This window comes from Dermacentor variabilis, chromosome 2, assembly GCF_050947875.1.
Source record: "Dermacentor variabilis isolate Ectoservices chromosome 2, ASM5094787v1, whole genome shotgun sequence".
NCBI classification, from domain to species: domain Eukaryota; kingdom Metazoa; phylum Arthropoda; class Arachnida; order Ixodida; family Ixodidae; genus Dermacentor; species Dermacentor variabilis.
Window position 1 is genome coordinate 177,453,193 of NC_134569.1, and position 288,358 is coordinate 177,741,550.

Sequence of the window (288,358 nt, forward strand, 5' to 3'; positions counted from 1 at the left end):
GTTAAGGTGCACAAAGTGTTCTAAATGCCTTAGAAGATATGTGTGCACATGTTTGTCCCATTTCATATCAGATGATAGGACAATGCCCAAATATTTATAATCATCGACTATCTTTAATTTTTCTGTTCGATCGTGTAGATGAATTCTAGTGGGGTTCTTTTTCGACTTATTCTCATAAAAACAGTCTTGTCTAAATTAATCTTCATTTGCCATGCCTCACGCCAATTTGCTACTTGCGCAAGCTCGTGATTTAGTGTTACTTTATCGTTATGGTTCCTGATCTCCCCATATATAATGCAATCATGTGAAAATACGCGCATCGTTGATTTCACGCTATTTGCCATGTCATTGATCATTTGTAAAAATAGAATTCATGCTAAGACTGTTCCTTGTCGTACTCCGGATGACACCTCTACCCAATCAGATTGCTGACATTCGATTTCGACGTACTGTTGTCGACCAGCAAGTTAAGCTTTTATCCAGTTTGTTACGCTGCCAGATCCGAGAATGTGTTGTAGTTTGCCCAGGTGCTTAGGATGGGATACCCGGTCGAAGGCCTTTGATAGATGTAAAAATATTATGTCAGTCTGCCCGCGGTTATCAATTGTTAGGGCGAGATCATGCACAGTTTGTGTCAGTTGCGTAACAGTAGACAGTCCTTTTCTGAAACCATGTTGGTTGTTGCTAAGCAAGTTATCTTCCGCAAAGGTTACGATGTGTTTTAGTATGATGTATTCGAGAATTTTGCAAGATGTGCAAGTTAGCGAGATCGTTCTAAAATTTGATGGGCATGTTGCGTCACCTGGTTTGAGAATCGGGACAATCTTTGTTATTCTTCAGTCTTTGGGCACGTAAGACGATTCTAGAGATTTTTTAAAGATAAGTAAGAGTTATTTGGAGACCCATTCTGCGTATCACTTGAGAAAAGTATTTGGAATCCCATCTTGGCTTCAATATTTTTCAATGTCGATGTTAAGCAGCAGTGAAAGTATACCCGATTCCGTTAGCTCTATATCACCAAGTATGTCGCTGGTTCCCCTCGGCTGATTGTTGAAATCTGGTGAAGTTCCGTTGTCTTGTGTAAAAACAGATTTAAAATAGCTATTGAACGGACTTGCTCTTTGGTAAGCATCCTTAGGCGGCAAATTGCTTTGCTTATGCATGTTCGCGTGAAAATATCTCCAAATTTTTGAGGAGCCGTCTTGATGAAGTTGCTAAGTGCGACGTTCGTGTACGTATGTTTTCATTGTTTTATCACGGCTCTCAACACATGTGCCAATTTGCTAATTTTCTCAGAGTAACAGGGATTTGATGTCTTATTCTTAAGTTTCCTCAGCGTTGACATTTTACTTTTCAAATGTATTATATTACTTGCGATCCAAGGGTTTCTTTTCTGCATTTTCTTTTTTTTCATGGGCACAAAGTTTGATAAACATTGCTGTACACAGGTCCTAAATTTAGTCCATAATTCATCTACTGCCACAGAATTACCATGGAAAAGACAAGAAAAATTGGGGTAGTGATAATCAAAAAGGTCAAGAATGCTGACATCGTCTGCGTTTTTCCAATCATATATTCGTGTGATCAATTTTTCTGAGCGTGCTGACGCTGGCAGTGATAGACAGCATTTGGTTGCCCTGTGGTCCGAAATTCCGTCAATTATTTCCCATGATATGTTCTCTACAGGAATGTTTTCACTCACAAAAGTTTGATCAATAATTGTGCTGCTCGACGAAGTGACACGTGTAGGTTGCTGAATGATTTGCTTTAAACCACTATTGAAGGTCATATCAAGTATCGCCTTAGCGCTGTCCTTATCGACAACAAAAGCATCGTACGAATCCCATCTTATACCTGGTAGATTGCAATCCCCCGTAAGAACAACCTTCTTGTCCCCTTGAAGGTGACGCTGCATGTAATCGGACAATATATGTAATGGCTCCGAGCCAGAATTCGGTGCTCTGCACATTGTAGCAACATAAAGGGAATATACGCCGATCGTGATCCTACAAAACAGTGCTTCTGCGCGGGTAATGTTAAGTAGGGGTGTGGTCTGAACGTCGTCTTTCACTAAAATCGCGACGCCACCGCCACGTGTACATAAATCCTGACGAAGAACTATATAACCTGGAGGAAATATATTGTTGGTCAAAATACATGATGACAGCCAAGTTTCACTAATGGTTATGATATCAGGATCATGCTCAAGAGACAAGGCCTCAAGTTCTACCGTCTTATGAACTTTAGTCCTGGCGTTGATATTAAGAATAGTTAGTTTGTCTTAACTTAGCAGGTTGCCGTTCGGCAATTCGAGGAGGCACTATTTTTACTGGTAAATTCTCGCGTAATTCTTCATCCCCTTGCAAGGAGTTCATCATTTACTTTGATCTTATCGTAAACGAGTCTGACCTTTTAATGCTTTTCTCTATTAAGTTTGCAACTATGGCGAAGTTTTTTTCTTATATGGCGTACCGCCAGAGAAAAATCTTCGCTGACAGAGATTCCGGAACGCTTCAGCCTAAAACAGTTCTTAAATATCTTGGCATTGTCTCTGTAATCGAACAACTTGAAGATCACGGGGCGCGTTTCGTTAGCCTTCTTCCCTCCCAAGCGGCGAATTCGCTCGAAACCGGAAAACGTTACACCAAGGACTTCTTTAATTAGTTCAGCGCCAACCTCTTGTTCTAGGCTTTCCGATGTTGCATCCTCGAGTTTGTTTAGTCCGTAAACAATTCGGTTCGACCATCTGCTTCGGTTTTCTAGCTCATCAATTTGACGCAAAATTGATTTCATGGTCTTTTCCAGCTGCATGCACTTTTACTCAATGGTTGACATACAAATTTCAAGCTGTCCTAAAAGATCTAGTTTTGAGTGAATACCGGCTAACGACTCACTTGAACTTTTATTTTCGTTTCTGATAGCGGTGATGTCGGCAGCCGTTTTCCTAATTCCAGCAGCAAGTTCCTGCGTGTTGGGACCAGGGTTGCTCTCTACACCCCCTCCCAGCAACAACAGGTATCTTAAAGACACTATGCAGTTTCGAAGCAAACAACACATTTGCCTGGCACGGCAGCACAAGAAGAATCAAGCAATTACTACGGTAACATTTGCGAAAACGTTTGCTCACTTGGAGCATGAAGACAAAAGGGTTTGTCAGCCGCATATTCTTTCCGATGCAACCGTGCCCAATGCTGTAGTCGTGGAAGTAGCTGTTATTTAAGGCGGTTGATGTCAATAACGTTGCCGATGTCGCTGCAGCCATGAAGAAGTGATCATCCAATTGCACCGGAATGGAAACTTGAGCGTCATGGCGCAGACGTTGTGGCGCAGCCCAGTAATCGCCCGTGAACGCGTGGTCACCGCTTTGAGGCTCGTCGATGTGGACTGGACAGGAGACAACGACGGCACTCGGTCCAGCCACTAAAATACAGGAAGGGCCTGGAGCATGAAGACAAAAGGGTTTGGCAGCCACATATTCTTTCCGATGCCACCGTGCTCAATATATACTCGTGCCCAATATATATATATATAATCGTTGTGGGTTTTTTGTTCATTCATCGAACCTTTTGGCGCCCGGTAAGCAGCAGTAGTTCCCGTAGGAAGGTCCACCGGACGACGTCAGCTGAAAAAATTTAATTACAAGCAAGTGTCATTTTGGTATTAACATGCAAGAATAATGCGTGTAGAGGCGAAGCGTGCGAAAGTTGAGGAGGGGCGGCATTAGAAACGAAAGCAGTTCACCTTTATATACACGGCGTAGAAAAGACCCAGACTCATCCCAAACAATACCGTAGATACCTCTTTCCGGGCGTTATTTCCTGTACTTCAATAGCACGAATACACGGGCTACTGCGCGTTTCCAGAACTTGGCAACAACCGACGCGATAGGTGGCCACAACACAGGCTCTCAACCAGACCATGCGGGACGCTCGTAGAATTCCTTCTACTCGTACTCAAGACAAATGCGTGGGTGCAAAGCCTGTCTTCAGTCGTTAGAAGGCAGAATTTTCGAGTTACTTGTTCCTAGCGTTTCAGCTTCTTGGCGTCATCTTTTGCGCGCTCTGTAGGTGCAAGCGACACACTCCCGCGTTATTACTCTTGGCAATTGCTCGTCGCGTTTTCGACAAGCATGAGTAACGAAAAAAGGCTGAAATTGTTGCGGGGCCATAAAAATTGTCACAAGCTTGTCGCAGTAACATTCAGTACGCGCCATACTAACTTTGTGACCCCAGCCGAGCTGCTTTTCGCTGCGTCAAGACAGGCGCGGCGAGCGTGCCTCACAAGTAAGAAAAAAAAGTACCGAAGATAATTTTCAACAAAGTTGGGCGTCAGAGAAAGCGCGGTGAACTTGTTGGTGCATTAAAGCGCGAAACTTAACTGCGCACCACGGCTGAGCTGCTTTTCGCTAACCGCGTCACAGCACCAGGCGCGCCCGCTGCGCTTGAAACGTACTCTAAAAAGTAACCAAATTAGTTACAATAATGTTGGGGGTCAGAGAAATTGCCAAAACATGTCGCGGTAAGATTCATTACATGCGAAACTGCGTCACAGCACCCTGTGGGCCCAACGTTCTGAAAAAGTTAAAAAAGTTAAATAAGTTAAAATAATGGTGCTCATAGACGGCGTCGCAAATATCTCCCAGTACGAGTAATTAATTCAAATTTACGGCGCCACGACGACCGCGCTGTTTTTCGTTAACTGCGTCCTAGGTCTAGCCTAGGTGTCGTGCCGTAAGCCTAATTGCTTGAAATGCTTCGCAAACTGTCGAACAAAATTTCTCACTTTGCCGTAGTCCAATAGTGCAGTGGTACCAAGTGAAAGCTCAGAACAAGCGTAAGCATTTGCTGGGAGGCCATAGAGTAACATGGTATGCGACAAGAGCGGACACTCGAGCCGTTTCGCGGCCGAGCTATGCAGCTTCGCCGTTTCCGCTAGGTGGCAGAGCCTATCAAGAAAAATGCGGCTGTGGCTGCGGCTGCTGCTAACAGCTTGACAGGCGGCACGACCACTGGGCACGACCCAACATGTGCGAAACCTTGTGAAACCGCTCCCCGCTCCGTCGGGCTCTTTCTGTAAAATGCACCTGACCATCGTTGTTGGATTCTTCTGCCAGCGTCTGCTTCGTCGCCGTTTCATGGTAAGGCCACAGCAAGTTATTTTGCGCGTTGTTAACGACTTATTCTCTTCGCATTTCGTTATGTCACTGTTAGCCGCATGAACAAGTGACGGCGGCCTTGCAGCCATGAATAGCTGCTGCCCATTTGCTACGCTGACTTTCATTTCGTTTTCTTTTTTATGCGCAGCAATGAGCGGTGATGTTAGCGAAAACAGCGACGCGGCAGCGTCCGAGCTGCGATGCACGTTCGATACGATGACGAAGTCATAAAATAAAATGGTTCGTTAAGAAATATGGGCTATGAACACATGCCATTCGGGGCAGAGAGATTTATGATACGCGCGGTGACTGCGGAAAAAGTATGGTGCTCTACTTCTACAAAAGAAATGTAGTTATTTCTAAGCGGTACAGGCGCAATATTTGCAGTAAGGCAATAATGCGCTCTCTCCCCAACCTCTGTAGCAGGCTATGTGCGCTCGAGCGTTGTTAGCTGTTCTGCATTGGGCTGAAAATACGTGTTCTCATGTTTTAACTGTGTATGGAGTAGTTACTGTAGAAAGTTCCTTTTTTCTTATCCTTTATAACAGTGCTTCCTCAACAAAAAAATAAAATAAAATACGCATTGCATGAACGAACGCAGCATCTCCATTATAAAGTTTTGCAGGCTCCAATATTGCTTATACGAAGGAACGTAACGTCTACATTCAATAGCTTTGAAGCCTCCAGTATTGCTTACCTTCTGTCTGTCATTCTGCGTATTGCAGGAATCTCCACCATTTGCTCAAAATACACCGCACAGCCGAAGGACATCATGCATACTCAAGGGCAAAATTCCAAGCATCAGAAGATGATTGCAAGGCTTCGATGACAGCAGGTGAAGACCCCCAACATAAAGTGCTTATTTGCAGCTCTTTAATGACGGACACACTGGCTTACACATTCGAGATGAAGATGTTGGTGCGTGCTCAATTATTTTTGCAGCCGTTTTATTTCGGCACGCTACCATTCACATAATTTTCCTGCTCTAGTTCACCTGCCTTCGCAGAAGTACAAGAAAAACGTCATATTTTTTTTCCTTCTAAAACAATCCCATTTTAAGCAGATTGATTGCTGTCGTGTATTTGCAGTTTTCTTTTTCATTATCTGGATAGTTGCAACACGTCTTCTATGTGTTTTGCTTGTGCAAAGTTATTGCCCCCCCCCCCCCCCCCCCCAACACGCCATTCATTTTCAACTATTCTCCATTAGACCGGTGTCACACGACCACTCGCGATCTCGAACAAGTCCGATCCGGATTGAAATTCGCGACTGACATTGGCGCCATCGCGCAGCTTGCGCAAAAGAACCAATCGTGACTGAGAAATTCAAATCAGATTGGGCGTGATCGCGTTTAAAAGTGCGCCGTGTGACACCCGTATTACTTGCATTTCTCTATTTCTTCCAGTTTTCATGTATCTGCCTCTTACAATCTTGCTGCAATAAATTGTCTGCTATTTTCGTGTTCTTGACTGTGCAGCAAGTTCACTTATATTTAAGGAACACAGCACATTTATTTACAATACACCTTTTGGCGTGAGTTACTAGACGTACAATATCATAAGCGATGAAGTTCGACTTCCTCAATAGTTGGCATGATTGTTGCGCTAAGTTACAGTTTAAAACAGCAAATATGAATTTTAATGAAGCTAACATCAGTGAAACACCTTTGCGCGCTCGTCGTCACAACATATAAACAGCGGCGCAAGCGCCTTTATGAAATCACGCGATGTAAGCAGTGGTATGGGTCACATAAAAATACAAGAAACGAAACTGAAATTGCAGTCTCTGAGATTCGGCAGCGTACGCGACCATCTTGGAGGCTGGTGCGTTTCTCCGATTCCGCTAGGTGCGCTGAGAGCCAAAGTCGGCCGCAGGCGCCTATGGGAGTGTCCGCTCTTGTCGTATACTATGTTACTCTATGGGGAGATCACCAAACCAGGGTAAATACAAAAATAGAAAAACAGGCAGACGGGTGACTGAAAAGGCCAACGCTCAGATGCGTGGCCGGTCTCGCTCGTTTCGGCAGTGTGTCATACGAATGACGCATGCACCTGGCTCATCAATCGCAGATTCTCCTGTCGTTAGGCAACGCAAGTAAGCTTTAAAGTTTAATTTAATTCAAGCGCAGATATTTTTGCTTTTGCAGGGAAAAAATAAAAAGAATGAAACAACCTCAGTTAACCTCATTTGACATTATATTTGTTTTTTTCGATGCTCGAGGCTGCAAACGGTCGGCGTTAATACTAGCGTGACGTATTTCCTGTTGCCACTTTTCGCGGAATGTCCCCTCTTGTTATATTTCTTTCTGTATGGTGTATTGGTGGCTCGTAGCTTTGTGCGTGCTTTGTGTTCTCTACGCTCAGTTTGCATTGAATTGCTAGCCAACACGAAGGTCACTTCACTCACTGCTGCAGCCGCGTTTCCTCACACGAGCATTCTGACAGCGAGTGTCCGCGCTCATCGATTGTGATGTGTTCATGTTTGCTGAGCGCGCTGACACTATGCTTCTTAATTTAGTGATCAAGAGAATGTTTACAAGTTAACAAGGCCCATAAAGGTATCATCGTTACTTCGTATAACTATCTTCTAATTCGCTATCGCACTGGATGCTTCGCCGTTCGGGTGACACTGCGACAATTTTTTTTTTACTGTGACAGCGATTATACGGGCACTCGAGGCATGTTTTCGCCGTCGTCGTTACCGTGCTGGCACGGTACCGATGGGGCATGTGCAACAATTGCGCGGAGGTTTACAAGGTCTCCAAAAACGCGAGTGGCACGCGCTACGTTTGCCTGCAAATACGACACAGCGAAGCTGACCTTTTTATTCCTTTGCGCTGAGTTGGCTCTGCAGGACAGACAGGGCAGCGTTTTGGCTTCCGCTGCTGGCATGGGCGTTGTGGGCACAAAGATTAGCGTTCCTGCTTATCAGTGGTAGGCATACCACAGCCTGGTGCGCGCACTGCTATGATCGGATGTAATAGCGAACATCAAGGTAACAATGTACGCGACCGGGCTAGTGGTGTTGACTCACGATGTTTGACAGCGCGAACGTAGACAAAGGACGGGCCAAAGAGAAACCTCTTTGTTTGTTTCTCCAGGCAATGTTTTCGAGTCCGTCCGTTGGGTGCTGACGCACACTGATGGTTTTCCGTCGGCGTCGTCTCGAGCATTGTCAAGTGCTGCATCGGCGGGGCTCCTCATCATGCCAGCATTGTGAGATGCCGGTTAACTGCAATGGTACTGTCTCTTCTACGCAGCGGCTAGCTGCTTCGTGCCAGCATATGGCCCCCGCGTGTTATTGGACCTCGCCGGGAGCTCGAGCACAGTAGTAGAACCTACTATCGCTTGCGAAACTGTCAATTCTTCTTTCTTTCGCACATACTTTGCTCATTGCTCACAGCACGAAAACAGCAAAAGACAAAAAGCTGATGTATTCCAGAAGAATCGCTGGAAAAGGAGAAAGAACAAGCACAAGGCATTCGAAGCAGGCTGTGCGCTTACTTGTCGTCTCTACCTGTTTGTACTTTTTCGCCTGCATTTTCTCTCTAACGCCGAGGTAAGATTGATTAGTAATGTTTAGGTACTGCAGTGCTGAAATGTCACCGTGTCGGCCAAATGAGGATTGATAGAAGCGACTGTCCGGGAACAGGAAGCGGAAGTCCGTGACCAAGGTGGATGGCTATTCCCAGAGCACCAGTGGCGGTGTTCCGTCCTACCAACTCCCGGGTCAGTACACGACGTGTTTTCATGCTGGGCATGCTTGGTGTTTAGCACTGGCATTTGGAAAGTGAGCTCTCTCAGTCCTGGAACTGTGTGCGACACTTTAGTAGACGGATACACATCGCTGACCACCAGTGCATTCCTGTGGCTGCGCAGTTGCAAGTCCCCTAATGCTTATCTGAAGCCACGTCCGCGGCTGAACGGTGGTCTTCGCAGCATGCGTGCCACGCTGCGTAATTCGTCACTCTGCATGGCAGCGCTCCTTTAGCGCATGCGCTATAACCATGATGCCTGTACACGTGGCTGCGTGGGGCCGCGCGTTACGTTCGATGCTGCTATTTTACACTTTTCGTTGACGATGCGGACAACTACTCTTCGTCAATTCCCGGATATGACGACAGGATTCGACTGGATGCCAAGTTGTCAGATTTCGGTTTACTCGTCTGCAATGCAGTTCCTCTTGAACGGGCTTTACCGAGGCCGAGTTCCTCATTTTTGCTCATTTTTTGCCCACCCAGCTCTCTAAAATGTCAATGAGCTAATTCTTTCAAGCGAAGGTGGTGCCATTATTGTGGTGGGACCATTATTCATTCAAATCTCATGCAAGCACCACCGAAGCAAAGGGTCATGTTTTATTAGCATGTCGTAGCATCCATATATACGCAAAAGAGAACGTATTTACCCTGGCTGCTTGTCCGCTTGTCTCTGGCTTTTATTTTTTGGTAGCTTGTAGGCGTTTTTGTTTTCACAGTGGTTTGCGCGCACATGCCAGTTTTTAGACCTCGTAAAATGGTTGTCTGATAGGGTACATGTAATTTTAGGGGCATCCGGTGAGGCAGATTGTGAGTTGAAACGTGATATGACCCTCCTGCACGAATAGAATTGTTATTTGTTGCGATAAAATTACTTTGTAAGTCAGCTCACCCCGTGTACTGTGTGTTCTTTGTCCCAGGAATTTCGCCCCGCGTCCTTTGCAGTCCGTCATAGCCGGTTTTTTTTTTTTTGCTTTGTCACATCAAACTCTACATGCAAGTCATTGTCTTCTTATGACGGTTTCCAATCGCATCACCCTGAAGTCTTTCGCATCCGCTTGCGCTCCTTGCCTTTGAGGGTAGATTTCGATATAGAAATGCTGGTCAGGAAAGTACTTGTTGTCCCAATAAAGACAAGACCATTCATCGAAACACGGCTGAAGCTTCGTTTACCGGCAATTGATGACAAATATAATGGGGCTTCGCAGATGGAATATAAGTGAATTTGTGGAGGACTGACGTCGTGAAAGAAGAAAGAAAAATACAAGAAACGACATGGAGGTTAACCTGCCTGTGTAGCGACTGGCTGCCCTCTGATGGAGCAAGCGGTAATTGGAATGGAAAGTGCTTGTAGAAGACAAGAGACAAAGAAAACTGGGCAAATGCCATAGAGGATGATTGTGAATGCAAGTAAATAAGCCTATGCTTCTAGCTTTATGAATAGCATGATGCGCTGGGTGCTGTGCGTTTGTGGCAGCGAGGATCTTTCGGTAGCGTTTGCTCTTCTGGTGTACGATTCGGTAGAATGTAGAGCAGTTAATCAGCAGCGTTCGAATTCACAAAGCTTATCTCTCGTAAGCGGCTTTGCCATCGACTGGCCACCTTCAGTGACAGTGGTCCCTGCGTCCAGGATTGCCCGAAGTTGTTTTTTTTTTTTTACGAGAGAGCTTAACGTGAAGAGTACATGCTTTTTTTGTGTGTGAACCCACATCTCTCGTTGTAGTACGGGTGGACAACAAGTGCGTCTCAAGGAGGTATAAACGTCGGCGATCGGAGATCCGAGTTGCGTGAGAACACAAACACCTCGTTTTATTGCCTGTCTACCGGTTGTGAAAGTTGGACCTCCATGAATCACCATGAAAACGTGCGAGAGGGCAAAGGAAAGCGATACGCTTTAATAGAATGCGCATTTGATAACCTTAGGCACCACATTTCGTTTTCTTCTTTTTTTTGCAATTCACTTTCTCTCCTGCGGAAAGCCCATCTCTGCTTATTTCCTGCTTTATTAGAAAATTTAGCCCACCGTCTGCTCACATATGACAGCACTATCTCAATATAATTTTGTGTCACCTCTAACTACAAGATCTTGCAGCAGCCTCGGAAACCATGTAAAAAAAAAGAAAATAAAAAGACAAAAAAGCTACTTCTATTTCTTTACGCGCGGCATCATTGTACAAACACTAATCGTGTTGCGAAAAATAGCCTATCTATCACGAGTGAGATTGCAAGCGCCGTCAGGCGCCATGCAGCGTCCAGCGAGCCAAGTCTGCTGGCCCTACCAACGGCTGTCACAGCACGGCGCGCCGTTATGAAGTCCTTGTCGCTGACTCGAATGCACATTTATTACGTAAAACAGAGCAGCGTCCTGTAAACATACTTATTTTACGCTCCGAGACAAGGATTTGAAGTCTACCGAACGCACCCGCACGAGGCTTCGTACTTACGCGGACCGCAAGCATCTTAAGGCCGATCCACACGACGGACCAAACTGCTCTTTTGGACCGCGGTCCGCGCATCACGTGATAGGACGTCACCAGTTCGTGCGTACCGCCGTTGGCCCGCGCAAGACCGCGGCCCTCGCGGTCCAACAAATCGCCGAGGCTTTTCCCGCTTCCGTTTTGGCGGCGGACCGCATGCAAACCGCAGCGATTTTGGCTTAGCCAACGAACGTTGTCCGGCAACAGAGTGTCTTCAGCCAAATCCAAACTAGTTTTCGGCTCAGCAAAAGCCAGTCGTTTCATGTCCGCCGTTCCGCCTACACGTGCGTGCAGCAGATATATTTTTAAAACACCGTGTCCTCTTGGAGTAACGAGGAGGTTTTTTCATTTTGTATACCTCGTTGAGCAGTTCCCGGCTTTGTGGGACTCGAGCCGGTATGATAACAATGACAACACTCTGGCAGAGAGTGTAGCTGGTTGGTCTGCTCTGCCGTATGCTGTGGCGGTCCGCCGTGTGGATGTGCTCTGCGCCGGACCGGACCGCGGCGGGCCGTGACGTCGCATCACGTGACCGAGCGGCCCGCGGACTTGGTCCGTCGTGTGGATCGGCCTTTACGCGTATGCGACCGGAATCTTGGTATGCGCCAACCGGGCCATGCACCACACAAAGACGTGCGCGGGACGGGGCACCACATCGCAGCAAGCGTGTACAGCTTTTTTTGTTTCTTCTCAGCTGGAAGTACTGCACGCGTTACTAAATCATGACCAGAAGCTTGCTGCTCCCGTTAAAAAGAAGAAAAAAAGCGTACAGTCATTGCTTTCTAGCGGTACTAAAATATAGGGGTTAACAAAGAAGCTTGAGAAGTTAAGGACCGCGTAACAAACGTTGGAACGCAGCGTGTTAGGTGTAACTTTAAGGGATAATAAAAGCAAAATTAAGTACACCTGGGCAAGTTGATGCGGCAAGATGATACGCAGGTACACACATGGACCGAATTTCGCGGACGAGCATGATATGGGGTGATGAAATGTGGTAAATTTGCAGCCATAATTTGGAATAAGCTAGCGCAAGGCAGGGGCAACTGGAGATCGTTGGCAGGAGCCTTCGTCCTGTAGTGGACATAAGAAGAAGAAGAAGAAGAAGATGATGATGATGGGGATGGTGATTCCATTCAGATTAAATTAAATTTAAATTGTTCGGCTAAGTGGTGCGTACAGTTTTTTCTACTGTACGACTGATCACAATGCATCATACAAGGAAGGAAATGGACCTGTGACTGTCAGCAAGTCTTTCTCCATCGAACCAGTGCGCCCTCAAAGTAGCGTCCCACAAACACGCGTCAATCGATAAAAGGACGCCGGGGATGGGAGAAGCGGCGGATAACTAATGTTCAGTCTTTTCGGATTAAAAAAAACAGCAAAGAAATCATTCAAGATTTGTTTGGAAATTGGCTTGAACCGAAATATAGCAGCAACCAATGCCATCATGTCTCGTTCTAAACGAATGCACGCAGGCAAGGAAATCCCCTGAATTTCGGAAACTTGGGACACCTTTGAAAAGGAAGCGTAGTCAGTGCTTCTCTAATGGCTTGATAGGCACTGATGACTAGAGCAGGAAAACATTACTAGAACTCGTTAAACTCGGAAGTTAGTTGTCGCGGAGCAAAATTAGGCAATTCAGTAATTTTTCTCATGATAGCGTGATGGTCCGTAAAATTTGTACTTGGTGTTTGTGCTATATTTAAGGACATTGTATAACTATAAAATGTGCTTGATTGCTCACTCAAAACAAACCAATACTCTTTAGTGGATAAAAACTCATTCTGTGGCAGGCAGCGCAATTATGCCAGTTCAGCTACACTTGCGAAGAGGCAAACATTAATTGCGCGACAAATCCCTTTCTGATGCAGACCATTTATCAGTTTGACTATGTATTCATTTCTCATTACATTCCTTCGCGAACGTGTCCCAATTGTGGATATAAAGGCAATTATTAATGAAGCCACATTTACTAGAAAAAAAGTCGGCGCTTAGCACTTGTTTTGAGAAATACTGTGAGCAGGGCAGAACGCCTAAGGAAACAGAAATTATCTAGTGAGAAGTTTCCCTAGGAATTACAAATAAATATGAAAAATTAGGCAGCGATAAAGGTACAAAAATGTTAGCTTGAGGAAGCGCAATATGCCAGCATGCAGGAACAACTTTGCATTACCTTGCATTACAATACATACGCGCGCGCCACTTTGTTCGGTCACATGGCCATATTTCCTAAGCACGGCAAAGCTAGGCGAGAAATAACTGTGGCCTTTCGTTGAAATAATTAAACCAAATCACTCAGGTCACTTAGACGTCGACAGCACAACACACCAAAATAATTCAGATTTTGTAAGGTAGAAATTTCTTGTTAGTTCTTTTGTTTCTTTCTCAGCCTGTGTCCCGTATTACCTACCTGTGCGTACATTCACACGCTTGGTACAACTAACATTAGTTACAAGCCAGCGCCTTCGCTCTTTTGGTGTTTTCTAGCGCTAATTCTTTTCTGATACGCAGGATAGCGTTGGAATTCTTTTCCCTTCAGGCTGCAGCTTTTGCGCATAACTGATATCAAAGTGGAGACTAATCCAGATTCCATGTAGGAAGGTTGGAATAATATAGGAAGACTGATTAGAAAATCTCGTTTTGTTCTAGCCAGATAGGTCATCGACGGAGCGGTGTGAAAGTAGCAACTTCCTTTTAAATTCACCACATTTCTTCTGTGAACACCTTCATGAGTTTCATAGTCGCGGTTTCAACTATTTGCTGCCGTGACAATAAGGTCGATACTGAAAGAAAGAAAAAAGAGAAAGATAACTAGATCCAGAACGGTTTAAAATACGGAAAGGCTGTAAAACTGCTGTAACAAGCTTGCGTGAGTCGAGTCAAGAAAGCTTTGAAGACACTCATAAACCGTCCCTATTCGTTTATAGCACGAACACGATGTGCAGAATTGTAAATTTAAAGCAATGCGATATAACGGAGCAACGACTTAGCGTGAAGTAGTTTGTTACTCATCATCGTCATTACGTAATCATCAACCTTATCATCATCCTAATCATCATCATCCTATTTATGTCCACGGAGAAAACGAAGCCCTGCACCAGCGATATCTCGTTACCCCTGTGTCGCGCCAGTTGACCTCATTTTATGCCTGCGAATTTCGCAATCACACTACATAAATTTCTGCCAGACTTTGCTGCGCTTCCCTTACATTGGTACTAATTCTGCAACTCTAGCAGACCTTCGGTTATCTGCCCTACGCATTTCATGGACAGTTCATTTTGCCTATTCCAAACTCTCTAATCCACACCGCATCTGTCTCTTAACCTACACCTATATTTTTTTTTTCTATGGCTCGTTGCGCGGTCCATAGATTATTGCGATGCTTCGTAGTTTACCTCAAAGTTCTTGCCCAAGTTCAATATTCACTCTGAAACTAATAGCATATAATAGGTGCTGGAAATTTACGCTTCTTGCAGTAGGTCACATCTTTGTAACAGCCGCGACGGAAAGAGCAAACAACTTCCGGGTAAAACTGCGCACTCTTTCCTGCTCATTTTTATATTATGCTTAGGCGCGAGGAACTGCTTCAGGACAGCATTCGACCGCCCTGCTCCAGGAACTAATATAACCGGAAGACATGAACAGGATATCCTGCCAGTGTGATGCGTAATGGCGCCAATAAATGCGTGCAGCAGATACAGCGTGGGTTATGCTAGCGGCTGTGCAAGAAGTACCCAAAACAATTCGAAATGTTCGCCCCGAAATCTTCGGCAAGGACGTTGCTATCTTGGGAAGCAGGCTCGAAGAAAACTGAGCGTGAATAATGGGGCCATATTTCATCGGGAGAAGACGTCAGCGCGTGGTGGGCACGTGTCGCTGTTATTGCTCGCGCTGGCGGCGGTCCAGAAGCCATTGTTCGCGACGCTACGACGCACAGTCCGTGGCCTCCGCGTTTACTTGTTTGCGCAGGCAATATCTCGGGATACTATTTGGGGTAAGCTCTGCGAGACAGTTAGGTTTAGTAGATCGCGGTTCTCGGTGCTGATATTCTGGTTGATCGTATAAAGGAGCCTAGTCGTCCTGTACTTTAGAATCCACACGGGGACAAGCGCTGCAGTCTGCTACCCAATGAGACATAAGTTGTAGCTTTTTTTTCTTCTGCACCACGAATTGCCTCTTTCGCCTTATTGCGACTGACTCGGCCGATTTGCCGTTCTGGTTAAAGCGGCTGCTTGTTTTGTGGCTCTCTCGCTGGGCTGCCGGTATGGCGTGAAACGTTCACTGTGAACCGTATTTCTTCAGCTATGCCCTGCCGCCTTCTTCCTTTCACGTCTGCCGTATCTGGCGGACGCGTTTTGTCACGGGTTTTCGAAACACCCGCGAGCTGTTTCACGTTTCTTACGAGCTGTTTCACGTTTTTGAAACGTTCTCACGTTTTACGTCTTCAGTTCGCGTTTTCACGTTTTTGACGAGCTGTTTCACGTTTTTGAAACGTTTTCACGTTTGACGTCCGCAGTTCACGTTAGAAGCTCCATGAATTAGTGATGCACTGGAATTGACTGGGAGCGACGTTCACAGGGCGCATTATCGTGTTCATCAGTACTGGATGTCACCTAAAAAATTGAGATAAGTCTAAACCGATAAAGGGTTGGCACAAATGCTTTCAACTAAACAAGAAGAACATAAGTGATTTGGTGTGTAAGTAATAGTAATGTTCGTAATCTGCTCGGCCTCTATATGTTTGATCTTTCTGTGCACGCGAACTTTGCTAGTGCATAATATTTGGTCCTAGTATTTAAGTAGCGCTCTTGCTTTGGTGGCCAGAGGTAGCCGGTAGTATCTGACAAATAAATAAAGAAATAAATTTACAGTATCCACATTATTAACTTGGCTGGCGAGAGAAGAAGAATACGTCTTCGCAGTGTGCTTTTTAATCAGAGAGTCTGCTTACATATTCGAAGTTTTTACAATGGCGGTTGTTGAAAAAGAACGCTGACGAGAAATAAAAATTCCTTGGACTGATCCGGGTTCTGGAGGGAAGGGGGAGGGAGAATTCTCAGGGTATGCTAGCTTAGTACTGCTTTTGCTAATAAATATTACTAACGGTCATAATAATATTAATAATGTATTGCCATCAACACATCAAGCATGACGTCCTGGAGTCCGCTTGCGTAACGATTCATTGTGAGTACGGCAATGCAAAACACGATGAGGATAAGGAAGTAAACAGGGTGGACGCTACTTCTTGGACGTGTTTTGCGCTGCAGCACTCAAAATAAATAATTACCCACCAGCCTGGTTGTCCGCTCTGGTGCATCAGTATAGGCACGAAAGCAGTTGTTGCGTGTGACTATATTTCCCACCGAACTCCGAAAATAAAAACAAAAAAGGAGATGCAATACGGCTTCTTCTCCCCTCCCCTTTTTTTTTTCTTGACCGTTCTTTTTCTTCTTGAATCCATGACGGCCACGAACCAGATGTGAGGAATACCGCTCATATGAATGGCGATGGAGTTGCGCTGATGAGCGACTGGTTGCCGGTTCGGTTCTCGGACGCGGCGGCCACATCCTCATCGAGGCAGAATGCGAGAACACGCGCCTATCGTGCTTTCTCCAGGCGTGAAAGTTCACCCGGTGCCCCGCCTCTTCGGCGTGCCCTTTGATACATAGGGTGCTGTTTCGTGACATTTCAGCAAAATACTTAAAGGGGCCAGGATATCATATTCTGTACCGTCATTTATGCAAGTCATGTTGAACCGTGGGCGTTTCACAGAACGCTGACAAATTTGAGCGAATTTGAAGCCGTGTTTTTTTTAAAAATCGCCGTTATACCATAGGGCGGACTGTCAGCGCTAGCTGGCGACGAAACGCAGTCGCACCTCCAGCAACATTTGCCTCGGAGCATGAGGAAGCCCATCTGTAAGGTTATTCTTATGTGTACTGCAAGCGCCGGAAGCGACTGAATGAGTCATGGCCATGGTGCGTTATCTTTTCTTTTTTAATTTTCTGTTTTTTCATGGGCGCCTGAGCCGGTCAGCAAGAGACAGTTCTTGCAGATGTCCTCTTGTTTTGTGGTGCTTCTATCGCGAGAGTAGAAGAATTGCGTGCAAAATTCGAGGCGACGCCCTTGCTGCGCCTTGGGAGGCCAGAGCACGAGAATCAAAGACGTTCGATGTGGTTTCGGACTGTTTCGGAACGGTCGTCCCAGCGGTGGCCCCGCGTTGCCTGACGTCACTCAATTCATGCAAAAATATGCGGTTGCTATTTGTAGGATGGACGCAGAGGCACCGATATTGAATTGGAATTTCCAGTTACAGCGTGCGGTTAGAGCACGCTTATTGTTTGTTTGTTTCCTTCTTTGTTCATTGTTTGCTCGTTTGTATAACCGTATATCTCCATCTACTCTGAGTTAGAGTGACGAATTGAGTTTGTTGGACTACAATGGCCATGACCTCGATTAAGGAACGCTGAAGTAGGCAATAAAACTTGCCGATATATTTCTTTCAATGCCAATTTCTTTCAGTGGAGAAAGAGCATGTTCACTTTATGATGCCTCGAAAGTGCCCAAACGATACATCACTGTCTGCGTCGTACCACAAAGAGGACGGTACACTGTAGCGTATCGTTTTTTTTTTTCGCAACACGGTATTGGGGTGTTGTTCCTTACGATTGCCTACTGTTTTGCTGAACGCAGCATTCTGGATATTGCTGCGACACCATTAATAGGCAATGGGGGCGGGGTACATTGTAACATAACATTGTAAGGAAACTGAAGCAGCTAGTGTGCCGAAGAACCAATAATTTTGAGAAGGGAAGACTAATTTATATACTTCGGGACTTCTAGTCTGCGAAGACCTTCAGCCGCCGTAAAACTTTGAGGACGTCAGTATTTAAAGGTCCAACGACACTCAGTGGAATAAAAAGGAGATCGCGGTTTGGACAAGTGCCGCAATAAAATATAAGTTATGAGGGCTGCGCGTTCTGTCAACAGTATTCTCGTCACACGCAGTTTTGCGACACTACCGTTGGTGCTTGCGTAATAATAAACGTGAGCTTCAATGTGAAGCATACCGTGCACCGGCAATCACTCGGATTGTCTGGTCGTGTAGTATAACACAATTCTGCGGGAAAATCAGTTTTGCGGAAGCCTACAATTGGGAGGAAGGTTCGCGGCAGGGAAAAATTGTTGCCTGCCCGAATGTAGCACGAATTTAGGAACGGAGCCCGTACGGGTTTCTAATACCGTAAGGGTTTTTAAAAGAGAAAGTTTGGCAGTTCAACAAAAATGGGCTCAAAAAGACCGTACCCGTTTCCTTTGTAGAGAGAGACGGAAAAGTCACATGGAAATTGCAAGGAGGTTAACTAGGCTATGCCTGGTAGGCTACCTACCACTGGAGATGGGAGAAAGGGTAATTAAATATGAGAAGGAGGAAGGCTGCTCGCACTTAGGGCGACTGCAACACACCAAGATGCGTTCATTGTTCATTTCGTCACAGGCGGCCATAGAGACTGGTGAATCTCAAGAATAGCAGCTACGCTGTTCTGGCTTTGTACACTGCAGGCAGGTGAGTCACGGTACCGATCTTCCCTTCTGTGGAAGTTCTGACGTCGACGTGCCCTGAAGCTGCCCGAAGTGCAATGGTCCCATTTTCGTATGTTGGGTATAGTCACAAACGTGATGCTTAGCGGTTTCTTGCACACCACATACATTGCAATTACTTTTGTCCGGCCTTCTAATTAGCAATGATTAGGCGCTCATGTCTGAAATTGCTAGTCGTAGGCGACGTATTAACGTTTTTTTTCTGGTCGAGTAAAACCAAGTTAACGTTGTAACTATATATGTGGGCCCATGGAATATAGGCACTGGTTTGTGAACTCAGGTATAATGCATTTTCTTAGCGGGATGATATCGGGCAAGGCCGCTGAGTTCGCAAGGCCGTTCGAGATAATGCAACGGAGATGCTTTCACACACTATATATGTCTCGCGGCCATCTTTAGCGGCACTTTCATTTCCAGCGATGTTCCAGTGCCCCACTAGCCACTGAGATGCTACGTCGTGGCCTCTGTCCACCACTCAATCGTAGTGCAACCGTATTTCTCTACCATTTGTTCATGCGTGCCAGGACGCAGAGTTGATAGGAGAAATCGCAGAACTGCGTTTGAAACACAGAATGCCTATAGTCCAAGTGATTCGCGGACAGTTGATGGATCGAAAACAACGCGCTATGGAGGATGACAGGTTTTGGTCTGGTTGATGCTGTTACGTGGAAGATTTCGAACTTTTTTTTTCTGATTGACGTCGAGGGATTATATATGGGAGAGTAGCTTCGTTCTAGTCTACGGTCGAGTGGATGACAGTTTTTCCTTTCATATCATAGTCATGTCTTAGAAAAAACAAATGACATGAAATATATATATATATATATATATATATATATATATATATATATATATATATATATATATATATATATATATATATATATATATATATATATATATATTCGCTTCTATACAAGGAGAATATGCGTCCAAGCTGCTCGATGCCAAGGGATGAATGTCGGATGCTTTGCTCATGGCGTTCCGTCTGATGCACCTTTTATTCGCGTTTCCCTTGAATGGAACCCCTGTCCCCATTCAACGATAAAAGCGATACAGCTGCTTTGGCTAGTTGTCTCCACTTCTCTGTGATGCAGTGTCCCAGTGGACCCGGCGCACTTGCACCGTCCTTCAGTTGAGAGAAGGCGAAGGGAGGAAGATGCCAGGAGACGGGAAAGTACGTCGCTATTTTGCGAGCGTATTTGTCGTAGGACGTCTCCGAACTTCGCCGTCTTCAGGGATGATTTATGCCTCCGTCTCGCGCGCATGAGCATACCGCAACCTTGACCCCGGCGACGGCGAAGAAACACAAATGCTGCGGTTTGAACTCTTGCTTGGCAAACTGCCTCGCCTGCAGTTGTGGGTACTAGAGATTTGGGAAGAGTGTTATTATGGAACGTCAAAAATTTGGATTGCGTACGTACATAAAAAAAAGTAGCGCGAAATGTAGTATTCCAGAAAGTTCAAATATGTGTTAGCCTACAAAACAAAACCTAAACAGACAAAAGTGAGACATAAATACAATAAAAGAACACACACAAAAATTATGCAGAAGCATCTCATATCTTGCAAACCATGTGAAGTGAAGCTCTTGTGAAGCTGTTCATTACATATTTTGCAACTAACAAATATACGTACAATTCATCCTGTGCGGCGCACAATCTCAGGCAATCTTTATGTTTATCCACTGCGACGGCTTTAACTTGGTGCCATTGTTACATTGATGCGCTACGCTGTTCAAAAGCTATTACGAAAATGGGAACTCCAAATCAGAAGGAAGCACATCGTGAGAGGTCCACGCAGCGATGTCACGAGGGCGAATGCGATGTATGATGATCGTTGAGGAAGTAATTGTGATTACAGTTGTAGCCATAGAAATAGTACTACAAATATGCAGCCACGCCTAAGTATTCCACACGTCTTGTCTCACTGTAGCGCTTACCCATTATAGGGGATCGGCCAAGAGTGCGCGCACATGCAGTGGCAGCGGCACAATGTCTAAAGGAAAGAAAATTGCCGAAACGAAAGCATATTTGAAATATTGCGCTATTTTGTTACGAGCAAACTTCACTTAAGAGGTGCCTTATAACTGGCGCTATATGTTGGAGCTAATCTGTACAATTCTTTTTGCTATTCTGAACAGACGAATGCTCAGAGGAACTACGATCTCTGTTAAAATACAGGGAATAGGCAGAAAGTTGTAATTTTTTCGGAGTGGGCGGTCTAGTGCCCGACCAGATTTGCGAACCCCTCCCAAATATATATATATATATATATATATATATATATATATATATATATATATATATATATATATATATATATATATATATATATATATATATATATATTACGTTTATTAACCGTTGCACTTGAAGAAACTTCGTGTGACCTCGAAGAATCCTTCACCGAAGTCATGCCTTATATGGGCACCTAAGTGGTCCCCCCCGCACTTTCATAACACGCAAATGCTCAGGCGGTTCCCCAGACAGATAAATAGGGAATATTTGGGGGTATTGCATTTCGAAAATCCGCTCATGAATTTCTATGCGCTCCGAGACTGGCACTCACCGATAAAGTACCTTTAGAAGAACTTTGTGAATGCTTTGTAATGGCTTGCGGTGGGCTCCTATCGGCTTCGTTGCGCACTTGGTTGTCTCCTACATGACATATGCTTTTATGCGTATGAATGCGCATTTATTTGAGCACACGGAAGTTTCTTGGATGTTTTTTTTCTGAATGAAGCTTAGTCAGTTGAGGTCAAGCGCTCGCTCCTGCTACACAACACAACACCAACTAGTCTAACTTTCTGCAATAATTAATCTGCCTTTTGTGAGCATTTACAAGAATTCGTAGTAGAAGACGGTTCAATTTCACAGCCCGAGTCCCCTCGCACCACCAAGGGACTGGCGACTTTCGGGTGGGCCAGGCCGCAAGCGCATTCTGTTAAACATGTTACAGAGGTATGTACGTTTTGTCCGTTTTAAGTCGCACACACATTAATGAAGAAAGCCATCTAACGCCTTGTGAAAGTTTTAATACACAAACGTACAATCAAGAAGCATTTTTCTGATGAAAAGTCAGTTTAGAAGATAAGACATAACGTATATAAATATGATACAATACATAACAATTTCTGAACACAATTTACGGCTAGCATCATTGCCATAAAGCAATATGAATCTATAACGCAATAGTTTAATTACTTGTCAAGGCAAGTCTAGCGGAGACGCGCGAATATACGCTGTGCGCGAGAACTCGCTTTTGAGTGCGATCGAAATCAGCGCACAGTACGCGATTGCTTCTAAAGTTTAACTTTTTTGATAATATCGCCTATCAAGTTGGGGCTGCGGCGCTTACACGGATTTATACGATGAAAACGTGGAGGATACTGCTCAGCGTAATTGTCTTATACTTCGCTATAACTAATACATGCTCCGCCTTTCCGGCGCAACTACAGTCTCTTCTTTTTTATTTACGTTTTTACGCGCAAGCATAAATGCCTCGTCCGTGAAATCGGCGATATTATGTTCGTTGCCGATAACTAGAGGGAAGGGAGCACCGGAAGAGCAAGGTGCCTGGAGGTGCAGAAGGGAATCGCGCACCGGGGTACCATCGCACCGTCGACATCAATGTAGCGTCCGCGACCGCGTTCATGCCCTTACTGTTTGTACTACGACGCCGCGGTGCTTGCTGTGCCTGTTGCGAGCCGCGGGCGTGGAGGAAAGCTCTGAAACTATTTCAAGTGCGAACGAAGCGACTGCAAGAAGCCAGTCTAGCCTAAAAAAAGGAGAAAAAAAGAAGAAAGGTATTTGATGCTATTGCACCAATATTGGTGACGGCCAAGCTGGAGCATGGCAGGGGGCTTGAGCTGTGGGGATGATAATGCACACAGAGCTACAGTGTCGGAGTGTAAAAATGTTTGTGCGGTGGCCCCTATCACTACGCCACAATTCACTTTAATTGCAACAATTCAGGCAGAAAAAATACACGAAAATTTCGCAGTCGCCTTCTAAGAAGTGATGCTCTAGGTTTAACACGCTTTTGTGACCCAGTGTTTTTGCCGTCGATCTTGTGCCACTGCGTGGTTTGATGCCAGGGGGTGCTCAAGAACGCGCAGAATATATATATATATATATATATATATATATATATATATATATATATATATATAAATATATGCCACCAGCAGATTTTCATACAGGCAGCTAGATCCGCGGTTAATTTCCACGTAAGAAGCTTAGCTCGTTAGACGCTAACGCAACCAACGGGGTGCTCAAGCAGATGTCGCCCAGCTGCACGATTTTCTCAGCTTCACTTATTTCGCGTGTTAGGCGATCCCTGTGCTTGCTCAAAACAATACACATATTAAACACAGGAAAATACTTGCAAAGTGTTCCGTTGATGGCTAACTATAGTTCGAGGACGCGTGAGTCATTGTTAACATGCTTGCTTATTCTGTCGTTAGCACGAAGTGCCGTCTGCCCGACATCAAACATTCCACACGTCAGAGGAACCTTATACCCAGCACATGTAGGCGCTAAGTTGGAACTAATGTTTGGAAAACTAATGCAAATATACATGTGCGTTAGCAAAGTGCGAGTGCTCTTGCCCTGACCATAAAGAAAATTTAAAAAAGGGAGAAAGAAAAGGAACTGTTCCTTCACGCTCGACTGATTTCGCATTCAGCCATCTGGATTAGAATCTGCCTGCTCAACCACCATATGGCCCACAAATTTCTCCCGCGATGACGCAAGCAGTGACGCATGTAGCCGTATGCGAGGAGCCGCTGAGGTATAACGCGCCATAAAAAAATATGACGCCTCCCGCTGGAAGCGAACGAGCTCGCTGGTCCTCGAAACCACTTATCCACCATCGGAACGAGTGTTTGCTTTTCTTTAACGAGGAAGCGCCTTCAATTTGCGCATACTGCGAAGCTCAAGTTTGCGAATACTGCAATACGGGAAACGGCAGTCTTGCAACGGAATTGCCTTCGTTTCGAAACGTCCTGTTTCAACAAGCATAGATATTGCGAAGCCGCTAGCGTGTGAAAATTTATTGGCTGGTATCACCGCTGCTCGTGTCTTTTTTTTTCTCTTTTTGTTCAAACGTGCTTGCTAATTTTGTGCAATTTACACAGACTTGTGCATCGCCATTCGCATATACTTTGGAACAAACCTTGCTCGTTAGTTATCTGGCTACCTCGCGCGGTGATTTCGGATTCGAAGCCGTACAGCTCAAACGGCTCTGCGCTCAGACGTAGCGGCCCACATTTTGGTCGCACTGCCAATTGCATTCCGCATTTCTCTCCTGGCGTATATACAACAACTAGTATTCATTTGAACGTTGCGATGCGTTGGTCTATCATTTTTTTTTCTCTGCACCAATTTTTTTTAGTTCCCTTCAACTTCAGCCAGAGGGAAACGCAATAGCTGAAATATTTCTTAGTTAAATTATTGCGCAATATGAATGCATCTAGGACACAAAGATTTGGTCACACAGATAACATTAACATGAAGAAAGACGCCTTAATGTCAATAAAATATTTTTTAAGTGTTATGTCGAATGGACAATGCGAAACGGTGATGCAATAGCCTTCGGAATGGCGTTATTGGATCTGGTCCACAAGAAAAAAAATTTAAGCAGTTCACAATAGGTCTCTGGTATTACACTTTCTAATTGTGGAGAGGCAGGAAGGCCTATGTTGCGCATTTCGTCGCTTTCAAACACCCGCCGTAGTTGCTTAGTGGCTATGGTGTCGGGCTGCTTAACACGAGGTGGCGGGATCGAATCCCGGCCACGGCAGCCGCATTTCAGTGGGGGCGAAATGCGAAAACACCCGTATACTTACATTTAGGTGCACGTTAAAAAAACCCAGATGGTCGAAATTTCTGGAGTCCCCCCCTGCGGTGTGCCTCATAATCAGACAGTGGTTTTGGCACGTAAAGCCATATAATTTCTTTCGCTCTCAAACTTTGAACCTTTTTGGATATTGCGATGTAACCTCCTTAAAATGAATGTTCAGAGTTGCTCAGTACAGCTAAAGCTGGTTGGCACGCGTGGTAGAAAGTAAACGCAACGAATAATTGGAAGCGTGGACATACACTCTCGCCAGTTAATGATGTCTGGAGTGGAACTGACCTTCTTTCTCTTCTTTTTTGTCGCGGTCTACCGCAGTCTGCCTTCTCAAAGCGTAATGAGTGATTCGCAGCTGCCCAGAGAGCCATCATTGCGCGAGTTGGAAATGCCTGGTTTGGTGACAGGCAAATGTTGAAGGAAAAATGTTCAGACGATATGTTCAGCCGCTGGCGCATTTCTTTCGAAATACGCTGTCGAATAAATTGGGGTAAAGCGAAAGAAGTGGTTCTTGTGGGGAAGGAGAAAAGGCTAGCGCTATTTTCTGCAACCCATGCGGGAGCATGGCTCAGCGCCAGCAGGGTGGAGGGGATTGGGTTAAAAGAGAGCGAGGGTAGGAGGGAGAAAGGTAGAGAGTCATAGAGATGGAAGCGAAGTAGTGGCCGATCAGGAAGCCCGAGGTGGTGGGATGACCGTTAGGCCATCCGTCTTTGTAGAAATGTCCTATAGTCTCGCCGAGAGCCCCGACGAGTCGAGGTACTCGACGACACTTAGGAAGGCTGGTAGCTGATTACGACAGGGGAAGAGGATATCTTCCTGTGTGAACATGGGAGCCCCAGGCGGTGGAACTCTTGCAGAAGTCGACCGCGGTGCTGCAGGTGAGCAGGACAGGCCAGCAGGAGGTGCTCCAGAGTTTCTGGTTCACCACAGGAGGCACAGGCTGGCGAGGTGGCTTTCCCAAGGCGGTGCCGGCGGGCTGCCGTCCAGTAGCAGCCAACTCGTAGTCGGAGCAGCAACGAGGCATCCCTTCGTAGGAGGCCGTGCTGTGGAAGAGGCCGTGGAGGCCGGCCCAGGGATACTCGTTTGTCCGGGTGGCAGGCGGTGATGTGCCGGCGAAGCCTGTGTCTCGAGAAGTCTGCGGCCGTTACAGCAGGGCTGAGGGGGACGCTTGAGTGACGGGCACTTTTTGTCAGAGTGTCCGCCTCTTCATTGCCTGGGATCCCCACGTGTGCCGGTAGCCAATGCAGAGATACTGAGCATCCTGCGTCCTGAAGGGCCGTCAGTCTTGAAGAGAGCAGCGCTACTCCAAGGCTAGCCCTGTCAGGTTTCTGCAGGCAGAACATCGCCGCCTTGGAGTCGCAGAAGATGGCTGCCGGGGTCGCTGGTAGCTCCTATGCAAGTAGGTCCACAGAAAGGTGGAATCCTGCTAACTCTGCTGCGGTAGAACTTGCATGCCCCGGGAGACGGCACAGCTTGCTCTTTCGTAGGGCCGGTGCAACGCAGGCTGCTGTGGATGAGCCAGTCTCCGGTATCACGGATCCATCGACGAAGATGTCAAGGCGGTCCCCAAGTCTCTCTTGGAGGAGAGAGGCTGCCGTCTGCTGTAGGGCACATCTTGGGGAATGGTTCTTCGAAACACCTGGCAGCTCCGTCGAGATAGGGATTGGTGGAACGGTTCTTCGAGACACCTGGCAGCTCCGTCGAGATAGGGATTGGTGGGGTAAAGCGCGTGCTATGGCACATTTCAAAAGAGTGAAGCTGAGACACCGAAATGAAATCCGGAGAGGGCGCACAATTAGGACGTGGGGACTTTCTGGTCGCGGTTCTTGTGCAATAATATTTCCGATATGCACGTAACTAAGGGCGCTTGAGGCAATTCATCACGCCGCAGGATATTCCCCGAAGGCGATTTTTCTATCACAACCACCTTCTGAAACTCAAGCGATTGCTGCCATACATGTCGGCCGGATTTGTCACAATAGCTGAGCGAGCATTGTAGTACGCACCAACATGACGTGGTAATGCTTAGGTTACCCCATTTAGTCATGGTGTACGCATTTGTGTAAGTGATTTTTGTTATAGGCAGTAAAAAGGAAAACATCCACGAACATTGAGGTCTCGTTTAATTGTGCTCGCTGCATACAAAATGTCGCCCTGTTTCACTTTATTGTGCTAAGTTTCACACGGCCATTTTGATCGAGCCAATACCATACTGGGTGGAATGCTGCCTTGCTGCCTTCCGTTTGTAGCGGCGAAATAACAGTTCTTCCTTCGTCGAAGTGTATGCAGCCAATTAATAACTTATGCATGGGCCGGCAATTAATTATTTTACATGATGGTGGTGCTCGTGTAGCAGCAGGCAGTAGTGGCCTGGAATTCTTGACCGGCCATTGTTCCGCCCCAGCAAGTCATGTGTTATAACAAGTGTGGGCGCAACAAAAATTGATATCAGTGTCTCGAAGGAACGCAAGGGACAATAGTCGTAGAAACTTTCTTACTGGTTACGCTGCGCGACTGGCGGCACTATACAACGATATTTATTATTCTGTAATTATGAAGGGTCAGAAGGGTCAGAAAATATTGCAGAAGACACCGTCCTGCCGCGTTGGCTCGTTACCAGGTGGAGTCTGCAGCGTCTTATAGTAGGGTAACGCAACTTTGGCTCATCTGTCAAAAGTAAACAAGACACGCTGTATTATTTCGTTATTGATCAGCGTTACAATGAAGACAAAGGGTTAGAAAGATGGCAGGAATTTTAAGTAACTAACCATGCCCGAACAAGACAAGCCTCTCTCTGGTATTCTAGAACGTTCCTCTATTGCAGCCTGCTAGAGTTCAATATATCTCTGCTCAACGCACCAGCTCTACTCAAAAGAGTGAAATGTCAGCGTCGCCACTTGACAGAAGTGGTCAGTATGCTTCATTGGCAGCCCACGGCATTTGTCGAGAAATGTAACCCCGTGTTCAATCGAGGGACGGTTCTGCACTCCGACAGGGCGGAGTTGGAGAAGAGGGTCTATTCGATGTTACTTTGAGAATACGGAGGTCAGGACGGTGCCAACGTTTCCACAATGGGGAGCGTGGACGTGACACCACGCACTTTGATGCCTCTTCGAAACGGCACCTTGAACTTGACCTTAAAAGAGTATTCTGCGCGGCGGTCCTCAAAAAGCGTCTAGAGTTCTTCGCTTGATACGCATGTGCTGCTTCAAGGAGGAAATAAAAGTGCGGAGAACAGCTGAGCAAGAATATTGTAAATAAATTGCGGTATATTAGATAAGTAGCAGCTGCATCAGCGAAGGCGAGCGTACCGGCGGTAGCCAATAAGCCCGGTCTTGCGACCCTTCGCTGCAGTCTACACTACATCACACCGTCTGATTAACCGCTTCCTGGACCAACTATGCTGCTATAACACACCAAACGTTATCTACTCTGCAAATTATATGTCATACGCAACGTGTTAATCAAAACTAAAATATCAGTTAGACGCATTTGGATCCATACTCGCAAGGCTGTTTTGCTCTCTCTTAGCAGTAAAGCTGCGTTTTTCTAGCGCCATTGTTTCTTGCATGGTCTTTAACTTCTTTGTTAGTCTACAAATTTCACTCCAGTCGGTAAAGGGAATATTTCGAGGTCACTGGATCTCAATGAGTTCTTCTGCACACTTGTGTCATTTCTTGAACATATCAGACATGCCAGTTACGCAGTTTTTTCACACATGAATTTGGTTCATTCCCTCAAACAACCACCCTTGCCTACTCTTCTGATACTGGTCGGATTGCGCTATGACGTAAAAGGCCGCATACGCAGATCATGCTGGAGATTAATGGCAGACGACAGGGCCGAGGAGCGAGCTAGAGTGTTGGCGTGAGAATTAAGTTGCTATCACGAAAAGTTACTTCCTGTGTGCACTGACAATACGTGCGTCGCTAGTGGTGTTGCATCGTTAGCTGTGCAAACTTCCACCTTCGCCGTCCGCACACGCTGTTTGAGCCGATGTCGACCGCGTTCAGTCGAGATTAGACCAATCAGAGTCGCCATCCAGCGACTGAGCTGAAGCTAATTGAGCCATCAGAAAATTCCTCTTTGTAGCTCAATTTTCACCATACAGGCATGAAACGCACACAAAAAGCCAGAAGCGACGACACGGCGCACGTTGCCGTTCTCGAAGGTTGCCATTCGCACTCGCCGGTACCTCCCTAAATAAAATGGGACTACGTACCTGGGTGTATATGTATCTAGGTTTTGTTATGCTCACTCATTGTTTGGCTTCCATGATGCAGTGTTTCCCTCGTATTCTAAATGGGCAGCAAGCGAAGGCCCTTTCCATACAGCAGCGTAAATAACCGCCTCGTTCAGTTGCCAACGGTGTCAATAATGGCCTCGCGTTCCCGCGAGAGAACTGCTCGTTTTCGGCACGAAGGACCATATCTAGTGTAAAGTCTTAATCTATGTATACTTTATGGAACACATTAATTGTGTCCTTGAAGAGATTAAAGAATGATAAGTACGCAACATAACAACACTACCGTACTAGGGCCTCCTGCTCGCTGTTCCGGAAGGTGTGCGATCGATCATATCAGCGTGGCTCAGAGCGATGCGGCGGCGCGTACATGCACAATATCTGCATGCTTTGCTACGATCTGACATTATTTGATGTTACTGATGTACGACAACCGGTCTCTGCGGAGCTGCAGATGTAGACGAATGCACAGGTGGGTGCTTTCTATTGTGACTGGAGTCCTTCAGGATACCAATGTGAAAGCTGTGCTCCACAACGTAGTACATTGAGTGTGCAAAACGGTTCCCTGGGAAGGGGTAAGACATTTCATATAGTAGCAGCACGTATGAAACCAATGGCAAGGGATACGTTTGTCTTCATGTTGCGTCCTGATATGTTGAGAATGGGCGCTGGCTTTCGTGGTTGCGGTCCAATGCGAACGGTGAATCGAGGCTATTGAATAGTGGGGAATGCTGGCTGCCACTCTTTGACAGATACGAAGGTCTGATGCAACTGACAGTGTCACCCGAATGTCCAGCGTGGTCACAAATCAGCTGAGCGTCAGCTCTTCGCCGCTTTCGTTCTCCCCGCCGGCGAGACCGGCAGTACTTCAGCACCTTCCCAGCTGGTGTTCCGCTCATAACGTCACACGAAGAGGCACGTTCGGCTGCGCGATCAGGTTTCAGTTTTCGTAGCGCGATTTTTTGCCTATTTAAAATTATTTTCGAATTTCTGGAACAACTCTATTGTCAGGTGCGTGACATGGGGTCTCAGGAACCTAAAAATTCTTTGTCCTTGACATAGTGAAAAATTGCGCAATGGTCCTTTAAGCATGTGTAATTCACTCAACATATTTTAATAATTTTCCTGAATTATTTTTCAGGATATAAGAAATTAAGCTGCCGGCTCCACATAGAATTGCGTTTCAGCACATTTCATATGGTCATCGAATTTGGTTCTCATGATCCCTCCTAATGAAACCGTGACTAATTGTCACTGGTAAACATCTTATTGCGTACTTTCAAGTTGCCAACTACAAGTAAGCAAGCGTTCGTTTCTTGCCAAGCTATTATTATTATTTCGAAATAGGAAACATACATAGGCGCTTGAAAGCCTCAGGCATTTCTTAAAGTAATCTTGCTGAATACGAACTCATATAAAAGCCGGAGATTGGTCGGCTATTTCCAATGTACACTGACATTTAGTATTTGTACAACTATCTAATATTTCGAATAATCCTTCTTATTCATGCAGTAAATAAGACTGCATAGATTGTCTCCTTGCTTAACACACTTCTTAGTACGCATGACTCAGGTTTTCTTGATAATAATTATGACTCCAGGGGAATGTCTAAGTTATTCCATCAGATATTCACTTATGCTTCCGATGTTCCTTGAATACGCGGTGCCATCATGATAGCACTGAATCGAAACCTATTTAGGAATTCACAAAGGCCATATAGAGAGGTCTTTCATATTCTGAAGACTCCTGGTTCGGTTTACTGTTGGCGTCAATTTTATTTATTTATTTATTTATTTGTTTAGGAAGCTGCATCGCGCAGTTGAGTATTATTTTAGGGGTTTGGAAAGATAATAAAGAAATGTGACTCGCCATCCCGGCCCTGCGAAAGGGGATGTCCAGCGAAGCTGTTGCAAAACCATCACTACGACTGCTGAAGGGGGGTATGTAATGCTTTACTGATGGTTAGGATGCTTGATTTTGAGCTTGTCCTTTATTAAAACGTATGCTGTTTTGTCTATTATGTGGGTAATTTTAATGAATGCATGCATTGTTCGCTTCACTTTGCTGTGTGCTGGTAGCATCTGCATTACGAGGGGGATGATTCATTCCCCTTTCGCTTGCTTAGGGTGTATGGGCGATTGCTGATGATGTTTGTTCACGGACGGACACGATTAATGCCGACCGTGTGTCTAACATCTTTGCTGTAATAAAGACATGGGAATGGCAGGCACTTTCGCCATTTTTACACTCAACTAAAACGTCAAGCTGGCTAGTATGAGCAAAACATATTTGCGCAAACATCCGCAACACTCGCATTCAACTGCCTACACTGAATAGTCCCAAAACGAAAGAAACGAGTGCAGAAATACATCAGTACCACATCTTGTTTCTCGACCTCTTTCAGCATGATCGTTTCTGTGCGATTTGTAGTGTGGGCTTAGCATTTCGAAATTTTATTAATAGCAGTTTGATCAATAACAATGAAATTGCTAAATTTTTTGCCGCAGAAGTTTCATTCTTTCCTCAAATGCCTATAACACCAGTTCGCTGTACACAGTTTGGATGTTTTCAAACTTCTATATTAGCGTTTGGCTATGAGGATCCAACATTGTACAAGCATACTGAAATATTGCTCGCACATTGGTGACATCGGAAGCTTACCTGAGGCCTTCTGGGGCCGATTTAGAATTACGTGTAATGAGATTTAGCTCACTGCTGGCTTTACCTGTTATACCGTGTGCTTCTGTGAAGACTTCGGGCAATTAAAAAATAAAGAAAGCTCCCGTGGCACATAGCACTGTTCTATTCTTTGAGATGATCCACTCAAAGAGGCGGATAGTACTTGCACGATAAATTAAAACGCGTGATCAGCTAGGTACAAAAATCAACTGATCAGGTTGTGACTAAGTGCATTTCTTAACGCACTCCGATTTAGAAATCGAAGCAGATGAGACAGCAAGGGATATTAACTTCAAATAAATTTTGTAGATCTTTGGAGAAATCCGTCATTGGACTTGCTTTAAAAATGCGCTGCCCTCCAATTTACTTCGTTAAGAAAACGCCGCTTGATCAGTTTAAGCAGAAAGATAACTGGACCGCCACTTTCAGTAATTAATGTCTCAAAACATGTGTAATTCTGAGAATTTGTTCTAAGTGGATACGCCGTGTGATTTTCCCGCCTACAGTTAGTGAAATATACTATGTGCCGTAAGATAATCAGTTGAAAAATTATTTAGTGAGTTTTTGCTATTCAGTCTAATATATATTTAGATTTCTTTGTCCAAATAATGTGCGCCTGTATGAATAACGATTAGGATTTACTATCGTCTTCTATATACGACTTTTAAAATTTGTTGAGCTCTTCATAGAAATACCTGGCATAACTTTGTGTCTATTCCGACTAAGGTCAGAAGTGAAATAGATGCCAATAAAATTGAGATGTCCTACATGGCCGAGCGGGGTACAAGACAATCGAGGCAGAAAGCTGGGCTAGTTGGTGTGTCATCATTATTCAAATGACTAGCGCAAAATAGCAGGGACACAGACAGAGAAGACGGCAGGACGAGCGCTAGTCCTGTCGTCTTCTCTGTCTGTGTTCCCGCTATTTTGCGCTAGTCTTTTGAATAAGGGGTACAAGACAAGCTATAGCAAGCATGGAAGGGTTTGGATTTGCTGGCAAAACTAATAAAAGAACGCGCATTTACATTCAAACACATTTTCATGTTTTCGCCCCATGAAACGAAATTGTCAAGATGAAGTTGTGAGACATTAGTACATTCTGTGAAATGTATATGTCTTTCAATGACGTAATCATGCACGTGCAACCTGATATTTGAAGTTAACAGCTCGAGCACATCAATAATATCAAATAAGGAAAGCTCTCTTCCTGACACAGAAACAGGTGGCGCCCCGGAAGTTACCTCAATGAACAAAGAACCGTTTGCTACAGCATCCTGTTTTCTACAAGGACAGTAGTAGGCTGACTTCAAATGACAATTTATCTAAAAAAAAGAGCATATGGAACAGTACTAAATGCCTTCTGCATATCTAAGAATCCGGAGTCAACTTAAAGCCCCCTCTCGTAAGACATCATGAGAAAATTCACAGAATCCTGTAGCACACAGTACTCTTGACGTTAACCATGTTGAACTAAATAAAAGAAGTGCTCGGTTTTCAAATATTTTTAATTCTATATACTTCTGTAGATTAGAAGCTGAAAGGTTTTCCAGCAGATGCTTCTTAAAGAAATTGGTTGGCAATTAGGGATGCTATTTTTATAACCGAATGCAAGTATTGGTGCCACATTAGCAAAATTCCAATCAGGCGGGTGTTCCTGATTTTCTGCGGGCTTAGAAGACAACACATCATGAAAGGGTACCAAGGCTCATACACATCAGTCCAATGCGTGGTTGAAAATAATCTAAAACCCAGGTGCTAAATTTGAATTAAGGCATTCAAATGAGTGCTTGTATACCATTCGTGAAAACAATAATGTCACCCATAGGTTCAAAAATTCTGTGACTCACAGGTGCCATTTTGCTTTGAAACTGTTCATAAAATACACATTGAATATATCTGTTAGAGCAAAGTGCCTTGTACGCGTGTTCCATTAAGGTTATTTGGCCATGGATAATGTTCGCTATACTAAGTCCATCTTATTTGATGTCCCATATATATCGTGCGGGTTAGTAATAAATTTTCCCTCTAAGAAAACAGAAAAGCTATGTTTAGCATCTATTACTAGTTCTAGTGCACTGTGCTTAGTTTATCAAGTTTATCATGAACATCACTATTTTTTCGTTAAACAGGAGCGCTTGAAAAAAGTGGTTCTTTTTGCTAGACTTCTTGGGTTGTCTGTATTCCAGGGTTTATCAGCCCTGTGATTTCCAGTAATAACCCTGGAAGGAAAATGACAGCTGGCGACTCCTGCGAGTTCGGACTTAAGAACGGATTATCAGATGATTTTAGGTTATTCCTGTTCTTTATTTTTTTTCTGAACGCAGTCACTTCGTTACTTTATATCAACTCTCGATGTCACCACGATATTGGCCAAAATTTGGCATTATGCATTTTATCCAAAGTTGCTTTAGGCGCAAAAAAGGCATGCAACGACATCGTTAGTTGCACTCTATCTGCGCACTATAGTCAAGAAATGTAGAGGTAACTTCTATAGAACACAGCTAACTTCGTATGCCAACGAATTAATCACATGCAAGGAACTTCCCTCGAAACTGCCTCAAAATCTTCTGGCCTTCTTCTTGTAACGCCATAACGTGAGCCAGCATGCGGGAGAAGATAGCGATGAATTCCAGCGAATTAAAACTCACGGAAGAACGTAAGAAACGTTTTTATGCCTTTTGAGCAAACAGCGAAGCAAAGGACGCGACAGCGCTGCGATATCTGCGACAACGAGCTGGCGAGCTGCACACTTAGGGTGTGTGTGTTGAGAGTGGAGTGCAAATATCGCTTGAATTTCTTTTCGCTTAAAGCTATGCGTTCTCTCGAAATATCGGTCGACAGAGTTCTAAAGGAGCGATCTACGATGTTTACATGATGTTTCGAATCCACTTCGCGAGTGAACAGATTTGTCGTAAGCTGACATCCTGTATATGAAGAAAAACTGTTCGTTGCCACAAGGATTTGCACATTCAAAGATAGAATTGCCTTTAAGCCGCCGCGATTTAGAGCGTGGAACGTTCTTCAAGAGTTCTGCAACGCGGTTCTGCTTGAGATGATATTCACATAGCGCCTTAAGAGTAGGCTTACCTGGGGATCTCCCGACACCTACGTAAATACATTGGAAGGGATACATTATTTTCCCCGGCATCCAATGCTCCGTAGTAGCAACTCGTCCTTTTGTGTGCGTTCTCAGTTGTTGTGTTCGTCTTCTTCGAGGTTACCCGCCGCGGTTGCTCAGTGGCTATGGTGTTGGGCTGCTGAGCACGAGGTCGCGGGATCGAATCCCGGCCACGGCGGCCGCATTTCGGTGGGGGCGAAATGCGAAAACACCCGTGTGCTTAGATTTAGGTGCACGTTAAAGAACCCCAGGTGGTCAAAATTTCCGGAGTCCTCCACTACGGCGTGCCTCATAATCAGAAAGTGGTTTTGGCACGTAAAACCCCAAATATTATTATTATTATTATTCTTCGAGGTTGCTTCAAGCTTTACTCAATGCACCGGTTTCGTCCAACTTTTTTTCGCAATAAAGAGAAACAGTCTCGCCGTATCGAGTGATGAAATGAAGGCCCGTATTCCCTAAAAACATTCTAACGCTAAAAGTGCTCGTGCCAGCCAATTGTGATGTGGAACATGTTATTAGTGAAGGCGATCAGCCAATGATAAACAACACTTACGAATGAAAACATTTGTGAATTCGGCCCCAGATTCCTTATTTAGGACACCAACTTCTTTACAAAAATGCTTGAAAATAGGAAATCTGGAAATAACTGAACCGCCAAGTTTCCATCTGTAATTCAGGAGCAAACAGCGATATTATAATCCTGCAAGCCGCTCCAATGGAGAAATCTAAAGCGAGCAAAATTGATTTATTTCGCATGATTTGTGTAATATACGTCGGTCTCCATTGTGCAAGCGTGTGATTAAGCCCTGTAGGAAATGCGCGTGAGCACTGTAAACATCATCGGCTGAGCTGTAAACTCATGTATTAAATTTATACGCTTTAGATTCGCTAACTGATGCACTTTACAGTAGTTCGATATCCAATTTCAGTGATGAGTGAACGACATATAAGCTTCCCGCTTGAATTTTTCATCTAGCATTTCTTTCGGCATTTTCTTTCATATACAAGACCATAGATCAATATTCTGCTGTCGATAGTTGGTTTAATTTATTATTCTTACAGTTTGCGCTGGCTAGTATGTGAGTGGGGCAAACGATTGGGAATGTGAGGTGGCAGAAGGTAGATGATGGATACCAGGGCTGTAATAAAGTGCACTAACATGGCAGTGTGTGGGTGCAGGCCAGTTTCTGATTCATGATTTTCGGGAGTTACCTAAAGCAAAACACGAGACTTGAAGAAAGGGACAACACGAGGCGGTACTCACAACTGATTATTTATTGAAACGAACGCCAAGTTTATGACGATCAAACACACGTGTGCACCCGAAAAGAAACGCAAAAGCCAAAAAAAAAAGACAGAGCAACCTTAATCAACAGCTGACAGCAAGCTAACGCAATAACCATCCTTAAAGCGTCGCATGGCCACTGCTTCTGCAATCTCTCTACGGCAACGAATAGCCAAGTGTGACCCTCGAGCAGCCCCCAGGGAACGTTCATGCTCACGCAGCCGAATGTTAATGCGCCTACCGGTTGGTCGAATGTAGCATCTGCCGCACTTTAGTGAAAAATTATTTATGACACGTGTCGTGCGAGGCACATGCGAATTTGTATGCTTCATTTCACAGGAGGCCGAGCGCGTGGTTCTCCTTGCACACGATCCTGCAAAACTTCGAATATTTACAAGGCGCTGAAAGGACAACATTCAGCCAATCTTCACCAGAAATCTTTTTAAGATTATGGGAAACCTAATGTATGTAGCAAAGTTCTTCCTACTAGCCTGTTCCTTAGAAATTGACCGTCCTTTTTCTTTTTTCCGCAACTTCATAAACAATGATTTGGTAACTCAAAGCAAACGAAAGCGCCGAAAACCAGCGTTTTCCAGACGCCCCACATGAAGTTGAAAACTATAGAGTTGTTTGTGGTGACGTGATATCAAAAGCGCTGATATAAAACATGATGAGGCTAAACCCCGCTTTATACGCTTTGAATGAGATGAACCAAAGGCAGCAATGCCTTTTTGAACCGGAGCTCGACGGCCCAGCAAGCACGGTCACCGGACGAAAAATCTAAGTTTAAATCTAAAAATTGAATTTACCCAATATGTAGAACCTTGTCAGTGAAGCACAACTGGCTTGAGCAACTGGAAAAGTGCGACAAATCTCAAGCGCCACTTCTTTGAGATCGTTGTCTAGTGAAAGCTTTAGTATTATTAAAAATCTTCTACGTCTCTAAAAATTCCCAAATGGAAGGCTGAGTCAACTTAAGTTTGTACACACGGTCGAAAGCAGCAAGGAAGATTTCACAAAGCTTTGACGCGACATTGGACCGAATGCATATACCTTTCTTCTGGACATACCCTTTATCGGTAAAGGACACAATTGTCGAATTGAGGTAAAAAGCGAGCAGCTCTACAAAAGTATCTGAGAACACACCATAATAGTTCTGGAAATCGACAGTACCTGCATGGTCAGTGAGTTCCCTAACAGCACCAAGAAGTTCATCGTACGGCACCGAATACAACCGATCTTCCACATCAATGGACGAAGCGCTGTTGGCTCCTGGAATGCCAGCCTTTAGCTCTTCAGCCAAAAATTCTGAGCCACTAATCTTGTATCGATCAACTGGCATCAGTGGCTTCAGTTGTGCCCGAAGAAACTTGCTGACACGTTCTTGCCAAGTTCCTCTTTCCGTTGCAGTAGCTCGGAATGGTCAAGACTCCTTCTGGGTCTTGGCCGTAAAAAAAGTTGCGAAGTGTGTTCAACACACTGCTCGAAACCAGATTTCCCCATTTCTCCATGCTGGAATCCTTCAGCAGAGCAGGGGCCATCATTTTGACCTTGGAAGCATCCTGGCTTGAACGCTTGAAGTTCTTACTTACAGCAGCCTGTGCTTTTTCTCTGAACGAAATTCCAGGAAGAACCGTAAACCTGCCGTTTTTTTTTTCAGTCAGGACAAGGGCTAGTTCGTGCTCTCAGAAATGCCCGGCAACTTCCCTTGAAACATTAATAGAGTTGGCCTTCTTGGCGAAGTTAGACCGGAGACTACCGACAACTTCAAGAATACAGGGCTCTTACTCTACGGGCGGTGCCTTGTTAGCTATTCGGTGCACAGCCGCGAGCAAATCAATACTTGCACAGAAGGGGCCAGGCTGTATTATGGACCATGCAGAAGCACTGCTTCTACTTCAGTAGGACCTGTTGCGTTGTCTAAACAGGTCAACGGAACACCACCGATTTCGCCTTTTGTCTTCTTGGGAATCCGTCCATGCACTCGGTTCTAGAGGAAGCTGCGCTGTGCGTTTGAAGTGTCGCCGACACCTCCAGCCAAAGGAACCGTCCCCCACCTGTTGAAAGGACTAGGTGCGATTCCATTCCTTGAAGATTCCGACTTATCTCCAGCACTCCGCTTTCGCAATTTTCGAAACCTTCTTCAAATGACAATCAGACGGGTCTAGAATGCCAAACATCGAATACACATCATGGGGGCACGCGTTCATTCGCAGGAAATAAGCGTGAGCCCTAGCTCTGCACGGCGAGGAAGCTATGATGGCGGAACGCAGTGCGCATTGATCACCAAGCGACAAGGAACATATAAAAGTGCCTACTTTTCAAGTAACGTAACATAGCTGAGTGTGGGTGTACGTCAGTTGGTGATTCATGATTTTGGGAAGTTACCGCAAAGAAAATACGACACTTGAAGAAAGGGGCTACACGATGTGCTACTGACAACTGATGATATAATGAAACGGACGCCAAGCTTATGCAGATCACACACAAGTGTGCACCCGAAAAGCAACGTAGAATTAATAAAAATACAGAGCGACCTCAAGCAGGGGTGCGATACAAATACTAAGATAAGCACTGACAGATGACAGAGGCACCGAACACGTGTGTATCACATTGGAACAAATAAAAGTTCTTTCTGAGAAACCGCAATTGACGGCGAGCTAACGGAATAACCATCCTAAAAGCGTCGCATGGCCACTGCCTCTGTAATCTCTCCTTTCAGCTGGCCATTCTTTCTGCCTATAATCCCAGTCTTTGAAAACAATGGAGAGGAGCCCAAGCAACTACGCCAATGAGTTGCCAAGTTCGACCCTCCAGCAGCCCCCAGCGAACCTTCATGCTCAGGCAAGCGAATGTTAATGCCCCTACCGGTTTGTCCAATGTAGTATCTGCCGCACTTTAGTAGAATCTTGTGTATGACATGTGTCGTGCATGGCACATGCGGATATGTATGTTTCATTTCACAGCATGCCGACCGTGTGGTTCTCTTTGCCACCATGTTGCACAACATCGAAAGTTAAGAAGGAGCTCAAAAGGAAAGCATCAACGACATACTTACCAGAAACCATCTTAAGATTGTGGGAAACCTTTTCTATCTCGGGAAGTACTGTAAAATTGTTCCTACTATTAGCGTGACAAGCAATGATTCGGCAGCTGAAAGCAAGAGGAAGCTCGGAAAACCTGCCTTTTCCAGTCGTCCCACTTGAAGTTGAAAACTAGAAACCTGTTTGTGGTGACGTGATTTTAAAAGCGCCGATGTAAAACATGATGAGGCTATACGCCGCTTGAATCACTCCGTATTCATTGCCGTAGTTGATTGGACTAATCTCCTTTGCTTTCAAGAATGAGATGATCGGCAGAAAGAATGGCCAGTTGAAAAGAGAGATTGTAGATGCAGTGGCCATGGGACGCTTTAAGTATGGTGGCTGTGTTAGGTCGCCCTCAGTCGCGGTTTTTCAAAGAACACAAATTTCCATGTGATACACACGCGTTCGGTGCCTCAGTAGTCTGTCAGCGTTTATCCTATTATTTGTATTGCACCTCTGCGTAAGGTCGCTCTCTGTTTTTATTGGTTTTTACGTTGCTTTTCGGGTTCAAACGTGTGTCTGATCTACATAAACTTGGGGTTCGTTTCATTAAATCATCGGTTGTAACTACCGCTTCGTGTTGCCCCTTTCTCAAAGTCTAGCGTTTTGCTTGCGGTAACTTCCCAAACTTATAAAGTGCACTCTATATAGGCGGCGTGGCGGGGGTCTCCGTTGTATTGGGTGGCAAGCGGTGAGATCGCACCATATCCGCAGCACAATGTTGCACCAGGACGGTTGTGTTAACGCCTTATCAAGGTACGATGGCCAGGCCAACGCGAGCATCTGAGCCAGCTGGACAGCCTTCGAGCGTCGGTTCTTAATTAATTAATTGCTTGATGGGCTTTTCTGCCAAAACGACGATCTTATTATGAGGAACATCTTAGTGGAGGACTCCGCATTAATTTTTACCACGTGGTATCTTTAACGAGTACCTTTAATAAACACACGTCTGTTCTTTTTTTCATTTCGTCCCCATCGAAATCATGTCGCTGTGGCCGGGATTTGATCCGGCGACCTCCTACTAGCCCGAAGACCTCGTGTGCAGAAGCATCGGCTGCAATGCAACAAAATGAAATAATAAGAATGCCTCAACACTATATGTGGAAGCTATACATTAAAATCATTTCATGCATTAGGAGTGCAATGGCCTGCAAAGAAATATCGAAGGGACAGTGCAAATAGTATGGCCCTAAACGAAAGGTTATCTTATTATACTTCGTGAAGTGCAGCCATTCCTTATCTTGTGTAAATAAATAAAGTCGCAGTATCACTTGACAGGCGAAGCATTCTTGCGTAGCAAATTACTAGAGAGGTATACGAAGTAAGTATAATAGTTTTATCGGTGATGTAAATTTGTAAACATTCGCTTACTAACTAAATTACCAAGCACCGTGTCACAAACGCACAGGTAAAAATGAACACATCTGACTCCATGACCGCGGATGCTCGCTGTGAGAACGCTGGATTGAGCAAGCGCGGCAACAGCAGTGGCTCAACTGACCTTCGTGCTGCCTCTCTCACCAACACGAACTAAGCGTCGAAAGCACAGCACATATGAAGCAACCAGCACTCGGCATACTTTGTCCACATCCCTGATCGCTTTGAAGCTACGGTGTTCGCGTGGCCTTGCCACGCGCAACAGCCGCCGGAGTTGAACGCCCCCACCTCCCCCCCCCCCCCCAAACACACATGGGTGCTTCACGCGCGACGGACGATAGCGCGTTTCTTCCCCCCTTTCCTCTCTTGTGCGCGCGAGATAGAGCCCACGTCTGTTCTTTTTTTCATTTCGTCCCCATCGAAATCATGTCGCTGTGGCCGGGATTTGATCCGGCGACCTCCTACTAGCCCGGAGACCTCGTGTGCAGAAGCATCGGCTGCAATGCAACAAAATGAAATAATAAGAATGCCTCAACACTATATGTGGAAGCTATACATTAAAATCATTTCATGCATTAGAAGTGCAATGGCCTGCAAAGAAATATCGAAGGGACAGTGCAAATAGTATGGCCCTAAACGAAAGGTTATCTTATTATACTTCGTGAAGTGCAGCCATTCCTTATCTTGTGTAAGTAAATAAAGTCGCAGTATTCGTCGTGTGGCCCCCGCGTTTCACCCGCACATACAGCATGCGGCGCGCGGCGAGGATGTTATCGTGCTCGGACTTTATAAGGAACACCACGGCAACGGCGACGGGGACAGCAGAAACCCGCCTGGAGTATCCATATAATTGCTATCGCAATAATAAAATGTGCAATAGAGACAACTGAGAAGTAGAATACGTGCTTATAACATGGTTCGCAACCATGATTAAAGCGAACCGAGACCAACGTTATACAAGTGAACACTAAGTGGAGAGACATTCTGCGGCTTCTAGCGTCAGAAGTAGGCTTTTTCTTCATAATTTTCTTGTTATTGAGCGATGAGTCACGTATTCACAACAAAGCTGACATTGCATGACATTGCGTGTACTTGAAAGAGAACTTCTGACAGCTGTTTTGGAGGAGGATATGAAGTTTACGCTGTCGTAATCATAAAACGAAATTGGTTTGCGACCCAGCCTATAGATTTACCAAATATCACTAGCGTAGTCTTTCTAAGCAGCTGAGAATGCGTTCCTAGACATTTTCAACAGCTGTCAGTTGGGCGTGTTGGCAAACGTTTATGATGGAAAAAGCGCTACTAAAAGGAAAACTTAGCGAAGTCTCCGTTCTAGCAGCGCTTTTTCCATCATGAACGTCTTCAAGTGTGTCGTCATAAAAAACATTGAAAAGAAATATAACTGATAACTACGTGGATCTATAAAAATACGTTGCCTATTTTAAGCGGATATCCACTAAGCCTGCTTTGTTAATCTCTAACGTTTTATTGCATGAGCATGCGACAGTTTTTATTTATGAATGTATTATGTACTGAGACTTTCGCGATTTGCATCACAATAAGTTACACGGTGGCAGTATTCATGCTCAACCATAGTCCTTATGTTAATGAGGCTTATGCATAATTTACTAACTTTGTAATTTATTTAGCAATTGAGATTTAGCGCAAGGCATTACGAGGGAGGAAAATGAAACACAATTACGCAAGAGTGCGTCGTGGCAGAACCGCAGCAAATCAGTCGAGAACTTAGTTTCTCACAGATAGATCCTACTTTTCCGGTACATCCTATTTCATTCGGAATTTTCTGACCGTGTTTAGCTTAAATGGCTCGGGGCCTAAGGAACTGCCAAAGGAAGTGCCAGGAATCTTTCGCAGCCACAGGAGCCGGCAACATGAGACGTGTGACTTGATCGTCTGCATGCAGTCCCAGGGCAGTGTTGACGGATCGTGTCTGGGTCGCCTGAGCCGAGATACTCGGAAGAGATACTTTCCCTTCCCGAATCGGGTTACGCCGCAAGTAGCAGTCACAAAGGAGAATAAAGTAGGCTGTCTTCCGGTGGAGGTTGGTCTTTTGGTTTTAGTAGATAGCAAGAGAATCGGAAGAAGAAAAAAACCTGGTGTCACTGACGAGGAAGGAGATCCAAGTGTTTGGTCTACAGTGACCTTCGAGCGAACTTGTCCTTCTACCCACTGTACCTCGGTATTGAGCTACCCTGTACAGAGTTAACCGTTCTGTGCCGTGAATGCGCATCGCCGCGTGACCTACAAAATTTTGTTTGCAGAACTGCGCCCCTTGCCATTCGCAGTAACCACGAGAGTAAGAAATTTTTCTAGATGATTGTCAGTGCCGTGGAGAACAGCGGAGACGACACCTCAAGGACGAAGAAAAATTCGGAAACGTTTAATCGCGATCGGCACTCACAATCAAGCTTAGAAATAGATTTCCCGCGTAGCGCCGCAGCAGCAAGGACGTTGAAATAAATAATTCAATTTGAGAATGGAGAATCGTTCGCGCCAACAAATAATTTTGTTCATTGCTTTTAGCTACTATACGGGTCTCGTTTGTTCAAACAAACATATCTCGGGTGTTTTGCCTGTCAGAAGAACGCTCTCGTTTTGAGAAAAGACGCAACTTTTTGACCCCTTAGGGTACTTTAATGTGCATCCAAGTACAAGTAAATGATTATTATTTTTTCGCTACTTCGCGCCCATCGAAATGCGGCCGCCGCGGCCGGGATTGAACCAGCGTTCGAGCTGAGAAGCGCCACGCCATAACCCTGACGCTACCGCGCCGGGTGGCTCTGCCTGCTTTCCAAGTCTACATATTCCTAAGACGATGATGCGCACTGCTTCTAATACTCAATGCTCGGGCTACACAAAAATCGGGTGAAATTTGGAGGACGCCTTGCCTTTAAGAGTGGAACTAGATAGCGCCACGACACGAACACCACGAGGGAGCAATGGAAGGCACCGCTGCCTAACTCGGCCCTCGACGACCAGCTCAAGCATATCTATCTATCTATCTATCTATCTATCTATCTATCTATCTATCTATCTATCTATCTATCTATCTATCTATCTATCTATCTATCTATCTATCTATCTATCTATCTATCTATCTATCTATCTATCTATCTATCTATCTATCTATCTATCTATCTATCTATCTATCTATCTATCTATCTATCTATCTATCTATCTGTGGGCTGCCGTTCTCAAAATTCCGAAGAATAACTTTGGAAAGAATGAATGGCGAAGTATGAGTAACTTTGCTGATAGAGAAGTGGTTTGGCATGCATGTTTTGGAATTTGGTTCGAAATTATTTTGCCGAAGTGACGTCCAACGCCGAGGCCGGACGCTGACGCCGGTGTTTCTGTGATACGGGCTCCTTAATGCTGTCGCGTTAAAAAGTTTTAACGCGAAAGCATTAAGTGCCATGTGTCGCAAGACGTCCGGCGTCAGCGTCCGGCATCCGACCTTGCTTCGGCAAAACGAATTTCCAACGAAATTCCGAACCACGCATACCCAACCACTATAATACCAACGAAGTTGCTCACACCTTATATTTCATTCTTTACAAAGTTATTCCTCGGAATGTTGAAAACTCTTCTCAGACTGAAATATTAAAAGGGCGATAGAATAATAGGAGATAGACCCAAGCAAGAGGCCGTTTACATTTCTGCCAAAAAGCTTGCCTTCGTGCATAGCGTTCGCCGCCAGCGTTACGCGGTAAACGTTACAGTTACATAAGCTGCAGTTGCCAGGATGCAGGAAAAGCCGTCATGGGTCTTTGAATGCTTTGGTGTTCAACTCTTAAAGGCGGAGCTTAAGCGTGCTCCATTTTTCTTCACGTTGCTCTGACTTTTGCATGGGCCGCCGCAGCCACAACAAAAAGGGCGGAGGATGAGACTTGTATTGAAGACCGCAGGGGTCAGCATAAACGACCGACACGCTATAACGACCCCGTTGGCCCTTCTTTTTCAAAAGAAACGAATGTACTGCACGCATGCGGGGCACGGATTGACCGAGAGCGATGCGTTCGAATATTCAGAAAACGGAGGCTTTATCGATCGCGCTTCAAAAATGTCGTGACGCTCTGGATGCGTCGAGTTTTCTTCTTTTTTCTCAAGTTGAGGCTTAAGCGGATATGTATTCGCCGCATATGGCCCTACAATATGACACAGTTCGTTCTATTTTGCTTCGTCGCTAAGCTTTTCTTTTAAAAAAATAGCGAAAGCATACGCGTTCGTTCGCACTTATATGCATTTTAAATGGCGTAGCGGGCTGCGCGCGCGGGCGGCTCAGCAGCGAATTTCACTGCAATGTGTAGTATGCAGCGCCGCGCGGTCAGGCTAAGCGCCGCTGCAGGATGCTGGGACCATTATTCATTCAAGAGGCCCAGTATAGCAACGCTGTCTGCAACGTGCGTGCTGCGCGATGAGCGATGGCTGCGCACCATTAGCGGCGAACCATCGAAGATGATAATCTGTCATAGGCACCGTTCGGAGGTGGTTATTTACCACCTCACGCAAGGATGGCAGGCTGTAAAAGAAAGCTAGCGCGAGAGACGGTGGGCACACTGCCTCTCGGCTGTGATTCGAACTTCCGCTATAATTGGGTGGCTCAGAAATGTTGAGCTCTGGCTCAAGTATGAAGATCCTTTTGTCTGAGCGGGAATTTGGAAGCTCGGAAATCCTTCCTTATACACGTCACTTCGTTATACAATTGCCTGTTAGTCATCATCATCATCATCATCACCAGCCTGGTTACGCCCACTGCAGGGCGAAGGCCTCTCCCATACTTCCCCAACAACCCCGGTCATGTATTAATTGTGGCCATGCGATGCCTGCAAACTTCTTAATCTCATCCGCCCACCTAACTTTCTGCCGCCCCCTGCTACGCTTCCCTCCCCTTGGGATCCAGTCCGTAACCCTTAATGGCCATCGGTTATCTTCCCTCCTCATTACATGTCCTGCCCATGCCCATTTCTTTTTCTTGATTTCAACTAAGATGTCATTAAGTCGCGTTTGTACCCCCACCCAATCTGCTCTTTTCTTATCCCTTAACGTTACACCTATCATTCTTCTTTCCATAGCTCGTTGCGTCGTCCTCAATTTGAGTGTGCAGCCTCTAAGCTTCGGCACTGCTGCCTAAGGCAACTTTTGCCTCCGCCCCGTCCTTGATGTCCTCGACAATGTTTCTGAGCGGGTAACTTCGGGTGCAAGTAGGAGGGAGGTGGGGGCTTACGCATAGCTACTGCGCTTTGCACTGTGCAATGTGGCTGACTGGGCCAGCTGGCAGTCCACACTGAGCTCACGTAAACAGCGCAATGGCATTACGGGAACGAGAAGTAGAACTAGGCGGCACAGACATACCCCGTGTTGTCCTTGCGCTGTTCACGTTCAGTCTAGATCCCCTCTCTCACCTCCCCCCCACACACACACTAAGCGGTGGTGCTTCCGAAATTCACCGCCGGTGAGTGAAGGCTGGCGACAGTGCGTGCGTTTGTTGAAAATCACCAAATCAGCCTCCGGGGCACCTTATTCAGCGTTCTTATTGTTATTTTTTCTTTGAGGTGCACGAAGTTTTTGGAAATTGCCTGTGGTAAATAGCACGATTCTGGCCTTTGAGCTAAATCACTCGACGCGGCAGCCATTACTTTAACGAAAAATTGGGATGCTCAATTGAATAATTAACGTAAACACAGTAATTACGATTCTAATTCGTTACCTTACGGCACATTTGAATCTACGAATTGTAGTTAGTGCGTTTGCAAGGCATATCCACTTAGAAGTAATATTGAGGATGGCACCGGTTTCAAGATGTGCATAGCCAGACATTTAACAAAAATACACTGTTGCTTCACTCACTTTAAGGTGCTCATGACCTGGCCACACAGCAAACTTCGCTTATATGCTGTAAGTTGTTACGTTTGAATTAGTAGAGGCAAGGGGCAGCAGACCAGGACTCAAGAAGAACACAAACGACAGGACCGGCGCCTGTTCTTGTTGAGTCCTGGTCTTCTGCGCCTTGCCTTTACTAATTCAAGCATGAACCAACTAGCCCAAGCAAGAGTTTTACTTACGTTGTTACGTGTCCTCTAGGGAGCGTTCTGCCTCAATTTTTTTCTCATCGGCTCATTAATACCCACGATATGAATATTTCAGTGCCGTTTACCCGCGGGCAAGCGAGACGCTCTCTCCGCTTGCCCCGTCTAGCCTCCGCAAGCGCAAATATTTCCCTACGTCACGGAGTAAGACATTTAGGAGATGAAACTCCCGTCGGCGCGAGCGAGCGCGGGCGACCAGATAAGGTCACAATTGTTGTATGCGCCGACGGCGCCGTATACAGTGGCGGCGCCTTGCGGCGCGTCGTAGAAGCCGCAGCGGAAAAAAAAATGCAGCGCCCGGGCAGGCGGCTCTGGCACGCTCTCAACGGCGGTAATTTCTTTCCAGGCCGCCAGCTCCACCAGCACGATAACGGCTCCGCGGGCTTGTGACCTTTTCTGGTCGCCGCAAACAGCGGAGTTTCCACTGTCAAATGTTTATTGCTCCGTGCCCTACGTTCACCCATACCGATACCCATACCTCGAGGATCGCGTGACGCATACGTAACGGGCCCCGCCTTCATTTTCGCTGACGCACTTCCGCTGACGACGTCACGCGCGAGCTGTTGTAATTGTCTGGTTTCGCTCAACAAACGCTTCTGCGCGCTGTGTACGAGGACACCTGACTAGCGGTCTAAGTCAGTGTTACACGAATACTAAGGCTGACGCAAGCGGATGACAGAGCATGACCCCGTGCTGGAACACGGTAGAAAATGACATAGTTTTGGTGCGTGCACCCGACTGCACGATGTGGAAACAAGCTTGAATGTAAAAAGAGCAGGGCACAAAGATCAGGACAGAAGAAGAACAGAAACGACTGGACTGATCTTCGCGCCCTGCTCTTTACACGTTCAAGCGTGAACCAACTAGCCATGCAAGAGTTTTACGTGGAAACAAGCAGACGAAATGGAAGTACGTGTGCCTTGCTGTGGTGCGTAGTAAAACAAAAACACGCAGACATTCGGTTTGTGTGTTTTGTTGTTTCTCTAAACTTTAATTCGTCTATTCAAGCAACATATTAGACAAATAAGAGATGTTGCCTTGAATAATTACCGAAGTCACGTGTCACCAGGAGCGACGTCACAGCACAAACACGTGTGCGTAGGCGCACTAAGAAGTGTGCCTCATCCTCCGGCTTGGAGCGCGGCTGCTGCGACGCGAAGGGAAAACGACGTTCGGTTTAAAATGTCAGATCGTTCCGCGGCGCGTAGCGATGTAATACTTGCGGACACGGTCGTTATCCTGATTTATATGATCTGCGCTTGTCAGCTCAATCTGGTCAGAACTGGTGAGGGGCTCTTTAAAAGGAAAATGCCGGTTTGTCAATTAAAGCTCACCATTTGCAAATTGATATCTCGAACTTGGCGCAGCCCTTAGAATTGGTTCCAATTAAAACATTAAAGGGACACTAATGCGAAACAATAAATAAGTTTAGACTAATGAAGCATTGTTTGAGAACTCTACAGGCAGTCGTTTGAAAAAGATATTTTGATTATTAGATGACAAAATGAAGGTCCAAGTATCAGTATTTGAATTTCGCGCCGAAACCCCAGCGCTGGTACGTCAGCGTGACGCCAGGGATTCCAAAGTATGTTTTCGCATTTGGGCTCCGTTGGCTGAATAAAGGTTCCCGAAACTTGCCATGTTTAATATTTGGTTCCTTTAGAACACAATGTAGTCAATCTCCACCGCTATATCTAATTAGTAGGCCCTAGAAGATGCCATCAAAATCCAAGACGTATTTCGTATTGCACTTTTTCTGGCTTACCAAACGTCTTATCGTTGTAAGAGCGGTGTTTTTGGTGTTGTAATTTACTGTAATTTACTGTAATTTACAGTAATTTACTGATGCAGAAGAAATCACTTTTCACTTTAGTGTCCCTTTAATTAAATTACAAGGTTTCACGTGCCAAAACCAAGATCTGATTATGAGTCATCACGTAATGGGTGACGCCGGAATAATTTTGACAGCTGTGGTTCCTCAACCGGCAGCTAAATCTGACTACACGCGTCTTTCTGCATTTCACCCGCATCGAAATGCGGCCGCCGTGGCCTGCATTCACGCCCGCAACCTCGCGCTTAGCAGCACAACACCAAAACCACTAAGCAACCAGAGCGGTCAATTTCTTCCAATTCGCCTTGTGAACTCAGCAGCTGCAATTTGTCAATAGGTACAATTCGTAAATTGCAATATGTGCCGTTATGTAAATAATTAAAAAGTCATTTAATCTATTTACGTTGATTATTGTACTAGGCATTTTGATTTTTCGCGGAAGTAATCATCGCCTCATCGAGTAATTTAGCTCAAGGGTTAGTAATTGCCCGCAGGCAATTTTTTAAAAGAACGGGGCTTTATAATGCGCCCGGTCTACGAGCATCATTCACTAATCTATTGCGTAGTTTGATGTGTCCGCTCCTCTTGTTCATGCCATGAATGTCCCCATCCTAGCTTGAAGCGCAATGTCCTCCTTCCACCCAGTAATGATATGATATACTCCTCGGATAGGCGAATGTGTCCGTGATGTGTAAAAAAAATGTATTCTTTGCATTCGCGCATTGCCGCATTTTCTGTGGAGTGGACATAAACATTAATGACAGGGATGCATAGGTAGATGCGACTGCCTCGACATTTGTAACTTAAAATCACGTAGAGCGAGCAAACGACGAAGGCTGGAAATACTTGTCCTGGCGGCAGTGCCTATTTGCTTCTTATAAACGTTGCTAGATTTCAGTCTTTCTGGCAGCAAGCTCAGCGACTACAGTACGGTAACAGCGGCTGTCATCTGGTCCGCCTCCACAAATTTTGCGGCACCAGCATGTCGTGAACTGCCGCGCAGCGCTTTGAGGGTGCCGAAGGTAAAAAAAAAAATGTGAGCGTAGTTTTGCAACAAGTGAGTGCAAAAAACGAGCCTGTAATCTGACGGGTGTGCGAATCATAAAGGCGGAAGAAGTTTCGTGAAAAAAAGAAATTACATGTCCTCTCTCCGACAGCAGCATGACGCTACAAAGGAAACCAGTTTGGATTCCTCAGAAAGCTTCACAGTTAAATAAAAAAAACTCGCCCTGGTCCGAGGACACATTTTTGTTTCAACTACGAAGCTTTTTAAGAAAACCGCGCGCGTTTCCTTTGAAGGGCTGCGCCGCTGTCAGATAGATGAAAGCTGCTACGTTTCACCGAATAGTTAGAAAAAAAGAAAAGACTATGAAGAAAAGAAAGTTGTCAGCACTTCCGAACGAACCTGCTCAGACACGTACATTAACAAGAACGCGCAGAAACGCCACGTTTTTCACTTGGACACAGCTAGAGAAAATATAGTGCGTTTTTTTTCTTTTTCGGTAGACGCGCCACATGCCAGCCTCCAGTTTCACCTGCAAAACCAGTTTGACACTGGGATAAAGATACCCGCCCAGTTATAGCTCGAATATACGGGCACCTTGGCTGAAAGGTTTGCGGTGTCGCACTCGACCTCGCCCGTTCAGATCAGCCCTGTCGGAATGTTGTTGGAAAAGATTTCCAAGCGCTTTCCTTTTTGTATAACTTCACGGCGAGCTTGAGCAGAGTCAAGCTCCAGCCGTTGTGAAGAAAAGGAAAGAGAAAGCTGGACTGCGCAACCGGAGGAACCGGAAAAGTGTACGTAAACCAGAAGAAATGTAAAGCGGTAAACGAAAGCGAACTGCTTTTTTCATCTTTCGGAGAGTGGTGGGTCTCGTTGCAACCGTAAAGCCGAGCTATATAAAGTTCAGCTCCATCTGTGTTTTCCTTGCGTCGAAGCAAACACCCTTTTTTTCGGCTGTGAATCCATCCTTATCACTGGAAACCCCGTGCCTGGACGCCAGAATTTGATGTTTGTTGCTACTAAGTCAAATTTATCAGGACGGTGTTCGCATCGATGCAAATTTCCGCGTAGTCCCTCCTATGTATGTGTCGCAGAAACAAGAGGTTTAAAAAGAATACCAACTTTTCTGGTCAATTGGTCCGTTCGAAGGGATTTCTGAGGGACGACTTACCGAATGCACTCGTTAAGTGCGCCGGTGGTCATTTCGCTGATTACCTTATGCAGTGTTTATGCAATGCTTTGCAAGTCTTAGTCTCGATTAAGCTTTCAATTTTGTAGTGTTGTTCACATACCTTTACAGATGTGTGTCAGGCACGTGCCCAAGGAGGAGCCCGGGGTGGTCCGGGTATCCGCCCCCCCCCCCGCCCCCCCCCCCCAGGAATTAAGCGACATACATCCCACCCCCCTGTCCATGGCACCACTCCTCACACATATTCATATTTGGTGGTCGACATTTTGCTGCATTTTTCACTCCTTTTGGATGGCGGTAGTTATAGGCATCTCCTGGGGAGTGAAGGTCAGTTTTCTCATCGATTCCGTGCCCGTGCGATTAACCTGAGGTGCGTTCAGTTGTCACCGTCTACCGCAACGGTCACGCGCATTGATGCTGTTAGTTCAACCTTCTGTGTTTAGACTCATGTAGGCACCAGGAAAGGGATTCAGTTCGTAGTCGGCTGGTCTGTATGCATCTGGAACAAGCTGCAGGCGGAGAAAACGCCAGTTCCGCTTAACTTTTCCTTTTGCCTCATTACTTGCTCGAGTTAAGGTTCGCCACGACGCTCGCAGATACTCGGCGCCATATGCCCGCGATGTGGGTTACGTAACGTGAAAATAAAATAATACGAAGCAGCGTCCATCATCAAAAGCTTGCAGTAACCATTAAACCCAAAAACAGTATGAATGTCACCCTTCATCTCGTCTGGCTTTTCCCTAATTGTACAGCACTTTTCGTGCAAATTGGCAACTGGAAACAAGAGTCGCAAGGAGCTCCGAAATTAAGCGATGTACTAAGAGATAGAGCCAAGGCAACAGCCAAATAGGAAGGAAGAGCGAAACCTGACAAATTTAACCATTGTTTGTGAAAATATTTATGGATCAACTTCTTTTTATTTAAAGTAAGCAGTAGAGGAAACGCCGCCGGAAGTGGGGAATGATTACGTGTGTTTTGAATGACTCTTCTACAGTTATCAGTCGAGCCTGACGTAGCCACTTCAATGCTATGCTTATGTGGGTGCTTTTTTTAACCTTCCGCGGTGGGTGCAGTACGTCTAGGACCGTAGCGTCCGGCGCTCTACGCGGTTGTACGGGACTGGCGACCACGCATAGTTACGCAACTTTTCAAATACCAATACGAGTAGGTTTTGGCACTTGATAGAGCAGTAAACGAGGGTTTCAACATAACTGTGATTGTTCCGCAAATATATATTTCTTTATAATTCTTCCGGACCTAATTAAAAAAAACGCTACTAGAAATGTTTATTTTCGACTTTCTATTGTTTACTTGTTCTTGGCAGACTTCTTCCTGCGCTTCCTTCCTGCGCGAGTCATTTGTTGTGGTTGCTATAGAGTCAAGTAAAGGCGAGCTGTGTCTCACAGGCGTACCTGTGATATACACCTTATTTTGTTTCTCCTGTGAAGGTTTGCGAGTCTTTATGGCGAACGGTAGGCATTATTCACGTTTGTGCTAGTAAAGCTACCTCCCCCCCCCCCCCTTCATTTTGATAGACAAGTTGCCTGAGGCTGGGCTTCGAAAAAAAATCCGGGGTACCTGCCTGATGTGCTTGTAGCATGTCTTTCCATATTTTGTTTCATTTTTTTGGATCTATGGTGTTATTATTCATGACAGCGCAGTTTTATGTTCGCTACACTTTTAGTTTTTTTTTGGCGCATGCGCGCATCGTATCTTCTGTACTTCGTCCTAACGTCAATGCTTACTCTTTCCCTTTCTTCCACTTTCTATTCCCCTTCCCCCACCCCCAGTGTAGGTTAGCAAACCGGATGCTGTTCTGGTTGACCTCCCTGCCTTTCCTACCCTTGTTTTTACTCTGTCTCTCGTCCTAACGTTGAATGTTTTGTGCCTTCAGGGGATATTTCAATGTGGACTTCGTAAAGACCCTCTGTTGAGTATTGTCGCCAGACTATATGTAGATAGAATAAAGAAGTAAGCAAATAAATCGATAAGTAAATAAATAAATTTTGCAGGTCCTGCATTTGTTGTAGTGCTTCCACTATCGCATGCTCAATGCTGTGTCGTAAAACAGTTGTAATCACATTGTAATAATTTCGCTGTCGTATATTGCCTATACCATTGAATCCTTAGTGCAGCGAAATGTTATATGTTTGTTATTGTCAACATCAGTCTTTTCGGGATGTCTCTATTTGTGGCCTGTAACGCGAGCATATGATAACTACCACACTGGAAGTAACGCGGTGGAGCTTCCACGAAAATAGAAGCGGCGTGTGGCCCATCTCTGTCGAGTGCAGTGTTGTAACGTAAGAGGCGCATTGCACCGAAGAGGAAGATTTAGCTTGGGATCGACTGCAAGTTCCCCGTTCAAGTGGATGTAGAACACAAAAAACATGTCTTTACGAGGAAACCGCTGGAACTATTAAACTATTTGCGGAAGAAAGCTCAATTACATGAATGGCTGGAAGTACAATTCATGTCAACCCAATTTTAGCAAACGTTTCCGAAATTCAGTTAAGTGAAAAAAAATTAAGCTCCACGATTACACATCCGTAAAGCTTCACCTCAAACTGATATCGTACTTCACTTAATTGCACCGATTAGAGCCTTTATAGTAGAGAAATGTGATTTATGACTCTGTATATTGCGTGAAGTTGCTGCAATGCTTCCATAGGGTTTGCACCACTAATACTCAAAAGTTAGTGGCATATTTTCGAACGGTGTATAATACTACAATTTTGTCCGCTTGCGAAATTTTAATATGTGCAATTTGAAAAATGTATCACATGGTTACTCAAATAGCAGCGAGTCCAAGAGCTAAAATATAGGCGCTTGATTCTCTTTTTTAATTTCCCAATATTCAATCATCTTCATTAAAAGGTATGCAGCCTAAATGATACATGTAAAATATTTTTTTCAGATGGGAGAATCCCCACAAGATTGGTTCGCTGGATGCCGAGCAAAACGATTTCTCCTGAGGCAAAGCTTCCTCTTAGGTTCAGTAAAGCGCGCTGCGTTCGCGAGTTTTAAGCTGCCATCATTTATGGCCACGTCGCTTCCTAGAAAAAAGACGAGGCAATCACCTTTAAGGCGTGAACGCATCGTTTGATTGCGTAATCTTCTCGCAGCCTTGCTCTCGCGTAAACAAAGCCATTGCATGCATAAAAAAAAAGAAAAAAAACACGGAAGCAACGCGCTCGCCGCACCGTCTCGTCTGCCGGGCCTGCTTACAATGTCTGTCGGGCCAGTAATAAGAGGCAACAAACGAACGTACGATGTCTTTCCCCAGCCGACAATCACTTCCTGGTCAGTACGGCGAGGGAAAACTTGCAAAACCACGTAGAAAATAAAGATATATATTAACGCAGGAAGCGCAGAAGTGTTGCGCTTAAAAGAAGACGCGTCTCGCTTCTCGCGACCAGTTACGCAGTAACGGAGAGCGGCCACTACCGAATGCTTTGTCATCTTGCAGACGCTACTTCGGATGCGACGGTGGACAATCGCTATGCGGACCGGATCCTCTCTGGGCCTGCTGACACTTGTCCCCACGATAGGATTGTCGTAGCGAGCCGTTGCATTTGCATTAGGGTGCGAAGAACGTAAAGAAATAGCGTTCTTATCACTGCGCGTGCTCTGAACGTTATTGGGTCTCTGCGGTTTACGTGCGTATGAAAACGTACGTTATTTGGCGAGCTTAACGTTGGAATGTTTACGTACGCTAAGAAAAAGCGTTGCCGAACATGGCGGCACCCATGGCTTCCGCTTCAGCGTGAATTCTCGTGATAGCTGCTCTCTGACTCGCGTTGAACGTCAGTAACTATTGAAATGAGCTTTCTCTGTCTCTAAACTCACCTGACACGTTAGTTATGAGTCCATAGCGCATCCAAGTTCTGAGATCGTTCTGCGATTCCTGTGCCCGTACGCCTAACGAGACGCGTCAGCATAGCAACAACAGGATGGCTCCTAATGGATTGTCTTGGATTGGATACGCTTGTTACGAGGCACATGATGGCGTCCTGTTTTATGACGTCTTCCTTCCGTTTGTGTTACGGTACGGTAAACTAATAGTCTTGAAAGGCGGCGCACCGTAACGTCCCGCAAAGTTAATTACGTTTAACGTACGTAAGGTGACAACGCTATTCTAAGGCGATCTATTACGATGCCGGACAGAATGAGTGGCGCGTTGGAAGTGCCGTATAACAGAGAAACTATGGATGGGCTAATAGTGCTCTAAAGAAGAAGACTAAGGCATATATCCATCTTTTTGCGCGGTTAGTACATTGGAGTTGGAACATTGGAGTTGGAACATAGTACATTGGAGAATCACCGAAAAGGGAGCCGGTGGTGCAGATAATGAGCCAATATCATTCAACCTATGTTAACTTTAATGTCCCTTTAGTGAATACCAAACATGAATAACGACTAAATCGGCGTGGGTATACGGGTTGCAAGGCGTGTCAGTTTCTAGACGCAAGCCTTATTCACAGTGGCGTAGCAACGGGGGGGGGGGGGGGGGGGGCGTGGGCCTTGGGTGCACGGGGCCAGCAGGGGGGGGGGGGAGGTGTCATATACACCTGAAGACACCCAAAACTTGTCGATATCCTCGCCTTCCTCGACTACACCCAGGGGGGGGGGGGGGGGAGGCGTGACAGAAGAGGCTACTGGCCCCGGGTGCCAGACGACCTAGCTAGACCACTGTTTATTCACTCAGTTAACAATGCTTCCGCGTGAAAACCGTAACGTCTCCTGAACCTTCTAAACGCCCCATTTGTAGGCGTTCGGTTTCACATTTTCGTAACCCAGCAAGGCTTCGGTGAGGACACATGTTTTTGACAGTTGTGTTCTGAAAACACTGTCACCACTTTGCCACCACTTTGCCGAGCGGCACCATGGTGTTGACCGAATTCATAGGCGAAGTCCACCTCATACCCTGGGGGATGTCGTAGTCGTCGTCCGACGGGTACTTGACGCGCTTTGTGTCTTAATCGTCATCTATGTGCTCTATACCGACGACGTCTAGAGGGTCCAAGTTGATCGACAGTAGCATGGCCTCTTGACCGGAGTAGTACGTGGATGCACGCCCTACTTTTTTCACTGCGCCTTGGCATGTTCTTCACCGTCAAGTCGATTCCGCTGCCTGGCTAGGTGGTGACTGCATCTATTGGAGAGGCGAGTCTTAAGTTAAGATCGGCACGCATGGCTCCGATGGACGTTTGCCTTGAAGATGTGTGCTGATTGAAGTCTCCTACGACAAACATGGACGTGCCACAGCGTCATCTAGTGAATTGCCCACTAGACGGAGCCTAACCACGTGCATACATTCTAAGATATTCTTCACTGTCACCTGTTGCAACGATCGTAGAGCGGTTAGCGCGCTCGGCTACGGAGCAGCAGTAGTGGCGGTGGGGCAGAGGATCTAATCCTCACCGTGGCCGCCTTTCAATTAGATAGACGAAGATGACGTAATTTGCGTGCTGTTTTTCTGCCTCGGCTTTCTGATGACGCACAATGAGCCAAGCATTGAGCTCTCGCATTAAAATACACACTCACACGTACACGCAAACGCATAGCACTCTCCACGACACCAATGTCGCTGGGCCCTCAGAACAGTTAGGATACAAAGCAAAACACAGTGTGTACTAGAGATGCATAAAATCATGAGTCATCCGGGCGAGTTGGTTGAAGCTTGTGGCGCAAAAATCCGTTGAATCAAAATATTCAAGTGCATGGCGTCGCACAGATTCGTTTATATGCGGAACTCGTGGAGTGAACTCTAGAGCTTTCATCATCGTTAGTGTTGGATACAACCTCGTACCGTCTAGGGAACAGTGGCAAGTTTTGATAGCTCATTTGCGTAATTTGAGCACTTACAAAGTTTAACAATAGGACAGTTTTCTTTACAGAAAACTGAATATAGACAGAATATAGCTGACACATTCCGCCTGCTTTGCATGCACGAGCAATTTCCCGCGTTTTGATTGCGATAGCAATTATGTGGACGCTCCAGGCGCATCCAGCCTGCCTCCGCATCCATCACAGCCTGCCTCCCTCCAGGGGGCAGGCTGTAAAATTCTCCAGGGAAGGGGACCGTACTCGCGCAGGTTTTAAAGCGAAAACTTTACTGGCCGCGAACTTGCGATTTTACCGTGGCGGTGCTCCGAGGAGGCACATGACGTCACAACGTGCGCCTCGCGGCAGATATTTCTCTCTCTCTCGCTCCCTAGTCACTACTGCGCATGCGCCACTAGAAGCACCGAGCCACAGGTGTTCCGCCGCCTTGCAGCGCCGCGCCGTTCCGCCGCTGCCGTTTGGTATGATGTGATACCGCGTTCCTTGTCGTTGCGCTCGCCTCCGCTCGCTTCGCCAGCTGCGTCGCATGCTTGATAACATGTCGGAGGGTTGAAAAGGAGAGCTCGCGTGCGCCGAAACCACAGTTGCGGCGGCAGTATGGACGGCGACAATTCTTATAAGCAGGAGGAGGCCTGGAATCGATATCGGAACGAGATGAATAGGAAAAGAATCGCCCAGGAAACCGACGAAGAGCGCGCCGAACGACCGGGTAAACGCCGCAACATAGGTAGACAACCAGAGTAACCTGAACTTGCAATCAAGATTACCCAAGGCTGACCATGCTATGCCTTAGCTTTCGCTACGTATATCTTGGCATAGCCGAGCTAAGCCCCCGCAAATTTTTTGTTTACGTCAAAATTGCCATTAGTTAATTTTAAGAGGTACTTTTCATGGCGTATGTCTATCGCCACGTGTCCGTCGTTGTGTGTTCTTCACCGTGCGAGCGTAACCGTGGGTTCATCGCCGCTTCCATGGTGCATGCACCGCCGAGCACAAATCTGAAAAAACAAGATGCTTGCGTCAGCTGCGAATTTATGGGGGTATAACACAGGCCCCTCTGCTGCTGAAGCAGTGCTCCACTCGCCCACTTGAAGTTTCTTTGTTTATTAGATGGAAAGAAAGCCTGGGGTCGCAGGTTGCCAGGTCAAACGCTCATTAACAAGACAATGCACAAAATAGCGTTCGAACGAAGAGTCTCGAGCAAACAAAGACATTGGTCAAGCAGGCATGTAGTGTCAAGCAGCGTTTCAGATGCGGCTACTGCGCTGGTTAACCTGCAACATAAGATATGATTTCTCAGACAGTTGTTCGCTTGCTTAAGTCGTTCGTAACATGATGTAAGTCCACTTGTCGAGCAAGCTCTTTGTGGCATTGCAGCAAGGCGGTATGGTTGAGTCTAGCTTGTCCCATTGTGAAACGCAGATAATCCTCTTCGCAGGCACAACAATGATCTCCGTGGAGTGAAAGAAGCAACCGGAATTGTCAGCGCAATTTGGAGAAGCTTAACGACCTCTGCAAGGAGCGTCCTCAATGGCTCACCATCTTGCCGCGGCCAAAAAGAAGGTCATTCACGTCCTGAAATGTTGCAACTCTCACATTACGCTGCATCATAATGGCCTTCAATGTGGCTTGATGCAGTTTCAGGTGGCATGGATCAAGGTACTCCTTGTAAAACGTGTGCGAATGCGTGCTAGCGGTTTCTCCCATCAGAATCTTTCCCACGTGCGTCAGGTGATCCATTTCTGGCGTAAAACGCGTGCGCAAAGGTGCACGCACAGTGTCGGCAGCTAAGAAGAACCGTTGCCGGCAGAAATCTTCCGGAGAAGCGGACTAGGCTGCATGCGATTGTTCAATGAATCTACGGGGTGCTTTACGTTTCATCTTGGGAACAGGCAACAGTAAATTGCTTCGCGCACGAAGAGTGCGCTCCCATACCTGGTGGCAGTTGTGTAATTACGTAAAATAAACCTGCGTCTTGTTTTTTCGATCTCTCTACCTTATCTGACCAATAGGCAACTCGCGGCGGAAGATACGGACAACGACGTGGTTCCGCTTAGGTACCTTAGCGGGACGCGCCGTTGTAGCGCAGGCCAGTTACCATGTTTTAGGTGCCCCGGCGGCGTAGGCAGGATATGCTTTGAGTGACCCCAGTTTCCGAACTACGAAGTCCTGGCCCGAATCACAACACTTGCACTTAGGCCGGCGCCGGAGCTCGAAATGGCACATTCAAAGCGTCTAAAAAAGGATTACGGACGCATTGATAGCAACTTAGCTCGAGTGCCTTAGATTTTCTGAGTGGAAATAAATCTTCTGAGGGACATCAGTACGTTTCTTTTTTTTTGCGTAGGAGGCTTTTATGATTTTGCAGCAACGCCCAATTAATGCTTCATATTCTCGCACAAATGCGCAGGCACTCTAAATAGCAATTGTTCCTGAGAGATCAATCGAAAGCACTTGTCTTTTGAGGACACGTAGTTGCGAAAGTAAAACTACGTAGTTTCATGCTTCGCAAAAGAGAGCAGGTGCCTTTTCAGAAGTAATGTCCGCCAAAAAGAAAAATTACTTTAGTTGTACTCGTAAATTGCCTGCTTGCAAAAAATAAAGAGCTCCACTATTTATGTGAACAGGGTCCTGATAAGCGTGCAATTGTGCAAGCACGAAAGAGGGATGGCGACACCACACTCAAGTTCCCGCGCCAGGTCGGCATGACGTAATCAACTTTTACGGCGTTAGCTCGGGCCCTAAGTATTCTTATTCGTTTTTTTTGTAAAGAGCAACTACAACGTACTCATGAAAAGCTAAACATTAATCTTAGCAAGCTTAAAGAATTCGTTAACCAGTCAGAAAAGCCAAATTACAAAAGTATGCTTCCAGATGCGTGACCTCACAACGACGTAGAGGCGCTGGTGTTTCAGGGCAAAATTAACGAAAGGAACCTTGACCTTGATTTCTTTTTATTTCTAGTAATAAACGTACTAGGCCGATATTAACCGAATCAGACTTTTGAAAGAAAGTTTTATTCGTCTAGACTAACTCTGTTTTTTTCTGTTTACTCCATGTGTAAGGAGGTTGCTGTTTCTTGAGCAATCAAAAGTGCTTGTAGGAGTCACGTTAACGATGAAATACGGGTTACCTGACAGCTGCAAAAAATCTTGGGGAGTGTGCACAGTTATTGATGGCGTAATAACGTTATTCGACTGCGCTGGACAAACGAAGGGGCATTATAAGAATTCATGTCTGCGCAGCATTGCTGTAAAAGCAGGATGATTAACGAATCAGAGGGATTTACCTATGTTGTCCTCCATAATAAACTCCGCTTGTCATTCAGCTTCATAGATATGGAAAGCAGTTTGCAGTTTAAAAAGTATCCGTGAAGGAAAGTTGTTCTTTTCTTTTATCCTACTTACTTTTCTTTTCTGTACATTTTGCATCTTGAAAGTTCAAATACCTTTTCCATGCTCTTTAGTCGCAATGTATTTTAAATAGTTCGTAGTTTCATCAATATTTGTGCTTCAAATTATTCGTGGTTGCACTAGCTGAATATAAAATGGTCGTGAAGTGTCCCAAATAAATATATCACACACTGATCAAAAGCATGTTAGGTACGCTAAAAAAGCTTGCACATGTCAACGATGCAGGGTCACTTGATGCTCATAAGACCACGACCGGGAGAAGTGGGTCTTTGCCGCACTAATCATGAGACTACGACGAACACCGTCACCATGATGATGAAAACAAGTGGAATTGCGTTTACACGATATGTACAGGCTGGTGACTATCAGAATCCCGGGCGCTTCTGCCGACAGTGGGGTTTGGACGGCCAAACATAACATCTCCATACAGTAGCCGAGGAATTCCTCGGAAGATTTCCTTGTTGTCGCCCGTCGCTGGACAGTTGGGGCATCTCAGGGTCTGGATGTCAGTGCGAGCTATGGCCGGGGCCAGACTGACCGGAAGCCAGTCCATCCTCAACAGAGTGGGCGTGGGTGGTCAAATAACGTTCACTCAAGAAGCGAGCTTATCTTGACAAATGACAGCCAGCGGGAGAGTTGGCCGGCCTTGCGACGCTCAATTTTAGGCCGATCAAAACAATACGCTATGGTTACCCTAATGACGACTCCAAGTAAAAATGCTGGCTACCTAGCGGCCGCTCCTGGAAATAGCCGATCCAGGTTCAGGTTTGAACCGAAATAGGATGTCCTGTTACGGCATGCGCTGTATGCCTCGTATTCCTCAAAAAAGCCCGAGAATGAAAAAAAATAAGGATTTCGAAAGACATGTTCTGTGTACTATGATGCGTTGCATCACGGAGGAAAGACAGCAATGTATGATTTCGTCGTTTATAGAAAGAAGCAGGCAGCGCGCATCGCAGAGCGACTTGGATAAGGAACTTCCGCATTGGGAAAAGGTGACATATACTATACAGTTATCGAATAGTGGCGCCTTTATACCCGTGGAATAGACCCTTGCTTTCTTCTTGTTTATTTGCGGAATATATAGTATATTCGGCAGGCGCTTTGATAAATTATAGTGATGTAAGCTTAGGCTTCATTTAGATTTTGTTCGTATATAGTTTTCTGCCCCAGCATTAGTGTTAATATTGCTTTAAGCAGCAGGAATGTTCTGAATAATGTACTTTTGTCCCCACGCACAGTAGCAGGAATGTTCACTGCCTCGGTAGGTCTGAAGTTGGTGATAACACATGGTATGCCGCGAAGCGACATACCGCTGTTATAACAAGCTTTACTTTAACGGCACAAGCAGATGGCGCTGTTTCCTCATTCAACGCTGTGAGTTCCTAGTTTATTTGCTTGCAAGAACTTTAGAAGCAACAGCAAATAGCGCCTGTTCCAGCTTTTGAACGTTCGACCTGCGTATAGCGCCGCTATAGGTCGCTGTCCGACCCTGTGCACAGAGTTAAATTTCATTACAACTAGTTGAATTCGCTTCTAAGTCATGCATATATACTGATACTACTCACACTGCCAAAAGAATACCTTCGATACATTTTGTAAACCTGTTGTAAGAAAGTTAACTTGGTCCGGTTGGTTGTTATTCGCTTTCCACGTTTCACCAAGTTTGAGAATTTCTGCGAGTGACAGGTGTCTGCCGTGTTCCCAAGGCTGGGCCCTACTTCGAGTGCTGCGTACTGCGAGTACGAACAAGGGCCAGTCTTCGGACGCAGACGACCCCATTGCACGTATCAACTGACTATATAAAGAATGTGCACCCTGACTCACACACGGAACTCGCATTTGGTTTTACACCGAGACACACAGGCCAGGTAACATTACAGTTTTTCGGCCTCGTTTTATCAGTGTAGAATATCCGTACAAAGCTTCTGAAAGCACGACAGACGTTACTGCCCATATATTCCGAGATGCTGTATGCCAGATACTGCAACACGAGTCGCGGTGTGGAGCTGCCAGTGAAGGCCGAAAACTGTCAAGTATCGTGCCTGTAGCGGTGGAGCAACCCATCGAACCAGTGCTTGCCCCTTTCAGATGGCCCGCTACGCGCAAACACCTGCTTTTTTATCTTCCGGCTCACAAGAAAGGCTTTTTGTCTTGAAAAAAATCTGACGCGGCTCTCTAGGTAGGCCGGATGTTCGCATGCACAGCGCAACTATTTCCGCGATTTCGACGCTGAAATCCTTTAGAACGACCAAAATAAGGAGATCGGCGGCAGCGGCTCTCTTGGCTTTCACGAAACACCTGGATTCGACGCCACGAATAAGACACGTGACCACAGCACCAAGCGAAAGAGCCGCCGTTACTTCGGTCGTCGTATCCATTTTTGTTTGTTTGGACGGTGTTGCGAGTTCAAGTAGCGGATCCTGTAGTTGTCAATAATGCTGAATAACTGATCGTATGATTGATCAGTCGCTTGGTCGGCTATTTATTGACGTTCTTAAGCTTGTGGGCTTTCAGAAACGCTGCAATGTATGATCAGTTGCTTGGTCGGCTATTTATTGACGTTCTTAAGCTTGTGGGCTTTCAGAAACGTTGCAATGAATGATTAATTTTTAACGCCTGGTCTTTTGCGCTGAGGAAAAGGAACTTTGTACACTGGCGTGCTGCACCTCCTCTCATTGTCCTTGCGTTTTTTTTTCTGCTTTTAGAGCGGGTGGCTGTCATTTTCAGAAAACTATGCATATCCCGATTCTTTTTATCTCTGTGAGTTGTTCATACATCCTAATACTGATAGGGAGGAGTGGGGGAGGGGGAGGGGCGGCTGTTAGTATGTTAATAGCATCGGTGCGCAGCCGCCGCCGCTGCATTAGTTAGGAGCAATATATGGGGCGTGTTGGCTATTTGTTTTCTTTGGGTAAATATGACCCCAGTAGCAGGCATTTCTGATCGTTAGGAAACTGGCGTATGCGACTGGCTTACAATACCACCCAAACGCAGAAATGTGATGTGGGGCCGAACGGGCCTAATATCTTTGTTATGTGATCTCTCAGGTCACGCGTCGAAATTGCTTGGTAACAGCGGAGCACGCGTCTGCTGGAATGATTCCGAGCAATTTCTGCACACTCTGTGGAAGCCTGAAAGCTTGTAGTGTTTTGAAATGAAGCGCTTGACACCGTGTTTCTTTCTTTCTCTTTTTTTTAGCACTTGTTGAGCAATTTATTCAGGTATTGTGCTCTGCATGACTGTCACATTTGACTATGCACATTTGTAGTCACCAAAATAAAATCTTCACTCATTGATTATAGTAGAAGACTGATTATTTTGACATTTCCTTATATACGCTTTGCAGGTCTCCGACAGCTGGCATGGGATATTAAAGACTGGCGCCTTGAAAGATTTCTGTCCCTACGAAAGCCTTCATCACTGGAGCAGCTTTGACTCGCAAGGCGTAGGACGGAAGGCAATTCGCACGCTTGACCAACTGTTCCGTTGCAGTAAATATAGGACATACAGTTAGGGCAGCTCCGACGGAATCCGATATCGATTTCAGCCAGCAAAAATACGTCGGCTCCCTTCGGCCGTTAACTTTCCTCCGATATCTTTTTCCCCGTTGTGGTCGCAGTATCGAGAAGGCGTTAAAAACCTAACTTGAACGATTTTTACGTGAGGGATAAGAAATACACAAAACAAAAATAGCTTTCCGTTGGAGGAACGTTCTGGGGCCAGAGTGAGGAAATTTGTGGTTTAGAAAGTTTCATATTAAGACGCTGGACCCATAGGAATAGTCACAGAATGACTTCTGGCTGGATTTTACTGTTTTAGAAGGAAGTTACCCTGGCTAACGGTTTCAAGTTATTAATTTTGCTTGCATACTCAGCCCTACCGTGACAATAGATCAATGCGGCAGCGCATATCGAGAAGCTGCACTATAAAGAGCCTAACAGAATGTCTTAATTCAGAGCTTGTTCGTGAAATTATATTGCGCTTGTCGATGTGCACCGTTTCATTCACCGATAAGTTCAACGGTAAATGGTTCTAACTGCAGTGAAGCAATGCATATTTGCAGAAGAACGACATCGTTCATTAATTCTGCGTTTGACGGAAGATGCAAGTCTTTCCTGCAGCGAAGTGCGTTAAGCCCATTTGCCTTCTTTGGCTTTAGATCTCAATTTCGCCGCGTATTGCCTCCCCGAAGTCCCATACTTGAAGTACGCTCACGCGCCATTCTGTTGTCGCCTCACAATGCTGCAGTGGCAAGGAAGAAGTGAAAGAAAGCGATAGCAATTGTTTTTTTCAGCTGCGGTTTGTCAGGGGGATAAGGCTCCAGGAAACGGCCTTGAATCATGTCATTGATGCAGAGGTTCGCACAGCCATAATATAACTCGCTTATATGTGGATATTTTCCTGCCAGCTAGGAGAAAAGCGAACTTACTTCCAATAGAGCTCATCTCACTGAAGGAATGTTTCGGTCTCCCACAAGTACAGATCGCACCGCCGTATGGTCTATCATGTTCATCCTCGCCGATAACGTTGCAGAAACTTTCGAAGGCGTAAATTATATCAGTTCTTATGGAATGCTTACGATATCCTACATAACGCCTAATTCTGTAAAACAGATTTCACTGTAATCACTTGGCTGAGGGGCACCCTTCTGAATTACGAGGAGCCGTCAGGGAAGCCAGCAGGCGTTGTCTGAAAGGATCACATTTGTATCGTGTTGTGAAAAAGTGCTGTGCAGCGACAGACTTCGCCCTGTGAGTGACTGCCAAGGCGAACTGACTTTTTTTTTACGAGTGAAGGAGCGCTCGAACGTCCGAGGTAAATGCAAGAGCGTAGGCGAAAGTGAATAGACAATACCCAAGACAGCGGAGCCCAATTCAGTAAGAAAAGTCTCAAAAAGGCAGGAGGCGTGACGCCGGAATGGGAGCATGGCGCTACGCCTAGGAACCTTTGCTGGCCATGCGTGCAGCGCTCAACGGCACAATCAACGAGATCGGCGGTGGGCCGTACACTGCCCGGACGACTACCGCTACTACCGAAATGGTGGGCATGGCATGGACGTCTAGCACACGGCCCACACCTCCTAGGCTGGGAAACGCACTGCGGCCGCCTAAGCCAACAGGTAAGGAAAAAAAATATTCCTACAGCGAGCACAAGAAGATACGCCTCGTCATTGAAAGCAAAAAAAAAGACCCATAAAATAAGAACAGCAAACCTGTATAAGTTTTTCGTTAACCGTTCGTTGCAAACACTAGGGCTCTGTGTGCGGGCTGTTCTTGGCGGTGCTTCATCAACAGCGCCCTGGCCTAAGCCGCTTTGGTGGTCACAGGAAGGCTGCGTTTCTGGACCATCGCGGTGAGCTTTCAGCGTATGCGGCTGTAGAAACTTTGCACTGGCCGATACCGTGGATGTTCTACGACGCCACGTGTGAAAAATTATTGCTGTTTACTGACTAAACAAAAAGAAAAGAAACGCGCAAGTAAGTTGACCATTAGAGTAAGGTATGCGCGGGTTACCTTTTATTTTACAACTGTACATAATTACGTTACAAAGCAAAGTTTCGCCACTCTGATGCAAGTCCCAGGAAACGCTCTAAGAGATGCAGTGTTCAGAGCCTCTGGTGTTGCCTGTTGTAAAATTCAATTTCGCATTGCGTGTTTTCTGACGAAGACAGTAACCAAAATGGCTGTAGAGCATATAGTTCTAGCTATCTAGCAGGATTTGGAATCTTGCGCGAACGCAACTGTACCGCTGCACACTTTTAAGTAGTGATCATCGCTCCACACTTTGACGTACGTGTTCAACGTCGCGAAATCAGTCTATGCTCATGATGCCATTGCTCCTCAAACTTTCTACGAAGCGTGGTAGCTTCGATGCAAAACGTCCTCAAAATGGGAAGAACTCTAAGGACGAGAGACTTCTTTTAAGACGCTCAAAAACACGATGTACTGTTTGCTGAGTGATCTTCAACGACGCAACTGCTAATGTCCCCGGGGGTCTCCTCGGTTTTCTCGTTTCACTTTACTCTAAGGTTAAATAAGCTCTGGACGAAAAACCAAAAAAAAACTTTTTTCTGGCAAAGGAAAAGTGCTGCCGTGAACGAATTTCGAAATTTCGGTTCTTTGTAGGACATCTCGTGTTGGTTTCATACCAACTTGCCATTTTGATGGGGCAGAACGGGCTTCGAAGAGAAGGAAAATACCGCCACAAAGCAGCGCGTTTCATGCGTTTTTCATTAGATCACATACAGGTGTACTGCTGGCGGAACCAATCTCCTCGAGGGACCTTTCACTCAAGCTTTGGCGATCTGATCACCTGTCGTCACCCGCAAATATTTTTTGTGTTTGAAAAACGTCATCCCGGAATATATATATATATATATATATATATATATATATATGCACAGCACTTGCTTTCCCATACGATGGTAGTCTGAAAGCCGGGCAAATTGGTAATTTGGGCGCGACATTATCCATCGTAGAAATAAATGTCAATGTCGTAGTTAAAAAAAAATGTTGTGATCTTTATATCAGAATTCCAGCGCTACAAAATATACACTTATAAAATCCTTCTTTCAAAACTTGTGGCAAATCAGATGTTCCATTGATTGAAATTGAATTGAGTTGATGTTTTCCAGCAAAGAACGTTATGCAGATCCATCGCGCATGTTGGAATCAGTGTAAAATAACACTATCGTGAATCGTTTATTTAATCAGTGCAATGCGTGCACTTGTCGTTCTTTTTTGTTTATGAAACCTGTAGTCTCTTGAAATGCTTATGCAATGCATTGGTGCCATCGTTCATGTCACGCAATGCTTATGTTTATGCGCTCCATTGTTCACAAGCTGTGCCGAAATGTAACCACCAGTTCAGGCGGACGCACACAGTGAGGCGACGTCGGATCGTTGTCGCTGAAAGCTTGGTGAATAGAGGTGTAAGCATTCAAAGAGAAATACGACACATATGCGGGGGACGACGACGAAGTGTTTCTATCATAGACAGCTTGCACCTTTGTCTCGCTTTGTTTCTTTCCAAACTCTGGGAGCTGCCACTCCCTTGTTGCGGCAATGGATGAAAAAGCCCTCGAAGACCTTCCTGAAGCCAAGCCATCGCGTGGGGTCGCGTCCAGGAAACGTGGAAATGCGTCAAGTGACACGGACAGCGGGGAAACCGAGTTGTACTCGGACAGCATCGACTCGTCGGACGACGATTTCACACTTGTCATGAGCCGAACCACAAAAAGAAGACTGCTACGGAGAACATCGTCGCCAAGCGTTTCCACCGTGAAGACAAAAGCACACCGCTGGCCGTACAGTATGCTGTTCATGCCTGTGGACCCAGTGTCCAATCTGCGAATCCTAAACAAGCAAGTCCTTTCTGCGTTTTTTGAGGGAATCACGCTAAACGAGATAAAGCACGTGAGAATAAACGCACGGAAGAATGCTCTTGCAGTAGATGTTCTACACCGTAGTGCACTGCAAATCCTGCGGCACGTAACGGAGACCGACAAAGTACAAGTGCGATCCATGATACCTATAGGCTGCAATGGCACCGTCGGCGTGATTTATGATGTCCATATTTCTAAACCAAACGACGACTTACCGATATTAATAAAGCCAACTACAGAAGGCACTCTTATCACGCAAATCACACGACTTGGCAACAGACGTTGCCTGAAGCTGTGGTTTGAGGGAGGCAGCCTTCCCTCACACGTCAAAGTTGGCCACGTCCACCATCCAGTCCGCCCATACGTACCGAAGCCCCTGAAATGTTACAAATGCTGCAAGATGGGACACATAAAAGGTGTCTGTAGGAATAACCACGTGTGCCCACGGTGCGCTGAATCTCATACAGCAGATTCCTGCAGCGCAACTGTGTTAAAGTGCCCTAACTGCCATGGTACTCATGAGGCCTCACACAATGATTGCCCGCGGGTGAGGAACGAGCGAGCAGTACTCAAATGTATGGTACAGGACCATTCAACATACAGAGAGGCTGCCGCTACTCTCAGGCGACGACGACATCGCCACCGAAGAGCATCACGAAGACTTGCATCTAGTGAAAGATATACACCATCTTCCGGCAAAGCGGCGGCCGTATCAACGCCGACTTCCACAAAGACAGACACTGCGAAAACGATGAAAGGGGCAAGACTCGCACCTCCTGAAGAGTGGCCTACACTGCCACGAGCACAACCTGCATCGGAGTCAAATCAAATTGCGCCGCCCTCAAGGACCTCACGAACCGCTTGCGACGACGACTGAAGATCGCCAATTCATAGTAATGCTGAAGTCAGTTATGTACGTCTTGCGCATTCTACTGAGCAGCATGACAACCCCGTCGGCACAGAGCGCACTGCAGGTGCTGGATACCTTGAGTCCGGTGCTTGCGGCCCTAGGGTAAAACCAGGGCCCGAGAATTGCCGTCGTTTCAAGAGGAGGTCCAGAATGCATCTGTCTTTCAGTGGAACGCCAGAGGGCTTAAGTCACGCATGTCCGACTTTAGACAGTTTTTCATTACGCACGAATTCCCCATTATCGTGATTTTCGAGCCCAACCTGACAACTGCCATCAGACTGTCCGGGTATGAGTGCTTTATGTCATCTACCCACGGAGAGTGCAGCAAGGTTGTTGTGATTATACGCCGTGACTTGACTTATGTACATCACCCAGTGCCTCCTGACGAAGCAAATCAATACGTTTGCTTAACAGTGAAGAAGAAAAAGCTCACATTCACATTCGAGCCTATTTATCTCCAACAAGCCGTGTAGATTGTGAGCGCTTACGGGGAATTTTGACATCGACTCCACAGCCATGGGTGCTCACTGGTGACTTTAACGTCCACCATTACGTATGGGGAAGCTACAAAGTGAACTGTAGAGGCAGAACGTTGGTGTCCTTTGCCTATAAGCTCGAATTTTGCCTGTCAAATGATGGAAGCCCTACTTATCTGCGTGTATAATGCGTATTAATGTATCTGCGTGTTAATGCGTATAGTTACTATACGCATTAGCGTATAGTAACTGCTTGGACCTTACCTTCGTTTCACGTTCGCTTTCGAGAAAAGCGCACTGGTTTTCGAATTCAGAACCGCGGGGTAGCGACCACATCCCGACCTATTTGAAGATCGAAAGTTTGACTAGCTCCAAGTCCTCCAGAACCGTCCAGTGCACCGATTGGCCTAAATACAAAATGGTAATGGAAGACTGTTGTCGTGACGGCACCTCCTATAACCTACAGGGCGCCAGAAAGGATGCCATACAAACAACCACCCATTTGCTTTCGAAAAGTTCTTCCCGCACCGATTTCGACATCGAACTGGTGAAACTTCGAGCAATTCGCCGTCGTGCGGAGCGAATATATAGATGCACGAAGTCCAATTATGATTTGAGATTGGCTAGACGAACACAAAAGAAAATACATCGTCACATGAACAAGCTGGCTTCGCGACAATGGGTATCCTTTTGCGAGTCCCTGAATCCGCGAAAACCTTTGTCGCCTATATCGAAGACTGTTCGTGGCGTTCGCAGAACCTCTGGTCAGCGCCACCCGTTTGAATCTCTGGCACTCCATCTACAATGTAGAGATATTGACGTCGCTGAATCTTTCTGCAGAAAGATTGCGGGCGAAGCAAATTCCGATGGAACGGGTACGGGAACGCACGACCACCCACTGTTCTCGCGCGATCCCCGCATGGAATACCCTTTTTCTATGGAAGAACTAGAAGCTGTGCTGGCTTCGTGCAGGCGTTCTTCAGCGCCAGGACCTGATGGCATTACATACCATGCCCTGTGTAACCTAGGAGACCAAGTTCGGAAGGCACTCTTGCTCCTGTACAACGACTCCTGGCAGACGGCTACGGTTCCGCAAAAGTGGAAGTCAACACGCCTCATTCCACTTCTCAAAGCTGCCAAGTCGCCTTTGGACATTTCCTCATACCATCCGATCGCACTTGCCAGCTGTGTCGGAAAAACAATGGAAAGAATGATTTTAACACGTCTGGAATGTTACTTAGAGTACTATGAAATCTACCCAGATACTATAGCAACAACGTTGTTGACTTCATAACATTTGTGGAACACCAAAAGGCCTGTAAGAGACTATCTGCTGCCCTGTTTCTAGACGTTAAAGGGGCCTTATGATAATGTCACCCATGAAGCCATCCTTAGCAAGTTAGAAGCAGTCCGACTTGGTAGTAAGATATATATGTGGGTGTGCAGCTACCTACAGAGGAGACCATTCTACGTACACACATAAAATGGCCCCACATCGAAGCACTATAACAATAATATTTGGGGTCTTACGTGCCAAAGCCACTTTCTGATCGAGGCACGCCGTAGTGGAGGACTCCGGAAATTTTGACCACCTGGGGTTCTTTAACGTGCACCTAAATCTAAGCACACGGGTGTTTTCGCATTTCGCCCCCATCGAAATGCGGCCGCCGTGGCCGGGATTCGATCCCGCGACCTCGTGCTCAGCAGCCCAACACCATAGCCACTGAGCAACCACGGCGGGTCATCGAAGCACTACGGCAGCCGAGGAGTCCCTCAAGGCGGAGTGCTTAGCCCGACTCTTTTCAATCTCACCCTCTGTGGATTAGTTGACAACCTGCCAAGCACCGTACGACTTTCCATCTATGCGGACATCTGCATTTGGGCATTAGGTGTGACACGACTTCAGCTTCGCGCTCGGCTTCAGAACGCAGCCTCAATGACATCTTGCTGCCTTCGTGAACAAGGACTTGAAATTTCATGCGGGAAGTGCGCAATGGTGGCACTCAGGAGGAAACTAATGTCTGCTTATGGCGTATCTGTTAACGGGCAACTTATACCATACAGTAGAAGTCACAGGTTCTTGGGAGTCGTAATTGACAGAAACCTATCGTGGACTCCGCACGTGAATTACGTGAAAAAGCGGCTGACTGCTGTCACCTGTTCAGGTTCCTTGCAAAAAATATTTGGGGGGTATCTATACACGCTATATTGCAGCTGTACATGGCGTTGTTCGATGGATTCCTGCGATACAGCCTGCCTGCAATATCCAACACCTGCAAGACTAACCTGCGTACGATTCAGAGTATTCAAGCCCAAGCCTTAAGATATGTCTTGGCTTACCACGCAGTGCATGGACGGCTGAAACTATTGCCCTTGCGCATGATTACCCAATCACGACGCACATTACCAATGAAACAATGTGTGTGCATCTCAGGCATTATGCTAGGACCCCTTCCGACCACTTGGCCAGCCTCACTGCTGCAAGGCCCTGCTCGACATTTAGCGGTATTGTCAGTACACATCGTGCGTCGTTTACTTCAGGGTACGCGCCTGCGGCCAAGCCAGCGTTTCCTCAGTGGTGTTTGAGCCATCCACAAGTACATATAATGATTCCAGGACTACAGAAGAAGAGAGATCTACCGGCACCTGCTCTAAAACAGCTGAGCTTACTTCTTCTGCATGAAAAGTACAGCAACCACGTGCACATCTATACCGATGGATCGACTACGTCGTGCAGTACTGGTGCTGCCGTGGTTATACTAACGCGAGGAATGACACTGCGGTTCAGGACATCGCATGTCACGACCTCAACGGCGGCAGAGCTACCGGCCCTGTGTCTAGCACTGGAATTCATTGACTCTGAAAGACCTAGAAAATGGGCTGTGTTCTGTGATTCAAAACCGGCATTACAGTGCACGCAGTCAGTTCTCCGACACGGATGCCATGATCAATTGAGATACGAAATCGCGAAACATTACTATCACGTCCAACAAAAAGGTCACGAGGTTGTTTTTCACTGGGTACCTGGCCATTGTGGAATCAGTGGCAATGATTCCGGCGATAACGCTGCTCGCACAGCACATCAAGAGGAGCACAGCGTTCCTATTCCGCTTTCGAAGACAGAGAGATAGAGAGAGAGAGAAATTTAGTTACAGAAAGGCAGAGAGGTCGGCCTGAGCTATAACTTGCTCTGGCCTGCTACTCTACTCTGGGGACAAGGGACGGGGAGGGAAAGGGCTGATGAATGATGATGGTATAAGGAAGAGATGCGTATATACAAATGCACAGAGTTGTGGTATCTCTAAAGGCGTGCGTCCAGCTCAGTGGCTTGGAGAAAAGCTACAGCGGCTCTTGTTACCAGGGCTGCGCTGGTCGCATTAGGCCAAGGACTTAAATGAAACTCGTCCGATAGCGGTCTCTCATGGATGTTTGCTATGGAAGAGACAAGTTGCTGCCGTTCTTGCGCGTACGCGGGACACACGCAAAATATATGTTCAAGTGTTTCTGGCAACAAACAGCATTCACAGTTCGGGCTAGTATCACTGGCACCTATCATATTTCTATAACGGTTGGTGAATGCGACACCAAGGCGAATCCGGTGCACCATGCTCGTGTGGTTCCTTTTGAACTTGTGAGGCATACGAAATCTCATTTCTTCGTCCCATTTGTGTAATCGCTTCTGTCGTCGATCTGGTTGGGTCCAGTGTTCCAACGTAGAGTTGCGGTTTACGCGACGAAGTAGGGCGTTTGTGTCTGTTCGTGAGAACGGAATGCGTACTTCACAAGCATTATCTAAAGCAGTTTTCGCTTCAGCGTCTGCCTGTTCGTTCCCTATCACGCCACAGTGTGATGGTATCCACTGAAAGGTGACATTGTGGCCATTTCTAGTTGCGTGGTCGAGATACTCTGTAATATCTGTAGCCATAGAATAATACGGGCCCCGTCTGAGGACACAGTCAATCGTTTGCAGAGCTGGCTTGCAATCACCGCAAGGCAACTTCGACACCTTGCACCGCAGTCTCACACTGACCGAGTGGAACTCGCCAAACTTACGACTTGCACTGCTGCATCGACTAAACCCCTCCCTGCAACTCCGACCTCCACTCGGACTTCCTCGACGTGAAGCTACGCTTCTCTGTCGCCTTTGGTTTGGAGTTGCCTTCATAAAGGCATACTCTACATTAATTGGAGCGACTGACAGTGCAGCATGCGAGGTCTGTGGAACCGAAGAAAACATCGACCACCTGCTGTTCCACTGTTCAAGATACACCCCAGAGACACAAAAACTTGCCAAAGCTTTCCAAAAACTGGACAATCGGCCGCTTTCTGTGCAGGTGCTGCTGGAACACCGCCCCCATCGCTCGTCGGCCCATAAAGCGGTGAAGGAGCTTTTGTTCTTCTTAAGGACGACGGGCTTGTGCCACCATCTGTGACAATGCAATTTCTGTAAGACCACACACGTCAGCGAACTCACCGCAATTTCCTTCTTTCCTTCCCTCTTCTCTCTCCCCGTTATCTTTGTTTACCCCTTCCCCATTCCCCCGGTGTAGGGTAGCCAACGGGACGGTATTCTGGTTAACCTCCCTGGCTTCTACTTATCTCTTTCCCTCCACGACACACATGCGATATTCACTTTGTGCCACCGTACTTATCTATATGTACACCCTTGCATTATTTTTAACAAGATCGCGCAAGCGTCGACCGCGCGGCTTATCAGCGTCTCATAACGGCGAGGAGTGGCGAGATCGGCGACATACTGCGCAAGCGCACAAAACACACTCCCATGCGAACATCGTTTGCTACGCTGTTCGCTTCAAGAAGACACGAGCCTTGCATGGCCTTTCTGTGCATTCCCGTTTGGGCAAAGCCGATGCGAGAATAGGGGCAGATTACGATGTTTACCCTGCAAAACTCTTTCCTTCTTTTTATTACAGGAACCCAGTGGCGTAGCTAGGTCGTCTGGCACCCGGGGCCCATAGATCTTCTGTCATCCCCCCTCCCCCCTAGTGTAGTCGAGGAAGGCGAGGATATCAACAATTTCCGGGTGTATTCAGACGTATATGACACCCCCCCACCCACTGGCCCCTTGCACCCGGGGCCCACGGACCCCCGGCACCTCGCCACCCCCCCTCCCCCCCTGTTGCTACGCCACTGCAGGAACCCCAGCATGTGTTAGAGAACACAGATACAAAGGAAAGTTAATTCAAGAGCGCAAGCAGGGCATGGTTCTACAAAAAGAAGGAGAGCGATGACTGCAAATACTTGTAGCTGCGATTACTTAGCTGTTTCTGCCGGTGCGCACAAAGAGCTAGGTCCTAGCCGACAACAAACAGATACAGACGTTGTCGCATACCAGTTTTGGTTATTTGAATAAAGTTACTGTTGAATTAAAAAAAAGCAGCAAGTGTGCTTTTCTAAAGTGAAAAACTTAGCAGACGATGGTTGAACTAGAAACTTGCGCATGGTGGTCGCTGATCTCGCCGTTGTAAAGCGCTGCAGTGCGGTGACGCTCGCGCGACATGATTAAACATTGAGAGGTTGCACATTTAGGGCTTCTGTCCACCCTGGGTCACAGTGATATTCACCTATTTTAGAGTATATGCCAGAGGTGGGCAGGTGTACGATGGGGGCCTATAATGAGAGTTAGCCAAACATAAATTATTTCAAAGAAATAATTGAATATCGCGCACTATTTGTTTGACAATTCCTTCTCATATTGCGTATATATATATATATATATATATATATATATATATATATATATATATATATATAAAGCAACATACATCCTTTATTATCTATGTCATGCGGCGAAGCATTTACGGAAGGTATAGACGACGCAAACTTATTATTTATTTCTTTGTACATACTGCAATGTAATAGGCGTTAAGCGGGAGCGTGTTAACAGAGGGAAATTATACACTTAAAGATACGGTACAGGGATGAGGGAGATGTGCTAGGACCATTCATCCTGGATGACAGATACAAAAGTTTGGGGTGAGAATGAGCGAATACAGGCACGTAAAGAAATTCAGGATTCTAACGAGGGGAAAAGCTTAACTTAAACGCATTAGTGCGTGCAAAGTAGCGCTTCCATTTTATAATAGGTGAAGCGCAATAGTGACGGCACACAAGAAGAAATACAGGCAGGACAAGGCGCTACTTGCAACGGTTTATTGAAATCACAGGTGGCTGATTATATAGCCATGAGGAGAGGGGAACGAAAAAAGAGGGACACTGAATATGTGAATGCGCATGTGCGAGAACACTGAAGATAAAGGGAATCACGCTTAATCTAAACCTAAAACTTATCTAAAAACATGCTTTCATTCGTGAATATATTCAAAGACGGGGTGCTGACACAGTTGTCCCCTCTTTTGTTAATCTCGTTGGCCTCCAACAATTCACGCGCAACAGAATCTTTCCTTTTATACATTTTCCGCGCCGCGAAAACTTGCTACTTCGTGCCGCCTGATTGGTCCGGATGACTCTAAAAAAGTAGGGTGTTCTATTAAAAATACGAACCCTGTTGTTAAGTGTGAAGAAGGGGTAGTATACCACATACCACTGAAGTGTGGAAAAGAGTATATCGGCCAAACTGGCCGATCTATTATTGAACGCCTGCGGGAGAATAAGCTTTCATTGAAAAATGGATATGGCTCAAACATGCCGCTTCATTGCAAGGCCTGCGGGAATGAGAGTGAACAAGTATGTAAAGCAAGGCTTCATGATACGACAATCAGGTATAAAAGTAAAGATTCTGTTGCGCGTGAATTGTTGGAGGCCAACGAGATTAAGAAAAGAGGGGATAACTGTGTCAGTACCCCGTCTTTGAATATATACACGAATGAAAGCATGTTTTTAGATAAGCTTTAGATTTAGATTAGGCGTGATTCCCTTTATCTTCAGTGTTTTCGCACGTGCGCATTCACATATTCAGTGTCCCCCTTTTTTCGTTCCCCTCTCCTCATGGCTATATAATCAGCCACCTGTGATTTCAATAAACAGTTGCAAGTAGCGTATTGTCCTGGTCTGTATTTCTTCTTGTGTGCCGTCACTATTGGCGCTTCACCTATTGAAAGCTATGCACCAACTAGCCCCACAACGTGTTTTACTGCAGCGCATCAAGTTTAGGTCGTGATGTCGTCGCTTCAACGACTCTGGCGCCAGGATATTATAGTTGTTTTTTTAAAGTATAACGAAAGAATTCACGATGTTATGCAAGAAATCCAATGACGCTATGCGGTGGCGTGAATACTACCAAGGACACTTCAGGGAACGAAGTGCAGAAGAGGGTGAAAAGTCACCATCATCACGGTGACATATAAACTTAGAGCTTTTTTTCTGAATTGCCTGTAGCCTGTTTATCTCGCAGTGTTTATAAGAGTTCCAAACGACGGATGCCTGTAGTCAACAACACAACGGATTACCGATTTATATTACAGCATCTTAGTATCTTTCGTTGAGTTGGATAGTGTACGACGTAGGTAACCTAATTTGTTTAGTCCTTTGTTATAAACGTAATGAATGTGATTCGAACAGAATAGGTTATGAGTAAAAATGACATCGAGATATTTGTACTCAGACACCCTGCACACAGCGCGGTTGTTGAAGGAGTAATGAAAAAGAGAAGGCTAAGATTTTTTTACAGACGGACATGAGGACGGATTTAACAAACTTAGTGTTCATTTGCAAAGTGTTGCACCAAGTGCGAAACTTAGCAAATGACTCTTGGAGGCTGTAATGTCTGGGCAAACTCTTTGTCTTAAGCACTGTTTTATTTTCTGAAATGATTCTTCAACCGCGCGGATGGTAACCACCAGAGATAGCAGCAGCCTATGCGTTCTGAAGTGCGAGACGTACTTGCAAGTGGCTAGATTGACCGCTTTGGTCGACCCGTTCTCGATGGCATTGGACCCCTCTTCCTGCCAACCTGAGAACAGCTCCGTTTTTTTTTTGTAGGCACTTTATGCTGAGGAGAGGTCTACCTATTACATCGAGGCATTCATGTACATGCGAGACAACTTCTCCCACACGAAAAAGAAGGAAAATATGAAATCACACTGTGCTCTCATGCACACTGTGAAACGCGCTCTTAAAGCCAGAACAAACTACGTGAAAAAAACAATAATGCTACACTCAGCAAAAATAAATAATGGGATGGAAGATGTGATTGATGTCAAGATAACCGAGAATGTTTTTAAAGAGGACATGAAAAACTTATTATTCATAAAATGTGCATGTTTCGTTTGAACCGTAAGAGAGACGTGCACTATTTTGCCAGTAAATCGTACATGTCCCTGGTTTGTGTTTTATGTAAAATATTATATCGGTCACAAAAATGTTATCTTATAATTTCCTGCTGAGGTAAGTACCTGCAATAGTGCCACGTGAGTTGTACAGCGTTTTGAGCAATTGTGAATGAATGTAAAGTGTACGCATGTTTCTTGATTAAAGCTGATATTTATGTTAAGTCTATTCTAGAGCAGCGGAAGAGCGTTGTGGCATCCTCTGACCACCTAATTGTTTCTAGCTCTGTTTTCCATGTCACCCATGCCAAGCCGTTAATACGAAGCAGGGACATAAGTCAGACTGTCCATGTCCTCTCGCAACTGCCTCGTGCCTCTTTTGAGAAAAATGAGTGTACTTCAAGCAATCAATCCGATAACATTTGTGTAGCTGTAAGGCTTAAAGGACTTGTCACAAAGATGCAGAAATTGCAATTACGTACGTAAGAGTTGATTGGCCTAGATCTTGTTTGAAACTGTAAAACTCCATTCGGAAGAGCGCGGCGAGCTGAGCGTTTGGTCGTACAGTGCTGCATTGCCATAGTATCCCAGCGCAACACACACAGACAGAAAACTACCACTTAAAGGGCAGAGGTCACAGCGCTGTGAGAGAGGTCAGTGGGAGGTAAGCCCTCTAGCCCGCTATATATCCTGTGCTCAGCCAAACGGAAAGTTATGGAAGGAAGACTGTGAGGGGCGAAGTTGAAGACACAAGAGCCATGCATAATTATACTGTCCTGTGTAGATGAAAACGACTCCTGGAATTCTGATAACTGGCAGACTGAACGATTCAGGGCAGGCTCGGTGCAAATAAGAGCTGTCCTCTATCAAGAAGCAGATTAAAGAGGTTTAAAGCTTTTGATTCAGCCGGTGCCGTGGTGTGGAAGCCAAAGATGAGCTCAGCCTCAAATGCCGCATTGCATCACTCATTCCATGAACGGAGAAATGACAATACGCATAAATAATGAAGTGCATGAGATAATAAGAAATAATATATGCAGGCAAAAGAAAAAGCACGACCTGCCAAAAACAGAGAACCAGCGCGACAGCACGGAACCACTAATCAGACCCAGAGGGCCGCTGCGGCGTGTCGCATCTGTCAACCTCACATCGGCCGCGAGTGACAGGCACCACAGGAAACACAATGCGGAGAATGCGGATCCCGCCTTTCTGACGTCAGCCTGACGCAAGAAAGAACACTGCGATCGACGCTGGGAGACGCCGATAGGCTCTGCACGCACGACGACAAGCGAAAGTCTGGTTGGAAATTTGCTTTGTTGGTAATCTGACCAAGCTTTTTGTTCTGGCCACTTTTTTGTGGCATGTTGTGACTTGGACGAGACTTTTTATCGTGAGGCATTGCAGTTGCAGATAAATAAAGTCGGCTGCGCAAGTCCCCCCCCCCCCCCCCCCCCCCCCCCCCGGGCCGGTATGGCACAAAAGAAGTTCATGCCCGGCAGCGGTTTATAAGAACGGTGCCCAGTCATTCGTGATACCCCAGCGTAATATTACGAAGGCGGCTGCCCATTGTGAAGCAGTTCTTAATAACGAAATGCTATCTTTTTTAAATCTGTCCGAAAACCGCCTTTTGACGAACAAAAGCAGTATCGTCCCCGCTAATGATGACGGATGAACGAAAAGACGGTATAAGAATGCGTCAGGGGAAATATGACACTTGAAGAAGGACGGCAAGCAAATAACAGATAGCAAGAAATAATTGGAAGGTATCACAGAGGATAGTCGACGCCCGTCTCGCAAGCTATAGACAAAGTAACGGTGTGGCCAGTGCTCCACCGCCGGTGTTGGGCGATATATAGTCCTCGCAGGCTTTGATGTCTTGCACAAGTACCTTATTGGAGTCTGATTTATAGGCTAAATGCTGAAGAAAATCTTAAAAATTGCAGTATTCAAACCATTGCCTGAACCCACTTGACCCGCTGTGGTTGCTCACTCAGTGGCTATGCTTTTGGGCTGCTGAGCATGTGGTCGCGGGATCGAATCCCGGCCACAACGGCCGCATTCCGATGGCGGCGAAGAGCGAAAACATTCGTGTGCTTAGATTTAGGTGCACGTTAAAAAACCCCTTGTTACGGCGTGCCTCATAATCATAAACTGGTTTTGGCAAATAAAACTCCATAATTAAATTAATTAAAAACACACTTGCCCCTGATGCGGTGATCGGAGAGATATAGATACAGGGTGTTTCAGCGAACACTTTCAAAATTTTTAAAGGTTGCTTTTGGCATGAGGTGGTCTACTCGAAGCGGCAGACTCTACTTGCGCAAAAAACTAAAATGCAAAATCGACTAATTAAAGAAGTTCACCAATTAACTTTTTAACTCATTACCTTATGACGCTCATTGAAATTTACAAATGCTAACCGTGGAGTCCGCAAGGCGGATATACTTTGAATGAATTCTCAAGACTATGCACCACTTTCAAGATGATATTGCCAAACATTGCGGAGAAATGCACTGGCGTTCAAGTTGCTTGCGTGCTTCAATGTATACAACGACGTTTTTTTAACAAAAAATTACTTGAACAACACTGCATTTCTCCGGAATGTTCGGCAATGAATATCTAGAAACCTGTGTCGCCCTGGGAATTGGTTCCAAGCGGATCCGCCTTGCGAACTCCACCACTAGAATTTGTAAACTGCAATATGAGGGCCATAAGGTAATTAGATAAAAGGTTGATTAATTATCTTTTTGTTAATTAGCCAATTAGTCTTTCAAATTTTTTTGGAATTAATGTCCGCGTCTTCGTACAGCCACATCATGAACTGGAATTATGATATCTGCCAGACGCAACCTTTAAAAAAAAATTTTAAGTGTTTCGCTGAACCACCCTGAATATCACATACGAGTGTGAAAGGCGCCCTCTCACAGTGGCCTCACCATTTACACTAACGTCACGCTTGTCGCTGCCATGGGATAAACGACTCGCGGACTGCGATCTGGAAGGGAAAACAGCTCTTCTGTATAAGGCCTAGCGAGCATCCCACGCCAGTGGAGCTCTGGACCAAGGGCCTCAGGCAGCCTATTTCTCAGGCAGCCTATTTCCGTTCCGCTATTTTTTCCTTTTCACTTAAATTAGAATAGAATTAGAATAGACTTAGAATTAGAATAGCAAATCTAGAATAGACGAGTGAGTAATTCCGCTAGAAGTTTGTTAAGACATGTTCATGTTGAGGAAAAAGTCACCATGTTGAGTGTCAAGAGAGAATGGCAGGAAGGAAAGGGTTGAGGTACGCGTTAATTAGGACATCCATCGTCAAGCGAGGCCACGACGGGTCGAGGTCGTTGTCCTCTGTAACTACCAGCGTCAACTGGCCAGGACAACCATGCATCCACTTTTTGGCCAGGAATAAAACAGGGTCGTTCTGCGGCTGCTGCTCGTGGGCGCTAGAATGAGAACTGCCTTGGCGCTAGGAGCGGTGATTTTTCAACGACAACCGTGCAAGATGGCGGTTACTGAAGAAAACTCGTGTAGTGGTTGAATGCATGGCACAATCGGCATGCTCGCTCGTCGACAGCATATGGAATGATTTTTTTTTATGTATAGCTAGGAAGGGTTATTCGCAACTCACATGCTTTGGAGCAATGTCGGGCCCCTGCAGCGTCTGCTCTCGAGAGTGACATCGAAACTCATTTCGCGCTGTCGTTTTTAGAACGGGTGGTTTTGTCAGTGCGATCATTTGCACTGGCACCCAAGGCTAACGGCAGCCACTGCCAAAGGATGTCTATATCCACAGCTGCAGGTCTACCGCACGACTGTGTCTGATATCCGATGCGAGGTGCTCATAAGGACCGCAGCGCAATGTTGTAAAAATTGATATGCAGCAATTACTTGAAGTGCTCTTGTGGCAGAATGAAGGTCATAGAAGGGCGACATAAATTTTTTTTCTTCTCAATTCGGAGAATATATTTTATTATCGAATTGACCATATAGACTATATTGTTGCCTTTTGTTGCAAACTTCTTTGATGACGTGGATTTTTTTTGCACCCTAAACTGCTACTTCCACCTACCCAGTTAAAATGTTCAGGATCATCCTATTTACTTCGGGACACCTGTTGCAATCCGAGAATTCATCTGAGACAGAAGCCATCACTCCTTTGCATGAATACTGACTACCACCACTTTCGAGATACCTGATGTTCGAGTGCTCCCCCAAAGACAACGGCCTTCCGCTAAGAGGTTTCCGAACAGCATCTGTCTAGCACTTCGCGATGACCTTAATTGGAACAACCGCGCAGACGTTGGAGTCTGTTATCTAGGAAAGGCGGCTAGGCTTCGTAAATTCTGCTAAGCATGCATGATTTCACTCCCTGCAGCATGCCTTCATTTCCAACTTGCACCGCTTGCACCAAGTGAATAATCAAACGCTAAAAAGATGATAATTTTGACCGCGGATGGGTTACGGGTAAACGAATGACAAAGATGCATAGGATCTTTGCAGAGCGGGATGCCGGGCGAGTGGGCGTTGTATAGTAACGAAGAGAATCAGAACTGCACCTTTGGATATCTTTTATCTTTTCAAGGTCTCTCTGTGCCTTTACACTAGAACTTTGTAAAATGCGATTTTAATTATTTCTGTCTTGAAATTTTAAGCGTGTTTACCACAAGGACGCATGGTGAAATTATGCAGGGTAAGGTGCATAATAAGCAAAAAGCTGCCAGTACTTAAGGCAGTTTGACTGACGCCTTTGTTCCGCAAAAGCACAAAGGCAGCAATAAACAACGCTGGAAAAGTTTATTCGTTATGTATGTATCGCCATATATGTATAAGTTATATACCGCGTGACGAAGGGTTCACCCAGCAGCCAGAGCGGTGTTTGCAAACGTAGACATCGTCATTTAGTACGCTGGCCACCGTGCGCGCGTGCAAAGCTATGATGTTGTATGTGATGAGGGCCCGTAAATGTGTGCCTCGAAAACTGGTGACGCATCGGGGCAAAAAGCGCGGCCGCTGGTTCATGAGCGATAAGCCATCATTCCCCGTGGCTTACCTTTAAGAACCCTGAATTATCTGTACTCGCTATGAGGGCGGATGCATTGTCGCATGACTTCTTTTTTTTTCCTTAGGGCTGTCCGTTTCATACAAAGCAGTAAACACTCTTGAGGCTAGAGAGACTCCTTGCAGTGACTTCGTTCGCACTCGGATATAATTCCACGTTTTTTGACCGCAATTGTGCCCAGCTTTTTTTAACGTAGGCTCATAATTGAATGAAACCAGTTTTCATCCTTAGAAAAACAAGCACGCTGTGGTATACAGCTACTAATGCGTTGTTTTAGGTATTTTTCATTTTTGTTGTTCATTTCGACTTTTTTCTTTTTGAATTCCAACCCACCGCGAGTAGCCTCCCGTCCATGCTCGCGCGAGCGAACACCGTTGGCGCGCAGCGAACCGTGGACGGAACGCCGCGGAGTGATAACGTTTCTTGACCGAACTTCTTGCGTAGCTCCCACAGCGTTGACTGCTATGTATGAAGCGGAGTATAGTTTCATCTGGAAAAAGGGGCGTGGGGCAACTAAATGCTCTTTCGCACTCAGATGTGCGGCGCCTAGAGTAGCGCAGACTCAACTACTTGGTGGCGACGAATCAAGCAGACAACAACCCGTCTGCGCTAATTTGTCCTAGTCCCCTTTAAACAGTCACTACTGCGAATCCCCACGCGCGCCAGCAAGGAGTTGTTTCTCGCGGCACATTGCAAATGGCGCCGAGTGCGTTCGAGCTTAGCTCCGGCCGTGTCGACTGCCAAGACCGTGGAGAGTTTAACAAAAGCTGCGAGATATTACCCGGTTCTGTACGCCATGCGCCACGCAAAGAACGTTACGGAAGTATAATATAGTAAAGGAAGAACTGACGGTGAAAAGCAAAAGTGCCCAAATTTACCGCGCGCGGAAAAGCTTTAAAACAAAGGAAAAGGAAGGAGCGTGGAGACATACAACGCGGCGTGGGTGCGAAAGTTAGCGCATACTCCGTAAATCGCGCTAGTGGGAAAATATTGCGAACTCTCCTTGCTGTCGCCGTATTTCCAGAGTTGTCAGCAGCTCCGACGGTGCGAAACGCGATAAATGTGAAGGACGTGGCAATTTGACGGCACAAAATTCCGCGACGCTCTCTAAACTTAGAAAAAGTAAGAGTCGTGTCAGTTACTTTGCAAAAGCTAGCAACTTCTTGCAACGAAGTTAACTAGCATTCTAGTAGGGGCAGTTAGCAACGGCGTCGGTGATTGCATTTATTACCCAAAGGCGTTAGTGTCTTCGACTAGCACAGAGTAGTCAGTTTACGCACTATAATAGCAATTACACCAGCTTAGTGGCATTTTTTGCCTAATTAAATTAGCAGCCCCTGTTTAATTACATTGGAACTTCGACGGACACGAAATAATTACGTCGTTTCAGCAGTGCGAGTGTAATATAAGGAAGTTTGCGGAAAATAAAAGAAAAGTCGTAGTTTTGCCCGAAGGGCGAAGCATGGATTGTGATGGCGAATTAGTACACAGTTATATGAAGTAAGGATAGCACTTTTATCGGCCGTATAAACTTGTAAACATTCGCCTACTAACTAAATTAGCAAGCACAATGTCACGCAAGCATAGGTAAACAGGTGCACATCTCACTCGATGACCGCCGAAACTTGCTGTCAAGATGTTTGAGTGAGGAAGTGCGGCAGCAGCAGCGAGCAAGCTCACCTTCGTGCTGCCTCTCGCTTCAACGTGAACTAAGCGTCGAAAGCACAGCGTATACGAAGCCACCAGCACTCAGCTCACATTGTCCACATCGCAGATGGCTTTCAAGGTAAAGTGCCCACTTGTCCGCGCCGCACCTAGCAGCCGCCGGAGTAAATGTACCCCCGCCCCGTCCCTCTCTTCCCCCCGATGCCTCGCGCGCGACCGGAGACGGCGCGCTTCCTTCCCGCTTTTCTTCTCTGCGAACGCGAGATTGAGCCGCCATTGTTAGGTGACACTCGCAAGTTTCACTCCCAGATACAGGATGCGGCTCGCGGTGACGTTGTTATTCTGCTCGGGCTTTATACGGAACATCGCGGCAATGGCGAAAATGCGCATGGTGTGTTCATATAATTGCCATCGAAATAAAAAAAAAGTGAAGGTCTCATTGCCGCGCCGTATCGCGATATTTACAACACCATCACATAATGGCACTTAAGACTCATGAATTGAATTCTGGCGTTTGAAATGTCAACACCATAATAAAGATGCACGCCGTAGTGGCGAAAACTGGAATAATTTTAACCACTAGAGGATCTTTAGTGTGCACCCGATGCACGGTCGTTTTCGTATTTCGCCTCCATCGAAATGCAGTAGCCGCGGCCGAGATTTGACTCTTCCTGCGACTGCTTGCTTAGCAGCACAACACCATAGCCGCTGTTTCACCGCGGCGGGTAGTTATGGATCAAGTTGGAGAGGAACATTATATTGCCTGTAGCAAACTACAATTTACAAATCCTGCAATATACTCTGGAGGATGGAATGGATGTAGAAAAATAATTTTTCCACCCTTAGCTTTTCTGAAAATTAAAAAAAATGGCTGCATTCGTAAACAGAGCACCCTTAATACCACCTTTCACTAACTGCTCGGTTCTAAAAGCGTGTTTCGTGTGAAACATACGCCTCGCCAAATTTTAGGGTGCTCCAGAGCTTCAACATTTCCAGAAAGAAAAAGGGGTATGTCTGTTTTCCATCGGTTTGCGCTAAGTAATTGTTCGAGCACGTGATACGCCCACAGTAAGCTGATGTCAACTTGCCACTTCATGCACGTGGTGTCGCCAGTAGTGAACTGAAAAAAGGTGACTTTCTATTGCGATGGCAATTATGTGGACAATTCAAGCGAATTTTCCCCATCGTAGTCGCCGTGAGGTTCTGCCTATATTTTTGTATATGTATTCTATACGCCATACTATGCTACATGACACGCCGTATATGCGGGTTATATTGTCAGACCACTGTATCACTAAATTTCCACATGCCAGGTCTTGCATACTTTATAAAATTATTACTGATTATTTTGAGAATTGCAGCCGATAAACAAATGTCAGAAAACAAAACCACGACAGCGCATTCCTTTTATGCGACAGCAATCATATGGACACTCCAGGCGCATTTCTGCCGTCGCTGAGACATTCCGTGTAAATTACAAGGGCAATAACATCGTCACTGCGCGCATTACACAGCAGGTACGAGTGAAAACTTGCAAGGGTGAGCAACCATCGTCGGTTCACCCTCGCACGCGCAAGGGAGGAAAGCGGGTAGGGAGCGCAGTCTTCCGCGGAGAGCAAGGTTTCGTATGGCGCAGCCGCACGGGCCCTATTTTAAAAGTGACCTGCGATGGAGACACTGAACCGAGTGCTGATAGCTTCGTGTGTGCTGGCTTCTCGCCGCTTAGTTCTCGTTCAAGCGAGAGGCCGCGCAAAGGACAATTCACTCGCTGCTGCTGCTGCGATTTCTCACCCCAGCGTTTTGACAGCCAGTATGCGCGCTAACCGAGTGAGATGTGTTCATGCTTGCTCGTGCTCAGGTCAGACCATGTTTGTTAATTTATTTGCTAACATATTGTTTACATGTTTATACGGCCAGTAATACTACTATCCTTACTTCGTATTGCTGTCTATTAATTTGCTATCGCCATCGATGCATATCCTTTCGGGAGAAAGTGCGACTTTTTTATCTTCAATCTTCTCCGACTTCAATAATTAAATTTGAAAATGATAAGAGAGCTCAACACTGAAAATGAAATAATTTTATTGGCGCGGCTATGCAGAACCTCCGAGAACGGCCAAGCAAAGAGGCTCAAAAGATATACGATACGGGAAATTGATGGTCAAATCGCTAAGAAAAGACGTTAGACTTAATTAAAATAAGTGAAGTTGCCTGATGGCAGGATACAAACAGAGGATCCCCAATACAACTGCTTGTTTTACTTAGCTTACGTTTACTTCAATTTATACTCCTATTACAGCTACAATTCTGACACTTCATGTAATATCCTAACATGTTGCTATCGCATTCGTTGCTTCGACCTGATGGCGAAACATATTTTTCTCGTGTGTTATACCTTGCTTTTTGCCTTCTACGAATGGTTTCCTTTAAGTTGTTTCAGCTCGGTGTTGTTTTAGTAATCGGCTGCCAATCGTCAGCGATCTATAGCACGCCGACCAGTCCTGGTTCTTCAGGCACATGGTCTATCTGGTGTAGCATGGGGATCGGTGCGCAATTATACACCGACTGCTCTCTGTTTCCCTCCGTCCTGCCTTTCATGTCTTACTTGTTGTTTCACTTGAATTGTTTCAGCTTTGTGCTGGTTTATAGATAAACTGTATCGCTGAAGGGCGCGGCGTCAGCCTCAGAGGAGCTAGAGGCTCTACTACACTCTTAAAGGGCCACTCACCAGATCTGTCCATGTTGAGCTGACGAGCGCAGAGCATACAATGCGCGCTAAGAATCGTCATTGGAAAGTATTACATCGCTACGCGCCGCGGAGAGCTCTGAAATTTCATACCGCACGCCGTTTTCCTTTTCTCTCGTGGCGACCAGGCACCAAGCAGGAAGATTACGTACACGTGTTGCTGCGTCTACGTACTCGTGTTCGCAGTGTGGCGTGAATCATGGCGCCACGAGGCTTCCAGAATCATGCAAGGTAACATCCGGTATTTCTGTGATCTGTTGCTTCAATTGATGAATGAAAGCTTAGAGAAATAATAAAACATACGAACAGAATGTCTGCATATTTCCGTTTTACTTTGCACCGCAACAAGAGAGATGTACTTCCGTTTCGTCTGCTTGTGCCCACCATCGTACCGTCGCGCACGCGGAGACCGAAACTATGTCATTTTCAAGCGGGTTCCAGCGCGGGATCATGCACTGTGATACGCTTGCGTATGCCTCAGTATTCGTGTAGAACTGACTTATAGCGCTAGTCAAGTGTCCTCGTGCACAGCGTGCAAAATCGTGCGCTGCGCGAAATCAGACAATCAAATCCGTTCCCACTCGATGCCGTAAGAGGAAGTGTGCCGCGCCGCAAAAAAGCGAGGAGAAAAAAATGAAGGCGGAGCCCGTGACGTATGATTCACGTGATCCTCGAGGTCCGGTATGGAAGAACGCAGGGAAGGAATTTCGCTTGCGGAGGCTAGACGGGGCAAGTGGAGAGAGTGTCTCGCCGGGCAGTGGAGCTGGCCTGTTGCAATCACGGGTTCGCGGCACTGAAATATTTCTGTGTCGGCTATTGATGAGTCGGTTTGAAACATTTTTTTTCGGCAGAAGGCTCCCTGGGGAACACGCAACAACTTCTAGCATATAACCAAAATTTGCTGTGGGGCCTGGTGAGGGGCCCTTTAAGCTGCCGTATTATTCGCAGTTGTTGGGTTGCTGGAGTGGTCTAGAGGTAACACTTCCGACGGCCAATCTCTCGGATCAAAATATGAAAGCAGGCTGGGCGCTTTTTATCGCGGTATCAACTATATGGATACTTCGGCGGCGGCTACGTATGGCGCAGTTAGGCGTGGCCGTACGCGCCCTTTCTCTAAAGAGATCTACGATGGGGACAGAGTCCAGATCTACTGAGGGCTGATAGCTTCGTGTGCGCTGTGTTCTCGCCACTTAGTTTGCGTAGACGCGAGAGGCAGCAGGAAGATTACTTCGCTAGCTGCCGCCGCCGCGCTAATTCACGCCAGCATTTAAACGGCGAGTGTCCGCCCTCATCTAGTGAGATGTGTTTATCTTTTCCTCATAGCGCGTGACACCATGCTTGTTAATTTAGTAATAATGAACATGTAATAATGTAATAACATAGTAATAATGAACATGTAATAATTTGCTACCGCAATCGATGCTTTCGCCTTTCGTACGAAACTGCGACATTTTCTTCGCTTTAATTTTTTGGTAAACGTCACTCAAACACTTGATTAAAACTTCATCAGATGTCCTCAAAAGTAGGGTAGCGACGGAATTAAATATATAAGTCTAAATGTAAACCGTAGTGTTGGGAGAAACACATTGGGAGAAAGAGTGTTCTTCTAAAAACTCATCCTTTCAAATGAGTGTATCGGCTGGCTTAAACACCACTTTCTATAGGTGTAAAGGGAACTCTAAAGGTAACGTAAACTCTCTTAAGGGTGAAATTTTTCGCACTGTCCGAAATTAACAAACATGCACACACACACACACACACACACACACACACACACACACACACACACACACACACACACACACACATATATATATATATATATAAGAAGCCAAAAAACACTGACACCAAGGACAACATAGGGGAAATTACTTGTGCTTAATAAATGAAGTGGGTTCGGTTCCCACCTGCGGCAAGTTCTTTTTTTCATCCACCTTAATTTCCATATATATATATATATATATATATATATATATATATATATATATATATATATATATATATATATATATATATATATATATATATATATATATATATATGTATAAGAAGCCAAAACCCGCCGTGGTTGCTCAGTGGCTATGGTGTTGGGCTGCTGAGCACGAGATCGCGGGATCGAATCCCGGCCACGGCGGCCGCATTTCGATGGGGGCGAAATGCGAAAACACCCGTGTGCTTAGATTTAGGTGCACGTTAAAGAACCCCAGGTGGTCGAAATTTCCGGAGCCCTCCACTACGGCGTGCCTCATAATCAGAAAGTGGTTTTGGCACGTAAAACCCCAAATATTATTATTATTAAAAAGAAGCCAAAAAACACTGACACCAAGGACAACATAGGGGAAATTACTTGTGCTTAATAAATGAAGTGGGTTCGGTTCCCACCTGCGGCAAGTTCTTTTTTCATCCACCTAAATTTCCATTAACTTAGCGTTTCATTATTTCATTTGTTAAGCACAAGTAATTTCCCCTATGTTGTCGTTGGTGTCAGTGTTTGTTGGTTTCTTATGATATGACTAATAAATATCGGGCCCCTCGGTTAACCCCCTTTCTTCTCGTCTATATATATATATATATATATATATATATATATATATATATATATATATGTTACCTTAAGGGAGCAAGTTGTACCGGTGCATCTCCCTGATCCCTGGTATTGGGAGGTGAAGCTGGTAACGGTGCCTGTTAGCACTCTGTTGCGACCTTTTCCTCTAACCCCCGTGTTCAGAAATGCATCCTAATTTGAAGCCCAAGCTTGACTTGATATAAACGATGCCTGCTGCGAAAGTGCGAAAGACGCTCCTTACGTTTCCTTTGCTGCGTGCACGACAGGACTCACTTAAATCAAGTCAAGCCTGGGCTTCGAGGTAACATGCCTTTCTCAACTGGAGGAGGGGGTTAACAGTTATATAAACTATAACATTCGAGGGAAGAGAGAATAACTCACGTCTGGGTTGTGCGGGGTTACACAAGAACGTGCGGCTGCGTCTTCAGTGCATTTGCGGGGGCTTAACGCGTAATTACGTCATTCGAGAGGCTATTCTGTAAACTCTAAAGAGGGCGTCTAAAGAAGGCAAACTGAGAGATCATACGTCGCTCTAGAATGTGCCATGAATTTGGGATTAGAACTTCTGCAAAAGCCTTGCGACGATTCTAGCAAATACACATAAGACATAAATTCACATATTTGTCCGCTTTAGACGCCCCGACGGTTGCGGTTTACAGAAGTGTGATCTGCCTGATTTTGGTGCTGAGTTACGATTTTGTAAACCTCGTGCTTCTATTTTACAGCGAAGCTGTATATGGCTAGCCGATTCGTCCATCCGTCACCTATACGCCGAAAACACATCCGGAGCAACCCCATGCGCATGCGCGAGAAAACGAGAGAGAGAGATGTGCGATTGGTTGCCCCAGTAGTGACGCCGTTACTCTCTGCCGCAGCAGAGCGCGCCGTCAGCAGTTTCTCTCAGGCTTCGAAATGGGTAGGCCACGCGCCATACGTACTCCTTAGGAGCGGGCAGCTTTCGATCAGCAACGCTGCAAGAAGAACCGGGAACGAGCTCGTCCATGCCGTGCCGATGCTGCAGCCCGGGCACAAGAAGAGGCTCGTGTAGCCAAGCGCAAGCAGCAACTGCGTACCGACAATCCGGCAGCCTACCAAGCCGTCGTTTAATGAACCGTCGGGATTAACCCAGTGATAAACACTGGGGCGGCAGTTGTCAGCTTCGCCGGTTAACTACCTGTAAGGAGTGCTTGGGCGGTGATTTTTTTTATATTTACCATTTCTTGGATGCCTACAAAATAAGAAAAGAAACAAAGCCCCCAAATCGAAATTCCGTTTGTCAAAGTCACTGAAAGTTGAATTTTCTTTTAAATGCCACAAATTCTATTCAAATATGTGCAGAGGTTGTCTCAAAAAAGTACCTCTGTGCTTTACGTGTGTTTAGAGGGAAAAAAAGAAATCGGAGTAGGCCACGAGCTAAAGCGTTCGGCTTAGCATATTGTCTAAGCTCCAGCATACCCGGGAAAGGGTGAGAGGGGGACCTCATAAGCTGCTCCGCAGTTCTGGGCCATGCTAGCCATTCCTCCTTCAGTGAACTCAGTCTGGTTGCTCGTGATTATAATGACGAGAAGCATAGGACAAGATAAAACAGAGCGGCAGCGAAATGAAGTAATGTGATGCGCACGTGGACGGAGTACATAAAGGCTGTTTCGTGGGTGCCTTATGAGCAACAACTACACCAGAACTAGAGGAAACGCTATACTGTACAAACAACGCGGGGTCTGTCGGGTAGGTAATTTGAGTAAATATATTCTGTTCAGTCGCAGCACGCACGCCTGCGCTGAAAGGTAATGTGTCTCTCCTTCTGCGTGCTGATGTGCGTTCGAGCCGCAGCAAGCCTATGATCCTATTACTCTTTATATCTTTTGGTGCAGTATTTTAAGCCGTGGTGATTACTTCCTGCTTTTCATCATCTGAAATGCAATCAAAATGCATGTAATTTACTTTTATACGAAGATCGCGGGTGATTGAATACACAGTAAAGAAAAAATATGATGCAGGTATTTTGATCTTCGCTCCCGTGAGCTAATTCGGCCTGAATGTTGGTGCCGCGTTATGCGGAGGCCGCTGGCGTAAGGCTGTATTCCCCTAAACGCACACTACCAGCGTACTTTATTCACAACGATTGCCAAACTCACCGGGTACATAATTTGCGCATTCCAAGGACGTACTGCAACCTAAACCGTGATATCAACCTCTCGTGAAAATGTTTGCGCGCTAGTGAGAGAAATCTGATGGACAGGCGGGGTCGTTAGCCGACGAACTAGTTCCGCATGCTATTACAGGTTTATTAGATTACAGTAGACCAAAGAACGAGAGAAATAGAAAACACGCATCTACTCTCACAAAAACTCGCAAAGGGGCAGCAGTGAGAGTGGGTGAAATTAACAAAGTGGAAAATGGAGCATTAAGGCACCGCCAATAAAGAAAACGTGATACATATCTCTGCTGCAGCCGAAAGGACACAGCTATATCAGTTTGTCCAAAGTGATACATATATATATATATATATATATATATATATATATATATATATATATATATATATTACTTTGTTTATTCGATTCGCCACAAAGCTCCGCTTCCAACCTTGCTCCAGGGTGTTTTTTGCCGCTTCACTTCCAACTACTTTTCCGAGTGGATGCGTGTGTGGTTTCTTTCTTTTTCTCATTCTTTGATCCATTTTAATATACGAAGCCTTCAGTAGCATGCCGAATGTGTTCTGCGACTAACCTCACCGACTACCATCAGAATTGCTCTCCTAACGCGCGGCTGATGTCGCCGTTTTCTTGTGATACACTCTTTGAATATGCAAACTACCTATTATTATGAATGATGGAAATTATTGCGTATTATACGGTGTAAATGAAGTACCATGGTAGTGCATTTCCCAGAGGCAATTACCGTATTGGCTATGAGTCTGGCCTAATTCAGCGCCACCATTCTGAGCACTTTATCTCACGGGATGCAAACGTAGACTATCACATCTTGTTTTTTGATTGCTATAGTTGTCGTGGGACAGCAATTTTGTAATAAATTGTAGCGAGCCGTCAATGTTTCGAGCCTGGGCTGGTTGGCGATACGTGGCGAAGAAAGTGAGGCGCATTTACGCAAGCAAAACAGCAACAACAATAAGAAAGATCTGCTTCATTCCAATGCATCTACAATGTGGTCTCAAGAACGGCCAGCACACGTTTATAATTCTAGCACATTTATGCTAGCTGCGTGCACTGGCAAGGGTCGCGCTGCCATTTGTCTAAATTTACCGTGTCCCCGTGTCTAGAATTACAAGCGTATTCAGTAACGGGTTAGAGGAAAAGGGTAGGGGGGGGGGGGCTGTACAGAGGCGCTGAGTGACGCATACAGCAGCGCACTACAGCAGCGCTATTTATAACCACGTCAACTCAGCCCAGCGCAGGTGAGTTCGGAAGCGCGCGCAGCTCCCTACTTCTGGTTGAAAGCGGAGACTCTGACCTCTGGATCACTGCGCGGATAAATTCCAGGGTCTATAACTTCCGCGTGACATGCACATTCGCTGTCAAGTGTGTGGCGGTGCACGCCACCGACATGGATCCCCCGGGGTATCAGCGCGGTATAGCCGAGCGCCCACCTCCGTCCGGGACATCGGTTCCTGCGCGCGTGGACGGATCGATGGGATTCGCGGAAGCTTCCGGAAATAGCAGGAAGCGGCCGGGAACAGGAGGGAGGGGAAGCGATCCTTTCCTCCGGCCAGCGTCAGAGTTCCCACCGGTGGTGCGCCCCCCAGGTCCGCGTCATCCGGCGCGCGCTCGCGTGCTCGCGGCTTTCAGGCTATACACGATTCCGCGACAATTCGACCTACCTTGAAGTCTCTGCACGGATAGGGGAGATCGCTTCGCAGAAGCTTGGGCGCGTCACCGTGTAATTGGGTCGTTTCAGCTTGCCGCAGCTTGCCCAAGCTCGCAATTCATATGGAAGTTACGCTTAGCCAGGTGCGGAGCCATACCCGCTCATCCGCGCTTGAGTCAACGAATACTTCATTTCCTCGAAAGCCATTATGCGCAAACCGTCTCGGAGAAGAGCGACGTCGGTGCGATTTCAACACTTCCCTGGAGAGAAACGGGACCGGCCTCTAAACGTAGGCTGGTTCCGGGAAGTTTGGTTTCCGACGGCTTACCTGTCGCGTCAATGTATTGAGAACCGATCTGAGGTGAGGCGCGGCTACGTTGAGGTACGTTTTCCAAATAATTTTTGAGTTATGTGTGCAGTATATGTGACTGGGAGATTGTTGTTGTACTAAGTCGAGTGCTTCAGACAAAAATTGCCCTTTAGTAATTAAAAGAAATAAAAGATTACATTTGTTGAAATGAAAAGCACTTATTACGTTCATAGCAACCAGTCACATTCGTCTTTGAACTGTGACGAGATTGATCCTAGGCTTAGTCGGTTGAAATACATGTCGGAACAGCCGCGCAAACCATACGCATCACATACAAAAGTATATAAAGTAGCATGAAACAGTCTTTTATGGCCCTTCTCTCTGCAGTGGTTTGCGCTGCCATTCCTGGTGGAACTTCGCAACAGCCTACATGTCAAGAAATAATGCAATTATCTTGGTGTTTAAGGAGTTACCCAAGAATACGCTTGCGCGGATATACAAAACAGTCAAATTTGAGAAGATATCCCAAGTAGGTAAACATAACTTCTTTGTTAGATTATTGGAGGAAACTCCTACCGTACTGCATTACGCACAATGTAGCTTTGTATGAATTTCGCGCCGGCACTGATACCTTTATACACGCAACAGTTGTTCTTTTTTTATTTCTCTTCGCGTTTTGAAGTGAATGTATGTAAATAAATTTGTAGTGAATCTCCAATATATGTAAATGAATTTCTGTTTCTTGCAGACTTCTTTACAGGGAGTGATAGCGCTGCAATACGGAACCAGTATGGGATAAGTATATATTCAATCTGTTATATGTGTCAATATACTTCGGCTGCTGGAAATATCTGTAACTTTTTCCATGTTATAAATCGTCAACGTGCTTAAAAAATTATGTTCGCAGAAATCTCACATGTCCGCGAAATATTTAGACCTCTTTTGGAAGCCTTGATAGCTATACGGTTTTCATTGTTGTTTTTTTTTCGGCTACATTTCCTCAGTAATATAAATCACTCCTGTATACATTATGTAATTCACTTTGAGATGGCTAAAACATTTTGGGATTCTCTGACCGAAAAACGTTACGCTGTAGAGTGGATAAAAATAACTTCTCGTTTTTGTTCTTTAAAGTCAAATCCGGAACCAGGAACTAAAGGAGCACGAGAAACCACGTGACAAAACTGTAAAGTAGCTTTTTTATAATGGCAATGTGTTTGGCTTGTGGAACGCGCCCTTCTTCGCAGTTGTGCCAAAGTGGGGATCTTGGGCGTTAGTTTGTGAGATAAGGCTTTCATCCGGATCTTTTCGTCGAATGAAAAGAACCAGTGGCCAAATGGCGTAACTAAGTTACAACCCGGGGGCCAGGCCGCGTTACAAACGCTGACCCTGACCTTCTCGAGAACGCAGAAGTGATGTTAGCATTGTACTGCACGAATGACCTTCATCTGCAGTGCGTGTAATTATTCCACTTATTCCATCGCAGCGATCGCTGCCAGAAAATGGTTGCCACAAAGGCAGCCGAAACAGCCCGGCCAGCAGGCCGGCAACGCGTGCTACAGCGCAATTTTCTACGCGCCGATAATGGGAGAAAAACAAACAAGCGGGGCCATACTAAGCCACACCGCGAATACAGAGACCAGCTGTTTTGGATTGGGTGGTACACACCAGAAAATGTGGCAATGCTTCTCCAGCTGATGATTCATGTCTATGTGGTCTGCCTGCGCCTCTCGAGAGTTCACCGTGGCCTTCTAGTGACAAATTTGTGTTGTTGCTCGTTCGACATAACTGGTCCTGGCGACTGTGCAATCGCATCCGGCCGAGTGCACGGCACTGTCCTCAGTTGTACGTTTGATAACGGCGTACAAAAGCGTTGCTTAACAACACGGAAGTTCGCCATTTCCAACGGCCACCCAGGCTGCTCATTACAAATATACGCTACAAAATTTAAACAAGTCCCAGACAGACTAGGGAACACATTCCTGGTATACTCAGCTCTTAATAGTCTCGTCTTGATCAACCCACATATACCACATAAGTGAGGCCAGGAATTTTTGTAACTTCCCATGAACATCATGCGTACAGAATAAACCCTGTAAAATACGAGTCATCATAACTTTAAAGGTTGCCCATAATAATATACTTGGAGCACACATAACCGGTGGCAATAGCGTTGCAGAAGTGCCTCTTGATAGCCGCAGGATTGTTGCTTCTTTACATGGGTAATATGATTAACGGTCAGCATCGTAAATATTGACGAAACATACAATGTTTTCTGGCAGCGTTATATAGTAATTCTATGTTCCCGTTAGGTAAAACGAGCTTTATTATTATGTTGCCCAAAGGTGCACGGGACCTACAATTTAGAGTGACTGAAAAAATTATACCACGTAAGCTATTTGGTTGATAGCATGTGCTCAAAATGCGTGTTTGAATCCTGCCAGTTCATCCGGGGCTGCTATTCACTAGGAATAGATCTGCTCTCGACCTTGTGAAGTTACTTTCACCAAGATTCTTTATCTGACTGCATATACCACTACATTGCAAAATCATCCATAATATGAGTCACCATGGACTTCTGTTTATTTCCTTAAGTTTACAGATCAGAATTTGACGTCGAGGACCTCACATGGATTGAAAGTTGCTTCATCAATTGCTGATAATTTATATGTGCTAAGAGCTTTGAGTTTCCACTTATTCTCACCTGTTCTGGCATATGTGAGTGTTTAATTCTGGGTCCTCTCTTCTTCCCTATCTTGATTCATGACAGACCCTCCACCCTCCACCTCCTAACGCACGATTTTTATTGTTATCCTATCTGGTCGTTATCATAGTCTTCCATGAAATTAGCAGCAAAAAAAAAATACGTTTATCTTCTGTACGTTGACATGCAAACTATATATAATTCACCTAAACAGCGGAGTAGCCACCCGAATACCTCGAAATGTATTGTTTCAAGCATGTCCCGTTCATCTACGCCTCCTCCTTCCTAATCGCAAAAATTTTACTCTTGTCACATACAACCTACCGCTACCATGGAGTTCACATTACTTCGATGACTTGCTCTTTGTATTTCAACAAAACATTGAACGGCTTTCGCCGGAGTATTGAATTCTCCATCGGCAGCCTTTTAACGTTATGTTTTTCACAAGACTTCTACTATGAAAATCATTAAACCATAGTTAGCGCGAACATGCTGCATCCATTTGGGAGCCCATCACGGTTTGCCTAACTAGTGCGCTTGAGCTTTTGTAGAATAATGAGATTATCCTGAATATATCGTAACTAAAGCCGTACCAGCAAGTCCTGCACGATTAAATGACTCATTGCAACAAACTTCCAGAGTAACTTTCCATGTTAGCTCCTGTGTGTTTATTTGACTAAATTAATTGCAACTACAACCTACATAAGGGTAGTTTTCATGCCATTTATCAGATTTTTTTCGTAGAGCGACGAAGCACAAGAGGTAGGAAAGACGTTATGCAAGGTATCTGCATGTTCACAATGTTTGACTATCTGGACTTCTGTAATTTGGTAACGCTTTACCGGAACAATTAGTGTGATCGTTCATCACAGCCACTTTTGCAACGCTTCAACTAACATTTTACATGCACGAACGTAATAACGCCCCGACTGTTCCTTTTCCGAAACATACGCATGTACGCACTCCCTCCAATATTCCATTTAGCTATCAGGGTAAGTCAAGTTAAATAATAAGCATACATCCCGGCTGGGGATGTATCTAGGCTGGGGACGTTATCGCTAACAGAGTGGTATGACGAGCAGATCGGCGCATCGAATTACGCCGGGAAAGTAAAGTAATGCACGCCTCGCTACTCTTGTATGCGTGTTGAGATCGATTAGATGCCCTCATGTGACTCGTGAACGACACGGGAAGCTACGAGTCAGCAGAAACCCTGCTTGCCGACATGTGCTCCGTCTCTTATCGAGCCATGCGGAAAACGCCGTCTCAGAATCATTGCTTCTGTTAGTGAAGGCTTTTATAAAGAAGAGTGCATAGACCCCGAATTGGTAATGGAGGGAGACAAGCTCCTTTCAGCCCAGAAAAAAGCTCAGCCGTCTTACCGAGCTCTGAACGGTTGTGTCCTCGAAAGTGCAGGCAGAATAAAACAGCTCTTTCTAACAGGAACCGGTCGGATCAACGATGACGTAATTAGACAACGTGATTCACGGAAATCAACCCTTTCTCACGTAAACAGACGATTTGTGCAGAAGTTAAGTCACGTGACAATTCCACAATGCCTGTGCTTTTTCCACTGCGGCAACATGGTTCTAACCGATTCATTAACGGCAGCAAGCTTTGACACAACGTACGTTGTCGGATGGCGTGCGCCACTTATTCCATCTTTTTTTTTCCCACGTGCTAGACTGCAGACCACAGCTAATTTCTTAGGCGCTTGACTTGGTTTCTGTGGCGCGAAAGATTCTGTTACACAGCACTTGAATGAAATATTGCTTTTAAGCAGGCCATTGACGAGATTAAGTGCCCCAGCGAGAATGCGCAAGACGACGCAATAGTGCACCTGACTTCCATTTAGATGCGCCGAAAACTCTGCACGCAAGCGTTTTTTTTTTTTTTTGCAAACAGATTTCTTGCTGTTGCGGTAAGGAGTGAAACTCGCTACCCTGTGCGCAGAAGCAGAACGCCATAGCAATTAGTCCTCGATACACTGTGGTTATGACTCTCGTTATACTGAAGAGCAGCAACGAGAGAGATCAACGCCTACGACGTTCAGCGCGCGCGTATATCGTTTTCTACGAGCATTAATTCATTGCTTGCAAATATCTAGACGACAGGATAAAGCTCCCTGCGGGCAATATTTGCATTAATCCTCGTCGCAGCCAAGTAGAGTTGAAGCATGTTTTACCAGCAGTGCGAATTTTATGAGCCATTGCTCCCATTTTTTTGTTTCGATAGCTACATTTATCGCAGAGGGATGGAAGGGCGCTCACCACAGATGTTCATGAAATACCTCTTTCGGCGGCTGAGAAGGCATGCTCTAAAATAAAGATCAATGTCGAAAAATTAGTATGACACATAATACCTCGGCTTTCGACACTGTGCCCCGACAATGGATATCTTAAGACTGGTAATAGACTTATGTTCCTGTCACACGCACAGCCTTAATCGACGTTAAGCTAACAACGCTGACGACTGATCATGGTTACCGCTAGTTATAGGGCAGACGTAGCCAGAGTAAGCCGCCTAACCATGGTTATCGCAAACCGAGCTTGGCAAGCTCGGTTTCCTCTCGGAAACCGAGAAACAGGCAAGATGGCGGGCGCTATTACAGTTGTGAGCGCACGAGCCTCGTCCGAAAGAGAGAAAGAGAGAGAGCAAAGACAGGAAAGGCAGGGACGTCAACCAAACAAGCACCTGCTTTGCTACCCTACACTGGCTGTTTGGGAAAGGGGAATAGAAAGAGGAAAAGAGAGGAGCGTCGTCCTAAAAGCCAATGATCCAAAGGCGCAGTAACGTGCCCGACGCGACAACAAGGCTACTCATAGGCGTTTGAGAGGATCTTCTCCGCGTGCTGCGGTTGAACACTGGGAACGTGCGAATGCACGCAAAAGTTCTGGAACAAGCCAGTGCCGGGAGAGCCGCATGGAGAGTCACCGTGCAACATGAAACAGCTGCGACTGAAAATGAAGAACCTCAGCAAGCGTTATCGGTAAGTACAGTAGGTGCTGGTTAACATGTCCAACCATGAAGTCGTTGCGCTTGTGGTAGCGGTATAGGATGATAATTTTTGCGCGGAGTTAGGCTTTGCTCGGTCGGCGGAGTGTAGCTTCCCCAGCATTCGTGCGCTCGCACGGTAATGCCGCCGCAATCTTTCGAATGTTCGTGTTGGCTGCCGCTGCTATGAAGGCGTCTTAGATTACTCACACTTCTTTACTAATGCCAGCATTATGGTGCCGCTGCATGCGCTTGGTTTCGGGACTCATGCCGCATATACAGTTTAAGACAACCCAAGGCGGCTGACTGTGTTGCCTTTTACTCGGGCTTTCGATAACAGAAATGTCTGGAAAATGAACGATGTGTAAAAAAAATCCATGGTGCGGAAGCCAGAGGAACCCAGGCCACCTACTTTGTTTCCATTTACAGTACTCGCTTGAATCGCTGCACTTCCGTTCGCAGAATTGCCGTAAAGCTTTCGATACTTTTCTGAACCTTTCATTCACGAGAACAGCCGCTGGTACAAAAGTTGAACACATTAACTGCTTTGCTAGCAATAATGTGGATGCAAGTTGCGGCACAAGCAAACTTGCAACAGGTCGCAGGCGGACAGCCACTATTGTGCAGACGCTTCTGGCCAGCCACAAAAGAAGAAATGATTCATCTCAAGAAGTCGGAGAAGAAAAGACATAAGCTAATCCGAAAGCTTGTGCAACTCCCAGCGGAATCGAATGACATGAATGCAAACATGATTCGCATGATAAGCCAGTATTTTGCATGGATACAAATAGCCAATAAAACCCTTGACACTCTGCTGTTTCACATGTTGGCCTTACAATCGACATCTACACACTGATTTCTCGTGAGCATCTTAAGGTTGCAAACGCTGAAATGCATTGATTAGCACAGTGTTGAGTCGCAACCAAGTAGTGGCTCTTAATCAAATCGAGGTTTATCAAGTGTTCACAATTTAACGCTCTGTTTGGTGAAGTAGAACTGTCAAAGTCACAAAATTGCATAAATACCTAAGGCAAATGGCCGGACGAATTATTACTGAACAACTTCATTCGCACTGCGGCCGAGCAACGAAGTAATTCAACAAGGGTCATATATGTGCTAAAATTTAGAACTACATGGCCATGCGGTTTGTGCATGAATTGAATCTATGCAGTTGTGATAACTAGTATCCAGGCTAGTCGGTCAATCTTAATCAACCAGCATGAATAACCCCAGACAGCAAATTGACAAACAGTCACGCATTTCTGAAGCCTACTAATCTGTATAACTAAGGCATTATACTGCCCGGTTCTATTGTTAGCTGTACACGACCATTACAAAGAAGTGGCCTGCATAATGAATGATTTCAGAAGCTCCAAGCACTTCGTATTAAATGTGTTCCATTGTATGTAACACGGCTGAATCTTCAAGCGCGAAGTCTGTGGCAAGTGAGAAGTTAGGAAAAAGAATTGAAATACAAAATTGTAGTAAACGACATATTAGTAAATGTGCAATGAAGACCAGAACTAACTTGCAACTAAACGCACTGAAGAACCCCCGCTTTGACGCGGTCACGCATGTATACATCAAGCCCTCAGTGATAATATCATTACGATATCAATTATTTGCACATTCCAGGCGCATTTTCGCCGCCGTCTTCGCTATCGTCGTCTGTGTCGCCGCGATGTTCCGCATAAAATCCAAGGGCGATAACACTGTCGCCGCGCACCGCATGCTGTAGGTGCGAGTGAAAGCGCGTCAGGCTGAGCCGACGATGGCGGCTCGATCTCGCGTGTGCCATTGAGGAAAGCGGGGAGGGCTGGCGCCGTCTTTCGCCACGCGCAAGGCACTGAGGGGAGGGGCGGGAAAGGGGGACTTTCTATTGCGGCGGCTGCGCAAGCCCTATTTTGAATGTAATCTGCGATGGAGACAGAGTGCGCCGACTACAGATAGCTTCGTGTGCGCTGCCTTCCCCGCTATGTTTGCGCTGAAGCAAGAGGCAGAAGGCAGGTTAATATGCTCGCTGCTGCTGCCGCGCTTCCTCGCTCTAGCGTTTGGCATCGAGTATTCGCCGTCATCGAGGGAGATGTTTCTACAGAAAATTCTACAGTATGTCGAATTTCGCATTATGTGCATATTATCTACATGTTGCAATGCAGGGGTTTGGTGAGTCCATTCCTTACTGTAACACCAGTTGGTTCCAGCCGCTTTGCTGTGCAAGCTGGCCGAGGGCATCTTCTTTCCTCATTTCCGACTGCATCGGCCAATGGTGGCGTCACAATGGTCGTTAACCTGCTTGCAAAGGCTATGCAGCACACAACACGAAAAATTATGCAGTTCAAGCTGTCGATATTGCGCTCAAGCCTGATGCAAGATGTCTGCCCAAGGCCATTTCAATTACGTGGCTGGCACTCGACATCCGGTAATTGCAAACCTGTGTAGGTGACCCGACTGGGCTAGGCTGTCCATATGGTTTCATTATTGATCGCTGCAAAGGAAAGGCCTGGTCAGTAAGCAACATAGGACAAACGCCAAAACCCTGAAGTACTTGTATTTTACTTGTGAACGAGCTCACAACCAACACTTTCTGGAGCCGCGACCATCAGAGGACACTTGCATCGTGGTCTCTTCCAGGTGACCCTACATTAGTGCGCATAAACGTATTGGTGTGGTCTACAATGGCGAAAATTATAACGCTGCATCGCCTTTTACATATAATGTAATCAGTGGCACAGCCCTTTGGCGTGTGCTCTTCAATGTGGCATCCGTCCACGACGCCCATGCCTTGAGAAAATCTAGAGACAGCTGAGAAACGGCGCAAGGGCTGGGAAACTTCCCGTTCTCTGGAGAAACTTATGTAATGTGATTCCAGTCTGCGTGCAATAGTTGTGCAGATCTCGTGGATCGCAAGGTTTAACGAAGAACGGCCGACACCATGTTATTGGCAGCGCTCCTTTCCTAAGCAGAGGTAGCGAGGTGACACGTTCCTATCGCTGCACGTTTATCTAATGTAATGGCCTTTGGAATGGTCGTGTCTAGCCGTCTCATAGACTCCCAAACACTCACAGTGTAATCGAAAGTCGAGCGGTTGATTCGAAAGTTCTCTCTGAATCCGCTGTCAGGGAGGTGTGGAATTGTTGCTGCATACCACGAAATTTCCCGGGGGTATGCCCAAACTGAACGATCGCTGGAAGAGAGTGCTCCGCTAATAAAAGTTTTGGCTCCTGCACCGAATACGTTCATGGTCAGCGTCCATTTCAGCAACGATGTACAGCTGTCGTCTACATCGTTGCAAAGCCGATGCCTGAAAAATGGCAAATGCTGCCCAAATTTCAAGGTCTTATGAATTTTGACCAGCCTCATGGGTCCTCTCTCGAAGCACACACGCATGCCTACTATGTATCTGTGAAAAAACACACGACATCGAGCATTCTCCTTAAAGCCTACGGGACGCACGACACTTGTAATCTAAAGCAGGGTAAATAATGCGCACAAACTGCAAACACGCCGCAGCGACACCGCATGACAAAAAGAAAATCATGAGCCATTCCACTCTGTGTAGGTGGTTGAGCAACGAAGCTGCTTAGCACATGACACGGAGGTGCCGCATAATTTTGAACAAAGGTACGGACTCATTTATTGTGTTGATGGGTGGTCATCGGGACGAAGGGTACTCACACTGATTTATTGTCTTGATGAGGCGGTCATTATTTCACTCGCAACTGCTATCACATTCTTTGATAATGTCAAATCGATGCACGTGCGCCGCTGGGTGGTAGGTTGGGCCGGGTCGATGTGGAATCTCAAGAGATATATATGTCTGCAAGACGGAGCGCGTAGGCTGCTCCCTGTTCGATAATGATACATCCACATTCAAATCGATCACAATGACAACAAGGGTTTTGTCATCGTAGCTAATTCATGCTAAGTGGGTAGTCATTATTCTTACGGGACTATGAGTCATTGCATTTTTTGCTTGCTTACGGGGGTATGAGCCATTGATGATGACAGTTTTCGACATGCTGTTCTGTATGTTGTATGCGTGATTAAAAAGAATTGAGGCACCGTTCGCTTCTGTTTGCTGAGTGCTTGGTTTGAGCGGGTTTCCGATGGGCGGAGGCATAAACGTGAGCAGCCGGAGAGGTTCAGCCGCCTGGTGGCGTAGAGCTCAACCAGAAAAAGAAAGAACTAAAATTGCAGTAACCTGCCATGTTCCGCTTCACTGCTAGGCAAATTTTCGGAAGCGGCGTAATTGCGAACACGATTACGCTGCTCTCGAGAATTTACACCAGCAGTTAAGCAGAATATAGTATTTGGTTGTGTTTGTATGGTAGAGCTTTGCACCATCAGCAGGCCACACCACTCTCGCCGCTCACGCTTGCGCCTCCGCTGAACCATAAAACGGCCCGCGCTTGCCGGAACACCGGACGCACTAAAATTGTCTACTGTGAGCCACGGTTACGTTTAAGCGCGGTCAAATCTGCTCGTGTGGCAGGGGTATTGGAATGCCAGGTGAGTGAGGCCGCCTGAGACGCGTACAAGCCTCTTTTACTCACTTGCTCATCCCCCTCACCATGTGTAGCATTGCTAACTGGACAAAGTCGAATGAAACCCCCTGCCTTTCCTTCCTCCTTTCTCTGTATCTCTCTCTGTTCGAACGCGCAGTCCTTGCACGCAGACTACATATCTTAATTGAAATATAATTTCACAACTTTAGTTATTAAGGGAATGAATCTCGGTCATTATTTTTCAATATATGGCTTCTGATATTAAAGCGAAGCATTCTTTGCATCTTCTTTCGACTTTTATACTGCTGCTGCTGCTGCTGTCTTGCACGCTGAGTCGGGAGGTGGTTTAGAGAGTGCATGTACATGGCAGGAGTGTAGCAGAGAGGAAAGACGGTGGGAGGAACTTGCAGTAAATCTTTGATTTGGGCGAGTGCGTTCACGGCTATTCAGAAGGCGCAGCGCGACTTCTGAATAGCCGACTTCTGAACACAAGCGCTTGTTTTGTGGTTTGTGTTTCTTTGTCCCCGTCACAGTCGCGCTGTGCCTTATGAATAAGGAGAAACTTGTTTGGACATTTCCATCGCGTCGCTACAATGCCTTATGGGGCTCCCTGGGCGTTGCAAAACTACCGTCTTGACGGCGGTAATTATCCGTGACCCCTCGCAAGAGCATTTCAGAAACTGCAGCGCTTAACTTTGTACTAATGGGCAGCTGTCTAGAGGGGAGGATGTTAGAATGGTAAAGAGGACGCAGAGAATGAGTAAAAGGGACGCAATCACAAAACAAGTGAATACCAGCCTTGCCACTCTTCGCTCAAAGCCCCCATACATGGTAGGAGGGTGGGAGAGGGAAAAGGCGACGTAAGAAAGCAAGGAAATGCTACCACCAGACACGACAGTGTTTGCGAACAAACCGGATAATCTTAAATTGAAGGTACACTGTAAATTGGTTACACCATTAAGGGTGTTTTCTTGTCGCACTGGTATCACCCTTACCGTTAGAGCCTTACAAAAGCATATAAAGGCTGACAACGCAGCTCTATATGGACGCGCGATGAAAAAAGACGTAGTTGAAAACTAGGCAAACAATCTGACAGCCTTGGGCACACAGAAATATCCGGCTAGATAATTTCCTAGGGAGAGATATGAAACTCGCCTGTCAGATATTTCTGTGGGCCTAAGGCTGTCAGAAAGATCACATAGTTTCCAACTACCTATTTTGACATGGCACGTCCAGTTAGAGCTGCGTTGTCGTCCTCTATAACTTTTTGTGAGGTCCTAATGGTAGGGGTGTTACCACTGCGACAAGAAAACACCTTTAAGTGTGCAAACATTGTTACAGTGTAGGGTACATTTCTGGTATTGTGAAAATTAAACATCCTTGTTGTGATCCGGTTCTGAGGTCCGTGGTTTGGACTCCGGTGTCATTATAAGGGGCTCGCTTGCCCACGCCGCCGGAGCGGCTAAAACATCGTTGCTGCCTTGTGCTATACCGCGGCGTCGCACTAAGCTGGCTAAGCGGATCCACGCCGTCGTCCGTATCTGTCGCCGAAAATTAACTGTTGGTGAGGGGATGAGATCGGGAGAATGAAGGGAAGGAGAAAAGGGTTATTTTACATTTTCACGCAAGTTGCTCCAGAAATGGGAGCGCACTCCACATATGAACACTTCAAACGCCTCAGCTCACTTGTCTAAGCACACACCTGTCAGCAGATTCGCCACTGCACCAAATGTGTCCGCTTTTAAAACAGTTATTTTCCATAGTTAACGTAACGGGGGAATCTCATGACTGTGTCTCGGCCAATCATAACGGTCAAACTGTTCACAAAAGGCCACCCATGGTCGCACCGCCTTTCTGGATTCGGACTCTAATGTCTAGCCACCGAAGTAAAAACGAGACAATCTGGAAACGGGTTGACGCTCCATCAACGAAATTTGTCAGCATTGGTTCCTTGCGGTCAGTTTGTCAGGGTCATGAAGCTAGCCTTCGTGGTACTTACCGCTTCCATGGAGGGTGGCGGTTGTTGTCGACTCGAAATGAGCTTCTTTGTTTGCGTGGCACAGGCGGTGTCGGGACCCGCCGCCGTCTCGGCAGTCGCTGATGAAGGGGCTGCCTAGTGGGCGCACCCAAAGAATGCCTATGGCAGCGTTTCGGGACGCTCAAACATCGTGAAAATTTGACAAGCGTAGGGCGTGCAGACACAACACCGCATTAAGGCACTGTAGCGCCTAGGTGACACTACGGAGGCGGCCGTACGTCAAATCAACATTTCTGTGCACACCGCAGTAGGTTTGAGTTTGCGGCGTTGCGCGAGGTCGCAGGCTCGATCGCGACAACGTCAGGCGCATATTGACGGGGCAATATAAAAAAAAAACGCTCGCGTACTAGCTAATATTTAGGTGCATGTCAAAAACACCAAAGAGGTGAAAATTGGTCCTGAGTCCGCCACTATAGCGTGTCTCATAATCCGATTGTGGTTTTGGCACGTACAGCCCCATAGTTGAATTAATGTTTTTCACTTCTGCCACGATGCGATGTCCCATGTTAGGCAATGAGAATGCCAATCTTCTCTGAGGTTATGAAAGATGGCGCACAACGTCTCAAGCAAACATGTCTTTCTGAGCGTTCTGTGTTCTATGCATACAGATGAGCATGCGCACCAGAGCTGCACGAAACAGAGGTACACGAAAGGCAACGCGCTACACAACAGATGTAGGCATTTGTCCGTAAAGTAAAGGTGACTACCCAGCGCACGGCGCCGCTGTCGCCACTAGCTAGCACGCTGCGAATCCCGCGCTACTGCGCAGGATTTGTGGTGCGGGTTCTACGCTAAGTAACGCCCCGCGCGGCAGTGGCGTCCGAGCTCTGACGCTGTATCTGAAGTGGCGGAAAAGCTACCATCAAGTTTTTTTTGTCGCAGCAGAAAACGTAACAATGGAAGCGTTCGCTGAAGCAGCAGTGGGAGAATAAATTCTGCTTTCACCGGGGCAAAACCACTTCCGAGACGCTAACCTTGGTTAAGGAAGCTTACAACGACGACGCCCTGTCAAAGGCATAGGTTTTAGCGGTGGTTCAGTGGGTTCAAGAACGCACAGGAGACCATTGAAGACATGGAACGATTTGGGTGCCCTTCAACGAGTGGTTTTGACGAAAATGTCGGCAAAATACAAAGAAATTTCCTTGACTCCGACCATTGTCTGAGTATCATATTAGTCGCCGAAGACCTCAACATGGGCAAAGCAATGGCCAACAAAATTATTTCTGAAAATTTGAACTTGGAGATTTCTTTGCAATTGATGCAGTAACTGTTGAATGGTGAACAAAAGCAACGACAAGTTGATGTTTTCCGTGAGACGTTGCTGCATTTAGAAAGGGAACGGGGTTTTTTGCGACGGCGTAATAACAGGCGTCGAATCATGGATTTTCCTGTACGACCCCGAAACCAAGCGCCAAAGTTCGGAGTGGCGCACCGCGAAGACTCCGTCCCACACGCCAAGAAAGCGGCACTGTCGACGTCTAAGGTAAAGACACTGTTTATTGTCTTTTTCGGCAAGCGTAGGGTGATCCAGAAAGAAGTGTACCTCCGGGACGAACAGTGAACGCCGTGCTCTGCAAACAGGTTCCTTGACGCCTTCACAGAGCCGTCAAACGGAAATGACCCGAGGTTGCTGATCAGTGCAAGATCCACCTTGACAATGCTCCTACCCACGCCGCCTTCGTTGTGACTGCCTACCTGGCTCGGATAGGGGTTGCAACTTTGCCGCAGCCATCTACAGCCACTATGTGAGCCCGGCAGACTTTTTACTTTTCCCAAAGATCAAGACAAGCCTGAAAGGTTACCGCTTCAACGAAATTCCCGCCATCCAGCGGGCTGTCACAGAGTACCTGAAAGAAACTACGGCTCCTGACTTCCAGGGAGCCTTCGCAGCGTGGGGTCGCAGCGAAGTCGCGGGCAGCGTCGTATTTTCAAGAATTTTATGAACATGGGCTGATCGGGTCAATAATTTATTTCCACAAGACCGAGTCTCATTATTTTAGGACAAGCTATGCACTACGCAGCTGAGGTACACTACGCAGCCGAGGTACGTAGCGGAGGGGCACGCAAGACAATGTTTAACATCAACTCGCCACTCTCGTATTGCACTGAAACCTGGAGAAATAATAAAAAAATTCGCTGTCAACACCACATGTAATATTCGTCAATCAGAGCACACAGCCCAGAAATCTTGGCTTACATCGGTTCCCGCGGTGCGTGATATCCGCATGAATTTTCTTCGCTTAAGCATACAACGCCGCTTCTGCAACAACCTATTGGCTTGTTACATGCATTCGAAGTGTAAACATGTTGCATTCTATGCAATAAACGCAACGTGGGACGTAGGACGTCGAGACCAGGTCTAACACAATTGCGCGTATCACGCGCGGGACAATCGGGGCACAAGTTTTCAGTTTTCGAGCCTCCTCGTGAACGAGACCCGTGGTTCATGAGAAGTGCGAAACGAGAGCATCACATTGGTTCACTGCTTTGTTTCTTGTTCTTGTTCTTTGGCAGCTTATCTTCGATCGACCTGTTGGTTTACAGTTTCTCATTGTGCGATGCCTCTCAGCGGAGTGCACTCTCAGGAACAACGAGCGCAAACTGTGCTTGAAACGCGATGCGTCTGGAGGAAACTTTGTAATTTACGAAAGGGCTACAACACGATATCGGAGGGAACGGCGAGTGTTTTGCTCTAGGTGAACTTGAGCCAGTGCTGAGACTGTTTGCAGGCTTTTGGTAAGCCTCCGTGCGATTAGAATGGAGCAAGGAATTACGGAACAAGGAAACTACGAAATAATGAACTAAAGCTACTCCGCAGAACCACCGTTTCGGATTGGGACTCTCTATGTACCCCTTACAGATAGCGGTTGAAGTGATGCATTGTGTGTCTATTCCGCTTGACACTTTTCAGCGCTGCGGCAGCCCTGTGTTTGTTTGCTTATAGAACTAGGCTTCCCAGTTGGAGAGACGGAAATTGAATATATTACTTTTTGCAAACAGGTCTACAGTTGTAAATATTGCTAGAAATTTGAAAGCACGTCTTGTGCGTTGCAACAAACAGAGAGAGAGAGAGAGATAGAGATTTATTTAAAACCTTTGCTATGCTGATGGAGTTAGAGAGGAGGAGGCAAGGGATAGTCGCTTCTTCTCTCTCCTCAGGCGGCATGCAGGAGTCCGTGGTTCCTGACGGCATCCTCGGCCGTCGGGACAATTCGAGTTTGGGTGCCCGGGTCAGAACTGTCGTTTTTATTGCTAATAAAGCCGAATTGTCTCTCTGCATATATTGATTACTGTCGGGACAACCCCAGATTATGTGAGGGAGGTCGGCGCTGTTTCCACACAATTTGCAGTCACTCGAGTAGAATGCTGAATAAAAGGACCTCTTCTTTTCTTCGGCGGGCTAACGCTGAGGCCTTGTCCTTGGTTAACACAATTTACTTCAGAACCACATGGCTCAGCGTGAGATCTAGCCAGGTGCCTTAACAAATTTGTTTTCTTTTTCTCGTTCCGAAAAGCACGTAAAGTGTATGTTATCAAGATAGGCTTCGGAAACTCGCTTACAACAAAAGGATGGATCCACGCTGCGCGGTTTTCAGACATGTAAAACTTGTAATCAAAGGAATGATGAATACAAACGAACATTAGCACACTGAAGAGCTGGTGACATGACTTATTTTGAGGCCCTTTTCACCTGGCTGTCTCTGAAGTTGTACCCAGCAGGCCTATTTTATGCGCGTTTTGCCGTGACATAGAGTTCGCGAGAGGTAAACACGCAGCAGTAGATAAGGATCTGCGTATATGTGTCAGTGCGCACTGGCGATATCGTGATAGAGATGTTATTGCGTCTATAATCACGATGTTGACCAGTGCACTTCTCTCTTGCAGTGCTTTTATCGGTTGAGGTTCCCTTGCTTCTAGCGAAGATGTGGTTGTGGGCATGTCTATGTTAAATTATCGCATCATGCTATTTCTAAAGAGGCGTGGAATATGATCTGTTTTCCTCTACGGCGCAAAACATTCCGGAATATGAGCCGTAAATCGACTTCTGACTTTGAAGTTTAGGACGTTTTTATGCTGTAGCCATTGCCAGTTTGCCAGTTTGCCGACCAGTTGTTGGGGAAGTTCAAACACACGTAACGTCCGCTATCTGCCCAAAATATCGGCACACGCGTCAGAGTATCGCGTGCTTAACATGGACATAGGCATTCCTGATGGTTAGCTTTACGTATTTAGTACGAGAAAAAGAATTATCGCCGTTTCCTCATTCTTATGTGTACGCTCGTAGAGTAGCGCAAATGTAACGTTACGACGAAAGATCCTGGACATGAGAACAGTCCGTTAGCACAAACGACATTAAAGGGGTCCTGAGCCACCCCGGATATGGTGAAAAGAATTCGGAGGACGATTAAACTTCACATTTCAGTGTGCGGCGCGATAGAATTGAAAGGTCCCTGACTGCTTCTCACGCTTCCCAGCAAGTGGAGCTTATGTAACCGTAATGTTTACTGGGAGACGCTGGCAGCTAACGCTATGCACAAAGATGGGCTTTCCGCCCTTACAAAAATATTTATGGAAAGTCCATAGACAGTCTATAGACGTCTGTAGACTCTCTATAGACTTTCTATGAAAATTGTTGTAAGGGCGGTGGAAACGCGCGCCTCTTGCGTGGGCTATGATGCGGTGGAGGCGAGCGGCATCTTGAGATGACACAAGGAACCGGGCTCGCTGCTCCGTGGCCTTGAAAATCGCGCACGCCATGGCTGTTCTATGAGTGGTAGAAACCTGGAAAAGGGGTTTGTATGAGTTTACGCACAAAATAATTTTCTTTTCTCGTATATTCAAATTACAATTCGATGCTACCATGATTTTAGGTTGTGTGTATGTCGTACTTTACGATTTTTCTACTTATTTTAGCGTAACAAATTCACTTAGTCCAGCAACTTCCTTGCGCCAAATGGAGGGCCTTGGTATGTGTGAGTCGAAATTCGTTTTGCCGAAACCATCTCCGAAGTCAGATACCGGACGTGGACGCCAATGCCAGGTTTATTATGCTATAAAGGCAGCTCTAAAGGCAGCTCACGGAAACAAATTTCGCGCCTTTAAGAACAAAATGAAGTCACTTCTCTTTTTAACGGATATGGCGTCATATTGTTTTTTCGTCCGCCGGAAGTTTTGCCTCCTCGTACAGATGGCGCTAAGCCTCATGAACCGCTGATGAACCGCCATGTTTTGAACGTTTGGGCTCCTATGGAAGCTTCGCTACCAGGTATATTTACCTTGTAGTATACGGTACTGTCGGCTCCTCAGGCAAGTTTTGCAGTCGCGCGTAACGCGTGGAGCTCGCAAGCAGGTTGCGAAGTCTGTTTCTCTAACGCTCTAGCTCTTTTCAACAGAAGCCTGCTGCTCACGCTTTTCTGAGCGCTTTATTTAGCGGACATCAATCAATAAGTGCGTTTGGATCAGTGCGCTTTTTTCCTAGTGTTACTGTGTATATTTATTGACGCAATTTAATACACGTGCTGAAGTAAGCCAAAATCTGCTTTAGAATTTCGATAATAGTTGCGTATTTACGGAAGGAGCCGTCTATCGTGTGTACACGCTCGGCCACCCACGTCGGTATTAAACTTTGGCCAACCTTCCTATGGTTGTCGTATCCATCGATTTTCGCTAGATTCGACTAGTTCTGAACATTCAACTACAGTTTCGAACCAAGTGAGACTTTAGGGCAGACTTCGTGCTCTTAAGAACGGCCCGCTGACGTGCAAGTTTTGCCAACCAGTTGCGACCGCGGACGGAACTTTTCCTGGAGCGTCGCCGCAAACCTCTAGCCACGGCGTGACTAAGTCGACTGCGTGTCGAGAACAATACGCGCGTCCTCAACTCTCCGCCGCTGGAGCCGAGTTCGACGAAGCAGGCTTTGTGCCTGCACTCGCCACCGCCGCCCTGGTCTGTCGCGAGCGGGGAAGCGCCGCGGGAACGTCGACAGAGAGCCCTTCCCACGCACCGTTCTTGCAGTAAGCGCCGAACCGTGTGACGTCGGTTCCGGACCACGAACCTGTGTGTGTGTGTGTGTGTGTGTGTGTGTGTGTGTGTGTGTGTGTGTGTGTGTGTGTGTGTGTGTGTGTGTGTGTGTGTGTGTGTGTGTGTGTGTGTGTGTGTCTGTGTGTGTGCAAGTCGTCCCGAGGAGAGGCGGCTTGTTTGCGATGACTGGACGAACGTTTCCGTCACCTTGGAATCGAGGGGGGGACCGAGTGTTTATAAACCGCTGTTGTGCGGATGCTCGGGACTTTCTCTCAAGCTGTCGTGTTAGAATGACGTACTTTCTCTCGCAGTCATGCTAGACTGATGAACTGCATGTAAATACTGTAAATAAACCCATATTCCTCGTTCTCGATGAGAAGCACTCCCTACCTTCAACAATGAACTGCATGTAAATACTGTAAATGAACCCATATTCCTCGTTCTCGATGAGAAGCACTCCCTACCTTCAACAATGTCCTCAGTGTGGATAAGTTCGACGACGGCATGGGCCAGCTACCTTCTAATTTATGCCGGACTCCAATCTTGACAGCGGGTTACGAGCGATGGGATTGAGCTCCCAATCCTGACAGCGCACTCTTGCCAGCGCGGGCTCCCTCCTGGCCGCTCCTGGTTAGGCGCCTTGGCTGACTTCGCTTGGTATTGAGCTGTTGGCAGCGTTCAAAGTAGGCACATTGGATGATGCTGCTGTTAGTCAGTGAAGCTGGCGGAGGACAAGGCCGGTCCGCAAGCCGTAGCGCCGCCAGACCGAAGCTGACGAGTACGAGCACGCACTGAAGCACTGCTGCGGACACTGCACAATGCAAACGCTGCGCCTACGCACTACATTTACATTTAGGTGCGGTCTGCAACGTAGCGTAGACACCGCAGCCGCCGCGGTGTGCGGCGACGAGCCACTGGCTGAGCGCACTGCGAGTCGCAGAGGACAACTGCGTATGGCGCATCGAAGACGCCCAGACGCAGTTGTCCTCTGCGTCAGTTGTCCTCTGCGTCAGTTGTCCTCTGCGTCAGTTGTCCTCTGCGTCAGTTCAAGTTTGATTTCGGATGTTGACCTTTACGACGCCAACATCCGAAATCAAACTTTAACTGCGCGCTACGGTGACGTTCAGTAGGCGGACCGATGTGGGCACGCCCCGCTCCGCCGTAGCCTTCGCAATGGAAGACATTAAGGAAGGAGCGGAAGCACAGCGAGCGGGATGTTTGGTTGCCATTAACTTCGCTTCCGCTGAACGCATCGCAAAACTTTTTGCGGCAAGGTGTTTCTGAAATATTCCAATTTAGCTTCAACTGCATTTCTCGACTTCGATAATAAGTGATTCACGGCCTGTTATAGCCTACACACAAATTAGCGTAGCGGTAAACTGCATGGCAGCAGAAAACGCAGTAACGACCCAGGAGAGCGTTAAAAAGAAAATGTGGCAATGGCCCTACGACGGACAATCAATAGTACACCATGTAATGCATCGCCATCTAACGGACAAAGAAAATACTTAAAGCCAAGAAAGTGTAAGGACAAGGGACATACGCACAAGGGGGCGCTCAAATTTTCTAGCAGTTGCTCTCTCAATCGTAAAAAGGAACGAAGAAGCCTTTAGGCACAAGAATCAACGAGCTAACGTCTGGTTAACACAATTTAATTTTGCCCGCACGAGAACGCACCGGAGTCAGCTGCCCGGGGAAGTCGTACAAAATTCACACGACTCCGATTTTCTTGATGCACTGAACGGGACTGTTGCAATTTTTGGTAGCAGATAATTTATTTACTTGTTATTTGTACTGCTTTTTAATCCTGCACCACTATATTCAACAAGTTACGTGTCTTTTATTTTCTCTATTATGTCAGATATTGATAATAATTTTCTTGATTAATTGATGAATTATTTGCAATATAACAAACTCTTTCTCTCTCTCCTTCTCTCTCTACGCATATGTTTCATGCAAGAGAATTTGTTATTAGATTTGCACCACTTCGATTCAATGCGCTGTTTAGCTCGGTGCAGACCTAATGTTGGTGCTGTTGTTACCGCCCTTCTTTAATGTCATGGTACCAAATTCAGATACCAAATAAATAAAGAATGAATGAAGCGGCCCAGTTCATGTTGCTTCAGGTTGTCATGACTCGTCGCCTTTATTTTACCTTCTAGTGCCGAAACCAGAGATTCAACGAGCGTTCACAATGATGATAACGCTTTTCTGCCGTGTCACGCACCCACAAAAAGAGAGATTCGCCAATCATGCGGACAGAGGGAGGACACGTAAGGCAGAAAATTATTCAAAGAAAGCAGAAGAAAACTTACAAAATACCCATGAACGTGGTACAACAACAGAGCGCTCCATTGTTTTCCGCGGCTTCTTTATTGTGTCTCTACCGCACCAACACGTTCTATTCGGAATAACACCAGCAAATCCTATGCCATATCGATTTGGAATACGGAAGTGACAGTACGGAAAAATAAAGGACCAAAGGCGTTATCGGGAGAAAAACAAAGCAAGTGACAGACAGTATGGCAGGTGGCCAAGTACTTTTTACCTCCCCTCTCACTTAAGGGAATTGCATCCTGGGCAATAAATCTTGATGCCTCTTTTAGTTGACATTTCGTGAAGTTAGTGTGCCTGAAAGTCTTAACATCATTTACGGCGAAGTACGACGTCTCTCTACGTGCGCCGAATGCAATGTACATGGGCGTTTGTGCATTTCGCTCCCAAGGAAATGCAGCCGCCATGGCGGGGTTTTCGTTCTGCGCCCTCGGGCATAGCAGCGAAATGCCAAAGCCACTGCGCCACCAGGAAGGGTCGAATTGTTGTCGGCTACGGAGTTGAAAAACACACTGGAAGATATTTCTGGAAGAAGTTGTTTTCCGTTTGTAGGAAGGTGTAAACTTCTGAGTTTATTTCTGCTGAAAGGAGAGCTGGAAAAGAAACCTACACATTTCTTATGGCGCGGCAACCAAGCCGCTGAAGATTTTCCTATAAAAGAAACAAAGAAATCAAGAAATAAAACAGAGAAAATGTAGATTATCATTTTTTTCAGCCATTTTCTAACATAGTGGCTTATGCAAGTTTGCAGGTTACTTAATATAGACTGTGGATAACATAAATTGCATAACATAGTGAGACATAATGAAAGTAAACTAATGAAATGTAACATAATGAAAGCCACTGAGCCACAAGGAAGGGTCGATTTATTAATGTCTACGGACTTGAAAAACACTCTGGAATATTTTTCTGCAAGTTGCTTTTCCGTTTGTAGGTAGGTGCAACTTTCTGCGTTTATTTCTGTTGAAAAGAGAGCTAGGAAAGAAACCTGACAATCAGGAACCTGTAGCTTTCCTTATAAGAAATTAAGAAAATAAACGGAGAAAATGGTTATTATCGTTTTTTTTTGGCCATTTTCTAACGTAGTGCCTTGTGCAAGTTTGCAGGTTGCTTAACACAAACTGTGGATAACATAAATTGCGCAGGGGGGGTGATGCCAGCGCTCGATCAGATCGGCCGTGTCTTTCTGTAACTCCGCGTTTTTCTGTAGCTCCCCTGTTTGCTTTTGTTTTTTTTTCCGCTACTCGAACCGCATTGTTTCTGGGCCACTTTGGCTGTTCATAATCACTACTGGTGCCTATTCACGAGGTTCGTCGGCACTTATAGCCTCCTGCTGTGGCGTCCAGCCCGTATTCTTATGCGGCTTCGCAAGCGCTGGTGCCATCGGAGCACTCGCAGCGTCGGTGCAGAGCATCCAAGCTGCCGTCCGCTGTGTCGAAGGAGCGGAACATTACCCATGCAAGCGCCATCCATGCTAGGAGCATCTCCTTCTCGTGGACGAGCGCAACGTGCGAAGACGGTACCCTGAGGATGAATACCTCCAGCAATCAGAACTGTTTACTCATGCGTTCTTGAATATAAATATATCGCATAATCTGCGTGTTGTAGCACTTGTCGGCCCGGTATGTCCCACCAACTATGGAATGCAGTCAATAAGGTTTTACGTACCAAAACCACCTTATGATTATGAGGCACGCCGTAGTGGGCGACTCCGGAAATTTGGACCACCTGGGGTTGTTTAACGTGCACCTAAATCTGAGTACACGGGTGTTTTCGCATTTCGCCTCCATCGAAATGCGGCCGCCGTGGCGGGGATTCGATCCCGCGACCTCGTGCTCCGCAGCCCAACACCATAGCCACTGAGCAACCACGGCGGGTGCAGTCAATAAGAAAACAAATTATTCCGCTATGTAATGAACATCCTGAAATCATAAAGTATACAATACCAACCACTAATATACTGCAATTCCGGTGACAATTACCCGCAGGTTAAGAAATTAACTATCCGCATGTACATAGAACCGAAACAACTACGCATTGTCTCATTCCATGTAAGTCCCAATATAAGCACGAATCCATATTGCCACGCTTGTGAATATTTCGTTGTATCTCGCTAATTACTTCCTTTTATGTAAATTTGTCATGTGTTAGACACATATCGATGTATAACTAACACATGCATTGTGAATGACTGATAATTTATGCGCTTGATTATTTATTTTGTTGATGATGATGTACCTAATCTTCTCTGTACAAAGTGTATTGTTTGTCTTGTGTTCCGCTTTTCTGTACCTGTCTGAGGTGCAGCACGAAGAGTAGGTCCAATCAGGAGATAGACTTTCTCCTTTTGCCTCTCTTCGTGCGAATTTCTGGAAATGTCCAAATCAACGAAATCTAAATCTAAGAAAATCTAAATTCGGACACAGCAGCCATGTAGTCACGGCGAAGACTTCTCCAAGAAAACGACGGAAGCCACTGGCTTTCCATCAGATGAACCTGCATCTCCAGCAGCGCCAAAATACCTCGCTCATCACAAGGCCTTCCCGCACGACGGCCACATGCGTCTCCAGTGTCGGTAACGACATCGTTGCATAAATTAGTTATCAAGCCTCGTTCTAGATACGACATGTCCGATCTGACCAACCGTATCATTCGAGCTCTTCTGGACTCCTGCTTCTAGACTTCTAGATTTCAAGGTGGCACTCTTCGCAAACCTACCAATACAGTCTCAGTATAGGTGTCTGCTATGACACTAGTTTATAAGCTAGAAGAACTGCAACAGATACAAGTCTCAGAAGAATGTGTCCTTCTAGTGCAGGTGTACCTCGCCAGTGGTACTGATTTGAGACGCTATGTAAAATGGCATCGACTATGACGAAGAACATGAAAGGATCCTGCTGGAGCTATTGTATCCCACGCACACGGTCGTGGCTGATCGCTACCTGGACAGCGGTCCAACCTGCCTACTCACGCTTCAAGGTCCTAATTCCCCACCTGAGCGTACCCTGTATTGGGGCTGCATACTGCGCCTGCGTCCGTTGAAGCACTCCGTACTGTATTGCAACTCTTGCTTCAAACAGGGACAGACGAAGTCATCGTGCCCATACCAACCCAAAGACGACACCATGGAGCCTGAACCATCAGCATCTTTTCGATGCGGCCTATGCCAAAGAAACGATCATGGCATCCCTTCCACGACGTGTCCTACCAAGCTGAAATCCACTAAGAAAGCTTGACAACGCCGTTCTCGGCAACTGACAGGGCCCCGTCATGATCGATCAATTAAACACGTTCCTATTTAAAACCATTGCGCCGCTCTGGCATCGCTAAAAGAGGACACTGGCCAGGTGATAACAGCAAGTACAACGACAAGTGATCCTGCCAAACCTACATATAGCACGGTGGTTGGGTCATATACATCGCTACCACAGTGTTCATCATAATCGATAGAAGACACGACGCTTCCTTTGGCGATAGAATAGTTGGAGATCGACGATCGCCTGGTCACCCTTGAAAACGAAATCCAGCGTCTCAATGAATGCCATACTGTGCTTCAGCGTCATCGTCACGGAAAGTGGTCATCGCTTTCATTGTCGAGGTCTGTTCGCAGTCATATGGCTAGCCTGACATCTATGCCCCCAAATGTCTTTTAGGCCAAGAGCTCTCACGCTTCGTTGCGCAACAAATCATGCCTCTCATCTCAGTTCTACTGGTTCTGCTATGTCTTGAAGTGCGCCGGAAAGCATTCTACAGTGGTACTGTCGCGGCATCGCTGCGAAGGTCGAAGAGCTGCGCCAGCGTCCATGATATGGCAAGCTGCGTGCTTGGGCTGTACTGCTTCAAGAAGTCAACAGCTGGCCATCCATTTCAGGATTTGTGCCATACTCATCACCTTCCATGTTTGGCCGTAGGAGTGCTACGCCTGATGTACCTCCAGTACATGCTGCAGCTCAGACCAGTGTTGATCTTTCACAGTGATGCACTTTATGGCAAGAAGTCGTGACTGTATTAGTCGGATCTAACGCTCGGACATTATCATCGCTTTATAATACGCTTTTCCCAACAGCGGGGTTTGTGTCTCAACTGGTTGGCACATTTACACCGAAACATTCTGGCTGCTCCATTATTGCACCAGCAGATTTTAATGCGCGCCATACCACATGGGCTTACTCCATGTTCAGTGAATGTTCTACGTGTATGCTGGACATATTTGTGGATGCCCAGTTCACGCTGCTTAATAATGTGTCCCTGCCTACTGTTGGCGTTGGCGTCACCACCCTCGCGCGCCGCCACATTCACTGGACTTATCTCTGTGGCTAGGAAGGATGACGGTCTCGTAATCATGTGGTAATCATGTGGTACCGAACACCATTCGGTTCACATTGGCTTATGTTCGGGCGGAACAGGCTGCCTTCGTCTGTTCTGTTGAGTGGTGAATTGGGATATATAGAGGGCGGTGTCAGAAAGTGTTGTATTCAACTCCCTACGGGACCCGTCCCATTGTCTTAGAACAGCGCTACTTGAAGGGACACGTGTGCCGTCGGTTGATGATTGGCGAACCGCTCCAGAATGGCAACATCTTCGTATCTGGACTTCACGCCGCCAAGTAGAACTTGCGTCAGAACGTCAACCCTGCATCAAATACCATTCGGTTGGAGGCCCAACGCCTTAATGCAGTAGTTCGGCGCCATGAACACAGGTTAGAACGTGGCTGCTGGATGGTCTGATGCTGTTCAGTCAGCCCTTCGTCGCCCAACGCCTCTATTTTGCGCATCTTCTGCCCATTGGAGCATTGTCGTGCACTCCAGACCCCACAGCCTTCGCCATGTTAGCATCTGGCCAGGCACTAGCAGGAGCGCTATAACGTAAAGCTATTTCAAACTTTTCTATTCCATTCTGCAATCAATCCTGTACGATTAGTCAAAAAAATTTCGAGCCACTCCCCGTACAGCTGTCTGTCCGAGAGCGACATTCTGCTACATCAAGACGCGCGCGTAGCCTGAGTGCCTTGCTTTGACGCGTTGTTGTAAGTTCGCACTGCACATTATCCAAATTATATGTCCATGTTTGGACAGTTTCGAGGTCTGTAGCTATGGTAGAAATATGTTTCGTAAGTGATTTTTGCTGACTCTTAGGCTCTATCATATCACCTCACATCGTCATCTGTGCGGCTTCAATGCGAATGGAGCGCTCATGCATGTCCTTCAACAATTTGTGCATTTCAATAAACTGATCATCCGTCGGACGCGGATCCGCTCAACATCACCGAATATTAACAGCAGCGATTCACACAAGGGCACTAATAAGGCTTCTGGGCATGGAAGCACTACGATACAACGGTTGTCAGAACAAAGGGTCACATAGGGTAGTTTGTTGAAATATCTAACCTGCAAAACATAGGGAATGACGAATGAGTACATACTTCCGCCGATGCTTCCATTCCCACTGCCTGGGCGTGCGCGCAACATGGTTTTAACGGGCCCGTTGTTGTCGCTGTCGTCATGGTCGATGTCGATTTGTCTGCGATGCATTCAAATCCGTTTCTTTCGATAAGCCACCAGGGATGAAGTAAACCGCAGGACATTGGTGGCTGGGTAGTATCGAAGTAGGTGCGGTTCCCAATCGCAGGCACGGCGTCGCACGAATCCACGCTAAGCCTCAGCAAGGTATCGGTTCTGGCTCTACTCAAGAACTCAAGGAGAAGCTGCGAAACGTAGGGGAGCATGAATGAGTACATACTTTAGGCGATGTTTCATTGACCCTTCCCGCCGTAACGTATAAACATTGAGGGTGAAATAAATAAATAACTAAATAAATAATCAATGAAAAATGCTAAGCCTCAGCAAGGTACCGGTCCTGGCTGTACTCAAGGACTCGCTGAGAAATTACAAAACGTAAAACGTAGGTGAGCATGAATGAGCGCATGCTTCACCCGACATATCACTGACCCTCCCCGCCGTAATGTATAAACCCTGATGGTAAAATAAATAAATAAATACAAAAATAAATAAATAAATAAATAAATAAATACACAACGCTAAGCCTCAGCAAAGTACCGGTCCTGGCTGTACTCAAGTGCTCGGTGAGAAACTGCAAAATGTAGGGGAGCACGAATGAGTACATGCTTCGGACGATATTTCTTTCATCCTCCCCACCGTAATATATGAACCCTGAGAGTAAAGTAAATAAATAAAAAATAATAAGCATTATACCAGTCCTGGCTGTACTCAAGGACTCGGTGAGAAACTGCAAAACGCAAGGGAGCATGAATGAGTACATGCTTCAGCCGATGTTTCATTGACCCTCCCTACCATAATGCATAAACCCTGAGGGTAAAATAAATAAATAAATAAATAAATAAATAAATAAATAAATAAATAAATAAATAAATGCTAAACCTCAGGAAGGTAACGGCCCTGGCTGTACTCAAGGACTTGGTGAGAAACTGCAATACGTAGGGGAACATGAATGAGTACGTGCTTCAGCCTATGTTTCATTGACCCTCCCCACCGTAATGTATAAACTCTGAGGGTAAAATAAATAATTAAATAACGCTAAGCCTCAGCAAGGTACCTGCCCTGGCTGTGCTCAAGGACTCGGTGAGAAACTGCAAAACGTAGGGGGAGCATGAGTGAGTAGATACTTCAGCCGATGTTTTATTTACGCTCCCGGAGGGTAAAATAAATAAATAAATAAATAAATAAATAAATCTTTCCTCTCTGTGAAGGTGTTCAGCAGCTAAGCTGTTTAGCACACGACACGGAGGTGGCACATAATTTTGGACAAAGGTAGGAACTCATTTATTGCTTGATCGGTGGTCATTATTTTATTCGCAACTGCAATGAAACTCTTTGATAATATCAAATCGATGCATGTACGCCGCTGGGCGGTCGGCTGGGCCGAGTCTGTGTGGCATCGCAAAGGAAATGTCCTCAACACGGAACGCATAAGCCGCATCCTTTTCGGTACGGACACATCCACGACAACGACAACAGCCACAACATGGGTAGTGTCATCGGAGCTAATTCATGCAAAATGAGTAGCCATGAACCTTACGCGATTGAGTTATTGCATTCTTTGCTTGCTTACGCGGGTATTGGCCATTGATGATAATTGTTATTGACATGCTGTTCTCTATGTTGTATGCATGATTAGAAAGAATTTAAGCAAGGTTCGCTTCGCTTTGCTGAACGCTCGTAGCCTCTGAGTTACGGGACTATGGACCATAACACTGCTTGCTTGCTCACGGGAGCACGAATGCTAAGGGGGGTATGAGCCATTGATGATGATAGATTTTGTTCATGGAGAACAAAAATGCATGGAACCCTAGCTATATCCAGCTTCGCTGTAACAAATAAATAGAAAAAAGGCGCATGTCCTTCAAACGCACTGCCCAGACAAATAAAGGATTGTACAGCCCTTCAGGCAGGCAGAGGGCTTGCTCAAGTAATAGTTGTATTATTATGCACCGAGCATGGGAAAGGTAACAGAGTATAATAACACTCAAGCCCCCCCCCCCATTCGAGCGAAAGAGAATCCTGGCTACGTGCCTGGCTCCGTGGAACATAATACAAATAAGTGACACTGAGACGTCTTGGTGGCACCGGTGATAATCAAGACCATGCGACTCTTTTAGCGCACACTCCTGGCACCGTGATTCACACAGCTCTCGTGTGCCCATGCATACCAGAGGCAGGTCAAACGTGTTCGTACGTGGCCCATGCCGCACCGCCCTCCTATCTTGCCAAACTTGCTGCCTTACGTGACGGTTTGGCCGCGTTGCTCCTTTTGTTCAACAGCCCGATATCGTCTGCTCATCAGTCGCACGGACTTGTCCCAAGACATCCACGACATACGTAGATAGTCTCGGTCCACTCTGCTCTCATATAGCGTTCACCGCCTTGCTGTCACAACGAATACCACGACACGTCTTCAGTGGGTGTATCGAGCAGCATTGTGGGGTCTGCTTGAAGCAGATTTGGCAACGCACCACACATATTATAACGCACCCCCTTCCGCATTTTCCTTAAGATGTCTGCAGGCTGCTCACGCGCGAAAAAGAACTCCTCCGACTTACCACACGAGCTCTTATACCTCGGTGTGGGTCAGCCCTCCCTAGTGGGTTAACCCGCCGAGGGGAGGTAACGGTACAGATGCTGAGTGTCGGGGTCGCGCTCACCCAGTCTGTGGTCGCTCTCTGGCCGCAAAAGTACACTACGATGCACCGTGCCAATTTTGTGATACTACGACCCGGAATATGTGCCCATGGGCGTGCCCAGGACTTCATCTAAGCCGTCTCCGCTACCTCCGGCCAGCAGGCTTTCGGCCTGACCGCCCACACAACACTGAACGTTGAATTCAAGGGCCATTTCATTGTTCACTTCTGGATTTTTTTACATGAAACAAGTCTTGCCATGTGCTTTTAACATGCTTTGTATTGTGCCTAAGGACAAGTTTTCAAAAGAAAGAAAAAGAATTGCGCAACTGCCCAAGGGATTACAAGGTAGAAGTGCAATCAGCGATATGATGTCTTTATTTTATTTTTCTTTGAACGTCTGCGAAATTTCGCGTGAGGATAGCACCCGAAAGTGCATTGGGAGGGTAGGGGGGCGAGGAGCAGTGGAAGAGTGCGCTGCAAAACAGTTTGACCCCCCTAAAAAGAATCCCAGCACACGCGCATGTGGGCTGAGGCTCAGCTCTAGTCCACATGTGTCAAGCGTCCAAAGGTGACGGATAGCGTGCCAACAATTTGTTCACGAAATGGTGTACCTTTGGTTTCTTTTAGTGGTGTACAAAAATCTTTCGAAAGAAGAAAACTGTTCAGCTAGGAGCAAAAGCTACTCATGTAGCGTACAGAGCGTGTCGCGGATCTACTTTTATTTCTGAGGGAGGTTTTCTAGTCACCCTTGCATAAAAATATACGCTCCTTGCAACACGATTCGAAAAGCAAATCAGAACTTATATATATATACAAGCCCAACCACACCTAATATATAAAAAAAAACAAGACACCAGACCGTTGCGCGCTGGTATTTGAGAGAATGGAGAACCGAGCCAAATTGAAAATGTTGAAACCGCAACAGAAAACTGATGCGCACTCTGAAACCGCTTTTAATAGATAACCGACGCCCAGAACGCTCACGAAATCACTTTGGTGATCTTTTTCATTGAATAATGAGAAGGCGCCTTCCATCGCCTGGGAGCAGAGGACGGATTTTATTCAGCGCAGGATAGTCATTCTTCGGCACACCTACTCTTAGCCACCCACCACACTGGCGGTTAATAGGAAACACGACGGAAACACGATAGAAATGCGAGGCCCACCATTTGCGACGCATTTCTTTTTTGTTCGAAGAACTCATTTGATTGAATCTTCCAGCAGATTTCCTGTCACGCAGGCTTTATTATGAGCGGCACAATGCTGAATGAACGGCTACAAACAGGACCAGGTGACAAGTTTCGCAACTAGTTCGCTGCCTATAGTATTTTCATTGGCGCAGGTGTTTTTGGTCGTGGAAAGGACTTTCACAATCTCCTGCACACGCGATTCAGACGACACGACATACATAATACAGTTTAGACAATTTAAACCTCCAGGAAGTGTTGCAACTTTTAAACCTGCAATACTACGCATGACGAATTGATAAATAAAAACGTAAACATTTAGCTGTCCTTCGTTATAGTAGACATACAATTAAAAGGTATTACCAATGCTAATCTTGACCTGTGCTGTGTGTTACTATGGTTGCTGCTGCACCTGGCGGGGCTCAGGACGACGACAGGAAGACATGCTTTTATCCAGCCTCGCGGGCAATACTTCTGTGTCACCTAATAAATATCATTTTTGTTTCATTTACTCCTATTTAGAACAAAGTGGTCTTTGTATTTTTAACACATAAGAGTTTTGGCAGCTCTCTTTTACTCCTGGTTTTCCACGATTATACGAGAAAATTTCTCTGGCCCTCACCTAAAATATATATCGCAAGTTGACTTTTTCGTTTTTGCATGGGTCCATTAAGGCTACACGATATGAAGAGGAAAGCAGAAATGAATGGTCGAGAGCCATGGCTGGACCTGCGAGCGCGTAATGACCATTATTAAGGACGTCCCGTGGTTCACGCCTTATCAGAATGTGCGCGAGTCATCTAAGTAATGGCGCCTTTAGAGGACTACAGTGGAAAGGCGTGCTTTAGTCAAAACCTTCATCACCGTAGAACCAACGACGAACGTTACCTAAAAGTGTGCACCAAGGCACTGACAGCCACGTTACGCGATTACTGCACTAGTCTAGTCGCAGTCATATGCCAAATTTCGGGAATCGCTCGCCTGGTTCGCCTTTTTCTGTTCTCCTTTCATTTGCTGTGTTCTGCACCTACTATAACCTTACTCCTAAAGTTGCTCAGCTTTAACTCGTGATCTGCGTATCTTTAACACATAATCGTTTATTTTGCTGTCATAATCTCCTGCTCATCAAAGAGAGTGAACACGGGCTCACGTTCGATAGAACATGGTGCCTTCGAGTGATCAACTGTAGAATGAATATGAGGTGCCCTTAACACTTTAATGAAGAGCGCACTTATTGTCTTTTTAAACTTCCTAACACTCTTTTAAAAAGTTTTCTTCCGCGCTTCTTCATTATTTCTACAACTGTCCTTGGTGTTGATAGCACTTCACAAAGGGGTCTTACATTAATGTTCGCCCGTTGCTTAGGAACAAAAAAAATGTACGCAGGTTTCCCCCCTCCCCCCTTACTTTTTGCCCACTCGATAAAATTCGACTGGTGGCCTAAGAGAGTCACGCGCCACTGTATCTCATCCACACTTTCTTTAATCCCGGTGCCAAACATTCAACGCCGACACTTTAATCCGAAATCCGCAAAGTTTGGCCATGCGCCAGCGTCTTTAATCCGTGTGCCAACACACTTAATACCGGCAGCGCCAGCCATATACCCTTACTGCCAGCCCATGTAATCTATTTGGGAGAGAAAGGAATTATAACTGCTGTGGCAATACACACACGCAAACATAAAAATCACAGAAGGAAAAGGGGGTCGACAACTGCCGTTACGCGAAGCGTGTTGGCTGCCCGCATCGCATAAGACAGGAAGAAGAAAATCGAACACGAAAAATGACAATAGAGAAAGAAACTGGAGAGCATAAAATGAAACAAAATCCACTACACGAATTTTCCCTTCCACGCGGTGTTCAGTATTCTCATCCCTTAGCGTACTTTCACCTGTATATTATCCTGCAGAATTCGTATATTGTTTCCGTAGTTATTTTATACTGTAATTCACCGCAGTAACGTCAACCTTTTCAAAGCGTGTATAGAGATAAGGGACCGCACTTTCTTCGGGTTGCTTCTGAATCGTTGGGAGAGGGCTTTTTTGGAGTGGCTGACGGTGATGGCGTTTCAGTTTGATTAGTTGATTTCTACGTCTGTGGGTAGAAAAGAAAGGTTCACAGAGTTATGCTAGCGACCTTTTTCTTTTCTCACGTTGAGATTGGGGTTTCTTCCGTGCTCGTCGTGCTCATTTGAAAATGGAGTTCTGTACCAATACTGGATCTATAAGACCCTCTCCTTTCTCCCGACAAAGAAAAAAAACAAGCTTTAGTCTCTGTCAGCGCTGATTAGCGCGGAAGAAACCGCCAGCGCTGCTGTGACAGCTCTGATAACTGCGCGACACAGGAAACCCTTATGCCTGGAGGGAGAACGTTCCGCATTGATAAGTGCGTGGTGGTGTTCATTTACTTCTCTCTCAGAAGCGGTTTCATTTCAAACTTAAGGTGTCATCAGCAACTTGCCATCTCCACTAACATCAGCAGCTCTCCATCTGCGCGTTAGTGGAGATGGAAAGCTGTCTAGGAACTTGCGGTATTAATTCAGGAGTATTAATACGGTAAACACAGGATATTGTTTGAGTGCGAAATGAAGACCTGATAGGGCTAAGGCATTTTCACAGACCGGTACGCTGCTTCAAGCATTCCAAAAAGCAACTGCGTGGTCTAGCGCATCGTAGCGCAGTGGCAGCCCAAGACAAGGACCACTATAGAACAGCTGAATATTTGGAATTCAACGTTCGAGATCAGCATAAGCGGTTTGGTAACAAGATTCGTTTTCAGTTTTTCAGTAAAAACCGAGATAACATTGACAGTAACTTTATCATAAAGAGGATGAAGGCCTACACTCTCAAGAGACATCTATTGTATTACTTGACATTGTCATTCGAATGCGTTGCTACTTTTGTTTTCTCGCACCGAAGGTTGTGAGTTCGAGTGCCTTAATTACCTTCAGCCTACTTTACCCTGAAGATGATAGGTTCGACTCCCACCAAAGATCAAGGGTATGCCTACCACCAAAGGTTGTGCGCTTGAGTGCCTTAATTACCTATATCTTAATTAGCGGTGCCTTAATTCGTCCTAATTAACATTAAATATAGTGGGTTCCACTCTCAGCCTTCACGATGTTAATTGGAATCCAACTTGGAGATATGGCCTGTTCGTCCATAATCGAAGTTGGTTCGACTCCCATCAAAGGTCGTAGGTTGGAGTGCCAAATAACTCTATCGTATTTAATTGTGCCTTCATTAATTTTTCCGTAATAACACCACAGGCTGTGCTGAAGTTTCTTCTTCGCCTCGGTTTCACGCTTTCTATTTAAAGAAATTGATATCCTAATTCACCGTAATTAGCAACATCGGTCGTGGGTTAGGTTCTCACTAAACATCGAGGCTTCGACTCCCATCAAAGTTCGTGGGTCTTAACTTCGCTTTGATTAACACCATAGGTCGTGTGTTCGACTCTTGGTGAATTTTGGTGCCATAACGCTGGACATCGAATTCTTCGACCCATGGGCCATCTGAGGCTTCTGCCTCAATAATTATGTCATTACAAGGATGTGAAAAAGAATCTGTTACGTGGTGTCTACATGGACGGTTGCTGTAGGGGCGGAATATCATACAGTGAAGCATAAGGCACGCCTTGTAACTGGTTATGAAATCTTTAGTTGTAGCGGGAGTATTCAAAATCACTAAGCGTTGCTCTAACACTAGTGGAAACACAGGAATGACTTGGCGACAGTTGCCGCATGCGTAAAGTCGATCGCGCAACATTCATTACATATTCTAAACGCACCTGTGCCCTGAGTCAACAAGGCAGTCCGCATTCGGGAAAAGTAGGCTAGGAGTATCCGGCGCTGGTAACAAGAGTTCCAGCACACTTAGAAGGTGTCGGTAGATGAGCTCGTGAATATTGTTGACACCACTTCCGAGCTCGTTGAGAAGCGACAGCAACAAAGAAAGCTTAACCGATGCCACATACCGACAGTCGCGGCGTTCCATTCCTATTTCTATGGAGTTTATGCCACGACTACGAACTTGGACAATCTTCCACCATGGAAGGATACATCACTAACCAATACAAATCGACAAAGGTCCGCCGGCGGCTTCAACCGCTTGCGACAACTGAAACAGCTGTACGAACGTAACGCTGCGTAATATGCACGGAGGCGGCGGTTATTTGACAAAGAGTTAAATAGCCCACGCGAGTCCTACACGCCCTGAGATCCAAGCCTTTCGCGGCTATGCAACGATCTTTTCAGACCTCTTATTATTTGAGCTGCAGGCTATACACGAAGTGATAGACACACTTTTCCACTTGCCTAACAGCAATGAAGCCCGCATCTGTTGCCCAGTTGAGGGCAGATGCACAAAATTCACAATTCTGCACGTGTGAACACTCCTGTGCACCGGGTGCAGTCACACAATCATGGCGACAACAATAAGCTAGCGAACAGCATTGCTCACTCTTTCTCGACACCCGTAACTCCTCTTTCCCTTCCCTATGACCTCCCGCTCTGTTTTCATTGGCTGAAAATCCATCCTCCGGCGTGACACGCATGTCCTCATTCCCCCGTCTATCTGCTACCATCCCCACAAGCTTTCTCGGATAGAAGTCTCTCTCCGGAGACGTCGTGCCAAGGTGGTCCTCACACCAGCCATCACTTGTACTTAGGGGCCACCCATGCCAAGAGGTGGTCCAGTGTGCGAAGTGCCGAGCTCCTGCGTATGCAGCGGGTGTTCGCTGTCTACATTGGACATGCCCTGGGACAATGACAATTCGCGAAAGTGTACTGAAAGGTGTAAATTGAATAGTCAAAAAGCTGAATACCATGAACGATAGGTTATGGAGCACACATTTTATAAGTCACCATTGCAGTATCTGTATGAAACGGGTATGCAGCTTCTATTTAGTTCCAGACTGACGTTATGCAGCGCGGCAACACAACCGCAGAAAAAACAAAAAAAAAAGTTCTAGGGCTCTTCGTACAGAGCTTGCTTTGATCCCATGGACGAGTTTTAATAAATCGGCGTGTTCACATGGCTTTTTCGCCGCCTCAAATGTTCTTCGTTGCTTTATCTTGCGCTGCAATTATCTATAGCTGATCAGCGCAACCGTTTCATTGAATTGCCCTGGGGTGCTAAATATATTTGTTTGTCAGTAAGCATATCTGTATATATATATATATATATATATATATATATATATATCTCTTTCAATAATCTAAATGCGAAGTTATAGGTCTGGTAAACGATACGCGAGGATACAAATCTGCAATGAATATCAACAATGTAGTTAATGTATCATATCCAATGAAAGCCCATGAGCTATCTACATGCACGATTGCCACGTGCATGTACCTGCCCCTCACTGTTACTAACCCTTTCCACCTTCTACTATAGATAACGACGCAGAATAAAGGAGTGAGGGATTTGTTTCTTGATAACCCAGCCAAAATTGAATCCCAGGCCAAAAATTGAATCTTTTCTATAAAGGTAGTGGTAATAAATGAGGCACAATATTTTCCTGCATTCTGCTAAAATAATTGAGCTTACTGTAGGCAAAAGCAGCAATTATTTATTAAACACAGCGATGCATGCAGCACGTCATGGATGCTCTCTGTAAAAATTTGCAAGCGGAATACGTCACACAAGTCGAATAACATGCACACAGTCTCCGCATTCCACCTGGTAGTCCCTTGCCTGTTATCAAATATTACACGTATATTTTTTTTTCTGCAAGTAGCATAATAATGGCGGGACCTCTATACATGGGAAGGGCTCCAGTAACTGCTGACATCGATGTTCGAAACTCTCGGAATATAGCTGGGCTTTTTTCTGGCATAGCTTCTGGTATGTTGACTTTTTCACGTGCTGGGTGTTCCTTTTTTTTGTGATACGTACTGAATGGGTCAGCAAGTTTTTCAACTTGGTGAATTTCGCAGCAGGGTCGAGCATTGGTTATTTTCCTAGTGAAAGCTTGAACTGCTTGGCGCTCTGACTGAATGTCTCTCGGTAAGATTAACAGCTTTGGGACCGGGACTTGTAGACTGTGTCCCTCAGATCACGTAGACGCCAGGTACATATTTCAGCTATTGCTCATATTAAATGGTGCGGGAAGAAGTCTCGGCGTACCGGCTCTTGTCCGAAATAAGAAACTCTCTTTTAATCTTTCGATGACGATAAAAAAAAAAGAAAGCCAAAAGCACTCAAAAGCGCACGTGCCTAATACTTTCTTTTTCGCGTATTCTACTACGGAAAATCCTCGAACTAAACGAGAATGATTATCTTTTCTTGTGTATATATGATCTCACTTGCTCGCTGTGCTTTACTTCAGTTTTCACGAATCGCGACCGCTGGAGGCTTTCGCGAGATCATTCTGTCATCTGTTTGCGCTTTTTTGGCGCTGCTGCGACTGAACGGCTCATTCGTCCAGGTGCCAAAAGCGAGATAGCAGGATTCTTCCCTACTAAGCAAAGCGCTTTGAACAGCACCGTAATGTATAAGGGCTGGCGCTTTGACTTTTTCGCATACAGCGACCTAGCTGATTCGAGACGAAATCAATAGTCGCTTTTTTTCTGCGCCGTTACTGATATTCGACGCCGTTTCTATGAAAGTTAGCGCGTCATACGAAAAAGATTATAGTTCATGCTGCCTCTCAAACTGTCGTATCTCTTTGGCTTAGCTTTCACGTGGCAGACGTTTGGAAAAATCCAAACGCTTTCACCTTCCCTTTCAACCGTATCAACTGAATAGTGCTGTTATAATTGTTTTTTGATTATGCGGAGTAGAACCGTGGATGTTACAGCTTGCTTGGAAAGCGGAAGAACGAATTTCTGCAACTACCGCGCCAAAATGAACAGACCTTGTGGCACTTCGACGGCAATAATTGTAGGAATCTGGCGTGCATAGTAGTAGACTGAGGGCAGTATATGTTGTGCTTTTATCTCTAACAAAGAAAAACAAGAAGAAAACAGAGCAGACTCCGTTTGCGCGCGCTAGGAAGCACCACTGCATGGTATTTGTCCACTCACAAGGGGAACATTCACTTCGTATTTCGACATGGACTAGTGGTAAACTATGGCGAGGAGTTCGCGATAATATTCGTTTAACGCGTAGATGATTTGCCGACGTGCCCTGCCTATTTCTTCAAACAAATCTGGTGGATTGAAGCAATTATGTGTAACTACTTTAGAGTGATCTCTCTAAAGGTGGATCACATTGTACCTGCTGTGAGCAAATTATGCCAGTGCAATCGTGTAAAATTGAAATCATAAACGCTTATAACCGTTTTAACTTATTTCACTTTTTGATGCGCTGAATACCAACTTTTATTTACAGCAGACACGAACACATTTAGTAATCTGTTTATTTTGTCCTACTGCTTCTGTTGCAAAGCCCTTATGAAACACGGTTCTACGGCGCACCTAAGGTTGCATCCAAGGACGTGTATTTACTAGTCACGTTGTTTTAATAACATCCACTAAACAAGGAGGAGTAAGCAATCCATAATTTTGATATTGATATTTTGTTTGACTAACGCAAACTTTCTAAAAAACTGCGTTCTTGTCGCCACTTCGCGCATATAGTTGATACCTATCGCACTGTTCAGTAAAGCACGGTAATATGTCTGTAGTACAACTTATATCATCAGAAGCCAACAAACACTGACACCAAGGACAACATAGCGGAAATTAGTTGTGCTTAATAAATGAAATGATGAAATGATAAATTAATGGAAATTAAAGTGGATGAAGAAACAACTTGCCGCAGGTGGGAACCAAACCCACAACCTTCGCATTTCGCGTGCGATGCTCTACCAATTGAGCTACCGCGGCGCTGTTTCCCCATCCACTTTCTTGGGTATTTATGTGTCCTAGTAGAACCCTGGAAGTGTTAGCCAGCGCCACCACTCACAGACCTTGGTGGCGGACGTGGAACGTCCTTCTTGCCCCAGGCGTCACGAGAACGTGATCTTTTAGGGTGAAGGCAACTGGTTAATAAACCCACATATGCTACCTGAAGGCATCAATGTTGCCGGATTCGAGACCCTCGTTATGTAATAAACGAGAAGAAAGGGGGTTAACCAAGGGGCCCGATTTTTATTAGTCATATCATAAGAAGCCAACAAACACTTACACCAAGGACAACATAGGGGAAATTACTTGTGCTTAATAAATGAAATGATGAAACGATAAATTAATGGAAATTAAAGTGGATGAAGAAACAACTTGCCGCAGGTGGCAACCGAACCCACAACCTTCGCATTTCGCGTGCGATGCTCTACCAATTGAGCTACCGCGGCGCTGTTTCCCCATCCACTTTCTTGGGCATTTATGTGTCCTAGTAGAACCCTGGGAGTGTTAGCCAGCGCCACCACTCACAGACCTTGGTGGCGAACGTGGAAAGTCCTTCTTGCCCCAGGCGTCACGAGAACGTGATCTTTTAGGGATTAATGGAAATTAAAGTGGATGAAAAAACAACTTGCCGCAGGTGGGAACCGAACCCACAACCTTCGCATTTCGCGTGCTCGCATTTCGCATTTCGCGGTTCGGTTCCCACCAGCGGCAAGTTGTTTTTTCATCCACCTTAATTTCCATTAATTCATCGTTTCATCATTTCATTTATTAAGCACAAGTAATTTCCCCTATGTTGTCCTTGGTGTCAGTGTTTGTTGGCTTCTTATGATATGACTAATAAAAATCGGGCCCCTCGGTTAACCCCCTTTCTTCTCGTTTATTACATAACGAGGGTCTCGAATCCGGCAACATTGATGCCTTCAGGTAGCATATGTGGGTTTATTGACCAGTTGCCTTCACCCTAAAAGATCACGTTCTCGTGACGCCTGGGGCAAGAAGGACGTTCCACGTCCGCCGCCAAGGTCTGTGAGTGGTGGCGCTGGCTAACACTCCCAGGGTTCTATTAGGACACATAAATACCCAAGAAAGTGGATGGGGAAACAGTGCCGCGGTAGCTCAATTGGTAGAGCATCGCACGCGAAATGCGAAGGTTGTGGGTTCGGTTCCCACCTGCGGCAAGTTGTTTTTTCATCCACTTTAATTTCCATTAATTTATCGTTTCATCATTTCATTTATTAAGCACAAGTAATTTCCCCTATGTTGTCCTTGGTGTCAGTGTTTGTTGGCTTCTTATGATATGACTAATAAAAATCGGGCCCCTCGGTTAACCCCCTTTCTTCTCGTGTAGTACAACTTGTGGCACGTATTGCAAAAGACAAAATCATCTCTTGGATGATGAATGAGGTACATTACTGTCCATCCGCTGTAATTTGTGGTTTTAATTGCGCGGCTGCTAACTTTCTGAAGCACTCGCTGAACCCCAGAAAAGATGTGTTGAGCTTCACTTCAAGATAAATTTATCGTTACATATAGCGTCCCTATCTGTGACCAATATTTGAAGCACATGATATCTAGTGATCATGTTAGAACACTTCTCCATTTGCTTACTATGTTAGGCGCCAGTCATTGTCGCTAGACGGATGCTTCTAGAATATCCTTGTACAACATGATTTTGTTGAACTTAGCGTGTTTTTTAGTGTGAACCCCTTCCGTGCCTTGGGTGAGGTCAGTTCCTCAACGCGCTTCTGGTAGAAGTGGCCAACGACTAGCGCCGCTCTCAACGACGCCTTTGATTTTTCAGCATTGCCATGCACCAGCCTTGTTTAGCCTCAGGGTTCAGTCATACTTTTGGTAGATGACAGCACACAATTCAAGCGACACGGCGAGCAGAAGCAAATGTTTTATATCTGTGAAGGCAAATGTTTTTGGCAACTGTGGCCTTGAGAGGTAACTTAGCTATTTCTGGTGGCAGTTCGGAATAATAGCTTCTCACGAAAGAGGTTAAGAAATCCATTCCAAACAACGTTTGCATTTATCATTATTTAGGTGAGTTGTCTTTATTATTTCAGACCTACAATAACGACAGAATGTACCAACAAGACCAACGCAACAGGTGAATTTAGTTAGCATGAACTCAACGCCACTGTACAATTAGGAAAAATACAGATACGTAAGTATAACATATGTGCCATTCAAGCTTTCCAGAGCAGCGCAGTAGCAGGGCATCAAAACTTTCGTTTGTCCCCTGGGTGCTTTTAAAATGCTTTCGCATTCTTTGCATACTTTATGCACTTTTCGAGCGCTATGTATGTATGTATGTATGTATGTATGTATGTATGTATGTATGTATGTATGTATGTATGTATGTATGTATGTATGTATGTATGTATGTATGTATGTATGTATGTTCGATGCGTTCTCCCGCCTACCTGCGCTCACTGAGTAGTCCTAGGTCAAATGGTTAGCACATCGGACTCGTGTGCTGAGGTAACAGGGTTCAAAAACAGCCTTCAGTCACTGAGTACATGCCAATGTGTGCAGACCTGCCGCCCTTCAACGAACCTCGTTAGCCTCGACATGGATCACCGTAGACGCGTGACCGGGTCGGTACCGTTGTTCGACTAAACTCTTTGACGGCGATTCGGAACACCGGGTATATACCACTTGGTCCGTGCTGGTTTTCAATGAACGTCTTTGCTGCGAACTTGGGTCCCTCAGCACGTTCCAGCCCGTCTGTGCCGCTCGTCAACGAACTTATTTGACGCCGGTTTGGGTAAGTGGGTACCTGCAACTGGGAATGTGCCACACTAGTATGGCGAAAAGCATACCTTGCATTTATGCGATGCTGAGCCCGATTCACCCACTAACCCACTTCACAACTGGCCTAGACAGCAACCCAACCATTACAAGGCTGTGCCACAAACACTTTTCAATGAACGTCTTTCACGCCAATACTTTCGCGGGCTGCGCCATGAATGCACTAGGCATACCGTTCCTCAACGAACGTCTCGCTAACTTGGGTCACTGAGTAAATGCCGCTGGGTACGGCGCTATAGAGGGAACAAGTCTCGGCATTCGCACGTAGCGGCGCGCCACACTTCTCGTCGCCGAGACCACGAGTGGACTTCTCGGCACACTAGATGGCACAGAGTGTGCAGAAATAAACGCGACAGAGAAGCATGGTTGCCGTATGACGCGTTTCTCGGCGTTCGCGCGCACCGGCGCGCCATGAATTTCGGAACCAACGCGCATGGCTTCGAGACGGCGGCGCTAGATGTCGCGGAGATATCTCGGGAAAATATCGTTGAAATCACAATATAGCCATTCAAAAACCTCGGTCCAAAGAGCAAGCCACTGCTCACTAATGCCACCAGAACAAATGATTCGAACGAAGAAAATTCCGTTTCAATGGGGCGAAAGCAATACAAAGGCAAAGGCTGCACGGGGTCGTACCAGTCAGTTACAGTAACGCCGGTAACACATAGAATGGTAATACAAGCCATGAAATCAGCATTATCGAAGGGGGTGGATAAAAATGATGGGTTGGGGGAGCTACAATATGCGTGCAGACCAGGCAGGCGCTAAGCAGAGAGACTTCAGTAGCTTAAAATAGACCGTCACGGATAGCATTTCTAGATATTTCAGGAGCCTACGACACCGTACGCGGGAAATTGTTATGGGTTATTCTCCAGCACGAAGGCATGCACCATGGCTTCGTGGAGCTGCTGAGGGAGATAAACAGAGACAACCGAGCCCAAATTTTAAGGGAAGGCTGAAAATATAATTAGGTGGTAAAACTCACCAAGGATTAAGGCAAGGATGTCCTCTGTCTTTATTGCTCTTTACTCTTTAAGTTAAGTTCGCAGAAATACGACTGCAGAACAGTTAATTAGGCTTTGATTTGTTCTACATGAGTAACGGACAAATGGTGGCACAGAAGGTCCCCGGACTGATGTATGCGGACGACATATTGCTGTTAGTGCACAATGCAAGATTTACAGGCACTTGCGAATACCTGTGGCAACGCAGCGACATATGTCGGCACTAAAAGTAGCATAGAGTTCTCGGGAATTATAACCTTTATTGAAGAAACGAGTAATTATGAGAGTTCAACACAAGTCATACCCATAGCCAAGCAATATGAATACATCGGCTTATACATGAGCGTAGGATAGACCTACTCAAGCACCCACGAAAATCATATTGACACGTGTACTTATCTTTATCGGGCGATTACGTTTCGCCGCCTAACAAATGTTATCGTACAGCGCGGGACGCCCCTGCATGTATCGAAATTTATGGAATGTTGTCGATGCTTCTATCCGCTGTCTGTTGTCGCCGAACCTTAGGTTATCTGATTTGATCGCCTGACGCGAATGGTGTAGAACTTTGTAGAAGGCACGAGGGTCCCAACGGTTAGTCTGGAACATTCGACGACTGCTGTATAAAAGCCGTCGCGCTTGACCCGCTGATCAGATTTTCGACGATCGCCGACTGTGTTCGCCGCTTTCGTTGTGCTTTAAGTGTAGCCTGTTTTGTGGGCACAGGTTCGCCCAATAAAAGCTAGTTTTGCCTTTCACAGTATTGCTACTGTGTTCTTTGACGTCACAACCACGTGACAATATGAAAACAAAGGGGAAGCGCAATGCAGCAATAAGGAAACGTAGACAACTTTGGGGCCTCAATAAATATACAATGGTGCGTGTAATCTGGAAAGGAGTAATGGCACCAGTGCTACGGTTCGCAAAAGCCATTCTATCTTTAAAATTGGGTGTCCTGTGGGGATCGAAAGTGAACCAAAGAACGGTAGGCAGGATAGCAATGGGAGACCAAAATGAGGTAGTGCAGGCTGACACGGGTTGGGCCTCGTTTGATGTGAGAGGAGCAGGGAAAAATTATTTCGGAAGAAAGCTTCAGGAAGATGGATCAAATTAATAGTCGGCTAAAATGCGCAAATATCTCCATCTGAAAACAGCGGACGCAGAAAGGCGAAATGGATCAAGAAAGTTGCCAGCCAAGTGTAGGGTAATTAAAAGTATAAATCGACAATGGGGAGTAGCCATCAGAGAGAAAGAGAGGGAAAGGCAGACAGCTAATTGGATGTAAAGAATGAAAACAAGAAACACCATGGAGATTTACAAGAACGAAAAGAAATAAATTAGAAGGGATAAACTGCGCGATAACAGAAATGATTTTGCCTCGGCACATCAGGGTCGAGCTCGTTGCCTAAAGTGAAAAACACGCTGCAGCAAATATTCGTAACCAGATATGGCATGTGCATGCTGCAACGAAAATCCCCAGAGCACTCAGCAGATTCTAATGGAATGCCGAGAAATTGCCACATCCCATCCCCCCTTCCCCGTGAGGGCCGTAGGTAACATAGTCCTTCTAGGAACGTTCTAATTTGACGTCGGCGGAAGCACGAATCTGTCAGCGTCGAGATAAGCAATATATATTTAGAGTATTGGTGGAAAAAAGCCGGCACAAGTTTGATACGACCGGATCCGTTACAGGCAGAGGTAGCGGTAGAAGGTAAATAGAGATGTTTCGAGGCAGCAAGAAAAAAAAAAGGTTGAGGAAATGTATACAAAAGTTCACGCACAAAAAGCATGTACAGCATACCTAATTAAATAAAGTAGGTTAGGTGACTATTTGTTACCGGCCAGTTTCAAATAGGGTGGCAATGAGTTATCATCATCGAAGCATGTAACAGACGTCCCGCGGCAGTACAGGATTGGTACATATAACTCACTTCGTCGGTGGCAGTACGTTGTGTGGCTGTATTGATTCAATGCTAGCACATTACCGTCGACAGTCATCGTGAAGGGGGCTCTGCAGCGGTTTCGATGCAAAAGCATCAAATGGCCCACTGAGCGAGAAAGCCGGCGTCTGTCGCGTGGACAAGGAAAGTCCTATTGGTTGTCACGCCTCCTGACGAACGCGCTTCGACTGAGCAGGGCGGGCGAAAGGGCACAGCTACTTCACGATGGGCACCAGGTGTTCAGTGAGGGTAGAGGCCATCGCCGCAACGCCACGTCACCCTTCCATCAAACCCAGCATGATGAAAGCGGTGATGTCACAATCGCCCAGGCTTACTCAGGAGCGCCCCTATTACATTTTATGGCAGTGGCGCAAGGTAGCATGACCTCACGATTCGAAGCTCACTGGCCTTCTGCTATCTAAGAGGCATTGACCAAGCGTCTCAGCAAGAGAGTTAAAAAGTTGTAGGACCGCTCAGCTGTGTTCAATTGGACATTATTGTTTTCGCAATCACAACTCATAAGTGCTTAAGTGTCCTAAGAATTTTTGATTGTTTACTTGCTTTTCCGACGAAATAAAGGTGTCGTCACCAAATGCCGTTATAAAGTGCGCTGCTTCACCGAGTGGTTGCCCCTGCAAAATGTCAGCAACGGACAGTAGGCAGCACAAAAATCGGGCGATAGGTGATAAAAAAGTTTCTAGGAGACACGAGCTGGCAACAAACCTTGGAAGTATTTAAAGCCAAGATTGAAAGTTTCTCCACAAAAATTCAGCGACACGACAACGTAATATAAGGCATAAAAAAGTGAAAAAATGGCGCACCCAAGCTTTATACAGCTGTGCAGAAAATACGACGTTCTTTGAACTCGCGTTCTGGTGCAAATCAGGGTTACGTAGGCGTACTTACAGTAAAACTCGACTGAAGCGCAAGTAATCCAAGCCCGCTAAGTACTGTTTCGAAGGGTCAATCGTAGATAGTTCTAGGCATGGTTCCTTACATGGCGACGAATTCAAATTATTACCTGTAATATCTGCGGTCGTTTTTCACAATTTGTTTGCTTTTTGTGTTCGAGCATCTTCATGAAAGCGGTGTAAGCTAAATTTTACTTTCGCCTGATCCACTTCCATCCACGAACTTGTTGAAAAGGTCAGCCCAATAGCAACCAGCATGACTGCGTCAGACGTCATAGTGTATGAATTATAATAACGTTCCCATTTTCATCGTTTCTTTTTTCTAGGTGTTCGTGTGGTGTAAGAGGCTTTCGCCACAACGCATAGCGAGCTCTGCTAAAATGAAGTTGGCTTCATCAAAGGAGGCGGATATATAACTAGCTCGTCCTTTCAAGAATACTATACAGTTGCTTAGGGCCATCTTTCGATATAGCATGCCGCTAATTTTGGCTATTTTTCGGGTGTGATATCTACTTGTCAGATACGATGAATGTGATCGCTCTGTTCGCTTGCCGTGTCTTTGCAGTGTCCATGGACGCCCGACCCGTGCTCATCCCAATCTTGTCCTCGGTGGTTTGCTTCCCTATCGTAGCGCTTGCTGTAATCTGCGCCCTGCGATACCGGGCCCAGAGGCTGCGCCGAAAGGAGCGCCTGCGCAGACTGCGCGGGGCAGGGTATGTACGACTATGCACATATTTTATGAAACATTACTTGTAGGGAGTGGCGCCGAGAAAGTATGACATTGTCTTGCATACGCCACTTTTGATAAGATATTGCGGCTTTTCATGCTAAATATTATTTGATGTACGCGACATCGTTGTAATCGTGGCGCAATAGCTTATGTAACGAAGCGTTTTCTTTTTGTCTTGGATGAAAAGTACGGTTCCGCATAATCCTTTCGCCTGCATGACGGCCTACCGTTGTGTTTCTGTGTAGAAACCCCTGCTTCAACTCTTACTCTGCTCCTTCCCCCCCTCCCGCCCTTCTTTCTTCAGCTCTTCACCTCTAATAATGCGCCAAATAATTTGTTCCTTAAACCATATTTCAGTTATTTTTTTACTCTCAACTCTCTGCAACGGAAGCAACCTCTCAGAGAAGACACTGGCGTCTTCTTTGATGAAGACGGAGACTTACGTCCGTCGGATGCGTTTTACTTATCTAAGGGCTGTGACTAAGCTGGCACGGACACGAGCTCTCGCATTACACGTTCGCAACCTCTTCTTCTTCTTTTGTTTTCAGCGCGTTCCCGCGGCTGCGTTACACCTGCGCGCTTCCAGAAGGTACAGATGCTGTGCAGGACGTCCGACCTGCTGGCCTTTCGACAATAGTACCTATCAGAAATGATGGCACAAGAGCGTCCGTGCCTAGAAACGTGTGGAGGAGGAATCAACTTGCTGTATTCAGCAGAGTCTAGGAACCGGCATTATGCGTGTTTAAACCGCTTCCAAAGCCACGGATAGAGCTTTTCCTGATACCAGAGTCGTTTGCGGAGCGGTTGGGCCAGCAGGGGCTGCTGCACGCAGCGGTCCTTCCCAAAGCTAAATTTGACATCCTTGCTAAAAGCTGTCCAGATGTTGACTGCTTGACTGCGGTTCCGAGGCCTGCTTCACTGTTAATGTTCGGTCTCCTCACTGCGGGGGCAGTAGGAGTGGTGATTATTGTACAGCCATGAGTTCTGTGTCGATCGCATTGTGTTCACTATGTAAGTGGAAGGAATATGCGCCTCATCATAGAGGCCGGCCTCTTCCTGGTGAAGGAGTTTTGATGTCAGAACTATGCGCGTTCGCTGCTTTCGTGTTGCAGTAGACTGTGATGTTCATGGGTGGTTCAGCAACTGGCTTCTCGCGCTTGTTAGTCGGCGACAACCTCTACATCAGCCTGGGTTCAGACGACTTCGCCCCTTTCAGAGGCTGTTACGCTTTTCTACAACAAGCTCTCGTCCCTCGCTGGCTTTCGTTGAGCTCACTCCCTTTCTCTGTGAAAACGCAGTTTCCATAGATGGTCGATTTCACCACGGGCTTGTGGCTGCTATCTACATCCCTGTACTACCCGCCGCGGTGGCGTAGCGGCTATGGTGTTGCGCAGCTAAGGACGAGCTGGCGAGATCAAATCCTGGCCGCAGCGGTTGCATTACGGTGGCGGCGAAATGCGAAACTGCCGTGTACCGTTTGCATTTACTTTGCCACTGCCCAGTTCCTTTATTACGACAGGGAGTCTTGCGTCGTCAGGGTCAGTATTGTTCACCTATCGCGGCGGCTCAATGGCTCGGGCTTTCTGCTACAAAGCGCAATGACGTGGTTTCGATTACGAGCTACAGCATTTGCACTTCTATAAGGGCGAAAAAAAAACATTACTCGGGTTATTATATGAGGTGGGCGTTCAAGAAAATCAGAGGGTCGAAATACATGCGCGTGGAGTAGTCCATCACAGCGTTCCTCGTAACCCTCGGTGTAGTCTCGGAACGGTAAACACCGCAATTTGAGAAAGCGCGAGTAAATGAGAAGTTTTAAGGCAATCATTACCGCATGCGCATGAGGGTACCCTATAGTCGGGACACTCGAGTGCTATTTATTCAATTTGACGAAATTTGGAGGCGAAAATGCGGTAAAGTAACGATACTCTTATAGCCAATAGTCATCTTACGTCGCACGGACGCCGCAGTGGAGGTCTACGGAGAATTTTGACCATCTGGGGTTACTTAACGTGCGCTACGATGTAGTACGTGGGCGTCTTCGCAGTTTGCCTCCATTTCAACTGCAATCTCGGGAGCCGGGTATTATCACGCAATTTCGAGCTCAGTTTACTAGCGCCGTAGGTACTCATCTACCCCGAAGGGTGACAGGGTAAGTTTATAGAGCCATATGAATGTGATGAGTCCAGATATGAGTGCAACGAGTCTCCACTACTGCAACTACTGCCACTCCACTACTGCGCAAAAGGTCAGACCACTTTACAGAGGTAACTTTTGTGAGCCGTTTCACTCTCTGCACGTCCGCTCGTACTTACCTGCGAAAGCGAGATAATAAATATTTACCACAAGATGCCCTTATAGCTTCTCCATGCACTTTAAACTTGCCTCCCTCTTTCAGAGGTCGAAAGAGAGACAAGCGTCATCGCCTAAGTATTTCCCGTAACCGCGGTTCCCTTCAGGATTAGGGCGCCTCGGTCTTCCTTACCTGAAACCTGCTTTTTTGCAGCGAAATTTCCGAGAAATCGCGCGTAAGCAGACCTAAGCCGTGCGCGTGCGCGTGAGCTATGCAAGGAAAAACCCACTTTCCAAGCATTTCTCGTGTTTATTGGTCGGATGTGCGGCGTGCACAGGAAGGACCGGCACAGTCGCTTTCCCAGTCGCTTTCAAAGCCGTAGGACAAACACACAGCACTACAGTTACGGAGAAGTTCCTGTGAATCTTAAACTCCAGGAGGTTTTCCTCGAATAGTGCTTCCGTTTTTCTCGGCGTCGGTGCCGCTCCACTGAAGTGCTCCTGCGCAAGTATGGGAACAATGCTGCAGGCGTATCGTAGTCACACCACGTATGCGGTTGTCTCACCGAAACAACATGAAGTGCCGTAAAAGCGGTCGGATGCCTTGCATGGAATAAAACATCTGTTAAAATGTTGACGTAGGTACAAGCGGTTCACTTATTTGTAAAAACGGCGAATGTTCCTTTTTTTTGTTCGTTGACTTTTGTTCGCACGCCTCTCATGCGACTAGTTAAATTCCGACTGATGTGTTTGCAGCGCTTGTAGAATATTTCTGCGTTTCATTAATTTCATTGCTTAAGTGTACCATTGCCCTGAAACGCCACCTAAGTTTCTTAAGTAAATATTTAGAATCTAACCCTCCCTGCGTGCCCTTTTCTGGGATGCGCGACTCTCACGCGTCCGCTGATATGCTGTTTTCCCGCATAGCTTCCGTCTCCTGCAATGCAGCTTCGCCGCGTGGCCTAGGGCCCGCGGCGGTCATTGTGGTTGAAGCGCAGTACGAGAGATGGCGCGGGTGTTGCGCTGCTAACGCCGCCTACTGGCCGTGTTACTTGCGAGCGAAAAGGAGAAAGCTCCTCTCTTTGGTTTGGGGGCGGAAAGCACCGCGGACGTGCTGCGCGTGCGCTGATGCAGGCTTCTGCGAGACCGTCTCGTGAGGCCGCGTGCGAACGCGCCACCGTTCACGTGACCGCACGCGCGAACGACCAGGCGTTGGGATCCAGCATGGGGCGAACATATTCGCTTGCTATCTGGTCGCGGTAAGTCGGACTTCCGCGATTTGTCGCGCACCCATCGGCATGTTTTGTGGATAGCAACTCGGCTAGCAGGCATTGATCTATGAAAGCTGCAATAAATGGCCTCGTGATTTTTCGCACTACTGTGTTGTCGTTCCTTTGTCTCAAGAGCACGGTTGAGAACCCCACATGTTGCACAACCGAGTATTTCGCTGTTTGATTTTTCTTGTTGCTAGTGAGTAAAAACTGGTGCCGCACGCACTGAAGAATCCGAATTTTTTACCGGTGACGCATGCAGCAGAGATACAGTCTTGCGGCAAGGTTAATTAAAATGTTGCGGCGTGATAGACGTATTGGCGCTTGCTTTATATGAAGAGAAAATTTCCTTCTTTTTTTTTTTGCAGGCATGCTTGACAATCCGTCAAAAATAAAGCTGCGCTTGTAGATGCCGAACATTGCATCTGTCGCGAGTATAGAGGTGTCGAAACAGATGTGTGGAGAGCGCTAAGCCACTGTGTGTTGGGAGTGTTGGCAAAAGTACTACTTGGAAAGCAGTTTAGCACCAGCAGACAGGTACAAGAAGTGCACAGTCGCACCGTGGGTCACGATAAATTCGACATTTTTTTTTCTCTGAAAATTTACGCCCCTTGTGCCAACTGTTTATACGCCCGCCGCACCTGCTAGAAACGCAACGCTGCTCCTTGTAAAAGGGCGTTCTCTTTATATGGCAAATCATGAGCCGCTGTGCTTGCAACATTTTTTGGCACTCCTTCTGATAGCTTATGCTTCTATATTCCTCCGACATATTTGTGAGCGTCCACAAACATAGGGTAATCATGACCGCCTCCGTAATTTCTAAATTTTACCTTCTCTCTCTCAAGTCAATCGTTTAATCACCTTTCCGTCTGTCCAATATACTTGCTTTCACATGGAAATGCCAGTTCATAGACAAACATATCTGTGCATTCGATGAATTGGTTCGGATGGCTGCTTGACCAAACAGGCACAGACTTGCGGCGGGGATCAATAAGCCAACGCTCCTTGCTCAGTTTATTAGGTGCAGAAAAAAAAAACTACATGTCGCATTCAGTCGACTAGCATTATTCTTGAGGTGGCGCACAGTCTCATGCAGGAACAGCATAACTGCAAACTTGTAGCGGTTTGTCGAAAAGCATTAACCAGAGGGCATATTTTTCTGCGGGACATACTGAGGATGCCCTCTGCAACAGTGACCTGTGACGCCTTCGGACATCCAGCTGAGGGCGAACATTCCGACTGCTTTTTTAGGAATGCGTACAATTTGTGGTAGAATGACCTCTTCGGGGTATTACTGACACAAAAATTAGCATTTAGTCGTTGAGCCAGTTTGGAATGAGCAGACCTAAATGGTAAGAGGGGCTTGTTAACTCAAAGTGATACAACATTGCAACCTTGGCGCCGGTCGTATAACTGAAGCGGAACATTAACTGCATGCCTTCGGCGGGTATGCAGCTTTCGATGAAGGATGGGTCGTGAATTTTCGGCTCTTTCAATCCTGTTGTGCTTACAATATTCCATTTTCAGAAGCTGTGACGTTTCACGTTGTGCGTCTTTGCAACAAAAATATTTGAAAGCACAGCGTCGAGGATAAAACTACAGCTTGAGACATATTTTATGTCTCTAGGATGCAATGAACTGTGAAAGCGGTTAATAAACATCCAGCAATACTTCATGTGTTCGCACGGGAAAAACTTGCGAGATCTTTTTTTTTTCAGTTTAGTTTTGTTATTGCGAAAAACTGAAAAATATGTACAAGTGTTTTGTAACTTTCCTGAAAAGAAGACACAGAAGATTGAATAGTTCTGAATGACTTAGGGATTCTACGGTTCAGAATGGTACTTGTGCGATATACGATCACATCGGAAAAACTATTGAAGTCGAATTTAAAATGACCACTCCCATAAAGATGTATCTTCATCCTATCGAGCCACCCTTTCCGTTTACACGTATACGACAACTGTACTTTTGTGACTTTTGGAGCCGTCGCTACACTCTCTAGTGTTCGAGAGGCAAACCCGTCGAAGCCAAGGCTTCGCTTGGTTTTCCTCTACATTATGCACAGGGTCACGCCATTGCTTAAAAAGATCAATGCGCAGTGTCCCTTTGCAGCGTCAGGCCGCGCCGCGTTAGGGTTTGGAGCGGATTAGATGGCGAGTGCTACTGGGCTTTCATCCATCATTTCTTATGGCGCGGATGAGGTAAATGCGTTTCCTGGGTAACTTCAAAGTATGCGACGCAGGCACCAAGAGCTTTGCCGAAGGAGGCTGCAATAGCGCGGTACTACTCAACATTTCAGTGTTCCCCCTTGCCTCAAGCATCAAAAGAAGCTGCCGCTCCCCTCCACCGGTAGTGACCGGAATTTTTATGCACAATGATTCTTGAGATATTCAAATTGTGTTTTAGGTAGTTCCTGTAGCCACAATTTTTTTTCAGTTAATCAAGTAATGTTGTCTGGTATAAGGTACCATGAAGCGCTTTTATCATGCGTCACAGCTAGCTCTAATATTTGCAGCTTTTGACAAGCACTCATATGCATACATGACCAGAACGTTTGTACGTCTAAAATCTAAAGATATGATCCAAGTACCCACTAACGCGCACATATGCTTTGTGGTATTTGTTTGTAATAATAGTAATTCATGTGTAACTTGTGACTCAATAAAACACAAATATATTTGCTTAGGTTCATTCTTTATGCAGTTTTAGAGCTGAATTGTTCTCGCGATCAGTTAACTCATTCCTTATAACCAGAATTGTGTTAACTACATAAACATTTTTGTTTCATCTTTTTATTTTAGGACGTACTAGTAGCAGCACACACCTTGATAAATAAAACTGGTTTTTTAAAAGGTAGTAATTTTTTGGAGAACTTATCAGAAATTGTGTGTGAAGTTTCGAAGGAGCATCTCAAAAAGGGCAAATAAAAGGATAATTCAAAATTTCTATGAAAGTACTGAAATAAAAAAAAATCTGATATATTCAATGGATGCGCATTACTCTTACTTTTTTTTTACTCAGACCATGAAAAGAATATGCAAATTAGGTGACATGCGCTTAAGCCATAGTTATGCGAATGCTATGCGGGAAAGCCATGGTTTTGGAAGCTGGAAAACGGGCATACGTCCGTTGTGCAGGTAGCGTTTCTGTGGCTCCTTGCAGCAAATGATTGGTTATTTCTTTTCTACCTTCATTTAGGCTCTTCTCGATATGGCTGTGAAGCTCAGGAGCCTCCACAACCTTCGTCATAACCGATTATGGTGCTGCCCTGGCTTCTCTCTCTAAGCAAGCTTGCCTACCCTTATGAAAATGGATTTAGAGTTCCTTTAGAACTCCTAATGAGTTCCTATGGAGTCAAAAGGGACTCTATAGGAACTCGCGATCTATAGAGTCGTCTGCATAGAATCTCTATAAGAAGTCTATAGAAACCTTTCTATAGAAACAAGTCATTTCACACACAATAGATGTGCAATAGAGGGTGTATTGACGTCCTATGTACTGAATTCTATAAAGTAATTTTTATAGAATGTCTTTAAAACTTCTAACGCGACCTGTCTATAGAATGGCTCTCCATTCGTTCTCTATAAATGTTCTATAGAGAGTGTATTGATATCATATGTACTAAATTCTATAAAATAATGTCTATAGAAAGTTTTTAACACTTCTAATGCGGCTTTTCTATAGACTGACTCTCCATTCATGCTCTATAAGCAGTCTATAGAGGGTTTATTGTCATCATATGTACAATATTCTATAAAATAATGTCTATAGAAAGTTTTTAACACTTCTAATGCGGCTTGTCTATAGACCGACTCTCCATTCACCCTCCATAAATGTTCTATAGAGGTCGTATTGACATTTTATGTACCAAATTCTATAGAAAATTTTTTATTGAACGTTTTCAGAAACGTTCTATAGAGGTCGTATTAACATCTTATGTGCCAAATTCTACAGAAAAAATGTTTATAGAACCTTTTCAGTACTTCTAATGCGGCCTGTCTACATCCACCATAATAATTCTATAGAGGTCGTGTTGACATCTTATGCACCAAATTCTATAGAAAAATTTATAGAACGTTTTCGGAACTTCTAATGCGGCCTGTCTCTAGACTGGCTCTCCATTCCCGTTCTAAAAATGTGCCATCATATGGCATATGTACTGAGTTCTATAAAGGAACGTTTATAGGACATTAAAGAAGCTAAAGTGCGGCCTGTCTAAGAACGGCTCTATATTTTCACTCTATAAACAGTACCCAGTATCCAGTGCATCGCTGGATTATGGGTCCAGTGCCGCGCGCTGGATGCATGGGGCGCTGGGCAAGCGCGGCGTACTGGGAGGCGCTGGTTACTGGTGCGAAAAACAGCTCTAGCGCGTTAAATACGCGGTGCCTAGACACCGTATGCATTTTTTGAATAGAGAAAGCAACAGAGAGCGTTTTAGTGCAATGAAAAACGAAAAAAAGAACATGTAAAAACAGAAGTGCTCTGACCAGGATTCGATCGTCGCACCTGCAGATCCCCAGCCTGGATCACTACCGCTACGCCACGCCAGCATACGAACACGGGCGGATAATTTAGCATACCAAAATCGAGAAGCACTTTTAGTTTCACAGAGAGAAGTCTTGCACAGACGTGGTAGATGCGCTATCGCCCAGCAACTAAAGCTCACGCCTGTACCACAAAGAAAAATTTGCTTTCCGTATTCAATAGTGTGCTCGGAAGTGCCATAACATCGACTTTCACTTGCGGTTGGTATTTTAACTTCGAAAAAAGTCCTAAATGAACCACCGACCCGGGACGCTGCATGAATGGGCTGTTACTGCCGATTTCGATAGCCGTTTCTTGTTCTTCACGCGAGGGGTATGCTATGTTTTCTTAGTTCAGTGATGTATTTCAGTCTACACGTCTGTCTAGTCATATATCTTCGTCAGAGAAGCGCAGGCTAGTGCTGGGAGCCTTCGGCGACAGCACATATACCTGCGTTTATGACGCGTCACATCGGCGCTCCTCACTTCTTGTGCTGGCACTGTAGACATGAAAAAATTGTTTATTTGAAAGCACCGATGCGAAATCTGAAATATAAAGTAATTTATCCTTGTTAGACTCCTTGATTCTTGAGGTTAGACGCGCCAATAGCGTGCAGACGGACTCGGCGGATACGCTATGCCTAAGCTTCGGTGGGGACTGATCTCGGCGCGGGTAGCTGGCGAAAGCTAAAATGTGTGTATTTGAGCCTCAGAACTCTTTTTAGTACAATAGGGAAAGTGGAAGCGCACGAATGGCCTCAGCCTTGTTATCGGTGCGATAATATCAAGCAGCGGTAGGCTTCGAACTCGGGGTCTGTTCGAGCGCGTCTGAACTACTTCTGGATTTCATGTCCACTCCACAACACTGCGACAATGGCGATAACTCCCAATCACATGTTACGTGCGAACTACTAAAAAAGCGGCATCCTCTGCGTTTGCATGGTTTCGTTCCAGAATTTAGCTATCCGCTTTGTCAAAAGGCAAAATGCAAAAAAACGAAAGTGATTTTCATTGTCACATGTGCGGGAATAAACAAGGCAGCTCACGCACCTTTATTCCATGCTGCGACACGAAATAGTTCTATGACCCTAAGATATAGCGTTATTTAGGACAAGAGACTAGTATGAAGTGATGAAATCGTATAAAGCATTTAATATTGAGCAGCGCTCGTCCTTGCGTACTGGAGCCAGCGCGGCACAAACACAACCAGCGGTTTCCAATGCGACCGTCTCTTCCAGTGTGACCCAGCTCTCCTATCCAGCGTTCTCACTGGTCTCGAGTGAGTCCCAGCGAGCGCCAGCGTACCCAGTGCGATCCAGTGCTTAAAAAAAAATAATAACAACGCGCTGATTTCACACTGGAAGGCACTGGAAGACGCTGGTTCTTGCAATTGGCATTTCCGAGGTTTTTTACTAGGAAGTAAGAGCATCGTTAAAAAGACACTCATTGACGAAGGCAAACATCACACTAATCGAAATTAGGAAAACCAAAGAAATATAACGGAAGCGCGCATTGTGGTTTATATCGCATATGCAGGCAAATCACAAAGATGTATACCGAGAAACACTAAGCAAAACTGCGCCTTAGCAATCGCGTCATACCTATTTGCTGGCATGCAGTGACTGCAGCACTTGGGGCGGAAACACATCGAACGCCGCCGCACATTTCTGGCACACACCACTCAAATGCGACAAATGCACGCTGCAGAAACGATTTTTTTTTTCAAGGAATCTTGAAAAGTCACGGACCACATGAGCGCGATCCGCGCATGATAAGCACATCGCCACGAAAGCTAGATAGGGAACACATAAGCGTAACCTGTGCCTCACGGGTAAAATTAAAAATCATCGTATATAAATTATGTTGCTGTGCGACGGACACAAGCGCACGGAAACATCACACACTGCACATGTGTACCTCCGAGGTTGTGTGGACAATTTCTGGGCTACATTTAAACGACAGCAGGAAGTTACTTCAATGAGAAACGAAGTGAGGGCGCATGTAGTGCAGGTAACGGCTGCGCATAAAGTCAGTTAAGGTTTTAAGGCCAGTGACCGAGGTTGAAATCGTTAAAATCACACCCCAGCAATAGCTTACGCAGGGTAAATTGTCCGGATCTTGAAGGCCATGCTTTTTGCTGACTACATGTGGCATAAGCGATTCAAAAGCAAGAATACTGCATGTAATTTATTTCTGCCCTAAACTATAGCACACAATATGAGCATGTCAATGTTTCTTCTTGTCTAGCAACATATGTATGTAGTTCGGCCCAAAACAGCACAAAACCTGCTGTAGTGGGTATTATTGTAGGAATCACGGAGGCCACAACAGCCGCACTATTATACAGACGGCGCTGGCAGCGTCGGTATTTTCGTATTCAACGCGACAGGTAGAATACGAAGATACGGCGTGTTGTAATTGCTCCGTCTTCAACGGTTGTTGTGCAAGCTGCATCGATGTGTTTGTTTGATCGTGTGTTATTAGGTTTGCTGTAATGAAATGAGACGTAGTTCGCGAGCACGAAAGTGCCAGAAGATGGCTTGAGTCTCGCTGTAAGCACGCCGTATGCGTGGCGCGCCAGCTAAATGTGGACCAACGATTTTCATGCCGTGGAGTGCGTTCCCTTTGTCTCCGCTGGTTGTCGTGGAAAGCTTGCTGGACGGCGCAAAGAAGTAATGCGTATTATTAGCGTGCCTCAGCTCGTCCACTACCCAGCGGCTTGTTTGCTGCAAGTAACATCGCAGACGCATCACTGGAAACTTGGAGAGCGCCTTTCGACCTCGCCGTACTGTTGAAACGGTAAGCAATCGTGCTAGCCAACTACACGTGCGTTCATCCGTGTTGTGTGTGCTTCCCGTGTCTGTATAGAGTGCCTTGCGAACGTAGCAAGTGGAACACCCACGTCAACAGTGAACCCTGTGCTGATACTTGCTACGCGCTGGTTGTAAAAATTGTGTACGCAACTCTATTGCCACAGTGCGGAATTGATAACCCTGATAAGCGTTTGCTTCCGCTGAGAAAAGTTTCGGAAATCGTGTTCACCTTGTGCAGCTGTGCGTGAGCTCCCGCCTGTCTGCTAAAGTTGCATAGTAACGACCCGTCTACCTCTTCATCGATTCTTTCTTCAATGACGTTTCCTCACTTATAAATGCTTCGACGTTGTGCACAATCTCTGCTTACGAGGTTTTTGGCTAACGAACAGTTCTAGGGAAAAAATGTAAGCCAATCACAGCTTGCTACTAGTACAGCTTTATTTCCAAAACAAGATTTGTTGACATAACTGACTTAACTAAACATGACAGGGGAACGTTGCCTATACTAAGTAATGGAAAAAACATTAAGATTAGATTGTAATCTGCTGCTACGGCGCGTCCAAAACATTATTTGATGTAGAGGTCCCTATTGTCATGACATTCGATAATTTCAAGCATTTGCTCTCTTTCCACATTAGTGCAGACATTGTTTTCATGACCCTTTTAGGTGCTGATTGCATGTTTTCACGATATCACAGCTTTATTGTGCCACTGCTATAAGCTAACATGGAACTCATTTTGTAGTGGCGAGGCCGTGACCCACAACATAAACTACAAGATCGAGGAGCCCCCAGAAATGCAGACCCTCTGGATATATGGCTGCAGCAGCATGGCGTGTGATCTGGATGGTCATGCCAGGTGTGTATGAAATGTATGTGTTCCAAAAAGGGGACTTGGTGTCATTCATGGTGAATTTTGTCAACACATTCCATACTGCAGCTTACTAAAGAGACTAAATATTTATGCAACCTTATTGAACTTGCTACCTATTTGTGTGCAAAGCCATTATGCCCACATTATTGTGTTCTGTATAAAACTATACCTAACCTTTCCTGATGTTTAGTATTTCTTTTGCGTAAGTTGCTTACCTGCAAGTTAAATATAATTTTTGCTTTGTACGTAGTGTATTTATGACTTTTTATTGTGGTTTTATTCTTTGAAAACTATTTCCTATGCTGTACCCCTTATTTGCATAATTTTTTTCTGTTTGTGCTACAATCTCGTGCAGTTTTCTGTGCATGTAGGAATTCGAAGTGTAGTGGACTAAATATGTCACAGGTCTAAGCACGTAGTGTGCACACCTTTGTTTATCATTGATATCTTTACAGTTACTTCTTTGTTCCCTTAGTAACAGCCACTGCGAAATACACATTTGGTGAGCTTTAATTTCTTGAAAATTAATATGATGGTCAGTATTTACTATGCTGCATTTACTTCAGTAGTACATAGGCACAGACTGATATGGATACCTTGTGACCTACACAGGATGCCTTTTTTGTTTGTTGCATTAGAAATGGCGGCTCACCCACATGTCTTACTATATATGTGGTATGCCTCATCGATTTCACTTGTCAATTTTTACAGTGGATGAAAATAGATGAACGATTGTAATCCAACATGAAGCCCCGTTGTGGAAATGTACGGCCAAGTTGGATGACCATACTGGTCTTTTGAATGAAATATGGTGGTCTCTTATACACATACGATACCGGCCAGTTTGCCCTATGTACACTTGACCACATGTGAAAGGGATACAGTACGCTGCCTGTGACACACACGCCAATTTTGGTGGTATCTTTCACCGAGCAAGCCTCCCTTGCCTGCTTGCCTTTCTCAATTCTCTTGCACACTGCTGTGCATATAGGCACCCCAACAAGAAAGGCTTGCTTAGATACCACTAAATTTGTCTTGTGTCTGTCAGAGGTAGTGTAGTCTATTCTTGTGATCATGTGTATATTTGGTCAAATGTACATGCAGCAGATTGGCCGGTGCCTCAACACGTGCCTAAGACAGCACCATAATTCACTCCCCGGATCAGTATGTTCGTCCCACTTGACCATGCACCCATGGGACTGGGGCTGCACACCAGATTTAGACTGTTCATCTGTTTTGTTCAGCTGCGGCAACCAATTGACCAACAAATTCGCTGAGGAATGCCACATAAAAAGACTGGGTCACAATCTGTTTACTGAATTGTCTGCAACCTTCGTAGGAACAAATTTGTTTGTTGCAACTAGTTTTAGGCACGTTATTTCTTGTTAAATTTTCTGCTTGACCTACAGAGCAGTTATGCAATCAATTTTCAAAGAGACATGATTAGTATAATTTTTGTTTTCTGTTTTTCACATGCCATGTTGCAAGAAGGACCCTTTTTAATTAAAACTGAATTAACTTTTCAATTGCAATTGGGAAGTCTTATCATTGCGTTTAGTATACATATCAGTGTACATACCTGTACTAGATTAGAAACTAATTGTTTCAATAACTCAAAAAGCACGAATATACTGTGTCCATTGTATCTGACAGTGACACTGCGACTGTGTTCCAAATACCACTAATTGGCCGTTATCCATCATAATTTGCGAAAACAACTTAAAACATTATTGTTCCCCATACAATGGATACTTACATGCATCATCATGATTGCTCCAGCTCCATGTGAGAAATTTATTATTGGCATATTAAGCATAGTACATACCAACTATGGCTAACAGCGGATGGAATATTTTGTCTACTGCTCAGCAATAGAAGCCAGTAGGTCATTCCCTTCTTTTCAAAAAATTTGTTTCCTATGGACAGTGTGACGTCTGTATAGGACTCTTAGCTCATGGGTGTTCCTGCTTGCTTATCTTATAAATGGGGAATGTGTTGTCATTGCAAGATGAGATTAATGTGTGACTAGGCTGTTGTCGTTTGGAGATGCTTTTTGTCATCAGCAATGATATTCTACTGCCAGGCACATTGGCCCAGTGCTGATGTCACAGTATCTTGGGAAAGTAAAGATATTGTCAAAAATGATTCTCAAAAGAACTGCCGCTGTTTGGCAGAGTGGTGGGGAGGTGGGGTGTTCTGCCACTTTTCTGTTATAATTTTTTTCTGAAATACTGAAATGAAACTTAGCATAATGCTACAACTATATAGATATTTGTGGCATGTTTGTGCCTGCTAATACATTATGGCTGAATGTTCATTACACCTTTTGAAAATTAATTTCAATTGTATTTTCCAGGCTCCAGCGTCGCCGTTACTAGACGGACCAAATGAGGCCAAAAACTAGCCTTTCCTCGCTCCTTTCCTGGGAAGTGAAATAGCAGGTGATCATGTAAGAATGAACTTGCAACATGTGAGCAGTAGCCAAAGCTCCATACAGGTCATGCTGGTGGTAGAATGATAAGACAAACCGCAATATTTATTTGTTTACTTATTCACTTAATATTTATTTATTCATATCTCGTGAATACTGTGCAGTTTTTCAGCAAGGAATCAGATAAAATAAAGAAATATCATTGCATCAAAGTAAACATGTTATTTGAAAAAGCATAATTCACGTAGCACAGTACCATGATAAAACATTTTCAGACAGCTAGTCTGCTTTTGATACGAATTCATGAAAACTGCAAATTTTGAAGAAACAGAGCAGTAAGGTTAACAAATCTTACTCATAACTAAAGAATGAGATCACATTTCTGTTGGACCTAATACCATAATTTAATCTGGCAAATTAGAGATACCATATGCTGCTCTAATATACAATCACTAATTTATGATTAGATGTGCGAAACTCTCAAACATTGCAACAATTTCATGTAAGCTGTAAATTCATCTATCAAGTTTGTTGACTTTAGACATAGCAGATGGAATCTGCAGAACTGTGATATCTCTTTCTGGCACAGAGACGGGGATTAGTAAGCTTCGTGGTGTTATTTTTCTTAAACCTGCCAAATAGTTCTTCCTGCAACAAGTTGAATTCTCAAATGCCACAAACTTCAAATTAGTGCTGTGGTTGTCTCAAAAGTATTTCTGTATTTTGGATGTATTTGAGTAGGAAAATTTACAGAATTAACGAACTTGTGCTAGTTCTTCTTTATTTTTTTACAGTTGCAAACTAAGTCCTTTTCCTTCAAGTTTTGCTATTTTCAGCAAATTTTAATAAATATTGATAGTTTTAATGTAAAACTATGATTTAAACTTTTTTAAATGTATCAAACCTCATCAAATTTGATTCCATAGTTGCCGAGAAAAACTATTTACTGTTTATGTGCATTACATAGGAGCTCCTGAGCTAAATCTCTTTTTTAGTCGTTGCGTGTGTCGGTCTGGTTTGTATTTCTCACCCTAATTAGAATATTGGCTCTGATCTCAAAATTGTTTCCCTTACAACGAAATACAAGCTTTTAAACTTTGTACGATATATGCTGTACTGCTCTATGATAACCACTGTTTGCCACATTTTTGCAGGGCCTGCGAGTGCTAATTTTACACATAAACATAGACTAATATGCTGTGTGGTTTCGGTATATGGTGTACTTATCTGTGAAAGCCATTATTTGCCACATTTTCACAGCGACTGCCAGTGTTATTTTTGCACTTAAACAAACTAAAATGCTGTGTCGTTTCATCAGGCTGACACAACATTGCAGTGCACATTCATATCAGTCTATTTTCAGGCTTTAGTATCCAACCGTTCAATGTGCACTGCTGGAACAGGCACTCCTTTTGCAGTTTTAATGGTATGGTTTCTTGTCCTAGTCAAGCCTGTTATTGCCAGGTGTCAACTGTAATCAAGTCTGCCACTGATTCTTTTACCTCATGTTTCGCGTGTTTGCACCACCAGCTTGACCTGAGAAGCATGTTGGCAGCTACAGTTTGTGTGTTGCAAGTTCTAGTCTGAAGCGTGTATGTCACATATATGAAGTATGTATCTAGTCTGAAGTGCAATAAACATTTCAAACTGAATACTTTGTGGTTGTAGCACCAATTATTTTGCCACTGCATTTACTGTAGTCCTTATTGCCTACAGTAGAACTTTGGTAAATTGCAAGTTCTTTACACGTATCGGCCTAGCTTTTATAGGCATTTGCTTGTAGGTAGTCGAAAGCAACTGCATAGAAATATTCTATAGAATTTTGTCTTTAGCGTCTCTAAAGCAACTCGATAGAAATATTCTATAGAAATTTGCCTTTAGCATCTCTAAAGCAACTCGATAGAAATATTCTATAGAAATTTGCCTTTAGCATCTCTAAAAAAACTCTATAGAAATATTCTATAGAAATTTGTCTTTAGCATCTCTAAAGAAACTCGATAGAAATATTCTATAGAAATTTGTCTTTAGCATCTCTAAAGAAACTCGATAGAAATATTCTATAGAAATTTGTCTTTAGCATCTTTAAAGCAACTCGATAGAAATGTTCTATAGAAATGCGTCTTTAGAGTTCCTATAAGAATGCGGTGGCCAAATAACTTTTGAAACTCTATAGGAAAATTCTATAGGCAGTCAAAATAAACACAATAGAGTTCTATAGAGAACATTCAAAAGACTTTCTAAAAAAACACATTAAAAATTTTTGTAAGGGTACTCGTGCACCTTTATCTGACACTGTAGCTGTCACGGGCCTTGTACGCTGTTTATGTAGTAAGTACTCTGCAGTAACCTGCGGTGCCGCATACCATTGTACAGTAGTGACTAAGCTAATTTGCGCAGGTGGTGTTAAGCAACTAGCAGACCAGACAACTAGTCAGGCTTCTGTGGAAACATGCCCTGAAATTTGCTGCGTGCTCTTGTGTGGGTGAGAACTCCATACGACGGGAATAATTTCTCATAAACAGTTCTACATGTACTATGGGAACGCTAAAGAATAAATACAACCCACTGCCGAAAAAAAATTAATAGCGTGTGCTATACCAGTCAAACAAATTACTTAGAACAATCACTCGTGTGCTATGAAACGATGTTGGAGACATCGTTAATGCAAGCTATACGTCAGAGCGGGAGGTTAGATAACCGACAAAAGCTTCTGTGTCTTGACTGCTGCATTCGTACAAAAATTACGCAGCAGAGTGCGCAAAAGCACGCATTTTTGCGTTGTTATCTTGGGGAAGAGATAAGAATAATGACCAATTTTATTGACGCTTTAATTTTCGAAGCTACCCATAGTGCCAAAAGTTGCAGAATCTGACCAACTGTAAAGGTGGCTGTCTTCATCTCAAAGGTGCATGTTGTTGCTTATAAAAAAGTTACAAAGACAGTGTTTCACGTGCGGAAAAGCTGTTGATAAAACATATCAACTTCCTCGGGCCAGGTAAGATACGAGTTAATTACATGCACATAAGTAGTGAATACTCGCGCCCGTAGGTTGCCGCAGCAAGCCTTTGTTATAAGAGCGCGGGTCGCCCAGACAATTAGATGTAGGTAATCCTGACTGCGTGCATACGAGAGTCCTTTGCGGTTTTCTTTTATGACTGACGTTCAAGCGTTTCTTTACTAGAGTATCTTTGAAAAGTTACGCATGCCAAGCAGCTGTGTGTTTCGTTGATGATGTTACTTTCCCGAGTTATGTCGATCGCCAAACTTCTTTGTCTTTTTTCACTTTAATTAAAGAATGACAGCTAGAGGCAAATGTTTTCAATGAAGCTAATCTGCCGACGCAGAAATAATCGCGGCCTCGCATCTCGCTGAAGCGCATTTTTGAAGGTTTTCGAGAACAGGAACTCCGCCGGAATGCCACCCTTTGTGACCCGAAGTATTCGTCCAATGGGCAGGACGTGTGACTCGGATGCTGGTTAATAATAATAATATTTGGGGCTTTACATGCCAAAACCACTTTCTGATTATGAGGCACGCTGTAGTGGAGGACTCCGGAAATTTTGACCACCTGGGGTTCTTTAACGTGCACCTAAATCTAAGCACACGGGTGTTTTCGCATTTGGCCCCCATCGAAATGCGGCCACCGTGGCCGGGATTCGATCCCGCGACCTCGTGCTCAGCAGCCCAACACCATAGCCACTGAGCAACCACGGCGGGTGATGCTGGTTAGGACAATGCCTCCCTGCCCTCCACATCGCACAGCGCCTTTTGCTATTTTGCCCGCGTACGTTTCAGGGAACGGTGCGGCGTGGGCAGCGGATGAGATTTCGGTTTTAACATTCCTCGTCAGTAGGCTAAATTGTGTCGAAATATTTTGAGAATGGCGTGACGCGCATGGAAGGAACCATTTGAGGCAGCATCCTTTTTTGTACGTTTCCTTATACTGGCAGTGCTCTAAAAAGTTGCAGAGGGACATAATCTCGTGCTTGACAGATGGGAGTGACGTCTTGTGAGGTGCAGTAACGTGCTAACTTAGTCTGGTTGGAACATGTCTGAAGGTGGTTCGGGAGGAGCGAACGAAGTATCAAACCGAGCTCCCCACCGCTCACCAGAGTTCCGGACGTAAGAGCACTGCACTGCACCTGTCATGTTTACTTATGAATAACTGTCTATAAAAACTCTGTATATCAAGTCTTGCTATCTTCGAAATTCAAAGCGCCTATGGCGTCCCGTCTTCTATGGTAAGAAATAGCGAAGGCGACGGCAGTAGGCGAAAGCTTCGCCTCACGGGTAGCTGACTATCTCGGCTTGGAAAAGCAAGTGGGACAGCAAGAAATATTATGATTTAAAAGTTATATCGTTCTTCTTGTGTTCCCTTTCAGTGATGTTGTACACGTTTGTGTACGCAACCTGTCTTGCAAGTTGTATCCCGTGTTTGCAAGGAAGAAATATAAGAAATCGTTATCGAATGCGTAGTGCTGTACTTAAAATGTTTTTTGTTGTTGAGGTTACCTTATTTGCAGATGAAGTGTGAAACTTAATTTTATCTACATAGTGCTAGAAAATTCACAAATGTGCAACATCAACTCGGCACAAGATTTGATGGCTACCTATAGGATCCTGTAATGACGTGTGATCAAAATGTATGCTGTTTAGCTAATTAAAAAATAAAAATCCAAAAGGAAAGTAATAAAAGAGACGAAAGAAAAACATGGAAATCGAGCTTATGGTAAACTGATCCCTCTGCATGGCCGAAATCTGCTGATAACTGTTATGCACGACCGTTTTGCTGATTGCACCATCAAATTTGAATGAATGTTCGGCATGCAGCGTTGCGTTAGCAATGGTGCAATAATAGATTTTGTTGTCCTTTCGAGCAATGCTTGCAGCCAATATTTAACGTGCGTCTGCCTTCCGAAACGGTGACTCAATTTTTTTTGATGAAACGTGACATGGAGCGAAATTGAGTATCGCTGTAATTACGAGGGCTCATCGGAACATGCACAAAACGTCATGCCACCATTTTTTTTATTTAGTGGAGTCTGCAGCGCATTGAAATACAAATTAGCAAATTTCACAATGCATGGACACTCCAATATAACTCGTGAATGCACGGCTTCAAGACATTCTTGAATTTCTATTGAAACCGCAATCTTTCTTTCATATTTGTGCCACGCAAAAGCTTTATTCTCCTAAAGATTGAACCGTATTGTCGGACTTCAACAGTTCTAGACGTTTCCTAAGAAGCGACCGTTTTTAATAGTTTCCTTCCGGTTCCTTTATTTAGGTAAGCTCCAGTAAAGTATGCGGCAGCAGGAAATTTCTAATAGTAAGTAAAGCAACGAACGGGGCTAGTTAGCGGACGTTTTTTATTTAGAACAATAACAAATGCGACGAGAAACAATAACTAATGCTTAGGACACCGCGAGCCAGAGCTCCAGTTCGCAAGACTCCAATTAAGCGCCCGCGCGGCACGAAAAAGGGGAGGGGGGAGGGGAGGGAAGGGTTCTCGTTAAATGAACCGAGCTATAAGCCGTAAGTCTCCGGGGACGCTGCTGGCGAGCTGCAGATATGATTGCACGAAGATACGGTTCGGAGTTGCAGGGACTCGCGTGTGGAGCAAGCTGCGCGTTCGCAACAAGACACTGGTCACCAGTCAAATGAGCGCCGAGAAACTTCCGGCATAAATCAGCGGCCGAGATCCGCTCTGCTTAAAGGGCACACCGGCCACTCGCGCAAGACCGAAGTTCTTTGTTACCACAGCCCCGTCTGGCCGTGCGGTTGCCCCGCGAACGACGGCGAGCGTGGTGCGTGCAGCGGCAGGGTCCTTGGTTGACACCAATTTGGGCAGGGCATAAATTAGAGGTTTCCCTCCTCCTCCTCCTACGAGCCGTGCTCTCCTTGTGGATTTTTGCCGTACTGCGTGCTGTGTGAACGCGGGCCCTTCATTGTGAGGTGAAAGATGTCGCACTTATCAGCGCTGGCGCGGCGTCGCTGGGGGGAAATCCGTAGCACGAGGGTCGCGTACACTCGGGCCGCCAAACGAAAGCAGTAAAATGCTCGGTGCTGCTCCTTGCGCGGCCCTTTACTCGAGCGCGCGACTACTGCGTTTCTAGGTGCGATGAACGGCTGGAGTGTCGGAGGCGCTTCACTGTAGCGTTTAATAAACTACGCTTTGAACTTCGACCTTTCGAGCGTAGAAGCGCTAATTACATGCAGCAGACTCCCTACGACAAACACGCGCGCGAACGAAAGTTTCTGCTATAAGCGACTGGAGCTCCGAAATTTTGGATTTGGCTATAAGGAGTGATTATCGGAATAAAGTTATTTTAAGGTTCTACGGGTGAACTATAGTGGGCTTGCTGTCGTGACTTCCCTTAACATATGCCCTGAAGCGCAGCATCGTAGACGAGTGCAAATACTCTTCGCAGGCGGGCGTATATTGGATTAGAACCCCGGCTAGGCAAAGGAAAACGAATCTGCGAGAGTTGAGTAGAAAAGCCGAGGTGTGCTACGTGAAAATGTCACCAAATTCTCAAAAGCCCTCTTAGGCAGCTCAGCGTTTGTGGAACGGAAAAGCACTCGCAATAAAATGAACTTGTGGAGCCATTTTTTTTAGTTATTCTATCTTTCCACGTAGGCACAGAAGCTTTTTATACATTCAGCTTTTCCTTTTCTTTTTAATGAAATGTCGCCTTTATAAGGCGGCGAGTAGCTTAAGCAAGAAACTGGAGCCGCGGAAACTCGCTCGAGTGCGCTTAGCGGCAACGCATTTCTGCCGCAAGAAAATACAAACGCAAGGTTTTAACGCGATAGCGTTAAGGAGCTCGTGTCGCAGAAAAGCCGGTGTCGTCGGCGTCGGTGTCGGCGTCGGCGTCCGCGGCGTTGGCCGTGAGCGATAAATCACGGCAGGCACTTCATAAATAAAAACGAACTTCCAAGATGGGCTGGGTGGGAATCGAACCAGGGTCTCCGGAGTGTGAGACGGAGACGTTACCACTGAGCCACGAGTTCGATGCTTCAAAGCGGTACAAAAGCGCCTCTAGTGAACGCGGTGTTGCCTTAGATACGAGCTGTTTCTAAGGCTCAGGCGTCTGTCGCTTGCTCAGGCGCACATTTCGTTGTCGCGCCGAACGCTGCGTTGCTCGACGCTCACCGCGTCCGATGCGGGGCGCGTAGTCGGGGCGCCGTAGCCCATTGTCTTACACCCCTTGGCGGGTCGACGGGAACGCTGTCGCGTTCCACTCTTGAAGGCGAAGCTTAAGCGTCCTCCAATTTTTTCGTTCTATTCGTGTTTTTAATAATGTAACTTGCTAGGCGCTATTCTTTGGAGACAGTAAAAGTATCCGAGTAAATGTTATTGCGGTGAATTATTGAATTGGAGGTCCCGGTGGTGCAAGAATGCCTAAAGACAGCCTCCTCAATCTGTCGTGCGTCCTCTCACCGCTTATGAATTAGACCACGCTTGATTGCCAAAGGAGTACGTTTACCTAGGTCAAATAATGACAGGGAACCCTGACCATTAGAAAGAAATTCATAGAAAAGTGGGTTGGAGCGCATACGGCAGACATTGTGAGCTTCTGTCTGGAAGCTTACCATTATCATTGAAAAGGAAGGTGTACAATCAGTGCATTTTACTGGGGCTGACATATGGGCCAGAAACTTGTAGACTGACGAAGAAGCTTGAGAACAAGTTAAGGACCGCGTAAAAAGCGTTGGAACGAAGAATGTTAGGTATAACGTTAAGAGACAGGTAGAGAGCGGTTTGGATCAGTGAGCAAACGGGTATAGCCGATATTCTAATTGACATTAGGAGCGAAAATAGAGCTGGGCAGGTAATTCATGTAATGCGCAGGTTAGATAACCGGTGGACGATTAGGGTTACATAGTGGGTGCCAAGAGAAGGGAAGCGCAGTCGAGGACGGCAGAGGACTAGGTGAGGGGATGAAATTAAGGAATTCGCGGGCGCTAGTTGGAATCGCTTGGCGCAGGGCAGGGGTAATGGAGATCACAGGTAGAGGCCTTCCTCCTACAGTGGACATAAGATAGGCTGATGATGATGATAGCCAAAAAAGAAAATTTGCTAGAAGTGTATTGCTAGCGCTATTAAATAGAAGGAACTAATTACTGTTGATCCCTTGTTTTCGTGGCTCTGCTAAAAAAAAGAATAAAAAACCATAAGTACGTTTCAAAAGTTACGAGCATCGAGAGATTTAGCTTTCTGTGACACGAGATACATTAGCCTGGTAAGCAGGAAATTTTGCCGGCCGCACATCTGTGTCTAGTACCGCTAATTACCGCGGAAGTTTTCTGTGATCGCATAGTAACATGGCAGCGCCGTCTCCACACGTTTCTATAGAAATTGCTACTCGTTCTCCGTAATGACTACAAGAAAAAAATGGTAAAATCAGCCATCTCTTAGTTGCATCTAGCGCTAAGGACAACGTGTTAGTGAAGTTTTTTTAACTATATTTTGACGATTCTGGGCCTCGAGAGACGGCACCAAGCTGGGAACGTGTTTTGATCCCCATGATCCCATTAAGTAAATGACGCCGCAGCATTAGCGTTGGTAGTTTGTTTACAACGCGGAAAGCTCTGAATACCGCGCTCTTAAATGTTGCGTCATTAATTTCATTCGACGCTCTAGCAAAGGACCCGGTGGCGGCATACTAAAACATTGATCTCTTGCAATGTCTGCCGCAGTTCCATGTATAGGTGGCGCTTGTGCAGAGAGTTCAACGCATCTCGTATCACGCACAGCTATATGTGTCTATGTGGCCGTACCAGACGCTAAATGAAGATAACGGTGAAAATAATTTACACGTATCATTTAGGCGTTAGGTAAAAAATAAACGTGTTGGCTACGGGTACAAGCCTTACAAAACTGTTGCTTTGTTCACGTCCAAGGACATGCGACTCTGCGCACAACTGAGCACGAAATAAAGCCATCAAGTTTCCAGGTACCACACCTGCGACCGCGCTACGTGACACATGTACGACACCGAGTTTCGAGTTGCGAATGCAACATTCAGCTGTCAGAAATTAATTCCATGTTGTTTGTGTTGAATCATGCGAACGACGCTTCATAGTTATTTGCTTTAGTGGTAGCATATTTTGACGCACATTGTTTTACGGTGACGCTCTAATGGGAATACTGAAGGCATTTTTTTATCGTAGCTTTTTTTGTGTTTTGTTATTTTTTTTTGGGGGGGGGAGGGGGTGTCCAAGGCGGGACGACGACGAAAGCCGAAGGCGGCGTGCCGCAGCGAGCTACGTATCAAATGTCAATCAAAACGAGAAACGCTACGTGCATTGGAACGCCCTAAGTGTTGCGTTATAACGCAATTTTCAAAATTATGCAGTAAAGGTTACCTTGCGTATACCTCACTCGAATAAACACCTTCTTTGATGTGGTATTTCTTAGCCAGAAATTCGTAACCTATATTTTCTTATGTCCCGTTTTATCGGCTCGCCGTTAGAGATCAGTGAGGAGTTTGCAAGGCCGCAGCAGGCAAATCTGATGGTGTGGTCCAGCAGCGCCGCCTAGGTGGTAGTCTTGAAGCGGCCTTGAGGCCAGGGGTCGGTGATGGATCGCCATGAATGCATTTTACTTGTTCAGGCCCTCCGCGTGCATCCACGAGCTCACCGCGGCGTTCTTCCTCCTCCCTTTCTCATCTTTCTATTACCTCTTTTGCGTACCCCAGAGTAGGGTAACCAATCAAGCGCATTTCTGGAAAACATCCCTGCCTTTTGTCTTTACGTCCTCCCCCTCTACGTCCTAGAGCAACTAGCAAACAGCACCCTACTAGTTGCTGCAGAGTGTGCGACAACTTGTACACACTATTTCGCTGCCTTTGACACGTCAATTCCTCAGATACGCAAACACTTGCGAAGATCTTCAAAGAGTGTATTTCGTTGTCCGTGGTTGGCAGTCGGACTTGGGTAACATGCGAAGCTAGAACTCGGCGACGTTGTAGGCAAGATATCGCAACATCATTGTCTATAGTTGTGTGCGTAGGCGAATAGTGGAGCACTCCGACACGTGCTGTCGCACGAGATCTTTGGTGTGCCTGAAGGTTTAAATACACAGTGGTGTTGCGCTTGGGAATGATGTACTTCCTCTTTTCTCGCCGCAGTTTCGCCCTGTGGCGTCTGCAGGAAGGGGCTCTGACACCTTTACAGTTGCAGATGTACTGGTTAACGGTTCTGCCGTCCATCCACGTCTGCAATTAAACAATCCGAAACACTGCCTGAATGTCCTGAATGCAAGAATATACACTTCGGAGAGCGTCATTCCTTTATTAAAGTGAATAGCTTTCTGAAGGTGTCCGGCTATTCATTTGCATTTAGAGTTATCGTTGATGGTATCTGCACATCCTATTTCTGCTATTTTACATGAGCTTGGGGATGGGTATATTACACGGCCACGTTATTTTTTTTTTTCATCCGCTTTTCGCGTAGCAGCAGCTCTCCTAGCATAGCATAGCATAGCATAGCATAGCAAGCACCATAGTACTTTCGCTCTTTTTGCTTCTGTTATGCTTACCCGCTCTGGACTATTACAATGCTCAAGATATTTTCCTTTAAGATGCAGCACGCAAACGCTCTATCCTGCAAAATTGCGACATTTGAAGTTGGCTGCAGGTGCGCGGACGTATTTAATTTCCTAAGAGAGACTATAATAGTAGTCTACTAGCAGCCTCAAGAGAAACGTTTGGAAAATGAATTTTTTTGTTGCTGAAAGCCCTGCCGCAGTCAGCAGTCGCCCTTTGTCTGAAGTTGGTCGCGTGAAAAGTTGCAACACAGGGCGAACGGATGGTTATTGGCCCCGTGTTGCAAGTGATCTTGGTGCTTGCGTCGCTAAACAACCTCGCAAATGAACCACACGGGCCAACTGAAATTGGGGCAAATGAGAGCTTAGTCGACCGAACAACCACGGGCACCTGATGTACGAGCCGTCGGATGCAGCCGCGCGGATTCCCCGAGAGTGCCGTTAAAGGGGCTCTTGCGTTTTGCGCCGGCGCCGGCCCGCCGGTGTCGTCTTCAGCGGTGAAAGCAGGTCTCCACTTTAGTTGGCAGCATTCGTTGCTGCCCTCTGTCGGCCAGCTGGAGAAACCTGTGTTTCTCCGCTCGACCAGAACGCGGCGATAGGGGTGCTGCAGCTGATCACTCCAAGGTGTGCGCGCGAGGAAACATTTCCTTCGGGCAAGCTCGCGAATGGTTCATTTTTTAAAGCGCAGAACCTTCTGTGCCTTGTTCGCCCGTTTTCATAGTTGTTGGTCGGTTGTCGGTAGTCGGACTGTCACTGCCGATGCAAAGGGCGCGTGCTTCTGTGCAACCGAGTGGCGGGGTGACCGTTCGTCGGCGAACGCATACTTCTTTGCCGCGCCGTTTCGACGGTGTGGGGGCCGCTGGAAAACACACACGTATAACCACGCGTTTATGCGTTATAGCAAGCTGTGCTGCCGCTGCAGAAGTGCCGGTCAATGGATGTGCTCGCTACGGAATTACGCAGTGAAACAACAAGCGTTACCTAGATACCTCTACGGCAGCCTGTATACGCGTTCGAGTGTCATGATGACTTTATTAAAGCGAGCAACTTTCTAGAAACGTTCGCCTCTTTTTGTCAGCAATTCGGCTTGTCACCGTTGACGGTTTCTGCACATTTAATATCCTAGCCTCTGTTCACAAAACCCTATGGTATACCAAAAGGGTTTAGTATTCTCTGTGGGTGTGTCTACACGTACACGAACAATGGTAAGTAACACGGAATATGAAAGTGGTAGGCGAAGTTGCTCGCTTGGTACGTTTCTTTTCGTTTGTTTTTTCTTGTTGCGTTTCGCATAGCTAACTGTTTATTGCTTATTATCACCGCTATATTGTTTTACTTTAACTCTGACGTGTGATAACACTCATAGGCGACTGTTCATATCGATATCAACATGGCTGCGTAGTCCTGGCGCAAGCGCCTTTGTTGCGCTGAAGAATCCCTATGTTTTCCTTATAACAATTATTATTCAATCGGCTTGCGAGCATTCGCGCACAACAACTGGCGGGCGACCAGCATTACGCACTGTGTTCAGCGCCGCGCTCCATCTATAAGGCTTCGAAATAATGTGCGTTGATTTGTATTCACGAGCAAAATGCCGTCATGTTACATTCGTCTTCTAACTTGGTCGAATGAGTCTGCAACTGTAAAAAATAGTAATGACGACCCGTGCATACATTTGGCCAGTGACAATCTTTCGCAGAACGTTGCGCGATCATTTTATATGCAGTTGCATTTCACCGATTGTGAGCGCATGAGCGTAAGTGCCCTGATTAATGCTTCTCTTGAAGCATTAATGAAAGAAAAGTGAAGTGTGTGAAGATTAAGAAAAGTGAAGTGTTGGGTGGCCCAGAGAAAGAGCAGCGCACCGTTCACGTAGCGATGGATATGCAATGTGACTGAACAAAGAGCATATATATATTCGGTAAACAATGGGTCTGCTAGAAGGAAATTTACTCTGCGCTAAAACTTTGACATCATAGTCGTCTGTTGAAGGCTTTCGAATGCGTAAGCCCGTGCCTAAAGCATCATGGTGGCTATCATGGATTCTAAACAACGCTGTACGAATTGCTAAGAGCGGTGCGCAGGTACTGGAAACGGGCGCAGCAGTGCTTCCCTCGGGTTAGTATTTGTGCAGCTTTTTCCGTAATTTAAGAAGGTAGCCTTCGTAACTGGGGAGCTCAAACCTTATGTGATATCACTTCTGTTGGGCTTTCCGGCGCTAAGTAAAAAAAAAAAAATCAGTTCGCTGTTTGTAACACGCCCAAACAGCATCGCATGGGTGTTTTCTGTCGTTATTTTCTGATTGCATTACAGCGACGCTCTATATGGCTAGGAACCCGGGATTTTATGGCTTTCGTCCCGTCGACAAAAAATCCAGTGGGCCGATCCCGGTGGCAGTGCAGGGGCAGAAACAATGGCTCATACCCCCGTAAGGCAGAGGCGTGAAGCGAACATACATCACAGTTTTCGTTTCAATAAGAAACGCACAAATGAAAAAAAAAATAAATAAATAAAAAAGAGCCGTCAAACCAGGTGATTGATGATGAGGCGCGCACACTTCGGTGTTGATCAAGCTACGTCGCCGCCAATCCTTCGCCGGTTTTCTTTGTCGGATACATTAACGTAGACACATCAAAACCGGAAACAAAGTAGTGGTTCGCCCAATTCGTGGATAATTTTGGCTTCGGTAGCTTCAACGATCCGATTCAACCAACTACTGTACATGGGTCATGCATCAGTTTAACATTAGCGGAAATCATTCTTATCAAAATGATCGGAAAACATCTTTGCGTATCACAGCGGCCACAAATGAGTTATATCAGTAATTTAAAGTTAGTGAATAAAATGAAGGTTTTGTAAACTGCATCGAAACGTGTGTTTGTGTCATATATAACTTTAAAGAGCAACGCGCTTAATTGGCGCACGTCAAGGAATGAATGCTTGACAAGTTGCCCTACATTAACATGAATGAATTGGCTGTTAATTTTTTTGAAATAAGTGGTTCAGTAGGTGATAACTAATATCTAACATTTGTAGGAGTTAAGCACAGTTTGTCGCATGTGATCAAAGGAATCACAACGCATGTTTCACTTTTCTAAATGTGCAATTTAAAAGCTGTAAGACTCGCTAACTACTTACATAAGGCTCAGGTAAATATATTATTCATAGTGGCATTCTTACCACTGAGTTTCTTTTGCATCTACTCAAATCTCAGTACCATAGCGTGTTTGCATTTCGGCACTATTAGAATGTGGTCGCTCCGTCGGGAGATAGAACGCATGGCTTTGTGCCGTTCAGTATAATTCACTGGATTACATATTTTGGTGAAATAAAAAAATCAACTGGCTTTTAGCATGTTCAACTAATAAGAATGTGGTGTTCACTACTGTGCACTTCGTCGCCCGGCGAATAGCCGATCTGCGATTCGGTTCTAAAACGCTTGGACCCAACCTCGCGTTTAGAAAACAGATATACATTTGATATGGCCTTCAATATTGCTAAAAGGAAAGAACATGACAGTGTGTTGTGCTGTTGCATTTTGGTGAGTCTAGTCGCTCGGCTTTCTGAAGCAGGCAGCCCTCTTTTCTACAGGCACTGGAGTATTTAGGTTCATGCAGGAAGGCAGTTCTCAAGGCGGAAAGATTGGGTTATGGACATGCGCAGCCTCCCACATATTTTTGTTATCAGGAGAAATAGAGTGTGCAAGTAAGTTTCTCGAACTAATTCTTAAAGTATACTTAGCACGTTTTGAAAAATTGTGGGAACAATGTTTGTGAACGCTATCGACGCTTTGCACTAAAGCGGTGGATCCTTGTATCGGTTCCTGGCATGGGCTCGGTGTTGTCAGCCTTTATTTTTAGGTGAGCGCCAAGTTAAATGTAGGGTACTTGTACTTGTAGCAACTTGTATATCTACTTGTAGCAAAATCTTCAATGATTTAGCTTTCATGATATAGTGCATAAATTAGCCCATATTCTTTTCCATAACCAAACAATTTTCTAATTACGAACACTCACCACAAGTGGCATATGTTCGTGCTCGAGAGGTTTCCAGCGAATGAACACTTAAGCGCACTGCATCATGACTTGTGACGGAAGGGTGATAAAGCCTCATGCGTGTGGTCTCTTTCCCTGCAGCACTCGCACGGAACGCCTGGACGGAATGGGCCGGAGAGGCGAGAGGCCGTCCTTCTTCTCCCACGACTCCTCGTCGGGAGACGCGTCCTGCTGGCGGCCGCCCGACAACGTCGACGAGTTGCGCCGCTGCTCGAGACCCGGGGCATCGTCTTCCTCTTCCTCCGGGGCCTACCACTTCGTGGACGAAATCACCGGAGAGCGAGCGCCCGGCAGAAAGAAGTCCCTGTCGGCGAGTGCCGGCACTGCGGGCTCTCGCCGAGGCAGTCGCGTGACTTTCGGCGCGGCCGCTGCCGCCGCCACGGTGCTACAAGTTCCCGTGGTGTGCGAACGACGGCCCAGTTCGCCCCGCTCGGCGCCGTCTTCTTCATCCCCACTGTCCACCTCGTCTCAGTCTCCTCCGCACGCGCGGTCGGGTTCGGTGAGCTTCGCCGAAGAGCCGAGCTCGGTGCGGGACGCGGCGAACGGGTACGACGCCGACGCGGACGACGAGGAGGACGCGGACTCCCCCAAGTACGGAACCAAGGAGGCGGCGAGGTAGCCGCGGTGAGGCGGCGGCGAAGGCAGGTCCCCGCCGTCGTGATTCCATTGACTGCCATTTGTTGCCGTGTTCAGTGCGATAATAAATCCCGATCACCAGACTCGATAGTAGAGGGTACGCTTAAGGCCAGTGATTTTGCTGGTGCGACTTTTACGGAGCTTTTATTCATGCCTGCTGTTGAATGCCGTGTGGAAATCATAAATTCTTAATTGTCAGCCGGCTGTGGTTACTTCTTCTAGCACTAGTGGGTATTGAAATAAACGTTTTGTGCAGAGGAGCCTATTATCGTATGTGGAGTTTTGCTATAAATGAGGAATGAAGGCGAAAAAAAGGCAGTTATTAAATTATTGCGTGTTTGATTTTCCCTTACTTCACTTCTGTACTTTCTTTCTTATTGAACTCTCTTGAGAAGTTGGCGACGTACAGGTGCTACTCGAGAAAACACGATTTCGCAACCAGAGAGCTATAGGTATTTCAGTTCCTTGCCAATCAGGTCCGCTCTTGACCAATTAGTGCACAGTATCCAGGTGCATTTCTCACAGCTCTCACTGAAAAGGTCTTGCGATTGCATTTCACAAATGTTAGTATTTTTGCAGCTGTTTGTTAGTCATAGTTCGTTAACTCGTTTGGTATAGATGACTTAAACTGAAAACATATACAATCCAACATGGCGGTGTGGCCGCACAGGCGCGTTCAAATCATGTCACCTCAGAGCGCCAACTTTAGCATCGAGACAACCTGCACCCGTCCGCATTATAACCCTTCCGCACCCGACGAGAGCAATTGGCGAGAAGTTACCATACCTACGAGCACCGGTAAAATCTGCGCTATCCTCTGGCCGTCTTCCCGGTATTTGTCGTGTTGGTGGTGATGGCACGAATGCTTTCAGGTGGTGGAAGCCTGGCGTTGTCGATAGGTGGCGCCGTCTTCGAAAGTACTGTTGTTACTGAAAAAAAGTGACTTGGCAAGTATTTTTCATACAAGATGGCACACTTTTCTTGAACTCATGCATTTGCTCGATGCATGCGCACTAATGCTCGTTTTATTCTTTCGCATAAAACTTTAGCTCCGGCTATAGAACAGCGCATCATAAATGATTTCGCATTAAAGGTACTATAGCGGATTTTACAGGTGTTGCGGAAATTTTGTAGAACAGCTGTCTGATGGGCGAAAGCGCAGTTACCACGTGTTCTTATATAAGGGTAACGACAAATGGGTCTCAACTGGAAAAAAGGGACGTTGTGTATGGTTCAAGACAACATTCATTTGGGCTAGATGGTGCATACTTGAATTACGAAGGAACAGCGCCAACAAAGACGATCACAAGTGGGGAGAACGACACAGGACAAGCACCAACCAGGATGGACACAGGATGGCACTTGTCCTGTGTCGTTCTCCCCACTTGTGATCGTCTTCGTTGGCGCTGTTCCTTCGTAACTGTGTATGGTATAGAACTACAGCAGAGTTCCGCTGGTTAGGTTAGGAATACACGAAGAACAAAGCGCCTGCTAGGTTTCCAAGGATGCACTTTTTACCCATAGTAAGGCTACATTGTGTGGGAACTATTCCAGCAGGTACTCATTATCATCGTAGTGTTTGATGGCACGTCTGGTGGATGCAAATGAAAACTTAGGCTGGCGTCTTAATTTCATCTTACCTTCATAACCGATGTTGAAAATGACACTTAGTGTACATCACACATGCGAAAGGGGCCGCAACGAAAAACTCGTAATAAGCGGTATTAGTTACCTGTCTTGCTCAAGGTGTCATTTATCAACAGTGGTCGAATAAGGGATGTCTCTACAGACAATGCTTTTGCACAAGCTCTTGGCTTCGCCATTTACTTTTTTCTTATGAAGATAGCTCGTCCTTAGAAACGCTGGCAGCAGAGACATCCATTGCTCGAAACCTGTTGATTACTTCCTCTCCATCTTCGTGCAAACCCCTGTCGTGTGAATTTCAAGGGGCCATTCATTCCTAGTTCTTTGAGACTGGTTCGCCACCAGTATGAAACGGATTGCATATAGAAAATCTAACAAGTCTGCATAAAAATTTCAGATCGCGCGACTTTCTAGGATTATATTTCAAGTAAGACAGCGTACATCAAGTATTACTGCTTGTTGCTCGGCTAGTTGCTTCATGCTTCGTGCAGTGGAAATGACGAACACACGAGAACGACCAAGCCGAAAAGAGGTTTCTTCGTTCCTGTTCGTTTCCTTACATGTTTTCGCGTTTTCTGCACTACAAGGAATATCACAAGATTCACTTCCTATTCATTTCTTCAATTCGGCATCTGATGACAACAATAGAAAACGCGCAATACAAATGCCCGATACACATTCCGAAGGCTCTTTTTTGAAGCGTACATGACACAGAAGTCCTTGTTAACAAACGTGAACATGGATTCCTACATTGAGCGATGTTGTATATATGCTGGGCACCTACGGTAGCTGCCCATCAGTCATGCGTCATCATTTTACAGGTGTGCGTCAACTACACTGTACCTGTCATAATGCATACTTGTGCCATCTCCTCAGAAACATATATTCTGGACCTTCGGGGTCTTTACCCGAGACCTTTGTAGATCTTTCCAGGCAAACGTGATTTATGCCTGACTAACACAAAACGGAACAATTTTTTTATTTGAGAGGCGAAAACCCTTCCAGTTTCTTTCTTCATTGCGTAGAAGTATTCAGCCTTCCTGACAGCTGCTATATAATTAGGCTTGCACTGTCTTACAACCTGTTCCGAAAGAACAGCGTACTTTTGCTATGCTTAGTACAAGGGAAAAAAAAAACGTTTGCAATGTTTGTCTGAATGGTTTGAATGTACTTGAGGGTAGCATAGTTCAGTTGCGTTCCATACTGTTGAAAGCATCAGAAATGGGATGTTTAGTGCACCGAGTTTGAAGTGATAACGCCCCACGTGATGTTTAATGTCAGTAATGTGAAAGAGATGGTGCCTGTGTGATCTCACTAGAAAAAGCTACATGAGAGTTAAATCTAGTACACTCATGTAGTCACAGATCAACAAGGGCTTTAAAGAGTGAATTGCCAGGACAATATAAAACTTATGCACAAGAATTTGAAGAGTGCTGAGTTCCGCTTTGAGGAGTTAACAAACTGTTCCTGAATAACACAGTGATGAATATGTTTCCAATAAATATCCTTTTATTGTGATGAAGTGAAACTCTTATCCCGCAATTGTGTGTTCCGTGAAATAAATTAAGCCAATATTTTGCTACAGCAGTTGCCTCTTACCGCACGCGCAATAATCAGTCTCACATGTTCCACTTCTGATTAACCAGTGACGATGTCGGAACTCCTTGTGCATGTTTAATAAGTGTATGGTTGTACAGCCTTCGAAGGATCTCACCTGTATTCACAAATCTGTGATGTAATGTTTCGTGCAAGTGAAGATTATGGGCGTGCTAATTATACCAGGGAAATCTGAATAAACAAGGCTTTGTTGTCATGGTCGGTTAGATTACTCTGTGAACGTCTTGTTCAATTTCGGAAAACTATCAAGTATCTGCAACTCCCTTTGCACACAACCAAAACATCAAGCCTTGGTGAATGACGCTTCCTCTTCAAGTAAAAGGTAAGGAGAAAAAATAAACACGCGTGGATGTGTAATTGCCACATGGGTCACAGTAATTCAGAATGTTTTGAGTTATGAGTTTGTTTCCACAGTCATGAATTTCTTCCATACTGACGTTCAGCAGGCATCATTTCTTCCAATTACGGTTTCGCAAAATCGATTTTGATATCCTTGCAGGATGTCAAAGAAGTCGCAGGCCTGCGTGGCACACGCAGCACAGTCACAGCGTAAGCTAGATGACGGGCTCTATAGGAGCTCCATTTTCGGCACCACGCACTAAAGGGTCTTTGCGGCGAATTTCGCGTCGTTTTCACGAGAACGATCTGAACTGCCTCCCTTGCGTTGACGGCGAGATACTGCTTTGGCTGCGCTCATCACAGCAGTTTGCTGAGCCCGACGTTGCCTGGTTGCCGCCGTGCAAGTAGCTGTACGATTCGCTTCCTCAGCAGCGGTTCACACCTTGCGAAGAGGCGCCACAACTTGTACCGGAGAGTAAATACAAGTATCCAGACTACGCAGCACACATTTCACATTCCTTTACCCGTGTCATGACACGATACTGTTGTTGTTGATGATGATGGTTTATTGCCATTCCCTTCGAAAAGAAGTGTTGACATATAGTCTCCTAGACTGCTTGAGTCAACCAGGTCCAGCTATTTGCAGCATGAAACTGCTACATGTGGGGACACCTCGTGGAAGATAAAGCAATTGCAATGCAAAACCGGCTCGTATGGCCGCTACGCGGCACGCATGCCGCATCGCATAAGAAACTGCACGATGCGATGGTAATGATTATGATTGAATGGCGTTCCCTTTGAGACGGGATGGTGAGAAACAATCACCGAGCCTGAAGGATTTAATCTGGCATTCTATACATGGTTTTCACTCTAGAATTTTGATATGCATCACATTCATCTTGTTTTTCTTCCGCAAAATTTATCTAGGTTGTACAGCAACCTATGCAACTGCTACACGACGAGTGACCCCGTGCAATAATACGCAACTGCAATGCAAAAGTCGCACCTACAGACGCTGTGCGGCGCTCATCTCACAACGCAGGTGACGCGATGCGATGCCAATGAGGATGATGATGAATATTTATTGGCGTCTCCTTTGAAACGCAGTGGGGACACAGTCACCTTGCCAGCTTGATTTATTCAATACACAATACATACCTTTTCTGGTATTTTTGCATACTTCTCCTTACACTTCTTTTCTTCCTCAAACCTTCTCTAGCTACTTGTACCGGTACCTGAGCATCTGCTACACGGCGTGCTACCTGCTATAATATTCACCTGCAATGCAAAACGTGCACATATCGACGCTACGCAGAGCGTATGTCACATCGCGAGTCTCCTCACACGTGAGGACGCGTTTATGATGCATACGTGGGCCGATTCCAAAGATAGTGCACTGCTGGGCCGCCCCACGGCGGAGGTGAAGCAGGCGTTAAGTATTCCCCATACGTGGGCCGATCCCGAAGATAGTGCAATGCCGGGCCGACCCCCGGCGGAGGTGAAGCTGGCGTTAAGCGCTCCCGATACGTGAGTTGATATCGAAGATACTGCAATACCGGCTCAACCAGCGGCGGAGGTGAAGCAGGCGTTAAGCACTCGCCATAGGTGGGCTGATCCGTTAGATAGTGCAATGCCGGGCCGACCCACCGCGGAGGTGCAGTTCGCAATTGAGGGGCACACAGCTTCGCTGGTCATCCTTTGTCACAGAGTGGAAGGGCACTGAGATTTTTTGCACTGTCAACTTGCAACCTAGCTGACTCCCGCCCAACGGGCCACGGTGTGAACCCTGCAGGAACTGGGTATGTTTATTATTTCCACTCCAATTGTATAGACACTCCAGGGGGATTTCTGCCGTCGATGTCGAGTAGCCGTGAGGTTACGTTTCAAGTCCAAGGGCGATAAAATCGGCTCCGTATGCTGTATGTGCGAGTGCGGCCGTGCGCACCCACCTAGGCGGGTGTAACTTGAAAGCCATATGTGACGGGGACAGAGGCCGCCGTGCGTTGCGCTTTCGCGGCTTAGTTTGCTTTGGATTCGAAAGGCAGAAGGAAGGCCTATTCGCTCGCTGCTGCTTAGACAGTTTATCATGCAATAAAACCAACTATCCCGCCAACGTGTTCTAACTAAATTAACAAGCGCAGTGTCACACGCGCATAGGTAAACATGAACACATCTCGCTTGATGAGCGCAGGAACTCTTTTTCAAAATTCTGGAGCGAGGAATCGCGGCAACAGCAAGCGAATTGAAATTCGTGCATCTCTCGCTTTAGCGTGAACGAAACATCTAAAGCACAACGCATGCGAAGCTACCGGCACTACGCGCACACTGCAAAGATCGCAGATTGCTTTGACGGCACCGCCGCGTGCTCTGGCCACGTCGCAGATCGCTTTCAATACACACGAGCACCGGCAATGTGTCCCTACGGTGTCCGCCAAAGGCGTCAACTACGGTGTCCGCCATTCGCGCGTCCAGCTGCGCAGAAGACGTCGCAGATGTCTCCACTCTGTAACGAGGAGCGGGCGAGGAGGACATCGAGAATAAGGCCCCCTAAACTTCGTAAAGTAGCCACATTCTCCTTCTCCACCTTCACTACTCCTCGTTTCTCCTCTCTTTCACGCTCCCTTCTTGACCGTAGCGCCACCTACACCACTCGAGCGCAGCAACGGCGACAACATGCGCTCGTCGCCACTCCGTAGACGCTTCTCGAGCGAAAATGGCGCTGAAGCACGTGTCACGCTGAAGCCGCGTGATGCTATTAGGCCAATAGCGACGTGGCGTCGGCCTCGGCCAGAGCGCGCAAGGAGGAGTCGGCATTCTTCAAAGCGTGGCGCTACTTTACGAAGTTTAAGAGGTTTTTATCGAGACGCCCTAGCAGCAGCGAGAGAAGACTGCACCCTTCCCTCGCCTGAACGTCGTGCCTCGCGCGAGGCAGGAGAGGGCACGTTTCCGGGCCGTGTTCCTCGCTAGCGCACGCGATATTGAACCGAGTTCGCCGGCTCATCCTCGCAAACATTCACTCGCACAGACAGCATACGGCTCGCGGCGACGGTTTTATTGCCCAGAACGTCAAGGCGACGCCGATATCAGAAATGCGCCTGGAGTATCCATATAATTGTATCGCAACAATAAATCCTTGCGGTGAGTAAATGAGTCGGATGGCGTAAACGCCGCAATTCAGTCTGGGATTGCGGCGCACAACATGGTCACAAGCACTCACGTCTCCTGAGGTAGGTCAGAATAAACGCAGACTTTGCAAACAGTGAGATCGGCGCTGACCGATGGTGAACGAAAAAGCGGCGAAAGGGTCACTTGCGCGCGAGGACAATCGATGGCACTATGACGAGACAGGAAGCCCCACGCGAAGATGACATCATGAGAACAGAATGGCAATAGAAAAGCTAGATGTTGTACGAAACGTCTTGCGACCACAGCCGGTGCATACAAGTGTAGGATGAATGCGTTGCGCCCTAGCAGTGCAAAGTACCATGCCAGATAGCGAGGTTGTGAGTTTTTCGAGCTTGCGACAAAATTTTATTGATGACGGAAACAGCGGTCCCGCTATCGACAAACGCTTCTGCAGGTGCCCCCTCAACATGGACGTCAATGACACTCGACGGTAAAATTGATGTCCTAGAAACTTCGATGAGCTTGCGCTGCTTGCCTCCAGAACTGCGCTATTCAGTTTCCCTCCGTAGTATGTGGCTGACTACGCATAGCTGACAGCGACCGTCGACGTGCAGAAGGAGAAACGCGCTGTATGAACGGCGGTCGAGATCGGATGGTCTCGGCGGGGAGTCGGCGGGATCTCGGCAACGAATCTCGACAGCATGTTGCGGCGCGTAGCGAAACTGGTCGAAGGTGCCATGGTTAGCGCACATGTTGCGAAGACAGAAGCGCACAACGTCACCAGCAATTCCAGAGGCTAAGGAAATAGGCCTGTTCTGTGGCGTACGCCACGTATCCGCTTGATGGAGACGCTTGGGTGACTGCCCTGGAACGAAAGCAAGAGAGACCCGGTAGGTTCGTGGTGGGGCGGAATATAACAGTGGGGGTGGCCTTGCGATCGCGGCAGCGTACTTGAGCTGCGGAGGTGTGACCCGGGACGGGCGTGCGGCATGAGAGAGCGATACCGTCCGCTTCGTTGTGAACAAGAAACCCGTACGAGTTCCGAAACGTCTTTCTTTTCGTTGGACTTGGTGAGTGACTGCAAACGTGTTTTCACCGTCGGAAATCTGAATAGCGACGGGTAGTCGACAAAGGAGAGCGGTGCCGTAACAGAAGCTAGAGGGCGAACGGAGCAAAGTGCTTCAGATATCTGGGGACGGATGGCTTGTTGTAGGGTCAGAGTCAGTGTTGGGGCAGGCTCCTGGCCATGAGGGAGCAGCGATGGCTCGCGGGCCACTACCTCTCCAATCAACTCTTTCAGCTGAAGCAGGAGAGCTCAAGGATCGGCATGGCCAGCGGCAGCTGCAATGGTAGAGACGAAGTCAGCCTGTGGGGCTTTTTGGCTGGTGATATTACGTTGGTGGCGCAATTCGTCGAAACTCTGACACAAGTTGAAGAGAACGGTGATACTTGTTGGACACTTGCCAAGCAGCAGTTGAACCACGTTGTCCTCCTCAATACCCTTGAGAATATGTCTGATCTTCTCATCCTCCTTCATCGTTGGATAAACACAGCGGCAGAGATCGAATACATCATCCCTATAGCTTGGAAAAGTCTCGGCCGGTGCTGTGCTTGCTTGCGTAGACGCTGTTTGCAGCGCATCTTGCGGACAGAGTGGCGGCCAAACACGTCATTGAAGCGTGTCTTGTATGCGGGCCAAGTCAAAGTGTAAGCTTCGCAATTTTTAAGCCGTGGGTTTGCGACGTCAGCAAGGTAAAATTTGGCGTTATTCAGTTTTGTCAGGTCGTGCCACATATCGTGAGCGCTTACACATTCATAGGAGGATGGCCAGGCTTCAACCTCGTGTGCTCCGGTCCCGGTGAAGACGGCTGGGTCGCGCTGTCGGATAGCGTCGGCGAAAGTGACAAGTGCAGCGAAATGTTCAGGCGGTGCGTTGATCTCGTCAGTCGCAGTGTCGGTGGGTGACATGCGAATGCGGAGCTCCAAGGTGACTTGAGGGATTCCAGCAGCTTCCACCAAATGTCTTGATATTTAATTAAAGGCGATAATTGGTATAGCAGCAGCCTAGCAGCAGCGAACAGCACGAACTCTCTTGGAATTATCACACGTGTCGTCGTCGCCGTCGTCTTCGAGCTGTTACCAAGACCATAAGGCACGTTCACTTCATTACAACGAGCAGTTTTAGAATAGCACTTGCTGCCATTTTTAAGTCAAATTGGAGTAGCTTTATGGGACTTTACAGCGAGCGTCATTCGAAGACATTTTGGTTTACCGTTTGGGAACGCAGACCTATAGAACTTTAAGAAGAGGGTGCCCTATGGTACGTCATACGAAACGTGTGCAAGCAAAAACGATTTAATTCAAACCACCCTGTTGATTATATTCTGACTCGTCAGTTCTAAGTTCGCCTATATCCCTCAACAATCTCAGAAATTGGACGTGGTAAGCATACACAACTATCCTCGCAGGTGAGTTTAGATAATGTCAAAGCTAATTTCACTATCTACTGGCGATCAACTACAGCGAGAGCGTAGCCACCACGACAAGCGGAAGCGACAGGTGTCGTTATGTCTGAAAACGCCATTTACTACACTCTAAAAACAGTTTGCACCCTTTGGGGTGTATATTTGTCCCACGACAATAATCGTCATCTGCCTTGCTTGCGCTTCCTTTCTCGAAAACTCGGCGTTCGCTACTTTCCTGTCGAGAATGCTGCGTCACACTGATAACGCGCATGCCGATCGTGACTGGGAAGTACCGGGCTCGCAGCGTTAAAGAAAGGAAACGCGGGCAAGACAGGTGACGATTATAGTTGTGGTACAAATATACACCCCAAAGGTTGCAACTGTTTTTAGAGTGTAGTGTATGTGGCCATAACGTACGTTAAACGCGGCAGACGACCTACTTTAGTGCATACGTATATCGCAGGTACCCAATAACCTACTGATCATGGGCAGTGAGGGCGTTATTTAAATGCGCATGTAATGCATTTACGTTTCACTGCAACTGCTACTCGAAAACTATCGTTTATGACGATAGTGATAATCTCAACAAAGAGGATGACGGTGAAGCAATGACGGAAACGCCGATACGCGTAGGCAAGCATGGGATCCAATCCTGGTTGTGGAGGAGTGGAGTATTGCCAAGAATGACATTGTGGAAACATGACGATTTTAATTCCGAGATAAAATAACACTAAAATAAGCACTACAAGATGACAGAAATTGTGTAAAAAATTCAATTACCGAGACAGTTAACATATCTGAATGTCCTTCGACGCATATTTCTCGATGTAAAAGTACTTAGTGGCTGTTTCGCCACTAGAGTACCTGCTTTAATACCTTACGCTGAAGAAAATGCTCCAAATCTAAAGCGCCTGCTCACTTAGGTTGTGCCTTTTGTCCTTCAAAAAGGTGTTGGAGTCAGAAAACGAGTGGTACTTCGGTCACAAAGCAAACCGACAAACAAACAAACAAACGAATGAACAAACATTTACAAAGAGCCTACACACAAAACACCGAGTTTCGTGGCTAATTAATTGGTGACAATTGCGGTTGTGCACTAAGGCACCCATGCAATGCCACGAATTTCATAGTGCGACTTGAAAATGTTGTCTTTTCTAAGACCGCCCAACAAAATTCTGCGACCGAACTGCGTAATTCAAGCCGCTTCTCTACAACAAGATCCTCCGTTCGAGATTTGCTATCGTAGTTCAGAATGGAATAATAATTTTTCCATACAGCACAGCATCGAAATGCTTTTCTTTGGTGCACACGGCACAACATTTGTCAGCTACAGCATTTCGCGAAATTTTCCATTTTGGGATAAATCTGCGTTTAGCACATCCATCGCTGCTCGGCTGAACACACCGCACCTTGATTAGAGAAGAAAATTCGGCTAGTTTGTCTGTACTAGAGACCAATGATATTGTTAACTTGCCCTAAAATGACATAAGATGAAAATGAGGAGCACACAGGACTCAACTTTGGTGTCGTGCCCAATGTGGTTCTCGCTATCTTCTTGCGTCTTTGTAACACTACTGAAATAATGTCTCAGTACTGGCTCCTTATGTTCCACTACTCGTTGAGGAGACTGTGAAAACTCGTATTCCAGAGGAACACCAAAATCTGTTTCGTAAATTTGGGAGACGCAGACACCGTTACTGCAATACACATATGGCGAATCTTCTCTGAGGCATGATGCAGTTGCGAAATATGCGGCTTTGGAACTGAGCTTCCCAGAATGCAGCGCTTTCGAAGACGTCCGCCCGAATCTCACTGTTGTCTTTGTTTTTACATAGCATCAAACGACTTCTCAAAGGCGACATTCCTGACCGTTTCATTTCGCTACCATACGCGAATGAAGATATGCAACTTCTTCAGCCACGTGCCAAAATTGGATGGCAAAACTAAGGAATTTACGATATCCAATAACTGTACTTATATTTGGAAGCCGACTCCTGAAGTGCGATGTACGGATACCCACAGTACAGGAAACTAAAGATCCCGAATGCGAATGTATATCACTGAACCTGTTCCTATGATATAGCAACTGAAACGTGCGCAGAGTAGTGACGACAGTGACGTAGGCGGTCGCTTGCCGGCACCACAATTGACAAGGGGAGTCTACTAATTAATAGAATGATGGGAGTAACCATGTCACGCCGTAGCGTTCAGACTGCGCCTCGCTTGCTGCATACCCGCGCACTCCTTTCTTTCGTAAGCGCCGTCTGCTGTATTGTCTTCGCAGTTCCGTGCTAAATATCTGGGAGGCGAAGCGCTACAATCTGCGCACGAAAACAGACTACGAAAAATTGATCATCTGTACGCAAAAGCCCCCAGGCGAATTCGCAGGAAATCAAGAATGCTTCAGAGCTGAATAATTACAAGGCTCGAAACAAACCTGGGAAGCTTTTGTCAAGCTCTCTATTGTAATTGGGGTTATGAATAAAGCGGCAGGCGCTGACTTGATTTTTTGGAAATACGGTGGTAGCGCTAGTAAAATCAGAAAACCAACGCCGTGCTTTCTTTATCGCAGAGACATTGGAAGGCACGGAAGTGACAGCTTGCGGAAATAGCGTTTACGATGCTGTGGCGACATCGATGAAAAAACACGGCTGTCGCTCCCCTCCAAGGTCGGTAAGATATCAAAGTCAAGAGCTGTCTGTCGCAAGTATGGGCCGTTGAGCTGCGTAACTGGCGAAAGAAATTTGGGGTCACGGGAATAGCGTATACCTTTCTTTTGCACGTGACACACGCAGTAGTAATCAACGACAGCTTGAGTCAATAACGCTGACGATAATCAGATGAGAACAGCTTGCTAAATATCTATTCATATCTACATTAACATAGACGTTCACAGGAAGATAAGTGGTTGGACAAAGGGATGTTGTTTCGACAAGGGATGTTGTTTCGACCAGTGTTTCGACAAGGTCTTCGTCAAGGCAACCTTGTTCACCGAACGCAGGCTTGAGAAATGAAATTATGGGGTTTTACGTGCCAAAACCACTTTCTGATTATGAGGCACGCCGTAGTGGAGGACTCCGGAAATTTCGACCACTTGGGGTTCTTTAACGTGCACCTAAATCTAAGTACGCGGGTGTTTTCGCATTTCGCCCCCATCGAAATGCGGCCGCCATGGCCGGGATTCGATCCCGCGACCTTGTGCTTAGCAGCCCAACACCATAGACACTGAGCAACCACGGCGGGTCCAGGATTGAGAGCAGCACAATGCCACTGCGCAATCGCTCCATCACGTGGTTTTTATTTATATTTCGCGGGCTTTCTTTGCAATCCGTAAAAGAAGGATTACGTGAGACGTATCGTCAAGGAAACAACTCGATCGGTGGTTTCTGAAGGTGCTTTAGAAATCTGCTTATCGTACTTGGAGTCCTCAGCCAATAATTAAAAAATTTGGTAACTAAACTTAATTAATTAGTGAGTTATGGGGAAACCAAAAAATTTTCTGTATTATTACATGCTATTGCAAATAGTATGTGTCCGGTTCAATTTGCTTCCGAGGCGCCTTCATGTTTAAATTCCAACCTCAACTTGTGCGGGACACTCTGTATATATTGATACGCGCGACCGAGACCGTTTATAACCCTTACGAATGAATGGAACCGTTTACTTTAGGTCGCGAAGGTGAGCGCAAGAGCGGCCAGCTAGTTGATCAACTCAGCGTCGTTCTCTTCCTTCCTCCACCCGGGACCGCAAGCACGTTCACCGGTCTTCGTTTTCTTCATGCGTAACATTCCCCTCGTCGCAGACGAAGCCCGCCGGGCGAGTCAATCCATTTGTCTGGACGTGAGCAATTTCAAGCGGGCGACATGGACCACTTGTGTCTAGGCAGCTCTTCTACCATTCGCCGTTAGGCGAGCTATGTTATACGGGACTTCCGTGAGTCTGTTAATAATAACAAAGGGTCCATCGTAGGTGGCCAGAAGCTTTTGGCATAACCCGCGTTTCTGTACTGGAGTCCACAGCCAGACTAAATCCACACCAGGTTACCGGACGGTGGCGAATGTAATAGCGTGCTTTTGATCTGTCCTGCGCTGCCAAAGTGCGCAAACGAGCATTACGACGAGCTTCTTCGGCAAGGCAGAGAGTCTCGGCGACAGTGGGATTTTCGTGACTCATCACCATCATCATCATCAGCCTGGTTACGCCCACTGCAGGGAAAAGGTCTCTCCCATACTTCTCCAACTACCCCGGTCATGTACAAATTGTGGCCATGTTGTCCCTGCAAATTTCTTAATTTCTTCCGCCCACCTAACTTTCTGCCGCCCTCTGCTACGCTTCCCTTTCCTGGGAATCCATTCCGTAACTCTTAATGACCATCGGTTATCTTCCCTCCTCATTACGTGTCCTGCCCATGCCCATTTCTTTTTCTTGATTTCAGCTAAGATATCATTAACTCGCTTTTGTTCCCTCACCCAATCTGCTCCTTTCTTATCCCTTAACGTTACACCTATCATTCTTCTTTCCATAGCTCGTTGCGTCGTCCTCAATTTAAGTAGAACCCTTTTCGTAAGCCTCCAGGTTTCTGCCCCGTACGTGAGTACTGGTAAGACACAGCTGTTATAAACTTTTGTGATTACAGAAAGCGAAATCTGTGTCGATTGTGTACCGGCGTGGCCGTGCGTACAGCAGGAAGAAAGGGCTATAGTCGGTAGTCTCGTGCTTGGCGGTGTTGAACGCGTACGTGATAAAAGGCAGTACGTCATCCCAGTTCTTCTGGTCGGATGAAATATACATATATAGCATGTTTACAATTGTTCGGTTGGTGCGCTCCGTAAGCCCATTCGTTTGTGGATGGTATGGTGTCGAGTGACGCAAGTGGGAATCCCACAAACGAAGCAGCTCCTCTACGACGTCCGCTGTGAATTGTCGTCCACGGTCGCTGATGATCACGCGAAGCGGACCATGTCGCAGGATCACATATTGCAGCAGGAATGTTGAAACGTCAGTGGCAGTTGCGGATGGCACGGCCGTCGTCTCGCAGTAGTGCGTGAGGTAGTCGACGCAAACAACTATCCAACGATTTCCCTTGGCTGATTTTGAAAATGGACCTACGAAGTCAATGCCCACTTGCTGTAAAGGCGTGCTTGGAGGTGGGATCAGCTGCAGGAGACCAACTGGCGCAGTAGATGGCCGTTTGTGACGCTGACACTGCCTGCAGCTGGCCACATACGTCTCAACAGACTGTCGCATTCCAGGCCAATAACAGCGTTCCTGAATCCGGTAGAGCGTCCTCGCCGAACCTAAATGACCAGACGTAGGGTCGTCGTGCGTAGCACTCAGAATCGCTGTGCGAAGGCTCTCCGGTACCACTAGGAGAAAACGTGCGCCAGTGCTGGAAAAGTTCTTCTTATACAGGAGTTCATCACGTACACAGAAATTGTTTGCTGTCGTCTAGACGGTCGTAGCGGTGAAGAGCGGTGTTAATTTATCGTCTTTTCGCTGTTCGGCTTTGTAGCAGTCGAAGTCTGGAAAACGCGGTGACACAGAAGCCACGAGGTGTTTGAAGTCGTAGGCGTCACAGTCCATAGTGCTAAGTGGCATACGCGAGAGGCAGCCCGCATCAGCGTGTCGTCGACCGCTGCTATAAGAGGCGGTGAAGCTGTATTCTTGCTGTGGGAGCGCGCAGCGCGCAAGGCGGCCACAAGGGTCACGAAGATTCACAAGCCAACACGATGAGTGGCGGTCGGTGACCACTGTAAAGGGGCGTCCATACAGGTAAGAACGAAACCGCTGAACCGCAAATATTACCGCGGGGCATTCTTGTTCCGTGACAGTGTAATTCTGCTCGGGCCTACTTAATGAGCGCCTTGCATATGCGATCACGTGTTCGCGGTCACTGTAGCGTTGAACTAGGACGGCACCAATACCTATGCCACTGGCATCCGTATGGAGTTCCGTCGGAGCTGAAGGACTGAAGTGTTGGAGAGCCGGTCGTGACGTCAGCAAAAACTTCAGCTGACGAAAAGAAGAGTCGCACTCCGGAGTCCACTCAAAGGGGGTGTCCTTTCGTAGCAGGCATGTCAGCGGATACGCGACGTCGGCGAACTTAGGAATAAATCGGCGGAAATAGGAACAAAGCCCTAGAAAACTACCGACCTCCTTGACAGAGCGCGGTGCACTGAACGCTTCAACGGATGCTGTTTTCTAGGGATCAGGGTGGATGCCATCCTTGTCGACGAGGTGGCCAAGCACAAGGGTTTTGCGGTCACCGAAGTGACATTTCTTACAGTTTAAAACTAGACCAGCTTTTCTTATGCAGTTCAGGACAATATCCAGACGCGAGTTGTGTGCGCTGAAGGTGCGGCCAAAGATGACGATGTCGTCGAGGTAGCACATGCAGATGTTCCACTTCAAGCCGCGCAGAACAGTGTCCATAAATCTCTCGAAAGTTGCCGGAGCGTTGCACAATCCAAATGGCATCACATTAAATTCGAAGAGCCCGTCAGGAGTTACAAAGGCAGTCTTCTCCTTGTCGTGAGGATGCATCAGAATTTGCCAATAGCCGGATCGTAACTATACTGAGGAAAAGTAAGAGGCGGAATGAAGGCAGTCTATTGCGTCATGAATACGTGGGAGTGGGTACACGTCCTTTTTTGTTACAGCATTCAAACGGCGATAGTCGACGCAAAATCTCCAAGATCCATCTTTTCTTTAACAAGAATCACTGGAGCTGCCCACGGACTCGCTGACTCTTGTACGACCCCCTTTTTCATCATTTCGTGCACTTGTTCGTTGATAATCTGGCGCTCTGATGGTGAAACACGATATGGCTTTTGTCTAATCGGATTTGCCGAACACGTGTTGATGGTATTGCGCGTTCGAGACGCAGGGATTGCAGGTATTTTGTCCTTCTACGCAAAGTCGAATACTGAAACGTGCTTCGAAAGCACACCCAATAACGTTCGCCGTTCATTCGTGTTAAGCGATTTATTTACCATCGACAAAAGGGCTGTTTCCGAACTGTGGCCATCAGGTTCTTCCGGCACATCTGTAAGTTCAGCCACGGATAAGGATGCGTGTTCCCTGGCGAAGGCTAATTTCATGCCGTCTGGTAGTATAACGGGCTCCTTAGAACAGTTTACTGTCCATAAGCCAGTGCGTCCGCCTTTGATCGACACCACATAATGTGGCACCAATACATTCTTCTTCACACAGTTAAAGTGCATAGGTTCTACGGTAGCTTCGAAGCTGTCGGAATCGGCGCCGCAACTGACAACGGGAACGCAAACGGTAGATGGTGCAGGTATGAACGTATCACTACAAACACACAGTGTAGTTTCGCGATCTCCAGGGTTCTCCAGGAGTCCTGATGGAATCATACCAGTTATGAATACTTTCCCTGTGCGGCAGTCGACAGTACCACCACACTCCCGCAAGAATTCCATGCCGAGAATAACATCATGGGTCGACCGAGGAATAATTACGAACTCTGTCGTAATAACATGGCCTCCCAAAAACACGTCAGCACTACGCACCCCAATAGGTCGCAACGGCTCGCCACTCACTCCACAGAACTTTGAATCTTCGTCCCATTTAAACAAAAGCTTTCGCCCTAACACGTGTTTAAAAGAGACACTCATAACAGAAATTGTTGCGCCTGTGTCAACCAGAACCATCACAGGGACATTATCTACAAGAACGCGCACTTTGTTTTTCAGCATCAACACAGGAGGTATTTCTCTCAGTAGCACGTCTCCAGCGACCTCACCTCCATCGGCCGTGCTAGCTAGTTTTCCGGTGACGAAGGGGACGTGGTGCGACGCAGCGGTGAGGGAAAACGGGGAGTAGGACGTTGCGGTGGGGGTGTCAAACTCCTGTCAGATGCCGGGGAGCTTTTCCGGGAGCTGCTCAGCCAATACTCGTCGCCAGATGATACGTGTGCTGGCCACGGGACACCGTGTGGCCGTTCGAAGGGCCGAGAAAACTCTAGGGCTGGCCATACCACGTGGTCATGCGCTGGTTGCAAAACCGCGATATATGACCCGGGACACCGCTGGAATGACACACCGGGAGAGGTCGAAACCTTGGTTGTTCATCAATGAAGCGGATATTATCATTTTCCCGCGTGTAGTGGGTTGGTTCGTGGCGTTTGTCATGACGGTACATCGGTCATCGAGAAGGCGTGCGCTGAGCGCGTTGGTCATAGCGCGGAGTCGGAGGACGTGTTGCCATCCTCGACTGTGGGGCGTCGCTGTACTCTACGGCGGCTGCGGTAACCATCGGTTGCCAAGGGGCCGAATGTGACGCCGTCATAGCCTCACGTGACGTGTACAGGCCATGATGGCCAGCTGTTGAATGCAACAACTCCTCGCGGCGGGAAAGTTCCTCGCGGACAATCTGTCGGATGGTCGAAGGAAGGTCGAGGCAAGGACTCGTGTCCACACTGGCAACCGTCATAACGTTTGCCAACCGACCAAACTTTGGCGCGATCCGACGCATCTTGACCGTTTCAAAAGTTCTGCAGTGCGGAATGACGTGAGACACAGAACTGAGGCTCTCCTTTCCAATTAGAAAATTGTACACATCCTCAGTCACTCCTTTCAGCAAATGTTGAACTTTATCTTCTTCCGACATGCGAGCACTGACCACCTTGCACAGCTTTAACACTTCTTCGATATATGTTGTGCATGTCTCACCTGTTAGCTGCGCCCGTTGCGACAGTGTCTGCTCCGCACGCTTCTTTTTAGCGGCTGAGTCCCCAAAACTCGCCTTTAGCTCGCCAACAAAATGCTCCCACGTCGTAAGCGCGTCCTCGTGGTTCTCGTACCACACGAGGGCAGTATCGGTCAGGGAGAACACCACATTGGTTGCATCCTACCCGTTGGGCTTGCTCACTCGTTTGTAATGGACGAGCCACTCGTTGGCATCTTCCCCCGCTTTGCCTCCGAAGGTGAGTGGAACTCGGTAGTATGGCAGAGGACTGCTAGGCGCTGCCCTCGGAGCGGCCCCTTCTTCTGGCATGTCGAAGACGGCCACAGCTGATAGCGGGAGGCCGGCAACCGTCACTGCCGGCTTTGAGAAAGCTGCGGCAGTGACGGTTCCGTTGTTGTGAGCGGTACCCAGCACCTCCAACACTTTGTTACGCGCGAAGGAGACCGTTTATAACCCTTACCAATGAAGGGGACCGTTTACTTTAGGACGCGAAGGTGAGCGCAAGAGCGGCCAGCTGGTTGATCAACTCAGCGTCGGTCTCTTGTTGTTGTTGCTGTTGTTGTTGCTGTAGCCTGTGATGCGTGTGGCTCCTACCCACGATGGGGGATTGACCAAGAAATGGGTGGATTATTCGAAATTATTATGGAGCATAAATTTCCTAATAGCTATTGAAATAGCATTGAATAGCGCAGAATTACCTGTTAAATAAAATCAGGAAGGTAATATTGAATGGGTAATAATTAATTTAAAAGTAAAAACAAAAAGAAAGGAATTTAGCAGGGCATTCGTTTAGATTCCGTAAGGAATGTTCGGACAGCGAAGCATGCATCCGTGTGGCTGAATCCCAAAGTGGACGCTCCGAACTAAAGAATTGCAGGCTCTGTCAAGTCCAGGCCAATTCTTCGAAAAGGTATTTCCAACCATCTTTTTCTAACCGCAGTAAAGCGGCGACAAGATAGAAGAAAGTGGTGTATCGTCTCTTCCTCATTACAAAAAGAACAGAGGGGGGAGGGAACCAAACCCGACCTGTGTAAATAGAAATTCAGCGGGGGTATGCGGCAGCGTAATTTGGTGAGGCAGACCTCAAGCATCTTTATGTCACAGGATTCGCTATGCCAGGGAAATGCCAGGTGCTTATACTCTGGAGAAGCAGTCAAATGTGGGTTTGATAAGGCTAATCTTATTGATCGCATCCGAAATCTTGCCGCCGTGATCTGTGCGGTCACTGGTAGAATAGGAAGAACAGGGCCGGATAGTGATGCATTTGCCAGTGAATCAGCAGTTTCATTAAAAAAACAAACCTTTATGCCCTGGCACCCAAATCAAGTGAACACATTGCACATGAGCTGGAACTAGTAAGTGGAATAGTTTTAGCATGGGTGACTCATTAGTAGCGGTAAGGCAAGAGCATACTGAAAGGGAGTCAGTAAGAATGGCAGCCGTTGTAATAATTGGGTCTAATTTACGTAAAGCTAAGATTACTGCTAACAACTCGGCCAGAAAAATAGGCACAAAATCAGACAACCTTAAAGAAAAAGACCAGTCGAGTGCAGGACAAAATATTCCAATGCCAGCTTTCTCCTCGCACTGTGAGGCATCTGTTGCAATGATAACGTTTGTTTCTAGGCTGCTTAGGTCGTCTTGCAACATGGCGTTTAAGATGCCGTAAGGGAGTAGTTTCGCGTGGTTTGGGAAAATGTCATCAAACCTGATCTCTGGGTAATTTGAATGCGCATTATCATGAAGCACCTCGCGAATTTGCACATTTAGTGGTTCAAGTAATGTTTGCACAAACATAATCTGTGGTCTGTGAAACCTGGGCCAATGAATAGGAAAAAATATTTCTGGATCAGAGAGAAAAATAATTTGAAGGCGGTTTAATGGGGATTCATATAGCCTTAGGAAAGTCTGAACTGTCAGAAGGCGAAATCGGCCTATTATGGGTGGGATTCTTGCCTCCAGGTATAGTAATTTTGGGAGGCCTAAGCACAGACCTCTCGTTCCAACAAAACTAGCGGCCGAAGCTTGTATGCTGGAACACCTGAGAATAAAACGCATCCAAATTCTAACACCGGACGAACATACATGTTATATACCATCAAGAGGGATTTTCTTCGCATACCTGTTCTTCGGTAGCTCAACTTGCGCAAAATGCCCATTGAACGAGCTCCTTTTGTCGCAATACATTCAATATGCGGCCGCCAGTTAAGATTCCCGTTGTAAATAACTCCAAGGTATTTTAGTGACTACTTGTGGGATATCTTCGAGATGATAGTTAAGCGATATGTATACTGGGTCTTTAACGGGAAAAACAAGGATAGCACACTTATTAACATTCAGGTTTAAGTGTAAGCTATCCAGCCAGCCTTCCAGTTCCCTTAGATACGACTGCAGTATTTCGTAAAGAGAGTATATGTCGCTAGCCATACCAAAAAAGGCAATGTCATCAGCATGAACGTATGCACTGACAGCTGGGTGAACGGGGATTCTGCTCAGTAAAATATTAAATAATACTGGTGAAAGTACCGATCCCTGAGGCACACCTCTTGTTTGCTTATATTTACTCGAAGAATAGCCGCTTCGAAAACAATAGAACTCGCGGTCTTTTAAAAATTCATGCACCCATGCTACAATATAGCCTGGAAAGCAACGGATCTGTAACCGATTCTTTAAAGTTGTATGTTGAATGCTGTCATAGGCTTTACATATATCTAAGGTAACTAGAGCCGCGTATTCTTTTTCTGTCCGGCGATGTTAATGCGACTTTCAAGGTCTACATGCGCGCGCCATATTGAATAGCCAGATCGAAATCCAATTTGACAGGGACTCAACAACCGATTGCCGTCAATAAACTCTATTATATGTCCGAGAAGCACTCTTTCAATAAGTTTCACTATGTTTGATGTCAACGCAATTGGTCTGATGTTGTCGAAAGTATACCCTGCCCCTTGTTTTTTAATTAACGGAACAATTTTGCCGATTTTCCATTCTAGTGGAATCCATGCGTTACTAACAGAGTAGTTTAGCAACTTCAGAAGCTCACGTGGAGCTTCTTGAAAGAAAATATTTAACATTGCATTTGTTATGCCGTCCGGGCCTGGCGCTGCATTTGGCAACTGTAACATAACCTTTGCTACTTCCGAATAGGATATCTCCTTGTAGCCCGAGAATGCAGGAGAAAAAGCAGAAGTTCTAAGGCGCGTTGCGAACCGACTCTCCAGTCCTTTAGCCAGTAGTTCTAAGGACTCCTGCATTTCCTGTGAGGTATAGACGATTGAGTCTACATTAATGCTCATTGCGAGTTTGTTTCTAAAACGAAGGTAATTAAATAAAGCACGTTTGTTTTTGGAATTAGATAGATAATCAAAACGGTTTTTATCGTACTCATCTTTTGCATGTTTATTAGTACATTTCAAGGTTGCCGAAATAAATTGATAATCTTTCCAATTTTGTGGGCTCTGATTATGTAGAAGTTTTTTCCAAGCAGCTTTCCTTCTTCTATAAACTCGTGTGCACTCGCTGTTCCACCCGGGACTATATAAGGAACGCTTAGCTGTCTGGATTACAAATTCAGACTTTTTTCTGGACGTCTGTAATGCTGAACAAATATTCAAGCCAATTTCTTCGTCATTATTATTATTTAGTGATGCAATGGTGGACCGCAAGCAGTCTTTAAATTTTTTGCAATTCACAAATATTCTGCCTTGTCGTTCAACTGATGTTAAAGGGCATGCAATTTCAAAGTATACCGGGAGATTATCACTGTTTGTACAGAAATCAATCGTTGTCCAAGATGTCACAGTGACACTTGTGCTAGAAAACGTCAAATCTAACACTGAGCGAGATTGTCCGCGGACAAATGTAGCTCCACTGATATTAAGGCACGAAAGGTTTTTATCTATGGTCCAGTTCCACAGACGTGTCCCACCTGAATCTGTTTTCTAACCCCAAGACACGTGATGCGACTTGAAGTCACCAGTAAGAATGACTTCATTTTTGCAGCTGGCAAGCGCACTATACAATTGGTATGTACTGTGTACGCCCGTAGGGAAATAAGCATTTATAATTGAAAGTGTACGGTAGCCTGGGATGCTAAGGTGCACTGCCAAAATTTCACATTCCGGAGACATTAACTTGAAAGCTATTTTCGCCTTATGACAGAATTTAGATGACAACAAAATCATTAAGCCACCTCCTTGTGTAAGGCGATATAATGGAAAAGATCGAAAATCTTTAAAATGAAAATTTTTCTCAGGAGTAAGCCAGGTTTCTTGTAAGATTATGATGTCAGGATTAAGATGAGTTGTTAAGCAATATAAGTCTGTTGAAGCAGAAAACAGGGAACGAGAGTTCCACTGTAGCACTTTTAAGGAAGCTATGGTGATTATCTAATTGATATAGTTACTTCAGCGACTATCGTCGCAATGAACCTTCTTGGATGCCAGAATGAGAAATTGGATTACCCTTCTTGTTTTTGGTATATGGACAAGAACCAGTTACTGGAGACCCAGTTCGTTTTTGTGTTCTGGTATCATGACCTGTTTCCATGTCGACCTGCGAGTCTGACTGACGCGAAGAACAAGGATCGGATCCAAGAAATGTTGGGTCCGATGTGCTACTTGGCACTAGGACTGAACTTGCTACCTGTTCTGCAGCACAAGCAATTGATTTTGTGATCGGAGTTGCAGCTGTTTGCAATAGCTGTGTCATCTGCGCAGTAAACACTTGGGAAAGACAGTCGGTAACACTTGTGACAATATGTTGCATAGCCTTTGTCATTGCTTTTTCTACGGCCGATTCAATGAGTTTCGACAACTTGTCTTCCTGTAAAGTAGATTGCCTCGCAGTGACGCCAGCGTATCCAAAGGCTCTTTCCTTGACGACTGCAATAGCTTCTCGCCGCGAACATCGTCGCCTCTCAATTACCTCGAGTACCTGTATTTTGTTAGCTCTAGCCGAGCAGTTTGCATAGTCAGCCGCATGGTTTCCTCCGCATAGGTAGCAAGTTTCGGCTTCAGCTGTGCACTCATTGGGAGAATGATCGGCACCACAGGCGCGACAGCGTCCATTTGATTTGCAGCCTGCTGCACTATGGCCAAAACGCCAACAGTTCCGACACTGAAGTGGACGGCAAGCGAGAGGTTCCACTCTAAAAATAAGTGACCACACCTTCAGTTCAGAAGGGCAGGACATGCCAGCAAACGTAGCAATAACTGATTCTGTGGCCACTTTTTCTCCATTTACCAGTCGGTTACAGCGGTATACAGCTATGACGCCAGCATCAGACAGTTTCTCCAGAGTCTCAGTAGGGCTCAATCGAGAGTCTACGCCCCGGACAATGCCTTTAGTACATGCTAGATGAGGAGGAATAAATGCACTCACCAGGACAGATGCGAAAGTCTTACACAGGAGGTCTGAGACACAGGTCGAATCTGATGACCTACGGACTATCCCACCTCTTCCAAATTGCCGGACATCGCTTATCATCTGGAAATGACGCGTCATGGCCTTGAGCTCTGCCTGAACAGCTTGTGGGTTGTTCAGCCGGATGAATCCACCGTTCGAGGGCACCAGCGCAACAGGGATGCTGCGAACACCGCTGCGGAAGAAAGATTGCAAAGGCAAATCATCAGGGGAAAGGGAGGCTGACCAAGGACTGGGCCCTTGTCCAGGAGAGTTTTTAGACATCAGCGTTGTTTCAATCACGGATAAGTCCTACAAAAATAACATAAGTAAGATAACTAGGTCAAATCCACCCAAAACTCAACCAAACCACCAAGTAAGTTCCAGCTTGAGCGCACCGGGGCGGAGATCGAACGCCGAACGCAGAGTGCGACCGTGCTGGCGTTTTCGTATATATATATATATAGATAGATATATATATACGAAAACGCCAGCACGGTCGCACTCGACGTTCGATATATATATATATATATATATATATATATATATATATATATATATATATATATATATATATATATATATATATAACTGGTGCGTGTGAACCCGAGTGAACCTCGCTGAGTACAGTACTGATGAGTCTGAGTCTCACTTATCCTGGCTGAGCAGAATTTCGGTGAATCTGACTCCGGGTGAACTCTAAGCAAAACATATAATTTGTGAGTGAGTCTGAGTAGACTAATGCAAAGCAGTGTGGCATTAGTCTATAACGCCTAACTCAAAACAAAGCATCGCGACTCGCATTGGCAGTAGGAATGGCACCAGACAATGTTGTAAACTAAGCTCGTGGGTCGGGCGAATTGTTTATTTTAACTCGTAGGAAACGGAAGGATGGTAGCCTTTTTAGCGTGAGTGTAGGGAAGCGCGGGTAAAACTTCCTGTACTGAATGAAGGTGAGGATGAGGCAGGCCCGACAATTTTTGTCTTGGTAAGCATGAGGGCGAAGGAGGGCTTTCAAATATTTTTACGTAGAGATGAGGTGCGTAACGTGCTAGCGGCGTGTGGGTGAGGGAGGAAAACAGTAAATGAGTATATTTGCCCACCTATGCTACTGGCCCATGACCAAAGACATAAATTGGTATCTAAGAGGTTCATTTAGAAGTGACGTGCACCTAGTGGCACTTTCCAGTGACTCAAGTACTTAGCAAAGAGGTTGTTTGAAGCTCAGTACAGACCGTGCGGCACATACCCAGCGATCAAAGTTGCCGTCAAAGAGGTTAATTAATGCGCAGTACATACCCAGTGCCACACATATCCAGTGCCACATACCCAGTGACCGACGTCCACGTCAAGAAAAATGTTCGTTGAAGAGCAAACATACACATACTTGGATCACTGCACCACATACTCAGTGACCGAAATTGGTCAGATGATTGGTTTGGAACACGGTTTCCTGAGCGCAGCAGCACGATGCGCTACCCATTCGTCCATGGACTATCCGTGACCCATGTTGGTGGGAAAACGGTTAAGACGCAGGTAAACAGACAATCAGCGCCCTAAAACAGCGTGAAGTTTCCCAAGAATGCTAATCGCATTGAAGAGTTGTTAGGCTCCGCAGTAGGGAAAACCAGCGCCATGGTACCAGGCCATTTGGACGAACTCTATTCAGCACAGCAGTTATTACGCACTTGCTATAAATACTGGGCGCTTGTGTTTCGTGACTGGTATTACGCCTGTCACGAAACACAAGACTGGATGCGAGAGTATCGGTGGCTCAGCATCGAAGTAGGGCCTCGGAAAAGAATGGAAGGTTACGAGGAGAAAAAGAAATAAATACCAGGGACATTGCTTCCGAGCTTCATTTGTGCCACCTCTAAAGAAAATCCCTCTGCTGTATTCGTGAAGGAAACACTACTTTAAACCACCTAAAGCAATAGTGCAATGAAATGTAGGCTTGTAAGAGTCCCATTGGTATTTTACCGGTTTCCTAATTTTTCTCAAACGGTCTGGTTTTCATCGGCTAGTTAGCAAGCGCTGCGCTTCAACAAGGTGGCGCCGTGGCTCAGTGGAAATGACGCCCTCCTGCTGGGCGTTAGGTTGCAGGTTCGATTGCCAGCCGCGGGAGCTGCCGTTAGATCTAGAAGAAGTTCCGAAACGCTCGTGTACGTAAATTTAGGTGCATGTTCAATAGCCTCGGGTAGGCTGAAATTAATCCCGAGCCCGTCACTACGGCGTCCCTCATAACCCAACGTGCCATTTTGGCGATTAAAGCCACAGAATCTTATCCAGGGAACTTGGCGCATGGCTTTCAAAGCCATTTTCATTCGCTCCGAATTCATTGCGTTTAGCAGCGAGCCACATGGCGTTGGTTTGATTAAGCGGAGAACAGGTACTCTGCAATGATAAACAGAGACGCAAAGCTCGAACAAATTTAAAGACTCCGCGTTCACGCCTCCACGCCTGACATTTTCCTCGTAACCTACAACCAGTTTGCTTAGTCGAAGCAGGCATGCTCTAGCCGTGGCAAGGTGCACTAGTAACTCGAATACGCTTGTCGAAGTGCATGCATGTATCAGTGAAAGGTGAAGCTGCTGTTTTTGTATACCACGTCTCAGATTCATGAGGGCGCAAAAGAACGACTACACATGAGCTACGGGATTTTCGTTGGACCCAACACTGTGGGATTGGTTAAAAGCCTTGAGGAATAGGTCCATAACCAGGTTGTTGCACTTTCTAATGAGTGTCGTTACATAAAACTACGGTGCATAATTTGCGCTGTGAATTCGCGATGTGTTCTTGCACAGTTGAACAAACCACAGTGAGAAGGTTGGAAAACTTTTTTTTGTTTACTTAGAAACACGCTGCCTGAATGGTGTATCTTGATTTATTATGAGCCAAATTTTGCGAACGCCAGCAGTGGAGCTTCACAAAATCGTTTATGATGTCCGAGCGTCACTGATTGGGAGGTGGCGCCATCTGATGCAGAAGTCATGTATCAAAACTTCATGCGGTGACGCATAGAGATCGCGGGCGTCGCGGTTTTGGAGTTTTTGAGCTTCCAGCTTCCCCACCATGATGAAACGATAGAACCTCCAGATCACATAGCGCTAGAGTTCCCTCGACACAGAAATAAGACCGCGGATAGCTGGCTGCAGCAGCATATGATGAGCAATGGTCGAGTGGTAGTAGGCCCACTAAAGATTTTTTTGAGAGGAGAATCGCGATTCGACGCCTTCTTCCCTTTTATAAAGTGCGTTACACGGACCTTTTGAAACGCGTATTTTTCCACCGTGGTGGGCGACGCGATATCACTCGAGTGTCCGCCGCTTTGCGCGAGCTGCCTGCAGCAATCGTTGGGGTCGGTGATCAATTTATGTGCGCCATAGGATGAAAAGTAGCCGTGAATCCTAAATATTGCACGGAGCGCGCGGTGTCGATCATTATATATCCCACTCACGGCGCACTCGCGGAAGGATTGACTGACGGGCTTGTTGGTTCATTATCACAGAGAGGACAGCGCTTGAAGACAGGACACAAGGGAGGACCACGCACAGAGAACTTCATTTTCGCGCCCCCAAAGCATGCGAATTATTGGAATGGGCTTTTCTAACGGCCATTTTTGCCACAGCAAATTGAAGGAAATCGGGTGAAACTACGTCCCTCGTTAGCGGACAGCCATATAAGGCTTTGTAAAGGTTAATAAATATTTTTGCTGAGCTTGTTGATTCATTATTTGGAAAGAAAAAAGCGATTCGCCATGGAGAATGACATACACAGGCTTGCGCGGATGTTCCATACTATATTGCTGTCAAATACCTAAACTTCTACAACATTTTCACACATGCGCAAAAACGCCGCAAGATGACTACGGTGTGGCAAGATTAGTTTGGAGAAGCATATGGAATATATAAAGAATTGGTTGCGTCACTACAAAACGCCGTGCAGAGGCTCTTGTGAAAAACTTACGCTTACGCTTGGGGTCACGTAAAATGTCGTTGCCAGAAATGAGCCTAAACGCTGAAGACTTCCTTATTACGGGCGTCAGGAATTCCTCAATATCGCATCGAATTCATTCTAGCTAGCGTATAACCAAGAATGCTTTACACAATGGAAACTCGATAGCCTACAATCTGACTGTGGAGATTTGGTTCTAATAATATCTACAAGACAGGGAAAGTTCAGGGACCAACGTTACTCCAGGTAACCGCAAGCGGCAACAATACTTATCAGCGGCGTACAGCTTCCTAGTCAATTATCCCTCACAAGTCGTTGCGATAGTCAAGTTATATGACTCGGCGGACAGCACGGCATACAGCTTCACAGTCAATTATTCCTCATAAGTCGTTGCGATAGTCAAGTTATATGACTTGGCCGACAACACTCTCACAGAAGGTGTAAACCGTGGGAAAGCTTCATCCGCAAATTGAACTATTCTCTGCACGGCAGAAACCCTTTGCCATTTGTGAGCACTACAGCTAATCTGGTTCGTACGAAGTGAGTTTCCGAACGGAGGTCTGCCGCGGTGAGAGAGTTGCTAACTGTTCTTGACACTTCTACGGGCCCGCCAACGTGAGCTTGCACGACGGCGCCACTATTCCAAGTAGTTGATGTACCAACGCGATCAGGTTCGAAGTGAATATCCCACGTAAAATCTATCTTCTCCTTTACCGTATGCGCGTGTGCCTATCGCACCTACGGTGTGCAACGAATTTTGATGAAATAGTGGTATAAAAGACAAACGTAGGCTTACCTTGCATGTGTTCGTCTCTTTATAGCCAATTCACCTTTATTGCCAACTGGCGGTAGCCGATTATTCTTTCTTTAAATACGGAAGCTCGTATACATTGAAACCAAGAGTTTGACGAAATCTCGTCTATTTGCAAAGTAACGGCAAAATAAGTGTTATAGCATGCATTATTGAGCACGTGTTAGCGTGCGGCATTAGCCGTCGTGCTGTTAGTTGGAACTTTCAGCGCAGCCCATCCGTTATCGCGAGACCATTGAAATTCGCCAGTCAAAAACGTCGCAAACGGATGGATGGCTCCTTTGGCTGACGAATCTGTTTGATACAGTCTGGGAAAACTTTCGTATCGCGCAAAGGACGAAGCAGCATCACGAATGGATCGCGCTACACGCAAGAGCAATGCAGCACTTACTACAAAGTTTTTCAATTATATTCGAAGTTTCGCTTCTAGTGCTGTAGTCAGAAACTTCATGGTCATCACGTAGTGCCTCAACGAGTTTGCAGGCGGAATCTTGAGCTGGAGAACCAAATAGTTTCAGCGTCCGAATATACAGTACAAGGTAAATGGGTGACACCATATTGTGATGCTGGTGCCTTTCCTGTGTTATGACAATGAGCGCCAAAAATAATAGTAGCGCTCAACTTTCTAGTAGTTGACAAAAATATAAAACTACTGTCATTAACTGCAAAAAAAGATATACGATGCATTCTGGGACGAGTACTGTACCGAGTGCAAGGACAAACCGTAGTGCCCTATGCAGAAGAGATTTTTGTACACAGATTTTTGTATACAAACATTAATTAAACGCTGGATCTTTTTGTCAGGCATTGATTGTCCAATGATAAAAGTGCAACGAAGCGTTCCGCCGTCAGCGCTAGTATTTCATGCGGACCAGTGTCATCAGTGAAATGTCGTGTGCCTGAGCTTCCCAATGCTCATACACTTTCATGTGCGGAGATTTTGTGCAGTCATTACAAACTGGGACCAAAGAACACCGACGAACAGGCACAGACACACGTGCAAGTGCCACTACCAGTTAAATTTTATTTTGAGCTCAAAGACACTTCATACATGAAGTCGGCGCGTGCGCGGCCTGCAAAAGGAAGGTGCAGGTCGTGGTGCCATGAACTTGATACAAGAAAAAGTGTCATTCAACTATATACGAATAAGCTGTTACGTGCAGCCTCATAGTACAAAAACCTCAAAGGTTAACACGCCCAACGACAGACCGGTCCTATTTCTCTACTACATTTACTATAGGAATGTCTGGAACCCATCGTGGTAGCTCAGTAGCTAAGGTATTGTGTTGCTGAGCTCGCGGCGGTCGCATTTCGATGCAAGCAAAATGTAAAAACGCCTTTGTACTTAGATTTAGGAGCACGCTAACGAACCCCAGCTAGTTAAAGTTAATTTTACGCTCCTCCACTACAACATGCCTCATAATCAGATAGTGGATGTGGCACGTAAAAGCCCCGATTCTAATTACAATGTTTGAAAGAGTGGCGCGGCGACCACTCATCTGTCATGGAAGCGATGGATATTTAATGCATTTCTCTAGTCTTCGTTGTTGTGGCTGCATAATTTTTTGCAGCATCATTTATTGCTATTCACCACTCTAAGTTTACAACAAAAATAATTTCTCCAACTTCATTAACGTAATGAGTTTTTGCGCAAAAGCACCATCACGGCCAGTAGCTGAATTTATAAGGCGAGGTTTCAATGAAATGGCTGAGTCTGCCAAGTCACAAAGCCATGCAAAGCCAGTTAGAAGGACAAAGTACAGGCAACCCATTGACTACCTATCCATCAAACAGTGTACTTCCAGCTCCTATAGCGCTGTAGTTTCTCGAATAAATTTTGCAGGAAACTCTGTGGTATTACTAGCACTACATTGCGTGATATAAGGCGCACGCACTGTTTCGATGGCAGTGGTATTTCCGCTTTTCCAGAAATATAACGTCCAAAAATCGCGCCTTATATCCATAGCCCTTATTATGCACAGTAAAAGGCAACCGACATCGGTTTTTCCCGCTGACAGACATTCAGCGGCAAAAACGTTTCCGGATCTAATCGTTTTATGCCATTCGGAAAGTACTGCATGCGGTCATCGGACGCTTCATCATGACACGAGCCGTGCAGCCGCAGACATCTGTGGGTGTCGATCTGCGCAAACCCTGCGCAGACAACAGATTTCCGTCTGCAAGTTTCGCCTACAAAAGTGGCGCCGTCGCGCCAGCACATCACCTAGCCTACACCCCATACCCATGGAAATGTCTACTAAAGGAACAGCATCGCTCGGCTTCTTTGCATTCAGGGCAAAAACGATTCCGGAGCTATTCATTTTATGCCTGTACGCGGGTGAGTCTTCTGCTGTTACTTATTCTCTTTTTAGTCATATCATGAGAAGCCAACAAACCCTGACACCAGGGACAACATAGGGGAAATTACTTGTGCTTAATAAAAGAAATAATGAAACGATAAATTATAGGAAATTAAAGTGGATGAAAGAACAAGTTGCCGCAGGTGGGCACCACTTCAGGTAGCATATGTCGGTTTATTGACCAGTTGCCTTCACCCAAAAAGATCACGTTCTCGTGACGCCTGCGGCAGAAAGGACGTTCCACGTCCGCTGCCAAGGTCTGTGAGTGGTGGCGCTGGAGTGGAGGCGCGAGACACGTGTCTCGGCGCCCAACTCTCGATGCTCCAGCGCTTCTGAGAGAGCGATGGAGGTCGACCCAAGAACCCCGGTGTCATCTATGCCGAAGGACAAGCGCTCTATCGAGCGCGGAAAGAGGGACAAAGTCCCAATAACTACTCTAAATAAGAAAGCGATAACCTGAAGGTTATCGCTCCTTTGTGTCAGTTTTCTTCAGATCTATGTCACCTAACATCTTTCTTATCTCCTATTCACCTGTGAATGCGATTTTTTACCTTTCAATTCCATAATGGCTTTTATTACTTAATGGAAATGTTCAGGCCTTTTACATAACGTAGGTGACACTAAAGACCTGTTATTTAACTTCCCTCCTGCGGCCTTATGCTTGCAGGAAACAAACCTATGAGATCAGCACAAACATATTTTAAAAGGTTTCACTGTTGTACGGCGCGACCGTACTAAGACGAACCGGCATTCGGGTGGTATAGCCATTGTTGTGCAGGGCGGTATTGCAGGTAGAGAAGTTCCCATTACCAGTCACATAGAAGTCGTTGCTGTCACTGTTATAACTCACAAAACCATCACCATTCGCTGGCTGTATATCCCACCCCACACCCATTTTACCAATAAATACTTAGAAAATATAACAGGTCAAGAACCAGAGCCATTTCTTTTAGTGAGGGATTTTAAAGCTGACTGTACTCTTTGGGGCAGTATCAAAACTGACCAAAGAGAGCACATGGTTGCAGATTTTATGCTGTTAAATTATACCTGCCTTTTAAATTCAGGTGTACCGACTTCCAGCACTTTTAGTTGTTTAGATTTTGCCTTTTGTTCACCGTCTCTTTTTAATGATCTTAAATGGGAAGCTCTCGACAGTTCTTATGGCAGTGATCACTTGCCCGCAATCGTCAAATTTTTATCATCACCACCAACCTTAGTCACTAGGCCACGCCAGTGGAAATTACAGCTCGCTGACTGGCCCGGTATTCTGAAAAACGCGAAAGAGGAAGTTGTCTTTTCACAAAAACTAAGCATTGACGAACTTAACAAAAAAAATCACTGAGGTCCTAATCCCTGCAGCAGAAAAGGCAATACCCAAGTCATCCGGTATTTTGCGCAATGGTTGAATCCCCGGTGGACGAAGGAGTGTACCGTAGCGAAAAAGAAACAAAATAAGGCCTGGGGAATCCTACGGAGGTACCCCACTTATAGCAACCTTTTGACTTTCAAACAGGCCAAAGCTAAAGCACGATTTATTTGAAGACAGGCAGAGAAATCGTCATGGCTCTAATACATATCTTCAAATAATAATACTGTCACGTCAAAACGATTGTGGAACCAGGTGAGGAAATTTAAAGGAGAGTACACATCATACAAAATATCATTACTCACATGTCCAGGCACACAAAATAAACTGCAGGACCAGGCCAACTTATTAGGCGAACACTTTTATAAGGTCTCCTGCTCAGCAAACTACTCAAATGCTTTCTTAAAATATAAAAAGTCGGCGTAGAAACAGACTGTCCACTACTGGGGCTTCAAATAAACCTTATAATAACGTCCTCGCAATACAAGAATCGAGCAGGGTTCTCTCTGCCGGTAAAAAAGACAGCAACTTGTCTTGACCGTGTCCACTACGCACTGCTAGCACACCTATCTCAAGCATCAGCAGAAACACTTACATTTTTCAACAAAATCTGGGAATCTGGAATAATGTCTACAGACTGGAAAAAAACAGTAGTAGTGCCTTTTTTGAAATCAGGTAAACCCGCAACGTCCCCAAGAAGCTACAGACCCATTGCGTTAACAAACTGTCCACCAAATCCTATGAAAGTATCATAAACATAAGGCTCACATTCATGCTTGAATCAAGGAACCTAATAGGCATGCACCAGTGCGGATACAGAAAGGGCTGCTCGGCAACTGACCACCTCGCACGACTAGAACATGAAACACGTAACGCGTTTCTACACAAACAACGCTATCTCGCAGTATTTTTCGATCTAGAAAAAGCGTATGACACCACGTGGAATTTTAAGAGACCTGGCTGTCTTGGGGGTGCGTGGCAGAATGCTAAACTGTCTATCTGATTTTATGGCAAATAGAACATTTCAGCTGCGTCTCGGCACAATACTTTCACGCACAGTTACACAGGAAGATGGCGTTCCACAGGGTTGCATTCTGAGCACGACACTCTTCATAAACAAAATGAACTCTGTTAAGATCATTCCATCCTCTGTTATGCACTCAATATATGTCGACGATTTGCAAGATTTGCAAGCGGCTTGCCGCGCCTGAAACAACCCACTTGCGAAAGACAACTACAAATAACCATAAATAATCTTGCGCAATGGGCTGAAAAAATGTATGCCGTTTTTCAACAGACAAAACTGCTACAGTTTTCTTCTCCCAGAAACAAGGATTACACTTCAATCCAGTTCTCGCATAGGATGGCACAACCTTGCCGTTCAAAGACGACCACAAATTTTTGGGCGTAACATATGACACAAAGCTGAACTTCCTGGCCCACTTTAACACAACTAAAATTAAAGCAAATAAAGCATTAAATATCCTCAATGTGTTATCGAACAAGCACTGTAGATGTGACCGAACTTGTCTACTAAGTATATACCGGTCCCTTGTACGTAGCTTCCTCGACTACGGTAGTGGAGCTTATGGTACAGCTAGGCAGTCATACATCAAGCGACTTGACCTAGTTTATTATCTCGGCCTCCGACTGGCGAGCGGTGCCTACAGAACATCCCCTGTCCAAAGTTTATATGTTGACAGCAGTGAGCATTCCTCACAGCAACGCGGAGCACTACTTACACTTTCCTATGTACTACGAATTAGGTCATCACCACAACACACATGCTACAGCATCATAACAAAGTGCAAATCACGGGTACATTACATAAAACGAGGATGATTCGACCACTAATATTACGACGCGAAGAATACTGTCAGATTTATGATGTTCCTCATGAGGCCCTGCAGGTTGCTGAAAGGCCACCAAGATTGCCGCCATGGTAAACTTTTCACAGCTATGTGATTGGAAACTAACACATCTAAAGAAAAAGGACATTCCAAAAGAAAACATATTACAAGAGTTCCTAGCTTTTCAAGAGAAGTATAAAAACAACGCGGAATTTTACAATGACGGCTCAAAAACATAAGAATGCGTAGGTGTCGGGATCATAACGAAAAATGTAAAATACAGCATTTGCCCGACTCCCGAAGAGTCCACCTGCAGAGGATGTGGGGCAGTCAACCCGGACGATCAACACCAGTGCACGCCAAAGTGTGGGTTGTGCGGAGGCCCACACCCTACGGCGGACAAAACGTGCAAGGAGAGATTCCAGATCCCATACATCGTCAGAAGGAGGCGATGGGAGAGTGCGACGGTGGAAGCTTCAACAAGTGGGGCTTCGTCAACACCACATAGCAGCGACATCAAGAATCACTTCGAGCAACTTCCACCGCAAGAGCCTAGGGGGCGCTCCCGATCCAGGGGATGCTCTGGCTCCAGAGGGAGCCCACGGAGTCGCTCTCGATCCAGAGGGCGCTCTTGTTCCAGAACCAGGACCAGATCACGCTCCAGGGGTCGTTCCGGATCCTGGCGCCGAGGCAGTCAAGTCCGGTTCAGGTCCTGCTCGAGGTCCTGCTCCAGGGATCGCCGACCCGAGTGCTACCCAACCTGGGCCGACCGAGTTCGAGGAACGCCGGAAAAGGTAACGCGGGGCTCACCGCCAGAGCATGATAGAGGTAACAACAGACTAGCACAACTTGAGCGCGAAAACGAGATGATGAAGAACACCATAGCTCGATTGATGACAGAAATTGCCGAAATTAAGAAGGGTAGTCAACCCGTCATGGCTGACAAGCAGCCAGCCACTCCCCAGCCAATGGAAGTCCCCATGGTTAAGAAGAGCGATTCGGATAAGCAACCGGCAGCTCCTCAGCCAATGGAAGTCCCCATGGTTGAGATGATCGATACAGAGAGGCCCGCTAAGAAGAGGGCAATCGCTAACGAGCAAGAAAGAGCACCAGGCAGGGCCAAATCGGAGATTCGCGAGTTGCTCTCCGCTCTAAGTGACATTATAAAGCAGATAAATGAAAAGTTCTCGCTCTTCCACAGCAACATGGCGTCCATGGAGGAGCGCACTAATCAGCGGATCAGCAAAATTGAATCCTTCTTAGAAAACGTTGTAACACCTGTGCTGGTACCTAAAGCTCCTACACTCCCAGCAACAGCATCGACTAGTAACAGCTCGGGGGCGATCGGCCCTCCAAAGGTTAGCACAGCACCTCAAGAGCAATACGATGGCCACTCAAACTAGCTCATTCAGAATGTGGCAATGGAATTGCAGGGGTTTCCTTCCCAAGAGGGCTCCCCTGCAACAATATATTCGCTCACACGCAGAGAAGCCAAATGTTATCGTTTTACAAGAAACATTAACATCTAACGTCACGCTGTCTGGCTACAAGCCCGTAGCAAAACATGAAGAAGGACGGGGGATCGCCGTACTGATTAGCAACAAGCTGACCCACATCACTCACGACCTTAATATGACCGCAAGTACAGTCGAATACATGATGATAGAGATAATTCCTAGCCCAACTAACCGCGAAAGTACATTCATCCTGAATGTCTACAGTAGTCCCAAAGCTCCACGACAACGCTTCAAAGCCCTAATCACCAAGGCCACGCAACTAGCACGCGACTCCCCTTTGATCATAGCTGGTGATTTCAACGCGCCGTACCACACCTGGGGCTACCCATATAACACTAACAAGGGGGAGGAACTCTGGCGTGAGGCCATAAACCTAAACTTGATGCTAGTCACGGACCCAGCGTTCCCCACCAGATGTGGAACATCGTCGAGCCGTGACACGACACCGGATCTCACCTTTGTCAGGAGCAATGCAGCCGTCAAGTGGACGAACCTCGGGGTAGACTTTGGTAGCGACCATTACATCTTGGCCACGCACCTCCAAGTCGAGCAGAAGAGACAGCGTATGTTCCAGTACACAGATTGGGACAAATTTCGCAAAATTAGGGAAGAGCGAACGGAGTGTGTGGAGAAGCCTAGCCTCGAACAATGGGTTGTACAGGTTAAACAAGACATCAAAGCTACTACCAAAGAGGTTTGTACCGATCTTCCAGCGGAAAAGATGGACAGCCGTCTGGCTCACCTGTTGGAGGCGAAGCAGTCGCTCCTCGCCAGGTGGAAAGGACAACGGCTCAACCGTAGGCTAAGAAAAAAGATATCGGACATCAATAGAACTATAGAGGAACACTGCAGAGCCCTTTCTAAGCAACAATGGGATGAGGTGTGTAACTCGATCGACGGGCAGCTGCGCAACGCGGGCACCTGGAACCTCCTAAAGCATCTCCTCGACGAGACAAACACTAAAACCAACCAACGCAACACACTGGCGCGCACTCTACACACAGCAAAGCGAACATATTCGAACAATGAAATTTTATCCAAACTAGTGCAGAAGTACCTATCAGTCGCATCGGGCCCTACACCACCTTCCCCTGACTACGAAGGCTCCGACAACCCTGAGCTCGACGCAGAATTCGGGATTGAGGAGATCAGGCAGGCGCTCCATGCCCTGACACGTGGCACGTGGCATTGAAACATGCCTGGACGCGCGTGGCGGGGAGGCGTATCGGCGGCGCTGAACGGGCCAAAATGTCCGCCGCTTTGAACGAAGCCCCGGCGTCCGTTGCATCCGCGCCGGCTATACCGCGCGTCGTAGGCGAAACGTAACAGACCGCCCCGCCGGGGGAAGGAGATCCCGATGGTCAGGGGACTGCATCCGCTGTCCGGAGGGATGTCGCTCGATGATGCTCATAACCGAAGTCTGGCGTCCTTCGGCGTTTCTTGAGCGCAGCGCACAGAGAAGGCCTCGTTCTCTCGTTCAGGTTCACACAGGACACTGCAAAGTGACTTCGGGAGAGTTGACATTTTTGTTCTCGTTCCCGGCAAGCGGTAGAACTACGCCGAAACTCAAACGCTCAGTCAGCAAGCACGAAACAACCCTCACCAAGTCCTGCCAGGCTCTTTCCCCTTTTATACCACTGCCTAGTTCCTTACAGTAGTCTAGCAGCACTCAGAACGCGTTCACAAATTGGAAAATTGCACTAGAAAGCACGTCATCACTTTGAAACACTAAACAAAAGCAATATGTTAAATATCCTGCCTCAGGAAGAAAAACTTCAATAACAAACAATTTTGAGGCTGATTCCTACGTTAGGGGCTTCGACTTAAGCCATCGGCGTTACCGTTGAGACTCCCCTTTTTGTAACGCACCTCAAAGGAATATTGTTGCAAAGCGAGGCTCCAGCGCAGGAGGCGGCCATTTGTGGAAGAGATGGTCTGTAGCCATTGGAGAGGGCAGTGATCCGTCTCGAAGCATGCGAAGCGGAGATCGCAGCGAGCGACCCTACACTAGCTCAGCTGGCGAAAACCCCGTATCCGCATGCGGCGCGGTCTTTAATGCAAACATCACTCCAAGCAGACACAGTTTCCAGTCAATTGGTTGTTCAAACCACAATGCTCTCAACACGCGCTTCATGACGGAGTGGAGCTTCTCAACGGAATTCGACTGTGGGTGGTACACCGACCTGTGTAACAGCTTTTCCCCCACACATTTCGAGAAAAGTTGTCGTCAAAGCGCTAGTAAACACTGTGCCCTGATCTGATTGGATTTCCGCAGGAAAAACAACTCGCGCAAATATGGACAGTAGTGCATTGACTATCTCAACTGAGCTGAGTTCTTTAAGCGGCACTGCTTCAGGGAACTTTGTCGCTGGGCAGATCACAGTCAAAATGTGTCTGTACCCCGTGGTTGTTACCGGCAGAGGTCCCACTGTATCGATAACGAGCCGTCTAAAAGGCTCCGTAATGATAGGTACCAACTTCAACGGCGCCCTCGATTTGTCCCCTGGTTTGCCAACCCGCTGACAAGTGTCACATGTCCTCACAAAGTGGTCTGCGTCTCGAAAACACCCTGGCCAATAGTACTCTTGCAAGAGACGGTCCTTAGTTTTCTTAACTCCTAGGTGTCCGGACCACGAACCCCCATGCGACAAGCGCAACAGTTCCTGACGGTAGCACTGAGGCACGATCAGCTGATCGAACTCCACTCCCCTGCGGTCTAGATACTTCCGGTACAGGACCCCACCTCTTTCCACAAAGCGAGCATTTTTCATGGCGATACCTTCCTTGACAATGCAGCGTATGTTTTCTAGGCTGCCATCCTTTTTTTGCTCGGCTATCAAAGCCGACCGGCTGACCTTTAGCAACCTATTAAGTCCGTCTGACGTAGGCGCGATGAGCAAATCTGCAGATAGCTCTTCTAACTTTCCCGTGTCGGGCATTCCCTCTCCAGTATCTGGTGCCTTCAACGCTACAGGCTCAATTTTATTCAGTTCGGGCGTGCTCTGAATATCAGCTTGCTGCGCCTCTGACCCTTTTTCATTGTTTGACAACGTCGGCCCCGCAACTACCGCCTTCGCAGCGAGCTCCCGAACCTTCGATCTGGTTAAGGCCTGAACGCTAGCCTCACCAAACACCAGCCCCTTCTCGCGCAGGAGGTGATCGGACCTGTTCGAAAATAGGTACGGGTACTAGGGAGGCAGCATAGATGACACTGCGGCCTCCGTCTCAAGCGCTCCGAAAGGTCCTTCAATAAGCACTTTTGCTACGGGCAGACACACGCTATGAGCTTCCACGGCTTGCTTGATCCATGCGCACTCGCCCGTGAACATATCGGGTTCTACGTAAGAGGGGTGAACTACATCCATCGTAGCTGCGGAATCGCGAAGCACTCGGCACTCTTTCCCGTTCACGAGGAGGTCTCGCATGTAAGGCTCGAAAAGCTTCATGTTCTCGTCAGTGCTGCATAATGACAAAAACACGACTTTTGTTTTTGTTTCCGGACACTGCGCCGAAAAGTGACCCGGCTTCTGGCACGTATAACACACGCGCGCTTGCCTCGTCTCGAACCGCTTTCTGCGTTCGGCTTCGGCTGCCGCCGTCTCCTTACGTTCGGTCGGACTGCTTTCACTCGCATCCGCACTACGTGTGTCCCCCTTTGCTCTCATGGGCGTGAACTTCGGCCTCTCAAACTTGGAGCCAAATTCACCCTTTTGACCGTCCTTAGCTCCGCGAGCCCGACGCGTCACAGACTCGTCGGCTAGCTCAGCGGCTCTAGCCACCGTACTAACGTCTGGCCTATCAAAGACCCAGTACCGCACGTTCTCAGGTAACCGACTATATAACTGTTCCAGCCCGAAACACTGCAGAACTTTCTCGTGGTCACCAAACGCTTTCTCTTCTTTGAGCCACTCCTGCATGTTTGACATTAGCCTGTAGGCAAACTCTGTATATGACACACTTCTGCCTTTCTCATTTTCCCGAAACTTACGACGGAAAGCCTCCGCTGACAGCCTGTACTTTTTGAGCAGACTCGATTTCACTTGGTCGAAATCCTCTGCCTCCTCTCTCTTCAAGCGAGCGACTACGTCGGCCGCCTCGCCGGGTAACAAAGTGAGCAAGCGCTGTGGCCACGTTTCCCGAGAGAACCCCTGCTTCTCGCATGTTCGCTCGAAGTTAACCAGGAACAAACGAATGTCCTCTCCAAGCTTAAACGGCCGCATCAGGTCAGTCATTTTGAACAATACTCGTTCTCCTGCACCGTGTGCCTGACTTCCATTACGAGCGCGTTCCATCTCAATCTCGAGACGCTTCATTTCCAAAGCGTGTTGACGGGCGCGCTCTTTTTCTTTCTCTTGTTGCTCTCGCTCTTTTTGTTCTTTAAGTTCGCGCTCCTGTTTCTCTTTTTGCTCTTTAAGTTCGCGCTCCTGTCTTTTTGCCGTCTCCCTGTCCTCAATGGTCTCAAGGCATTCTGACAGCTCGTCATCCTCAGCTTCTAACTCAAGAATATCCCTTAGCAGTTCAGGTTTTCTGAGTTTCTCTGAGACATCCAGACCAAACTCTCTTGCAAGCTCCAGCAATTTCGGTTTGCGCAACGATTTCCAATCCATGGCTACTCTGAATGCTGCTTTCTCTACTGCCTACTATTGTCTTGCCGCAAACTAACCCGGCAGCAACGACAACCACAATTACCAGCTCTGTTTCTGACACTAAGAAACGCCTGGCAAAACTCAGAAGAAGAAAGTCCCGCACTCACCAAACCTCGCAGCCAAGAATTCAGCGCAGTCGTTCCGCTGCAGGCAACCAGTCATCACACAGGGCTCGTTGCACTGCTCCCGGATGGTCGTTGTGCTGCTCAGCATACAGTCAACCGCATATCTTCGCTGCTGGCCTCCGTTGTCGCGATCTCACCGCTGGCAGACAGTTGTTGGAATCTCAGCGCTGACACCCGTTGTTGCACCTGGGTCGCAAGCCCCAAGGGTAGCGTTGGCCTGGCGGTCTGGGGCACAACTGGAAGCATCCGAAGGTTCCGGCAAAGCATGAGTCGACTGGTAACAGAACAACTTGTTTATTGCAGCATTGCAAAAGAGCGGGCGGTCAGGTCGACCGAAGTGGAGAGACGGGAGAGCACGTAACTCAACTGAAGAAATCGGAGCCTCTCTCGGCGTCCGGGGGCAGCTGCTTTTATACTCTTGCAGTCGCTGGCAAGAAGGAACGCCTCGTCAGAGGCGCACGTGACGGGGCATGGACAGGCTGAGAGACATGTTGAGGCGAGTGCAGTGACGCATCCGCCGGGCCGGCGTCGGTCAGACCTCCTCGCTTCTCACTTGGGGAGCTCCTCTCCCCGGCTGCCGCGCTTTGACAAGCGTGGGCACCAACATGCACACACACACACACACACACGCACACTTGAAGACACGTGGCATTGAAAGATGCCTGGACGCGCGTGGCGGGGAGGCGTATCGGCGGCGCTGAACGGGCCAAAATGTCCGCCGCTTTGAACGAAGCCCCGGCGTCCGTTGCATCCGCGCAGGCTATACCGCGCGTCGTAGGCGAAACGTAACAGTCGGCATCATCGTCACTTCAAGTGCATACATTCTTTGGTGTGACGCATGCGACATACAGCACAGCATTTTTTGACGTAATAGTTCTGCGGAAACCAGCGAGGTGGAGAAAAAAGGTGGACGTGTAGCTCCACTTTGCGAGTTTCCGCAGAACTATTACGTCAAAGTCTTGCCTTTGCTTCCACTTGTTGGCACGTTCGACTTCGCCCTGCCGTCTGCTAGCCGCCTGTTCAGCTCGGATGGTAGAGCGGCTGCCCTGGAAACGCGGTCATCCCGAGTTCGTGGCCCGGACCAAAGCAAATTTTCTTCAACTGCGAGGCTTTTCTTTCGAGGAAACCGCACGGGTTTCCTTGGTAGCAATTGCTACTATTGGGTGGACGTCTCGTTTTCCCTTTATTGAGCATTATTTTCAATAAATAACAAGCACAAGACAAACATCCAAACCACATCATGGATATTAAGGCGCTCTTTTTTAAAAATGCCAATCACGTAGCGCTTCCCTCAAAGATTTCCCGGTAAAGATTACTGTTGCGCAAGCTGCCGTGGTGACGCCAGCTGGCGACGCGGAGAGTGACGTCACTAGCCAGCAATATGTAGAAGAACCAGGCTAGCAACTGAGTTCATTGTTGTTGAAGCGCCGTTTTAGGTAGGAAAGGCGTAGTTAGGAGTCCCGAGGTGCAGCGCGAATACGAGGAGCGGCAAAGGGAAAAGAAACGGCAATATGACCAGCGGCGGCATGGCGCCCCTGGTCGTATTGCCGTGAAATTCCCGCACAGGGAAAGGCCGCACGTCCACATTCTCCTGTAGCTGAACAATGCCACCGACGAGAAAATCAGCAATAAAGCGTTGTATATCCCCCTGAGCAGCTGTAGCGGTGGTTCTCAACAGCTTCCCTGGACATCCGCTTTCGCAAGGCCGAGATGGCGACTCAATTTTTTGATAAGTTTAATAACAGGGCACCTCGATCCTGTGCCATGAAACCAGCCCACCATACTTCCAAGTTTTCTCAACCGTCTCAGCCAGCAAACCTTTAATAAGCACATTTTGTGCGTACCAGTCATCATTCTTCGTGTGACCTTCATCGGATAGGAATGGTGCTTACACAGATGCTGCGCGCCGTTCCAGCTCTACTAAATCGAAAGCAGTCATTAACAGCATTTTCTACAGATAACTCCGTCCACCCCTCATGTAAGACTCTTTAATTGGGGTGTTTCGGATATTGAAAATTGATGAAAATATCTATATTGAAACGAATTTGTTAGGTGTATTCTGCATTTCTATTTATGTTCCACCGCGGAAGTGACGGAGAGGCATTAACGATATGCTCACTCATGCCATTGCGCAATTTTTCGAGGACTATATGTGCATGTTAGGCGACATTCCATAAGGTAACTATGCCAAATCCAGACTGCTCCATAACTTGTCAACCTGTATATGATGAAAAATCAAAAGATGACGCTGTCGCGCAACCGCCGTAGTGGCTGGATCACGACGGCGTCCTCCTGCTAAGCACGAGGTTCACTTTTTTGCCGCGACTGTCGCACGTAGATGCAGGCGCAGAGAGGAAATGACCTTGTATTTATGTTTAGGTGTAGCTTAAGAAAATCCATGTGGTCAGAATCCATCCGCAGCGCTACAGAAAATTGTCTCTAACAGGCCATGTGTTTCCTTGGGAGACGAAATGTTATAATTTGATTCGAATTTTGATGCTGCCCGTTCGATATGGACACCAAGGGTTCAAAAGAAATCACGCAGTTTTTTTTTTGATAATTAAAAAAAAAGACAACTTGACTAACGTTGGTACGTCTTACAGTTCATGACTGGGCACTATAATTGTACAAAAGGATCATGCGAAAAATCGGGTACCCGCCGTGGTTGCTTAGTGGCTACGGTGTTGGGCTGCTGAACACGATGTCGTGGGATCGAATCCCGGCCACGGTAGCTGCATTTTGATGGGGGCAATATGCAAAAGCACCCGTTTACTTAGATTTAGGAGCAGGTTAAAGAACCCCAGGTGGTCGAAATTTACGGAGTCCTCCACTACGGCGTGCCTCACAATCAGAAAATGGTTTCGTCACATGAAACCCTGCAATTTAAGAAAGAAATCTCGGGCCTCGTGCATTCTTGTGGTCCGTAAAAGCAAGATACTCACATTCAATACGCAGACATGGCAGACCAGCTCCTTTTTTATATAGAAACAGAGGTTGTGCTGGATTTGTCCTGAATAAAAGTTTCGGCTTCATAGGTCAAGCTATGGGATTCGTTTTACATGTATATGTCAACCTTCAGTCATGCGTTCACATTACGTAGGTATGCTTGTTTAATGACATTCTAGCTGAAATGTAATATGTCCTTTTGGGAAGCCTGTAGGCAGAATGCTTGTTCATGGCTTTAAAACTGTCGGCTCGACAGTAAGAGTCAGCATAGATTACACTGATTTCATTATAGTGACTTTATTTTATTAAACAGTTCAAATTGACATAAACAGACCTAACACTGCCGAAGGTGACTCTGTGATAGTAGCAAATTGCTCATAATTTTTTCTTTTTGGCCTAACGTCTATAAGGATGTGAGACTAAGCCACATACATGACCAGATTGCAAATTCTCCGAGAGAAAAAAAAAGATAACTCGAAAAGCTGAGAGGGAAATTTGATCTGGGAGCTGGCTTTTCCGAGAAGAACGACCAAAAGTTGTTTGTCAGATAGGCTTTCAGTACCACTATATTCGCCTGCAAATCTAAGAAAACTTGAACAAGAGATCTAATGATTTGTTGGCAAACTTTGGGATCCGCGCTTCAGTAACGGACGGGGATGTGGAGAAGGCTTCATGTCTCCATAACATTTTTGGAATCACAATAACTCCCGTGTGCTTCTTTATCACTGCCATGCTTTTACGTGACTAAACCACGATATGATCGAGGGGTGTGCCGTTGAGTTTCACCACTCAAGTTTGACCACACATAGTAAATTTTTGTGGCCCAGAACTTATTGCAGGCTTCGGCTTTCCCAGTAATAGAAAGTCGGTGTGGAACGAATGTCTGGGCGTAACTTTGCAGGGCCGAAACCCGTTCTTTCCACTAGTGTGCGCTTAATTTATGTGCGTATAGCGGCACACTAAGATACTTTGGCGGGACACCGGTCCACTTGACGCCTGCAAACTGTTCTAGTGTATAGCACCATGAGCCAAACCATAAGCCTAAGCTTTTTGAGCAGTTCATTCGTGCTCCTCACACGCTGCCAAATTCCTCTATTGTTGATACTGGTTTTTGAACACTGGACTTATCCGTGCAGAAGAACGCTAAATCGTCTGCATAAGCTAAGACAATTACTTCATTACCCAGTGTATTGAAGCCATGGATGTAACTCGACTGAATTACGCTTAAGCATAGCTGTTCGAGATAAAGGGCGAATAGTGATGGGGACATCGGACATCCTTGTTTTACTGGAGAGCAAATGGAAACGGCTTCAGATAGTTGGCCATTAATAACTAAACGAGTAATACACGACGTACAGCAAAGCTTAACGCCTTTAAGCACAGTGGAGCCAACATTGGCATGCTCCAGAAGAGAAAATAAATAGGAGTGACTGACACGATCAAAAGCTTTAGAAAGGTCTACCTGGAGTGCTGCAAGCTGCTCAGTGAAGCCGTAACAGTAATGAAGAAGTGTCCAGGCGATATGTATGTTGGTTTGAATGTATCTGCCCCTAATTCCACACGTCTGATAGGAACCAGTGAGAATTGACACCGCAAATTGCAATCTATTCGATAAACCTTCTGCAAAAATTTTATAATCCACGTTTGACAATGTGATTGATCGGTAGCTTTCAACAGAACGCAGTTTCTCCTTATCTGAACATCTGGGAATTAAAACTGTGTGGGTTTTGTAAAAAAGATTGCGGAAGGGCGTCTACCTTTAAACTTGTAATAAAAATGTACAATAATATGGGACTGATAATTGATTTGAAAGCTTTGTAAAATTCACAGGAAAGTCCATCAGGGGCGGGTGTTTTCGACAGACGCAGCTGATCAATAGCTAGCTCAATTTCTTGTATCGTAAAGGCATCACTAATGAATACACAGTCATTATCCTGTAAAGGTTTTGAAGAGGCACAAAACTCTCCAAAACTTTTTCATCGTGATCATCGGGCCGGGCACTAAACAACGCACTGTAGTAAGTTTCGAACTTAGAAACTATGTCATTCTTATTTGTTAGAAAACTACCTTCGTAGTATATTTCCGGAGTTACTTCGCAAACAGCGTAACGTCGCTCGTCAAGTAAAGCTTGACGTGTTGGCTGCTCAGACTGCAGAGCACGCTCATTTCGAGATCGAACTCGCGCACCTCTGTAACGCAGTGCATCATACTTTTGGAACTCACATTTAAGATTTTCTATGTCAGCAGTGTCAGTGCCTTGCATTTCGCATTCGATCTGATAAAGATTGCGTAGGCTCTTAAGAAGTATTGTTTCTTCATTCTTTCTATAGAATGCTTTCAGCGATGGAATTTCTATAGGCACTGTACGAACCTCTAGTTTAAAGAGTTCCCAAGCTGCAAATAATGGCAAGTCAGTAGAAAGAGGATTTTTTAGGACCATGAACACGCGATTGATAAATTCCTTATCACTTAGGTGCTCAGAGGTAAGCTTCCAGAGTGCCCACTGTGGTCGGGAATCGGTTACGAATTTCTCACCAATCTTTGGGATAACATGCAATGATCAGAGAACGAAACTGGGATAGTAATACAGGACAGTCCTCGGCAGAGGAGTGATGAAGAAATATACATACGATCAAGGCGAGCGTAAGAGCGACCTTGAATTCGTGTATAAGAGCGAGCTCCCTGTTTCGACCCTCATATATCAATGAGCCCTCAATTTTCTATTACCTTAGACAAAACTTCACCGCTCTTGTCCCGCTGAGTGTTAATGGCACTTGGATGGCTCGGATCACATACACAATAGAAATCTACCATTATGGCAATGCAACGATCACAGTCCATTAGACTACTCACAGCATAAAACAAGAGAATTTGTTTTGCAGCGTCATTAAACGCATAGACGCTTGACTATTCGGCATGGCACACCCAGCAACACACAATCAAAAGATATGTCGATCTTCAGTGTCTACATGGTAACTAAATGCTGAACAAAGTAGGCTCTTTTTTAGAAACAAGGAACAGCCCGCGGATAAACCAAGAGCGTGTGAAACGCAGACGTTATGTCCAGACAGAAAAGGTCGCAAAGCCCTCTTTTTCTCGTCATCGCTCTCAATCTTCGTCTCCTGCACGGCGACGAAGTCGAGGCACTTCCTAGAAAAAAGCAGGCGAAGCTGCACCTGTTTCTGCAAAGACCTAAGGCCTCGTACGTTCAAAGTTGCGACGAGAAGCTGCTGGGACAGGGCCATGGTGACTACCCACTACTTAGACTTAATTCTCTACGCGGTCGGTCACAGAGGCTAACGGTGAGGCTCCCTCCGAGCCCTCACCAGGCCTCCTGGACCGTGATCGCCGGCACTTTCCTGAGTGTGTTGATGTTTTTCGGCGACGTGCTTTTCTTCTGGTACTGGCCGTCTCGCTGTCCGTGCTTGATTCCGATCTGTTAGTCACACGGCGCTTCGGAATTGACGTATCCGCGCTACGTCGCCTGTGCGCGGCCAGCATAGCGCACGTGTTCAGATGCTTCGGTCTAGCAGATGAGTCATCAGCGGCTGCCTCATTCGCTGGCTGGGCAGCAACTGGGTGCGTGGTAACGGGTGCTTCATTCTCTTCGCTACTTTCCTTTTCCACGGGCAGTTCTGCGGTGGCATTATTTTAACATGTAGAGGGGCCTTACTGGCACAGCTGGTATCCGCGGAAGGGGGAACGTCTCCAGTCGCGTCGAGATCCTCAGTAATATCCATTATATGATGCGGCAAGCTTTCATCCTGAGGCCTTGTCCTTTGTCGTAACTTGTCGGCGTATGTCACAACACAATGTTCAGCTGTGTAGCCAAAGCGTCAGCAGGCTTCACAACCTGGGGTTCTGCAGTTTCGATGAATGTGCCCAACCTTGTTACAGCGGAGACAAAGCGGATGCCGGCCTGGAATCAATACAAGGCTCTGCACTCCACAAACCTGTAGCAGATTTGGAACGTCCTCCACGCCGACTCCATCGGCAAGAATCAACACGACGTCACGATTCAGGGTACGCATTTGTTCCATTTCCGATAGTCTCCAGCTTTCTGCTGATATATATTTCACTTTCCCGTAAGCTTGGAGTACATCTCGAATGTAATCTTGTTCCAAACGCTCAGGAAGCCATAAAAGCTTCATTTTTACTTCCGTGGGCTTGGGGTTAATAACGACGCAGCGTCTGCCATTTACGGATAATTCTCCGCAGGTGACTAGCTTTCATTTTGTCATTGATGATTTGCACGTCACCATCCACATGTGCGACATCTGAAATTCACCGATGGAACTTATTTCTTCCTGGTCAATAACGTTCCGAAGGGCATCTCTGAAGTCTTGGGCTCTGCACGGTCGACCATTCAAGTCATCATGCAGGAAAACGGAGTCCACAACCAGCTTACCGGTATCAAGACGAGGCAGCACAACACGGTAGTCATTGCTGCTGGCTGAAGCCTGAGCAGCACCTCGGCCAGGGGCAGATAGATCCTTTGGAGCGGAGAACATGAAGAAAGCGACCGTTCGGAACGTCGTCTTCTTCTTTCTCCTCAGCCACGAGTTCGATGCTTCAAAACGGGAAAAAAGCGCCTCTAGTGCATGCGGTTTTGCCCTAGAAACGTGCCGTGGAAAGTTATACTGCGGGGTATATCGGAAATTATGAGCATGTAAATTACAGAAGTCGCTGTTAAACGCGTAGCGAAGTACGTTTCCGCTACAGCTCTGTGCTTGGCGCGCACGGAGAGCCATTTAGCGGCAAACACATAAGACGCCCTCCTCGCAATGAGCGGCGCTGCCCCGATAGGAGGCGCCCCACTCGCCCGCGCGACGCGGCTCCTCTTTCTGCTCACAGCGCGATTTCTAGGTGGAGCGTCCGATGCGGGTCGCCTCTGACGTGATTGCTGCGCCATTGCGCGTCTGGTTGGAAAGCACCCCCTGCGATGGTGCCGTGCTGCTGGCGAGTAGTCATGCGCCTGCGTGGTGCTCCCAAGCGAGATAGGGGACGATCCCATCGAGGCGTCAGCCCCATCATCGCGTCCGCCTTCATGGCGCGTCGCGGCCCGCCTGTCCACGCCGATTACGTTTGGCTCGCGTAGATCGTTTCTCACTCCGAGAGACCTAGTTCTTTGGTTCGTTCCGCTTGCTCAGGCGCACGTTTCGTCTTTTTGTGACTCAAGAGCATGCCGAGCGCATGAGTGGGCGGTGTGAACAGGGTGCAATAACGCTATCGCGTTCCACTCTTGAAGGCGAAGCTTAAGCGCCCTCCTATTTTTTATCAAGCTTTGTACCCTAAATTGAGTAATTATAATGTTGGTAAATATTCTAACTTATTTTTCATGCTTCAATTACAAAAAGTGGCAGTGGCTTAGCTCGGCTATGCCTGGATATACGTAGCCTTGATTAATCATGATTGCAAGTCGAGGTTAGTCTGTTTGTCTAGCTATGTTGCGGCGTTTAGCCATTCGTTCGGCGCGCTGTTGGTCTGTTTCCTGGGCGATTCGTTTCCTCTTCATCTTGTTCTGCTGTCGATTGCAGGCCTACTCCTGCTTATTAGAATTGTCGCTGTCCATACTGCCGCCTCAACTGTGGTTGGGGTGCACGCGAGCTTTCCCTTTCAATACTCCGACATGTTATGAGGCATGCGACGCAGCTGGTAAAGCGAGCGGAGGCGAGCGCAACAACGAGGAACGCGGTGTGACGTCATAACAAACGGCAGTGGCGGTAAGGCACGGCGCTGCGCAGCGGCGGAGCACATGCGGCTTGGTGCTACTAGTGGCGCATGCGCAGTAGCGACTAGGGAGCGAAAGAGACAGATATATCCGCGGTGAGGCGCGCGTTGTGACGTCATGTGCCTCCTCAGAGCACCGCCACGGCGAAATCACAAGTTCGCGGCCAGTAAAGATCCCGCTTTTTAAAAAATCCGCGTTAGCCGCAAAAGGACCGGCGCACATTTTATCCGACTCGCGCACGGCGGTCAGGGCTTTCTCGTCCGCTCTAGTTTCTAAACATGCAGCCGGCATGATAAACAGATCCTTTCGTATTACTACGTGCGAAGAAACTGGAGGTCATACCATAGCGCGGTTATCGGCCCACGTGAACGATGTAACTGACCGCCGGTCCTGTCGTTTGTGTTCTTCTTTTTGAGTCCTGGTCCTCGCGCCTTGCCTTTACTACTTCAAGCATGCACCAACTAGCCCCAGCAAGAGTTTTACTTGAACGTAACTGACCAAGCGGGTTGTAACATTAACGAGTGGGCCAACTGCCTGGCACGTGAATTCACGAACCGCGCCCGAGCTAACGGTCCGGCTCTCCCAAAGGATTGCCCCTTCAAAGATCCTCTTACCACCTTTCACGAAATTACGTTGCATTACATACAGAGCAGGAGAAAATTCCCTCACCCAAGCCCGAAACTGAACAGGGCGCATACTGCTCCTTTGACCACATGCTCTGGCTGTTCCCGTACAACCTGGGCTCCGACCTTGAGTACAAGTCCAAGTGGGACGCCTTGCTGAAGAGCTCGTATTTCAAGAAGCAACTACAGGCCGTCCAGAGGGCCCGCGACGCCGCGGAGAATCACCACCTCCTTGTGGCGTCATGGGCGGAGCCATCAACTTCAGTGGGGAATCAAGTTCCCAATCAAGTTCCTCGGGACACTCTAATAAAGTTCTTGTCACAGTCACCTGGTGCAGTACGTCACTGCTGACAGTACACTGTTGGTTGTGCCGTCGCATATATTATACATATTACTTTTAAGAGCTTGGCAAAAGTTAGCTGGGACTCCCTGTATAAAAACATGTAAAAGTGCAAGTTAGTTGCAAACATAACTTGCTAGCTATGAACTCGCGCTCATTGGAAGTGGCATATACAACAATGTCAAGCGACGTCACATTGTTAATCGGTATTGTTTATGGCGCCGCGATTTGCTTGGCTAACAAAAGTTGACAGTGATTCAGGGACGAACAACAATATTAATTCATAAGAAGAACGTTCCCTAATGCGCATAAGAGCATGATCTGGTCGTCTCCGATACTCTAGCTTCGACAACACAATCTGTGAGCGTTGCTCTCTCATTTTTTTTATTGTAGCTGACACTATATTGCGGACCACTTGATTTCCGGAACCCATGATAGAGTGTGTGAGCGCTACTGCACGAGGACATAGAATGAAACAGATACACAGAGACAGCGCTGTCTCTGTGTATGTTTTTTTCTACGTCCTTGTTCAGTCGCGCTTACACACTCTATCACAGATTCAAACCAAGTGGCCCGCGAACGTGTTTTAACCACTTTCGGAATGTTGGAAGTTACTGTGGAAATTGGCGAAACACTTATTTGAAAACAAGAATACGTGCGGCAGATGTGCGTTTTACGTCCGTGATAATTGTTCGCACTTTCGGCTCGGTTAGTTGCTACGCAAACATTGCGTTTGAATCGACTGAAATTATTACACAGTATCCGGCGAACTAAAAGATCCGATAAAACAAGAGCTCAAGGCTTTTGCCATAGCGCAAGCACGAATTTCAATAGAAAATTTTGCAAGGGGTCTTATCTGGAACCAATTGTGGTTATCTTGCTTGCTGTCGCATCATCACACTGAAATAGGAAGGAAATTCTGTAGAGGGGCATATCAAAGTGGCACACTTGCACAAGACAGCAGATATATTGACTTAGCGCTTGCACAACCTTACTAGACGTTGTGTCCGTACTTTGTGATAGCGTGTGTCCCTCAAAATAAATTTACTTATGTGAAGTCAAAACCAAAAGAATGGTGCCGAAGCATACTGACACCCCGCGCGCTGCAAACTGACGTTGCACAAAGTCTTTTCGCTGTTTAAATGAACGAAGAAAGAAGGAAGAAACTGATGTTTGCTGATGTTTCAGGATGGCTAAAGATAGTTAGCGGGCGAATTGCAAACAAAATAAAGCTTTTTTGCTTTTGAGGACAATTATACACACGTATGACAGCATATACTGTGGTCGTGTGGTGTTTTAACCCAATGCTCTGTCGCCTTTAATGTAGTGCAGTCTACGGCCATCTCAAACAAAGCAGCTGGCCGACTTACGAGGCACTAAGCAATCTCTATTTTATATTGTAGAGCTGTGGTATTGCAACTGCCTCCGTAACGTGTCACTCTCGTCCTTCTACGACACATTTACCGTGGTGGCACAAAAAGGTTGGTACATCTGCGTGATTCAAAATTTTCATCGCTTTTAAATCTCACCAAATACTTGTAAGGGCCTGTCGCATTACTGTGGCCGTACGTTGCTTACAAATAACTTTTTAATAGGTCTATTGATACTTCATTTACGCTACTCAAACACACAGAGAGTGAGACAGAGAGAAAGAAGAGACATAGAAAAGGCAGTGATAGTAACCAGCAAATCATCTGATTGGCTACACTGCATTGGGGTAGGATAACCAAGAGACACACACACAAAAAAAGAACAGTAAGGTGGCGAATGCGTACACTTGCTGAGACATCACCACGCAGTTAAAGCGTTCGCACAAGTAAGTCATTTTCAAAAAGTGTAGAAGTGCCTTTCACTGCTTTTTTGGCTGATGGTCGGCAGGGATTGCGTTCCTGTAGCATCTGTACGGACAGTAAACGATTGCCTATTTGCCGCAACAACTTTGCGCGGGGCGTATTTGTGTTGGGCCAAGCACAACGACAGCTTGTGTAGGCGCTTTGCGGACTCTAGTGTATGGTATCGAGATTGCCGTTGTCATTTTTACAGTCTTCGCTGTGGCTGTCTTAGCAGTCTTTTCAGAAATGTCGTCGGGGCGTTCAGGCTAAAAGCGATTCTCCCTCCGCTGTGGTACTGGTGCACGCGATTATGGGCACGTGTTTTAATTCTACAACTGAGAGCTGGAAACAGCGTTTGATATGTCCCTCGGTCCTTATGTCAATCCACGCCATCACGTGGATAACGAGCACTCTTGCATTTTATGTTATTGTGTCGTCGTCAGCCTGCTTCATCATGCGCAGCTTCACCATCGAAGCAGTGCGAAGGAAAGTAAAGCTTTAACACATCCACTATGCTGTTCGCTCTCCCTAGAATTAAAGCGCCAGCAAGCCGGCTTCCAGAGAATGGTATTTTGACTCACTTAGTCGCTAGTGTCAGTCACTGCATGTCTGTAGCCCCAGGCAAACAATACCTTGCTGAGCATCACGCAGCCACCTCTCTTTAAAGCGCACAGACAGCATAATATAACACCGCACGATATTCAGGGGTTCCATTATAGATATGGAACCCGTAAGTTTTCGCTGTGTTAGATGGGAAAGTGGACAAAAAGCACGGAGGGCACCCATGAAAGTGAGTAGAACTGCCGCCAACCCTTTATGCATTACACTTGCAAGCCTTAGTCATTGGGCTACTTCGGTGACCATACTGTCAACTTTCTTCGGTATTTACGTTTGTTCAGAATATTAACAGTGGGAGCCACAGCCAGTGCCATTCACGGTCATTGAAGAAGATTCGAATCAATCATACGGCCGCAGGTGTCATAGAGAACGTGAATATAATAAGGCATCACCCCACAGAACTTAGAACGGTGGCGTCTGTGCACGTATGTCGGAGCCCACAACAGGCAAGACTGTATTCGACGAGAATGACGTTGTGTGCATCGCATATAAGTCGCTCTTGAGAAGATGGCCGTCTGATGAAGTTAAATTTTTCACCGTCATGATCGAGAAAACAGTGTCAACGGCCCTTGTTGGACGAATGCCAATGATGATGATGAATTTCAAGCATGTAATACACATATAATGGAGGACACACTAATAGTCAGGCGATTAGCGAACGACGCGGAAAATATTAAAGCTTCACAGCCAACAACGACGTCGCAAGAAAAGCGCTACAATATCTTTGGCGTAGTAGCTCAAGCGATTCGAAACGGACAAGTGCCCAAAATATTAGCACTGAGAATGTAGCAAAATAAATTTACCCTATTGCGTAAATCTTGGGCCCTGAAGCGTAAACCTATTCCAATATGTTCCTGTTCCAATCTCCTGACGTCAAATTTGCCTAACCGTTGACGCAAGCATTGGGTGGTGACCCGTAGGGTTGTCTGAACAAACCAATCCAACGCTGTCCACGTTCATAGGAGGTCACTTTTGTTTGCTCGAAAAACCAATAACATTGCCTACACTGAGCGGCTTGTCTTATCTAATTGGCTCACAAGAGTCGAGGAGCACGCTCAAGTGAAGAGCGATTCGATGGGGCCGAGCCACTGCAGTGAATATCGATAACCGGATGAAGAGGGTGGTGCCGGCGTCTGCGATTGGTCCGCTTTCCCTTACTTAGCTTGCGGTGCCTGGCGAAAATCGTGGCGGCATGCAACGGAAGCTTAAGAATGAATGGTCGTAAACATGCCGAAAGTGCTCGAAAACGTTACGCGGCCATGCAAAAAGCTTTATTAAACGCAAATAAACACATGCTCTTTGGCAGCAGCGAGTAGCCAGTGCCTGAGCGATCGGCTGCAGCCACCTTTTATACCTTTCGGAACGTAGTAGCGTGCCTCTATTTAGAAGAATATTCAGTTTTCTTCGGCATATTAACGCATCATTAACGCGCACACGTCACTTTGACGCAGCGAGCTTTTGCGGTTTTCTGACGTCGCGTGACAGGCAGGTCAAGTGATTGCAGCCCGAAAACTTTTGACTAATAGCCGAGGGCTAATGGCGAAAAGGCGTCGAATCAGAAATAACTATTTTTTTTGTTCGGTCAAATCATGCATAATCAGTGTGTACACGTAATATCAGATGGGAAGCTATCGCGGTTTTCCTGACATCGCATGACAGACAGGTGAAGTGGGGTTGGTCCAAGAAGGCTTTTGACCAATCACGGCGGGCTGATTGCAGAAATGAAATAGAAAAATTTGGAATAGTTTTACGTTATAGCGCCGCTTGATCTTGTTACAGCATCATTTTGCTCGGGACGTCCGTTGGAGAAATTATGGCCTTCAAGATAGATATTACGCAGACAATTTAGGCCTTACCCGCCGTGGTTACTCAGTGGCTATGTTCTTGGGCTGCTGAGCACGAGGTCGTGGGATCGAATGCCGGTCACGGCGGCCGCATTTCGATAGGGACGAAAAGACCAGTGTAATTATATTTAGGTACTCGTTAAACAACCTCGGATGGTCGAAATTTCCACAGTCCCCACCCGCCGGCGTGCCTCATAATCAGAAAGTGGTTTTGGCACGTAAAACGCCATAATTTAAATTTAATTTAGGCAGTCAAAATGACCGACCGACGTTGAAAAACGAGAAGCGCGGAAAGCATCAATTCGATAAAAGAAATGCAAAATCCGAGCCCGCCAAAGGTTGTTTCGCCTCTGCAAGGAACGCTTGTACAACAAAATGACCTTTCTAACAGATAATTTCGTACGCTGCTGTCGACATCCTAAGTTCCTTAAGGGGTGGGCAGCATGCTAGCACAGGAATTTCGGGAGGGGAGGCAGTTGTCCGGTGTGCCACCCCTTGGCTAGGCCGCTGACTCCAGAGGAGGCTTCGGTGCTCCTATGGCGGCCATTTCCCATATGGAGCCCCAAATACACCTATCACGTTCAGGACGTCTTCGGGTTGCGGACGAACGCCGCTTTCCAACCGTTGAGGTGCCGAAATGGAAGATAGCGCACTTACCTATTTAACCGGTAAGTATCTGGCGACAGCACTCGCCTCCGACAGCCGCAGCGGATGCTCCTCGAGAAGGCCGTCTCTGGTTGGACAAGAGGCGCCCAGAGACCAGGAATTAAATCCCTATTGAGGCCCACGAGGCGGGTGCTCTACCACTAACCCTCCACTATGGTTTCCAGAGCAATTCACATTTGAAGAGAGCCAAGTGACGGGCCGGGGTACGCCTGTGCTCAATTGGAGAACTAGTGGGTAGCCGGCGTCGGCTTGGTTTTGAAGCCATGACTTCCGGCATCCGAGGCGGACACTCAAAGACTAGGCCACGGCAGCGGGCTAGGAGTCCTTGTCTATACCACTGAGTCATAGCAAGTGTGTAGAAAAAAACTGTAAGGATTCTAAAGCAATTTTATTTCTGATGAATGAATACAAACAACGTTGTACAGATCACTAATGAATCATCCTGCGTAGTCCGGCGCCCTAGTTATTTATAGAGCGATGAGTGGCGACAGAAGCCGTGTCTGTCGACGCTTCTTCGAACTACTTCCACATAAATAGGGATGAAACGCCTACGGTCAGTTGATAGTCACATATTTGTTGACCGCGCCGACATTGTAAACATCTGCAAGGCTTCAAACAGAGAATTCACAACAAAACAACCCGCAGAAGCAGCACGCTGATCAACTGTTTCATCCAAACTTGCTCTCCTTTCCATGCCATGGTGTTTGATTGGCGCAGTAGATGAAATCTCGGCTAGATAGGTAGATTATAAGGTTTTACATGTCAAAACCACAATACGATTGTGAGGCCGGCTGTATTGGGGACTCCAGAATAATTTGGGCCACCTGAGGTTCCTTACCGTGCACTTAAGTCTAAGTACACGGGTGTTCTCACATTTCGCCCCATATAATTTGCGGCCCCTTTGGCCGGGATTCGATCCCATGACCTCTTGCTTTGCTTCTGTTAATGCTGTTCAAATGGAAAAAAAATCCTTGTTTAGACTCAGGATTGCGGGAGGATCAAATTAGCCTACAGCCCTGCGCTACTGCATCTTTCGTAATTGCAGCACTTTTATATAGCGTTGAACTCCGTCAGACAGTCACTCAAACTTGAAATCATCTGCTGATACTGGCGTCAATAGAAGCATAGGAAACTGGTTACGCACTGAAGACTTAAAAAGGGTATTCAAAAATAATTGCGATCTAGCATCGTGCTTGCAATGACTCGAAGCTACAGTGTCACCAAGTCAACCTTCTGTGTGCTATGAGAAAATACTCTGTTCCGCACGCACCTGCTTCTCGTCCACGTGTATCTTTTTGGAGACATGCCGAAGGTGGCCCGCGGCCGCGGTAGGAATGAGTGCAATAAAATTCACCAGCACATCGTTAAGGACCGACTTTTATCCTTACGTCATTGATACGCAGGGTGAAAAAAAAACGATTTTCGTTATTGTGCATTGCTGCATATTTATGCGTTTGAATGACCACAAGAGCCACACTGCAGTGTGTCGAGAATCTAGACTTTATTGTTTCTTTTTGCAACTTGACGTTATGACGTGTAAGTTGACGCTCGTTAACGTTATGGCACCATACCACCAGGAATCCCAGCAAACTGTCTTGTGCGACTCGTTATCCTTAGGAATTAGGTTTGGGACATCAGGCGTGTGATTGTAATCTTTGTGGTAGAGGCGGACATCTTAAAAAATATCAAACCATGGACCTGCGTGCAACAAAAGTCTAATGCCACAAATATTACAGATAGGATTATAAAAATGTCATATTGAAAATTCCATTCCGTGTCACAAAGAGCATCGGTAAACCGCGCTATCTTCTCGGGACATGAGCGCGTAATACGCTCTAATAAGTGGAGGGACATCGATGGCCCTGACGTTAGAAAAAGCTTTTGTGAAGGGACATCGATGGCCCTGACGTTAGAAAAAGCTTTTAAGAGCTAGCGTCGGATCCACAGCTCTTTGTGAGCGCTCTTTGCCAAAGGCCGGCCGCCTTCGCTCGGCTGGTATCTAGTGTTGCGAACAGTTCTTGCGCAAGGATATTTTTATAAATAAAGGCAGTGAACAAAACTTATGAAAAAACATATCTGGCCCGAAACAGTTTTTGACGTGACAAAGAACAAAAGATAGCAATATATTGAGGTCGAGAAGTTCCCCGTAGGACACAGGTAAAACAGAAAAGCGATAAATCGTATTTTTTTAATAATAAAACCCCCATTCGTAGGCGCTACCACGCTAAAACTGTCGCCCCAGAACCCCTCAATCCAGTCCCGTGACAGGAGTGCTTTATGTAGGAGTACAAGAAACATGTTGGGGTTGTCACGGCCATTGAAGTTATGGGAAAAATAAACGGACTCAGGCGCTCTAATGATCAGAGCTAGCAGGTACTGCAAAACTTGTACGCATATACAGGACATTAGATCGAGCTATATGAAGACAAACTGCGCCTACCTTACCTGTCTGTTTTCCGCTGCATACAAGGTGCTTTGTTTACCTGCACCTAATTTTTAAAGAATGCCTGTGCGAGATGGCTCAATTCCAACCTTTGATCTAAATTACTCGGGAAGCTTACTTAGTTCAAGGGAATTTTCCATGTCTCAATAATTTCCCCTGTCGTAATCGAGTGCTTTTCACAATGTTATCAGTTGTCAACTTAACATTTTATCAAGTCACTAAATTTATTAAGGTAGTTTTTCGCGTGCGCTCCATTGCCACGCACGCTTATATTTCGTTCCGCTTCTCTCCAGGCTCGCTTTAGAGCCACGGCGCTGCATTTGTTTGAGTAATTTTTTTACTTATTTATTTATCCTTTCTTTTTTTCTTAAACACATTCTCTCAACTACTACATGCAGAAACACGTGAGCAGCGCTCACATTCGATCCCATAAATTAAAAAAAAAAGTAAGAAATAATCAGTCATAGCATTCGTAGTACAACCCTCTGGGCCGTTCTCTTTTCAAAAATAATCATATTAGGGTTATCATAATTAGACACAGGTATTTCGCTCTCGCGAGCAGCATTCCTTGAGATAGTAACACGGGCGAGCTTCCCACGCTAAGGTGCGAAGCATGCGGCGCTCGCCTCGCATCTGGTTAAGCTTTTCCTAGCATCTAGAGCCGATCGAGTTCGCTCTCTTCGAGGGTCGGCCATTTTCCCAACAAACTATGCCTTCCGACCACTCGGAAATCTACCATCCCAGACAACTTGAACCACTTTCCACGTAAGTTCGAGGCTCTGGACAGGAGCTATGCCACTTCAAAGTACCCTGGGGCCTTGCGGACCAACCCACTATGCCCTCTTCCAGGCGAACATCAAGGGCTCAGGAGTTTCAATCCCGAATTTTCTTCCTTTCTTGTCTTTTGTTATCATTATCACAGGGAATTACATATCTTCGCCACGACCGTCCGCATGAAGCCACTCTTGCAATTTTCCTTGAAAAACTAGTTGAATTTTCTTTTTTGTTGTTTCCTTTATTACTTATGGCCACTAACGTCCAGGTCATAGGCTACTCGGTTTCTCCAGTTGAATGCCATCTATGCGGTTTATCAAAGTGCAGATTGGTCGGCCTTGGACGGCATTACGGCCAGCAGCACGGCTTAACAATTCACTAGAAATGCTCTATCTGTGGCTTTATCATCTATCAATATTCTTTTCATTTATCATTTATCAATATGCGACTGAACATTGTGAATAGCCAGCCGGGAACGCGAGTTTTTCGGACGACAAAATAAGGAAATGCGACGAGCGGATCATACGACAGCGGGGCCTCTCGGTAAGCGCTGAAAACTTTTTCCCCTTTTTACTTTAGCGAACAAGTGTTAAGCGCTGTTCATATTCAGCAAAAAACATATCGTGCGCCCCGGCGCGCTCAAAACCGCGTGCATGCGTAAGATGCTGGAAAGAAAAGGCTAGGACAACCGAGAATTGACACTATGTCGTCGAACCTATGCCGATCACGAAAAACCAGCAAAGGGCGGACAAATTAGCGGATCTCTTACACATATAAGGCCCCCTGGGCCGTACTTATCGGCGGCAAGGTAGCCTAGCCACCTGCGGGATTATCTTACTGAGCTGTGTCTTATGCTTATGCCCCGCTTTTGTTTTTACGCTGGTATATCTGCGTATGACATCCTCCAGTGCACTACATCTGCAGGTTTGGAAAGGCGCCTGACACCGGCGAAAGATGCCGAGAGTGAGTGGGGCTATACTAATCCTGGTATAACCAAATTAGGAAGGCCCACTAAGCTTGAACAACGACACTCCCTCACCAGAACAGGAATTGGCCTCCCTGGTGCAGTATTCGGTCACAACCTCCCTAGTGAAATGATCTCAATGAACCAATGGCCCTCAGTCCCCAGTAGCTGCGGAACACCTGACGAAGGCGGCGCTCAAACTTGCAACGCCGCAGAGGGTGCTAAGCATACCTGAGTCCGGATAGGCCGCCCATGGAAACTGACCCTTGCAACGTGTAACACCCGAACCCTCTCGAGTGAGGCTAGCTTAGCTGGGAGTCTTCGAAGAACTGTCAGACAGTCTTTGGGATATTATCGGCCTTAGTGAGATTAGAAGAACTGGGGACGCTTACACATTGCTGAATAGCGGCCATGTCCTCCGCTAAAGAGTTCTCCCGGATAAGAGGCAATACGGGGTAGGATTCCTAATCCATAAAGACATAGCGAGCAACAGTGACAAATTCTACAGCATCAACGAGAGGGTAGCAGTAGTCACAATCAAACTCAATAAGAAGTATAAATTAAAGGTAGTACAAGCCTACGCTCCCACATCCAGCCACGACGATGAGGAAGTAGATCGGTTTTATGAAGATGTTGAATTAGCGATGAGAAAAGTGCAAACCCGGTATGCAGTAGTAACAGGGGGCTTCAATGCAAAAGTGGGGAAAAAGCAGGCGGGTTAACAGGCAATTGGCAACTAAGGTGTCAGTTCTTGAAACGCTAGAGGAGAGGTGCTGGTAGAACTGGCAGAAAGGAATAAACTGAGAATAATGAACACTTTCTTGAGGAAACGTAGCACCAGAAAATGGACCTGGAAAATCCCTAATGGTGTAACAAGAAATGAAATTGACTTCTTATTTTCTGCTGATCCCATCATAGTGCAGTATGTAGAAGTGATAGGTAGGGTAAAGTGCAGTGATCATAGGTAAGTCAAGGCTAGGATTCACCTTAATTTAAAGAGAGAAAGAATTAAATTGGTCAAGAAAAAACAGGTCGACTTAGAGGCAGTAAGGGTAAAAGCAGACAAATTTTGGCTGGTACTTGCAAACAAATATACAGCCTTAGAACAGAGAGATGGCGATGATGACATACAGGTAATGAATGAAACTGTAACGAGGCTGAAGCGGGAGGCAAGGCACCAAGGCAGCCAGTAGGCAAGCTCTCCCAAGTAACAAAGGACCTAATAAAGAGACCACAAAAATGAGTGTCCAACTCAATAGGTAAGATATTATTCGCGGAACTGTCAAAACTGTCAAAGCGAAAATAAGTGATATTAGAAATTATAACATGAGAAAGACTGAATTAGCCATTAAAAATGGACGCAGCCTGAAATCAGTGAGAAGAAAAGTGGCATGGGACAAACCAAAATCTTTGCACTGAAAGATAAGCAGGGTAACATCGACAGCAATCTCGAAGGTATTATAAAAGCAGCGGAAGAATTCTATACTGACCTTTGCAATACCCGGAGGACTCAAGCACACTCTATTCAAAACAATAATGAACAGTATACAGAAACTCCTCCTATAACTAGAGATGAGTTCAGAAAGGCTTTGCAAGGCATGAAACGGGGGAAAGCGGCAGGAGAGGATGGAATAACAGTCGACTTAATCAAAGATGGTGGAGACATAATGCTAGGAAAACTGGCGGCTCTCTATACGAAGTGTCTATCGACTGCTAGGGTTCCAGAAAACTGGAAGAGTGCAAACATTATACTAATCCACAAAAAGGGCGACGTTAAACAATTAGAAGCCCATTAGCTTACTCCTAGTATTATATAAAATATTTACCAAAATAATGTCCGATAGAATAACGGAAACACTGGACTTTAGTCAACCAAGGGGAACAGGCGGGCTTCAGGGAAGGTTACTCTACAATGGGTCACATCCATGTCATTAACCAGGTTATAGAGAAATCCGCACAGTACAATAAGCTTCTCTATATGGCTTTCATAGATAGGAAAAGCGTTTGATTCAGTAGAGATACCAGCAGTCATGGAGGCATTGCGTAATCAAGGAGTACAGACCGCTTAATTAGATACCGGGGAAAATATCTACAGAGATTCCACAGCCACCCTAATTCTACACAGGAAAAGTCGGAAGATACCTATAAAGGAAGGGGTCAGACAAGGAGACAGAATCTCTCCAATGCTATTCACTGCGTTCTTAGAAGAAGTATTCAAGCTATTAAACTGGGAAGGCTTAGGAGTAAAGATCGACGGCGAATGCCTCAACAACCTTCGGTTTGCCGATGGCATTGTTCTATTCAACAACAATGTAGACGAGTTACGACAAATGATTGAGGAGCTTAACAGGAAGAGTGTAAGAGTGGGGCTGAAGAATAGTATGCAGAAGGCAAAGATAATAATAAATAAGGTGGCAAGGGAACAAGAGTTCAAGATGGCAAGTCAGCCTCTAGAGCCTGTGGAGGAGTACGTTCACCTAGGTCAACTAATCACAGGGAACCCTGACCATGGAAAGGAAATTCACAGAAGAATAAAAATGGGTTGGATCGCATACGTCAGACATCATGACCACCTGACTTGGAGCTTGCCGTTATCATTCAAAAGGAAAGTATACAATCAGTGCATTTTACTGGTGCTGACATACGGCGCAGAGACTTGGAGGCTGGTAAAGAAACTTGAGAGCAAGTTAAGGACCACGCAAAGAGCGATGGAACGAAAAATGCTTGGCATAAGTTTTAAGAGACAGAAAGCGAGTGGTTTCGATCAGAGAGCAAACGGGTATAGACGATATTTTAATAAACATTAAAAGAAAAAAATGGCGCTGGGCAGGTCATGTTATACGCAGACTAGATAACCGTTGGACCATTAGGGTGACAGAATGGGTACCAAGAGAAGGGAAGCGCAGTAGAGGACATCAGAAGACTAGATGGTACGACGAAATTAGGAAATTCGCGGGTGCAAGTTGGAATCGGTTGGCGCAGGACAGGGGTAATTGGAGATCGCAGGGAGAAGCCTTCGTCCTGCAGTGGACTGGAATAGGCTGATGATGATGATGATTATGATGATTATGAGTCGATGAGACGGTCGTTACTTCTATGGGAAATCGAAACTCATAGTTTACAATAACCTAATTACGCAAATTAGCTTCCTGAATGATTACATTATTGCGAATACTTCAATCTACGCATTGCAGCTGGTGTATCGACTCATAGCAGGCATCTCAATTGAGAACGAATTCTGAGGATGGCACCGGTTTCGAATTGTGCGTCATAGAACTTGCGGTAAGAACGCACCGTTGTACCACCTACTTTTTCAACAAAGCGCTGTTTTATGCGTTCAAACAGAAAAGTGGAATCCCGCTGAATTTCGCCAGATACGTTGAAAATTGTTATCGCAAAACTTGCGTAGTCCATACAATTCATTTTTAGGTGTCATGCATACTAGCCATAATTCGTTGATCGAAACATGTGCCGCAGAGTAAATAACCAAGAAAGTTATTAGCGAAATTATGTTGAGTATTCAACAATCTATTTCTTATAGAAAGCCGCCTCATCATGTAACATAGGTCAAGACTCAGAATTGTGCCATCTGCCGCAGGCAATATAGAAACATTTGGACCAGATAAACAGACCCTCCTTTATATTGATTTGTTGGCGAGGTCATCAATAGAAATGTGGAGCGCTCAATTATAAGGAAACAACATGTGCGACAAAGAGGTGTGCTTCTCGTTCTAGCTGGATAGTGTTTAAACCGGCAAAGAAACGTTGAAGTTTCCTGTGGAACTCTTTCGCCGCCCTTCTTTCATTCTCCTCGCCATCTCCTCACTTCGCATCCAGACAGGACCGTTGCACCTGGAGAAAACCAGTGAAAAACATAATGGAGACGCAAACACGACGGTAACAAGATAGACCACAACGCTGGACTAGCAAGTAACATATCGCTGACTCAAATATTTTCTCTGCTTTTCTCATGCTTCAGTATGGACCAACTGGCCAAGGAAGCAGCACGTCTACAGCACTGACGAAGTTGAGCGCGCGACAAGTTAGAACTAACTCACTAAAATAAAAATTTCTGAGTTCGCGAAGATAATTCGAGTGCTTGATCCAAACAAGAGGCTGTGACCAGTATATGTCGGTTTCAAGGAGCAATATTGAAGCGTTTCTTTACAGTTCGACTAGCGATATTTTTTCCAATACTAGAAACAGTATTTTACATGCTCGAATTGTAAAAGTACGACAATTTTCTAGAGCGTATCTAGGAAAGGCGAACTTCGAAATTTGCTGCTTGTGTTATACTCAACACACGCTTTGTTCCCACAAAGTTTCACCTCTACGTGCTTATTTCCCAGCGAATCGCCAACATTTTCGCCCCGTGGCAGTAATCAAGAGGATGCTTAGTGAGCATAAATTTGGCATTTTGCTACGATATCCTCAGAGAACGTACAGCTTTTTAAATGTTTCAAGATGTTGGCGGCAGAACGCACCTTAGTCCTTGAAGAATCTACCTTCCAAAGACTCAGTAAATAAACGACACAATGTCAAACATCGCATGGAACTAGAAAGCACACAGATGTAATCAATTTTCTGAAAGGGTCAGTTTGCTCTGTCCAGTTATAACTTTGTGCACAGCCCACTCTTGACCTGCCCAACATCATGTATTGCGCTTGCTTCTCACTCACTCACTAAAATTCTGCCATTTTAGAGCGTACGCTCTTTGCTGCATCGAGTTCCACTTAAACTTTCGCAGAGAACGCTTGGGATTGATGAAATCATTAGGCTGCCGTCCCCATCGTAGAAGGTAAACTGAGGTGATTTCGGGCACGATGAAGGCGACACTACTTAAGCGATTTATTTGTATCAAATTTCGAATGTTGGCAATTGCACTGCCGCCGGCTTCTCCGCAAAATAAAATAAGTTGTCCAGTAATTAAAATATGAGAACACGAGTTGATCTCAGTCAGCGCAGTGAACAGGGAAGATTTTGATAGAGAAATTAAGCAACAAGTGGCACTATCATCACTAATCAGGCAATTTATAGGTGCGCAAAATATTACCATTTCCTTTTTTTTTGGCCTTTATAGACTGCGCAAAAGAGTTCCACTCAGCAGAGACACTAGCAATCTTAAATGAGTACGGAAAGTATAGTGTTGTTGAAAGCTCGTGGACACACTAAGATGCAACGACGACGTTTTTTATCTGTTTTACTGGTATTAGCATGCATTGCCTACTTTAGGCTTTTTGAGCCTATCTATCTATCTATCTATCTATCTATCTATCTATCTATCTATCTATCTATCTATCTATCTATCTATCTATCTATCTATCTATCTATCTATCTATCTATCTATCTATCTATCTATCTATCTATCTATCTATCTATGTTTTTACCCCGGGTCGTAGCCCAACTTGCACAGCAGCTCGGGCCATAAAGTATGTGCTTGTGGTCGTGATGCCGCCGTGGCCATTTCATCGTCGTCAGTCCACCTTCGACATCTGGCTATCGCCATGCCATCTTTGTCGCGCCATCGCCATCACAAAGCCATCATCATACCATCGCCGAAATGCCGTCCTCGTCAGGCTACCTTCGTCATAAACTTCTTGTGATACCGCCTTATCACGCTATCATCGTCATACATTTTTCGACATTACATTCGCTACATTTCACCGTTATCACGCTGTCGTCTTTATATTATCGTCATCATTTGAAAATTGTAATCTCATCGTCCTCATGGCGTCACCATCATACCTCCTTTGTCGTTCCAGTGACGTCATTTCATATTCTAACACCATCACTGTGCCGCTGTTATACACTCGTCTTCAGGCCGCAACGCTCATGGCAAACCTCCTCAATGGAATGTCGTACCAGTTGACACCAGAGAACAGTGTATGTGCATATAGGCGAAGCGACTAAAGTCTCTGTTGTGTCTTCGTCATGCTAGTTCTGCGCATGCGCAGTATACTTCCGTTCCTTCTTTCCGCTCGCACTTCCCTCCTCACTTCAGGGGATAAAAGCTATCACAAGCCCCTAAATAAACGTCTTCTATGTTCGAGCGGTCTGTGCCTCGCAACTGTTCGGGCCGCGTGCCGTGGAATTGCTAGTCTCTAAACAGCCACTATGAATTTTATAATTGCGCGTATTCAGCATTATGGTGTGTCGCTACACGGTTTCGATGCTAATACCGTTAGCGTACACAGATTTCCAAGACGGTAATGCCGGAATATTGTATTTCTCTTGCGCCCATGTTTTCTACGCTGAAGTTCTTAGACCGTAAGCCTCTACTAGCTCTCAAAGCAGTCTGAAATTCAAAGTTTCGACGAAATATTGCGTAACAATTTCTTTTGATGCTTGCCACATTTCTGTTGCAGACAGAATGTGCAGCCGTACCCACGTGAGGCAGATAATTTCAGCATTTCAAGTGTGGGTTCTTGCGGTTTGTGCATAGCATGAGCATGCTGTTGCTGCGTTCATGTTGCGCCAACGAAGCATCAGGCGAGAAAGGTGACAGTAGGTTCATGTGAAAACGTGCGTGATATATATATATATATATATATATATATATATATATATATACGCACGTTTTCTGTACTTCCGCTGCCCGCATCCACCGGGTTGCGGTAGAGGTGAATGACAGCCATGCCAGATGTTTGCGGCGTCACTCAACGAGAAAATTTCCTCTCGGTAATTGCAGAATGTTTGTTGCAAGAATGGGGCTAGACTAAGAGCGGTTGACCTTTCCATCGGAAGTGCCCGCCTAATGGTTTGATGTTTCACTTGCACTCTATCCCCGACAACCTGTCGGCAGCGCTTCTCCAAACATTCTCGTGATATCGTAGAGGGTTGGAGTAGAATGTTGTGGGCACACCAATAACCCTACACGCGGCAACAACGAGACTTATTGTTTGACTGGTTTCTCCTTAAGCCAGCCGTTTTCCGTTCAAATTTAATCAAAATGCTTCACAAGCAGGGCTGAAGTAAGTGCGGACAAGAACAGATTTTGAGCGGTATTTTTTTCCGCTAATCGAACCTTCATTACTGTCTATGCGCGCGTATTGTAGGGTGAGTTGTTGTTATTGATCCGCCTTTTTATTCGCTCAATATTTAAAATCTTGGTGTACCATTCGTGCTTTAATTATATGTTCTCCTAGGCTCATTTCACAAAACACGCGAAGGAAAATGTACAATCACGCAAGCTCCTCCTAGGAACTTGGTCAGGGCTCCGAATCTTATTAAAATTGCAATTAAGTGCTGCTTGAATTTCAGTGCAGGAAACATTGAAAGAAGACGGAGAAGCAGCAAGTGATTGAATGTTCGAGTTGCAGTGCGACGGCGTCAATCCGTTGTTTTGCAGGTACATGTGTTGACGTCATGCACTAAACTAGTCGCCCAGGTTGCTGGGGTCGTTTGCTGAAAATTTGTCATGCTTGTTAGATGTTCCCGGTATCTGTGATGTCGGGATGTAGTAAATTACTTGATGCCGCAATGGTAGGGTCGTATGCTAGGAACTTTTCAAGGATGATAGATATTCCCTGCACCTGTGATGACGCCTGCATCAAAAGACGATGCTCATAATAGTACAGGTCAAATATTCTTACTAACATAACTTATGTGCAAATATTTCTATGCGCATCGGACACGTTGATGTTAAGGCATGTAATTATGCATGATACATATGACCTTTAATTCGCGGGATTGTTACGGTAGTGAGTTAACTGCTAATACATAGTGCAACACTTTCGCCGGCTTTGCTCGTTTACCGGTTTAGTTAGGGTTACTCCATGCCACTTGTCCGGGACATGTCGCTACAACGTCTCAGATTTTCGTAAAAAGTTATGGTTGTTTAGTTTCTTGCTCGCAGTCATTTTCCAGTATATATATTCGGTAAAACATGTTTGCCTGTCACCCGACGTACTTTCAATGTTTTCTCAAGTACGTGAAACATGGTGCTGCGCGAAAATTATGGCAAACTTATTTGGTGTGCAATGCTGGACTGCTTCCTCTGCTAAACATGCAAATCTTTGTATTCAATATTTTGTGGCTTTTATTTGGAACTGTAACAGGAGCAAGTGCTTAAAGAGTAACAAACGTTGACGAAATTTGGTTATAAAATGAATAGTCATTTGTTCACTGTAGTTATTATACTGGAGTAATTCATACGTGCATTTTCAAGTAACATTTCTCTTGCATCAAAAGATTGAATGGAATTTCTGAAAGAAAAGGGCGAGAGAAAAGTACCAAAATGTCGGTTTTGGTTCACATTCAGCCCTGATTTTCGTAATGAGATGTTCAATGTAAAAAAAAAAAGATGCTAAGCGCATTTGAGAGTTGGCGTTCAATTGACACGTGTTGGCGCTCGATTTCCGTCGTTATGTGATTCTCACTTACATTATACTGAACATGCAAATTTCTCAATTTGGTCCCCGAAGCATGCGCAGCATAGTTACGTACCACGACGACTTTACCGCCCCGCCCGCCATGGTGGTGCATTGGATTCGGCGTTGCGCTGTTAGGCCCGTGGTAACGGGATCAAATCCCGGCCGCGGCGTCCACATATCAATGGAAGTGAAATGCAAAAGGGCCCCTGAACCCTGCATTGTACGCGCCTCAAAAACACTGCAGGTACCAAAATCAATCCGCAAACCCCGACCCACTACGGCGCGCATCATAATCACATCTTGGTTTCGGCGCGCATGTTCTTTATTTTAATTCTTGATAGTTGTTGTGCCTCAGGCAGTCGGTACTCGGAGCGTGGGACTGTAACTCGACTTTACTCAGCCCCTGAGTATTTGACACTGTCGCCCAAGTCATCATCATCAGGATCTTCATCATCATTTATTATTCCCTTAAAGGTCCCTTCAGGGACATTACATAAGGTGGGGGGGGGGGGGAGACAGCGATGGGAAACGCCATACATCAGCTAAAGAAAAGCAAACCAAGGTAACAGAAAAATAAATAATAGACTGTGTAGAAAACATCAGGTATAAACAAAACAATGAAAATATCTCAAACTGAATAGCATAAATTAGAAGAAAACTGTACACGTAAACTTGAGGAACGCTAAGCGAAAGTGGCAAAAAGAAAGAGAGAGGAAAAAATAGGCGATGACACAAACAAATCGGATTGCTGGAGAGGAAACATGAAGAAAAATGGCTATTTTGGTTTCATATGGTTTGATAGTAACTGCCTACATTTGGAGGGATTTGAAAGCACGGCTTCGGGTAGAGTGTTCCATTCTTCTATGGCGATGGGGAGGAAGGGTTTGTTGAAGACGTTCGAAGAACCATGCAAACGCTGTATGCTAAGGGAGTTAAACAAATGGTGAGATGAGCGTAACGGAGCATGTACTTAGTTCTCATATAGTGCAGCAAACTTAAAGTATAATTTATGAAAAAGACAGAGCATTGCAAGTTTCCGGCGGAGCGCTAGCGGTTCAAGTCCGAGAGATAATTTTATGTCAGTAACGCTGTGCCAAGCTGAGTACAGGGAAGTTATAAAGCGGGCTGCCCGGTTCTGAATAGCTTCCAGCGACTGAATCAAGTAAACCTGGTGAGGGTTCCAGATGGCTTACGCATACTCCATTTTAGAGCGAACGTATGTTTCGTATGCTAGTTGCCTGATGGATGGAGGGGACATAGCCAGCGATCTTCGGATGAAACCAAATGTTCTGTAAGTGTTAGCACAAAGTGTCGTGCTATGGTCCACCCAAGTTATCTTGTTAGTTATTTTGACTCCCAGGTACCCGTATGAGTTTGTTACTAATAGCGCCGTGGAGTTCAGCGAGTACGGGAAAACGGTAGTGGAACGTTTACGTGAGATGTGAATGCATTTACATTTTGAAATATTAAGCTGCATGAGTCAGTCAGAACACCATTTCTGGATTTTGTTTAGGTCGTCTTGTAATGATTCCTGGTCGGTATTATCGGAGATGCGGCGATAAATGACACAAGCATCCGCAAAAAGACAGAGGGATGAGGAAATCCCAGATGGCGGGTCGTTGATGAAAATTAAGAGGAGCGGAGCAAGAACGGAACCCTAGGGAACTCCAAAGATAACTTCAGTAGTTTCAGATGCATGACTGGCGATGACGGTGAACTGTGAGCGGTTAGTTAAAAAGCAGCGAATCCAGGATAAGACAACAGGGTCGAGTGATAAGCATGCAAGTTTACACAATAGACATTGGTGAGGAACGCTGTCAAATGCTTTTTAAAAACTTAAGTAGATGACGTCTGTTTGAAATGAAGAATCTAAATTAGGGTGAAGATCGGCTGTAAATTCAAAAAGTTGGGTTTCGCACAAGAAGCCTGCCCTGAAACCATGCTGTTTGGGAAAGAAGGAAGAATTGTGATGGAGAGGATTCGCAATATGGGAGTAGAGTATATAGAGTAGAGTATATATGTATATGTAGATGGGGGGGGGGCATGTTAACGAGATAAGACGATAATTAGAGGGGTCAGCGCGATCGCTGCTCTTCAAGATTAGCACGACCTTGCTTGATTTCCAGTCGTCCGAAATTTGACTGGTATTAAGGGACTGGGCGAAGATGAGTTGCAGGATTTGGCTTGTGAAATGTTTCGCGCCTTTAAGTATTTTAGCAGGAAGGGTACCAGGTCCGGGTGATGTGGGCGGCTTGAGGTTATCGATGTGCTTTGAAATTCTCTCGGATGTGATGGTTACGCCTGGCATTGGAATAAAATTTAGGCTCGGTAAAGTAATGGTCTTATCCGCTGGCTCGTGGGTGAAAACAGGTGAATTGGAATTCGTTGTGTCTGATCGCTCGTAAAGCAGAACGTCTGTGCCATCGTGTCTTCTTAAGGATATGTTATAGGGACTGTTCTTGTTGGGCATTAGCAAATTGCAAAATTTCTTGGGGTTAACGCGCAATATTTTTAGAGGATCGTGACTGTAGAATTTTCTTATGGATGAGCGCAGTAATCTAATGTATTCGCGAAGGATGCCGAAGTATTTTTCCCATTTTACACACTAGGCGATCCGTAGTTCTTGGCATTGCGGAAGAGGCGCTTCTTTTTTTCGTGATAGCTTACGCAGTGAGTTAGAATGCCATGGCTTTGTGGCATCCCCACGGATGCAGATGAGTAGGATGTAGGCGGATCAATGAGTGATAAGATGTTGTACTTAAACAGACACCAATTTATATTTGATATATCATATTTATATAGTAATAGTTTGTTGTATACAAGCTATTATAACAAAATATGACAGAGGCTTTGTGTGTGCCAACCGCGGAATATCGTGCGAGGCACATTTTTCTTGGACCAAATCATGCATCTTCTTCCACAATGTTGGGCACTGGCTGGCCGTTGCTTGACCGGCAACTAATTGAATGCGTTGCAGTCGCGATGTCGTTGTTAAATAGTTTTTTTTTCTCAGACATATGTGCGCGGGCGTCGCTGTAGAAAAGGCGAAGCGTTAGGGAGAAGCGACTAAGCGGTGCGGCAGGTGCGCACGTTTCATAGAGAGCTCGACCAATATCTCACGAGGTCACGCGCGGCGGCACGCAGAGGAGATTGGAGGCGGAGCGGGCCGTTTCCCAGCACAGCCTCCCGACGCGTTTTGCGCAAACGCACGGCTGTGCATGAGCAGCCATGAACAGAGGCAAAATCCAGGCTTGTAGGGTAGCAGTGCTTACGTTGTAAAATATTGCTCTTGCCTTGTCTTCTTTTTTACCTCCTAGGCGTGCGAGCAGCCGGGAGGCCGGATGGGTGCCTTGAAAGTCTATTTCTGTTATCGCGGGGAATAATAGTTTTGCTACATTCTGATTGACCCGTCTGCCTGGAAAGCTCCAAAAAGCAGCCTGACTGCGCATTCTGTGCATTCTGTATATGTCTGGCACACAGGGACTGTTCAACCTACATAATAATGTAGGTTGCGTTGAAGGACTGCCGGCTAGCCCTGGATAGCGGTTGCCGATTAGGGGTTGAGATAAAAAGTTGGTGATAAGACGTGCATTGGCCTTTTATCAACGTATATATCAGATTGGTAGCAACTGAGCAGTGAGATTAAGTGCTGGTGCAGAAATACGCAGTGTGGTTTGGTTGCTAATATATATATATATATATATATATATATATATATATATATATAAGGATACACAAGACAGCGAGCTAAACCGGAAGATAGGTATATAAGCTACATTACACATGAGAATGGGTAAAGGCAGAAGAAGAAGAGGGTGTGATGCTAAAAACAGACACCAAACATCAACGTGTATAAATTAACGTGGGAACTGTTAAAGTCACTTAACTAGGTCACTTGATCAGAAGAGCTTCGGCACCGCTTTCTTCTCCTTGTGGCATGAGGACCGTATCAGCCGACACTGCAAGACCGTCTACTGAAAGAATAGCCGGTCATCGAGGTGTGCCAATGCAGTCGCGAGTGACTGTCTCTGAGAGCTGTAGCGAGGAGAACAGAGGATGCGTTCACTAGTTTTCTTACTGACGCAATTGCCCCAGGCACCACTGTCAGCCATTCCAATCCGGCAAGCAAATGCCTTCGTAACAGATACAATCAGCCACAGCCAGCACGGAACGGTAGTCCCGATGTGGGATAGTCCAGATGGAATGAGGAGTCGAAGAACTGGGTTCAGGCGGTGCAGAGAGGCATGCCGGAGAGGTGACATGTTCCATGTGGTCGCGCAGTAATGACGCTGAAGAAAGAAGCAAAACTGGGAATGACGAAACTTGAGTTTTATTGGGCGAATCTGTGCCCACTAAACCAACTCACATTCAAAGCACAATGACGGGCGTGTACTCTAAACAAAATTACTCCCTTTTGGTCGTATCTTGCCTCACAACAATAAACGTCATCTGTGTTGTCCGCATTTGCTTTCTGTAACAATGCGAGCCCGGTACTTCCCAGTACCGAATGGCATGCGCGTTATGAGCATGACATAGCATTCCCGACAGGAAAGTAGCGGACGTGGCGTTTTCAAGAAAGGAAACGCAGCCAAGGCATATGACGATTATTGTTGTGTGGCAGATATACACGCTAAAAGGGGAGGGGGGTGTACGTTTGTTTAAGAGTGTAAAGGCAGTCGGCGATTGTCAAGACTCTGTTCTACGGGGCAAGCGCATCCGCTTTTATACATGAGTTATCGAAGTCCTAGAATAACCGCTGATTCCTGCGTATCTTCCAGAAAGTACGGCACAATTCGCGTCGCATATACAATCAGATTACATAGGGTTCGGTGGCAACAGACAGAGGATAGCACGATCGATAACATTCGAGAAACTTCCGATACATGCGGGCACGTCAGGCTCTGAGCTATAACATTTGTGGGATGGTGAAAAGCGCTCAGCAGAGAAAGATAAACAAGTACACTTGTAAATATAAGTCGCCGGACATTAAAAGAGAGTATTCGAAGCTTTGTTGCTGGGCATCAGTTTTTTATGGTGGGATGACTTCCGTCACGGCCATCTTCGTGAACCATCTTGGCAACTCCACCGGCATGTTCGTTACACATGATGCCTGGAAGCCACTGACCAGTGATGTTAGGCATTTTCTGTGCAGGTTGGTGATATAACTCTCTTATTAGGGCAAAAGCATTATAAGCTCCATGATGCGAAAAGTCCGGCGTCCGCCCGGCGTTAGATGGTACCAAAACCACGTGACTAAGTGATGACATAAAGTTCCCGATGCAAGACCTGCTGACGCTGGCCCTGCGAAATCCCAAGGTGAAGTAGCGTGAATGCAGGTGAGTTAACTAAGGTGGAATAAATTGAATAAGAGGTAATAAGGTTGCTAAAAATTAGGGCAAGGTAGATTAAGGTAGATTGAATTGGATTAACATGAAATAAGGTTTCCACAATTTAAAGCAGAGTGGGTTATGCTGGAGTTTTCATGTAAGGGAATAACTAAGACAAGTATTCATGCTTCACCTTCAAATCACGGAAGGATACATAAGTGACTGTAAAGATTTTTTTAAGCACTAGTTGCGTTTGTGGACCATGATGTAATGCGGTTAGCAGACATTGCAGAAATGTCTTGTAAGAGGTAAACAAGCTTCATGTTCGTGGTAGTTATTCATAAATCATGCGATGTGCGCTGCGAATTGTAGAAAGCTCCGCAAGCAGCTTTGGTGACAGGTTTCGATTTCAATGGTCATGGCTTTGAGAGGAAAATCACAGCTCCTGTACATCTGCCCATACTTGGTGAGCCATAATTACAAATGTGAAAATTGTCTTAGTATGTCACATACAGCATACGTAGAGGAAGCTTCTGGAGAGCTGCTGACGCGAATCATGCTTTAGTTCAGATACCTGGTACCGAAGTAGAATTTGTGGTCGAGCCAAACACCAAGGAAGTGACCGCAGCTTCTCGGTAAGCCAATAATCTCAAGTGAGGCAGTCACAGTATGCCAATATCTTCTCACAAGAGAAGGCACTGGACTGGGCTTGTGCCAGCACAAGGAAGGGGTGGGAAGGTATGTGGCCAATGTCTCTGCGTATGGTCTGAGCACTTCCACGGTCATATCAGTTTGGACTGGGTAATCTAGGGTTATCGCAATGGTTTCCGCTGTTTATGTGCAGCATGGCAATTGAATATACACGCTGGGTGCCTACGCCTGAGCACTCTGGATTGAGCGGATTTTACTTCTGCAAGTATTGGTCTGTACAGGTGAGTTGTATCTCATATATCTGAGAAACAGAGTCCTGTACACATGTAAATCGCGTGTACTGGCGTACCCAATATTTTTCTCCAAGAAATTTGAAATGGTGCGAAATGGACATTAGACGTTTCTTCAAATAGGAGGCATAGGTACTGCAGCCGAGGTTGGTACCAATGTTGGCCCCTAAGAATATGTGCGTCCTCGCGTGGCAGTGATTTGGCTCACTAAATGATAAAGCGTATTACCTACTTGGCATCAGCGTAAACGCGAGCGAACCACAATTCTCTAGCGAAATCTGGTGGTGTTGTTCGCTAAAATACGCTCATTGACATCCACACGCAGATATCATCGCAATACGTTGATATAAGGACAGCACTTCCACAAGACCACGAGGAACGAGGTCGAATATTGTGGCACTCAACACGCCGCCTTGGGCAGCACCATGGCGTCTGTAGTGCTGACAGGTAGAACTTTGCACAAAAAGTGTCTCATGTGTAGCAAGTACCTGCAGGGCCGGCGGTGCGCTAGACCATAGAATCCAACCGATTCAACAGCATCAAGTAAAGGGCCAGCAGCAGCATTGACATACGCTACTTTTACGTTCTAGGTTACGTTTACGTTTATTTACGTTCTAGGTTAGCACGCAAGGATGCCCGTACGGTTACACGTGCCTGTGACGATGCCACCCCGGTCTCTTTAATGTATCTTCCCCACTGACAATACCAACGTCTCTTGCTTATCTCGACCTCTTGTTAGATTCAACCACAGCACGTCCAGTAGATGAAGGCGCCTTACTATTTCCTTCGAGTGAATATCTTACCATTTCATTAGAGTGTGCGAAGCACCTTACCTAACCTAACGTTGGTTAGCGCAGACACATAAGGAACTCTATTTCGAACGGAATGCATGTAGTAGTGCTAAAGCTCTGCTAAGTTCGTGACACGCGCGGTCTTTTCCTGTCCACTTACTGTCTGTCGCATGTATGTCACTCAGCTCGGCCAGTGGCAGCTGCGAATTCCTGAACACGAGTTCAGCATAAACATCGTGTGCGTCAAAGCATTCAATGACAATTTAATTGTTCGGTTTCACAAGTGCTTTAATTTGAACGCGAGCGTGTTTACAACGCCGGGAAGTTCGCCACGACGCAGGCAGCTGCGATAACGTTCCTGCGTGTTTTTCCGGCTGTATCTGCTAGACGGTGCGTCGCACGGTGGACGCCAGTTAAAAGACTTCTCTGTGGACGCCGACCCGCGCACCTCTTCAAAGACAGCGCACTTTCATCTCGCGTTTTGTTTGTGTCCAGTCAACGTGCAGCAGGCAACGGACAAGGGGGAAACCATGCGCCGTAAACATCGAGAAAACAGTCTTGTTTAAACCTCTGTACTGGTACGGTGACGCGTCGCAAGTGTTAGTTCGGCTTTCCTCCTTGCCACAGAAAAAGCCGTGGCATTTCGTGCGACAGAAGTAGTTCCCCGTGTGGTTACTATTGAAAAGGCAACGCAGCTGCAGGTGAGCATCCCTTCCTCTTTTTGCACTAGACTATAAAGAAAAGGAAGCAAACCTTGCTACATTAGGACAGCAACGGCGATTTCTCCTATGTTTGTCTCTCAATAGAGCAGCTTTCCTCCCTCAGGCGTGGGAGCAACAGTTCCTCCCTCTACAAAACCAACATGGCCGACTCCAGGCAAGCGAATCGATGCAGGCGACTTCCCTTCGCAAAATTTATAATTCGTAGCTGCAAAACAACATGCGTATCGTAAGCAAACTGCACCTTACTGATATTTGCAAAAGGTAGCGCCACTTAAGCCTCCTTGCGAGCATTGAACGCGAAAGCACTATGGCTGTGCCGCGCCATACTTTTTGCTTGATCATGTAGTGAAACTGGGTAAAGTCGAATTTTGAGGTAGACCATCCAACCTTTGGGGTTGGGCCAAGTCAATTTTGGTAGCAGGCCAGGTCGGTGTTTACCATGGGTCAACTCAATTCCCAAATTGTGCGAAAAGGATTTTGGGAGTGGGCCAAGTCGGTTTTTTAACGCGGGTCAACTGATTTTTCTAATTGGCCAAAGTCAATTTTTGGGTTGGGTCAAATCAATTGAAGGAGTGGGCCAGGTCAATTTTGAACGGGGCTGATATTAATTTTTTTAATTGGGCAAAGTGAATACTTTGCGTGCGGTTGACACGAATTTTCGGGGTGGGGAAGTTAATTTTGGGACTGCGCCAGGTTATGTCAATGAGGGTGGCAATATAGGCTCGTTGGTTGGACATCACGGCAAGTTGTCTGGATAGCTCAACAAAACAAGGACACACGCAGAAACGAAGCTAAGCGGTAACGATCAACCACGAAAGTTTATTTCGGGGATAGATAGTACCCAAACAACCACGTGCAGAGCAATATCAACAATGAAGATACACGTAAATGACGGCATGAAAAGAATCTAAAACCAGTACATCAGGAAAGCACGCGAAAACCAAAATAACATATTGGAAATGCGGTCAGGTTTCATACCATGCACAAATGAGCTCCTTCGCGGACAATGATAGTGACGATTAATTGATGCATTGGTCAGCGGCCAAGTGGATTTGCTCCGTTCCTATTATTAATCTTACACACACGCTCCCATCCCTATATTAGCAGTGGTATCTCCTAGAAGTGGGCGACTTGGCTGACATTGACATGTTTTGCAATGAAAAGCAAGAAAACCGTCGCCTGATACCCTCTGCCACTTCGTTCTTAAAAGGACGGACAGTTGGGCGAGTTAGTACGGTAACATATTCTTGATTTATAGTGCGAAGTGAGACAGACGCAGACTAGAAGACTAGTGCTCGTCCTGTCTTCCTTAAATCTGCGTCTGTGTCACGTCGCGCTGCAAACAAGAAACTTATTTCTGTGCTCTCCAAAGCGCGCATTGATGCATCTTCCAGCTTGGCCTATGTGGTATTAACCACATGGCAGCAGAATACGAAGACCACCCCTAGCGTGCATCCAAAGAACAGGTGGTTCTGATTCTTATCACACACCAGCCTTTTTGTCCTCATTGGGTTAGTATTTTTTCACTAGGTACTTAGCTGATTTGGAGCTGAAGGAACGACCCATACGTTAGCGCGACTTCCTATTTTTTTTCGCACCATGTAATACCTGGTGTATGTAATAGTGAGTTTGACGGAAACTCGTGTGGTCGGGATGAGACCTGACAAAGAAACCTATTTTTGAGGCGCCAAAAACAACACAACACACATGAGAGGAAACGGGACAGAGCGCCACTGAAAACTACTTTATTTTAATAGAATACACGTACATATATGCCCCAAGTCAGCGCCTGCACAATATTCACGCTAAAGCGTCAAGTGCGATAAGACAAGGACCTCTCAATAAACTGTTCTTCTGACTTACACAATGATAAAGACGCTTCAATAACACACTCCCTACCTTTCTTACTGATATAAAATGGTTCCATTGTTCCCTAAATTTCGTATTTTTGCTTCTGGCCAGAATCCTCGCGTCAGAAAAGTATTGTTCACAAGAAGGCGAGGGACAGTTTCCAATATGCTTAGGTATATTAAGGCCCTCTTTATTTGGCTAAACGCTTCGTTCATGTTCCCTAATCTGCGTATTTAAACAGCGCCAAGTCTCTCCTATATAGGGACAATCACAGAAGAGGGCAACCTCATAGACTACTACTGTGACATGGTTCATAAACTGTTGGCCACGCTTGATTCCGCAGCCTCTTTCCTTTTTTTCTATTTTCTATCCGAGATCCAATGCCTACGAGCTTCCTAGCAGCTGTAAAACGAGCTTAACACCATGCCTACTCGCTACCTTCTTCAAATTGTGGGCCAACTTCTGCCACTGGGCTCACCTCTCCTTGAGGGACCTCTGCCCCAGTTGTCACAGCCATTCCCTTAATTTTTTGCAAGAGGCTTTCCGCAACCTAAATTACAGTTGAACGGGAAACCCAGCAGTACCCAGCCTGGCCAATTGATTTTCCAAACTCAACTACATCTTGTGATCCAAGGCAGAGTGAAGCGATTCCTCTTAATTCTAGTTTCGAATACGAGGAGCCCAATGGCAGAAGCCCTTTGAATACCGCGGAGCATAACACCAACAAAGACGACCTGAACAGAACTCAAATTTCAGGTCTAAAACTGTAAAAAGATTACTCTCAGGCAGTTAACTCGTAAAATTTCACTCCTCCTTGATGCTTGAATGTGCTTATTGAGCAGGCGCTGACTCAGGGTATATATTGTTACGCGAACGAAGGACTAACAAGTGGAGACTATTTACAAAATATATTTAAAAGGATAATGCAGAGTCGGCCAGTTCATCTGACAGCTCGAGAGCCAGGGAGCGTTCGTCGTCTTCGTCGGGGCGCCCGAGTGCATCGTCCACAAGAAACACGCAATCTTCAAGTATCATTACCCCCGGCGGTAGAAGCATCTTTTCAGAACCCTGCAGCTACTTATATTGGTGACCTTATAGTTAATTAAAATTTTTAATTAATGTCCGCTTTTATAACTCTTGACCAGCGATTCTTTCTGCAGAAAGCTGGCATATACAATGGATCCTGCGTCGCACCAGTGCTATGTAATATATTTCTTCCACAAATGTGCCAAGTTCTGCACCAGGTTTTACGTTTTACCCACACAAAAGGTTTTTAATGTCTTGATATATGTGGACGATTTTTGATAATTTTAACTAAGGACAGAAGTTTGAACTTCACAAAAGGGCGGTCGAAGTTGTATCCCTATTCACACAACAGAAAAGGCTTGGACTTTACGAGAGAACTCGTGAGTAACCCTGAGGGTTACTTTTAGTGTTTTTAGACCTGAAAATTGAATTCTGTTGACATGGGCTTTGTTGGAGTGAAGCTCCGCCTGTAAAGAATGGATTTCTGCCATTTGACTCATCCCATTCAAAACTAGTAAAAAGAGGAATACTTCACTCTGCCTTGAATGTGCGCTCGGGAAATCTTGTATTCACAAAATTCAGTCGAGTTTTGAAAACAAGTTGGTCAGGCTGGCTTCAGTTGGGTTCCCTTGGTCCCTTGTAACTGGGCTTGCAAAACCCTCTTGCAAAACATGAAGAGAAGGGATGTGAGAGCTGGTGCAGAGGTCCCTCAAAAAGAGGTGAGAGCGGTGGCCGGGCAGTGTGCGCACAAGTTCGCTTCCCAAAGCACGCGAAGGAAAATATACAATCGAGCAAGCTGCTTGTAAGAACTTGGTCAGGATTTAGGATGTATTTAAGATTGCAATGGTGGGCTCCTTCAATTTTAGTGCAGGAAATGTTGAAAGAAGACGGGAGAAGCAGCAAGTCATTGCTTGTTCGAGTTGCAATGCAACGCATTCAATAACCTTGTCTTGCGAGTACATGTGTTGACGCCATATGCAGTAAACGACTTATCGCGCAGGTTGCTAAGGTCGTTTGGTGAAATTTTGTCATGCCTATTAGATTTCACCGGTATCTGTGATGACGGATTGTAGAAAAGTACTTGATGCCACGATCGTAGGCTCGTGTGCTAGGAGTTTTTGAAGGATGACGGATTTTCCCTGCACCTGTGATGACGCTTTTTTTTAAATTATGGGGTTTTACGTGCCAAAACAAATTTCTGATTGAGGCACGCCGTAGTGGAGGACTCCGGAAATTTTGGCCACCTGGGGTTCTTTAACGTGCACCTAAATCTAAGTACACGGGTGTTTTCGCATTTAGCCCCCATCGAAATGCGGCCGCCGTGGTCGGGATTTCATTGTGCGACCTCGTGCTCAGCAGCCCAACACCATAGCCACTTAGCAACCACGGCAGGTGTGATGACGCTTGTAGAAAAAGACGATGCTCATAATAGTACAGTTCTGTCACAAATTCTTAGCAACATAACTTATATGCAAATGTCTCGCTATGCTTATTGGACAAGTTGATGGTAAGTCATGCGATTGTGCATGATAAACATGACTGTAATTTGCTGGATTGTAACCGCAGTCAGGTGCCTGCTAATATGTACTGCAACACTTTCACCGCCTTTCCTCGTTTAGCGGTTTATTTAGACTTACTCCATGGCAGTTGCCCGAGACGTATCGCTAGACCATCTCGGATGTTTGTAAAAATGTGCATATTCAGTGGCTTGCTTAGTCATTTTTCGGCATACGCTAAAGCATGTTTTCGTATCAAGCGACGTTCTTCCAAAGTTTTCTTAAGTACGTGAAACGTGGTTCAGCGCGCAAATTATGACAAACTTAGTGTGCAATGCTGGACAGCTCCGTCTGCTGAGCTTACAAATCTGTCTTGAATATTTAGTGGCCTTTATTGGGAACTTCGGCGGGAACAAGTGCTTAAATGGTGCCAAAGTTTGAGAAAATATGGCTATAAATGGCTATTGATTTGTTTATTATAGTTATTTTACTTGAGCAATTTACAGGTGCACTTTCCAGTAAAAATTGCTTGCGCCAATACATTGCGCGGAATTTCGGAAATAAAACTCCAGAAAAAAATACCAAAATGTCGGTTTTTGTTCACATTCTGCCCTGATTTTTGTAATGAGATGCTCCATGTCAAAAAAAAAATAAAAGAAATGATGCCAAGCGCATTTGACAGTTCGCGTTCAATTGGCACACGTTGGTGCTCAATTTCCTTCGTTAGGTAATTCTGACTTCCGTTTTAGTGAAGATACCAATTACTGAATTTTGTCCTGGAAACATGCTCGGCACAGTTACGTACCACAACTTTAGTGCCCAACAGACCGTGGTGGCGTAGTGGTATCGGCTTTGCGCTGGTAATCCCGTGGTAGCGAGATGGAATCCCGGCCGCGGCGGCCACATATCGATGGGCGCGAAATGCAAAATGGCCCCTGTACCCTGCATTGGATGCGCCTAGAGAACATGGCCGGTACCAAAATGAATCGGCATTACCCCAACCACTACGGCGCGCTTAATTAATCGCATCTCGGTTTTGCTACGCATTTTGTTAATTGAAATTTTTAATCTCTGTCGTGCATCAGGCAGTCGGCACTCACCGCGTGGGACTGTAACGCGAATTTACACAGCCCCTAAGGTTTTCACAGTGTCGCCCAATATAGAAGCCATTAAAAAATGACAGACGGTTTGGGTGCGCCAACGATGGAATATCGTGCGGGCGGACTTTCTTCTCAGACCAAATTATCCATTCTTTTGCACCAAGTTGGACATTGCTAGGCCGTTGTTTGACCGGTTGCTAATTAAATGCTTTGCAATCGCGATGTCGTTGTTAAATCGCTTTTGCACACATAAGCCCGCGGGCGTCGTTATGAAAAAGGCGAGACGTAATCGAGGGGCACGCGTACACGTTTGATAGAAAGCGCTGAAAATTTCCATGACGTCACTCGTGAGCGTCGCGGGTGAGTGTCTTCCGAGGAGATCGGAGTTTGAGCCGGCCGTTTCGCGGGCACCGCTTCTTTGCGCGTTTTGCGCGAACGCGTGGGGTCTTATGAAGAGGCTTCAAACAGACAGAGGCAAAATCCAGGTTTGTAGGCTAGTAGTGCTTTCTCACTAAAATATTGCATTTGCCTTGTCTTCCTTCGTATACCTTCTAGGCGTGCCAGAAGCCGCGAGGTCGGGTGACTGCCCCCAAAATTAACTTCTTTGATCGCAGTGAATATTTGTTTTCTTACATTCACAGTGTATAACCTGTCTGGAGGGCTTCAGAACACACACCTGACTGGGCATTCCGGAATATCTGGTAAACAGAGACTGTTTACCCTAGATAAATAATGTAGGGAGTGGTGAAGAAGTGCTAGCTAGCTCTTGCTAGTGGTCGCCGACCAGCGGTTGAGATAAAAAGCTGGTTAAAAGACGTGCATTGGTCTTCTATAAACTTATATATCACACTGGCCTATCAGCATATCGTATCACGTGGATATGCTGATAGCTAGACGCCTATCATATGGCAAATTACCGGTACAGTCGAAATGAAGACAGCTACAGAATTATTGTTTTCAACGTCATCATGATCGAGCGTTCGCCTATATCGAGCGTACTGCAGGAAAAAAGCACTTCATATATTCTTCCTGAAAGGATCATTCGTGGTGACTGAATGCAACAAAAGGGCGCGGATTTTCTTGATCGATTCGCACCAGGCATCACAAGCCAAGTTTGACTTGTCGCATACTGCATTCGAAGCCAGTTTTCGTCTAGCGAAATTTTTATTTGGGAACGTTATATTCTCGCTTCAATTTATGCCTGTCAAAGACAGTGCATTTCAAGGTAGGTCCCATATTTCGAAGTTTTCCAGCTCCGTTAATTAGAGGGGCGCATTACACATGCGTGCAAGCAATAAGACTGCTTTCTTCTTAAACTGCAATAGTTGGCACCGCACCATCTTGATGCCTGGATGAGTTAGGAAAGGAAGATAAGGTTTACACAATGCTTCATATCAGTACTTTGGTACTGGGCAACACAGTCGCGCTTTCCGGCAATGACATATTGTTGCATTAATGTCGGGAGCTGCATTTCCTTGGTGGCTGACGTACGACATCCACTGGGCAGTGAGGTGAAGTGGTGGTTTCGGGGCTACACACACACACACACACACACACACACACACACACACACACACACACACACACACACACACACACATATATATATATATATATCTCATCAGCCTGGTTACGCCCACTGCAGGGCAGAGGCCTCTCCCATACTTTTTCAACTACCCCAGTCATGTACTAATTGTGGCCATGTCCCTGCAAACTTGTTAACCTCATCCACCCACCTAACTTTCTGCCGCCCTCTGCTACACTTCCCTTCCCTTGGAATCCATTCTGTCATTCTTAATGACCATCGGTGATCTTCCCTCCTCATTACGTGTCCTGCGCATGCCCCATTTCTTTTTGTTGATTTCAACTAAGATATCATTAACTCGCGTTTGTTCCCTCACCCAATCTGCCCTTTTCGTATCCCTTAACGTTACACCTATCATTCTTCTTTCCATAGCTCGTTGCGTCGTCCTCAATTTAAGTAGAACCCTTTTCGTAAGCCTCCAGGTTGCTGCCCCGTACGTGAGTACTGGTAAGACACAGCTGTTATAAACTTTTCTCTTGAGGGATAATGGCAACCTGCTGTTCATGATCTCAAAATGCTTGCCAAACGCACCCCAGCCCATTCTTATTTTTATTATTATTTCAGTCTCATGATCTGGATCTGCGGTCTCTACCTGTCCTAAATAGATGTATTCCCTTACCACTTCCAGTGCCTCGCTGCCTATCGTAAACTGCCGTTTTTTCCGAGACTTAAAAATTACTTTAGGTTTCTGCAGATTAATTTTAGACCCACCCTTCTGATTTGCCTCTACAGGTCAGTGAGCATGCATTGCAATTGTTACCCTGAGTTGCTAAGCAAGGCAATGTCATCAGCGAATCGCAAGTTACTACAGCTTTCCCCATTAACTTTTATCCCCACTTCTTCGCAATGCTGGTCTCTTGGTTAAAAGGTTAACAAAAACCCGGGGCACTTCGCCGACCAAATAAAGATTTAAAAGAAAAGAAGACGTTTCAGCTCCCACACGGGAGCCTTGTTCACAGGTAAAATAAACAAAAGTGCTCGAGCAGCTCGCTTAAATAGTCTAGAACACGTGACGCAGGCAGCGCGCATACACTGACGGCAGATTGCCATTGCTCCTGTTCAGAGTGTGTGGCGTAGTCTGGATCATGAGGGACTCAAGATAAAGGCGTCGGGATAGCCCTTTTTCTCTGGCAAGGACACGTGCCTTCCCCCAGTCGATTGCGTGGCCGCTTGAAGTGGCATGCTCAGCCAAGGCACTGGATTTCACATTTTCTTTTTTGACGTCATAATTGTGCTGTTTAAGACGCCTTTCAAAGTCACCAGTTTCGCCAATGTACACGTAGTCGCAGTCCGCGCATGGGACAACGTACACAAGACCTGGGAATTTCTCTTTCGGTAATTTGTCCTTAACATTGACGAGAGATTGCCGTAGTTTCTGGTTTGGAATGTGTGCCACTTGAACATTGTATGAACGCAGAATACGGCTTAAAGCTTCACTCGTGGATGGGATATAGGGTATTCCGGCGCGCTTTTGACTAGAGGCAGCATGGGGTAACTGCGGTCGTGTCATTTGTCGTTCGACAGCATTCAAGAAAGAGCACGGGTAACCACAGGCTGATAGTTCCCGCCGTACCACGCTTACGTCGGCTGTGTAGTCTTCTTGTCTCGTGCAGATTTTCTCCGCGCGTCGTAGAAGCGTCGAAACCACTGCCCTTTTGTGAGAAGCAGGTTGCAAGGAGCCGAAATGCAAGTAGCGTCCTGTGTGCGTTGGCTTTCTGTAAACTGCTAACGACAAAGTAGGCCCCTTTCTTTCAATCAGCATATCAAGGAACGGAAGCTTGCCGTCGACTTCCTCTTCTACCGTGAACTGGATCGCTGCTTCCATGCTGTTCAGGTGTGAAGTGAACGACTGAACTGCTTCTTTATGAATGATGCAAAAACAGTCGTCCACGTAGCGAAAGAATGCCTTCGGAGCAGGGCTGAACGAAGCGAGTGCTCGACTTTCAAGTGCTTCCATTGTCAAGTTAGCGGCGGTTACCGATATAGAAGCTCCCATAGCCGTTCCGTGGACCTGTTTGTAGAAACACTCTTGGAACGTAAAGTACGTGTTTGCTAAACAGAACTGTAACAGCCGAGCCAGGTCCGGTGCATGTCAGGCGTGTCCATGTGCATGTCCGGTGCAGGTCAGGCACGTGTCCTTGCCAGGGAAAAAGGGCTATCTCGACGCCTTTGTCTTGAGTCCCTCATGATCCAGACTACGCCACACACTCTGAACAGGAGCGATGGCAATCTGCCGTCAGTGTATGCGCGCTGCCTGCGTCACGTGTTCTAGACTATTTAAGCGAGCTGCTCGAGCACTTTTGTTTATTTTACCTGTGAACAAGGCTCCCGTGTGGGAGCCGAAACGTCTTCTTTTCTTTTAAATCTTTATTTGGTCGGCGAAGTGCCCCGGGTTTTTGTTAACCTTTTAACCATGTTTCATCCCGACCAGACGGGCTTCCGTCAAACACTGAACTTCAATCCTGGTCTCTGATTACCTCCTGTAGACAAGCTGTGAATAGCATTGGAGAGATCGTATCTCCCTCCCAGACGCCTTTCTTTATTGGGATTTTGTTGCTTTCTATATGGAGGACTACGGTGGCTGTGGAGCTGCTGTAGATATCTTTCAGTATTTTTACATACGGCTCGTCTGCACCCTGATTCTGCAATGCCTCCATGACTGCTGCGGTTTCGACTAAATCAAACGCTTTCTCGTAATCAATGAAAGCTATATATAAATGTTGGTTATATTCCGCACATTTTCTATCACCTGATTTACAGTGTAAATATGGTCTATTGTTGAGTAGCCTTTACGGAATCCTGCCTGGTCCTTTGGTTCACGGAAATCTAAGGTGTTCCTGATTCTATTTGCAATTACCTTAGTAAATACTTCGTAGGCAACGGGCAGTAAGCTGATCGGTCTATAATTTTTTCAAGTATTTGGAGTCCCCTTTCTTATGGATTAGGATTATGTTAGCATTTTTCCAAGATTCCGGTACGCTCGAAGTCATGAGGCATTTCGTATACAGGGTGGCCAGTTTCTATAGAACAATCTGCCCACCATCCTTCAACAAATCTGCTGTTACCTGATCCTCCCCTGCTGCCTTCCCCCTTTGCATAGCTCCCAAGGCTTTCTTTACTTCTTCCGACGTTACCTGTGGGATTTCGAATTCCTCTAGACTACTCTCTCTTCCATTATGACTGTGGGTGCCACTGGTACTGTATAAATCTCTATAGAACTCCTAAGCCCAGGCACGTACCCAGGAGGCCCGGGGGGGCCCTCGCCCCCTCCCCCCCCCCCCCCGAAATCATGTGGCATACACCCCCCCTCCCCACACACGCACCCACTCCTCACACATTCCTAAAGCGCCGCCATATCAATGTTGAGACTTGGCAGCTGTTCATCGGTCAGCATTATGCTGCCTTGTTCACTCCTTTTAGATGGCGCTAGTTATCGGCCTCTCTTGTAAATTGAAGTACAGTTTTCTCATAGATTCCGCAACCGCGCAATTAACTCGAGATGCGTTCAGTTGTCACCATCTATTCAACCGTCACGCCCATAGCTGTTGCTTTTGTTAGTTCAACCTTCTTTCTTTAGGCTGATCCTGAGACCAGGAGGGGGATGCGGCTGTTACTCAGATGGTCTGTACTCTCATGGAACGAGTTGCGGCCAGAGAAAACGCCAATTGCGTTTAACTTTTCCCTTTGCTTCATTATTTCCTTGAGTTACGGCTCACGCGACGCTGGCAGATGCCCGGAACCATCTACACGTGATATGGGTTAGATAAGGTGGGAAATAAAATAATGTGAAAGAGAGTCCACCATGAAACCCTGCAATAACCCTTAACCCATAAGCAAGATGACTGTCGCCCGTTACATCGTCTGTTCTTCCCTAATTGTATACCACTTTTCGTGCAAAATTGGCAACTGGAAACAAAAATCGCAAGGAGTTGAGAAATTAAGCGATCTACTAAGGGAGAGAGCCAAGGCAACAACCAAACTGCAAGCAAAAGCGAATAATAAAAAAGTTAACCGTTGTTTATGGGAATATTTAGGGATCAACATCTTTTTATTTAAAAAGGAAGTAAAGAAAACGCCGCTGGAAGTGGAGAACAATTACTTGTTTTGAATGATGCTTCTACAGTTATCGGTTGAACTGCCTCACCTAGCCACTTCTCTGCTGTGCTTATGTGGGTGTTTTTCTAACCTTTCGCGGTGAGCGCAGTACGTCTAGAATCGCAGAGTCCTGCGCTCTACGCGGTTGTATGGGACTGGTGGCCGCACAACGTTACGCAATACGCGAAACTGTCAAAACTGATCAACAAGGCGAAAATAACTGATATTCGAAAATATAACATGAGAAAGACTGAAGAAGCCGTAAAAAATGAACGCAGCCTGAAATCAGTAAAAAAGAAACCTGGCGTAGGACAAACCTTGATATATGCACTAAAAGATGAGAAGGATAATATCATCAACAATCTCGAAGATATAGTAAAAGCAGCGGAAAAATTTTATGCCAACTTGTATACAGTATCCATAGGTGTGGCGATACCTCACTTAGAAACAGTAATGAACAGGATACAGAAACTCTTCTATATCTAGCGATGAGGTCAGAAGGGCCCAGCAAGACATGAAACGAAGAAGATCGGGAGGTGAAGGTGGAATAACAGTCGACTTAATCAAAGATGGATGAGACATAATGCTTGGAAAACTGGCGGCTCTTTATACGAAGTGTCTATCGACTGCAAGGGTCCCAGAAAACTGGAAGAATGCAGACATTATACTAATCCACAAAAAAAACAGGAGACGTTAAAGAATTGGAAAATTATAGGTCTATTAGCTTGCTCCCAGTAATACATAAAATATTTACCAAAATAATCTCCAATAGAATAAGGGCAACACTGGATTTCGTCAACCAAGGGAACAGGCTGGCTTCAGGAAGAGATACATTATAATGAATCACATCCATGTCATCAATCAGGTTATCGCGAAATTTGCAGAGTAAATAAGCCTCTCTATGTGGCTTATATAGATTACGCAAATGCATTTGATTCAGTAGAGATACCAGCAGTCATAGAGGCACTACGTAATCAAGGAGCACAGAACGCTTACGTAAAAAGCTTGGAAAATATTGCTACATGCGTGTGGTATTTGTTTGTTTCAACGAGGCGCGTGGGCGCCATCACTCCAGAAAAGAGGAGGAAGAACGAACTGGGCTCGCGCTGTGAATCTAACCGGTCAGCGTTGCAACCGTAGTTGTAAATATAATCTGTAAATAGCTTCTCGTCTTACTGACTCGTCCCTCGCGTAAGAATATCTACAGAGGTTCTACAGCTACCTTAATTCTACACAATCAGGGAGATACCTATAGAGAAAGGGGTCAGACAGGTAGACACAATTTCTCCAAAGCTATTCACTGCGTGCTTAGAAGAATTCAAGCTATTAAACTGGGAAGGCCTAGGAGTAAAGGTCGACGGCAAATACCACAGCAACCTTCGGTTTGCCGATGATATTGTTCTATTCAACAACAATGCAGACGAGTTACAACAAATAATTGGAGACCTTAACAGAGAGAGTCTAAGAGTGGGGTAGAGTATAAATACGCAGAAGATGAAGATAATGATAAATAGCCGGGCAAAGGAACAAGAGATCAGGATCGCCAGTCGGCCACTAAAGACTGTGAAGGGCAACACTGGATTTTGTCAACCAAGGGAACAGGCTGGCTTCAGGACGAGATACTTCACAATAAATCACATCCATGTCATCAATGAGGTTATCGCGAAATTTGCAGAGTACTACTGCAATGTGTACGTATACCTAGGTCAATTAATCACAGGCAAGGAAATTCACAGAAGAATAAAAATAGGTTGGATCGCATACGGCAGAAATTGCCAGCTCCTGACTGGAAGCTTACCATTATTACTGAAAAGTAAGGTGTGCAATCAGTGCATTTTGCCAGTGCTGACATATGGGGCAGTCTTGAGAGCCAGTTAAGGACCGCGCAAAGAGCGATCGAACGAAGATTGCTAGGCATAACGTTAAGAGAGAGAAAGAGAGCGGTTTTGGATCAGAAAGCGAACGGGTATAGACGATATTCTAATTGACATCAAGAGGAAAAGAATGTACCAGGGCAGGTCATGTAATGCGCCGGTTAGATAACCGTCGGACCATTAGGGTTACAGAATGGGTACCAAGAGAAGGAAAACGCAATCGAGGAAGACAAAACACTAGGTGGAGCGATGGAATTAGGAAATTCGCGGGTGCTTGTTGGAATGGGTTGGCGCAGGACAGGGGTAATTGGAGATCGCAGAGAGGGTCCTTCGTCCTGCAGTGGACATAAAACAGGCTGATGATGATGATGATGATGATGATGATGATGATGATGATGATGATGATGACGGAGTTGTTGGGCCCTCCCCGAAAAAAAAATCCTGGGTACGTGCCTGCCTAAGCCACTTGAACTATATATATATATATATATATATATATATATATCGCCGTAGAAAGAACGAAACTGCGATAATGGCACAAATGGAACGCAAAGAAACAGCCCTATATACATCGTGTTATATCGTGACGCAGGGCACCTGGTGGCACATATCTGGGGCGATACGGTACCAACTACGTCGTTTTGGTACATTTGTCATGTATTTTTAGGAAATTGCTAGAATATAGTGCTGCAAAATAATTTTTACCCTAAGTTACACCTCCAGCAAGGTGATGGGAAAAAGTTTTAATGAACAAAGCAAAAGTCATTTTTTTTTTCACTATACAGTGGTCAACTGAGAAAACTTGTTTCAATATTTGCGGCTCTTAAAGTAATTCTTCCCAGTGAAGTTGCCTATAGACACCACAACATGTTCAAGAAATACCTTTGTAGGTTCAGTTGATGAAGTTGTGCAGCATGATGCTATAGAATTACTTCACATTCGAAGCACGAGAAACCTATTTTTGGCCTAAATATAGTGAGAAATCAGTTTGCGTATCTTAGTAAGTAATTATGAATTGCGAGAAAAATCTGACGTGATGGAGCTAAACATCTTGGACTACTTGTGTCAAATGAACTTTACAACTTGAAAGCACACGAAAAACTTAAAGCTCCTCTTTTAGTGACAATACCACCCATCCTCCCCCACTTCCAAAATACAATTACCCAAATGCATGTAGTTTCATCAATTACATTAAAGTGCAGACAGAAAAGCAGTGGGAGAGAGTGCACTTGCTGTTCGCCTTTTGGTGTGTTCATTATTGAAGTGAACCGATTGTATGCAATAAAAGTGGTGTGGCATCCATTCTGTGGCGACTTCATTGCGATCAGCAGTCTGTATATGATAGGTTTTGAATTGATGCTGATGTTTTACACGTTGTGACGAATATTGCTATATATATACATATGAATGTGAAAGGCAGGGAGACAGCGAAATACGGCCGTCGAGGCGTGCTAACGCCGTCATGCGTGAATGTCTCTTTGAGCTGTAGCGAGTACAGCGGCAGGTCAGGGGGCATGTTCAATGGTTTCCTTGATTCCGCAACTGCAACGAGCACCACTTTCGGCCATTCCAATGCGGCATGCAAATGCATTCGTGACAGATACAACCAGCCACAGCCAGCACAGAGCGGTATTCTCGATGCGGTATAGCTCAGATGGAATGAGGGTTTGGAGGGCCGGGCCCAGGCGCTGCAGACGAGCATGCCGGAGAGCTGGCATGTTCCATGTTGTCACGTAGTAGTGACGGCGAAGAAAGCACCAAAACTGTGAATGACGAAACTTGCGTTTTATTGGGTGAACTCGTGCCCACAAAACCGAGTTACATTCAAAGCACAACGAGAGGGGCAAACACGCTTAGTCATCTTCGAAAATCTGATCTGCCGGGCAAGCGTGTCGGCTTCTATACATGAGTCATTGAAGATTCCAGAATAATAGGTGATGCCCGCGTGCGTTCCAGAAAGTACTACACGATTCGCGCCGCATATACAATCAGCTTACACAAAGTCTGGTGAGAAAAGATAGCGGATAGACCCATTGATAGCATTCGAGAAACTTCCTATACCTGCGGCCGCGTTATGCGCTGAGCGATACCATTTGTTTGGCGGTGAAAAGCGGTCAGCCGAGAAAGATAAACCAGTACACTTGTCAATATAAATCGTCTGGCATCATAAGAGAGCATGCGAAGCATTGTTACTGCATCACTTTATAGTAGGATGACTGCCTTCACGGTCACCTTCGTGAGCCATACTAGCAACTCCATTGGCATGTTCGTTACACATGATGCCTAAGTGGTCCGGAAGCCACTGACCAGTGATGTCAAGCATTTTCTCTGCTCGTTGGTGACATAACTGTCCTATTAAGTCGGAAGCGTTATAAGCCTCATGACGCCAGAAATCCAGCTTCCGCCCAGCGTTATGATCCGCGGTTATCTAAACCACATGACCTAGTCATGAAGTCGCGTTCCCGGCGCAAGAGCTGCTGCAGCTCGCACTGCGAATTCCCAAGGTGAAGTGACCTGAATGAAGGTGAATCAACTAATGTGGATTAAATTGAATAAGATGGACTAAGGTTGGCAAATACAAGTGCACGGTGGACTAAGGTTGATTAAAGCGGATTAATATGGATTATGGTTTGTATAATTTGGAGCAAGGTGCATTAAGGTGCAGTTTTAATTTGAGGTGATAACTTAGGCAAGTCTCCATGCTTCGCTTTCAAATCACGGAAGAATACTTAAGTGACTGTAAATATTTTTTCCAGCACTAGTTGCTTTTGTGGACCATGGTGACATGCAGATAGCAGGCATTGCAGAGCTGCCTTGTAAGAGGTAAATAAGCTTCATGTTCGTGGTAGTCCTTCATAAATCATGCGATGTGTGCTGCGAAGTGTAGCAGGCCCCGGAGCACTTGACTTTGTTTGGTGACGGGTTTCAAATTGGATGGTCAAGGCTTTGAGGGGATAATTATAGCTCCTGCAGATCTGCCCATACTTGCAGAGCCATAAGTCCAGATCTGAAAATGGTCTTCGTATGTCACGTACAGCGTAAGTAGAGATAGCACTTTAAGAGCTGGCGACGCGAATCCTGTTCAGATTTCTAGTTCCGAGAGTCGAACTTGTGGTCGAGCCGAACGCCCAGCAAGTGCCCGCAGCTTCTCAGTAAGTCAGTAATCTCAAGGGAGGTAGTCACGGTACGCCGATATCTTCTGGCAAGAGGAGGCACTGGACCCGGCTTCTGCCAGCACAACGAAGGGGTGGGAAGGGATGTGGCCAATGTCTCTGCATGTGGTCTGAGCTCTTCCACTGTCATATCAGTTTGGACCGGGTAATCTAGGGCTATTGCAATGGTTTCCGCTGTTTATGTACAGCATGGCAATTGAAGACACACGCTGGGTGTCTACGCCTTAGCACTCAGGATTGTGCGGATTTTACGTCTGAAAGTATTGGTCTGTACAGGTGAGTTGTATCTTATATATCTGAGAAACAGAGTCATGTACACACGTAAATCGCGTGTACTGGCCTACGCAATGTTTTTCTTCCAAGAAATTTCAAACGGTGTGAAATGGACGTTAGGCATTTCTTCAGGTAGGACGCGCACGTACTGCTGCCGAGGTCGCTACCAATGATGACCGTTAAGGTTATGTGCGTCCTCGCGTAGCAGTGGTTTTGCTCACTAATTGATACAGCGTGTTACTCCTGGGGATCCTCTTAAACGAGACCAACTCACAATTCTGAGGTGAAATCTGGTGGTCTTGTTCGCTAAAATACACTCGTGATGAAGTGGCGGCTTTTTGAAGCCTCGTGCGCCCCTGAGGATGTGTTGCGCCTGACGTCCACACGAAGACATCATCACCGTACGTTGATATTTGGATAGCACTTCCACGAGACCGGGAGGAATAAGGTTGATAATTGTGGCGCTCAAGACGCCACCTTTGGGAACACCACGGTATGTGTAGTTTTGAGAGGTTGAACTGCCATCGGTTTGCAGAATAAATGTCTCATGTGCAGCAAGTAGCTGCATGCCAGGTGGTACGATAGACCACCGAGACCAACCGATTCAAGAGCATCAAGAAGGGAGCCGCGAGCAAGATTCACATACACTACTTTTACGTTCAGAAACAAAGCGTAAGATACCTGTTTACATCACTTCTGACGTTGAATCTAGGTGACCAGATCGATCACATTATCAATGGAGCAGCGGAGACGTCGATAACCGGCTATAGCGTCTGTATCAACTGTGCAACATTCCAGGTTCCACTTCAATCTGGCAAGCGTCATCCGTTCCATCACCTTCCCTACGCAACTATTCAGCGCGATTGGGGAGTGTGGCGTGACCTCTACTGATGACGTGCCAGCTTGATGACGTGCCAGGCCAGTATTCACGAGCGTTTCCATCCAGATTCAGATTCAGAGTCAGATTCAAATTTATTCTATCCAAAAAAAAGAAGTAATTACATGACAAATATACAGACGAGGGTCCCAAAGTGAAAGAACTGTAGTGGGACCCTCGGTTAATATCCCTCCCAGATTCAATAAAAATACCCACCAGTGTTTTTCGTGCTCGCGCAGCTAGGTGGTACAAAATTCGTTACAATATACCATGTTGTCATCTAGTACAGGCGATGGTGACCAGTTACACAAAGGAAGAGGCACATCGAGCTTCTCGGTGGTGGTAGGCAGGTCCATGCATGAATCCTGTGAACACGGCGGGATGCTATCTGTGCCAAAGGGGACTGCGTACGGACTGCGTTTGGTTTGAACTGCAATCTTCCTGCAGAAATATTCCGCCAGCTGGTTGCCCTCTCGATGTTGGAAAGGCATCAGGGCTTCGGATGACACACGTGGTTTGACACATACACGTCGGTTTCACAAGGTTCACATCTATAAGAATGGAGTCTCGTGCTTCAAAGGTTTCACGAAGTGTTGCACACCGTTGTGAAGACTTCGGCTTATTCATTTGGCGTTTCATTCATTTGCGTACATCAGGCTATCCAGAGCAGCGCATACGCAGTCTCATATGTCTGGTGACCGCGCATGGTATCAAACAAGTTTATTGTCCGGGTCCCCACGTAGTCATCGGTGACTTTAATGCCCACCATCCCATGTGGGGCTCTGCTTCGACGAACGCCCGCGGTAGAGACTTGGCTGACTTCATGCTTAGTCAAGGCTTGATGGTGATCAATGATGGCTCACCGACATATCTTCGAGGCTCTTACTACAGCAATTGTCTTGACATTGCGTTCGTTTCAAAAAGCCTGCTGTCTGCTACGCGATGGTGTACTGATCTCGACACCCATGGAAGTGACCATCTACCAACATATGTTCAGTTGAAATGGTTACATCCCCCAGCTCCGCACACTGTGCGTTCTATCGATTGGCCAACATTTCGAGAATCTGTCACCACCGCATGTCAAGCCGTCCAAGCACCATCCAATATTGAAGATGTCATCGCGGCAACATTACGTGACACAACAAAACACCTCAGCGCACCTTCACCTAGATCATCTATTGATGACCAGTACGAGCGACTTCGCGCGATACGGCGTCGAGCAGAACGGAAATACAGAAGGACCAAATCACCATTAGACGTCACTGCATCACGCCGGGCTCAGCGTCATGTCCTGCGCCACCTTGACAAGCTTGACAAGCAACGCTGGAGATCATTCTGTGGCTCTCTGGATCCGAGAAAACCTCTCTCTAGAATTTGGCAAATTGTACGAAGCCTTCGCTCGCCTCCACAACAGCTTCACCCGTTCAGCGCTGTGGCCATACGGCAAGGCCGGCGTGAGGTCGAGGTCGCCGATGACTTTTGCAAATTACTCGTGAGCTCCTCGAACGATATACCAACCCATTCACGACTGACTTTCCCGTCATCTAGTGATCACCGTCTGGACGCGCCGTTTACTATGCACGAGCTTGACGCTGCGATATCTTCTTCCCGCCGATCAACTTGTCCAGGACCAGACGGAATTACATACTCCGCGATTTGTCATCTTGGAGTAGAAGCTCGAGAAATTCTCCTGGCGCTCTACAATTCTACGTGGGACACAGCAACTGTGCCTAATCACTGGAAGTGCAGTCGTCTTGTGGCTTTGCTAAAACCTGGGAAATGCCCGCATGATCTCTCACATTATCGGCCAATAGCCTTGGCAAGCTGTGTCGGTAAAGTGATGGAGCGGATGGTACTGAGCAGACTGGAATGGCTACTCGAGAAAAGTGGTGGACTTCCTGATTTCATCAATGGATTCAGAAGAGGCCGATCATCCATTGACGGTGTGATCGACCTAGTATCTTCCGTTCAACAGGAAAAGAGACGCCGTCGTCTGGTATGCGCAATATTTCTGGACATCAAAAGTGCCTACGACAACGTCTTCCACCATTCGATTCTTCAGGCGCTTGAGGATATTGGTGTTCGTGGCCGGATGTATGCATGGCTGCAGAGTTACCTCAGTGGCCGCACCATTTTCATGTCCACTTCGGATGGCGAGACTGATAGACATGAAGTTCGCAGGGGTGTTCCGCAGGGTGGTGTCCTTAGCCCAGTATTGTTCAATATGATACTGGTGGGCCTTGCAGACGAGCTACCTGAAACAGCGCGTATCAGTACGTACGCGGATGATATCTGTATTTGGTCATCCGGGGTCACACGTCCACAAGTGCGTGCAAGGCTTCAACGTGCGGTTACCATAACGGCGAAGTACTTGCGCCGTAGAGGCCTGCAACTCTCAGCAACTAAGTGTGCAGTCATGGCATTTACGCGCAAATCGATGTCAAATTATCCAATCTTTGTCGACGGAACGGCGCTTCCTTTAGTCACTCACCACAGATTTCTTGGCGTGATAATAGACCGCAGTCTTTCTTGGACCAAACATGTAACTGCGCTTAGGGCTAAACTGACTAACTTCATACACGTTCTTCGTGTAATATCAGGACTGAGATGGGGCCCCTCTGAGCGAAGTTTGCTCCAAGTGTACCAGGCACTTTTTGTGGGCTACATACGCTACAGCATGCCTGTGTTATCTAACATGGGGTCATCTTGTATACGCACGCTGGAGAGCCTTCAGGCTCAAGCACTACGGATATGTCTTGGCTTGCCACGCTGCACGTCAACTAAGGGCACAATAGCGGAAGCACGGGCTTGTCCTATCGACATATACAGGTCTTGTGAACCTGTGCGAACCTATCTTCGCCTGCTAACCAGACACTCACACCATCCACTGTCAATGCTTCCAAGCATCAACCTTGACTGTGCTTTTTCTAAAGCTATTGCATGTCACGCAAGCATTGTACCTGCAAGATTCCAGGCAACCGACATCCCCGCGACACCTCCATGGACATTGCCAAGACCACTAGTGAGGCTTCAGATACCCGGAATTAGGAAGAAATCTCACGTTTCCTCCATTGGCTTGAAGCAGCTCACCCTGTCCCATATATTTACTTTATATAGTGGGACTGTACAAGTATATACCGATGGTTCGGTCACGCCATCTGCCACAACGGCCGCATTTGTCATCCCACAACTTGGAATTACTCAACGATTTCGATTAGACCACAAATCGACATCTACGGCTGCGGAACTTGCGGGAATACGGGAGGCTGTCCGTTTTATGAGAACGCAGACACCCCATCATTGGACAATATTGTGCGATGCCAAATCAGCGCTACAGGCGCTAAAATACTTTTTAAACAAAGGACCATACTATCTGCTCGTGCTGGAAATCGTCGAACTTTATCACAGTGCCGAGTTAAGTGGCCACGTGATCACCTTTCAATGGGTGCCTAGCCATTGTGGTGTTTTTGGTAATGAACTCGCTGACAGTGAGGCAAGATCGGCCTCCTCTTCCTCTGATGAAGTACGGATTGCCTACTCGCGACCTGACACCAACTCCATGATCAAGGCACTCATGCAGGACCTTACAAAGGCTTACAGAGCCCACTCTGATAACATTCACAGACGTCTACATATGATTGACCCAGACGGTAAATTCTGTTTGCCCCCGAAGCTTACACTGAGCAAAACATCATTGCTATACAGGATTCGGCTCGGCGTTGCTTTCACCCGTCGCTACGCACACCTCATCGGCCAATCGACCAGCCCTGACTGTGTACACTGCCAGATGCCCGAAACACTGCAACACGTACTGTGCGACTGCCCAGCATACATGCTGGAGCGAAGGACGTTAGACAGTTTCTTAGCCAGTGTTGGCAGGCAACTACTGTCGGAGGAAGCTATCCTCGGCCCATGGCCTGACACTGCAGTTTCGATGCGTGCAACAAAAGTATTGTTGGAGTTTCTGCAGGACACAAAGCTCGACGAGCGGCTCTAGCGAGGCAACTGTCTCATGTACATAAGCACTCACCACTTCTCTTATCATCATCATCCATTCCAATACTTTCACTCCGCTTCCCTCTTCCCCAGTGCAGAGTAGCAGACTAGAGCGCACTAGCTCAGGTCGACCTCTCTGTCTTTCCTGTCAATAAATTCTACTCATATTGTAAAGGGGCGCATAAACAGTGCCACATACCAAATGACACGTGAAGAATGGTGTTTTTGCAGGGGCACATAACCGGTGCACATACGTAGTGGCACCTAGATCTGATGCTCTGAGTGTTATTATTATTATTGTCATTATTGTTGCTATTATTATTATTGTTATTATTATTATTGATTAGTGTCCTCTTTCAAATTGGGTGGTAACAAACAGTGATCTAGACTGCTTACGTTAATCGAGTATGGTATAGATACTTTTCATTCGAGCATTTTTGCATACATCGCTTCAGCCTTTCTTTTTCTTTCAAATTATCGAAAGTATCTAATTCTGAAAACTTTCCAATTCTCAATTATCTTCATTACTAATGTCGCGCTGGATGTGCAACACAGTTCTATAACTCAAATTTCTTGCTAAACGGGCCCGTTCTTAGTTGGGGACCGAAACAAAGCGATATTCGGATCGATCAGCAACGAATAGAGAGACTACCTTGGAACGATAGTGTTTCGCAGAATATCGCACTCGCGATACAGCTGCTCTCCACCTTTATTTAGGAAACTGCGTCATTGAAGCGTTAGATATATTCAGCACGGTATCCGCGGCGCCGTATGCACTGTACTCCAGCTCGTTTGTAGGATGCAGCTCGCCATGTGACCATGTAGCGTTGGGGTAGACGCAAGTGCCTGTATCATCGTGACGATGATGATCATCATAAGCCTATTTTTATGTCCACTGCAGGACGAAAGCCACTCTCAGTGAGCGCCTGCACGCCTAAAGCAAATTCTACGCCACCAAAAAGCAGGGTCACTCGCTTCTCGTGGCTTTTTACGGGGAATCTTGTGAAAATCAGAAGACTTGCGCTGTCGTCGCGAAGACGATAAACAACGAGAGCGGCCCGGCGCGCATCCCCCACGTACGCATGACGTTGCGTTATTGGACAGTTTATAGTTGGGTGTCTGCAGCCATTCAAGAACGCAGCGTGCGAGGCTGTGCGTACGTAGCGAAGCTCGCGTTCTCGAGAGGGCAATAGTCGGCCGGACGCACACATTGAGGAGGTGGGTGTTAGTGTGCTAGTGTGTTAGTGTTAGTGTGTTAGGGGAGCGGGTAGCGTGCTACTCAACACCGCTATACGCCAGTTTCTGGAGCTGTGTATTCATTATCAGCAAACACGAAGTCAAACCACAAGCCTGAATCATATCGTCCGCAAGAGCCATATCGAAAAATGCGCTCTCGCGGACACGCGAGGGCACGGGAGAACATTGCGCAAAGCCCGCAGAACCGGCAGCAAACGCTACGCAGCTTTTGAAAAGCTGCGAACGCACGCAAAAGCCCGCGCGTGCTCGTGCGTACTGCGCATGCGCACTGTCGCCTCCTCGTGCTTCCAGTGTACGCAGAGCAGCTGGGGACGCGCAACTGTCTATTGTTGCATTATGCGCACGCTCGTCCGAAAGGTAGCCATGATGATTTATAATGGTAACCCCTTCAAAGGGCTCCTGAACAAGCCATACGGCTTGGTGAAAGAACTGTCCTCGGATAGCGTACACTACTAAGAACACCTGAGCGAAATTTTGCAGTCGTGCGCGGCTCAATGAAGCTCGCAAGCGGATTAGATAGCCACCTTTCTCTTAAAATCTCTTTTGTCAACAGAAGCCCGTTCCTCACTCTTTTCTGAACGTTTCATAATATAGCAGGTTCCCATGCTCGGCTGCATTGGGCCAATAGCTGACCTCGAACAAGAAGGCTGTTTCGATCTCTGCTCTTCTTCCTACCATTACTCTGTGTACTTGTTGACGCAGTTTGATAAACGGGCACGTCGCCGTTGGAACTTTCGTCATATCGCCCGATCGTTTTGGCGAGCTTCGTGGGCAAACTAATGGAGAGGATGGTCCTAGGACACCTGGAGTGGTACTTCGAGTACCACAGCACCTACGCGGATGCCATGGCGGGCTTTCGACGTGGTCGATAATCGATCGATAACGTCGTCGACCTGGTCACCTACATTCAGCATTAGAAATGCCGTAAGCGTCTCTGCACTTCTTTATTCTTCGACGTTAAAGGGGCGTATGACAACGTTAGGCATGAAGGCATCCTCTCTGCTCTCGCAAAGGTAGGAGTGGGTGGTCGGATGTTGCAATGGATACGGAGCTATCTCTCCATGTGATCCTTTTTTGTAAGCCCCGAGGCAGGCCATACTTGTCTACATTAAAGCTGCCGCGGCATTCCCCAGGGCGGTGTACTTAGCGCTGTGTTATTTATTCTAACACTAATTGCTTTCCTTGAGCACATGCCGACCACAGTCAGGCTATCATTGTACGCGGATGACATCTGCATATGTACGTCTGCAGGTACACGCCTACAGTTGCGAGCGAGAATTCAGAGAGCCCCCACACAAACTACTATCCACCTCCGTAATCGAGGCCTGGAAAGTTCCTCCGAGAAATGCCCACTAGTGCCATTTACGCGCAAACCCATGGAAAACTACGGCGTAATAATAAATGACCAAATAATACGACGGGTCTGATCGTACAAGTTTCTAGGTGTCATAATCGATAGGGACTTGTCATGGAGCCCTCATGTATCATGCGTGAAAAAATGGTTGACAGGCATCTGCCACCTGTTCTATTTTTTCGCTGGCCAGACTTGGGGAATGTCGACAAGTGTCATGTTACAACTGTTCAATGTGGTTTTTCTAGGATTTCTGCGCTACAGCTTGCCAGTGATAACCAACACAGGTAAAACGAATCTACGCACAATACAAAGTCTTCAGGCTCAAGCGCTCCGGATCTCTCTAGGCCTGCCTCGGAGTGCTTCAACAGTGGCTACGATATAGCAATCGCTAGAGACCACCTTGTCAAGACCCACATTGCAATTGAAGTGCTCAGGACGCATATAAAGCATCTAGCAAGGGCTCCTCGTCACCACTTAGCATCTCTACCAGCGGACAGACCACACACATCTTTCAGCCAAACGATAACCGCATATGATGAATCATTGCCAGCTTGTTTCCCTCCGGCTGCGAGACCTTCGATTTCTCTATGGTGCCTTGCTCAGCCAAAAATCAACATCACCATGCCTGGCATCTAGAAAAAAGCTGATCTATCATCACCAGCCCTTAAACAGCTCACGCTACTATACTTGTGCGAGAACTACCGTGACTCTACACCATAGTTACACTGATGGATCTGTCCTTCCAAACAGCTCCGCGGCGGCAATCGTCCTACCAGCGAAAGCTACAAGAATCAAATTTAAGACAACCCACGAGACAACATCGATGGCAGCACAGCTAGCAGCGCTCTTTACTGCCTGTCATCACACTGGTAATGAACCGCCACACAAGTGGACGGTATTCTGCGATTCGAAGGCGGCATCGCAGTCTCTACTATTTCATATTACGGAGATGTTACACAGTATAAGTGATGCAGGCCATGAAGTAATCTTCCAGTGGCTTCCAAGTCACTGCGGGATTATCGACAATCAACGGGCGGATCAAGCTGCCCGCTTAGCCCATACTGAGTAGCACCACGTCCCGATTCTACTCTCTAGAACTGACGCAGCACGGAAGGTCCGCCTACTTGCTCGGCGGTGCACCGCGTCGTGATGGAATAACCTTAAGAAATACGCGACTGTACTCACTTGATCCAACATTAAGTCTTCGAGCGCCATCACAGCTTCGCCGTAGAGACGCCACGCTTTTACATCGACTGTGGTTGGGCGTTGCCTTCACCAAAGCCTATGAATTTCGCATAGGGATGACCGACCCCGCAACCTGTGACCACTGCGGCCATGAAGAATCGATTGAAAATATTTTGTGCGCCTGCCCGCAGTACAGTCCACAGAAAGAATGCCTTCGCCACGATCTTGACCAGGTGGACGACCAACTGCTCTCGGAAAAAATAATTTTACACTATCGAAAGGACCTACCCTCACAGAAGAAGGCCGTGCAAGCACTATTGCGCTTTTTGCATTCTACCGGCCTTAGTGAACGTCTCTACCTGGAAGGCCTCTTGTGTGTGTGTGCCTCCATGTGTGCGTGTTTTGTTAACGTTTTCCTCTCTCCCCTTTCTAACCCCTATCTCCCATCCCCAGTGTAGGGTAGGAAACCGGAGACTGATATCTGGTTAACCTCCCTGCCTTTCCTCCTTATATATATATATATATATATATATATATATATCTTTGATAAACAGACTGAAGTGAACGAAAATCTGCTTTCCAATATCGATAATCACGTGCTTCTGGAAGAAGCTGACTGTCGTCTGCTCACGCTCGGCCGCGGCCCACCGCATTGGAATTAAGAGGTAGCTTTAGCTCGGGTGCTCCTATCTAAATACATGTAAAAGGAGAATTCGTTTTTCTCGGCAACTACTGCACCAAATTTGACGAGGTTTGTTGCATTTCAAAGACAAACCTAAAATCTAGTGACTGTTGGTTTCGAATTTTTCAGTTAAGTCGTCAATTTTTTATCATAAATTGGCAAAAATCGAAAATTTTCAAAAAATGAAACTATCAAGTTTACAACTCTGTAACTCAACCACTAAAAATGATAATACAATTCTGTGAATTGCATCTAATAGTACATCTAAAGCGGACAAAATTGATATGTTATACATGAATATAAAAAAATGTAATCATAGGAAAATACAACTTTTGCAAAACCGTTGTAACCAACGTAACAAATTCATGTAATATGTAAAATTACATATTGAATTTGTCCGCTTTGAATTATCTAATGGATGCCGTTTACAGAATCGCGATATCAGTTCTTGATGCAGAGCTATGAATTTGTAAGCTTCGTGCTTCTATTTTTTTCAAACGGTCAAATATTTGAAAATCATTTTAAGAAAATTCAAGCCCTAAATCGAAATTTGGCTTCCAACAGTCACTAGAATTTAACATTCTCTTTCAAATGCAACAAATTTAATCAAAATCTGTCCAGGGGTTATCTCATAAAAACGTTTTTGCGTTTTACATGTATTTGAATAGGCCGCGTCGGAGTTGCGCCCGAGCTAAAGCTTCCTCTTAAACTTTGGCCGCCCTACTTGTCAGTGTCGTCGCCGGGTCTCGCTAATGTCGGTTTGAACGGTTAGTTAGTTTTAGGCAAATCCATCTACTTCCCATAATTACCATGCTGGTACAACCGTTTTCATTGCAGCTCCCGTAGACACTAGAGCCACAGTTCCCTCTAGTAATTATGGTATGAAACTCTATGCCTGGAGATATTCACACGCCGGCGTGCGCAAATGGCGGATGCCTTGGTCAGTCTATGAATGGTAGAAGCGCTGGAAAAGGAGTTCCTTTGAGTTTTAACATAGCGGAATTATGTATACTCGTACAGTCGAACTACTATCCAACACTATCACGCCTGTAGGTTGTCCGTAAGTCCTACTTTATAATTTTTTTACACATTTTAGCTTGAGAAATTCAATTAGTTCAGTACCTTCCTTGAACCACATGGAGGGGAAGGTACTACGCAGGGTGGTGCGAATATATTTTGTCGAACGGATGTTCGACGCTGGCCGCCGCCGCCTACGCCGGATTTTCTGCAACACGGGACCGTTAAGTGGAAGTTGTAGCTCGAGTGCTCCTATCTAAATACATGTAAAAAGATAATTCGTTTTTCTCGGCACCCACTGCACTAAATTTGACGAGGTTTGTTGCATTTAAAAGAAAACCTTAAACTCTAGTGACTATGTGTTCTGAATTTTTATTTAGGTCGTTCATTTTTTGTAAAAAATTGGCAAAATCCGCAAATTTTCAAAAACGAAATATCAAGTTTACAACTCTGTAACTCAGCAAAAGAAAATTATACCAATATTATGTTAATTTCATCTAATGGTACATCTGAAGCGGACAAAATTGATATGTAACACTTGAATCTCAAAAAATTTGGTAATATGGAAATACAGCTTTTGCAGAACACTTGTACACAACGTAAGAAATTCACGTCACGTATAAATCGACATGTAGAATTTGTGCGCTTTGAATAGTTTAATGGATGCCGTTTACAGAACTGTGATACCTGTTCTTGATCCAGAGCTATATTTTGTAAAATTTTTAAAATGTTTTGCGAGCTTGCGGATATTGGGATATTTTTCAACAGAGCTCAGGCCCGAATTAAATATTCCGCTTCAGAGTGGCACAAGAATTTAACTTTCTCTCTCAAATGAAACAAATTTTATTAAAATCTATCTAGGGGTTATCTCAGAAAAACGTTTTGCGTTTTTTACTTGTATTTGAATGAGCCGCGTCGGAGTCAGGCCCGAGCTAAAATTTACTCTTAACTCTGTCGCTTTAAACTGCGGAATTTGGATGTGGTTATATCCGTCGGTCAAGCTGGCGCAGGACAAAGCCCGTCCACGCCACAAAGCAAGGCCAAACTGGAGCATTTGAGTGCGAGCGCGGACTGAAACACTGTGCTGCACAAAGCAAAGTCTACTAATACGTACCACAGTTGCATGCAGCTGCGGTCTTCTACGTAGTGTGGAAAGCGCGTCGAGTCCACTGGCTGAAAAGACTGTGGCTGGCTGAGGAGAACCGCATTTGGCGCATCGTAGGCGCTAAAATCGCAAGTAATAGTGTTCACGTGAACATTCGAATCAAACTTGAATATCGCGCCACGGTGACGTTCAGTAGGCGCATCGTTGTGGACGCGCCCCCTCCGCCGTAGGCTTCGGAGTGTGAAATTGAAGAAGGAGGAGAAGCACTGCGAAGTGGCTGCTTGATTGATAATAACTTCGCTTCTGCTGAACGCATTCAATAACTTTTGCGGCAAAGTAACTCTGAAATAGCCTATTTTAACTTCGAATGGATTTCTCGACATCGATAAAGAAGTGACTTAGGACGCGTATAAATCAGGGTGAGGAGAAATAGTTACTTGCTTTTGTAAACTACTTACCCCTTATGCTCTCGTAAACGAGCAATACGCCTAGCTGGTAAGGTTACCGCGCAAGGATACGCATACCGTTACCCGTACCGGCCTATGACGATGCCACGGGCAATCGTACACGTAACCTTACGAGGTAACCTTTTGCCTACAGTTACCCATGCCTGCCTATGGCGATGCCATCCCAGTCTCTTTCCAGTATTTTGTCCACTGACAATGCCAACGTGTCTTGATTATCTCGACCGCTGACTACTTATGGTTCCCGTTTGTTTGAACCACAACGCGTCCGGAAGATGATCACGCCTTACTATTTTGATTGAGTGAATATCTTAGCATTCTATTACCGTGTGCGGATCGTCTAACTTAATGTAACGTTGCGTAGCGCACACACGTACGCAACATTATTGCGAACGGAACGCACCTAGTAGTGCTAAAACTCTGCTAAGTTCGTGACACGCGCGGTCCTTCCCTGTCTATTTAGTGGCTGTTACAATTGTGTCCTTGAGCTCGGCACGTGGTAGCACATACGTTCGCCATAAACATCGTGCGCGTCAAAGCATTCAATGACACTTTGAGCGGTTCAGCAGCACAAGTGTTATCGCTAGGGCGGGAGCGTGTTTATAACGCTGGGGGTTAGCCACGACGCAGGCAGCAGCGATAACGTTCAAGCGTGTGTTCTATGGCTGTGTACGGCGGACGTCGAGTAAAAGACCCCTCTGCGGATGCCGACCCGTGCACCTCGCCAAAGACAGCGTAATTTCATCTCCCAGTTCTCGCGTTTCGTTGGTGTCCAGTTAACGTCTTGCCTTAGTCGAGCAGGCAACGGACTCGCAGAAGAGGAGACTATGCGCCGTAAGCACCGCGAAAACAATCTTGTTTAAACCTATGTACTAGTACGGTGAGGCGTCGCAAGTGTCAATTCCCCTTTCCTCCTTTCCAGAGAAAAACCTGCGGCATTTCTTGCGACAGAAGTGGTTCCCGGTGTGGTTACTATTGAAGAGACAACGCTGCTGCAGGTGAGTCCCCTTCCTCTTTTTACATTACACTTTAGCAAAAAAGGAAGCAACCCTTGCTCCATTAAGAGAGAAACGGCGATGTCTCCTATGTTTGCCTTTCAATCGGGCAGCTTTCCGCCCTCTGCATGGGAGCAACGGTTTCTCCCTCTACAAAACCAACATGGCCGACTCCAGGCAAGCGAATCGATGCAGGTGACTACGCTAAGAAACTGTGGTAATTCGCAGCTCGAAAACAATATGCGTGACGTAAGCAAAATTTATGCCACTGATGTTTGCAAAAGTTAGGGCCACTTAATAATAATAATATTTGGGGTTTTACGTGCCAAAACCACTTTCTGTTTATGAGGCGCGTCGTAGTGGAGGACTCCGGAAATTTTGACCACCTGGGGTTCTTTAACATGCACCTAAATCTAAGCACACGGGTGTTTTCGCATTTCGCCCCCATCGAAATGCGGCCGCCGTGGCCGGGATACGATCCCGCGACCTCGTGCTCAGCAGCCCAACACCATAGCCACTGAGCTACCACGGCGGGTAGGGCCACTTAAGTCTCATTGCGTGCATTGAGTGCGAAAGCAGTTGGGCTGTGCCAAGCAATCGTTTTTACTTGATCATGTGGTCAAACTGGGTAAATTTTGAGTTTGGAACAAGCAATATTTCAGGGTGGGCCAAGTTAATTTTGGTAGCAGGCCAGGTCGGTTTTTCACACGGGCAGCTGAATTATGAAATTGTGCGAAGTGGATTTTGGGTTGGGGCCAAATCGGTTTTGAACGTGGGGTAACCCGTTTTCCAAATTGGGCAAAGTTAATTTTACAATTGAGTGAAGTCAATTGAAGGAGTGGGCCAGGTCGGTTTTGTACTTCGATTGTCTCAGTGACGGTGGCGTTATGGTAGGCCATCCGGTCGTTGGCCGGTCATCCTGGAAAGGTATCTGGATGGCGCAACATCACAAAGACACAAGTAGAAGCGAAGACAAACGCTAACGATCAACAATTAAAATTTACTTCCGGGATCGGTAGTACTTATATACCCAAACAACAACGTGCACAGCATAATGAACCACGAAGATTTACGTACCTCCCCCCCCCCCCATGACGGCATGAAAAAAATCTAAAACCGGCACCTAAGGAAAACACAGGAAATCCGAAATGATATATTGCAAATGCGGTCAGATTTCATACCATGCGCAAATGAACTAACTTCTTCGCGAACAATGACAGTGACGATTTGCTGATGCATTGGTTAGCGGCCAAGAAGACTTTGCTCGGCTCCTAATATTAAGCTCCCACACAGGCGCCTATGCCTATATCTTAAAAGTGGTATGTCCTAGAACTGGTCGACATGGCTGACATGGACACGTTTTAAAATGAAAAGCAAGAAAACCGCCGTCTGACACCTTCTGACACTCATTACTGTAAAAGGACGGACAGTTGGGCGAGTTTGTATGGCAACATATTCTTGGTTTTAACGCGAAGTGACAAAGACGCAGAATAGAAGACTAGCACTCTTCCTGTATTCTTCTAGTCTGCGTCTGTGTCACAACGCGCTACAAACCAAGAATTTATTTCTGTGTTCTCCTAAGCGCCCGTTAATGCACCTTTCAGCTTGGCCTATGTAGCATTTACCACATGACAGCGGAATACGATAGACCACCCTAGCGCGCATCCCACGAACGGGTGATTGTTATTCTTATCACACACCAGCCTTTTTTCTTTATTTCGTTAGTGATTTCGCACAAGATACTTAGCTTACTTGGAGCTGAAACAACAGCCCGCACGTTAGCGCGACTTCCTATCTTTTTCAGGCTATGCGATGCCTTGTCTAAGTAATCCACTCTTTGAAGGAAACCCGTCTGGTCGGGATAAGGCATCACAAAGAAACTTATTTTTAAGAATCCAGGAAACTCACCGTACACATGAGAGGACAACAGGACCGAGGGCCACGCACAACTACTTTATTTTTCTGAAGACACGTACAATCGAGGACAAATGAAACGGGAACAGCGCAGTGCGTGGCGGACAGTACAATCAGCGCAACCTGCTGGCCATGCTCAATTCAGGCGGTGAGTGCAAGAGTGCGTGTCCCACTCTTCGACCGCAGTTTGCAGTGTGCTAGATTTATGATACCACCGGTGGCGCTTCAGCTGCGCATGGGGCTTCAGCTGGCGCTTCAGATGCGCATGCCACGATTTGAAGGTCCTGGTCGTCTGTCGTAGCTCGATGTCTGTGTCCACGAGGTGGATTTTCAAGCCGTCCCTCCTCACGCTACGCCTGGAGAATTCGATTAACAGTCAACTGGTGGCCTGTAATGCTGGTAATGTCAAGTGGCGGCACATTGTACAGGCAAAGGTAGTCATCTCAAGTCTGTCTTCAGTTGATACACCAGGCATGGCTGACTTACAAGGGCCTTAGGAACACCGCGTCCTGCAGTTATATACAATAGCGCCGATACGGCAACACCGCCTTGTAAAGGTGCGGCTCTTGTGCAAGCGAGAATAAAATGGGTTATAACCGAGGACATGACATGCAAGAACTTTGAGTCCAGAGGGACTGATATCTTGGGGAGCCAAAGCCGAAGGCTCCCGAAGATCAAGTTGGTGGCTCGGCCCACGGTGGGACCGGGAGATGCAGTCCCGCCGCAGTGTCGTGGACCCTCTAGACAGCCTGACTTTGAATGTGAAGATTGCTGCTTTTGAGAGATTCCTGCCATTGTTCTTTCGTGATGGGTGGAGAGGCGTTAAGGGCTGGGCACAGCCAGAGCATGTGCTGAAACGAGCATTAGTCATGACCACATATGGGGCACGACTGTGAGTGGTGAAGATCTATTCTGTTAAGGGACCGAGGAGTGGGATACGACCGAGTTTGCAGAAGTCTGAGTGTGCTATTCTGAGGCTTGTTCAATTTGGGACGAGGTGGTGTAAATTTTCTCCTTACCAGTCGATAATGGGAAATGATTTCGTGGGAAATGCATAATGTATCTTTGTGGATGTTGATCTCGTTCCAAGCCTGGCTACCCGCGACAGCGCGGTACGTGAAATCGCGCACTCTGCGGTGGGCCTGCTCATTGGGATTACATCCTAGCGGGTTAATTGAGCTATCTAGATGAGCTGGGGAGCACGAGATGTGGTGTCCTCTTTCACTGCTCGCCGTAGTCCTTTGAAGTGCTTTAAAGAGAATGCTGTTCGCCTGTTAGGACGCGAGGGCGTACGAGAAGGCTCTAACCAGCGTGTGTGAGTCCGAGAAGACGATAGCGGGAACTTTTAAGCTGCGAAAGGCCAGAGCGATAAGCGCTTCTTCCGCCGCATGGGCAAAGTTCGCATAAACAGAGGCTGCATTGACCACGTTGCGTCTAGCACCGAGACAGCGAACTTATCCCTACTGTCATATCTGGCAGCATCGACAAAGAGGGCACCTAGTTTTTGCTGATTGATCTTTTTAAGGAGGGATTTGGCTCTCGCGAATTTTCTACCATCATTATGCACTGGGTGGATGCTTCGCGGGACGAGGTAATCCATGATGCGAGCTCTGGTAGCTAACTTTGGACGCCGGTTCATCTCTGCTTTGGATTCCAGCTTCTTCTAAAATCCTGATCCCTGGCTTAGTGAATGAAAGTCTCATTATTTGAGCCGCTGTGTGAGGCTCGTCGATAGTGTTATGGAGTCCTAGCTCCAGCAGCTTCTCAGTGCTTGTGGACTGCGGAGAGCCGAGCACGCGCTTGAGGCCGGTTCTTATCAGGGAGTCTACCTTGATCTTTTCCGCTTTACCCCAATGAAGGCACGGCGCGATGTAGATAACATGACTCAGGAAGAATGCCTGATAAGCTCTGAGCTAATTGTGCTCTTTGAGACCGCCTCTTCGATTTGAGACGCGGGCTACAATTCTTAGGACATTACTAGCCTGTCCAGTGAACCTCTTGAGGGCCGTCGAGTTTAAGCTATTGGCACCAATGAGGAGACCTAGAATTTTGACCGAGTCCATCCTCGGTATGGCATGCCCATTTTTGGCTCGAATTTCTATCGGCAGAGTTTCCAGATGCGCAAGGTTTCTGACCCCTTGTCTGGTCTGGCAATATAACAGTCGCTCTGATTTAGCGGGGAGAGTTCAAGGCCCATATTTGAAAAAAAGTCTTCGGTAGCCTCCAACGCGCTTTGTAACGAGTGTTCGAGCTTGCCTAGCGATCCGCCCGGCAACTAGGTCGTGATATCGTTCGCATAAATGGTGTGGCCCACGTTCGGAATTGCAGCGAGGCGAGGGGAGAGTTTGTGCATGCTATATTGAATAGGAGTGGAGAGAGGACCGAGCCCTGCGGGGTGCCGACGGTGCCTGGTTCGTAGGATCCTCCCATGACCATACCTAGTCGGAGGTGTCGCGTGCGATTCGCGAGAAAAGATCTGGTGTTATCGTGAAACCGCTGAACCATGTTAAGAGAAGATATCTCCGTCAGCATGTTTTATGCCCGACCCTGTCAAAGGCCTTGGAGAGGTCCAGTGCGAGGATCCCTCTCCCGTCGCGACTAGGGTTATGAAATATTGCTCTCTTAAGCAAAACCATAGCGTCCTGTCTGGACAACGACTGTCTAAAGCCGATTAGGTTGTGTCTAAAGAGCTCCTTGTTTTCAATATGTTCAGTGATCCTGTTATGTAACGCATGCTCCGCAACTTTGGCGATGCACGATGTAAGGTAAATAGGCGGCAGATTATATATATGAGGGTGGAGGGGCGGTTTCCTCATTGGGTATGAGTACTAGTTTTGCGGTACGTCAGTCAGTTTTCCATACCGCATTTATTTCGGCCGTGACAATCTCGATTGCCCTATCGTCTAGGTTCCTGAGGAATTTGTTCGTGATTCCATAAGGTCCCGGGGCTGATCTACCATTTAGATTGAAGAGAACGCGTCTGATCTCTGACACGGTGAAAGTTTCGTCTATACCAGGTGCTGTGAACCTCACGTGGTTTACAAGCTTCACCGGGCGATCCGCGTCTTTGGCGAGGGGGAGAATAAGTATGTGCTAATTTGTTGTCTAATTCCCTGTCGGTGAGGCCGATTACGGTTTGCTTCTTTATGAGCCTATCCGTTGCAAGGCTAAGGGTGTTCTTAGACTGTTTAGTGTTGAGGAGACTTTTCAATAAGCTCCATTTGATACTTCTTCGCATACGCCCGTCCGTTTCGGTACACGTCTCATACCATTGCTCCCGGTCGAGCTGGGCCGAATAGGTTTCAATCTCCTTGTAAAGAAGCGCGATTTTCGATCTGAGTCTACGATTAAGCTTTTGTGTCTTCGACCTGGCTGAGACGAAGTGTTTGACCTCCAGAAGGTGAGCGAGTTTCGAGTCCATTTTAGGAACATTAAGATCTCTAATGATTTCTTTGGTTGCTCCTTTAACTGCCATGTTCAGATTCTCTAGCAGATGTGCATACGTCTCGTCTGGTGCGACTGTTTCATTTCTGATTTTTCGAAAAAGGTACCAGTCCACATGCTCTCATCTCACGGGTGGTGTGTCTTACGCAACAGAACTTCAAGCATGTAATGGTCACTGCCTAGCCCCTCCTGGAGGTTGTCCCACGTGCCTTCGATATCTCGGAGGAATGTGAGATCGGGGGTCGTATCTCGACTGACCGAATTCGCGGTTCTGGTGGGGAGCCTTGGGTCTTTGACGAGTATTAAGCCGAGCTCTCCAGCGCTGAAGGCCAACTTTGTCACTTTTGCGTATTTGTAACGCTATCCGCATTCCGTATTGGGTGCGTTAAAGTCACTCGAAACGATGGTCCGAATTTTATTAGTCATATCAGTAGGAGCAAATAAACACTGACACAAAGGACAACATAGGGGAAATTACTTGAGCTTAATAAATGAAATACAGAAACGACAAATTAATGAAAATGAAAGTGGATGAAAAAACGATTTGCCGCAGGTGGGGGAGGACCCCACAAGCCTTCGCCTTACCACGTCTTCTGGAAGCAGCGTTTTTAACGGTACAATTGAGTGCGTATGAGCAGTGCTGCCTTCCAGTAGGTAAATCGCCGGAGGTAGCGAGCAGACCATGGTGGCAAAAATAAATACATAAATAAAAAGTAATGCTTGATAGTGAGCAAAGCAAACCCTCGTCTCGCCGTGCGGGCTGCCCTTAGGCAACTCTGCGTGGCATGAACAGCTGCTTTGACGGCAATGTCAGCGGCGCGCCAGTGTGGCGGTAAGATAAAACTAGCACAAAGGAAACTGCTGACCAACAAATCGCAGTGGGACAAGTACTCTCGCACTCACCGCCTCAAGTGAGCATGGCCAGCAGGTTGCGCTGATTGTACCATCGGCCATGCGCTCCGCTATTCGCGGTTCATTTGTCCACGATAGCACATATATACCCTCTGTCAGCACCTGCACAACAGGCACGCTCGAACATCCAGTACGGTAAGCTAAAGTCTTTTCAACAAACTTTTTTTCTGAATTATACAATGATAAGGACGTTTCACTAACGTGCAAGCTATTTTTTATACTGACATAAAATGCCTCCATTACGTCCCTAGCTTTCGTATTTTTGCTTCTGGCCGAAATCCGCGCGTCAAAAAAGGATGCCTCTCATGAAGGCGAGAGGCAGCTTCTACTATGATTAGGTATATTAGGGCCCTCCTCATTTTGCTCAACGTTTCGTTCATGTTCCCTGATCCGCTCATTCACACTGCGCCCAGCCTGTCGTAATACGAACGACCACAGCAGAGGGGAATTTCATAGACTACCTCTACGGCCCATTTGATAGACTCTCACCCATGCTCCGTTCCGCAGCTTCTTTCCTTTTGCTTTCCTTTTTCCATCAGAGAGGAAATGCCCCTGAGCATCTAGGGGCTGTAAAAAGGAGCGGAGCAGCGTGCCCGCTTGCTACCTTCGTCAAATTGTGGGCCGACTTGCGCCACCACTCTCACCTCTTCTTCAAGGCTCTCTGCCCCAGCTCTCACAGCCCTTCTATTCATTTTTTGCAAGAGGCTTTCCGCAACCACAGTTACAAGCGAACCAGGCAACCCTGCTGAACCCAGCCTGGCCCATTGGTTTTCGAGACTCGAATGAATCTCGTGAGTACCAGATTTCCTAGGCGCGGATTCAAGGCAGAGTGAAGAAATTCCTTTTTTTACTAGTTTCTAATCAGACGAGTCAAGTGGCAGAAGCCCTTTCTTTGGACGCGGTGCATAACTTTAACAAAGTCGATCTGAACAGAACTCAATTTTCAGGTCTACAAACTGCAAAAAATTACTCTCAGGAAGGTCACTCGTAGAACCCAAGCTTTCCCATATTGTCTGAAAAGGGATAAATCTTCGCCTACAGCTTCTGTGAAGTTCATATTTCCGTCCTTGCTAAAATTCTCCAAAAATCGTCGCCATGTCTAAACTTGGTCCATTTGTGAAAGAAATATATTACATAGCAGTGGTGGGGCGCCGCATAATATGTACATGCCACCTTTCTTAAGAAAGAACCACTGGTCAGTAGTTATAAAAGTGGACTGTAAGCAAAATTGTAAAAAAGCTAAAAAGTCTTCAATACAAATGCCAGCACAGTTCTGAAAAGAAACAAGATCAGTTCCTTCAATGCACTCCCTCACTGCAGCAAATGACGTCTCATGGGAAACGGAACAAACTCCGAACAAGTTCAGATCAACAACAGAACAGAACAGATCAAGAACATTCACAAAAAGGCACGACGAAATTCACCATTAGGTCACAAAAGTTCACGCACCTCATCGGATCATCTTGTTAAACACGGATCATGTATATCAACCATACTCAAGTGTTTCAACAAGTGAAGGCTAAGCTGCTTCTGCCAGGACCTCTTCTCAGTATACTTTCGTTCTGAAAGGCAATCCTTCCTTGCAAGCTTTCACCAAAAAGAAGATATTCAGTGCATTGCTTTTGTTAGCCCTTTTAGCAAGGTTAGTCAAACCCAGCTGCTCACACAGCACTACTGCTCTAGTTTTTACTTTTGTAGACTTTACTGGGACGGTTGAGAAATTATTTTCAGTCACTTGAGCTGCCCTTCCGAGAAGTTACTATCAGACATATCAACAAACCCGCCCCCTTGGAGTGGTGACAAGTAAAACCTCCACCCACTTGGAAAAGGCGTCCACTACCACCAGGAAATAATGGGCCTTGAAAGGCCCCCCAAATTCCACATGCAGGCGGGACCAGGGTCTCTGTGGGAACGGCTTAGGGGTGATTTCCACATGACGTGAGGCTCGCTGATGCTCCTGGCAGATTTGGCTGGTCTGCACCACTTGAGTGGTGTCCTGGATCAGGCCAGGTCACCAAACGTGGGACCGGGCCACTATCTTGGTCTTTTCCACGCCAGGACGACCCGCGTGCAGCAACTGCATGACCCTGGAGCGGAGACTTTGTGGAATCAACACCCTGGAAACCCACAGTAGTCATCCCTGCTGCAAGCTGAGGTCGGCCGCCTTGTGGCTATAGGCTTGCTGAACCAATCCGTCCCCACGGCATACCGCCTTGACCACCCGAGACTGGGTCCCGGCTGGTCACTCGCGATACCTAAGATCTAGAGAGTACCTGCGAGTACACGTCCTCAAGTATGAACACTTCAGCAGGTTCTGGAACAGCATCAGACACCTCTGGCAGGGGTAGGCGGCTGAGGGCACAGCAAGTCGCAGGTTCTTTCCAGGGCGGTAAACCAGCTGGAAATTGTAAGCTGCCAGCCTCTAGGCCCAGCGTACCACGCGAGGTGATGCCTGCAGAGGAACTGCCTTGTCAGGCGCTAGCAGTCCCAACAACGGCTTGTGGTTGGTGACCACCTCGAACTTCCGGCCCCACAGATACTGGTGGAAGCATTCGACAGCGAACGTGAGGGCAAAGCCTTCCTTGTCCAGCTTGCTGTGGCGTTGGTCTGCAGCATCAAACCGACGAGAAGCAAACGACACGGGACGTTCCTAGCCAATCTTGCCCCTGTGTGCCAGGACGGCTCACACGCCGTACGGCAGCGCATCTGCGGTCAGGACGACAAGCTTGGCAGGATCGAAGTGTACCAACACTGGTGCCTTGGTGATTAGCTCCTTGCTGCGCTGGAAGGCCCGGTCTTGCTCCTTCTTCCAGACCCATTTCTGACCATCTCGAAACAGAAGATCGAGCGGCTGTAGATGCTCCGACATGCTCGGCAGGAACCTCCTGTAGAATTTGATGACGCCGAGGTAGCTCTGAAGCTCCTTTTTGATCTTGGGCTTAGGCGCCTTTAGCATACAGCATCAAGCTTGCGGGAAGCCGGGCTAGGTCAGCCTGGAAAATGACATGTCCCAAGTACTCAATACTTGGGGCCAGGAAGATGCGCTTTTTCAGCTTGAGCTTAAGGCCGGCGTCCTGCAGCCGTGCCAGGACGTTGTGCAGGTTCTGCAGGTGGTCACCGTCGTCGCTTCCAGTAACCAGGATGTCATCCAAGTACACCACCACGTCTCTCATGCCCTTGAAGAGGTTGTCCATCTCCCTCTGAATTATGGCTGGGGCTGAGACCATGCCAAATGGTAAGCGCGTGTACTTAAAGAGCCCCAAAGTTGTCGATATGGTTACGTACTTCCGGGAGGCATCCTGGAGCACCAGGTGCTGGTAAGCATCTGTGAGGTCGAGCTTGGTAAACTTCTGTCCACTGGACAATGCTGACCAGAGATTTTCAATCCGGGGCAGCGGGTACTTGTCAACGGTAGCGACGGGGTTGATGGTGACCTTGATATCCCCACAGATCTTGGGACCGCCGTATCGCTTGAGGACTGGTATGATGGCAGCGGCTTATTCAGACGTTTTGACCGGCACCAGGATGCCCTCTCGCTGTAACCGTTGCAGCTCCTTGGCGACCTCGTCCTTCAACGCAAACGGCAGTAGGCGAGGCTTGAAAAAACGTGGCCGGGCTTCCTAAAGTACATAGATGCCAGCCGTCATGCCGGCGAATGTGCGCACCCCAGGCTGGAACAGGGACTTGAACTCGGTTAGGAGGCTGGCGACGTCTTTCACCGCATGCAGGCTGGCTGCCTGGTACTCTGGCAGACGAACGCCCAGTGCATGAATCCAGTTTCGACCCAGCAGCGTCGGCGATGACCCCTTAGTTAAATAAAGGAGAAGGATTGCCTCCCTGTCGCCAAAGCCAACACTGACCTGTGCCTGACCCTGGAACTGGGACAGCTGCCTGGAGTATGTGCGCAGCATCACGCCCGAAGCTTCGATGGACACGCCGGGGAAGGCACGCTTGAACCGTTTCCCGGGCATGACAGACATGCTGGCCCCTGTGTCCAGCTCCATGCAAATGCCCGTAAATTTCGACGGTCAGCATGTACGGCAGCACAGACGACGGTAAAAGACCTGTGTGCCACATGTCGAAAATCGGCGGGTCCTCGGCGACGACGTGGAGCCTAGCCGCGGAACAACTGAGCCTTCTGCCGCACGCCCCCGGCGCGTACCCTTGCGACGGCTATCCTGGCCACGGGCTTGCGTGGTACCCGGGCTTGAACCAGACTGCTGCTGCGGTTTGCTGTTCGTCCTCCCCTTTCGGCATACCATTGCCAGGTGCCCAGTTTTCGCGCATGTGAAGCACTGCGATTGAGAGAACTGGCACTCTAAGGGGGAGTGGCCACCACCACAGTGACCGCAGGTACTGCCCTTTGTAGCCAACTTCTCGACCGCCGCTTCTGCCGACGGTGAGCCAGTCGCACGCGCAATCTCGGCGGCGTCCTTGGCGGCAGCTTCCATCGCCATTGCTTACGTTCCATTGTCGTCTTCACGGAGTCGTCCAGCGAGAGGTCGGCAATCTCCAGGAGTCGCATCTGCAAGGCTGGGTTGTTGATGCCGCAGACGAAACGGTCTCGGAACAGCGAGTCCAGCTGGTCCCTGAAAACGCAGGCACTCGCTAACCCTCGTAGCGCAGCAGCGAGCTGCCCGAGGGTCTCTCCTTCCTGGCGGCTCCGGTTGTTGAAGCGGAAGCGCTCCATTAGTGTGGACGGTGCTGGGTTGAGATGCGAGCACAGTATGGCGAGCAGCTCAACCTGCGTCTTAACATGCCGCGTGGCTGGCTTGAGAAGGTCGAGCAGGAAACTGAAGACGCGTGTACCGCAGCTGGCCAGGGAAACGTCCCGCTGTTTGGTCTCGGGTGTGCCGTTTGCCCAGACTAACACGAGGACTTGTTCCTCCTAAATTGGCCAGGTGGACCCATCTCCCTCGAACGGCTTGAGCCTTCCGCACAGCGGCATGGCGGCAGCAACGAGGGGCGGTGTTCCGCCACTTCTGGCGGCGTGGTACGATCCGTAAGGAGGGCTCGAGGCATCCTCCGTTAGACAGACGCTCCGCAGGGTGGCGGTGGGTGAGTGAAACAACTTTATTTGGTCCACTATAGACGTTAGCAAACTCAACGACACCTGGCTAGGCCCAGTCGGGGACCATCAGGTGAAACCTGACGGCCCTCTTGCGAGCCCTTGGACTGCCAGGATTTGAGGGGTCTGATCCTGGGCTCTGATTAGCCTCACCATTTCCTCTTGGGCGAAAGGGGGACCGGCAGAGGCGCAGCTCCACAGGTCATGTTCGAAGCCCGCATAATCACCACACAAAGGGCAGTCCGCGCTTAGAAACTGTGCTCGGTACATGTGCAGCGCCGCGGGGCTCGGGCAGGTGCTTGTTTGCAGAAGTCTGAGAGTGACTGCCTGGGCCCTGCACAGCGAGGAGTGCGGCAAAGGCGGCAGTCTTCTTGACAGATAATTATGTTTGCGAATTTCGTTGTACGAGCAGAGAGGCTCGGGTCGCCCACGAGAGGACGCGTTACCCAGCGCACGGTCAGTCAAACCTCGTGCAGCCGAGTGCGCCTCCTTGTTGGGGTTGATCGAGGTACCCTCAATGGTTCCAAGGTGCGCAGGGAACCAGGCCAAACAGTGATGTTTAATGTCTTTAGCACTTTGGATGATACGTAGGGCCTGGGGAGCCACCATTCCCATCTGAAAGATCCTAACAGCGGCCTTGGAATCTGAATAAATCGTGTCATGCACACTGTCCGTCAATGCTGGAGCAATCGCAACCTGCTCTGACACGCTGGAATTAAAAGTAAGGATGGTAGCGCAGCTAAGGATTTTAAAATCACAGTCGATGACCAATGAGGAGAAGGCCTCTTCTTGAGCGCACAAAGCAGCGTCTACGAAGCATGTTCGGTCCTTGTTCAAGCGGGCACTGGCGAGCTGAGCTTTACGCCTGGCTCGTCTTCGTCGTTCGTTGTAGTTGGGATGCATATTGCGTGGCATCCGGTGTATATAAATATTGCATCTTACGTCGTTGGGCAGCTTCACAGCGTCGAGACTGACGACCGCGGGGTTACGTCCCAGCTTGCCAAGTATGGCTCGGCCCGCTAGTGTACCGGAGAGTCTGACAAACTGGGAAAATTCTTGGGCTTCAACGATTTCTTCGAACGTGTTGTGAATTCCCAAATTGAGGAGGTCTTTTCTGTGTGTTCGGATGGGAAGACCGAGGGCAAGCTTGAAAACCCTTCTGATTAGGGCATTGATCTTGTTGCGCTCCGCTACGAGCCAGTTGTGCATAGCCCCTGAATAAGCTAGGTGGAATAGCACGAAGGCGTGGATAATCCGGATCACATTGTCCTCCCTGATTCCGCGGTACCTGTTGGCGATTCTTCGGATCAGGCCGAGGGCGCTTTCGGTCTTGAAACAAATGCGTTTGACGGCTGCTCCATTGGCTCCGTTCGACTGGATAAGCATTCCTAGGACCCTGATAGTGTCTACCCGCGGTACTGGGGAGTCCTTACCGGTAAATAGCGTAATGTGGCTCTCTGTTGCTGGCTTCCAGGGCCGGTGAGAACCGCCTCTGGGCCTCTTATTGTAGAGCAAGAGCTCGGATTTAGCGGACGAGCACCTTAGCCCGGTGGGGATAAAATACCGCTCCGTCACATCGATGGCCTCTTGCAAAGCACCCTCGACCTGACCCTCACATTCGCTGGAGCACCAGATGGTGATGTCATCCGCGTAGATCGTGTGGTTAATCTTCGGTATTTTGCTCAAGGCCCTTGACAGGTTGATCAGGTAGATGTTGAACAGCCTGGTGGAGATCAGCGCCCCCTGAGGTATTCCCTTTGGCCCAAGCTGAATTTCGAGGGTCAAAAACTCTTCAATCTTGAGTCTAGTGGTCATAGAGGAAAGGAAGGAACGCACGAAATAGTACGCCCGTTTGCCCACGTTACAATCTGTCAGGCTCTTGAGGATAAAGGCGTGCGATATCATGTCAAAAGCCTTTTCCAGTTCGAATCCGAGAATTGCCTTAGTGTCGGCGAAGGTAGAGTCAATGATCTGGTGCTTGATCAGTCTCATGGCGTCCTAAGTTGAAAGCCGCGACCGAAAGCTAATCATGTTGTGTGTATAGCATTCGTTAGACTCGAAATGGTCAGTGAGGTGGTTAAGCACGGCCTGCTCGGCCATATTCTCTACACACGACGTCACGGAGATGGGCCTTAGGTTGTCGATGCTCGGCGCCTTACGTGGCTTGGGTATGAGTACTGTGTAGGCTGATTTCCACCTCTTGGGGATGAGGCCGCTGGACCAGATTTCATTCATGTTGTGTGTAAGAAACTCGATTGAGTCGTCGTCAAGATGCTTGAGCATTTTGTTGGTGATCCCGTCGGGCCCAGAGGCAGATCTGCCCTTAAAGGATGCGAGAAGCCGCTTGACCTCAGCCACGGTAAAATCCTCGTCCACAGATGGTCCTCGGTTTGTTACGGGCAGTCTTGATCACCGCTTTGATGATTTAATCATCGCTACCGAGGTCCATGGCTACGTTGGTCCACTTGACGTTTTCTAGGTTCTTGACAAAGGTAAGATTCGGAGTCGTATCTCGGCGCACCGAGTTCCCTCTTCTGGTTCGAACGTCTTTATCGGTCATCAGCGCAAGATCTTCCGTTGCCGCATCCCATATGTCTCTACCCTTCTTCGTATTGCTACAGTAGCCCCACGCCTCATGCTGGGCATTAAAATCCCCCATAACGACTAGAGCCTGACAGCCGGCAAAATACACGGCCTTCTTAACAATATTACCAGGCCTTGCTCTGTGAACGCTGGTTCTGCAGTAAACATTGAGTATGAAGATACTGTTTCTTCTGAAGCGCTGCTTAGGAAGGTCGACAACGACAAGGAGTTCGGCCATGACGTACTCGACCCCACTGTCCGCGGGACCAAGGTCTCGCTGAAGGCAGGTTAACTCTTTACTGACCAGGGTAGCAACGCCCCTTCCTCCTTCAGTGGAACCCACCGTCAGAAAACCGGGGATCTTGATGGGTAATGATGTCATCGTCTCTTGCAAGGCGATTACTTGGGGTCTGTCCTTTACGCTTTTTATGTATTGTCGCAGGGTCACCAGTTCGCTGACGAACCCTGCGCAATTCCGCTGCCACATTGTTATGACATTAGTTCCGTTATCCATGTTTGGGCTTAGGGATGGATTGCGAGAGTGCCGCACTGAGAATGGCACCCTCCGTCGGTGATGACTGAATGACTGACCGGCGAGAAGCTATGCTCGTCAGTGTTTATTGCACGCGGTGCCCAATGTTGCCTACCGAGCATGGCATGCCACCGAGCCTGGCGGGCCAACGAAGATTACGCCTCAGGGGGCGTCACATGTTTGTTACAGTAACGTGATTTCAGAACGCAGTCAACTCCCTCAAAAAGACACATTTCTTGCTCTTCAACATCGGCTTGACAGGCATTTCGATGATTGGCTGAGACAATTTCATGCAGGAGTAGCAATGATTATAAAGCAAACTTGGGTCCTTTCTGAAGAACAGTCGTCACCTTGCATACTAAAAAGATTTTGCGCTAAAAAACAACACACACAAGAAGAAAGACGACGACACCACGAAAGACGACGACAACACGGGCGCTCGTGGTGTCGTCGTCTTTCTTCTTGTGTGTGTTGTTTTTTCGCGCAAGATCTTTTCAGTATGCAAGATCACCAACTAGCCCAGCAGTTAACTCTTCTAAAGTCGTCACCTTCTATGGCAAATGAATGTCCCCCACAATCACAAAATCAACCCCAACTTTCGTCTTGTTTTTCCTTGTTTTGCGGATCAGAGAGTTCAATATGCAAATCCAGAGTTGTTCTGTCATCTGGGAGAATAATCTCTTGATAGAACGAATGTTCCTTCCAGCCAATCAAGCAGATACCGGGCCAGGCAAGCGGTGCGAAGAAGATCGATAAGGAGGCGAATTTGGCTCCACAGCTCCGACCTGAGAATTATGCAATTCGTCTCTCGAGATGGTAGCACAGGGTGAAAGAGGGCACTCAATTCGGCAGGAACTAATCAATTCTTGATGCAGAAAGCAATGATCCTTACACGACAGCCGTTGATGACAGCACGTGAAATCCATTCTTCAATGCAACATGGAGATGAAACACACATAGAAGGGTCCACTGTGCTAGAAACATGGCTTAAGGGAGCTTCTTCCTGGGGAAGGTGTGTTGATCCATCATACGTATTTTTTGTGGCATTAAAAAGCAACAGAGAGCAGACATGAGAGCACAACGGTACGGAGCGCCCCTCACAGCTACTTTATTTTTACAGAAGGCACGTACATATATACCCACAGAAGGCACGTACATATATACCCTCTGCCAGCGCCTGCGCAACAAACACACTTGAAACACTTGAGTAAGCTTGATATGCAACATCCCTTTTAAACAAAAAGGCCCGATCAGGTGTGAATTTTTGTAAACTAATGGTGACTTTGGTCGTGCTTTTTCTGCATATGTTGCTGTTTTGCGTTATTCTGTTCACCATGAGGCCTTATTTTCTGCAGCCAATAAGTGCATTCAAGCAACTGATGGTGTGTTTTTTTTTTCAGAACTCTGCCAGTATGTTCATTGATGACCTTTTAGCCCTTTTGAAGTATTACTTAGAGTCCACTTTTATACCTTTTGACCAGCGGTTCGTTCTGCAGTAAGCTGGCTTATACGTTTGATACTGCGTCGCACCAGTGCTAATATATTTTTTCGCAAATGCAAGAAGCTCTGCACCACTTTACCAATTAACAAGGTTTTTAAAGCCTTTAGATATGTGGACAATTTCTAGATAATTTTGACCAAGGACGGAAGCTTCAAATTCATATAAGTTGTGAGGGACGTTTTTTTCATTTTCAAAAATGAAAATAGCTTGGACTTTACGAGTGAACTGCCTAAGGCCTATTTTCTTAGATTTTTTGGACCTGGAAATTGAGT

General features: G+C 46.3%; 1 protein-coding gene, 1 long non-coding RNA gene and 1 other non-coding gene across 4 annotated transcripts; all 3 read left to right on the forward strand.

Moving 5' to 3' along the window:
• The first annotated feature begins 63,827 nt into the window (after positions 1 to 63,827).
• On the forward strand, positions 63,828 to 169,201 carry LOC142572961 (uncharacterized). Its single transcript, XM_075682440.1, has 3 exons — positions 63,828 to 65,147; positions 138,248 to 138,395; positions 167,307 to 169,201. Exons 1-3 carry the CDS (start codon positions 64,985 to 64,987, stop codon positions 167,842 to 167,844), a joined length of 849 nt encoding a protein of 282 aa, XP_075538555.1. The 5' UTR covers positions 63,828 to 64,984; the 3' UTR covers positions 167,845 to 169,201.
• On the forward strand, positions 132,116 to 132,188 carry TRNAS-CGA (transfer RNA serine (anticodon CGA)). The gene has a single exon. It is a non-coding gene; the product is annotated as a tRNA-Ser (tRNA).
• LOC142572960 (uncharacterized) lies at positions 148,945 to 154,272 on the forward strand. Of its 2 annotated transcripts, none has more exons than XR_012826182.1 (3): positions 148,945 to 149,300; positions 150,059 to 150,185; positions 152,544 to 154,272. It is a non-coding gene; the product is annotated as an uncharacterized LOC142572960 (long non-coding RNA). The 2 variants fall into 2 exon arrangements; XR_012826181.1 differs by having other exon boundaries at positions 150,059 to 150,172.
• Positions 169,202 to 288,358: the final 119,157 nt, after the last annotated feature.

Excerpts from the sequence above, each read along its gene's own strand:
- LOC142572961 (XM_075682440.1), top strand. The coding sequence starts at position 64,985 with ATGCGTGCAGCGCTCAACGGCACAATCAACGAGATCGGCGGTGGGCCG. Across the intron at positions 65,148-138,247 it reads GCGGCCGCCTAAGCCAACAG|TGTCCATGGACGCCCGACCC; the intron begins GTAAGGAAAAAA and ends GTGTCTTTGCAG. Across the intron at positions 138,396-167,306 it reads CGCAGACTGCGCGGGGCAGG|CACTCGCACGGAACGCCTGG; the intron begins GTATGTACGACT and ends CTTTCCCTGCAG.